Source organism: Erpetoichthys calabaricus, chromosome 1, assembly GCF_900747795.2.
Source record: "Erpetoichthys calabaricus chromosome 1, fErpCal1.3, whole genome shotgun sequence".
Classification (NCBI taxonomy): domain Eukaryota; kingdom Metazoa; phylum Chordata; class Cladistia; order Polypteriformes; family Polypteridae; genus Erpetoichthys; species Erpetoichthys calabaricus.
In genome coordinates this window covers 286,835,577-287,123,934 of record NC_041394.2, presented here as the reverse complement: position 1 = coordinate 287,123,934, position 288,358 = coordinate 286,835,577, and the positions used below count along the sequence as shown (strand labels likewise).

The 288,358-nt window shown below is 37.2% G+C and overlaps 1 protein-coding gene and 1 long non-coding RNA gene across 5 annotated transcripts; one reads left to right on the top strand and one right to left on the bottom strand.

The window, feature by feature from the left end:
* Positions 1 to 55,250: 55,250 nt before the first annotated feature.
* Positions 55,251 to 284,770, top strand: ppfibp1b (PPFIA binding protein 1b). Of its 3 annotated transcripts, XM_051934515.1 has the most exons (31): positions 55,251 to 55,455; positions 143,348 to 143,431; positions 144,457 to 144,662; positions 159,947 to 160,033; positions 162,889 to 163,002; positions 171,985 to 172,116; positions 178,358 to 178,459; positions 185,595 to 185,687; positions 186,469 to 186,561; positions 195,533 to 195,650; positions 195,922 to 195,954; positions 204,164 to 204,225; positions 219,102 to 219,186; positions 220,348 to 220,490; positions 222,218 to 222,336; positions 222,438 to 222,500; positions 240,360 to 240,420; positions 240,504 to 240,536; positions 249,197 to 249,368; positions 250,055 to 250,087; positions 254,122 to 254,263; positions 255,514 to 255,642; positions 269,290 to 269,440; positions 274,094 to 274,205; positions 274,323 to 274,411; positions 280,098 to 280,220; positions 281,061 to 281,186; positions 281,875 to 282,063; positions 282,754 to 282,930; positions 283,294 to 283,359; positions 284,378 to 284,770. In XM_051934515.1, the coding sequence occupies exons 2-31, from the start codon at positions 143,368 to 143,370 to the stop codon at positions 284,462 to 284,464; spliced, it is 3,204 nt and encodes a 1,067-aa protein (XP_051790475.1). In that variant the 5' UTR covers positions 55,251 to 55,455; positions 143,348 to 143,367; the 3' UTR covers positions 284,465 to 284,770. The 3 variants fall into 3 exon arrangements, with proteins under 3 accessions (XP_051790475.1, XP_051790479.1, XP_028672019.1); XM_051934519.1 differs by lacking the exons at positions 178,358 to 178,459; positions 186,469 to 186,561; positions 250,055 to 250,087 and having other exon boundaries at positions 55,255 to 55,455; XM_028816186.2 differs by lacking the exons at positions 178,358 to 178,459; positions 186,469 to 186,561; positions 195,922 to 195,954; positions 250,055 to 250,087 and having other exon boundaries at positions 55,255 to 55,455.
* On the bottom strand, positions 222,170 to 253,179 carry LOC127529785 (uncharacterized). Of its 2 annotated transcripts, XR_007936396.1 has the most exons (4): positions 253,108 to 253,179; positions 251,579 to 251,668; positions 250,541 to 250,628; positions 222,207 to 222,311 (listed from the first exon to the last, which is right to left on the bottom strand). It is a non-coding gene; the product is annotated as an uncharacterized LOC127529785 (long non-coding RNA). The 2 variants fall into 2 exon arrangements; XR_007936398.1 differs by lacking the exon at positions 250,541 to 250,628 and having other exon boundaries at positions 222,170 to 222,311.
* Positions 284,771 to 288,358: the final 3,588 nt, after the last annotated feature.

The window sequence follows — 288,358 nt, the reverse complement described above, 5'->3', positions numbered from 1 at the left end:
ACAAAGACGCAATGCAACTCCTTCTGGCCTTTTCTATACTTCGCCATCAATATCCTCAGAGCAAACATTGCACCTGTGGTGCTCTTTCTTGGCATGAAACCATACTGCTGCTCACTAATCATCATCTCCATTCTTAACCTAGCTTCTATTATTCTTTCCCATAACTTCATGCTGTGGCTCATCAATTTTATCCCCTGTAGTTACTAAAGTCCTGCACATCCCGCTTATTCTTAAATATCGGCACCAGTAATTCACCAGTATTATCACCAGTAACATGAATGCATGCTTGCAGTCGAAAATAATGTAACTTCCTTTTGAAAATGTTCAAAAATATACAGGAAATGCTAATGGCAAAACTTGATATTTTATAAATAGACATACAGTGTCTGTTCAACCTAGATAGAAAACTGTTCAGCTACTTTTCAAAAACAAATTTGATCCTAAAAAAATGTGCTTGTTAAATTCATGTGCATTAATAACGAAAAATAACTCCCTGTGCACTAGCTGTTGTTTTATAATTCCTTTGTTGTTATGGCAACTGGTTTCATCAAATTAAAAAAGTATTGAATCAATTTAAAGGCATTGTAACTCCAATTCTGGCTTTAGTTAACATTCAAATAAAAATAAATTCTTGACTGAAATTCAAACAACTAAACACTTTTTCCTACTTGTATAAATTGCATTCCCACCATTAGAATCTGACATTTACAAGGTGCAGTGCCTCATTAGCTTGCATTTACAAACTCATTGTACTATATGAACAACTTTATCTTGGGTTTTTATTTTCTTTTATTCAAATTTTTCATAAAATATTAAGAATATTAATAATTATTAGTATTTTAATTAAGAATGCTAATTATTTATTATTATATTAAAATGTTTTTTAAAAAAGAAATTATTAAAATAAACACCTTTTAAAATAAAATATCAAGTCAAATTAGAGTGGAGACAAACTTGTGACTAATTTCATTTATACTTTTTAGAAAAGAAAAAACAAAGCCCTAATAGGATCATGCCATGGACTACAAGCTACATAATCTCCCGTCTTCACACCAAAATCCCTTTCTTTATCATTCATCAGAAGTGTTGATAAGTGAAATTCATCAAAGCATTTTTCACAGTGAATATGCTGTGTTCTTCAGTGACCTTGTTAAGAAAATTTTTCTTGGAAATTCACCATGTGGCTGGCTTAGACTAACTTTTTTACAGCTCCCCATATTGCTTTGTGTGGACAGTGTGACATCACAGAGCTCTAGCAGCTATGTGCAGAATTTTCATGCAGTTACTATATACTATAAGATCATGGCACATGCATGATATCACCACCCACTCAAGCCAGATTTGCAACCCGCATGTACTTATAAAAAATAAAATGAAAAACTTGCAGTATATTCATTTGAGGTGTACATCAGTTAACCACACTGAGAATATTATGAGTGTTGCCACCAGATGTATAACACTGATCCCTGTGCATCTACTGAGTCTATCATGCATAATGAGGCATTTCTGTATTCTTGATAGAAGTAAACAGCATGATGTATCTGAAGAGATAGAACAGAAACAAAAAATAAACGTAGTTATTAACAGCTGGCTAATGTGTTTGCTTCAAGACTGGAACTCTATGAGTACAATAATATATACTTTTCTACTTATTGTTAGTTTGTGGCCATTTTGTATTTTGTTTATGGTTACCATTCCTCCAGCTACTTTGGTTGTTTGAGGCATTGTGGTTCGGTGGTTAACACTACAGCTCAGAACGCATTTTTGTTCATGATAATCAGTCTAACACAGCTAGCAGATGTTTTCTTAGCTATCAGGGACGTTTTAAAGACCATTGATCTATTATAATCCAGTCAAAATTAGTTTTGTTCCTCCTTCCCTCCTTAATTTCAATACATTTTGTAAAGTTTAGAAAAGTTTCACTGATTTCACTGAGTTCACTGTGCAGAAAACTCCATGGGTTTTGTTCTTTATTGTTCATCAGTATTGTCACTTTCCCCTTTGCTTATCCTGATGATGGTAGTACAAACATGTTGAGCTGGGATGACCAGGCCTCAGCAATATCTTCTAGCATCTCCTGTGAAATTCCAAGATTTCTCTCTAGCCAGCTAAGTAAAGATAATCCCTCCAGTATGTCCTAAGTCTGCCCCTGGGTCTCCTTCAGTGGGTCATGCCATGCACACCTCCTTTGGGTTTATAATTATACATCCAAACCACCTCAACTGGCTGTTCTCAATCTACAGAAGCAGCGGTTGGGAGTCTGGGACCCCTGATTTAACATCCCTCAAAGCCTCATAATCAACATTGTGGAACATCCCTGGCAATAAACATATCATAATGATAGAAATCCCACATTATTGGATTTGACAGTGTTGTAGCAGCCAGCAGACAGTTCTTTGCAGGCTTTGTTGTCTTCAAGCATTTCACTGGATGGGTGGAACTAGATATTTGAGTACCAGCTGAAATTGTCATAGAAAGTGAACAAATAAGAGAAGTTAGTGTTTGATTTGGTCAGAAGATACTGAAGAGTGTGACAATGGATCACAGGAAATGATGAAGATTGATGATGCCATGATCCTGTTGGCTAATTTATTGTACATTCCAGACCAAGATTGCAGTGTTAACTGGTAAATCAAAAGATTCTTCCAAAGATTTAACTCTCACTTGACCACCACGGTCTGGGTCAATGTCCTCAAAACTGCTACCTCTGTACCAATAGTATCTTTTCCTGCCTTCTTTTGCAGTTGCCCTACAGAAGTTCATTATGTTTTTATTTATTTACTTACTTACTTATATATTTATTTATTAATGTATTTATTTTTTGTTGTGTTTTTCTTTCATTTCACATATGAAATAACCAAGTACAAACATGCATTTTCATTCCAGCTTCTTCCAATGCCGGGGGACAGGGGTGGCTACAAAGCCTTAACTGGTAGCCCTGGACACAGAGCTGGTCATGCAGACACAAACACCAAACTCAGTGTTTCTCAGTCACTTTTATATTGCAGATCACAGTCTCAGGTTTGCAAGTGCGTGATTCTTGTTCACAGTGTAATCTGCCCCATCCCTACCACCACCACTGCTAACTGAAGGGATCAACAGAGAGCTGTGCAGGCTGTGCAGCAATTTTTATTCTGTTCATTCACCAAGTACTCACTTTATAATCCCACATGACTACCCCTAAGGCTGCAGTTCAATTTTGTTTCACGTTTGTAATCTCACTTGTTTCTAACTATTTGCAGGGGCAAGTGTGATTAAAAATGGGATAAAAAATATCACACAGCATGGTAGGTGGGGAGGGATTGCATGAGTATGGGGGATTATACCATGAATAAGCCACTAGCTGTGTTTATTTTTTTGCCTCTCATAAACGGCGCGATACAGTGACATTAATCAAAGAGGAGTCCTCATATAAAACTTTTAGAGGCACACGTACAAAGTACAGAGTCTTTCAAAGTTCTTCATGATGTGAGACATAAGTGCCACTGTCTGTAGTCATTAGGTGAATACTCTCAGTAGTAGTTTGTTTCATACATATAAATTGGTTAAGCTTTCTTCTCTGCATCTAAAGGTCACATTGAGGCAACTACTTCAGCACTTTTCCACTCAACAAATTTCAGCCGTACAGAGCCCAGTTGGTGGAGACTGTGAGTATCACCATACCCACCAGGAGCCTCACTCATGATATAACACCAGCGCAGGACAGACTACCCATGATTGAAAAGTCTGGATCCAGAGGTAATTTTGTGCTTCAGGATGAGCCCTGTTATATATAGTTGGTATTTTTTAAGTTCTGATTTCAGGAACTGACTCCTCAAGCCAGACCTGGGAGAAGAGTTCCAGCTCATCCCATTTGGACTTGGCTCAAAAACAACCATGTGGAACTGCCATATGAGCTCACCAGCTACAGGGTAAAAGATAAGGTCCATATACAGAACCAGCCAGATAGGAAGTAAGAGCTGAATGGATCTAGGCATACTAGGCAATGCAACATAAGAAATCTGATAAATGTGAGCGGAACATTCAGTTCATCAAGCCTGTTTCTTTAGGTACTAGCTTACCTGTCCCAATATCTCATCTAGATTTTTGTAAAGGTTCTGAAGGTTTCTGCTTCAACTACATGCCTCTGTAGTTTGTTCCAGACTCCCACAGTTCTTTGAGTAAAGAAGTGCTTCCTGACTTCAGTCCTAAATGCACTTTACCTTAATTTCCGCTGGTGTCTTCAAGTACATGATTCATTGTTTAGTTAAAAGAATTCTGCTGGGTCCGCTTTGTCAATATCTTTAAGAATTATTAAAGACCTGGATTTGGTCCCCATGCAGTCTCCTCTGCTCAAGTCTAAACAGGTTTAATTCTCTGAGTCTGTCAGAGTAGGACAAGTCCTCAACACATAAATTCAGTATTTTTCAATTCAATGTTATTTCTTCACAATCATGGTATATATTAATTTGCCACATAAAATTGTGCTCTAAAGTGAAGTGTTTATTTATAAATTTTAAAAATTCCATTATGTAAATGCATTGTTCTTGTTCTTGTTCCTGTAGCTTACAATGGGGATAATGGATATGTGGGTCCACAGGTGAATGAGAAAGATTTAGAAATACCAAACTCAACCTTTAATTCCAGGGATGCACTTGGTTCCTCTCCTTTGCGCAGCTTCAAGTGCTGCTATGTCTTTTTTGTACAGTGGAGACCAGAACTGCACACTATTTCAGATGCAGTTTCACTAGTACATTATAGTCCAAACCTAAACTAACTCCTAATCAGTGATTCTTATTTTTTTTCTAATTCACAGCAAATTACATCAAGTTTGTGAAATAGTAAAGCTCATATGGTTACAAAGTGCCAGGCAGAATCACAGACAAATGTGTAAAAACATACAGTGCAAACAATAGAAATAAGTAATCACTGAATGACTGATCGTTGCATGTTTGTGCTGATAAAAACAGCCTATAGTGTGTTCATACAAAGTTAAAAATTAAATTTATGTGCACCTAGATCATGGAGGGATAAAATAATTAAAAAGTCAAAATTAGAACAATAGAAGAAAATTCAATTTAGTTTCAGAACAGCACAGTTGAAGTTCAGACCTAAAACTGTTAAAACAAGTAAACATTTTTCACATCATTCCATGTCCTTAATACTGTCTTTCATTGGGTTGACGTTGTTCAAATCCTGACCAGTCTTTTATTAATCACTAAATTTAAATGCAACTGTTGTGCTTAAGGATACATGATTACTGTGAAAGCATCAAGTAGAAAGATAGACTTTATAGACAGAACCTTGCCCTACTGAAAAACAACATCCACTGTTGTAAAAAGGTACATAACTAAGAGCAGTAATATGTATTATGTATACTGTTCAAGTGATCTACTGGGAGGGTCTCCTGAGCACCCAGCCACTTAAGTAGCATTTGTGGGTGCAATGCTAGAAGGAGGCTGTACTGTTTGATTGTAATGAGCTTGGAGGGCAAATCTTGACACTTATGTAGTCAAACCTTCAGCGGATTTATACAAAAGTTAAATTCATTAGTTTTGTAAAGTCTGAAGTTTGTGTTGGGATAGCAAATCTGCTATTTGGGAAACATTACGTGAGCACTGAATACCCACAACAACACATTAATAAATAAATAAACAACATTATTAAACCATAGATTGCCTTTTAAATAGAACCAAGAGCTCTCGACAGAGAGTCAAATCTTTTTACAGAAGAATTTCTCGGAAGACCGGTGGCACTTGTTAAAGGTACCAATTAATACTATTTAGTCTAAGACAGTACAAGTGCAAAATGGCTGCCGTTGTATCATCCAGATGGGTGCTACACATTGGTGGTGGTTGAACCTGCTCACCACTCTAAATGTAAAGTGCTTTAAGTAGTGGGAAAAGAGCTATATATATATGCAATTTTATTTATTTATTTATTTATTTTTAGAGACATAACTTCTTTTACTTATATGGCTTAGGCCAAGCAACAGTAAACCTCTCTTAATGTTTTGAATTCTAGACGCTGACACTTCTTCTGGAAAAACAGAAATTACAGAATTAGCAAAGCACAACACCCAGAGGTATGGCCCTCTCCTAAAGGATCAAAGAGTTGTGACTGATGTACTAAGGGTGAAGAGATCCATGCTCACCAATCATTCAATGCAGCAACATTGGGGTCACACTCCAAACATCTCTTTCTATAAAACACAACAAACATATTTAAAGAAGGCAGCATTAGATACTCCAAGGATCTCTTGTTCAAGGGAAAAATGACAAGAACTGTATCTCAATACAAACATTAGAACTTTCAGGAACCATGAGCATGTAGTAAGAGAGATGTATTAAATTCTAGGCTTTCTACTTTGGACTCTCATATATGTTAATGTCTAGGTCATTCTTGTGGGCTCTAGGTAAAAACCTCTATACCTGTAAACTACAAAAAGGTATATGGGGTAATTATTAGGTTATAAACTATTGAAAGTTATAAATATCTGAGGACAATAATACACTCAAAATTGACTTTTGATGAAAATACAGAAGCCATTGCAAAAAGGGACAGCAGCGCCTCTTGTGTTTAAGGAAGTTGCGTCTTTTTAGTGGCTTTTACTATTATGTCAGTCTTTTACAAATCTTGTATTGAGTCTGTCTTTACTTATGTTCTGCAGGCCTGGTTTGGAAAAAAAAAGTCAGCAACTTAAACATAATAAATCAAATTGTAAAATGAAATAGTAAAATAACAAGGCCTGTGACAGAGCTGTTAAATAAGCAGGTATTACAGAAAGCAGAGTGCAATCTGTCAGACAGGGCTCTCCCACCACATTCTCAATTTCAGTTGTTGCTGTCAGGTCACAGGTTTAAGGTTGTATGGATAAAAAGTAACAGATTCAAATACTTCTTCATCGCAACATCTATTAACCTTCTAAATATGTCAGCTTTAATAAATATTTGCACCATTGAATCAGCTAAAATTTGTGTGAATTAAAATTATTAAAATTTAAATTATGTGAATTTCCACTTAGGATTAATAAAGTATCTATCTATCTATCTATCTATCTATCTATCTATCTATCTATCTATCTAAAAGTTTCATCGATCAATAGTCGTTTTATTTATTTTTTTTTATATGTAGTATGTATGTATCTAATGTAAAACCCTATTATGCTCATTGCTATATTTTATGTATTTGAGCTAAGTTTATCTTTGATTGCTTTGCTCTTCATAGTGTTTTCTTAATGTTGCACAGTGGTTTCTTTGTAAAACCTGTTGATAAACCAAGCATACTAGTTTATAAGGGACTAAAACTCAGTTGTGTTTTATTATACTTTCCACTAGATGGCAGTGGAGAATGTTATTTTTGAAAAGGCTGTGCAACAAATTCAGTGGAAGTGCATTTCTTTTGTTAATGCACCAAAATGTATGTTGCATCCACATAAATACAGTATACTGCAAAGAAGTGAAAATAGTTTGTAGATCTGAATAATATCCATACGCTTAAAATAAAGTGGTAACATTCTCTTTCATCTCTAATGATCCATTTTAGATTCTTAAGAGTATTCTTTGATCAGACTAATTACCAACCCTCTTACCAGGGAGAGAAGGTGGGAGCATGCACTGTTAACAGCCGCAGGATTTCAAATTTGGACCCAAGTGCAGCTGTCCAACATGGGGACACCTCAGCACCACATGAGTTCAAATGGAACAGACATCAGAAACAAATCAGACATGGTGCTTGTACCTTTGTGCTCTTTAATTTTGATAATTTCTTGAATTCTAATAAGTAAACACACTACACAGTCCAGTTAGCCTGACCAACCAGAGTTTCATCACAGATCCTGCAGCTGCAAAACCAACCACCCAAGTGAGGCCCAGGCATAACAAACCATTCCCGGATATCAGGCCACTGAAACTCCATTCACGTCACCTAATTTCTATGTTTAGATAACCCTTAAAAGAATTTCTGTAAAAGAAGCAGGCATGTGCAATATATCACAACCCCTTACCCATAACCAAAAACAATAAAAAGCAATGTTCAGTTAAAGTTAACATTAAGCATATTCTGAATAATGTTGAAGCAGTAGGCAGATCCTGGCCGATTTTCAGTTTTATAGAGGAAATACTTCAAGCATCACATTATTTATACTTGTTTAAAACACTACTTTCTTTACAATTAAGAATAAAACCAATGTTACTTTAGCAAATGGTCAGTAGTATTAATACAGAAACACAAGATGAGTTTGAAATTACTAGCCCACACATAAAAAGAAGAAATAAAGTGAGTGATACATTAATAATTGCTTGCCATAATGAACTATGAACTATGAAGAATAAAAAAGGTGATTTGGAGACATATGCAACTGTACATATATAGTTAGGATATTATAATATTATATCAATTACAGGAACCTGGCTGGTTGTGGTCATCCATGGGCTAAACGGCCAGTGACACAAGATATATGTTGGGATGCCAACCCGGTCGTCCTCATTTACTTCCATCGTCCAAACAAAAAATGACATGGAATGGCATAATAAACAATAAAAAAACTGCCTCTCAAGGGCTCTTTAGAATACGTGGGGTCAGGACACTAAGGAGCTCTGTCTTTTCGCTGTCCCAGTCAATGAGTCACGCCTCCTTCTGGGTTGCTGCATTTGTATGGTCCAGGGACCAGAAGGGGTGGAGCCCGATGCCCTCAGTGGGTAGTTTCTCGACACTGAGAAAGAAAAGGAAGACAATATAGTTAGAAACAGCGCCCCCTCTTGGCCCAAAGTGGAATTACAAACCTAGAAGGAAACTGGAGGGTTTTATCGTAGGAAAATGAATTATGTAAATATTAACTGAGCTAACCTTACAAATAGTGGAGGAAAAAACATTAGTTTTAAAACATAATTTATGACTGTTTTAACAAAGCATAAAGGAGAAGGAAGTCTTTCTAGATTTAGTATTTTTTAACAGAAATTCAAGAGATTAGAACCTTGTGACAGTATTATAGAGTAGTCCATTTGGTAGTGTTTTGAAAGAGTGAAAAAGCTAAATTTCTGAGTTTAGTTATTACAGGACAATCTTTCAGCAGATACAACAAAGCTCTAAAAAACTGTGATAAACGTTTAAATGTGAATGCAGTCAAGCAAAAGTGAGGTAGGTTTAAACATGTTTTACATAAAATGCAATGCAAATCATCCAGAAATTTAGGAGCAGCAAAAAAAAAGTAAAGTAAAAAAAGAAAGTTGCAAATGAAAAAATAACTTTATAAGAACATTCAAGACAAGTAGCTCCAGCACTATCTAATGTTATCCTATTATATGCAGTAAAAAGGGTGATCAGGCTGATCCGGCTAACTATAGGCCAGTGAGCTTCACGTGCATCATGTGTACATATTGTGAAAAAGAACAAGCATCATGTGTCAGAACAGCTGTATCAGTATATAGTCAGCATAGATGTATACAAGGGGTGATCGTGTTTTACTAGTATGCTAGATAATTTATGAGGAAGCAACAAAAGTATACAATCAGAGAGGTCCATTAATTTATCTTAATTTCTAGTGAACTTTTAGTATGGTCCCACATGAGAGGCTAAGCATCAAACTGAAAAAAGTGGGAACTCGGAGTTCTTTGTGTAGATGGTTGCAAAATTGGCTTAAACACCAGGAACAAAGGGTTATGGTGAAAGGAACTTTCTTGAAATTAGGTGATATTAAAAGTGGTAATATTCAGGAATCAGTGCTCAGGCCATTATAATTTTAATATACTGTATATATAAATGATCAGAATAAGAATATAAATAACAAGCTGGTAAAGTGTGCAGATGATACCAAACTAGGTGGAATGTCAGATAATCTAAAATCAGCTAAATTGTTACAGAGGGATCTGGACAAAATACACGAGTAAGCAGATTTGTGACAGATAAAATTTATTAAGTAAATTTAAAGTTTTACACATAGGATGTAAAAATGTTAGATCTGAATGCACAAAGGGAATTTTGATACTTGATAGTATACCCTATGAGAAAGACCTAGGAGTCACAGTGGGCTCGTTACTGTCAATATCCAGGTAGAAGAAAGAAGGCTAATAGGATGTTAAATACTAAAGGCTGATGTGTGGAGTACAAGTCATGGGCAGTTATGATTATATATGAAGCACTGGTGATACCTTGTCTGGAAAACTGTGCACAGTTTTGGTTTCCATTTTACAAAAAGACATAGGAGCACTAGAGAAAGTTCATAGGAGAGCAACTAGGCTGATTAGATAACAAAGAAGCATGAGCTATCGGGAGAGATTGAAGGAGCGGAACATTTTCAGTTTAATCAAATGAAGATTAAGAGATGAAATGGTCAAATTATTTTAAGTTATAAAGGGAAATAGTACAGTGGATCTCAAGTGTTACTTTAAAATAAGCTTTTCCACAAGAACATAGGGACACATATGAAAATGGAAAGGAAAATTTTGTGCAAATTTTAGAAAGTGTGTCTTCATACAAACAGCCATAGACATAATGAATAAATTATCAAGTTGCATGGTGGAATTTGGTACTTTAGGGACCTTCAGAACTCAACTTGATGTTATTTGGGACAAAGTAGGTGAATATAATTAGCATTCTGCCTGAGCTAATTGGCCTGGCCACATCAAAATTGCTCTAACATCCTACTTTAAAACATTAGGGATAAGTTCTTGTATTTTTGAAGTCAAAGTTAATCTTTTAATATTATAGCATACATTTAATTGTCATGGAAACTTGCATTGGTGAGTGAAGCCTTAGTGGTACAGTAAATCAAAAAAACATACATGTAACACCACAGCTTATAATTACGTCAGTGCAGCAAAAATATAAAACAAAAGGCAAAACACATAACATATATGTTTATTTCACAGAAGCAATGAGGACCATTTCAGACAAGATGCCTTCCACACTTCAGCTGTAAGTATGTTTATGACAACAAAATTAGTTAGAAGTAATACATTTTTTCTGAGGAAACAATGAATCCTCATGTTTCCTCAATGAATCTCTGTTAATAGCTCTGGAGTAGAATCCATCCATCCATTACCCAACCCGCTATATCCTAACTACAGGGTCATGGGGGTCTGCTGGAGCCAATCCCAGCCAACACAGGGCGCAAGGCAGGAAATAAACCCCGGGCAGGACGCCAGCCCACCGCAGGGCACACCCACACACAGCACACACCAAGCACACACTAGGAACAATTTAGAATCACCAATAACCTGCATGTCTTCGGACTGTGGGAGGAAACTGGAGTACCCGGAGGAAACCCACGCAGACACGGGGAAAACATGCAAATGGAGTAGAATATCACAAAATAAAATATCTGCTTTAGCTGTTTAGGAAAACGTTTTCTTTCAGGATAAATAGCTTAAAATGCTTGTATTTGATATGTGAAAACGAAATTCAAAATTGTGTATAATTTCCATCAATACCCTTACAGTAATCCCAATAATTCATATTTTTTAACTTTTAGGTTAGATGCAAATACCTTTTTTAAAGACCTTCAGAAGACGGATCTATGAGTATTTGTCACCCTCTATTCTAAAGATGACAACTTGGAACCAAAGAAGGAAATTATTCATGATGGCCTTTGTCTGAAGTCTACTGCATTTCCAAACATTGCCCAAGTTTGTAATTCCATTGCAGCTGAAAATGAGGTTACAGTAAAAAATAGAGTTGTATGGTTTTGGCAGTGCAATTTGCTAGCAAACTAAATATAGACAATTGGCTGGCATGTAACTGCTCTGACCATATATACAAATGATAGGAGCTGCTGTAGTAAGAAACAATAAAAAAATTACACTCACATTTGCTTAGCAGACAGTTTTCTCCAAAGCAACTTACAAAACACAACACAGGGCATCACAATCAAGTAAGGTCTCAGAGTCTGTTTGGGAACAAGTGTTACAGGACAAGGCTACAAAATTGATCATCCAAAGTGAAGAACTCAGAAGAAAATACAAGTGAGTTACACTTCCTAGGTTACAAAAACTTAGCAAAGTCAATATCGATTAGACAAGAGTCTTCAAATGCTTCTTAAACACATTGAGGGAGTCAGAATGTCAATTGGAGTTGGGTAGTTTTTTAACTACACATAAAAGGTGTTCACCCACAAGTCAGTGTATTGCTCGTTTTTATGCATGTGTGCCACCAATTGGAAGTTGTCCTGAGCCAATTTTCAAATGAAAAAAAACTACTCTGAGTGCAAAATATATGTGCCAATCAAAAATTGGGTTAATAGGGTCTAGGAGATTGAGTTATTGATGGATGTGTACAGAGACAAGAACCAGTTACAGTGTCCCTTTGTATTCTTATATTTTCAGGCAAGTTATTTTGAAGAACACCCCCAAGGTGAAATTTTAATAACCTTGCAGTACTGCTTTCAAAATATGTCTTATGATTTGTCTGAATAGATGTGCTTTATGACTTCATGCTCTAAACTTGTACACTAGCTGCAGCTGCAGTATCATGTGGCCCAAATGTTTATTACTTCTACGGTTATGAGCACTTGTAACTTACAGAATAGTAATAAACCTAACAGTTAGCACCATGTGTTCATTTGGCAGGCAAACTCAAATTTGCTCCAACAAATATTTGTAAAAAAAAAAAAAACTTTTAAAGCCCCAGCAATAAATGGAAAAGGACAGATCCTGTTAGTTCATTCACCTTTAAGTGGCTACGATACCGTAAATTCAGTCAAAACGATCCTTCATCTTTGCGTGCTATTAATCTGGTATCTTCCTTGAAGGCTACTGTCACTTTAAAAGTATTAAAATATTTTGGAAAAAAGTAACAGCTGCTGCTGCAAAGAGTGTAAGGAAAGCCACTGACCAGACTGAAGCAAAGACTTCAATTTGATATGATCATTTTGTCTGCCTGTTGAGGGCCTCCAGATTTGTTATTTGACAGCTAAGATGCAATTTCAAAGAAAACATGCTCCAGTTTTAACTTCTCTTGAATTTGCCCCTTGGCCTCTGAAGTCCAAACAGAAACAGGAGGAATGCGACGTGTGCCTGTATTTATAGCATCCCAGCCAGAGGTTATGACTCACATTTAAATACTGTTTGTGTTGGGTTACATCCTGTCCTTTATATCTAAAAGCTATATTTATTATCTTAAGAATAAACCTGACCTGGATGGCCACTCTTCAAAGATGTTTATTTCTAATGTGACTTATGCTAAAGTTTATTTATTGCTACCATTTCATGCAGTGTTGACTTCTAGTAAACACGTTCTACTATACAGCATAAAATGTCTACCTAGTGAGTATTATAAAGCAAAGAGAAGTACAATGTCCTTTATTTATGTCCATTCATTCATTTCCAGAGCTGGGTATTGTGGGTTTAAATCTATGCTTTTGACTGGTTCAAGGCAGCAGTCCAGTCCATCTCAGGCAGTAATCACTCTCACCAATAAGCACCTCTGCTGGCCAAGGTAGAATCATTAATTATTCTAACATGCACTTGTCACAATACACAAACAGACTTTAAGTTACCAAAACTTTTGCCAGTCACAAACAGATAAATAAAAAACACATAATTTTGTGTTAAAAAGCCTTCACATGACTCATCACTAACTTATAAAAAGGAGCTAACACAACAGTACTGTATTAATCGTTGGATAGTTTGCTTTGCCTTGTCAGTGCTGATCTAAAATGTATTGGATCTCTTTGTTTTTGGTATTGACCTTTATCCGACTTTAAATGACTAAACTATACATGGTGCTCAGAAGCCTCTGAAGAATTGGTTGCAGTCACCTAGACTTGACATGTTTATGGTTATGACAAAAAAAAAAGTCCATGGGGATTGATCTAACTTGGTTTCTCCATGCTCACTTATTTGGCCTACAAATGTCCATAAATAAATGAATTTTTATAGAAAGTTGAGGAAAGAGGGAAGCACTATGATATGAAATCAGGAAAGAGAGTTTTCTTTGGTTTCCCATGTATCATTGAAAATATCTGGCTGGTTCAAAGAAGGTTCACATAGCAAGCATGGTTGTTGTCATTGCCCACTGTTGTTAGCCAATGAGCAGGGCTCGCTCAGTATAGTGCAGTGCCTCTGGACATCCAGGAGTCCTCATGGTAATCACCCAGGCTGCAGTGCATGTCTGGCTCTTCCTGCCTCTGTTGCCCTACCAATCATGCTGCTTTGCTGGCAGAAGTAGTGCAAAGATAATCCCAGCCAAAAACAGCAGCCTGCTTTTAAGCTCCCTGATCAGATCAACTCCGATAACAGTGAGTCAATGGTCCACACCAGGAGCTTGCATTACAGTAAAAACTGATGTCAGGACTGAAGGACAGAAGACTAAAATACAATTTATTTAATACTGTAAATGTAACCATTATGGAAGAATATTTCTGAAAAAATAAAATAAATAAAAAAAGTTTAAAAAACACACGCATCTGAATCTGTTCCTCGGAGAGTTGCTTCCTTACAGATGGCACTGCAGATATTCAAAGCTGATCCTCCAGCTAGGACGTTAGATATCTCTGGGTTCACAGTTCTTGAGGCTGATCCTCCAATTAGCTGTGAACCACCCAGTCTCACTGAGATTGCACAGGTGGTGAACAAGTTGAGGGTAGGGAAGGCTGCAGGGATCTGTGGTATTTGGAGTGAACTTCTCCTTGCTGGTTGTAAGAAAGTCCTCCTGGCACTGCAAGCAATGTTTACTTCCATCTGGGAGACAGGCGTCATCTCAACTGACTGGAAAAAGGGACTTGTCCCTATCTGGAAAGGGAAGGGTGATCACCTGGATTATGGCAAGTATAGGGGGATAACACTGCTCTCAGTGCAAGGTAAGGTCCTTGCTAGGGTCATCCTCAATAGGATCCTTAATTACTTGCTCACCTACCAGTGACTGGAGCAGTCTGGTTTTAGGCCTAAGAAGTCTACCATCGACCGCATCCTGGCACAGGGTTCTCATGGTGTGCAAATATGAATATCAGCAGGGTTTCTTTGTAGCCTTTGTTGATTTTCGTAAAGTGTTCGACTCAGTTGATTGAGTTGCCTTGTGGGACATCCTGAAACTTCATGGGATCCGCTCAAGGTTGCTGGATATCATGGCCAGCCTGTACTCTGGTACTGTGAGTGCAGTGTAGAGTGGAGGCAGAACCTCTGCATTTTTCCCAGTAGATTCTGTTGATTCGTCAGGGGTGTTTTCTTGCTCCTACTCTGTTCAGTGCTTTCATGGACTGGGTGTTGGGCAGGGTCATTGGGTCCAGCGGATATGGGGCATCTGTTGGCAAAGAGAGATTCACTGATCTTGACTTTGCTGACCATGCTGTGATCTTCACAGAATAAATAGAGGCTCTGATCAGGGTTCTTGAGAGACTGAGCGAGGAGTCTTTGAGTGTCTGGGCTTGCGAATGTCCTGGATAAAAACCAAGATTCAGGCCTTTAATGATCTCTTAGGCACAGCCATCAGCAGTGTGTCTGTCTTCAGAGAGAGTGTTGACCTTGTTGAGAGGTTTACTTACCTTGGCAGTGACATTCATGTCTCTGGTGACTCTTCCTATGAAGTCAGTAGACGGATTAGGAAAGCATGGGGGGTCATGAGGTCACTGGAAAGGGGTGTGTGGCACACCCAATTGTGATAAGCTAAGTTCAGTGGCTGTTGAAATAAAGAAAATGTAGACACAGCTGCTTAGCTTATCACGGACATGGGAAAAAAATTGTTAGAAATAGTTTTTATTTACTTGTTTTAGCATCTCTTTACAGTTTAGGATGGCAGCGGCAAAAAATTTCACTGGCAGTTTGAACACCAGGATGCTCAAAGGGCTGCCTGGAGGCCTACTGGTGCTCCGAGAACAAGCCATGGGGCTCAAACTAGTCAATGCTGAGGCATCCATCTGGAGCCGTTTTTTTGAGCGCACTCATGGTTTCTGGTGGCTGAGTGCAGAGCCGTCCTTCCATAACCGCTGCAGAAGAGAGTGCAAAAGTGCTATATTTAAAATCAGAGGAACAGGTCAGAAGAAAAGAGAGCTCAATTTCAGAGTAGCCAGCAAAGGGAATTCACATGTGTGGCAAAGTATGGAAATGAAAGTGAGTGAAAGTACACAGCACTCACATACCAAAGGCTGAACGGGAAGCCATCACATTACCAAGACAGACGGGTATACATGCGCAAGTGCAAGAACGTTTAAATAGGGTGGACTGCACCTGAGGAGGTGTTGACGTATAGTACACATCCCGACGTGATGGTTTATTGGTAGTCTGTGGTTAACATAAATGAGGATTGGATGGAAAAAAAGGGCTGTCGTTATAAAACCATGGACTTTGTAAATATTTTTGAAAGACATTTATTTGTAAAATAGTGGAAATTGCTGGAATAAAACAGAATCCTTTTCTTGAATAGTCTTTTTTTCAGTCTGAGTCTCTCTTACTCCATCCCCTGGTTGCTCTGTCTCGTCTACTAACGCCCCAAGTAGGGAATTGTGCAACAGTGTCCTTACCTGGGGTGTCACACCGATACCTTTGCAAAAGGGCGAATGTCCAAGTTTTTGGAGTCCTGATGCTTCCTGTCTTGCTATATGGTAGTGAGACATGGATGCTATAAAGTGACCTGAGATGAAGACTGGACTCCTTCAGTACAGTGTTTCTTCAGAGAATCCTAGGGTACCACTGGTTTGACTTTGTGTCAAATGAGCAGGCTCATGGAATCCTGAATGAGGCACATTACCTGCATTGTGAGGGAGCATCAGTTACAACACTATCGCCATATGGCATGATTCCCTGAGGGAGATCCGGCTTGTAGGATCCTCAATGTTGAGAACACAGAGTGGCTGGAAGAGGCCAAGCAAACACCAATGTAACACTAAGGCTGCAGAAGATGAAGGGTCATTTTAAGAGGGTGGGGCTGGACCACATGTCTGCCTAGGGGGGTGCCAAACAGGACCCCAAACTGTTTCATCATGTGGTGGGTGGGGCAACGTGCTGTACCAGTGCATGCTCCCCACTCTGACCTGACTTGACTTAAAAAACACAAATAAAAGCCTGCACAGTTTCTGGGCAGTCTTATCACCAGCTCTGCCACAAACTGCTAACTTGTAGTTAATGGCAACTCAATCTGCTACATTTTTCCCTAGCTCCATGAGCCCAAAGATCCACCAGTGAGTTTGAATCCAGTGCAATGGATCTTAGCAGATGGAGAAGCATTTAAGAAATAATGGAGCTGCAGAGGTAGCAGTCTGTCAGTTGTCTTCCTTCTTGTACTGATGCTGCAACCAGCATTGCAGATCCCTGAAAGTCGGTCTCAGAACTTTCCAGCAACTCATCACAAGAACTCAGCAAGTCCATTGTGAGTCTCCATGGGACTCTGCACTTTGCTAAGTCAAATTATAAGTCTTTTACTTGTCCCGTTCCTTGCACTAATGTAGTTTAATGGACTCTAATTGTTTGCGAGGTGGCTTCATTCTTTCATTTTTCTTGCCATTATTAATAAACAATTTCCCTTTCTTGAAAGCATTTAAGAATTACTAGATTCTCAGGGGTATTTTTCAGTAGTTACTTCATTTTTTGAGCTTATGTTTAACATTTTGAAATTTGTTTTATAGTGTACATGCAATATTTACTGTGTATTTTTATGTCATTTTGTGACTTTGTTGCTATGATGCTTGTCGGTCATTGTGAGTGTGCGCATGTGAGATAAGAAAACCTCAATGGTGATTACAAAGCTGGGTTTAAAGGGTACATTATTCGGCTATTGTCTATCTGTGTTTCCCAATATATCCCCTAAGACTACTTAGCATTTACTAAATTTATTTGCCTGTGTTAATCAAAATCTCAGAATAGGAAAACTACCTCAATAATGTCAGAGTGATGAAAAATTAGCCCTACTCTTAGGAGTAGGCATAAAAGCATTTTATCAAGTTCACCAGAGCTTGTGTGCTGTCCTAACTCACTAGGAGCTGCCAGAACATGGCATTCAGCCAGAGATCACCACAAACATTCTGAGAAAAGATGAATGTTTTGGAAATGCTGGACAACAATGAACTTTCTCATTAAATTTTATAAACCTGGGAAGGTTCCAGAAGGCTTGTGGAGACTCCCAGGGCACTGGATAAATAGAGCATTGCAGAAGATGAGGGGGAATCCTGCAGAGAGTCATGGCACAGTACAGTGAAAGACGATTGGGACACTGAAAGAGTGAAAATGCCTTCGGAAACACCACCGTGGCTAGCTTTATTAGAATTATTATTTTAAAAGACATTTCTGGTTGCTATAATGGCAGGAAGATAATTCTTTAGAAAGAATGGCTGTGCATCAATCATCCATCCATCCATTTTCTAAACTTGCTTTATCTGGAACAGCATCATGGGGAAGCTGAAGCCTATCCCAGCAAACACAGAGTGCAAGACAGGAACAATCTCTCAATTATACATTGTTAAATGAATGTGCCCAATATCGGGCTTTACTCTTATTCAGCATGTGTGTCTTGGTCTTTACATCTTGGTGTTCAATTATCCAATAATTATGTGCATCTTGGCTCAATATATTATTTTTCCTTCTTCTTTTATTGTTATTATTAGTATCTATTTTCTTATGATTAACAAGGAATCTACAAAATGCCATCATGAGTACCAGTTTATGGCTTGGATTAAAATCATGACATCGTTCATTTTAAAACTCAAATTCTTACTCCTAGCTGGGATTAAAAGTAAGAAGCTTCACAAATACTTCTTATGTCCTACTCTAAGGTAGATTTCTTACCGTAGTCCAGCTTCTAATGCAATTCTGAGATGCTTGATAAATATGGGTCCGGATTTATTTTTTCTTAATGACTTCGGCTAGCATTTTTTGACTTTGAATTTTGCTTAGTTATTTTTGGTTCCTGAGAAAGTGCAGCTTTGTTTCCTGATTACAATTCTATTGTGTATTTTGGCTCAATCGTATTACCTAGTCCTCAGCTTAAATGATGTCTCTTTTTCTTCTGAGACAGTACACTTGTGGACGATAAGTTAGACTTCATATGTGGCTGTGGCAGGCTTGCCATTTTTTTAGCTGGCTCTAAAACTGCTCACATGCATAATTGAGTTCCAGTTCATACTGTATGTTTTTCCATCTTTTCTCACAGAATTTATGCAATTCAGTTACACAAAAGTCTAATGTGAGTTTATGGTTCATTCCTGGAGTTTGAATTATAGGAAAAGTGAAGTCAGGACCAAAAGGACTGGTGAATAACATGACTTCACCATGTGATATCACAATCCAACCCTGAAACCACACTATCCTGAATCCCTGGAACAAAACCAGATTTCCTGCCAAATAATACACCATAAATGCCTGAGAAAAAGCACAAATACCAGCAAGAAAAACACTCAATGAGGAAGACATGCAATTAAGAATTTAATTGTAATATGTGACAATAAACTTGAACTTCTGCTTGATTTTGTAAAGGAAAAATAAACTTTATAAAAAGAATGAATATATAAGCATATCATTATTTTAATCCAGAATAGCAGATTAGAGATAGGCTTTGAAGTTTCACTAAAATATTTTTATGAACAGAAGCCAACTACTTGAACAGACATAACAGGAAAATCACACAGAGTGAGTATTGCACAGTTGAATGTTTTTTTCTTCTAATAGCACTTTGAGGATTAGTACGAAAATTAGATTCAGATAATCAAACGTCACACATATGTACTGTAGATTAATAATGTGTATGAAAATGGAAATAACAAAAAGATAACATTCAAAACAATACAAATCTGCACCAATTAACTGACAAATAGCTGCACCTTATCTAGGTCTGTTAATCACTTCTTTTGGGAATCTTAGCTTTGCTGAGGTACTCTTAGATAACAAAGCTTGCAGGCCCCCTATACCTTCAGTACTGGAGCTTGACCCTCTGAGCCTCTATATACAGTAGTTATAGATTAAACACTTCCACAGCAACATTCAGGATGAGATTGTTGAGTCATTGCTTGGTGTACGCTCATATGGATTGTAGAGCAATCCTATAGATCCTCCAAGTCAAATTCTTTTACTCTGGGGAAACATCCTAAACAACAACTGTTGAGTTGAGCTTGGAAGGCTGCCACAGTGCTGAACAGTTCTTAAGGAAAATTCTGTCTCTGTCTGCAGCAGAGTCTCTCTGTCACGATGTCTGGAAATTAATAATTAGACAGCACTTTGTCCAAATTCCCTCACAGAGATACAGAAAACAAAGGGGGATGGAGATGGTAAGCCCTACATCATAGCTCTAAGTGCCAACTTGGTCAGTCTGCTGCCTGAATAAATTAGATTCAACAAGTAGAAGTCATGCAAAGCCCCTGAACAAGCACTGAACCCTAACAGACCACCTAACCTAGGTGGCAGACAATAAGCAGATGCAGAGTAAAGACACAGAATTACTTGGGAAATTTCCAAGTTCATTCAACTCAGCGCTGAGGTTCCGGTAGTGGGGAGGGAGAGCCATGACTCAGGGAACTAGTAACTCATGCTTTTGTTTTTTTTTTTTTTACTTTACTTTTTTAACAGTAAAATGACTATCTACTAGTTCTGCCAGTAAAAATCCCAAAATGATAAGAAAATATATTTTTATGCTTTGTCTTGACAAATGATATGACAGTATACAGTAAATAAAAATGTAAAATAGACAAAAGACAATGCCATTACTACTCTGGTCACTGCTTGTGACATTTTCCCCATATCACACCCTCCCAAAAGTATGTAGATCAGGTTAACCATTGAGTTCAGTTTGGCCTCAGTTTTCTGTGGTGGACTGGCACTTTGTCTTTTCTCTTGTGCATTGGGGAAGGTGTATAAAGTATCTGTAATAAGTTGTCTACTTGTAGCAGTGTGATCTCTAAGAACTTCCTGTGTCTGAAATGTGAAAAGTCTACAAATAGTCTGTGAGAGGCAAATATATTCTGGACTGCCGATTCACTAATCTGATTAATTAATTGATTAACTTAATATTGCTTCCACTTGAGAGACTTAGGGGCACCGTGGTTAACTAAGGTTCCCTACAACTCCAGAGACTTGGGTTTAAATCCTAGCCCACTGACTCTTTGTTTTCGGTTTACATGTCTTCCTGTGCCTGTGTGGGTTCTGTTTAGGGACCAACTTTTCCTTACCAATCTCAAAGACATGCATTTTTGGTTTGCTGCAGCTCACCATAATGCTGAATTTGGATACATGAAGTTGAAAAGAATAAATAAATTAAATAACCTTAGTGCTACTCAATACTAATCTTTGTGCTACTTAAATTGGGGAACTCCTGTACTCCTGGTGAAATACTACACATACGCCTTATTTCTTGGTATTTGAAGCAGGATATGAGGAAACCCTTTTCTTTTTCCACCTCTTCCTGCCCACATTGACCACACTGCTTCTAGTCCTGGTTTTCCAGCTGTCTGTGGCAGCCAGATCAGCTGGCCAGGCTGCACCCACTTAGACTGCATTTGGTCAGGCTATGTCTCCCTTTTTTCATTTTTAGTATGGTTGAGATACTGTCCTGATACATATAATTCTTTTTTTGTACAATCTAAATGCAGGCCATTTTTAAAACATTTTATATTGTTAACCTGGTAAGCTTTGTAGCATGTTACAATAAAGAATTTATTCTCTTTTAAGTTTGTTGCTGCTATTTTTGAGTTGAGGATATATAGAGTACTGGTATGCTGATTTGACTCTACTTCCTGAGTTTCAGAATCAGCTAAATATATTTTGTGTGAGGACAGTGTGGTCTTTGTAAAGATATGACTTGGGGTCAGTCATCTAAAGGGTAATGAGGAAAGCCCAATAAAAACTGTCTGATTTGGTTTGCCTGATGCAGAAAAAGCAAGAACTGTAGTACGCTGTGTTTTCAGTTTCAAGGCTTTTAAAATGAGAGGAAGGATTCTTTGAAGATGGCTCTGTGATTTATTATTCCAGCAAATGAGGTATGTGTTCATAAACTCTAAATGAAAAATATGAAGGCATATAAAAGAAAATCCTATTTGAAAGGAAAAGCATAGGCCCTGCACTTCACTATATCATCTATTAAAACATCACATAAATCTGATTTTTCTTTCTTGCATGCCTTAATGTTTTCTTTTTTGGATTACTGTATCGATCTTCCTTTAAAGACAACTTGAAGTTCCAAATGCTGCTGTTGTTCATCATATAGCTTTCAGTTAATTCAAAATGCTACTGTAAGAATTATTAAAAGAACAAGAAAATACAAACGCATGACTCCAGTTCTTAAATCCTTGCACTGGCATCCGGTTAAGTTTAGGGCAGATTATAAAATCCTCCATTTAACATATAAAGCCATAAATGGCCAAAATCCAGTTTACTTATTTGAGGTTATCATTACTTACAAAGCAGAGCGCACATTAATAACAGTGGGAGGTCGAGTTTTTAGTTACATGGCTCCAAAGCGGTGGAAAGGTCTGTTTGCTACTATAAGAGATGCCCCTTCTGTCACAGCTTTTAAACCCTAGCTGAAGACTTACTACTTCATTTTAGCATACCATGAGTAGAGCTGCTGATTAGCTGCGCATAATGCATGTCTGTTGTTTGTCATTAGCACTAAAACATATAATTTGCTACTAACCCTCACCTATTCTGTTTGTCTTCTCGGTACTCAAATAATTTGCTACTAACCCTCACTTATTCTGTTTGTCTTTTCGGTACTCAAATGTGGCACTTGGTGCCACTGTTCTACTGCCAAGTTGCTTTACTGCCTATGGAGAAGTTATCTCTGATGAAGGAGCACTGGAATCATGAGGTAGATGGGTCCTTCCATCAGACTGGCCAGCTCAGCCCTGACTTGGCTGTAAAATGGCCTGTAGTAGCTTGTTAGCCAGAGTCTCGAGGACAATGAATAAATCTGTACCCTGATATGTAATAGTTCTGTATTTGTTGAGTATTATAATCTATTCTTGCATTTTGCCTTGTAGTTTGTAGTTTTGTATTGTATTCCTGAGGAGGCAAAAACAGATTGGCCATCTAGTTCTGTGAAAAGGATTATTTGTGTTCTGTTTTGTGTGTTGCATTGAGCCCATTTTGTTGACCCCCATTGTATGCCCAACCCCCCTAGAAAGGGATCTCTCTATGAATTGCCTTTCCCAAGATTTTTTCCATTTTTTCTCTAGAAGGGTATTTTTAGGGAGTTTTTTCTTGTTTTCTTAGGGAGTCAAGGCTGGAGAGCTGTCAAAAAACAGGGCCGGTTAAAGCCCATTGTGGCACTCCTTGTATGATTTCCGGCAATACAAGAAATAAATTGTTGTTGTTGTTGCTGTGGTGCACATTAGCTGGCTACGTTGCATGCAGTGCCGTACTTTGTATGCAGAGGGGAGCAGAGGCCAGGGTAAAACTGGGGCGGAGTGGTGGCTCTGAGGCTAAGGATCTGCGCTGGTGTCCCGAAGGTTGACAGTTCAAATCCCTGTCACTGCCAAAAAAAAAGGCCACTGCTCTGCTGGGCTCTTGAGCAAGGCCCTTAACCTGTAATTGCTCCAGGGGCGCTGTACAATGGCTGACCCTGCACTCTGACCCCAAGGGGTATGCGAAAACTACCAAATTCCTAATACAAGAAATTGTATAAGGCAAAATAAAGAACAGAAAAAAAAAACTGATCTCATTTGGGTGGGAGAGGTGGTGTTTTCGCTGGACAAGTGTTACAGTATTCTTGTGTGTTTTGGCAGCAGCAGGGAATAATGGTGAGGTGATGATATATTAGTTTAGGTGCATTCAGAATAAATTTTAACTTGAAATTCTTGATGTAATTATAGCTTGGAACAAAATGCATCTGGATGTTCTCTCATTAATTTTAGATTTTATCATGATAAAAATTTTTGTCTGTCACTTTATTAAAATATTTAAATGTGTTCAAAAGTACTCAGAAATGATGCTTGAGTAAAGTCAAAGTACTTTGTCAAATTTTTACTTTGACTGAAATATTTTAGTTGAAAAGTATTGAACAAATGTAAAAAAGTATTTTGTGCTTTCAAAAGCAAAATGATATTTTATAATAATAAGAACACAGAACACAACAAATTTATTTAATTTTTAAACAACACTCACACAATATTTTTACTACAGAAATGCACTAAAGAATAATGAATCATGCAAATGCACTCCTGCCATTGACCAGTACATAACTACAGTCAGTGTCACAATGGTGAACTAAAGTGTGGTACTAGTAAATGTGGATATGACTTACGATGTGCCTCCCTTACTTGAATACCCAGAAAAATGCAATAAAATACAAAAATAAGAATAAAAAAATAAACTGAATGTTACAACTTTGCCACTCAAATAGATACATAATATAAAAGAACTCCGTGAAAATCAACACAGATTAGGTTTATTATATGTCAATGAAGTAAAGATGGATTTTAGAGGTGCAGTTATTACCTTAAATAGTAATACAACAATTTCAGAATTGTTGTTTGTCTTTAACAAGAATTTTCTGCTACGTTTGTTACCCAGTTTTATCTTTTTAATTACCTGCATGAGCATTCATGAATAGAATTAACCACAATTAAACTCAAAGCATGTTATGAATTTTCCAGAATAACCTCCAGTATACCATTTGGTTGTCTCATGATATTATTCATATTCTTATTGCAGTCCTATAGACAATTTAAATTGTACAGAATAACATTTTCCCTAGCATATCAGCATTAAAACAACTTGCATTAAAATTACACTGCAATAATTCAACTTTAGTACAACAAAAGAAAAAATCAATTACAAATTTGAAAGTCAATGTCCTACTGAAGAATGCTCTGGACATGGTTCAATTCTGTTAAATTTAAATGTTTTCTCTTGAATCGTGTACAGGTGTAATAAAAGGGACAGCTCAGAGAAAATAAATGTCACATACAACAATCCAGTGGAAGACAGAATAATTAGCAGAATAATATGCAGTAATTATCCAATAATCCATCAAGACAAAATGCATAGATATTTGAAGGTCATCCTTGCAGACAAAATAGAATATTCACTTATTGAGCTTTCTATATTCTTCTTAGTCATTGTGGTTCTAGCAGATTCTGAGCAGCAGAGCAGTATTTTGTTAGCTTTCCTTGAGCTTAGATTCCATAAGGTAAAAACAAAAATTCTTTTCTCTGCTGAAGAAAAGCTGTACCCCTTTTATTAGCTCTCAAATAACAAGGGACAGCAAAAAATTTGGTGTCACTCCCTTTACCCCTTAGTAGGTCATTAGATCCCACAAGAACCCAGAACTGTCTCTTCCAGTTAACTAATGACTTTTACAGCTGGGCAAACTCTAGCATTTCAGTAATTTGGCTTGTAAGAATCCATCACAATATGTTGGGCTTACAACATACAGATATTGTTTGCATACTACTGTATTTAACTAGTGGTCTCAAGATATTACTTGTGCTCATAAAAGCTTGTTTGTACAAATTAAAAAGACACAGCTTTTTCATACTTGAAGGGCTCCATATAAGATAGCTTACGAAGAGGAAAGAAATGCTTACTTCAACTTGCTTCTTTAAATTTGAAGTCAAATTCTTGAAAGCAGAGATTTCTCTAGGTGCTGTTTTCAAATATGACTGTATGGGGAAGTTCACACTCAGTTTCCATGTCTCAAAAGTGAGTGGGAATTACCTACCAAACGGGCAGTGGAAGGCGCACTATTGCACTTTTATCTTTAAACGATGCATGGAATTCTATTGGCTGTGTCTGATCAACACCGAACTATAACCTAAGTTGATAACACACCTGATTGGTCTCTTTTATGAATTTATAATAATTTGGTCTGTGCAACAAGTAACAAGGACTTGCTGGGAAACATTATGAGGTACAAATTATGCTATCTGATCTATAAAAGTAGAGGGGTAAAAGTAAATGTAGCCCTTTGTACTTAAGTAAAGTACAAATACCTGAAAATTGTACTTAAGTAACAAAGTATTTTTTCTTCATTATTTTACAGCTCTGCAGGAATCTATTTTATTTTAAAATGCTTGATGCAGAAGGTGACGTTTGGGGTGGCATTTGGCTCAGCATTCTATATATGACAGCATCTTTGTTTTATGCATCCAAATTTTTATTTACAATCAAAATATAAGTACAAAGTCTGAAATAAGGCAAAACCTTGTATTTTTTAAATTAAAACTAACATAAATATAAACACCCACCTATCAGAAACAAGCCTAATCCTCCCAAAACCACTTCAACCATTAAGTCTGAAACAGTATCACTTTTCATTTAGTTCTCACCTTTACCCAAAGTAACATGTAAACTCAGAATAAAGTACAAGGGGAAAGTTTACATATAAAGTTTTTTACAGTACAACCAAAGCACAGGCAGTTTAAGTGATTTGCTTAATGTCACAAACCTTAATGTTTTATAAAATAAAACATGTTTAAATTAACTTTCTTAATGTACTGTAATACATTAAGTCCCTCGGCATCTGTAGGACTCACTTCCGAACCCCACTCACATCTCCCTCAGCCAGTCCGTCGGCGTTCAAAGGAAGACACCATACAACGGGGCCACTCCAGCTCTCCAAGAGCATCCTTTCTCGAGCCCCACACTCAAGTGCTGGCCTGCTATTCACGTCCCTGGGGCATGCTACCAACCACCTGCTTCCATTCTTCCCAACATGGGTTATCTCAATCCTGCCTTTCTTCAGACAATTCCTTTTTCTTGCTTTCTTTTTTTGATCCTCCCCTCTTTGCAGTGCAAGCCACATTTAAACCCCTGATTGGGTGTAGATGCTGTCCTCCACCTGCTCCAAAGTGTAAATGAAGTAACCTGCTAACATTTGCATGTGAATACGCAATCAGCCAAGCACCCCAACTAACCTTAGAGTGGCACGTGTTATGTTCAGACGTTTACCTGCACCCGCTCTGAGTCTGAGTATTCTGGGACTCCTGATTATTTATTAAAATTGTGCTTGAAAGCTCTTCATTTGGGGGTGCTCTTTTCACAAACCCCCTCCCAGTGGAGTCAAAACGTGGTTCTTTTTTATATGCATTAGCATCATTTTGGTCAAATGTTTCTTCATTCAGGTGCCTACAAAAGTAATACAAATTCTTTACAAAAAAATATAAGGCCATGATTCATTTAAAATCAGCATATACCTGTCACAATCTTCTCTGAAAAATGCAGAAAGCTGAAAAACAACCCAACCTGTGTCTCTCTATCTCTTCCTCTAGATCTGGTGATTTAAACCACCTTGTAATCCAGTTACTTACTGTATGTGTCATGGAGAGAATGAATTAGTGTTGAAGAATTAGATATCCCAGAGTGACTACAGTGATACATATCTGGACCAGCATTTACAATCATTGGCAAAAAGACCCATCTGACTTACAAACCAGGACTACTGCTGTTGCACGCACATCTGGACATGGAGCCATACACAGGGTTTTAATCTATGATATTTAATTCTGAAATGTACATTGAGCAAGGAAGAGTGAAGAAATAACAGATATTGTACTTTCTTGCCAAAGATTTTAAAAATGTAACAGCTGCACAATGTCCCCCTGATTTTTCTGTTTCACTGAGTGCAGGTGTTACTTATGGGTTGTAGTCTGCAGCTGTTCCTTTTTAAATTCCTGGTTGCTAGGTGACAAGTAAGGGAAGGAGTGCACATGTGAGTGAGTGTGTTTGTGTGTGTGTGTGTGTGTGTGTGTAAATTTGCAATGTGAGCATGGAAATGGAAAAAAAAACATAAAAGCATTCCTGTGGTGGGATACTTAAGGAAATTCCTTGAATATACCAAATGGGTGTGAAAAATGTGTCTGCAATCATTTTACTTCCTTGGATTTTCTAAAAATTTTGTCTAATTCCATGACTACAGAGTGACTCCTGCTGCAGTGTGATATATAAAATGGTTCAATACTAGAATACGGAAAACAACAGCAAAGTACTCCTAAGCCATCTCCATGTGTCTTGATTTGCTGTGGTGGAATGTCAAATTTAAATTAATTACCAACAGTATTCCTAGAGCCACAGTTCACTCAGCCTACCACCACTGAGCAACAAGGAGGCTTCAGGTATGGAGAACTTCAAACACTTCAGAGCCTCTTCAAGAAAGAATTGAAAGTGCAAAGCCCAGTACACGTCCCTAAGAAATATCAGGAATCCAAGGATACTAATAGAGGACAACCCTTCCAGCCACAACCCCACAGATGACTACAAAAAGAAGCAAATCAGACCAAAGGGGAGTTCATCCTGCTCAGAGAAAGGGATTCAGGTGCCTGAAAGGTTACTCAAAATATTCCATAAGTAGAAAAAGACTTTAAACTTTTTTCTTAACTGATCGAGGACTCAGTATCTCAGTACTCTTTATACTGTAATAAAAAAAGAAGAAAAATACTATCCACATGACTATAACTTATGATTACTCATTGAACCTTGGAGTTTTGGTTTGTTGAGTGCCACCTAGCAGTTACAAACATCATAGTCATCTGGATGGAGGCATCCCCGTGATTAGCACCTTCTGGACGAGGAAGGCTTTAGAAAAGACATTTGTAAAGAGCTTAGGGAATTATAGTAGGAGAGTCAGCATGGTATGGGGCCAATGCTATAATTTCTGGAAGTCACACCAAAAGATGTGTGTAGGCAGCAGGCAGAAAGTTATTGCATAGACCCAAAATAAAGAATGCTGGGTCATATTATTTGGTGTGTGAAGTACAAATCAGGGATATGTGATTATAAACCAGAGCTCTATCGAAAATAATTCACCCCTTATTGGATTTTAAGAATGCTCCTTAAACGTTTTGAATTAAATTTTACTAAAATTTCCCATTCTCATACATTTTTTATTTTACCTAAATTACAAAATTTCTAATTTTCATGCAGTGCTCTGTGCTCATTAATATTTTTATTTTAGCTTTCCACCATGCACGATTCCTGTGTGTTAGGTTAACTGTCAGTGCTAAATTGGCCCTATATGAGTGTGTGCAAATGACCCCCACAGCAAATAGGCATACTGTCTGTGGATGGATAAGATGGGAACTCATGACATAAACTGAATAAACAGATTACAAGATGGATGACAGGATGGATAATACAATCATCTTTATTTTTGCCATTTAGAGTGAGTACTTAAACTTTACATGGAAGGCATCCCAGCTAGGATCAAACAGAGGTCTAATCATTGAAAGGTAGCAATGCTTATCAATTCTTACCACTGCCCAATTTTGCTGCCCTCCATATGATCATGATATAATTCTTAGTTGTCTTGATAAGATAAATTGGTTGTTGGGAAAAAACTGCTTATCTTTAAAAATGTGAGGAAAGTAAATTACTTTTAGTGGGTGGAAATTGTGTGTTTCTTCATTTGATTTGTAGAAAATATAATTTAATTTCCTTGTATACAGTGATCCCTCGCTATATCGCACTTCGCCTTTCGTGGCTTCACTCCATCGCGGATTTTATATGTAAGCATATTTAAATATATATCGCGGATTTTTTGCTGGTTCGCGGATTTCTGCGGACAATGGGTCTTTTAATTTCTGGTACATGCTTCCTCAGGTGGTTTGCCCAGTTGATTTCATACAAGGGACGCTATTGGCAGATGGCTGAGAAGCTAGATTGCTTACTTTTCTCTTTCTCTTGCGCTGACTTTCTCTGATCCTGACGTATGGGGATTGAGCAGGGGGGCTGTTTGCACACCTAGACGATACGGACGCTCGTCTAAAAATGCTGAAAGATTACCTTCACGTTGCTATCTTTTGTGCAGCTGCTTCCTGAAACGACATGCTGCACGGTGCTTCGCATACTTAAAAGCTCGAAGGGCACGTATTGATTTTTGACTGAAAAACAAACTCTGTCTCTCTCTCTCTCTCTCTCTCTCTCTCTCCCTTCTCCTGACGGAGGGGGTGTGAGCTGACGCCTTCAACAGCTTTGTGCTGCGGTGCTTCGCATACTTAAAAGCCAAACAGCCCTATTGATTTGTTTGCTAGAGATTGTTTTCTCTATCTATGTGACATTCTGTGCTCGTGACACACACACCTTTGAAGAGGAAGATATGTTTTCATTCTTTTAATTGTGAGACAGAACTGTCATCTCTGTCTTGTCATGGAGCACAGTTTAAACTTTTGAAAAAGAGACAAATGTTTGTTTGCAGTGTTTGAATAACGTTCCTGTCTCTCTACAACCTCCTGTGTTTCTGCGCAAATCTGTGACCCAAGCATGACAATATAAAAATAACCATATAAACATATGGTTTCTACTTCGCGGATTTTCTTATTTCGCGGGTGGCTCTGGAACGCAACCCCCGCAATGGAGGAGGGATTACTGTACATTTATCTTTTTCTTTGTAGATACTGTGGCCAGTAGGGGGCATAGTAGCACCCCAAACCCCAGACACAACTGCTGAACACCAAGTCCAATTAATAGTTTATTAATATGGAAATACCACTCAACAGGCTTTTCTTTGCAATGTACAACAGAACAGTCCAGTCTCTCTTCCCTATGTGTTTCCTTCATTCTTCCACCTTTCTCCACAAATCTTCTTCCTGACTCTAACTCCCAGGAGTACTTCCGATGCCGCCAAACTGCACCCAGCAAGCAATTCTGGGTCAAAAGGAACCTCCCTAAAATGGGGACAGTTTCTTCCACCCCCTCATAACCCAGCAGTGCTGCCAACTGGAACTACAACTCCCATGCCACCCTGCAGGTGTACACACAGAAGACCCTCCAGAGATTTTTTGCCACCTAGTCTGCTTGGGGAACACATGGCCCCAGGAGGCAATATCATTCCGCCCATCCATTATCGAGAGCACCCAGTTGGGTAAGGCACCATTCCACTTGGCCAAGATGCCAGCCAACCCATGTCTATGACAATACTTCTTCTAATACAGGTTCAAATAGCGATGGCACGTGTCCTAGCAGCATCAGATGCAAGGAAGGAACCAGAGCACAACAGGATATTAGCTGATCTCTCATACAAGGGCTCACTTACACTGGGCCTGTTTAGATATGCAAACCCATGTAACCTGCATGTCTTTGGGATATGAAAGAAAAACCCTTATGGAATATGGATGAATAAGAAAAATGGTTAAAGCTACATAGAAATGTCATTTTGAATTCCATAACTAAGGAGCCATGAGGTAGTAGTGCCACTGTGATATATCCTCTCTTGTAAATTGGTAGTCACATATTGTGACTGTAGTCACATATTGATCACAGTAATGTGTTATGGTCAGGCAGCTCATGCTAGCACTGTTGTCTCACAGCTCCAGGCTCCTGGATTTAAATTTTAGCGAGGTCACTGTCTGTGTGCAAATTCTTCCCATCTTTGCTTACTCTTTGTGTACACTGATTTTCCAGCCATCTCTCAAAAACATTCATAAGCAAAGTATAGACTCTAAAATGGCCTAGGATAAGTGTGCCTCAGTGTGCTCTGCAATAGGTAAACACCCAGTCCAGGTTTGGGTTTTGCTTTGTATGGTATTCTGCTGGGAATAGGCTTAGTCCCCAACTACTCTGAATTAAATTAAGTAGGTTTAGACAATGAAATATCATTTTTTACCACATTACAGTTAAAACAGTTAATGCAAAATGCAGTGCAAAGAACCATAAAGTATCTTTCTTTAACTCCAATCTTTAATTATCTTCATTAACTATACTTTATCATGCAAACAAACTATAAAAATGTTAAATTGAAGTTTACAAACAATTTCAAGACCCTTGCCCTCACCTGTAAAGCTGCAAATGGTGAAGTTTACATTTACATTTATTTGCTTAGTAGACAAGCAGCACAATGCCACAGTGGCACTGCTGACTCGTAGTAAGCAGACTAGGGTTCATGTCCCAGGTCCTTCCTGTATGGAGTTTCCATGTTCCCCCCGTGTCTGTTTCCATGAGTTTCCTCTGGGTGCTCCTGTTTCCTCCCACAGTCCAAAGACATGCAGATTAGGTGAATTGGCGATCCTAAATTGGCCCTAATGTGTGGTTAGGGTATGTGTATGTGTGTTCACCCTGTGATAGGCTGGCACCCTGTCCAGAATCTTTTCCTGCCTTGCACCCTATGATAGCTGGAATAGACTACCATGATCCTGTTCAGGATTTGTAAATGACTGACTTCTTTCAGATGCTTTTATCCAAAGTGACTTACAAAAGAGGTCAACATAAATGAGTAACATCGCTCTAGGGATTGTTTGTGAGCAAGTGTTAAAAGACAAGGCTACAAAGTCGATTTCCACAAGTGACAAGCTGAAAACAAAATATAAGATTGTTTCAAGTCCCAGATTTACAAAACTTAACAGCTATCATTTAAAAATTCGCCAATCAAGAGAGTCTTCAAACACTTCTTGAACACAATGAGGGAGTTTCAAATGAAAGTGGTCATGTTGTTTCTCTAGTCAGGAACCCCACATGAAAGAGTCTGTACTGAGATCTGATACCTCGCGGATCAGATCTGAGTGGTTAAAAAGAGTCATAGGACCTCACAAGTGCCTTCATATACTGTATATAGGTGCAGACCCACTGACTACTTTGTAGGTAAGCATCAAGGATTTCAACTTTTAAATAACTCTACAGTCATGTATTCATCGCAGTAACATGTCATGGTCAGGCAGATTCTTAAACACATTGAAGGAGTCAGAGTTTCAAATGGAGGTGGGCATATAATTCCACCAGCCAGGAACTACACATAAAAAGAGTCTTGACTGAGATTTGATACCAGTCAGAGATGGCATCACCAGACACATCACCCCTACTCGCTTCACTCGCCTACCCTCCAACTCACCCCCCTTCCGCGTCTGCTGCTTGCAATATGAAGGAGGTGGGGGCTGAACACACACTAAGGAGATGAGGACAGATCAGCTGCTGGCTTGCAGCTGCTGCTACCGAGCTGCCTGTTCTGCATGTCGCGCTGCGTGTCTCAGAGAAATTGTTTGTAAGTAGGGCACGTCACGTGCAAGTAGTCTTGCAGGACTTCAAAGATCACATTTCCACCCAAGATTTTTTTATATAATCTATCTATCTATCTATCTATCTATCTATCTATCTATCTATCTATCTATCTATCTATCTATCTATCTATCTATCTATCTATCTATCTAGCATAAAAAGTCTCGCGGGACTTCAAAGATCACATCTCGACCCAAGATTTTTTTATATAATACATCTATCTATCTATCTATCTATCTATCTATCTATCTATCTATCTATCTATCTATCTATCTATCTATCTATCTATCTATCTATCTATCTATCTATCTATCTCAATACAACCAATTACTATGGCACACTATAGACTAGGAATTTCTCTCTAACTTCAGTTGACGTGTGTGCTTGAAGGTTGAGTTATACTGAGCGTAGAATTCACAAACAAAAAAAGCAGAAAAGCAAGTTTCCTTAGCTGAAATAATTTGTTACTGTCTGCTGTTGTCTTTGCAACTGCCCTTACTGGCCAGAGTTCATCTCTTTGAGGAAATGGCTAGTTAATGACCTACATGTATCTCATTACAACATAGATTTATGTAGCCTTAAGAAGTTTAAATCCCAATGTGTATACATTCAAACACTGTTTTAAATATTTAAATTTCAAATTCAAATTATTTGTTTTCACAGAGTAATTAAATGTTGAATATTCCATTCTGGCCTGGTTGAGAGGTGACTGGATAGATGGATGAAAGTAGATTTTTTTTCTGTTTTCTGGTTGATAGAGGTCTTATTTGTGGTATTTCTTATGTGGATGGTTTAAATATTCCCAATTGATCTTCATAATGGCATTAACACTTTGAAAGAAGTAACTTAATAGTGCAGAATGAACATGTTTAGCAGGGGTTAAACAAGAAAGAAAAATAACTCTCAAGTGCTTGAAAAAGGAAGGAGAAGAGAAGAAAACAGAACAAAGAAGAGTCTTTGATTTTATGCAGACAGCTGTTTATAGATTAAGCATATGGTGTTTCACAAGAGTGGTAGCAGTAAGGAAAGTTGACTTTCTAATTGCTATGTTCCTTTTTAGTGCAGTCTTATTTTTCATTATGTTTAACATGATGGGAAACTCTAAAGAGTTTTTCATAGATAGGGAGACAGTGAATCAAGAATGTTCCCAAACCACATGCTGTACCAACAATGAGTGAGTAATAAATCTCTGCCAATTCCACTTTAAGATAAAGATGACATCTAATTGCTCAATGAAGAGCCATACATTTTCACATAGCTCTATTGAGTGAGAAATTCTATGAGTGACATTTTTTATGGATCTTCTAATTAGAGGACCTCTACAAACACACCCTCTGAGTGTAGCTCATACCTGCTGTAGGGTTTTCCAGGTACTCCAATTTTTTCCCACATCTTAAAGATATACTTACTAGGTTACTTGGCAGCTGGGTGGCAGCCTTGACAAAGAGCCACATTTGAGTGAGTTTGAAATTTCCTAATCTGGCAACTAAAGTATTGGAGCGGCCTTTAACGTACTAAGCAAGGAAGGGAGGTAGAGTAAGTGGTGTGAGACTGTCGATAAGCACTAAGCTCACTCTTGTTGGGGTGGAATGCCAGAAATATTGCTCTCTAAGGGCTTGACAGTGCTTTGCAACCTTTTTTGGACCTGTAGAATTTTCACAAAAAGTGCCCGGATGAATATAAATGGGGAAGAAGTGACTTTTGGAAATGCAACATGGCTAATAGGTTTTGGTGTCTCTAGTAGCCCATTTTACAATTTGGAAATGATTGTGGTGGGGGGGGGGGGTCAAGTGTGCAGGGAGGAGACAGGGAGAAAAATAGCATGTGGTAGCCCCACCCCTGCAGGAATGACTGAAGTAGGCATCATGTGATATCGCCCTAAAATAAACCCATCTCTGACTCTATCAATGGTATGAATTTTACTGGTCATGTAACTACTTAGTTTCTTGAAATTTATTGCAGCTTAGCTATAAATTCAATTTTGCACAAATCACTGGCTCATCACTAGATATCATACAACTCCTAAATGTTTTATAAATTGAGAAGTGGGACACTGGTACTCATTATTGAGGGATGGCTATCTAGAATCTGCTGTGACTATATGGACTACTACCTGAGACTGGTTAAATAAGAGTGCAGGAATATTTATAACTATTAAAAAATTAGGTGAAGATGGCCCTCAAATGTTTAATGGGATGGTAGGCTGCACCTGAAGAAAATTCTGTCAAATCATTCTAACAGTTAAGACAGTGAGGTGGACTGGAAACCCAGGACAGTGTCTCCAAGATGGTAGAGGACAACAGGTACATCTATGAAGGGACTTTGGCATCCTGCTATCAATAATAGAGCATTACATTGGGAGGGCAAAAATGGACACCTGCCCCTATGAGTGGTAAGGAGGACTGGATTGCATTTCCATTACAAGCCACTGTGGACTACCTGGTCTAGAGTTCTACTAGATACTTCTTACCTTGTCAGCAATTTAGGGGATGGCCCAAAAATGAGCTCTATGTACCACAGTACTCTGTGAAGTGATTTATTATTTATTACTTTTGTTTCACAGAGTGTCTGGGTAAGAGTAAATTTAAATAAAAAAGCAGCTGTGTGTCAGATAATCCTATCTGTTACAATGCATTTTATTATTTCATGAGATATGAAACATAAGTTACCGACTTTGCAGGCAGAGCTTGTGACAGCAGGATGTCGCTTTTGTGGTCTCTCTGAAGAATTGCTGAACCTGCATAAATCAATCATATTGCTATTGATTGTGTATAATTATCTAATTTTGTGTTCTCTTAATATTTGTTACAATTTACAGTAACATTTTATGGAAGCATTTTATAAATGCTATAATAATCCAGTTTAAATGCTGGGTTTGGTATGACAAATGTAAAAAAAAGTATTTTTCTCTTTGCTCTGGCATTCTTTGCTTGTTTCAGTATTCTGTGAGTGCAGTGATTTACATGTACTGTAAATGAATGTAAAAGCTGCAGGTTAAGTTTAAAATTATTTTTTTTCCATTTTAAACGTCAGCAGTGAAATTTCACACTTTAGTTTTGTTATATTACACTTAAAAAAACAACACTTAATTAACCTAAAAACATTTTAGTAATTCTCCCACCATTCTAGATTCTGTATATCAAGTGCGGCTGTTAATTTGGTTCTCTTGGCAGAATATCACAAAGCTTCAGCAGCTTCTTGTGTTCTGTCATAGCCTCATTTCACTTGGTGGCCTGCCAATTTATATTTCCCCATGAGGCATGCTGCAGCTTCTAAAAGCAATTTAGAGGGATGACATCTGGAACACCTTCACACCTGCCATGGACGTCAGAATTTATAAGAGGTGCTTCTAGTTTCACAGATGTGTAAATAAAGTGTCTCTTGTTTATTATGTATGACCAATAAAAATGAAGGTCATAGCTATCACTGTGGAAGAATAACAGAAAACGAAAATTAATTTCAGATTTGTTTCCTTGACAGTTGTACTCTTTTTGCACTCCAAGAAGTACTGAGTCATTAACTTGGCAGAAGCAGTGCTTGGTCTGTAGTGAGTGATTTTCTAGTTATATTTTTTAATGGCACATTGCCAGCTTCTGTATCTCACTAGTCTCTTGAGACCAGTCCAGCTCTCTTGGGTATTTATGGCTCTTTGGGTATTTACGGCACAAGGCAGTTACTGGTTTCTAACTATCAGTTAAATGCTCTTTTTCTTATGCAATCCATCCATCTACAATATTTATCTAACATGCTTAATCCAGTTTTACGGAAGAGAGGAGCTGGGGTCTTTCCGGATGGCACAGGGCACATGACAACAACAAAGCCTGGATAAGTCATCAAACCAACACATGCACCCATACCAGTCAGTATTCCGAGTCGCCAATCAATGTAACATGCAAGTATTTGGGACATCAGGAGGATGGACGGGAGTCCTTCATGCCAGTACTTAGTAGCAAGGAATACCTTCTGGGGAAATGTACAACTCAGGTGCTTATTTTGGAGGAAAAGTTAGCCCTTGGATGTTAAATTGGAGCTCAGGGGTGCAGGAAGCTCTGCAAAGATGGCCTCAGGTCTTTCAGAGAATTACCCTAGAAGAAAAGCTTGTATAGGGTTTAAAGTCATATCCTTGCCACTGACCCACTGAGATTGGAGTCAGGAAGTGAGATGATTTAAATGCTTATCTGATGAATCTGAGTAAGGGTAGGACTTAAACACACAAAAAAGAAAGATGGGGATTGAGGAATGTAAAGGGCGGATTGGGTGTGTTGAGCACAATACTTCATTGTAAGCAAGTGGACAGGTCATTAAACTGGGCAAATAGGAAAGGAAGGCCAATTTGTCTTAGTCTTAATTTTGAATATTGCATTTGTTTATTTCTTCTTGTGTTTATTTCTTAAAATAAAACCTTTCTTTTGATACCTTGGGCTCCAGACAATTAATGTCGTTCTTAGATAAGGAGATGACATGATAGTTGTCCTTATCTTTTATACTGGCTTCTCCATTTGTGAATTCACATGTGAATTTCCCCTTGGGATTAATAAAGTATCTATCTATCTATCTATCTATCTATCTATCTATCTATCTATCTATCTATCTATCTATCTATCTATCTATCTATCTATCTATCTATCTATCTATCTATCTATCTATCTATCTATCTATCTATCTATCTATGTCCTCATTTATATTACACTTTTCCAAAAATGTTTGTCATCCTGTAAGAACTGAAATGTGACGAGCCTTCTATTCACATCTGCTTTTTAAGCATTCAAGTGTTCAAATTATACTGAATTATACCTGTTTTTATTAAAGGAGCAGTCTCAAATGATCAGTGGTCTCAGGACTCTTGAATTCACTGTGGTATTTCATTCCAGACTGTAGCAAATCATTGTTGGCATACCTTCATACCCAAGATTCATCTGGAATATACACACCTTTATTATGACTACAGATTACATATTTAAAGAAAAAAATCATTTAAAAACAGTACCCCAAAAGATTAAAATAGGTTGTTCATTTCTATAATTTTGTGTAAACTGTTTCATTATTCATTACCTCTTCTTCACTACAAATCTTTGAAAAGGGTGAATATAAAATAATAAAACAGCCTCTGATGTGTCATCTCATTCTATCTGTGTATATTCATCCATCCATCCATCAATTATTGAACCAATTTTTTGCACAAGGGTGGAAAACAACTGTGGATGGTACATCACAACAGAGAACAATCCAAAACCCACACTAATATATATTTAATTTAGATCCACAAGTCAAGCTCACATATATGACTTTGCAAAATCAGAGAAAAAGCCTATGCAGGCATTGAGAGATGTTAACTGCATACAGATAATCACTAGAACAGAATTCAGTTCCAGTATGCCATACTATCACAAAGCACTGTGCTACTATGCCTTGTCTTTAACAAAAACAGTTGCTGAAATCTTTTAAATCAGAAAACGAACTAGTCTGTCTTGACAGAAATTGTGCACCAGACAAGAACCAACCCTAAACAGACCACGACACTTCTGTATACATATACACGCTCACACACACAAACATACACACATACCAATTGTGAGTTACCCTAAGTGGTAGTAAAACCATACTACCTGGAGGAAAAAAATATGTTATCACCTGAACATTTATGTTAGGTAGAATGCCCAAAGGGGACTGGGCGGTCTCGTGGCCTGGAACCCCTACAGATTTTATTTTTTTCTCCAGCCTTCTGGAGTTTTTTTTTGTTTTTTCTGTCCACCCTGGCCATCGGACCTTACTCCTTTTTATGTTAACTAAGGTTGTCTTATTTTAATTTCTTATTTGTCTTTTATTCTTCTTTTCTTCATTATGTAAAGCACTTTGAGCTACTTTTTGTATGAAAATGTGCTATATAAATAAATGTTGTTGTTGTTGTTGTTGTTGAATAAGATTTAATCTTTTGAAGCTGCACGGTGTGCTTCATTGACTTTAAAAATTTTGAATGGTGAAATAAAAGTCAACTGTGCTACTATCTAAAACACTTCATAATCAAGGAAGGAGAAATCACCCACTATCTGCCACTACAAGAAGATGCATGCAATATAGAACAACACTGACATGAAGCAAGTCTCTTGCAGTAATGAGTGATAGTGAAGATATTCCCCTCAGATGCTAACATAGGCTGGTGAAGAAGTTTTATCCTACTTACAGTCAACCTACAGTTCTTCTTGTAACTCTGTACCATACTCTGTCTCATCAAGGAAGTGTCAACATAGTAAGCATTTTGTTGTGTTGTGCATCTGTTGTGGATGGGGCTTAAGTTTTCAAAAAACCTCAGAAACTAACTGACTGCAGAACTTGACAGGCAAATCCAGCATTCCACCACGACTTGTGAGACCATTGTTAAAATAATTCTGCCACCCATACATTTTCTGAACCCACTTATTCCATTTAAGGACAGTGTGACGTCTGAGCTTCACCTGGCAGCACAGGTTTGAATCTGGCATATGGCATTAGCCCACCAGAGGGAACACCCATTTTGGCCTATTAAGACTGGCCAATATAAAAGAGATAAGAGCACAAGATAAAGGGTCTGGGGCACCCAGATGCAAACCCGTAAAATGAAAGTGAGTGTGAAAGTGCAAGGTTGAGACATATTTTGAAATCAAGCAGTCTGCCCAAGATGGCATTGTTTCCTCCTAGGATGGATTCTGGGAAGAAGAGGTGAATCCAGGTGGTCTGTTCATGGAAGTGATGTCACAATTAGAGGGGTGTCAATCTTCCTTTCTGTAGGAGGGGAAGAAGAGAGAACGTTATACAGTGCCCCCTCATGTCTCGGCAGGTAAATGACACTCACTCAAGCCTTTAGGTTGTTCCCCAAGCACACGGATGTGACACCAGTCAGTCTAACTTGCACATCCTTAAGTAGTGAAAGGAAATTAGAGTACTGACAGAAAACCAATGGTTGCATCTGAATATGAATGCAGGACTCCACAACTGTGATGCAGAAGCTATAACTCTGTGCCTCTTCCACTGGTAAATATTATTGTTTAGTTTTAAAGCTGAGTAATGCCTGCAAAATTTATTTTTCAGATATGCAGAACATACATTTTAGAATGGGAGTTCACAGTTATCACTAGTAATAGTGCAGTGGTAACTGTTTCTTCCTCTTGAATTCAGTACCCTGGATTTCAATCCTTTGTGCAGAATTTCTAGATTCTAACCATATATGTATGAGTTGTGCGCTGTGTTGGCTGGGATTGGCTCCAGCAGACCCCCGTGACCCTGTGTTCGGATTCAGCGGGTTGGAAAATGGATGGATGGATGGATATGTATGAGTTTCCCTCTTGGTATACTGGACCTGTAACAACTCTCACAGATGCACAATTTGACTTAATTGATAACTTTAGTTTGGCCACCTATGGCATAAAGTTAATGCCTGTCTTGCACCCAGTACTGCCATTCTAGCCCCCATGACCCTTAACTGGATTAGCCAAGTTGTGAAAGGTATGCCATGTTTTGTTACTATAATTAATGATGGCAAACTCAAGAAATGTAGCTTCATGGTGTTCGACAAGATCCCCTCTATGCTTCACATTCATGAAATTATTGATTATTTATATATGGTTCCTAACTAGTTAATTTCAATATGGTTTCCTTTAACTTTTGTCACATCCATTGAAAATATGGCATATCGACCATTAAAATCACAGATCCAATGACTAGGAGAAAAAAATATGCCATGTGTGTGTTCATGTATTTACATGAAGACATCAAGCAGGGGAGCAACACAAAATGCAAACTATCCATAGCTGCCATTCCTCAATAAGAGGGACTAATGGCCCATTAAGCCTCAAAAAACCAAAAATACTTCAAAAACTTTTATTTTCAATACAATACTTCTGCTGTTTCCAAGCAAAAGAGGCTCAGTCCAATATATCCTTTGGCTATCTTTCTATTTCACTCCTATGTTTTACTTAGTCATGTGGTCCTCATATGACTAAGATAAGAAGATCCTCCAAGGGCTTGAGGCCACTATGTGCTACTGCTTCTGACTACTCTTTAAACTTTCTTCACACTAGCATATCATAATATCAATTGGACCTCAAACAAAACCACTTTACTAATCCTGCATTTAATAAAGTTGGCCTGGACAGTAGTGGAGACTACTTCACCAATGTCCATACTGTATCTGCATTCTGAGAACTTCCCTGTTCTTCATACCGGTCACTGGTTAAGCCTATCTTCTTTTCAGTGTGTCCTCCTCAAAACTTTACCATGTCAATTGACTTTCAGAATGTCTTTTCTTGCTGACAAGTTTCCCCATCCCATTACTTCTTGTTTTTCTAAATTTGTTTTTTTTTGATGTCATTCCACCCCTTAATTACCTCCAGTTTGTCTGTCAGTGAATGATATTTAGCTACTTCAAAGGAAATATACTGTAGGAAGATAAACTGTTTGATTGAAATGACACCTTTTATTGGCTAACTAAAAAGATTACAATATGCAAGCTTTCAAGGCAACTCAGGCCCCTTCTTCAGGCAAGATGTAATTAATTAATTAATTGAAACTAGGGGGCTCCGCCCCCAGCTCGCTTCGCTTGGCCACCCCCGGGTTTGGTTTACCGGATATACAATTTAAAGAGATAGTTATTTTCATGGGAATTGTTACATATGCATTATTTTCACTTTTTCTTTAAAACTTTTGAAAAAACCATATTTGCCCTTTATTTCCAGCCCCGGGCGTAGTTAAATCTCTTTCTCACAGAACGTATAACAATGCTCGTGTTGTGAAGGGGGGCACTGAATGCACGCTAAGGAGATACGGTTGGATCAGCTGCTGTCTTGCTGCTGGCGTGCTGCGTGTTCTGCTTGTCGTGCTGCGCGTCAATCATTTAAAAGCCTGTAAAGCAGCTGTTCTTTTGCCACTTCACTTTTCTACTGCTCGCGTTGTGAAGGGCGGGGGGGGGGGGGAGCGAATGCACACTAAGGAGATGCAGTTGGATCATCTGCTGGCTTGCTGCTGGCAAGCTGCATATTCTACTTGTTGTTGTTTTAAGAGCTGGAAGCACATGAAGTGTGTCTGCCAAAAGCATTCCAACAACTGCTAGGTTAGATGTCCGTGAACTTGTTTTAAATTGTTTGTAAGTAGGGCGTAATGTGCAAAAGTCACCATCTCAAAAGTCTTGCTTCCTAAGGTTGTAATGTCTAGTCTCGCGTGACGTCAAAGTATCTCTCCAAGATGATCACGTCTCGTTCGCTTTGCTCAACCCCCCCGGAGGCGCGCTATGCTCCAGCCACTTCGCGTCTCTGCCGCTCACGTTGTGTAAGGGGGGGGAGCTGAACGTACGCTAAGGAGATGCAGACGGATCAGCTACTGCCTTTGTTCTCCTGCTGCCTTGGTACGTGTTCTCCTTGTCACGCTGTGCGTATATCATTTAAAAGCCTGTACAGCAGCTGTCCTTTTGTCTCACTGCCTTGTCTCGCATGACTTTAAAGTGTCTCTTACAGGAGGTCAAATTGTCCCTCATCTCCCTACCATGATTTGTTTTTTATAATAGAGAAACTATAGCTACAAAGCTGATTATTTAGCTAAAATGGGTTTATATCTAGAATAAATAATGGAATGCTAGGATTTAAAGCAGGATAACAGTGTACACCATGATATTGTCATTGTGTATATATGCTCAAAAGTTTCATCTTGAAAAACATTCTCTCCATTCCCTTTCATTCATTTCTTGCTTTTTCAATATACTCAGTATATGTCAGGGGTTTTGGCGTAATATAAAAAATAAACTGAATGGTACAGTAGAACTTGCAAATCCCCAGTAAAATTTCCATACCTTCCTTACCTAAAGAAGTTTATGGGTGTAAAGTTTAACTTTAAACTGCATTGTGTTTCAGATATGGCTTACACTTCTTGACCCATTTCTGCTGCCTTGAACCAGAGTTCAAGTTTCATGTATTATATGTTAGTGGACTGAGCCCTTGGTACTTGATCCCATTTCATTATTTTGTGCCAGAAATCCATCTCCCTCCCAATATTATTTTGTTTTGAGAAGTAACTTAACTGTTTCTAACAGGAACTAGCTCTTCTACCCATCTAAGAAGGGTTGAAATCTAAGTAATTGATGTAGACCTCAGCATTAACTTTGGCAGCACACCATGCAAAGCATGTGTCTCTATTATATGCCATTTGGTATGGGATTTGTAAAAATAATGTTAATATACAGTATGTGATGCATTTCATTACTAAAAATATTTCTGATGAGCCTTCTTTTGGAATAACAGACACATAGCAACTGGAAAGACAAACAGAGAGTCGTATCCTTTTATTAGGGTGAATTGGGTGTTAAATAAAAAAGTAGAAGCTTGGTAGAAAGCCGAAGGGGCCAATTTACTTTGACAGGTTGGGGGGCAAGACTTAAACATCTTGAATCAATACCAGAAGGAAAATAAAAAATTCAGAGTCTTTTTAGTGTGCAGTTCAAAAGCATGACTATTTTAACAATCATAGAAGTATTGTGGTGCCACATGCTAGTGGTGCTGGGGGGCAGCCTGTGGTGCGACTTATCCATTTCCTTTTTTTCAACATTTTTTCACCTATGGAGATTTGTTGTAGGTCAGACCAGATTCACATGTCATAGAGGCAAATGTTGGCCAATCAAGATGCATGTGAATACGGTGTCTGAAAATTATGTTATTTTCTGCAGCATCCATGGAAAATTAGAAAGCATTTTGCTCAGCAAGTACTAATAAAATGTATTGCTTCTACCTTCCCATTGACGGAGCAAAAAAAGAAAAAAAATCTGATAAATTTCTTTACTGTGTGGCTTCTAAATTCTTCATATACACTTTAAGAACCAGTTATAAGCAAAATAGTGTTTCATTGAGAAGAATATACAGCAGGTGCAGAGGTGTTTATTATTTGTTGCTACTGATGTTGTTAAACCATTCAGAGCTGTGCTTCATCTTGCATGACCAACTACTTTCCATTTATGTAGATAAATCATTCTTAGCTCTCACTGCCATATCAGTTTGTTTTGATCTTAGCTGCCCACCAATGCCCTCCTTTTCCTTGCCTTACTCAGGCATGCACATGCATTCCTTTAATAATGCAGATGAAATAGAGAGAAATATTTCTGGACAAGGGCAGAACGGTGGCGCAGTGGTAGCGCTGCTGCCTTGCAGTAAGGAGACCTGAGTTTGTATGTTCTCCCCGTGTCTGCATGGGTTTCCTCCGGGTGCTCCGGTTTCCTCCCACAGTCCAAAGAGATGCAGGTTAGGTGCATTGGTGATCCTAAATTGTCCCTGGTGTGTGGGTGTGTGTGTGTGTGTCCTGCGGTGGGCTGGCGCCTGCCCAGGATTTATTCCTGCCTTGCACCCTGTGCTGGCTGGGATTGGCTCCAGCAGACCCCCATGACCCTGTGTTAGGATATAGTGGGTTGGATACTGACTGACTGACTGATTTCTGGACAAAATGTCCAACTACAAGCACAAGGGAGAATTTGTAAACTTTCTGAGATGTTCCTGTCAACCCAGCCATTAAAAGTAACCTGAATATTGTGTTAAGAGATAGAGAATTATGACCCTAAAAAGTAATCTGATCATTTTATAGTAAGCTACCCATTGAACAGAAGGAAAATATGCATTCTCAATGGAGGCACCACCTGGAGAATATACCGACTTCTTAAAGAAAATGCCAGCGCTTTCACCTGGATAGAGAACATTCAGACCTGATACAGAAAATGACCATGCTTGGGTTTTGAACTCAGGAGACAATAGACAGGAATGCTAACCACTTTGCCACAGTCATCATTGCACTTTATTCTGTTGTTGTTTTTGTTAAGGTTAAGTGTCACTGAGTCCTAAGACTGTCTGGTTTTGGTGATTTTCTCTGGTTATTTTTGGGTTATACCCATCATTCCAAAGATGTGCATATCAGGTACAGTATATTGATTACTCTAAACTGGCCCAGCATAACTGCCTCTGAGTGGGTGGGTAGTGTATAGGTATGGGGGTATGTGTGCGTCTGTGTGTGTGTACGTGCATTAGTGTGTTCTTCTTAGTCTTAGTTCCTGCTTTGGACCCAGTGCTGCTAGGATGTGCTCTGAAAGAAAAATCTAATAGAATACCAAAATAAAACAAAAAACCGTGTTGATAGATTATGAGATTATGAATGATGTGAGAGCGCTAGACTACTATGATAAAAAAAAATAGAAGAGCATAAGCCTTGTGTTTACGTTTGCTTTTCTGCCATTGCATTTCCAGACACTTTTTAGGATTCCCAACAGAAAACACATGTTATTTGAGTGCATAACATTTTCTTTTGTTTAGTATAGGAAATTAATAGAAATTAGTTTTGAAAATTAAAACCAGAAAATTAATTTATCAACTATTGACATTCATGTGGAATCGATATAAAAGTAAAATATTTGTCTAAATCCTCAGTGGAGGCAGACAGATGTTTATTTGCAGAATTCTTAACAATATGCCATATGCTGCATGGAGAACTCCTGGTGAATAAAATGTTCAGACGTGACATCACCCTCACATGCTGCTGCCATTTTCCACTATTTAAAACACTCTGGACTCTTTTGAAAGTGTATTTTGCTTTATTTTACTTTATTCTTCTCATAGGAAGAGCAAAGAATAAACATGGTTGACTGCTCTGTCTGGAGGTAGTGTTTGAATCATATCAAACATTTTTTCCAGTAAGGATATTTGCAAAGATTATGTTTATGTTTAACAGAAAATATTTTACACTAGGACACTAGGATCCAGAATTTGATTGGGAGGTTTTGAGAATGTTATGCTATTTATGTTACTATATTTAATTTATGAGATTGCTAGATTTGCTTTTTTTAATAATGATAATAATATGACTGGTCTGACAGAAGGGTTTATGCTAGTCATACAAGATACAAAGTTTAAACTCAAGAAACTATAGAAAATATATGAACACTAACACTACAAACAGCACATGTAGATACTGCCACAAGGAACAAAAAACAATCCAATACATCACATCAGGTTGTTAAGTGCTGACACAGACAGGCTACATGCACAGACACAATCAGATGGCAAACATTATACACCAAGAACTGGCACTACAACACAAAGTAGCAGACAGATAACAAACCATATTATAAGTACTGTACACCCTCACCACGGTACTAGAAAATAACACACATAAACTGTACTGGAACAGAAGTGTACACAAAGTTAATTAAACAACACTTACTATTGACATTACCAGACACAAACTTGCAAAATACACAAACAAAATGCAGAAAAACGCTTGTTGAAAACAGACAAGGTGATCATTGTTGTATCCCCCACTGGAGTCACCCCATATTCATGACACAAAAGCCTACAGACATTACATATAAACCAATACACATTTATAAAATTACAGAAAGCACCCATTTTAAATACCTGTCTTATAGCAAGGAAATTGCTTAGCACAAACACAACCCCATAAAACATAAACATATACATATATACACACCAAATAAAAGTGCCCTATGGCCTTGGTCTAGGCCCAATATAGGTAGTAGCAACAGGACTATCCCAGAAAATACTTTGAATAATAATAATAGGCTTAGAAAAAGTAGTTTAATACTCTTCCAGGATCATTTTTTTCTTGTTGTTTTAATTAATCCAAGGCCTGGATTCAGTTATTTACCTATAATTAGGAACCAAAGTAATTGAACATATCACTATGAATCATTATGCATTGTATATATTTTATAAGCTAATCCTATTTTTCATTATTCATTAATACACAAATCATCATCATCTAGTTTGCAGATGCATGAAAACATGATTTATTTCAACCCATTTTGTCAAATTCTAGCCCATTTAAACCTTAAGTCTATTTAGTGTTGACATGTGTGAAAGCTTCTTTAAAAAACTGGACAGAGATACACCTATGAAAATGCATCTTACAATTATTGTTCCAGACCCTGCTGCAATTTCTTCTCAGTCCAAGAAATTTAACAACATGAATGTATTGTGCTGCACAACATGTTGTGGCTCTTGGCCAGAGTAAGGGTTGTAGGGTTTCAGCAATGACAAAACATTATATAAATTCAAAGTCACTAATAAAAGTGAAGTTAACTATGAACAGTTACCTTCAAGGGTGTCACAGCGGTAGCGCTGCTGCCTAATAGTAAGGAACCCAGCATTCGCATCCTGGATCCTCCCTGCGTGGAGTTTGCATGTTCTATCCCATGTCTGCATGAGTTTCCTCTCATTATACTTTGACATGCTGGTTAGGTGGACTGGTGATACTAACACTCTGCTAGCTGGGAAAGGATCTGGCACTCTCCACAACCCTCTTCCGGACTAAGCAGGTCAGAAAAGGACTGATAGTTTCATTCATAATTTTATATAATACATATTGTACTTATGCTTCAGTATTATTACTCTACCTGCTTTCAGAATAAGAGTCATAAAGTACTGCAATGTGTATTCATCTGTGCTTACAATGTAAAGCTATCTATCTATCTATCTATCTATCTATCTATCTATCTATCTATCTATCTATCTATCTATCTATCTATCTATCTATCTATCTATCTATCTATCTATCTATCTATCTATCTACCATTGTGGCCTTGATGTAGAGGGTGTCTTTTGGGTTTGTGTAGCTTACTGAATGTTACAGCTATTGTATATTTGCTTGACATACAGTATGTGCTCCTGATATCATTCAAGGGGAGGGGTCAGACATAGAACAATCCTATAATATGACTTTCATGATGGTTCTTGATAACTCTAATTAATGAACCTTGTCCAGAACAGGACCTTCACCTGGAGCCATTTATGGAGAAGGGTATGTCAGCATGCACCTACAGCAGGGTGACCAATGTAGCTGTTTACTGATGGACTCGCCACCTAAGAGAAGGTCAGGAGTGCTCTTGCAACAGCTTCACTTAAGATATACATATCTGAAATCTTAATTGAAAAATGACAGATGCTCTTTGTTAACCACTAGCTCAAACACCAATAATAAATCAGAACATTAAGATACAATAACATGACCAGTCATGTATGAGGACTTCTTAAGGTTACTTTCATGACTCTTAAGTCTCTGTAAAAGGAAATACTGGCTAGTGCACATACAAAGAGCTTGCATATTCTTTTCTTTAATTACAATTTGCATAAAAACTAATAGTATGAAAGGAAAACCAATCAATAAAGAAAAAAGTCTGAATTACACTAATATTTCGACCAATACCACTTGGCTAAATGACTTCACTGTCATTATGGAAAGTTAGTTCCTAAAACAGTAGACATAACAATAAATGCCTAAGGAAAACCCCTATACTCCAAACTTTTTGTTTATTTTCAACATGAAAAAAACACACACTCAAAACTAAAAAATGCAGAAGACTCAAAGCTTTTGAAGGTCCCTTCTGCAGGACTAAGATTATGATGTTTTACCAATAAGACACAAAATAGGAGATAAGAGATTTAAAAAGTTTGCTAGCATACCACTTCTGGAATGTTAAAAATGTAACAATAAAACCTGAAGGCAATTATCCAGCATTTATTTACTTGCAGATCTGAGTAACATTTGTTGCAATAACCATTGTAATGTTGCATTATTTTGTGGGAAAACAAATACAATTTACACTCTATACTACATCATTAAAAATAAACACTCAAAATATTCTAATGTGAAATTCATTCATCTATTCTTAATAAACCCTTTTTCCTCGTTGGTACTGCAAAATGGCAAAGTTCTTGAAACTACATCAAACTTGTAATCCCTGGATAATCATTTACCTTCAAACAATCACTTTTAATGCTATCATCCAACATAATAAAACAAGTTCCACATAAAAGGGCACAAAAAACCCTCTTGGAAAAAAATTACTAAGCCTTCATTATTCACAAAAATGTGTGCAAAATCCTAAGAGATTTTTTGGCGGTCTGGAACACATTAATCCTATTTACATTATTTCTTATGGGAAAATTCAAATTAAAACTCAATAAAATCGAAACTCGACCAGCCTTCTGGAACAGATCAGGTTTGTGTTCCGAGGTACCACTGTACTTTTTTCTGAATTAAAATATTTTGAAAATGTTATGATCAATGTTATAATCACTGATGCCCATATTCAGAAAGGTATGTGGATCTGCTATGCCACCCTCAGCCACTGGTCTTTGTAAATCAATGTTTTCTTCTCATTCAGGTTTCTAAACTACATAATTGACTGTCTCTAACTAAGGTTTCACAGGAACTGTAATTTGGAACAAGAAACTCCTCAGCACCTTTTAGCATGCAGGAAGGAAGCAAATACAGTTACACAATGGTTGGGTGAAACAATAACATGTTATAGTACGGAAACACTGCATGTCAGTCATACCAGTACTCCAACACATGTTCTTACTGATGTCCAGCCAACAATTTAATTAAATTGGTGTCAAAAAGGCAGAGTGTGCAGTGACTGACTAAAGATTAAAAACACAGGTTGTGTATATTGCTATTGTTCCAAGAACACTGATTACTACTCAGAATGGGCTGTCTTTACAATACATGTACAATGACTGTTATCCCACTATAGTAACATCGAGACCACCAAACACTATTGAGTTCTCTTTACTACTATATGATATTTTATATGGTGACATTGTTTCAGTTAGACTTGTTATTAATAATACAGAAATCTCTCATGACTTATATTGAAATTAAGCCAGTAGGCACTGTAGTGCCTCCTGCTGGTGCTATGGCTGATCCTTAATAAATTAGCTATAAATAGATCATGTTAGCACAATACCATTCACAACTCTTTCTTTTGCAATAAAAACTAAATTACCTTTTCTGTAAATGTGATGAAACACAAACATACCTATAGCTACCCACTGCACTCTTCAAATATAAATAAACACACTTCCTCTCCTTCACTACATCCCAAACCAGTGTACACCACACTCTATACACTATCCCACATTAAAATTAAGAAGCTCCATATATTCCTTGTAAATGTTCTCTACATTCATTCCAGGAAAACATACTTTATTATTTTCTGATACTCACTGATAGGGACAAAATGATATCTGGTACTCTTCTTCTAGATATCATCATAATTGCCCTGGTGTTATCTATCTGGGCTCCCTAGCTTGTTTAAATGTGAAAAAAAGAAAAAGCATTGCAAAGATTTCCTGAAAAGTGCAAGGAACTGTCATTGCACCAGCAGTCCGTGTTTATATCCCTGCACAAGTGCCACATGGGAGATATCAAGGCAGAGACTTCCTTACACTGACACAAGGAGGACCTGATAGACCCTGAGCATCAATATCTGTTCTCTACATCAAATGCTCCTATTACTCACTAATGAATCCTTTCTTACATCCAAGCAAGACCCAAATATGATGAAGATGGACATGTTCATGTTTATTCATGAGCAATCTGGCTGAGATCACCTGAGTGCTGGGATCCAAGAATGATATCATGGATATCATTCATGGGGTCAGCAATGTCCCACACCAGATGCTACTCAATTTCATGGAGGCTGTAGTCATTCTGCTACAGTGTACCCTTCTTTGTGGTGGCAGTAACAACGTGTATGATGGAATAAGTTAGTGGTCATGTACCTTTGCTTCCTGTAACAAATAAATACATCCATTGCCCAAAAAATACCAAAAAAAGGCTTGAAGGTTTCTTGAAAAGTGTCCATTAAATTATTAGCTTTTGGAAAAATGAGCTTAGCTTTGGAAAAATTACCCATGGTAATCCATTAAAGTTACTTTAAACTAGAACACACTTGTTAGCCAGGTAAAGGGTGGTTATCCTTACAACCTTTGATAAAACAATCATGTACCACTAAACCCTTTTGAGTTGGATGATTTTCCAGTGCTTGTAGGAAATGGTTTCATGTCAAGTTAAAACTTCTTTCTTCCCTTAGAGTCCTACACATGTCCAGGCAGGCTCTCTGCCTTTTCTTTTCTGACACTAGACTCTTGTCCATGTGATGCTAGCCTGAACTTCAAAAAGAGACTATATAGCACTTCACTTAGCCACATGGTCTTTATGTGCTGAAAGTATCTGATGTACAAAAAGAAAACAGAGCAAACCTTAAATGCCTTACTAAGTCGTATAAAGATTGTCAGATAACTAACTTACAGTAAAGGATGAGAGCAACAAGGGAGACACTGGTTTAGAAACTGTACATGATTTGCAAATTTAGTACAATAAAAAGTTAAAGAGGGCACTATACACTGTACTTAAAAGAATTTGCTGCCTTTGATACTTATCTATCTACTAAGTAAAACAGAGAAAAAAGCAGCACTGTACTTGAGACAACTTGCTCTTTCTGATATTTACATAATCAGCTAAGTGAGGCTGGGGCTGATTTCATGATCTGTGTTTGAATTCTACTGTCTCGTAATAGTCTGTTTAGTGTGATATGCGAGTTTCCTTATTGATAAAGATCATGTATTCCGAGTAAAGTGTCCAGTAGTTACATTTTTATATATATTCCCTTTTTAGGGGTGTAACATATACCACAGCAGAAACAGCTTTCAAAACAAAAAGAAGACAAAAAGTGCATTGCAACCTACTGCTGTTCACCATTTCACTTATCCCTTGAAGCTACTGACTGATATGAGGTTTATCCTTTGAGCAAGGCAAAAAGAAAAAAAAATGAAAAAAATTGCACTCTTTGATTCTGTGTCATGTAAATAAGTGCTTATAAGTTTGATGGCTTGTTTATGTTCATTTGAATTTCAGATTTCTACTATATACTGTATATACTTTTAAGTAAGTTGCATTGGCTTCTTTCTTGAAGGAAGTATAAGATTCAGATTCTTTAACAGGAATGGTCAGAAATAAATATGCCAAAGAAAAAAAATCAAAAGCCTTTGAAAAGATGAAAACATTTTTCTCAGTGTTCAGTGGCATTTTATAGCCTAAGACAGTACAAAATAAATCTGTGTTTATAAATACTGTAGAAAACATATGGAGTTAATTAGATTTCAAACTTGTAACTTAGCAAAAACAAACAAGATCTGTTCTAAGAAAATTGTAATTCCAGCACATCCACGTGTTAGTAGCTGAAATATTTAAAATTTTCTTGAGATTAAGTTCAACTTAACACGACTTTTCACTTTTGCTGTAATTGATTTCACTTTCACTCTTTCCACTTACCTCATAATAGCATCAAGAATCTTGTGTAAAAGCATGATATGTACCTCACCTTTTTCTTCCCTTAAATCTAATAAATTCTGGGCAGTGTCATTTAATTGGAGGGACAGCTATTAAAATATGACCTCTTTATTTGTCCAATTCTTCAACACATGCACTTCAACTCACTCAACTTCCACTGATCTTATTAACATGAGACCATCAATTGACTCATTGTAAGTACATTTTAGCATAACTTATGCTCTGTGTTAAAGTTTAAGGCACAAATAAGGGAGACTAGTAGTAGGATCTGAAAAGACAGCAGATAGCACTTTCCTCCAGATGTGAGTCTGCAGGACTGTCACATTATCCATGATTGTCTTTTCTCACTACAATAAGGGGTTTAAAAATAATGAGAAAATTAGGTGCTCAGTTAGAGCAGTAGCGTGAAACATGGTTCAGTGCATACATTACTATCTCCTTTTACTTTGTAATAACTACCAGTGTTAATTTAACTAGTAAATGTAAAGAGTCTAACAGCTGGATAAACTGACATTTATTTAACCATGTGGTGCATGTGTTTAACAGACAAGGTCTGCATCAGTATACATCTGCAAAAGGAAAGAAATAAGTGAAAGTTACTTTTGTGCTTAAAAATAAAATAAAAAGTTAAGACTACAACATTTCAGTTGTTGAGCCTTTATTGTAGTTCATGTTTAACATTCTGGTTGAACTTTAAATAACTCCTAATAAATTAAATAACTTAAATATTAATTGAACATGTATTCTTTTACTTGCAATTTGCACAACAATTTAATGCAGAATTTTTTTATCTGTCCGATAAATATATTTTCCGTAAACGATTAGAAAGATTGCACTGATACTATTTTCTAATCTTATTAAGTCTGTTACAGTTTTATAATCTTTATAATCTGATTAATTAAGTTACAGCTTTTGAATTTAGTCTTCCTGACCATGATTCAATATCTTAAACTAATTTAGTGCCTGCAGTTGGTTGAACAAAGCATATGTGCTTTAGTTTCTATTGTAATTCTTCAGTTTAGAACTAGTTGGTTTTTACAATAAATGGACTTCTGCTGAAGTGAAACCCAGACCTAAATTCAATTTTTTTCATTGAACTAGTAATTACTAAGTAATGATCACTACTGAATAAAATTTCATGGCTCATTTTACTGTTTTACTAATTATTATAGAACTTGATGCACTTTTGTGCACCACCTTACATTCTAGATACTGTGCATTTAATCCTTCCTGAGGCAGTAATAATAATAACAAAAATAATATACTGTATATTCTCTCCATTAAAGTAAGCTATAATATTTCATGCTCTTGTCCACGTCCTTAGTTTGGGGTCTTTTTGTTTAGATCATTTATACTATGTCTTTAACAAATTCTTGGCACTCCATAACAGGCCAAAAGTGGTAGTTTCCCGTTTACATTTTTCTAATTATAAGCTGACTGCTCCCTTTCTTAGTTTTTGTAAAAAGTACCTTTATATTTAGAATTACAGATATCATTGTTTCTCTGTCTATATATGTATATATTTTTTCATTAAGTGTGTATGAGGTATTAATAGAAAAAGCAAATGAGAGCTAACAAAAATTACATTTTTTAAAAAGATTGCCCTCAGAAATTATTTTATCTTGACATTTATAATTGTACTAGTAACTTTAATCCCAAAAAACAAGCTGAAAAATTAAAAAACGTTCCTTCAAGACAGTAACAATTGAAATTCTTCTTAACATAGAGTGCAAAGAGTATTTGAAATCTTCAATCCATCATATCACCTTCGTTTAATATAGCACCTGCCATTGCCTATCTTCCTTGTTATATTGTTCAGGCAGATTCACTCTTATCTGATACTGCAATCAAAAAAAAAAGAAAAAAAAACGGTAATCGGGTATTTAAAGACTGATTGATCATGTCCTCTTGTAAACCTCTGTCAAACTTACACATTACATAGTATATTCAGACTGTCATGAATGTGTGCAATGTCTGCGGTGACAGTGGTACTTGTCTCTAAATAGTTTAGTAGTTCGTTGTCATACATTGTCAGCTACAGAACTCTCAAGAACCCTCCTTCATTTATCTTTAGGGTTTATAAATCCTCTACTCCATTGGAATTAAATAAACACTGTGTGAGAACTTTGGTACCAAACTGATGACTGATTTAACAGTTAAATGGTACTGTATGTCCCTAAATCCTCTACTCCATTGGAATTAAATAAACACTGTGTGAGAACTTTGGTACCAAACTGATGACTGATTTAACAGTTAAATGGTACTGTGTGACATAGGGTAATTGACTTAAATCATCTGCGGTGGGTTGGCACCCTGCCCAGGATTGGTTCCCTGCCTTGTGCCCTGTGTTGGCTGGGATTGGCTCCAGCAGACCCCCGTGACCCTGTGTTCGGATTCAGCGGGTTGGAAAATGGATGGATGGACTTAAATCATTTCAGTCTATAAAAATGAAATCTTCAAATATACATCTTTCAGTTTCCTGAACCTGGTTAAGCCAAACAGGATAAAAGGAAGCAAAATAAATATTTAAAAATAAATAATAATAATAATCAATTATTGAATCCATGCACAATTTTAATCAGAACCATTGACGGAGTATTTACAAACATTTAAAATATTCTTTATTTATTAGCATGTACGTAGGCAAGAGTACATCTTACACAGTATATGAATATTTAAATGTGAGATTTAAAGTGAATAACCGCGCCATTCCCTTACAGATGTGATGGGGGGAGCCTTGTATTCTTTTGACAGTAGTCCCATCTGGATACTTCCAGGAATTAACTGGAAACGTGATTTCTAACAGAAGAAGAAGAATGTCAAACTGGACGTATGTGGATGGTAGATTTTCTAAGTCTTCCAATGGTTGAGTAATTTGTGTATGCACTTGTTTTTAAATGAGTACAAATCAATTAATAACAACCCTTGAAAACAACTTTCAAAGCTTTGAAACAATAAAAGTACAGGCTTGTTAAGTGCCTCCATCAAGCTCACTGAGTGAGTCACCTGTGACTATTATTCGTATCTTCCAGGCTTACAAATGAGCACAAGAATCAGTCCCACATTGCTTAAAACTATTTCTATGACTGGAGACAGAGATGCCAGGAGAACCTCATCGGTTGGCCCATCAACAGTTTCCGGTTGCTCGGTAAAACGCTATCTTCTCCTGCCGGACTCTCCCAAAGTTTGGAATGTTCACGGCCACGTGACAGACTTTTTTCACTATCGCTTGATTCAATCCATGCATCCAATAAGCGAACACTCTGGAAGGCATTTAGGAAATTTCCGACCAATCGAATCACAAGGGGGCGGGACACTCCCCTCCGCGACGTCCGCTCCCCGTTAGATCCCTGGATTCTTGACATGGCGTAAGAGAGGAAGGATCTAGTTTGGTGACGGCGTAAGCAATAGCGGCAGACTTATTGGTGTTGGCAGGAAAGTTTGAGTCGTGGTTTGTGGAGCAACAATTCCAGCTTGGTTTCTCTCGAATCGTGTTTGGGTAAGTAGTGTGCTAAAACGCGTGATATGTGAATGCGTATTTTTTCAGATTCCGCGACTTCTCTGAACTATGGCTCAAGTTAATACTTGTGAGGAGGCTGGGTTACGCGCAAAAGTAGACGAACGCCCTCTTTCCGCTCAAGGAGCTGCGCTCACGTTTAGCCGCGAGCAGCTGTGTAAATAGACGCGTTGCTTTGTGCGTAAAATGTATCTAGTGACTTGTGTATTGTTTTATTGAAACAAATTGACAGATGTTATTTGCCACAGAACAAGCCGGCACATGGCAATGCTAAAATAATGGTGTTAATTCTATGGATGGCGAGTTATACATGACAGGGTAAATATATAAATCTGTATAGATGATATGTAGGTGACTGTAGAGTTTTGGGTCATATACATGACTGCAAACGCTTTTATACTACATGCGTTGGGGGTGTTTTTGCTCTAGTCATACGTCCAGTAACGGCTTGCATGTGCCTGAAATTTACAGACCGATGTGATATGTTTTATGAGCCGAAGGAAGCACTGCAGCATTGTACCCAAATCACGGCGGGGATACCTGTGCAAAGTTGTGTTGCTCATTAATGATGTTAAATCGAAGTAGTGATCCGGTCCTTAGCATTTAAAAGACACTCCGGTTACTTATTCTAACTGTTCAGTACAGTATTTCAATAAGGGGCAGACGGCCCAAATATCGATAACAGTGGTAACAGTGTATGTGAATTCAGTAAGTTCTTCGCATGCTTCTGTGCTCTTTTCTTTCGTTACCACCTACCCCCAAACCCGAACCCCCCGGGGATTTCCATAACTTGGATGTTAGGTGGTGTGGCCTGTTAACCCTGATAGTGCCTAACTTTGGACTGGCGTCCCGTCCAGGTTTGCTTACTGACTTGTTCCCCATATTCCAGGTTTAGTGTCCAGTGACCCTGAATTGGAGTGATTGGATTTAATAAAGGGTGATTTTTTTTGTAGGTTATTGCGAAGCACAAGACTACAAATAGATTACCTGATGCATTGACACAAAACAAGGGGGTATAGCAGTCAGGTAAAAGTTTATATTTGAGAATAAAATACAGCATTAAAAATACCAAAACAGGTTTTATTTGAGCTCCTGTGACACAGGATAAAGTGGGTTTGGGATTGGCATGCTATGGAAAAACAATTTAATATTCAGTCATTATCAATGTGAAAGTACAAAATTTAGCAGGGTCAGTTGTGGATTTGTATATTGTGATTTTTAGTTCTTAATTTCAGAGTGTTGGTACAGCTTTTAAAAGAAAGGTCTCAATCTATTATCTTAGTTATTATCCATGGTGTTTATTGCCTGATACTACTTGATAGAGGGAAGTTGTGCAGAAAGGTTCTCAAGGCATTTTCTCAAACACTTGTATATATCCATTAACCTCATACAACTATAATCAGTTTTAAAGTGTACAACTAGAAGTAACAACACCAAGTACAGTCATTTGGCAGGCAAATGTGTTGTAGCTAAAGCATGAAATCTTTAAAATAAGTTTGCTGTTTCAGTCCCTGCCTTTGCCTCAGTATGTTAACCTGAGCAAATTCCTTACCATGACTGTGCTCCAAATGTTGAAAAAAATCTGTAATCAGATATTATATATCCTCTTCGTCTAATTGCCTTGGATAAATAGAACAGTTAAAGGCATGAAAATCCCAGGAATACTTTTAAGACACACAAATTTTGAACCCATATTCTCCCTATTTTAAAAAAAAAATACCACAGCTGTTGTTTCTTAGTATGGTAATCAGTAGGAGATTCCATTGCAAGTGCGATTACTTAAAACATCACATCATAGTGAGGACAGTGTCCCTGAGTATCCAAGTGTGTGTTCAAATGGCTAGACAGTGTTGTCTAGTGGTTTCAGAAGTGTACTTGAAACCACAAGGATACATATTCAGAACCCTCCCTGTCTCACTCTTTGACCCTCATCCAGCCTAAACAGCCCAATGTCTTACTGTAATAGTATTCTGTAGGTTTTAATATATTTTACCTGCTAGAGTGTATTTTGTTAAGCATCCTGTAGGTTTTAATATATTTTACCTGCTAGAGTGTATTTTGTTAAGTTGTTTACTTTGGTACTGTATACGTTTTTCTGATAATGTTAATATTTTGTAAGTTCTTGTCTTTTGAGTAGAAGTGCATAGCATCACAAAATATCTTTGAAGTTAATTTAATTTTTTTTACCTAGTCATTTTTTTAAGTGCATTATAATTATATCAAACATTTCTAACATTTTTCTTGTCATATACCTTAAGTGAATTAGTTTAGCTGTCAACACAATATTTAAATTAATGGAAAATATCTATCAATTTTATATATATTTTATATACAGTAGATCCCAGCGAAGTCACGGTTCAGAGTTCGCAGCCTCAGTCATTCGCGGATTTTTCCTTAGAACCTATCTAATAATTATTAGCGGAAACTGCAAATATCCTCTGCAATTTTTATGGCTTTTTTCGTGGCAATACTGTACTGTAGAGAGAACAGGAAGCAACTGTAGAGGAAATGTGGCTTGGGATGGTGAAAGTAGCCAATAGAATTTGAAACTGTGACTCCTAGCAGTCCCTGCAGTGGCTCTGATTGGTCTTCTGCTGAGGGTGCTGGGGCTATTGGGGTCAAAGGATGTCAGCACGGCTTTTAAAAAGGGGGCCGGAGACCAAAAGCAAAAAAAAAAAAAGTTTTTGTAATTTGTGTTTCAAGTTCCTGTCTCTCTGCCTGCCTTCTGTTGGGTTACCTGTACTTATTAGTTTTGTCCTGGATCGTTTCATGTTTGGTGTCTGCATTGTCTGCCGTCTGCCTGTGTACATGAGGACTGTAAGTGGATTAATGGCCATCCTGCAAAGAAAGAAGCACTCCCGAACCCGTCTTCACCATTTCAGGAACTAGCGGTAGGACTATCTTTACATTCCCATTCAACATGCAGATCTCTGGACTATCTATTTTCATCATTACATTTCATCCGTTGCCGTTTTTCATGATTTACTGTGTGTGTTTTGTTGGTGCTTTGTTGTATTTAATATGTAATCATTGTAAGGGGAACAAGGGTGGTATTGTTGTTTTCATTTATTTAATTTATTTTAATTACAGTCTTTATTTGCTGTTTCTGGATTGCTTTGTTTTTGTCTCTGTTTGTAAGTGCGTGCGGGTCGGGTCAAGGCTGGGTGCATCCCTGCAATCTCCACCATAAAAATAAATAAATCGCCGTCTTCTCAACGGTGTGAAATTTAGCGGCACCAGACCGCTACAGCATTATTCATTTCTCCTTGCTGCTGATTGACTGTGATGCATCTCCAGCTGAGTGTTCTTGTGTTTTCTGTTTTGTTCCTCTTAACCCTTAAACCACCACAACCAGCTATAGTTGTTTCCCAGTGCCATTTGTGAGCACGCAGGAGCTGATCAGTCAGTGCCGTACATTCGTTGAGCAGCCAGCTCATGACCACTGCCAGCCCCTTGTGAGCAGGGGGGGCTGAACGCACCCCTAGAAGACACGGGCACTCCTCAATAAAACCCTCTTAGACTACTTTCACATTGCTTACTTACTTGCGGCTATTCTGTTGCGTGATATGCTTCTCGCGCGACGCTGCGCATACTTAAAAGCCTGAACAGCACCTGTCCTTTTTGGCTGATTGCTTTGTTTCTCTCTCCTCTCCTAGACATCCTGTGCTCTTGTTGGGGGTCCAGCTCCCATTGTGCTCCCCTATGATGTTTGTCTATTCTTTAATCAAGAACTAACTGCATACTGAGCTCGTTTTACTTCTGAAAGAGACATGTTTGTTTGAATTGTTTGAATAAAGTTCCTGTCTCTACTATCTCCCGTGTTTCTGTGCAATTCTGTGACCCAAGTGTGACATACTGCAGCCTCACTGTCTCTGGGATTGAGACAGTGTCAGCGTTTACCTCTGTGTGCTTGCATGCTGCCAGTTCAAGCGCAGCTGGCTCGGTGATTTACTTAATTTCATCCATGGCGTCAGTTGCTTCTTGTACATATTGTTCCAGTAGTTTTTTAAATAATTTTTACAGTTCATTAGCAGTGTGTAAAATGATCAGTGTTGCAGTAATTGTGATGCTCTTTGCATGAAAAAAAAATGTGTTCTATTAATATTTAACTTTTTCTTTGTGAATTGTGACGTTTACTTAAAGTGCAGCAAAAAAGCATTTAGCATCCAGGGGTGCATTAACCCACCAAGAGTATGTGGCAGTTTAAGGGTTAAAGCCCCAAGATGCCGCTGAAACGCCCTGCATGAATTACAGTACATACTGTATAGCGGTAACATCGGTATTTTACATTTTAGCACTGCGGGAGTCATAGCAGTACAGTATGCAGGTTTACCTTTATATTCTTTTTTTTAGGTAATGTATTAAGCTGAGTTTGAGATTGAGTTAAAGTGTTTTGGGGGCATATTTAGAGTTAAAACTATAAAAATAGGCATTTTTTAACCACATCCAAAATTTGCTGTTTTTCACAATTCGTGGGTGCTCTAGGAACGTAACCCCTGCGAATTTTGGGGGTGTACTGTATATATAAAATCTCTCATTTGAATATGGAACCACATGCTTATATTTGCTGTACTCATCAGGGCAGTTCTTCATATTACAGTAATCCCTCGCTATATCGCGCTTCGCCTTTCGCGGCTTCACTCCATCGCGGATTTTATATGTAAGCATATTTAAATATATATCGCGGATTTTTTGCTGGTTCACAGATTTCTGCGGACAATGGATCTTTTAATTTCTTGTACATGCTTCCTCAGTTGGTTTGCCCAGTTGATTTCATACAAGGGATGCTATTGGCAGATGGCTGAGAAGCTACCCAACTTACTTTTCTCCCTCTCTTGCGCTGAGTTTCTCTGATCCTGACGTAGGGGGATTGAGCAGGGGGGCTGTTCGCAAACCTAGACGATAGGGACGCTCGTCTAAAAATGCTGAAAGATTATCTTCACGTTGCTACCTTCTGTGCAAGCTGCTTCCTGAAGCGACATGCTGCACGGTGCTTCACATACTCAAAAGCTCAAAGGGCACGTATTAATTTTTCACTGTTTGTTTTTATCTGTGTCTCTCTCTCTCTCTCTCTCTCTCTCTCTCTCTCTGCACCTGACAGAGGGGGTGTGAGCTGACGCCTTCAACAGCTTTGTGCCGCGGTGCTTCGCATACTTAAAAGCCAAACAGCCCTATTGATTTGTTTGCTTTTGTCTCTCTCTCTCTCTGACATGCTCTGCTCCTGACTCGCACTCCTTTGAAGAGGAAGATATGTTTGCATTCTTTTAATTGTGAGACTGAACTGTCATCTCTGTCTTGTCATGGAGCACAGTTTAAACTTTTGAAAAAGAGACAAATGTTTGTTTGCAGTGTTTGAATAACGTTCCTGTCTCTCTACAACCTCCTGTGTTTCTGCGCAAATCTGTGACCCAAGCATGACAATATAAAAATAACCATATAAACATATGGTTTCTACTTTGCGGATTTTCTTATTTCGCGGGTGGCTCTGGAACGCAACCCCCGCGATGGAGGAGGGATTACTGTATACACTGGCCTTCCAGGCAAGCTAGATCACCTGGCAACTCTTAACAGCAATCGCAGCTGTTGCACTGGATTTGATAATGGTGAAGATTAAAAACATTCCAGATGATAAATTTTAATATGGACATTTATTACTTTTGTATTCATTACTGAAATGTTGAATGTATTTATAGTGGTCTGTTCTGTTTATAAAGCAAAACTAAGTTCTTACCTGTATGATTAATGAGCAGTTTCCTGTCCTGCTAATAGTTAAACCTTTTTCCAAATAGCTTTCTCGGTCTATATTCATACCAGCAAACCCGCGATTCTCGAAAGAATCGCAAATCCAAGAATGGCAATCACCTCATGGAGGGTGGGTACGTCCTGGGAAATGTCATTTAATGAAATAAACATATTTGTACTAAAGCGGTTTCTTTTTGGAGCTGTGACTCATGTGGTTGTGGTGTTTCAGAAGCGCATTGTAGGCGCCTTGTTTCCATCAGGACGTAAATGCATTACAATATCGCGGTGAAACGGAGGCTCACCGTCATCACTTCGAAACACAATTGCCACTTCATCAACGATGGGAACATTGTATCGTTTTGGATCCTGTTCTTTGTCCTTTATTAGCACTAAGGCAATTGTAGTTGGTGCCACACCGTCCGCCTCTGCTTTTGTATTGGCTTCTCTTTCAACCTCATGTAGCATTTTCATAGAGTTTGCTAATGGGTGATTGTTTATGACGTCAGCTACATTTCTCATTATTAGCTCTGTGGTTGGCACACTGCGTCCTCCAGATGTAACACGTACATTTGGGCACATTTGCGGTGGTGATTTGGCTCAGGGTGCACTGTTCCAATCCGATGCAATATTTGTCAACACATGCGAAAGCAGTATGGGCCATTCCCAGGGGGGATGCCGGTGCATGATGAAATATCATGGAGGGTGGGTGTGTCTTGGGACAGTTCATTTCAATGCGCTTCTGTTATTGTTTTTCTTCATGCAGTCTCGTTTTTGTTAGTGTATGGCTGTGTCGTCGTATATGCGGTGGTGTGGCCGGTTGCGTCCGGGCGGCTGTACAACCTGGCGTGCACACATTACCTCAGGTATAGTTCACAGGTCGTAGGCATGGTAAAGTTTCCATTTAATTCAATAATCCCATTTGAACTAAAGTGGTTTCTTTGTGTGGGCGCCTTCGGTCATTGTTTTTATCCATGTTGTTTGGGCGCCACCTACTGACTCTGGTTTGAACTAACGCGGTTTGTTTGTGATACGGAGCATTCGTTTATTGTTTTTTTTCCATCTGGTGTTGTATCTGTGTTTTCTGTGGCTGGACTGTTAATAATGTATTACTGTAATACTGTAATGTGATTCAAATATGCTGTGTAGTCTGGACCTTTGTGGATTCCGTACTGTAATACTGTAATGTGATTCACATATGCGCTGAATTGTTTCGTTGTTGTTTTCTCCGTGGCTGTGTTGTTAGCTATGGGCTCGGATTTGTATTTCCGTTAGTTGAGCTGTTTCATTTTTGAGCCGTGACTCCTTTGCCTGGGAGCTGTTTCGTGCGCTTCATTTGTCTAGCGGGTGTGTTTTCTGTGGCTGTGTTGTTAGCTATGGTCGGGCTCGTTGCAGTGGCGATCACACTGGTAGGCGTGTTTTCTGTGGCTGTGTCGGTAGCTATGGGCGGGCTCGTTGCAGTGCGCGTGCGCTTCGATGCGACCTGCGCCATGCGTCCATAACCTTCGGTTAGTAATATGGATATAATGTCTGCCAAATTCAGACTTCCCTGCTTATTTTAAACTCCACCTGATTTCATTACGTGGATTTCACAAGCTCCGTGCAGAGTAAAACTGGTGCCTTATTAGAAAACCAAATTTTTCTAAATCTGTCGTGTAATTGTTTTTACTACTAGATGCATCATTTCTTGTATTGGATAAATTTCCTGAGTCTCCTTGTCTGATTCAATATTTTTATCATCACTAAGGCTTAAATTTTAGCATGAAATTGCAGGAACTTCACAAATTTTGCATTTTTTAACTTATTAAATTGGGAAAAATCCCAGTGGTCTTTTAAGGCAAAATAGTCTTTTATTATTGCCTCATTTATCTCAATATGGAATTTCTCTTTTCTGAAATAAACATACAAAATGTGTACTTTCTTTGAGAGCACAATGATGTGACCAGAATTAGCTGTAATTTGTAAATGTTTTAACTTTTAACATAATGCATTTGAATGAGGGAGATGGAAATGATAGTGAGATTAATTGATTTTTCAATATAACTTCATGAATATCCCTTTCCTCTTCAGGTTTTTTTTAGGGCCAATGCTACTATCATGTTACTGGATTGGCTGATACTGAATCAGATTGTTCTTTCTTTATCTCGTTAAGAAAACTTTACCCTAAGCTCTTATATAACCAGATACTGAGAAACCTTATGTTCTGTATTAAATTTTTAACTGTGGTATTTTTTATATTGAAACTAAAGACCACAGGTGTTACTTACTCATTTTTTTTATTAACAAAATGAAATTCTGTAGACTTATTTTTAAGTGAACATAACATTATTGCAATAAATAAGATTCCCTTAAAATACATATTTTTTTAACTAATGAAATATGTAGGTAAAATATTTATCCATAATACATGTGGCATCAAAGAAAATAAAATGGTTCTCATAAGTACAAAGTGTCATATTGTTTAATTTATTAATTAATGTACTTATCTGAAACAATGCTTAATTTAAAAAAGTAGTTTTCACCACTTATAAAGTATATGAATTCTCACACATTGAGTCATTTAACTTATGTTGTCAGTTAAACACTTGTTAAATGAAGATATACATGCAATTAGAAGTTTTAATCATTATTTGCAGTGCAACTTTTTTGCTGTTAAAAATTACATCTATTATATAATATATATATATATATATATATATATATAAGAGATATATACAGGGTAGGATTCAAAAGTAATGAGCCTCATTTTATTCTGACGCGAACGTACCTCGCCGCACGCCCCACTTGCCAGCCATGGCGACGGTGGGTGTTGGCTTCACAACGCAACGGAGATCCTACTCGGAGCGGTAGGATCAGCCTTGACAGGAACCCCTGTGCGGTAGTGCGTTACACGGCGGAATGGAAAGTTCGTTAGAGCAACGGTACGCGTTGAAGACGAACACCATGCTCATTGCCTTCTTCGGAGTGAAGGGGATCATACATTACGAGTTTGTCCCGCAAGGACAGACCGTGAATGCTGCTTACTACTTGGAAGTCCTGAAAAGGCTGAAAAGAAGCATCGCGCGCAAGCGAAGGGACATCAAGGACAGCTGGAAGCTTCACCACGATAACGCGCCCAGCCACACCGCCTTCATCGTGAGCACCTACCTGGCCCGGGTGAACGTTCCGGTGGTCCCCCAGCCTCCCTGCAGTCCGGACGTGTCGTCTTCTGACTTCTTGTTTCCGCGCTTAAAATCAGCGCTGAAAGGAAAACGCTTCGACTCGATCGAGGACATCCAAGCAAATGTCAAGGCAGCCCTTGCAGCCATCCCGGAACAGGCCTACGTGGACGCCTTCGAGTCATGGACAAGCTGCCTACAAAAGTGTATTGATGCAGGAGGTGCCTATTTTGAAGACTATTAATTAGTTGTACCAATTTGCTCAATAAATTTGTCTTTTTGAACAAAGGCTCATTACTTTTGAATCCTACCCTGTATATGAGATATATATATATATTAGATATATACTTTTTTTTTTTCCTGTGTTCCATCTCTACCTCCCTAATTCTTGAATTATACTTGATTCTTATCAAGACCTATACTGTATGACGCACACAAATAAACACAGTAAAAACCTTTAAAAAAGTTGCACATCTAGCAAATGTTCCTAAGATGTTTGTCAAAAAATGTTGCTATTAACCTAACAAGCAGCAAATTAAAATTCTTGTTTATCTCTTCTTTTCTAATTTAAAATATGAGCTGCTGTATTTAACACAAGTTTGCTTACTGTCCAATCTCCAAGAAGTAGTGCTATTTAAAATAAAGGACAAAGTAAAAAGGTCTGACATCCTCAAATTCCTTTTTTCTTAGTTTATTATTCCACTTTCTTTAATGTAAAGGCTAATTTTCCAATCTTCTGTCTCACTGGTAAAGTCTGCCTTACTACTGTATTTACTGGAATTCTGTAGTACAAAATGCCATGAGCTAGCTCAGCTGCCGTAATACCTTGCATAAAGGGGCATTACAACTAAATTACCTTAAAGCATAGAAGAGCAGTTGCTAAAAAAATCCTTTTTTGTGATCGACCAATTTACTGATGACTGATGTAGTGAAAACTGGACAAGTTAGATCAAAGGACAATTGGATGAAAGCATCACTAGAAGGGAGGCTGTCATTCATCTTTTGAAAGTAATAAATATAGCTTCATTTGAGCAAGGCCCTTAACCTGCAATTGCTCCATCCTGCGTATGACGTTAATCTGCATTGAGCCCAGCATGTAGGCCCTCCAACCTGCAGGGAAAAACCTGAGGGTTGGTGGCAGAATTGACACTCCGGCCACCTTTATATATATATATATATATACAGTGGTGTGAAAAACTATTTGCCCCCTTCCTGATTTCTTATTCTTTTGCATGTTTGTCACACAAAATGTTTCTGATCATCAAACACATTTAACCATTAGTCAAATATAACACAAGTAAACACAAAATGCAGTTTGTAAATGGTGGTTTTTATTATTTAGGGAGAAAAAAAAATCCAAACCTACATGGCCCTGTGTGAAAAAGTAATTGCCCCCTGAACCTAATAACTGGTTGGGCCACCCTTAGCAGCAATAACTGCAATCAAGCGTTTGCGATAACTTGCAATGAGTCTATTACAGCGCTCTGGAGGAATTTTGGCCCACTCATCTTTGCAAAATTGTTGTAATTCAGCTTTATTTGAGGGTTTTCTAGCATGAACCGCCTTTTTAAGGTCATGCCATAGCATCTCAATTGGATTCAGGTCAGGACTTTGACTAGGCCACTCCAAAGTCTTCATTTTGTTTTTCTTCAGCCATTCAGAGGTGGATTTGCTGGTGTGTTTTGGGTCATTGTCCTGTTGCAGCACCCAAGATCGCTTCAGCTTGAGTTGACGAACAGATGGCCGGACATTCTCCTTCAGGATTTTTTGGTAGACAGTAGAATTCATGGTTCCATCTATCACAGCAAGCCTTCCAGGTCCTGAAGCAGCAAAACAACCCCAGACCATCACACTACCACCACCATATTTTACTGTTGGTATGATGTTCTTTTTCTGAAATGCTGTGTTCCTTTTACGCCAGATGTAACGGGACATTTGCCTTCCAAAAAGTTCAACTTTTGTCTCATCAGTCCACAAGGTATTTTCCCAAAAGTCTTGGCAATCATTGAGATGTTTCTTAGCAAAATTGAGACGAGCCCTAATGTTCTTTTTGCTTAACAGTGGTTTACGTCTTGGAAATCTGCCATGCAGGCCGTTTTTGCCCAGTCTCTTTCTTATGGTGGAGTCGTGAACACTGACCTTAATTGAGGCAAGTGAGGCCTGCAGTTCTTTAGACGTTGTCCTGGGGTCTTTTGTGACCTCTCGGATGAGTCGTCTCTGCGCTCTTGGGGTAATTTTGGTCGGCCGGCCACTCCTGGGAAGGTTCACCACTGTTCCATGTTTTTGCCATTTGTGGATAATGGCTCTCACTGTGGTTCGCTGGAGTCCCAAAGCTTTAGAAATGGCTTTATAACCTTTACCAGACTGATAGATCTCAATTACTTCTGTTCTCATTTGTTCCTGAATTTCTTTGGATCTTGTCATGATGTCTAGCTTTTGAGGTGCTTTTGGTCTACTTCTCTGTGTCAGGCAGCTCCTATTTAAGTGATTTCTTGATTGAAACAGGTGTGGCAGTAATCAGGCCTGGGGGTGGCTACGGAAATTGAACTCAGGTGTGATACACCACAGTTAGGTTATTTTTTAACAAGGGGGCAATTACTTTTTCACACAGGGCCATGTAGGTTTGGATTTTTTTTCTCCCTAAATAATAAAAACCATCATTTAAAAACTGCATTTTGTGTTTACTTGTGTTATATTTGACTAATGGTTAAATGTGTTTGATGATCAGAAACATTTTGTGTGACAAACATGCAAAAGAATAAGAAATCAGGAAGGGGGCAAATAGTTTTTCACACCACTGTATATATATATATAAAAAAAAAAAAAAAAACCTCACACTGGTTATCTGTACTAGTATGTTGCTGAGGTGTCACCCATTTCATGGCTGCACTTGGGTCCTAATCTGGGAACCTGAGTTGGTTTGTCATGTGGTGGGTGTGGCAATTCGCTGTATCAGGGTGTGCTCCTTACCCCCCTCTCTCTCTCTCTCTCTCTCTCTCTCTCTCTCTCACCATCCACAAAGGGCTTATCCAGTTTAGGATGGCAGAGATCAGGTGCCTATCTCGGCTTCACTGACCACAAAACAGAAGCCAGCCTTGGACAGATTGCCTCACTTCTACCATTTGATATATATATATATAGTGCTAATTTTCAGTTAACCAGTAATCTAACCTGTATGTCTTTGGGATATGGGAAGAAAACTGGAGCATCGGCCAGTCCCAGGTCCAATTGTCACAAGTAAAAATTGAGACAGTTTAAAATGTGGCAATATTTGTACTGTACATGTGCTAGTCTGTATTGATGATGAAATGACCTGATACATACTGTATGTTTGTTCCAAATCAGTGTGTTTAAATACTGTTTGGGAAGGTTTTGAAGCTAAAGTAATGGTCATTAGTATAACAGCCAAACTTACTAACAGTGGCAGCGTGTTGATTCTCCATGTAGTTGGATTGATAACATGATGTACTAGATTTTTTTAAATATTTTCTATCTCTGACTGATTGGTATCTTTTTACAAGTTTGTTGTTGAGCTTTTGAATGCTGATATTGTGAATTGGTCATCAGACATTGTGGCAGATAGTGAAACTGAATCATACGGCATTGTATGACTGAACTGTTGCAATATGCCTGGAGAATTTGGTCACTTGAAGCTTCATCATGTCAAAAAGATTGTGATCAAGTGGATGGACAAAAAAGATGAGAGAATCTTAATCAGTGTTCACAATGCAACAACTGTCAGTGTTTGTGTTAAGTGAAATGTGGAAGTTACTAAGCTTATGCACTGTGTTATCCTTCAATAACCCAGTGGGTACCTTCGATCATGTTGACCAGGCCCCAAGATTCTTTCTTGTCATGCACAAACAACAGGAAAAGTGCACAAAGAAACTCGCTTCTTCTGTCCCAGTAGTTACATCGGTCTGTGCATTGGAGACTGTTTTAAAATGTATCGTACAAAAGATGTGTACTAAATCTGCATCAGTACAACAGTGGATACAAGAAATTCCTTTCTTACTGTATTTATGTTACATGTTTCTGTTACACATAATAACACTTTTTGTTGAAAAAAAAATTAAATGTTTTCAGCTTGTTTTTCTGGTGGTAAACAACGCTAAGGGGGCTTCCAAGCAAGTCTACTAAAGTAAAACTTGAGCAATAAGTGCTTCAACAGCAATTAGGTTGGAGCATAAACCTGCTGTCTCTATGGCCCTCCAGGACCAGCTTTACACACCCTTGTATTAGGGTTAGTTACTAAATAAATTTTACTGTATGAAGATTTGACGGAACACTGAGGTTTTCAGAAAAAATCAGTTTCCTGTAGTTTCACCTAATTTCTTAATTTATATTAAACACTGATTTAATGTTAATTCTTTCACTAATGCTTGAGTGATTGGGGGGAGTAATTTTAAGTTTAAAGTAAAAGACTATCTAAATCATAAGACACTAATGATTCAAGCATTACAGTGACATGATCTCCTTTTATTTAAAATAGAAATATTTCCCAGTACAGCAGTGGTATACTGCATGTTGTTGTTTAACAATGTCATGGTGTCCTATACCTCATAATTCATTCACTCTGAACTTGCATTACTATAATAGGAGTTGTGCATTACTTCATTCTGTAACCAGTTTGGAGTATTTATAAGTAGAACTATTTTTGGTTCGAGAACCTTCTATAAATGTTTGTTTGTTAAATCCAAAGAGAAAAGACATACCAACCTGCTCAGATAAAAGTAATGCATCAGTTAGTTATGTATTGCTGTTTAAAATTGAATTTGCAATTTTATGTATCGTTAGTTATGTAGTGCTGTTTAAAATTGAATTTGCAATTTTATGTATCGTTAGTTATGTAGTGCTGTTTAAAATTGAATTTGCAATTTTATGTATTGTTAGTTATGTAGTGCTGTTTAAAATTGAATTTGCAATTTTATGTATCGGGTTTGTTATGGTTGGTATTTCTTCCCATTTGTGCCTCTGGATCCATAAAAATCCAACAGGCATCTTTTGTGGAACATGACCATTCTGTCTTTGTTTAAACTGCCATTTGTGTGTTGTTTGCTACACACTATTGTTATTGTAGAAATTAGTTGGATTGGAGTTTATTGGACATAAATTAGGTCTTTTTTTATTAAAGGGTGCCTTGCTTACTTTCTGTCCACTTTTATACTTTTCACCTATGAAGGCGGTGCTCAGTGGTCGTGTTATGCCATTACTCCATCTCATGTGTTTCTCACACTCGAACTTCCTCTTTCTATTTACAAAAGTCAAACTGAATAATCACACTATAGCCAAACTGACCAATCAGATTTGTCTGAAGGACCGGAAACACACACAGACCTTAATGTCTGTATTTATACTAGTTCTAGATTCTGCCATGGCTGGCTCTGGCTTCCCTCTATTGTGAAGTGGATTAAGCAAGTTTAAGGTATGGATGAATTATTAATTTCCAAATACATTTTGTTGTTGGTCTTTACTGATTTTGTTTGTATCTGATTTCATACAAGTCCATGTGTCAGATATTTAGAGGAATGTGCAAATTGTATCAAATTTACATTTGAAGAAGTTCAGCAGCATAGTAATAACTACATTTTATTGAAAATGAGCTAAAAGTATTTCAAATAACTTTAATTTGTTAATTTCATATAGAAGTGTACGTTCTTGTAAAAATTCCAGGGTACCTGCAGAACCCGACTCAAGGTTATGACTGAGTTTAAGAGTTTATTCATGTGATTGAGAGCAGGTGATGAAAGCATAAATGAACCCCTGAGAAAAGTGCTTCTTGAAAAGTAAATAAATAACATATCGTCTCACTGTAAAAGTGCATGCTGTTCAGGGATGTAAGTGTGCATATGTTTGTAACTCTGTTTTTTTTTTTTGTTTTTTTTTTGACACAGTTTTCTCTGTGTTATGTTTCAAGTTAATAGTTTTCAAGTTAATAACTGCATATGTTGTGATGCATGTGCATATAATGGCTTTTAAATGCAGATGCACATTAGTGTTTACTGGATGGAGTATTTATTTATTTTTGTAGGTTTTAAAAATCCACTTAGACCACTTGCCTAATTCATGTGCATTTCAGTGGAATTATCAAGAATGCATTTATGAGTGATGTGGAAGCCACCTGGAAAGGGATGGAACTTTTTAGGAGCACCCAAAATCAAGATTGAAAAATAACGCCATGCAAACCTCCTTTACTATTGCCTTACAGTTTGTATTATTACAGTTACATTCAGTGCACACTGGTTTTTCAGCCCTGGTTCTCGAGTACTTCTGTGGCTTCTTTGTTTATAGATATTTAGCCTGTAGTGAGAAGCTTTTCATTAAAATTTTGTTTTGTTTTTTAATTTGTATGTGAACTTTATTGGTAAATGAACATACAAGAGGTTCAGAACTTGTATCTCCTCAGTATAGGTGTGTATTCAGTTCCAAATCAAAGAAAATGTATCAGTTTCTTTTTCTTAATTGCCTTAATATACTTTTGTCTAAATCTGCCTGTTTTAAAGAACTGAATTGAGATGTATGACTAACAGAGAATACAACTAATCCATCTAATTAACGATACAGATCTTAATGAATTCAGTAGAGGCCTGCTTCTCTTCTAGATTGGGTTAAATAAAAGTGGCATTTGAGGGTCATGTTTGAAAAGCAGCAACTCAAATTTTAATGAGCAATTTGTTTAGAATCAGTTAGTTCAGTTTTGTTTCACCTGTAAATGTCATGTGGGCAATTTGGTCTGAGTCTTGGATATTTAGGGATGGCAACAGTTCATTATTTTAAGCAATAACACAGATTTGTGCCTTTGCAGACAGGACCTCATTTGCAAAAAAAAAAAAAAATTGTTAGTAGAGTACATGTTGCATCCTTGCCATCCATTTGGTTAAGGAGTGGCACTGTAATTCTCAAGGCTGATGGTTCAGTCAGCAGCACTAACTCACTGCATAATTCTGAGCAAGTTACTCTGCTTGTGCCTTAATTTAATCACAACCTGAAAATCAATAGCAAGAACTTGGCATTCATTCAGAGTGGAGGGGACAATACCTTTTATATCACAGGATATATCCAGCCTCTCTTTGTTTGGTCTTACTGACCTACCCAAACCTTAACGTCAATCCATATTACAGATTAAAGTGTTATACCTTTTTATTTACCTTTTTCTTTTTGTAGGTAGAGTAGTGATTTGTGCTTTTGCCTTTGTGATGGCCTGATCCTGAGCACGGTCTGTACGGTTTTTTTCTGATTCAGCATATTTTCTTTAAATACAGCATTCTGTTATCCTCCATTTCCCTGAATGCACACACATTAGTTGGAGTGATGCTTCTCTTGTAGTAACGCTCTGGTAGTATAAATGGTTGTGAGAGTGAATTTGTGCTCTGTATACAGTGGAACCTCGGTTCACGACCATAATTTGTTCCAAAACTCTGGTTGTAACCCGATTTGGTTGTGAACCGGAGTAATTTCCCCCATAGGATTGTATGTAAATACAATTAATCCATTCCAGACCATACGAACTGTATGTAAATATATATTTTAAGGTTTTTAAGCACAAATATAGTTAATTAAACCATAGAATGCACAGCGTAATAGTAAACTAAATGTAAAAACATTGAATAACACTGAGAAAACCTTGAACAACAGAGAAAACTAACACTGCAATAGTTCGCACTATAGCGCTACCAACCGTTGGCTAAAAACACTTTTTTTTTTTTTTTTTTTTTAAATGAGTTTTAAGCACAGGGAAAAAAATGAACATTTGAAAAAATCCGTAATTTAATAAACCACCAAGAAAAGTAACATTGCAACAATGCACACTACAAACTGATCGCTGTAAACAGAAGTGAAATCAAAATCAAGCCCAGTGTATTCTTTAACCCCTTAACCGCCCTCTGCCGGATATATCCGGCATCGTAGCTTTATTGCTGACGCCTTACTGCCGGAATTATCCGGCACATTTGCCTGTGGTTATGTGAATGCCTGGCACGTAGTATAACTGACAGTTTGGCGTGGGTATTATTACTACGTTGTATTTCGACAACTCTGCGGTTGTATTGGCCGCTCACGTGATGTGATTCGAAAGTGAAAGCCGTGAATATGGCGAAACGTAAACTGACTTCAAGTGAGGTTTTGCAGGCGATTTTGGACAATAATTCTGATCATGATTGTAGCAGTTCTGAAGAAGATTTTAGCGACAATGATGATCAGCAACGTGCGCTGCATGATACTGTGAATGACGACGCATCGGATGATGGCAATGAGTGAGTGTATCCCCAGCATCTCAACTGGACTGCTGCCCGTTATCTGAGCCAGATATGAAAGATCCAAACCGTGACCGCTTGTTCAAGCTACGTCCTTTGATTGACCATTTATTTGAAACATTTCAGCAGCTATTTCAGCAGGTAAATACTGCTTGAATAAATGTAAAGTAAAAAAACGAAAATTGTTCAGATTTCTCCTGGCATGGGGAATATTTAGGGAGTTGGCGGTTAAAGGGTTAACTGCCTTCTCTACCTTATGCGTCCAGCTCTCTCTCTCGGGCTGCCTGCGTGTGTGTGTGTCTCTCTCTCGCACTGCCTGTGTGTGTGCATCTCTCTCTCTCGGGCTGCCTGTGTTTATGTGTGTCTCTCTCTCTCTCTCTCTCCCTCTCTCTCGCACTGCCTGTGTGTGTGTGTCTCTCTCTCTCTCTCTCGCACTGCCTGTGTGTGTGTGTGTCTCTCTCTCTCTCTCTCTCGCACTGCCTGTGTGTGTGCGTCTCTCTCTCTCTCTCGCACTGCCTGTGTGTGTGTGTCTCTCTCTCTCTCTCTCTTGCGCTGCCTGTGTGTGTCTCTCTCTCTCTCTCTCTCGCTGCCTCTGTGTGTGTGTGTGTGTGTGTGTGTGTGTGTGTGTGTCTCTCTCTCTCTCTCGCGCTGCCTGTGTGTGTGTGTCTCTCTCTCTCTCTCTCTCTCTCTCTTGCGCTGCCTGTGTGTGTGTGTGTCTCTCTCTCTCTCGCACTGCCTGTGTGTGTGTGTGTCTCTCTCTCTCTCTCTCTCTCTCTCGCTGCCTGTGTGTGTGTGTCTCTCTCTCTCTCTTGTGTGTGTGTGTGTGTGTCGCGCTCTCTCGCTCTGTCTTTCTTGCTCGCTGCACAGGAAATGCACAGGGAGAGAGTGTGTGGTCGTGAACAGATGCAAAAGTTTGGCGAACTTTTTGGTCGTAAACCGATTTGTACGTGTTCCAAGATGTTCGTGAACCGAGGTTCCACTTTACTGAACTGTGGATCTGTATATGGATGGTCTCTCCTTGTTCCAAAGATGCTAGGATAAGTTTCCCACACACCAGAACAGTGTAAGGAAATGTTTTTTTTTTTGTGTGGTGTATTAGTAAAAATGAATCAAGTGTTTCACCCCAGATGACTTTCTTTGCTTTTCAAATGTATCATATTAAGCATATTCCTGCATAGCATGCAACATATTATTTTGATAATTATAAAAATATTTTGCTTAAAAGCTATTTTGCACATAACGTAATTGTTTCTGGGTTTTGTAAATTTAAAAGATAACATGAATTAATGCAATGAAAAGAAGCCATGCTTGTGTGCCTGAAGCATAGTGTTTTAATAGTGTATAGAATAATAATGGTTAAAGACAGTGATGTTCTTATAATTTGAAAGAGAACTTATGTTTTTGCATACAGTAGTTATGAAAACTTTTTCCCCATCATATTCACAAAAGGGTTTCCTTGCTGTTGTATTATGCATTCAGCAAGCACATGCTCCGTATTTGTATTTGACATTTTAGTTAAAACTTTACAGCCTTGATTCAGAACAGTGTACATAGTTGTATGCTGGTTTAATTGAGTTTGCTCATGCAGCAATGATTACACTTGCACAAGCAAGCAAGGAAGGAAATGCCCACCCTGTCTGATTTCCAGGGTTATTGATTTAAAAGTTAAATTTAGGATTAAGGTTTATAGTGGCCATAATGATTGGGATTGAGCAGCATAGCCCAATTGATACAGGAAGTTCATATTAAGTAAAGTTCTCTGATCGGTCAGATTTGAATTTTTGCACAAGCAGAAATGGTAAGGATCTTTCATGTGAAAGAAGTTAAATAAATCTTTATTCAATTGAGTATAGTTTATTTTTACTGTAGAAGTTTAAAAGCATAATTGCAAAGTCCTTAAGGGTTTTTGCATGGTTTGTTGGTGTCCCCTTAAACATAATGGGTAATACCAGTCATTTTGATTACTGATTTAAGAAAAAAAAAAAAAAAAAAGTGCTGGATTTTGCGAGATTAGTTTGGAAAATCCATTAAAACTACTTCACTGTTATAGGCTGGACTCACACTAGTACATTCGTTGCATTTACTTTATACATTTCTTTTCAGATTTCAGTCTAGATTGTATAGAATGTAATAATTGGTGACTATTGGAAGGAAAAGAAACTTGAGCTGTGTGGTAAATTATTCATAGTTTTTTGTGAATCCAACCCAGCAGAAAATCTCATTCAAACAAATAGAAAGCATTTTTTTTAACTAACAACATGCTATTTTCAAATTATACATAATTTAAACCAGTACTTGTCAAGTTAAAAGTTTGAAGTGTACCTTAGTTAGTTTATAACAAGATGGAATGTTTTCTGTAATTGGCTGTTGATCATTTGTCATGTAGTCTGCTTAGTTTGTTGTCTTCTTCATTTTAGTACATACAAAATATGTTAACTCCTCATATGATGGATCATTTGTATATTTCAGCATGATATAAAGCTTTGTTAACTGACAAGAAGGAAAGGAAGCAATTGTCATAGAATAGCAATAGCATGAATACTATGCCCCTGTGCATAAGCAATGTTTAATTTTTGACAAAAGCCAAGTACAGTTTTAGTTTAAAAGGGTATAACTATTATACCTCCATTGTGCTTTCAAAAATAATCCTTTACATTGAGTCATCTTAAATTTGATTTTTTTTTTTTGGCCAGGTATTACATTTGAATGATTTTGATAGTTACTTGCATGTTTTTATCTTAATGACTGATTATCTTCAAATGTACTGTACCCCCAGATATGCTTTTCCCCATGAGAAATAATTTGGCTCTTTCAATATACAGACTATAATTACCAGCTAAACTGCAGCACTAGAGATCGGAAATACTTGGGCTTGTCTACGTTTATGCCTTTTTAGTACTGTGATGTGGCAAAATTAAAAGGGCTGTACCAGTATTTTCTGTAAATGTAAATAAACACTTGCTGTATGTGTATGGCTTGCTTTCATGTGTCCCTGAGATGTATGAACAGATGTATATGACAGAAATATGCTTTTCTGTTAGTTTGTTTTCAAAAGCAAATCTCTTTTTTTCTGTCTCATACTTCAGCTTAATGTTTTTACAGCTGTGTCTTTGGTACGTTTTTCCTTATTTTGGAGGATTTTTGGAGGGAATGCAACTGTCCCTAAAGATTAAAGTTAAAATCAAATCTCTTTCTGTGCTCCTTAAATGGATGCTATTAAAAAATACAGCAAAGAAATCGTAGCTTTGGATACCTTTCACAATTACAGAATGATTAGGTTTCTGATTGAAGACAGACAATATTTTTGCTGTAATACATTTATAAGTATATTAACAACTGTTATTTATCATTAGGTTGACTTTTAGACTGGATCAGTTTTCCTTCTTTAAAAAAAAACTTTGTTCTTCCACCACACCTATTTAAACAAAGCAGCATTTATTACATATTATTCTTGTACTTCAGTGGGCATTCCATAATTTGTTTTAAGTTTATTACCTTTCTGTGGCTGTTCTTAACTTTTATTTTGCTTTAAGTTATTTATTTCCTTGACACACTTTTCTCTTTCATAAAGGAATCGATCACAAACGTTATTATACTGCTTTAAATAGCTCTGTTTTTTTAATGGGAGACTTTTGCTTGTAATAATAATAATAATTCATTACATTTATATAGTGCTTTTCTCAGTACTCAAAGTGCTATCCACACAGGGAGAAACCGGGAAGCGAATCCACAATCTTCCAGAGTCTCATTACTGTGTTGGTTTTACCTGAGCATAATCATTGGGAAACAGTTAACGCAGACTAATTTAAAAAAAAAAAAAGCAGTTCACTGCAGTCATCAGAATCTTTTTTTTTTTTTTCCAATTCTGCACATTGTTGGTTTTAGCTGTTGTTGAGTTTGTGTTGAGCTCCAAATTTATGACACGCTTCAGATAAATTTAATGTGGATACAGCTCTTAATGTTTTTTTTTTCCCCAAGGATGGTATTTTATACACATTTGTCTAGCAGCAAAGGTGTGTAGTAAGAAGAAAGTAAAACTGTAACCATGAACATTTGGAAAGACACATGCTACACACCTGGTAAAGAAATTTGTTGATACCGTCTTTATTGTCACATATTTATAAGCTGGTTAAGATCCTGTATATGGTTTTGGCCTTTATTTACCAGGTAATTCTTGATTCAAGATGACACAACTGCTGTGTTACAGTTCCTCAAAAAGGCTTAAAGTGTGTGTTGATACCACTTTTAAATGTTTATAGCTTGTAAGTTCCAGTTACTAAAATTCCAGAGTTAAAGCCCACAATTATGGTACTGCATTGAAAATAATTGAGAATTTTGTACAATAAATTAAACTATCAGTATTTTAGAGAATGTTTATCCTCGTACTACAGTGTTAGACTTGATCATTTAATTAAAAATGCAGGTAACTTGTTAATCACAATCTCTCGGCTTTTGTTTATGTCAACAGTATATAACTATTTTTAAAACACAGTGCAATTACCATGTTTAGCTAAGTAAAATATGTAATTAGCCTCTATAGCTGCGATTATGTGTTATGACCAGCATAGGAAGCAAAACAGTTTCCTCCTTGTAAAAAGAATTTTCATTTAGCCATTAGTGTAGTAATTCTGTTTTCATATTGATTAAAATTTGTAATTGCTTCCTGCTTCTTCAGAATTTAGTTTTAGTAAAAATATTATTACAGCTCATTTTAAAATGACTTGCACATTATCTACTTTAAATCATTACAGCATCTGATATTATAAGCCTGAAGATTATATTTAGAAGTATAATTTTAGTTGGGTGACATTCATTATTGAAATAACAAAACATTTTAAAACCTGCTTAATTTGTTCCTGGGACAGCGTCTCACGTTCAGTGCTTATCCTGGCCTACTGTGTTTTTGTAAAATACTGATAAGAGGTAATAAATAATGTACTTTGTCCTACAAATGCTTCAGTTTTAAAGACATATAAGGAATAACTTAATGGATGAATGGACTGTATTGTTAATATTTTAATAGTGTAGTAATATGTTAAATTTTAAAATATATAAGGCCCTATAATGAGCATTGCTGTTCACAAGCCTGTTAGTCGCTGTGTGAAGTTTACACATTCTGTCTGTGTCTGCATTGGCTTTTCTTCAGCTGTACCTGGTTTCTTATATTCCAAAAACAGACACTTTGTGATTATAAATTGGCACTTTGTAAATGTGATTATGGCTGTGTGCACTAGTGGACATGAAGATAGACTAATGCTTTGTTCAGAGCTGGTTCTTGCCTTATATCCAAACCTACTAGCAGAGTCCCAGTGATCCTGAGTTGTGTTAGGTGGTTTTAAAATATTATTTCGCAATACTGTACTTCTGTTTTCTTTCTTCAGTATTCCTGGTCTTCTCCATAACTTCCCTTCCCTATAAGTTATTTAATGGGAAGCATACCGCAGAAGATCTTTTTCCCTGTAATTTCAGGTAGTAGGTCACTTAGCTCGAGCCATTTTTAAAAAGAAAGTGGTACGTGGTTCTTTAAACTGGGGAAATTGCAGGCTGGCCTAGCAATATTTTAAAGGCAACTTCATTTGATTGATCACTGAGTTAGGATGTACCATCAAATATAGTGCTAAAGAGGAAAATGAGAGGATGAGGATCTATCAAAATTCCTCAAATAACATTAAGAATAGGTATTTAATAGACTCTGAGCATATGCCATTGAAGTCTGGAGCCTAGTACTTTCAGATCAAGGCCATCCTGGATAGATTTTAAGAGGCATGTACAATGTAAAGTTTTAGATTTTGTTAGTGTCTGCGTGGGTTTCCTCCGGGCGCTCCGGTTTCCTCCCACAGTCCAAAGACATGCAGGTTAGGTGGATTGGCGATTCTAAATTGGCCCTAGTGTGTGCTTGGTGTGTGGGTGTGTTTGTGTGTGTGTCCTGCGGTGGGTTGGCACCCTGCCCAGGATTGGTTCCTGCCTTGTGCCCTGTGTTGGCTGGGATTGGCTCCAGCAGACCCCTGTGACCCTGTGTTTGGATTCAGCGGGTTGGATAATGGATGGATGGATGGATGGATAGTTCAAGTGTAGCACAATTTTAAGGGCTGGGGGTGTAGTCTGTTTATGTGTAACTGCAGAAATCTATTTCTTCCAACATTGTTGGGTTCTAAGGGTTATCTGTTTCATACATTTGTTTTCCTTTTATTGCACCTCATTTAATCATCTTGTATATACAGTATATTAGATAAAATTTTACTGTTGTTAGGGATGTGAGTAAAAGCCATTTAAATGTTTAGCCAATTTAAGGTTGAACACCATTTATAAAGTTACAAAAATGGTTAGCACAAACGACATCCCCATCTACTCTACACCACCTATCCCCAAGCACAACGTAATTTACAAAGAAAGCAGTATTTCAGATTAGCCTTTTTAAAATTTTGCAAGCCAGTTCCTTTACTGATAGGAGGTTCAGGACCTGGTAACATGGTGTGCTAAAACACCCTCACCCCCAACACCAAGAAGACCAAAGAGTTCATTGTGGATTACCAGAAAACCAAAGGCAGCAAACATGCTACCATTCATTTAAATGGGGCTAAGGTGGATTGTGTTTCCAGCTTCAAATTCCTGGGCATCCACATCTCTGAGAACCTTTCTTGGATGATAAACACTTCCAGTCCGGTTAAAAAGGTGCAGCAGCAACTTTACTTTCTGCAGAGGCTAATGAAAGCCTGCCTGTCTCCTCAGATTCTTTTGAAATTTTACAGCTCCACTGTCAGGAGCATATTGACTAACTGCATTACATTGTGGTATCACAGCTGCTTCATAGCTGAGGTGAAGGCCTTGCGATGGCTGGTGAAAATTAGCCCAAATATCATTGGCATCCCGCTGCTGACCATCACAGCCCTACAGCATGCATGGTGTCTGCGATGGGCTTGCAGCATCAACAAGGATGCCTCACACCCCAAACATGGACTGTTTACCCTCCTTCCATCAGGGAGGTGCTATAGGAGGCTCAAGAACAATTTCTTTCATGATAACATCACTATTCTGAATTCTCAACTGTTACTACTCAATAGCAGTCCTTTCTAAATATCAATACCTTCTGACTGTACTTTTTCTCCTGTTTACATATATCTATTCTGTACATAAAATATTTCATATGTTTATATTCATATATCATGTATTTATACAAAGTGACCAGTGTTCATATCTATATAACCTCTCTTGTATATACCACTACCTGTAAATTCAAATGTCATATGTATATATATATAGACAGATATGTATGTTCTTATTTACATGTTGTGTTACTGCACCTTACTGTCTATCAAATGTTAATGTACTGTTTGCACCCACTGTCTATTGCACCTTACTCTACTATTTGCATTTTCTGGTTAGATGCTAAACTGCACGTCGTTGTACCTCTAATCCAAATCAGATTTCCACAACTGAATTAAATCAAGTGTTATAAAAAGGTACTGACTGTACCAGGTAAAACGAGGTTTAGGAACCCGTTCTTACAGGGCCTCCTATTTTAATGTTTTTTCTCCACTATGTGCTCTTCTCATCTTTTGCATGAGATGAAGTTTCCAGTCACTTACTGATTTACATCCGGCCTCTTTATAGCTTTGCATTTATTTATTTATTTACCCCCAGCCCCTGTTTAAATTTTCTGTTTCCTGACCTTCGAGTCTAGTACTTGTTTACTTGTAGCTTTTTGAGAACCAAAGAAGACTGAGCAGATACTTTCCCAAAGGCACTTCTAATCAGTATCAGATTGATATGTTGTAGTAATTTTGATATGAACAGACCATTCGTTAGATACAGTGAAGTATTGCAATATTTTTCTTAATATTTTACCGCAATTCACCAAAGACAACTACTCGGATGTGCATTGTACATTTGTTCTGTGCCATGTATAGGAAAGTCTGCAGTGCACCATCTTTTAGAATGTAAAAGAAATAGTTTTATGAGTATTTATGTAACTAAATTGTGTTCAAAAAGAAGGCATCTGTCAAAATAATTTCTGCTGTAGAGATTCCTATACGGAATGCTCTGTGTGAGTTTATATTTAATATTTGAGTTAAGTGTTTGGTTTCATTTTTGTTTTCATAATATTATAGAAAAACAAACACTATATATGAACTGTGTAGCCTGCAAGCATTGTCGATAAAGTTATCTGTATATATCTATCTATCTCAACACAACCAGTTACTATGGCACACTATAGACTAGGAGTTTCTCTCTAACTTCAGTTGACATGTGTGCTTGAAGGTTGATTTATACTGAGCGTAGAATTCACAAACAGATGTGATCAAAGAAAAAGCAGAGAAGCAAGTTTCCTTAGCTAAAATAATTTGTTACTGTCTGCTGTTGTCTTTGCAACTGCCCTTACTGGCCAGAGTTCATCTCTTTGAGGAAATGGCTAGTTAATGACCTACATGTATCTCATTACAACATAGATTTATGTAGCCTTAAGAAGTTTAAATCCCAATGTGTATACATTCAAACAATGTTTTAAATATTTAATTTTCAAATTCAAATTATTTGTTTTCACAGAGAAATTAAATGTTGAGTATTCCATTTTAGCCTGGTTGAGAGGTGACCAAACACTTCACAGTGCCAAATGATGCAAAAAAAGTCCATGAAAAACAGAGAAAAATAAAAAACAAACTCCTGTGTAACTCTTTGTACATAATCCACATGTTCGATATCCATTTGTATATTCTAAACATGCAAAATGTGTGTATTTTTGCTCAAATACTAACAATTCCTGAAAATTCTGCATTAAATGTAAACAAGAAAGATGTAATTCCCACAGTGTGTGTATGGATTTAAAGATCTGCCTCCCCCCATCATTCACTAGTGAAAAACCTGTCTTTAATTCAGACATATTCCTTTGAGTATGGTGTGCATGGGCAGCAAACAAACCCTGATCAGAAGACCTCTGAGACCTGCATATGATATAAAGCTGCAGTAGTTAGGAGTTTGACCAAGTATAGGGCCCTGTGAAATCCTTTTTATTTTTTCACAAATTCCATATTTTAACTATAGGAAAGTAGCAACAGCTACAATAAAACAAACAGTAGTGAAATGGCACTTTACATTCCTTTTAATGAAACGGCACACTAGCACCACTGTACCTTATTGTACGTAAACATAACGACTAGAAGTTCTGGGCATGAACTAATGAATAAATAAAAGTTCAAGGCATGCTTGAAAAAAATACACGTATATATGTATCTCTCTATTATATATAAAAAAAAAACTTGGGACGAGATGAGACGTGACCTTCTCAGAAGGACACTTTTTCACGTCCCGCGAGACTAGATTTTGCGCCAAGAGATTTAACCACGCCTGGGGCTGGAAAAAAACAGAGTAGATGACAAAGTAGAACGTTGTAAAGAATTCAAAAACATTGGCGCAATACATATGCAGAACAGTTTAGAGATAATGAAAGTAGGAAAATTTGAAAGTCTCAGAAAAATGATAGTAAAGATCACATTAGCGCAAACAAACGGAAAATATTACTCTGTGAAATAACGGAACAGCAAAAAGAGATCGCATAGTGTTTGAGGATGTCTGGGGGAGAAGAGAGACAAGGCAGTGAGACAAAAGGACAGCTGCTGTACAGGCTTTTAAACGTTTGAAGTGGTGCATGAGATACAAATCATGCAGCATGGCAGCAGCAGCAAGCCAGCAGCTGATCAAGCAAAGACTTTTTAAAACTTTAAAACTTTGTTTCCCATTGTATCACCGTTTCAGAGGGTTTTCGTAGGTGTGACCGTGTCTCCTTGGGGTGCGTTCAGCCCCCCTCTTCACAACGGCGCGAAGCACAGGCGGGGGGATTTGGTGAGTGAAGCGAGCAGGGGGCGAAGCCCCCTAATTTTAACTAAAAATAAAAATGTAATTTGTACGTTTTAAACATCTGAATTCAGCAAACTAATAGTCATTATATTCTAATGCCCTTACAATTTCCCAGACCCACATCCCCATTGAAGTACATAATTGTGAGGTGCTTGATGTTTAGCTCACTGAATGACTCTCTTGTCTGTGAGGAGAGTCTTATATTTACTAAAAATCCTCTCACAGTCAACTAAGCTGACTGGGCAGTATATGTAGGGCAATGCTATCTCTTTCACCCTTGGGGGAAAAAAACTGTTTTGCACTCTTCCAGTAATCTCAGCCAGCTCCACAGAAGAGGAGAGACCCCCCACCCCTGTTTGAAGCACAGTGTAAATACACTATCCACTCTTCACTTAGCTCTGCTGATGGGTTTCAGTTTTGTGTATCCTTCAATGTGTTTTTTCCATAGTAAGGGCCTGCCTGGGATCAAACACTCTGACCAGCTTGTATATCTCTTTTACAGGATGGACATTCCATTGTTTTGAAAACTTAGTAAAGGCCAGGTGGAATGCATCATGCAGGTGGTCAAGCACTTCTCTCCTCTGTTGCACGGCCATTCGATTAAACAGCTCATCAGTTTTGGCACCAAAGCCATAGGTTTTTGCAGTTCCTTTCATTAGGCAGGAGCCCGGATCCTCCATGATATTGTATGCTGAGACAGCAGTAGGATAGTGAGTGCCCTCCAGAATTGCAAGAGCTGTGACTAGTTTGATGTATATCTCGGAGAAGAAGGTTAACTTCACTTTTAGGGTCTCTAGTTTTCTAGTCTCTATCAAGTCTCCATCTTGAAGAAGGCAGATTTTACCGACATCACTAGTGATGCAGCCTAACTGAAGTATTTATAGTGCTTCCAGGTCTCTTTCACCAATCTGACATGACACAAGCAGGTTGAATGTACACTGCTAGGCAAAACCCCTTTTAAAACTTCCTGGTATGCTTTCAGACAATATGATGCATTGTCTGTAACCATTGTTAAAATGTCTTTAAGATTCAGCTGATTGTTGTGAAGGGACTGAAGTACTGCCTATGAAAAGGTGGACAAGTTTCAGCTCTGTGTAAAGATAACATTTGCCAGAAAGTACTGGTCTTCAGTACCTGTAATTGTCATTATGTCAGTTATTTCTAATGATTCTTAAACTTTAAATGTTTACAGATTGAAAATGTATATCATTACATAAATAGCTTAAAAAGCCATACATCTGTAGCTTCATCTACTGCATATATTAAAATTATTAATTGCAAAGCAAAAGCTAACTAACCTGGAGACACTAAATCTTAGAATTAGACAGAAACAAAGAAAAAGAACCACTTCTAAGGGCTCACTGTGTCTGAGGAGAAACCTGCTTTTCTGCCCAGGTTTGTAGGTGCTGAGTTTAGGAAGAGTTGCAGTGAGGCAAAACGTTTACTAAATCCAGAAATATTGTTAATTTTCAAAAGGGAACCCCTTAACACCCAATGCCATTTACTAATAACATTTTTCTGTGGTTCAGTAACTTACAGTAAACACATCCTGTACAACTGATTACATAAAAGAATTGCCATACAGCCAAATATTTACTCACCTATATTGAGTTGCTGTGGTTTCGGCTATCAGTGGTTTCATCAACTACAGCATAAATTTGAATGATGTCCATATGTTGTTCCTAGACATGGGGTAAATGAGTTTGACAAAGACTGCTTTCATTTTCTGGCAGTGTGCCTCCCTGTTTACAATGCTTAATAAAGAAAGGCTGCATCTTCCTCATTTTTTTTGAGCGTTATGTCTGACTCCGCACACATGGCTACAAAGACCTTCACAAACTGGCATCTTGCTTCTGACGATTTTGTTGTTTCCTCTATTGTAACCTGAAGGGGAACGCTCGTTGATTTAAATTTTTTCTTGTTCTTGAGATGAATTTTAGATATGATGTGGTCATTGCAAGTATTTCATGTCCAGTCTATGGTATGCTGGCAAAGCTGGCAGAAAAGTTGTTGTCCAGATTTGTAAAAGTCACCAAGATATTGTTGTGCCCTCAATTTTGCAGTTAAGCTAGTTTTTCTTAGTTTTTTTTTTGGACGTAGCTGAGGTACAGTATCTGATACTGCTTGCTTCGATATTTCCGCCTGTCTTATGCAGCTAGTTAACTCACTTGCCTTTAATGAGAAAACATGCACAAATATGCGCACAAACAGATAGCAGCATGACGGGATATCTACGAATAATTGCTTTCTTTTGAAAAACAGACTAGAAAATAGTATCTGGGAAGTTTTGTAGTAGTCACCCCTTCAGTCTGTAAATTCTGCACATTTCCTTTTTTAAATCTAAAATCTGTTTTTATGTGTTAATTCTATGATTCTGTCTGTGTTCTTCGATTAGCGGAAATCATAGGGCCCTACATAGAGCTCTAAAAGTAAGAAACAGTATTTTAAAATGAACTCTGAATTTCATGTGAAGCCATCCATCCATCCATCCATTTTCCAACCCGCTGAATCCGAACACAGGGTCACGGGGGTCTGCTGGAGCCAATCCCAGCCAACACAGGGCACAAGGCAGGAACCAATCCTGGGCAGGGTGCCAATCCACCGCAGGACACACACAAACACACCCACACACCAAACACACACTAGGGCCAATTTAGAATCACCAATCCACCTAACCTGCATGTCTTTGGACAGTGGGAGGAAACCGGAGCGCCCGGAGGAAACCCACACAGACACGGGGAGAACATGCAAACTCCACGCAGGGTGGACCCGGGAAGCGAACCCGGGTCTCCTAACTGCGAGGCAGCAGCACTACCACTGCGCCACCGTGCCGCCACTGCAAAGAAATCAGGGTGGGTAAGATGGGAGATCTGACAGATGATCTATTTGGGAGCCTTCTGTACCAGCTGTTTGTCTTGTTGCTGACTCATATTCATCCAGTGAGGATGAATTTAACATTTTAAATTAGAGCTACAGTAATTGAGATGACACAAATGCATGCAGTATCATCTTCAACTCTGTTTGGGAAACAATTTACTAGATTTTGGCAGTGTTCCTGAGGTGGGAAAAAGCAAAATCCTGTTAAACATTTGACATAACTGTTAGAGGTCAAAGTCTGGCCTTAAGAAATTCCTAAGTTACTGCCAGTGGCTTTCACAAAACAGGAAAGAGAAGCCCTGGGTTATCTAAACCTTTGGGATAAAACTGGATGAAAGTGTGGAAAAATAGGTTCAAGAAATGAACCAGACTTGCACCGGTGTGACTTCCTTTTCAATTTAGTATTGATTTGAGTGTCATTGGACTGTGTAACTTAATCACTGTACCGATAAACAGATCTAATAAATATTGAGAGAACTTTGAATCAAATAGATGTTGTGAAGCTAATTTCATGAACACTGATCAATCTTTGGACATAAACATACACACAGTAAAGTAATTCAGAGTTACTAATTATCATTCATGTCCTGTGTGAGCACTGAAAGATTGTACAAGCTTCACTTGAACAGTGACTGTGCCAAGAGTTCAAATCTAGGTCCGGTGCATTAGTTAAGTAGTTGAGTTAAATCTTTATATATTATAAATCTTGCATAATAAATAGTATGCTGTTGTTCTTTAGAAAGTAAATGTTTGTTTATGGGTAGTAGAGGCTTATCACAGTTTTAAACAGTTTTCAGGTTTGACTTAATGTTTTTATTGACTAAATTCAGATGTGATTCAGGTTTTATTTCAATAAAAGAATATACTGTTTTCTCCCAAAATGACCCTTGCTATCTCTGTTGCTGACTGATTCTGTGTCTTCTGCTGAAAACTCATAACATGTGTTAACATATGTTGTATGTTTTACAATTTTATTTTCTGTTTAAAGCACTAAATAGGGACATAGGGTATCTTCGGTGTCCTGCCCTGGATTGGTGCTTCATACCTTTTTGGTTCTCTGTGACCTCTGATTAATTGAACTAGATTTAGTTAATGAGAATGTGGATGGAAGGATGGATGTAAATTTCTTCTGAAATGAACAGATGGCAGACCATCAATTTTAAAAAGTAGTAATTGAGATGATTAATCAAATGATGTATTTTTTTGTAGTGATTCATGGCTATTTTAAGCCAGTTATTTCTCTCTCTATCTCCCCCCCCCCCCCTCTCTCTCTCTCTCTCTCTCTCTCTCTCTCTCTCTCATATATATATATATATATATATATATATATATATATATATATATATATATATATATATAATATATATATATATATATAATATATATAATATTACACACACACACTGTATATACATATATGTATATATACACACACACACCGTATATACATATATGTATATATGTATGTATGTGTGTGTGTGTGTATATATATAATATATATATATATATATATATATAAAAAATATAATTTGTGTACAGTATATATGTGTATATCTATTGAAAAAGATACATTTTTATCTTACAATGCAAAAATAACTTAAAACTGAATTTATCATAATGAAAATTGTAGGTTGACATTAGAGAGTACTGATCCTTTAATGTAGTGGTTAACTATAGTATGTGGTTTGTTTTGCAGTTAGGTTTGCTGTATTCTAGTCATGGCTAATAGGTACTAGTTGTTTTTAAGCAAAATGGCATTTGTCTTGTTGACTCACAATGTGGCATTTCTGAAAATTGTCATCTTTTCTCTTGCATATGTGGGAGAACTATTTCCGTTCATTCTGTGACAATGGAATCTGTATCTATGAGTCAGGTTGCTGCTGTTGGTGCTAATTTACTATAATTACAGCAGTTGTGCTTTTCAGAGAAAATGACAGATATAGCTCCCAATGTAATATGACCCTTCTAATTCTAAATGGTCATAAAGGGTGTGGCCCTTTGAATTTGGCATTTTGCAGGCTAAATGTCAACAGGATCAACAGAAGACTTCTTTTTCTATAGCTTGTGTTCTTTTGTGTTGCTTATGGATTTTATTTTTGTGTAATTTTCTAAACCTATGAGTTTTGTAACACCTAGGAATGTCTCATATCTTCTTCTTCCTAATAATATTGTTAAGTCAACTTGTACTGTGACTTCTCTAGGATCATTTGGAGTTGTTTACATGTAACATGGCTATAGCAGTGTGCTTGTGCTGCTGAAGTATTGTACAGAGACGAAAGTGGGCAATGGGTTTCCTTTGCTAGTTTAAGATTAAGATAATACTGTTAAACATACATTCAGAAATACTGTATCCCTGATTACATTTTTTATGGTGATGAACATTATAGATAAAAATGCACCAATTAAAACATTTGTGACCATACTAATACCCATTATTTCTTGTTTTGTATCTTTCCTTCTACATTATTTTTACTCCTTTTGTTTTCTTCCAAACTGCAACATTAACTCAAAAACTTCAAATATTAGGTTGAACATCTGACTGATTAGTTAATGTTTTCCTACTTTTACATGAGATGGATAAATCAAAGGAAAGCAATATACAAATTATCTTCACTTAAAATTAGCTACCACCTATTTTGTCTATCAACCATAAAACAAGCTGGTCAAGCAGTGGATCCATAATCATTCAATCATAAAAGTAATTGATCCAATAATAAAGATTTACAAGATCTGCCTTAATCATCAAAACATGAGGGGTACATGTTTTTTGCAAATGATTCAATTTCTTACTTTGCTTTGGCCCAAGCCTCTCCTCCTACAGTAAGGCAAATGCTACTTTTACACTGTCTGCCTGGAAAGATACAGAGCTACCATTATATCAGTACATTTACACACATTGCACAGTTTAGCAATTGTGACGGTGTAAGAAATTATACTGTTAAATAATGTGCAAACCTACTGGTCAAGCATTAGGATATGATCTTTAGCATGCGTACTTAGATTGCTTGTTTGGTCAGGACTGGAACAATTTGGGCTCGGTTTTGATTTGTGGATGGGTGCTGTAGATGGGCAATCAAAGGTTCTAACGATGGTGTTTATTATTTACATCGTATTTTATAAATGTATTTATATAGCCAAGAGATTTCTTTCAGAAGGCGCTTTCACACTAGTGCTTCAATTGGGAATGTGGACTGCAGCTCTGAGAACACACTTTCAAAAGCACAGCCTGCCATAAAAGCTTAAATTCCTTTCAGAACCATAATGAAAAAGAGTTAAATTTTCCCTGACTGTGCCAGTTTCATTGCTCCTTGTGTTGCAACTTGCTGTTTTTTTTTTAGTTGTTATAAACTTCCTGAGAGTTTATTTTTATTCCTTTTCACCTATCTTGAAACTCTGAAACCAGTAAAGAAAGTATGACATTTTGCCTTTCCCATGTACAAATTGTGAATTTTGAGGTATTCTGTGGAGTAAACCATAGGTAAGTTAATTACTTTTGTGAAATTTATCAGCATTGGAAAATACTTTCAAGTTTCAGTAGTTTTTGTTTTCAAAATGCTCTTAAGGCATGGGCTTGCTTTTTTTTTTTTTTTTTTTGCGTTTCCTCTAACCTAATACCCCAAAGGTGCAATATTGCCATGTATATTATCATTAGTGCATTTGCATCATATTTCCAGGGATCTGGATTTGATTTGTGGCAGTCTCGCAGAGCTTGTAAGGTCTTTCTGTGGGCTCAGGTTTCCTCTACCTTTCAAAGACGTACAGTATTTAAAATTGAACAATGAGCCTACAAGTTGACAAAGTCTGCATGTGTGCATGAATATCCCATTTGATGGATTAATATTTCATCCAGAGTTGATTCTTAACCTGTGCCAGGTGTTTCTCTTGTAATATATTGCTTACTGTTTTAGATGGAAAATGCAGGTTAAGAAAAACTAAGAAACATAACATTTTTTAACTCCTTTAAATTAATTCCAAGGGCATGTGGGGCCTTATATTACTGGCAGCACAGGACAGAATGTCACTGTATCACAGGACCCACTCACATGCACCCACAATAAGACTGCTAGTTTTTTTTTTTTTTTTTTGTTTTTGTTTTTTTTAATGGATGTTGTTAGTTTTGCATGACAAGGTTGCTGAAAGGACTGTTATCCTTTGATTAATTATAGAATAAAAGTTGCATTCTGTTGTACATTGTATGCTTGAATAATTGCCAAGCCTGATGACTAGGTAGTAAAAGAGTTTACCCTGCAAACTCACAGTGCAGGAATACTTCATTCTTATTGTTTCCCATAGGCCTGGTCCATGTGTGTGTTGAGTTTGCATGTGCCCTCAGTCTCTAATATATATATATATTTTTTAAAGCTTTTCTCCCACATACTAAAGACGCCACTAAATGTGGATGTGTGTGTGTGAATGTGCTTTGTGCTGGACTGGTGCCCCTTACAGGGCTATGAATTATGCTTGATGATGATTATAACCTCTCAGGAATTCTGAATCTAAAAGCAGGAGGTAGATAAATATATTTGTAAGCTGGTTTGTGTTTTTTTTCCTTTTCTCTTAGCCAATTTGGAGTTCCAAAAAGAGACTAACACAGTTTTATTTTTGAGTGTAAAGGTAATATTTTGACAGTTTTTCGTCAGAAGTCTCTTTTACAATCTTTGTTTTTTTTTTTCAATGTTTCAAAAAAAATAATTAAAGACTTGTTATAGTATAATACTATTTATTAACGGTGCTGAATGCTTAAATATCTCATTCAGTATATCTCTTTACTGTGGAACCTGCTCTAGCAATTCATTAATCTTTTACTATATTGGTAATTTTACCATTCCCAAAAATAACTACTGCATAGCCTGATGGGTACAATCTAGAAACCAAACTTAGATAGGGCACCGTTCCATTGTAGGGCATGCTTATCCACACATCCCCATTTATACAGACCCAATTTAGATTTCCCAACTGACCCAACAAACACATCTTTTTTGTATGATGATAATACATTTTAATGCATTTATTACAGTGCAGAATCATTGACAAGTGCAGTTTTGGACAGCCAAAGTAACCTATTTTGTTGCCAAAATGAATTAATACTGTGATTCTGGCACTTCTTGGGTTTTTGAGGGTGTTAAGGATCTTTTGCATTGTATTGAATCCCAATATTACATATCATGTTGAAAAACCTTAACTGCAAGAATAAATGAGCTTTATGAAAAGAATGCATCTTCTCTTAAGCTAAACAGAAAGTGTTGCTATCACCACTGATGTGAACCTTTCCTATTCACCGATTCTCATTTAACAATAGCATTGCACTTTATTGATGACGAATGAGCTATTCAGAATGCAGTACTAGAAACTTACAGCTTTGATGAAAGACGCACATCACAGAACATTGCCAATTACCTGACGAAGGCAACAGAAAAATGATTGTAGACATCTAAAAACATGGTAACTAATGTTCATGATAATGTGAGTAATCTGAGCAGACCAAGATCTGTGAAAGTCAGTACCATGCTTCATCTACACACTCTAATTTGTCATTAATGACATCTTCAGACTTGCCAGTGTAAAAACCATGTCACAACAAAATTTACCCAGACACAAACTTATTCAGAATTTTTGAAATATTAATCAGATGAGCGCTGGCAAACTGTTGAAGATTCAGTCCTCCTCCTTTAGTCTCTTAAGTGTGCCACAGTAGCACTGTGCAATGAGACCCATAGTGTATCCCTTCACAAACAGCCTCCTTACTAGACATGTAGGGCCCTATGGAATTTATTTTATTTTTTCACAAATTCAGATTTTTTTTTTTTTGATTTTTCGGTTTTGACCGTTTTATTTTTCAATCTACCAGTCTGGCTTTAGGCGTTTTCATGGTGTTGAAACGGCCCTCCTGAAAGTATTCAATGACATCTCTATTATTACGGACTCGGGTGACGCAGCAGTCCTTCTCCTCCTTGACCTGTCTGCTGCCTTTGACACTATTGACCATGAGATATTGCTGATGCAGCTTGAACATCTTGTGGGGCTTAAAGGGGCTGCTGTTAACTGGTTCAGGTCATATTTAACTGGTAGACACTTTTCAGTGACTCCAAGTTCCTCTTTTTCGTCTACTGTTCCTATTAAATATGGTGTTCCTCAGGGATCCATTTTGGGTCCTATTTTATTCTCTATATACCTTCATCCTATTGGAGCTATTTTAAGGAAATTTAACATTGCTTTTCACTGCTATGCTGATGACACACAGGTTTATTTTCCTGTCTGCAACTGTGCAATAAATCAACTACACAACTGTCTTTCTGAACTAAGATCCTGGATGGCTAATAATTTTCTTGATCTGAATCAAAATAAAACGGAGGTGCTTATAGAGGGTCCATCAGCTAAAGCCGAAATTGGTCTTGGACTTCTCAGCTCTTTTTCTGTCTTTTGAAAACCTCAAGTCCGCAATCTTGGTGTAATCTTTGACAGTAACCTCTCTTTTCAGAAACAAGTAAATTCCGTAGTCAAGAGTTGCTTTTTCCAGCTTCGTCTGCCTTTTTTATCTTCTAGGGATCTTGAGAAAGCTACTCATGCTTTTATTTTTTCTCACCTTGATTACTGCAACTCGCTGTATTCTGAGATTAGCAAATCCCTGATAAACAGGTTACAGTTGGTCCAAAATGTTGCCGCTTGCTTTCTGGTTGGGGCAAGAAAGTATGATTCTGTTTCTCCTATTTTAGCTTCTTTACGCTGGCTACCTGTCAGTTTTTGAATTGATTTTAAAATCTTGCTGCTAGTTTTTAAATCTTTACATGGGCTTGCTCCTGCCTATTTATCTGAATTGTGTGTTTTACACCAGCCATCCAGAGTGCTTAGATCTTCTGGTCAGTTGTCTCTTGTTGTCCCTCGTACCAAGTGTAAAACCAAGGGAAACAGGGCTTTTGCAGCTGCTGCTCCTCGCCTGTGGAACTCTTTACCTCATCACATAAAGGAGTTGTCTACAATTGAACTGTTTAAAACAAGATTAAACACTCATTTCTATTCACTTGCATTCTGTGACCTTCAGTAATACTGATGGTTTCCTCATTGTGATTATATAACATCACTTCTGTTTATTATTTTATTTTTATTTATGTTCATATATTTTTATTTATATGTGTTACTTCTATTATTGTAAAGCACTTTGGCCACAGCATTCCTATGTTGTATTAAATGTGCTATAGAAATAAATTGACATTGACATTTTCCTTAATTCAGATTTTTGGGTTTTTGTTTTTTTTTTTGTTTTTTTGGTTTTTTTTTTTAATACTGTAAGTAGCAACAGCTACAACAAAACAATAATGAAATGGCACTTTACATTCCTTTTAATGAAACAGCACACGTTTGAACCTTATTTTGCAGTTTCATTCATCAGGTAGGAGCCCAAATCCTCCATGATGCTGTATGCTGAGATTGCAGTAGGATAGTGCGTGCCCTCCAGAATTATAAGAGCTGTGACTAGTTTCATGCATCCTTCTGAGATAAAGCTTAAGTTTACTTTTAGGGTCTAGGATATTTGTTACAGCCTGAGCTGATGTGTTCTTGGCCAGAAAAAAACTTTCTGTAGAGGTGAATATGTTCAGCGAGGTACCCTACTGATTTGAACCAGCTATTCTACCTGGTGGGTCCTACCTCGGGGGTTCCTGGCAGGCTTCTTGAAGAAGGCAGACTTTACCCACATCACTTTACGCGCATACGTCGTGAAGTTTTCAAAGCAAAGATGCTTTACTTTCACATATTGCTGTAATGCAAAAATATATATTTTTCAAGTAAATAAAAATATAGTTTTCAAGTAAACTTTCTCATCTAAGCTGTTTCAAGCCTTTAGAAAAGTTGCCAATCCAGTTATGTGAGTCACCTGCTTGCACATCTTGATGTTGCTGATGGTCTCAAAAACAGGTAGCTATAAAACTGAAAAAGAAAGTTTAGGTCATTTTTTTAGTAACAAAACCTAGTAAATAATCATGTTCTTTTTCTTTCTTGGTGAGGAGACAAATACATTTTGTCTTTTGTTAGTTTGTTTTTACTAGCAGCAAGGTAGTCTGGCAGTGCTGCTTAATGGAAGCAGCACCTGGGGGGTGACTCCAGGTTAATTTTTAAGCTGTGCCTTTTATGTAGGGTTTCCATGTTCTCACCAATTTGATTATGTTTGAAGAGTGGTGTATTTTGATGTATGTATAGTACACCAACTTTCTGCTGGTGGCCAGTATCTAATTAATAGTTATATATTTATCTAAGGACCAGCTATCACTAAAAATCTCATAATTAGATAAAAGAGTATGTTTTATGATACTGGATATATATATCCAGGTTGCTTAGCTTGTAAAATGAAGAAAACCTGGTTTGACATGGTTAATGATTCAGAGTAAAGGTCTGAATCATGTTGCATTTTCATAGGCATGTTAATCCACCATTCTTGATTAGAACTAAATTTGGCAGTGGTATTTTTGTAAGCAAAAAAAAGACTACATTTTTGAGACGGGCTTACCCCATAACCAATGTCAATAATGATCTCAGGCTTCAAAAGATCAGTCATGGAAAGAACCAAATAAACCCATGCTGTAGTCTGAATTTTGCAATCATGACTATTCCTGTGATTTGTTTCTGTATTTGAAAGTGCGGTTTAATTACCAACTGTAGACTTTTTAGTTTTTTTTTTGAAATCCTTCATGTTTAAAATCCAAAGATTTTTTTTTTGTTTGTTTTGTTAAATGTGAGAAAATGTGAGCTTTGATATCCATTTTCCTATTGGTCACAAGAACTGAGATAGCCATTGTGAAATTTGACTCTAGTACCGAGTTGTCAAAGCTGAATTGGTTTGTTATAAGACCTGATATAGAGGATTTGTTTTCCTTCTTCATTATGGTACTACTGTCTGAATCATTTTGTTTTTATTGAATTAATCTGTTGTTTTTTCCATTTGTCACCCAAAAGTAGATTGAATACTGGTGGTATAGTATAAACATGTTTTGGAGCTTCTCTGAGGTCATGTATTTTTGCTTCTGTAATACATTTTGTCATTTCAAAGTATTTAGCTGCAAAGAGGTTGTTTTCATAAATTGTATTTTGTTTTTAATTTACACATTTTAAAGTAATTTGAAAAACCATAAAATGAACCAAATATTGCTGAATCATCCCTATATAACAGAAAAAATATGCACTTTTTCTCCTAGGACATATTTTTCATGTATTTAATTACGTGTTCTGCTAAATATAAACATTTCTCCTTTGTTGTTGGCAGTGCATTTTTTTATACTTCTGCTATAGTGATGCCAGCAATGGCTTTTACTGTGAGGTATGATCATTTAATTGAATTTCATTTAATTTATGGGGATTTAGAAGTTATATTTTTTGCAACATAAAGTGCCATATCCTGCTAAATGCTACTGTACCTTTCAGGAAAAGTTTTGCTTAAAATCTGATAGGGAGCTGTCCCGAACAAGACCAATGGCTTTGTCTTTTCATTTGTTTTGACAAACTGTGGTATAGGCTTTAGCCAACATCTGTGCTGATGAAGAATTCTACACTTCTTTTTGTATACTTTAAATACTGTAGGGTCATTTCATGTCAAATCATCACACTTTTGGACCTCATAGTCACAGATTGTAACTAACCTTGGCAGGCTGATTTGGTCGTTTGAGTAACCCATGGAACTGAAATTGTACATGTCTTGGATCAATATTAATGGAGATTTAAGCTAACAAAGTTTTGAACTTACTTTTGGGGTGCTAATTATGACTTTGACTGGCTATATCTCCCTAAATATAAGTTGAACAGAAATGGTTCCCATATTGTTTTAAAAGCTGTTTTTCCAACTCTATATTTTGTGTATATACTATGCTATTCCTAAAATCAAAAACTACCTTGTTATGAGTGATTATAATATTAAAAAATGAATAGCGAAAAACCTGTATTTAAAAATTGGTCAATTTTTTTGCTAAAGCTAGCTTATAATGTCATGAACAACTCCAGAAAATTTGGTCTTTGGTTTTTGAGTCATTGCTGCAATGCAGTATTATTACTTATCTGAAGTGTGCATCAAAACCACAATTCCTTACAATGCTGTCTAATAGCAGGTAGTGACCAGTGAATGGTACAGGGTTATTAGGGTTTATGAAAACTAAGATTAAATTCAGAACTAGCTGTGAAAATATAATTTTAATTGAAATAAAAATAAAAACTACAGTTAAAATGAGTTTAAAAAAAAAAAAAAAAGACAATGATACCAACATAACTAAAACAAAATAGAATTAATGGTAAAATCAGAATAGTTTTAGTTTTACTCTTCATTTCACACTTTTGACATCTTGAGAGACACTAGCCTACAAAAGGGCCTGGAATTTAGTAAATCATATTTGAAATCATGCACTCTTTCATTGTATGTTTTCAGAAAAAGATCAATCTTTTCCCCATAACCTAAAAAACACTGAAACTAGATGGGGTCTTAGACCACTATCAAAAAATCAACTTTGGTGGAATTATGAATAAGTTACGTACAAGCTGTACCATTTGAAGGGTAAGGTGGGAATGCAAGGACATAAACAATGGCTACACATCATTCCTGCAGGCATCTCCTCATCCTTATTGCTTTCTCCTTTTTAAAAGTGTAAGCAGGTTTGAGTTCCCATGAGTGCCATGAGTAATAATTCAGAATGAACAACAGGGTAATTAATATACAACATTGAAAATAAAATAATATCTGCATAAGACACTAAATTAATATAAATGCAGGAAACACATAACTTTAAAAAATAGAATAAGAGACAAACCAGAATACAAATACAAAAAAACACAAAATACAAGAAAACCATGATTTGTAGAATGACAGTCTGAAATCCAATTTGCAGTTTATATATTGCATCACATATATACAAGTAGCTTTTTAGATTTACCCAGTTTTTGCATCTGATTGTTCTTTTTATCTGTTTAGGTGGTGCAGTGGTAGTGCTGCTGCTTTGCAGTAAGGAGACTGTGGAAGATTGTGGGTTCGCTTCCCAGTTCCTCCCTGTGTGGATAGCGCTTTGAGTACTGAGAAAAGCGCTATATAAATGTAATGAATTATTATTATTAATTGATTATTATAATTAATTAATCTGCTTAGTTTTATCCGTGGTGTAGGAGGATAGTTGAGAAATTTGATGTTTTTTGCCAACTAACACACTTATGTTTATTTTTACTGTTCTTCTAGTGCAGTTTTGCTTTAAAGTAAGTCAGTTGCTAAAAGCCAATGTCACATTAAATGATGCCTATTTGTGGGTTATGCCAGATTTACCAACTGCATTTGCTGATCTTGTCATAGGACCATAGGTCAATTTAAATAACAGAAAATTGTTGCCGTATCACATTTAATGACTGAATGCACACTGTACCGCACAGTTGAGCTCACCCTTTTCTCTGATAGCCAATAACATGCTGCCTAATGGAGCCAGCTCTGTATGAATGTTTAACATCTACAGTGAGTTCAGCTGCATTCTCAGCTCTTCCATCCATCCCTCCATTTTCCAACCCACTGAATCTGAACACAGGGTCACGGGGGTCTGCTGGAGCCAATCCCAGCCAACACAGGGCACAAGGCAGGAACCAATCCAGGGCAGGGTGCCAAGCCACCGCAGGACACACACAAACACACCCACACACCAAGCATACAATTTAGAATTGCCAATTCACCTAACCTGCATGTCTTTGGACTGTGGGAGGAAACCGGAGCGCCCGGTGGAATCCCACGCAGACACGGGGAGAACATGCAAACTCCACACAGGGAGGACCCGGGAAGCGAACCCAGGTCCCCAGATCTCCCAACTGCGAGGCAGCAGCGCTACCCACTGCGCCACCGTGCCGCCATTCTCAGCTTTTATTTTCTTTTAATCGATTCTGTTTTGATACATAATGCATTCAACATCAGACAGATGATCATTTCTTCTGTTAGTGAGGTCTAAAACACCTGCATTCCTTATTATTCTTTGCTGCATTCTGTGCATTGTGAGAATCAATTGGCTGTTAACTATCATGAACACGGAGCATGCCCCTTTGATTAAAGACAAAATCAAAAGATTTTATTAGGGTGAGTCGCAGCTATTTGGAATAGGTTGCTGGATATGTCACATCAGTTGACAGTCTTCATGGGAGCATATTATCGAATGCCTCCAACTGGCCAAGATTATATAAATGCAGGCTTCTATTGAAAATTGCAAGAAATGTTGCATAATGTGGCATAATCTTTAGATAACAAAGTTTCAGGAATCGGTCAATGGGTTTCTTGCATTTAGACAACTAACTTTCCTAAAAAGACCACTGTCATTGCTGCCTGAATCAGTAATGTTAATTGGGTCAAGAATTAGATTTAACACTTTTTTTAACTGCTGTTCTGAAACTCATCACTAGCTCACTGTTATGATCTTTAGAAAGTCATATAAATAAAGTTATGTATCTGCCACCATTTCTCTTCACATTTGCATTCATTGTATCATCACAGCTGCCATTTTTTTAATGTGAGCATCCTAAAATCTTACCATGATAACAGAGGCAGAATTTAAAAAAAAAAAAAAAAAAAAGGACCAGCTGAGGACAGGGTAAAGAAAGACAAAAGGCAATGACTTGGTGGTGTAATAAAGTCATCCATCCATCCATCCATTTTCCAACCCGCTGAATCCGAACACAGGGTCACGGGGGTCTGCTAGAGCCAATCCCAGCCAACACAGGGCACAAGGCAGGAACCAATCCCGGGCAGGGTGCCAACCCACCGCAGGACACACACAAACACACCCACACACCAAGTACACACTAGGGTCAATTTAGAATCGCCAATCCACCTAACCTGCATGTCTTTGGACTGTGGGAGGAAACCGGAGCGCCCGGAGGAAACCCACGCAGACACGGGGAGAACATGCAAACTCCACGCAGGGAGGACCCGGGAATCGAACCCAGGTCCCCAGATCTCCCAACTGCGAGGCAGCAGCGCTACCCACTGCGCCACCGTAATAAAGTCATGTATCTCTGTATTAATGCAAAAATCATTTGGTTTACTTTTTTGTCCACACTCTTCCAATGAAAACTGCATCTGTACTGGTGTCTGTTCTGTACTGGAATAATGGACTGTTCACTTTAAACTGGATTGTAAATTGTACTTAACTCTCCTAATTAAAGGGCAGGTTGGATAGTGGGTAGTCCCAGGTTGTTGGTAAATTAACTTGCAGTATGGATAAACCTGTCTAGGTGATTTTTAATATTTAATATTTTTGGCAGTGTATTTTGAGCACTATGTTTTTTAATCATATTGTTGTTTTTTATAATCATTTCCACTACTCGGTAAGTATGCTGTGCAAAGGTAGCATGCTGCTCATTCAGAATGAAAGTGTACATCTCTACCATCTTGCTTTTAATAAATTTAAATTGAATAATAATATAGTTACAGTAAGATATAACTATGCAAGCCAAAGTCTGGTATTCACAGTGTCAGCTAGAGGCAAAAACAAAGCAGAAATGAAAGAGTAATTCTAAATGGATGATCTGAAGTTAAAACGTGGATAGTAAATGTCATTACCTTTACGTTTTTGCTTTTTTTATGTCTCAAAAGTATTTATGCTCGTAATTAAGTAATGGCCGCAAAATTATCACTGGGATGAAGTCCATGTCTGATTTCAACAGATATACTACATATACTATATTCATACATGTAAAATCCTCTGAGATGCTTGAAAAAATATTGAGTGGTATACACCATTTTTATTTTAAAAATAAAGCACATGTTGTAAATTTACCACAGTCAATAGAATCCTGACACAAAATACAATATGTAACATTTTGTGCTTGGAGATATCAGCAGTGTCACATTTCTTCTATTGACTTGAAAATGTAATGTGAGATAACTAGCACATTAAGAGTCAAAATATCTTTGGCACACCTCAACCCAAAGAAAATGATTACCACTCTGAAGATTAAATACTTGCATGAAAACAATAAGTCTCCTTAGCTTGATGACTCTTGGGAATCTAATCGTCATCAGCATAGATTATAAGCTGAAATTCACACTGGTTTTAAATAGACCAAGAACTGCTTTGTGCATTTTGAGAATCAGAACCAGGTATCAACTTTCTGTTCACCACCAACCATATCACTTACGCAACAGCTTTTTTGTGTACTTTCTTTGAGTTTAAAAGGTCATGTTGAAAGTCAGTCAAGCCCCTGTCCCTCTCTTTTTATAAGTAAATTATAGCAATAATAGTTGTCACCCATTTTAATGAACCCAGGATTGACGGATTAAAAGGATATTCATGCAAAGAAAATGGTATGTTGCTGTAATAAATGAAATGTAAAAATGAGCAGTAGGAATTAGATACAGTATTCATTCATCCATCCATTTTCCAACCCGCTGAATCCGAACACAGGGTCACGGGGGTCTGCTGGAGCCAATCCCAGCCAACACAGGGCACAAGGCAGGAACCAGTATTCAAATTTTTAAATCCTTCTGAACAGCAGAATGATTATAATCACTTAGAGGGACAGACTTTACTGCTTGCAGAGTAGCAAGGAAAGCTTACTGTCAGACATACAGTAAGTGGAGACGAGTGAACTTTCTCATGTGTTGTTCAGATATTCATGTGTTGTGACAGATATTCAGAAATAAGACTTGCTTTACTAATTTAAACTCATAATTATTTGTTAATTCTGTGTACATCACGGGATAATCAAGCTGTGCACTGTTTCTAGCATTCTTCCTATTATCTAATTCTTTCCCATGAGTTTTTCATGAATGTGTGAGCTTTAAGTGTGGAAAGTCTTTTACTTCTAATGTACAATTTCATGAGACAATGCAATGAACTGTCTATTTCTGTGAATGGCTACAAGTACCTATGTCTCTTGAACATGTAGTGAAACATGTTCAAGCTTACCCTCTGTGTATATTTACTACTAGCAAAATACCCACGCTTCGCAGCGGAGAAGTAGTGTGTTAAAGAGGTTATGTAAACATATATACATATATATACATATCTACATATACACATATCTACATATACATATATATATATATATACATATACACATCCACACACACATATATATATACATACATACACACACATATCAACATATATATACACATACATATACACACACACACATCAACATATATATACATATACACATACATACATAGTGCGTTGTAACACGGGCTGTGATTGTTACATGGGAGGGAGACGACAAATCACAGCTTCCCACTTTCTAATCGGGCCTGTGATTGGTGCTTTGACGGATGCCCAGATCCCACAGTATCTCCCCTTAGGAGAGGCGTTAGGCAAGTGTAATTGAATAGCGGTGCTGCAAGTTTAGCTTTACACCTGTTTTTAAGGCTTATTGACTGAAAGGGGCTTTCATGAAAAAAGTTAGGGCTTTGCTACAGCATACACCCTCCACAAGTTAAGGAAGTAAAAATAAAGGTATATATTTCTGTTTTATTTAAACCTTTTAAGTTTGTATGCGGGCGGTATGGTGGCGCAGTGAAAGGTGCCAGTTAGGAGACCCGGGTTCGCTTCCCTGCGTGGAGTTTGAATGTTCTTCCCGTGTCTGTCTGGGTTTCCTCCGGGTATTCCGGTTTCCTCCCACAGTCCAAAGACATGCAGGTTAGGTGCATTGGCGATTCTAAATTGTCCGTGGTGTATGGGTGTGTGCGCCCTGCGGTGGGCTGGCACCTTGCCCGGGGTTTGTTTCCTGCCTTGTGCCCTGTGTTGGCAGGGATTGGCTCCTGTATTTAGGATATAGCGGGTTGGATAATGGATGGATGGACATTTGTATGCATAGCCCCATTTGCCCGTTTTCGTTTTTTTTTCTTTCTTCAGTAATATTTCAGGAAACCCGGAGCTTGTCAGTTCAAATCCTGGTACTGACACCACTGTGTGACCCTGAGGAAGTCATTTCACCTGCCTGTGCTGCAAAAAACAAAAGTAATGTAACAAATTGTACCTCAGATGTTGCAAGTTGCTGGAATAAAGGCATAAGTCAAATAGATAAATATGTATTATACACATAGGAACTATTCATTTATTTTCAGTTAAGTCATCTGCAGCAAACCTTTATAAATGAGGGTTTCTCCTTTTTAGATAGTGCAAACTGTTTCTTCTTAATTGAGGTTTTCTCTTGGAGAGCTTTTTTCATTTCATTGAAAATTAAAGCAGCAGATGCCAAAATATGTAGCTTTCTTATTAATTTTTCAACATTGTGTAAAATAACTTTATAAAGTAACATAAAAGGTTTAAATACTGGTTATCCTTTTACACTAAAATATTACTAAAGAGATACAAAAAAAGTAAAATGCATATGTTCTTTTTCTTTAAGGAGATTAAATATTACTGAAGAAAGAAAAAAAAAAAACTCAAACAGCCAAATGGGGCTATGCATACGAACTTAAAAGGTTTAAATAAAACAGAAATATATACCTTTATTTTTACTTCCTTAACTTGTGGAGGGTGTATCCTGTAGCAAAGCCCTAAGTTTTTTCGTGAAAGCCCGTTTCAGTCAATAAGTCTTAAAAAAAGGTGTAAAGATATTGACAATAAGCTAAGCAAACCCAGGAAGACATGGAATCGTTTAAATCAAGTATCATTACATCTTCCTTTCTTAAAGAGAAGTAAGGCAGTACTTATAAGCTTACATATTTATATACTGTATAGACATACATACATATATATATATATATATATATATATATATATATATATATATATATATATATATATATATATATCTACAGTGGTGTGAAAAACTATTTGCCCCCTTCCTGATTTCTTATTCTTTTGCATGTTTGTCACACAAAATGTTTCTGATCATCAAACACATTTAACCATTAGTCAAATATAACACAAGTAAACACAAAATGCAGTTTGTAAATGGTGGTTTTTATTATTTAGGGAGAAAAAAAAATCCAAACCTACATGGCCCTGTGTGAAAAAGTAATTGCCCCCTGACCCTAATAACTGGTTGGGCTACCCTTAGCAGCAATAACTGCAATCAAGCGTTTGCGATAACTTGCAATGAGTCTTTTACAGCGCTCTGGAGGAATTTTGGCCCACTCATCTTTGCAAAATTGTTGTAATTCAGCTTTATTTGAGGGTTTTCTAGCATGAACCGCCTTTTTAAGGTCATGCCATAGCATCTCAATTGGATTCAGGTCAGGACTTTGACTAGGCCACTCCAAAGTCTTCATTTTGTTTTTCTTCAGCCATTCAGAGGTGGATTTGCTGGTGTGTTTTGGGTCATTGTCCTGTTGCAGCACCCAAGATCGCTTCAGCTTGAGTTGACGAACAGATGGCCGGACATTCTCCTTCAGGATTTTTTGGTAGACAGTAGAATTCATGGTTCCATCTATCACAGCAAGCCTTCCAGGTCCTGAAGCAGCAAAACAACCCCAGACCATCACACTACCACCACCATATTTTACTGTTGGTATGATGTTCTTTTTCTGAAATGCTGTGTTCCTTTTACGCCAGATGTAACGGGACATTTGCCTTCCAAAAAGTTCAACTTTTGTCTCATCAGTCCACAAGGTATTTTCCCAAAAGTCTTGGCAATCATTGAGATGTTTCTTAGCAAAATTGAGACGAGCCCTAATGTTCTTTTTGCTTAACAGTGGTTTGCGTCTTAGAAATCTGCCATGCAGGCCGTTTTTGCCCAGTCTCTTTCTTATGGTGGAGTCGTGAACACTGACCTTAATTGAGGCAAGTGAGGCCTGCAGTTCTTTAGACGTTGTCCTGGGGTCTTTTGTGACCTCTCGGATGAGTCGTCTCTGCGCTCTTGGGGTAATTTTGGTCGGCCGGCCACTCCTGGGAAGGTTCACCACTGTTCCATGTTTTTGCCATTTGTGGATAATGGCTCTCACTGTGGTTCGCTGGAGTCCCAAAGCTTTAGAAATGGCTTTATAACCTTTACCAGACTGATAGATCTCAATTACTTCTGTTCTCATTTGTTCCTGAATTTCTTTGGATCTTGGCATGATGTCTAGCTTTTGAGGTGCTTTTGGTCTACTTCTCTGTGTCAGGCAGCTCCTATTTAAGTGATTTCTTGATTGAAACAGGTGTGGCAGTAATCAGGCCTGGGGATGGCTACGGAAATTGAACTCAGGTGTGATACACCACAGTTAGGTTATTTTTTAACAAGGGGGCAATTACTTTTTCACACAGGGCCATGTAGGTTTGGATTTTTTTTCTCCCTAAATAATAAAAACCATCATTTAAAAACTGCATTTTGTGTTTACTTGTGTTATATTTGACTAATGGTTAAATGTGTTTGATGATCAGAAACATTTTGTGTGACGAACATGCAAAAGAATAAGAAATCAGGAAGGGGGCAAATAGTTTTTCACACCACTGTATATCCGAAGCCGTGCAAGCACACTCTTGAGAATGCAACGTATAGTTGTACAGAAGAAAAGCAATCTTGCCTCAAATGAATGGCAACCTTTTGTAGGTCTATGAACTTAATTTAAACTTTAGGTTTACACGGTGCTTTCTTTCCGAAGTACCTGCACTCATGAATATTTCTGTATGTGTCAGTCGGTCAAATCCACGCGCTTCGCACCGGCGAAGTACCGCTTTTAAATTTTTATTAAGAAGAAAAGAAAGCCTTTTTAAATTGAGGGAAAATATACTAATAACAGTTTGTTAAGGATCTGTTTTTTTGTGAAGCTGCCTTCACTCGAGTGATCACTTCGACCTGACTTGGTGGCCAACTATAAGCGTTACCTGGTAGGTAACTACCCATACAATCAGATTGTGAATCAGACTACGAATGCTGTGAATGTAATTACCTCGATCTACATGTTGTCAAATAAACGAAGCACACGCCGTGGCGCAATTTTAGGGGCTTTGCCTGTAGCACTGACGTCCGAGGTTCGATTCCTGTAAGGGAGTGAAGTGAGTGGCTGGTTACCTACCAGGTAACGCTTATGGTTGGCCAGCAAGTGAGGTAACATCAGCCACGGTGCCTTCAGTTGTGAGAAGCAGATCATAGAATGGTTGAAAATAGTTTACTGTCAAATAATGCAAAGAGTACACGACACGTCTTTCCCCCTTATTCTTGGCTCATCAGGCGTACACACTCACTGCACTTGCTTACGGTAATCGAACCTCGGACGTCAGCGCTAGAGGGGCTTAGCAGCGGTGAAGTATTGCTTTTAAATTTTAATTAAGAACAAAAGAAAACCTCAGAGGTTCGATTCCCGTAAGGGAGTGAAGTGAGTGGCTGGTTACCTACCAGGTAACGCTTATGGTTGGCCATCAAGTGACGTAACATCAGCCACGGTGCCTTCAGTTGTGAGAAGCAGATCATAGAATGATTGAAAATAGTTTTGCATTTACCTTTTTAGTAAAAGGCGAGCTTTTAAGCCTGAGAAATCACCCCGTAAATGCACACGTTTAATTGCACATGTGCTAATATGTATGCTTACACAGTATTAAAAGACAGTGAACAACGTCATTTACCTTTGTTCCCGCGTTTGATAAAAGGCGAGCTTTTAAGCCTGAGAAATCACCCCGTAAATGCACACGTTTAATTGCACATGTGTTAATATGTATGCTTACACAGTATTAAAAGACACTCAAAAATTAATGTCATTTACCTTCGTTCCCGCGTTTGACTCGTGCTGTAAATGTCTTCCTTGTTTTTAGTTCACGTGATTACGTAGGAGGCGTGATGACGTGATACGTGACTCCGCCTCCTCCATTAGAGTATATGGACAAAAAACATGTTCCAGTTATGACCATTACGCGTAGAATTTCGAAATGAAACCTGCCTAACTTTTGTAAGTAAGCTGTAAGGAATGAGCCTGCCAAATTTCAGCCTTCCACCTACACGGGAAGTTCGAGAATTAGTGATCAGTCAGTGAGTCAGTGAGGGCTTTGCCTTTTATTAATATGTATAGATTTATCTCTTTTACCAAATACAAAGAAGTATAATTACATTTTCAGTTAAATGGATCTTTTAGAGCTCTGTTGCCTCGCAGTTAGGAGACCTGGGTTCACTTCTCGGGTCCTCCCTGCGTAGAGTTTGCATGTTCTCTCCATGTCTGCGTTGGTTTCCTCCAGGTGCTCCGTTTTCCTCCCACTTGCATTGGTGATTCTAAATTGGCCCTAGTGTGTGCATGGGGTGTGGGTGTGTGTGTGCGCATGTGCCCTGCGGTGGGCTGGCGCCCTGCCCGGGGATTTGTTCCTCCCTTGCGCCCTGTGTTGGCTGGGATTGGCTCCAGTGGACCCATGTGACCCTGTAGTTAGCATATAGCGGGTTGTATAATGGATGGATGGATGGATCTTTTAGCCGTTTTTATCCAAGATTGTCCAATTCAAAAAACGTGAAATTATAACTTCTTGTTCCCTCTTGTACGAGTTATTTCATTTGCCTGAATTATTTTAAAAGAAAATGTAATAATACATTTGGCAAACATCTTCATGGATATGTCTTAGAAAAAGAAAAAAAAATACTAAAAGATCAAAAAGTTGTTCTAACTACTTTGTTGCAGGTATACTACCAGTCAAAAGTTTTAGAACACCTCAGTTTTTCCTTCAAATTTAATCTGTTCAAATGCATTGAATGACCTAAAATGGTGAAAAGGTAAGTAGTAAGCTGCTAGAGGTTTAAATGTAAAGTATAGGTTAGCAAAAACAGAAAAAAGGAAATTTCAAAATATTATTAATGGGCCTTCTTATGGGAACAACTAATAGGTTATAACCTACAGATGATCTGCAGCAATTAAAGTTAATTAAGCCTTGCAAATTGAAGTAAACAATTTACACAGGTGTCCCAGTTTCTGTTGATTACTTAAAATCAGTCTGTTTTATTTTTTATTATTTATTAATTGTATTGTAATCATTCCATACATATAGATTAATTCATAACAAGAAAGAATTAAAGACAAATCAAACCCCACCCTTGAGAAGGAGAGCTTAGCCAAAGGAGAATTACTTAGGCCTTTTTAACAGGGCAAAAATAAACAAAAGAAAGGAAGAAATATATATAGGTAAATTTAAAAAAAAATGGAGAAGGGAAATAAAACGGTAATAATTATTTCTCTTATTCTAAAATATTATTGATTAGACAAATCAGTGTGTTTTAAAGCAGAGTTGGAACAGCCTGTGTTACTACAGCCTCTGAAGTACTGCTTGAACAATATTCCAGTGACAATGGCAAGAAAATGGCATTTACATTAAATGAGACAGGCCTTTCATTTAGAGAAATTACAAAAAAATCAAAATGTTGTTGAGTGTGGTGTCCTATACAATCCAAAGGCAATTGGAAACTGTAAAAAAACACTGATAGGAAGAGATCTTAGCAGACATAAAGTTTCAACCCAATTAGAAAGCAAGTTTCTGAGGGTCACAAGCTTGCGTGATAGGTGCCTCATGGCACAACAGCTTCAAGCACAGCTCAACAGTAATTGAAAGAAGCAAGTTTCAGTTTTTGTTGTGAATGATAGACTTTGTGCTGCTGGATTGACAGGGCCAGTGGCAGTAAGAAAGCCATTTCTTAAAGGACAAAATAGGGCATTGAAATACTGACTTTGGACTACTGCAGACTGGAAGGAAGTCTTATGGACCAATGAGTTGGTGAGAGGATGAGGAGTGAGGAAGAAGTGTGATGGTCTGGGGTTTCTTTTGCTGGAGGCAAAGTTGGTGACTTGTACAGAGTGACTGGCATTCTGAATCAAAAGGGTTACCACAGTTTGGCTCTTATTTCTGCAAAAGGTGGCTACTTTGATGAATAAAAAATTAGAATAAAATTTTGTACACTTAATGAATCCTTGACTTTCAAAAAACGTGCTATAAGTGACCTTCGAATGTATAAAAGGGATGAAAAATGTACCATTTTTTAACATAGTACACATCATGTGTAATAGCTTTAAACATGTTAGGTACATGTGAGTGCCTTGCTGTATGAAAGAAATATGCAGTACATTCATGAAAAAGTATCCTTTGAGCTGAAAAGGGTGTGTACAGAAGTGTTGGCCTTAAACATCACAACACATCCATTTCATACATATCGGAATTGAGATCACAAAATATGCAGGTAGCATTGTTTCACTTTTGTTTATTTCTGTTTCATGTGTAAGATTATTTTTGTTTTTCAACACACAAGTGTACAAAGATATTTGTTTAGGAGCCCACATATAAAAATACATATTACTTTGAATGTCAAGAGTACATACAAGCTACATATTTACTGTTCTGACCTGTCCCCACCACTTGCCTTTAAGCTATAGAACATAGTCATTAAACTTAAAAAGCTGGTAGAATGGTATTGTATTTGTAGGCCACCTTGAATTATGTCAATGCTGTTGCTTCTCAGATTGAATGCTTGTAATTTTTCTGTATGACTTTGATCCTTGCAAAACAGAAAAAAAGCTTTGAATTTCTGAACTTGAATATTCAGCTAGGGTTTCTAATGTGCTTCTTTGAATGCCATTAGGCAGTTCTTGCCTTCTTCCTGTCATGCCTTTGTTGGCAGTGTTTTGGAAGGGTTCCCCTTCTTTTGTGTGCTTCTCTCATTCTCTAAATTGTTTTAAACAAGATTCTGGATACTGTTAACTTAATCAATGTGAGAAAATGTGAGAAATTGCAGAGCTGCAGGAGCTTCAGTTGTTGGGTCAGATAGAACTTGTAGAAAATGTAGAATTCTGACTGAAAACAAATTAAATTTACATGATGCTGATTATGTGATTGTATACTGTACATGATTAATTCCTCTGTACTATTTAGTACCTTTTTAAAGGTGCTTTTTATAGCTTTGCAAGACATTTTACACAGAATAAGCAGGTCCAGTCAATAGGCTACAACGTTTAGGTTCAAAGGAGAGGTTACTTATCATTGGCATTTTACCGTCATAGGTAGCATAATTTAACTTGCTTAAGCTTAATGTATTGCATTGTGTCAAGCAGCTTCTATGAGGAACAGAGCAAAACTAAAATGCAGATTTTGCACTAATTATATCATTCTTATTGCAACTTAAAAGGAATGTCTGATTATTTTTACATGACCTAAAATACAGGTCACTAAAATGTTTTTTGATTGTAGCATACTAGACTATAAGACAAATAATAGCAGAAGAAAATTATTTTTTTATCTACTACAATTTTGTTTTTTAAAATGTAACTGTATTAGTTACCAGGCATGCAGTATAATGGGAAAATAAGAATGTACACATCAGCACCTTACCAAACATTTTCTCTCTGGAAAAAGTTCAAAACATGGAAAACTTTAGCAGTGCTTTCCACTGTGAAAACTTGAACTTGGCAAAAATACAAATCAAAAAGTTATCTGTGATGTTCAGCAGTGCATGTAACCAGGCAAATAGGCACTCATTCATAATAATTCATTAATAATAATTCATAATAATGCCATAAGTATGTTGAAGAAAATAGGATTTGAAAACATTCAGTTGTTCACACCTCCAAGCTAGATATTTTAGCTAGATATAACTTGTCACAAGAATGAGTCGGAGACATCATAAAGGGTTTGGGCAGCCACCCGTATAATATGCTCAGCTGCAAAATTGCTTTTTTTTTGTACACGATGTGTAGAGTTCAGAGTCCAGAACAGAACTGCCTGTACTGAGGCAAGATGGCAGTTTTAAAGGCCTGGAAAGGAAATTACGTCACCGTTGCAGGAACTGGGAGTGGTGTCCTCGTGTCTGGAAGTGACATGATCCTTGGGGCCGGCAAGAGGCGGGATTTCCCGGGAAAGTACTGCAAGGGACTGAGAGAGATAGTCAGTACACTCCGCCGCTCCCTGGCCTGGCGTAGAATTACTAGTGTTTAGGCCCTTCAGCTGTTTCCCATGCGCACGTGTGTGACAAACTATAATCATTATTACCTTTTTGCCTAGTCTTGTCAGGGTTTCTTTTTATAACAAGAAGATATTTGGCTTTGATTATTGCAATGAGAGATTTAAATGTAATGTAAAATGTGACCTTCTCTGAGCAAAGTTTTAATATTAAATTTAATAAGGCATTCAACATCAGAAATTAAATGAAAGCATTACCTGGAGAATTATTTTGATTATCTAATGCACATAACACTATGAAAGGTTTGATTGAATCTCTCATATACAGTGAGGTATACACAATTTTGACACAGTTTTCATAATTTTGGCTCTGTAAACCACCACAATGGATTTGAATCATTATGTGATTGAAATGTAGACTTTCAGCTGTAATTTAGCGGGTTTACCAAAAAAAATTATATGAGTCCTTTAGGAATGACTGACATTTCTCTGAATAGTACATGGACATTTGACTGACAAGCTTTTCCATAGCTAGGTGGAAGCAGTTCTGTCAGTATTTCGTTTACTAGTAAGCATGTAAAGGGTCTGGAAGAACCCCTTCACAACATTTGGCCAAACCAAGAACGCTCTCCGGGAGGCAAGGTTAATATAGTTTTGTCTTTTTATACTAGTTTTTATTTCTATATTATTTCTGATCTTACTTGGAAATTCATTTTTGTTTTAGTTTTCCTTCATCATGTATTTTTAGTTTTAATTTAGTTTTTATTTCACAAAGACATTTCTTATTTTATTTTTATATCTTTTAGTTTGTTTTAGTAATTATGATATGGTTAAAGAGTTACTATGAAGTTTAGTTTTTTTGTACAATTAACGGGTTTGTGTATGAGTTTAATGTTAGTAAACTAGATGTGTAGTAAGCTTCCACTATCTGGTTTTGTTCGTGTCTCTTAAAATCAAACATAATTAAACATAATTAAAACCAGATGCTGAATATGAACAATTGTATACAATTTTGTCATTTTTAAAAATATTTTCTATGTACTTTGCGCTGAACAAATGTGCACTGAGTGCTGGAATGTTTAATCTTTTCCTTTTCCTTGCCCAGAATGGGCCAATTTGTGATGAAATTTAGATGAATGTCAAGGTTTCAGGGTTTTTTACTCTTAATGTCTACAGCACACAACATATCCTACTCCAAGACAATGTGCTTACAATTATTGCTTTCAATATTGTAGTCAAAAATCTCCCATGATGGGCTTTATTTTCTACCTGACATATTGGTTTCTGGTTCTATCTCAGGCACGTACAATTTATAGACAAAATTTCACCATCTCCAAGCCTGAAAAGATATCAAAATATCAGAACATAGATTCTACTGTGTTCTGACAGGTGTGACCATGAAAATAATGGGGGATTAGGAAGAACAAGGGTCTTAGACTTGAATTAGTGTGCAGACCCCACATAGCTGTATTGAGGGAAACAAAGAAAAATAAGCATGTAGTGTTAAGGTTAGGGAAAGTGAGACTTGAATGGACCATGCACAATAACAGTAAACCCTTAATGAGCAGAGTAAGAGCAGGTAATAGGAGTATGGACAGCCACAAAGTGACAGAAACAGAATCTGAAATGTATGCATTTTCTAAACTCGCTTATCCGGAGCAGGATCGCAGGAAACCTGGAGCCTGTCCCAGCAGCTTTGGATGCAAGGCAAGAATATGTATGACATGGATGATGTTAAGAACAAAAAGAGTATGCTATTTCAACTCTATTTTGAGAGCGAGAGAGAGAGGAAGATTGAAAATAGGGAGACAAATATTTTAAAAACTAATTCTGCCGCCCAATGATCCTAGGAGCTCTGTTGTCCGGGGCTTTACGCCCCTGGTAGGGCCACCCAAGACAAACTGGTCCTAGGTGAGGGATGAGACAAAGTGCGGTTCAACACAACCTCCTATGATGAACAAAATATTTGGATGGCATTCTCCCTTGCCCGGACGCGGGTCACCGGGGCCCCCCTCTGGAGCCAGGCCTGGAGGTGGGGCTCGATGGCGAGTGCCTGGTGGCTGGACCTGCACCCATGGGGCTCGGCCGGGCACCTATGGGAGGGGCCAAGGAGGTCAGGTGCAGTGCGAGTTGGGTGGTGGCCGAAGGCGGGGACCTTGGCGGTCCGATCCTCGGCTACAGAAGCTGGCTCTTGGGACGTGGAATATCACCTCTCTTAAGGGGAAGGAGCCTGAGCTAGTGCGTGAGATTGAGAGGTTCCGGCTAGATATAGTCGGGCTCACCTCAACGCACAGCTTGGACTCTGGAACCAATCTCCTTGAGAGGGGCTGGACTCTGTACCACTCTGGAGTTGCCCCCGGTGAGAGGCGCCGAGCGGGTGTGGGCATACTTATTGCCCCCCGACTTGAAGCCTGCACATTAGGGTTAACCCAGGTGGACGAGAGGGTAGCCTCCCTCCGCCTTCAGGTGGGGGGACGGGTCCTAACAGTTGTTTGTGCGTATGCGCCAAACAGCAGTTTGGAGTACCCACCCTTTTTGGAGTTCCTGGAGGGGGTGCTAGAGGGCATACCTTCTGGGGACTCCCTCGTACTGCTGGGAGACTTCAATGCTCACGTGGGCAATGACAGTGAGACCTGGAAGGGCGTGATAGGGAGGAATGGCCCCCCCGATCTGAACCTGAGCGGTGTTTTGTTATTGGACTTCTGTGCTCGTCACGGAATGTCCATAACAAACACCATGTTCAAGCATAGGGGTGTTCATATGTGCACTTGGCACCAGGACACCCTAGGCCTCAGTTCGATGATCGACTTTGTGGTCGTGTCGTCAGACTTGCGGCCACATGTCTTGGACATTTGGATGAACAGAGGGGCAGAGCTGTCAACTGATCACCACCTGGTGGTGAGTTGGCTTCGATGGTGGGGGAGGATGCCGGTCAGACATGGTAGGCCCAAACGTGTTGTGAGGGTCTGCTGGGAACGTCTGGCAGAGCCCCCTGTCAGAAGTAGCTTCAACTCCCACCTCCGGCAGAACTTCGACCACATCCCGAGGGAGGTGGGGGACATTGAGTCCGAATGGGCCATGTTCCGTGCCTCTATTGTTGAGGTGGCTGACCGGAGCTGTGGCCGTAAGGTGGTCGGTGCCTGTCGTGGCGGCAATCCTCGAACCCGTTGGTGGACACCGGCGGTGAGGGATGCTGTCAAGCTGAAGGAGTCCTACCGGTCCCTTTTGTCCTGTGGGACTCTGTAGGCAGCTAATAGGTACCGGCAGGCCAAGCGGATTGCGGCTTCGGTGGATGCTGAGGCAAAAACTCGGGCATGGGAGGAGTTTGGGGAGGCCATGGAGAACGACTTTTGGACGGCTTCGAGGAGATTCTGGTCCACCGTCCGGCGTCTCAGTAGGGGGAAGCAGTACAGTGTCAACACTGTATATGGTGGGGATGGTGCGCTGTTGACCTCGACTCGGGACGTTGTGGGTCGGTGGGGGGAGTACTTCGAAGACCTCCTCAATCCCACTAACATGCCTTCCAATGAGGAAGCAGAGCCTGGGGACTCAGAGGTGGGCTCCCCCATCTTTGGGACTGAGGTCACCAAAGTGGTCAGAAAACTCCTCGGTGGCAGAGCCCCGGGGGTGGATGAGATACGCCCGGAGATCCTCAAGGCTCTGGATGTTGTAGGACTGTCTTGGCTGACACGTCTCTGCAACATCGCATGGACATCAGGGACAGTACCTCTGGATTGGCAGACTGGGGTGGTGGTCCCCCTCTTTAAGAAGGGGGACAGGAGGGTGTGTTCCAAATACAGAGGGATCACACTCCTCCGCCTGCCTGGAAAAGTCTATTCGGGGGTCCTGGAGAGGAGGGTCCATCAGATAGTCGAACCTCGGATTCAGGAGGAACAGTGTGGTTTTCGTCCTGGTCGCGGAACAGTGGACCATGTCTACACCCGTAGCAGAGTCCTGGAGGGTGCATGGGAGTTCGCCCAACCAGTCTACATGTGTTTTGTGTACTTGGAAAAGGCATTCGACCGTGTCCCTCGGGGAATCCTGTGGGGAGTGCTCCGGGAGTATGGGGTACTGGACCCCCTGATAAGGGCTGTTCGGTCCCTGTACAACCGGTGTCAGAGCTTGGTCCGCATTGCTGGCAGTAAGTCGAACCCGTTTCCAGTGAGAGTTGGACTCCGCCAGGGCTGCCCTTTGTCACCGATTCTGTTCATAACATTTATGGACAGAATTTCTAGGCGCAGTCAGGGTGTTGAGGGGGTCCAGTTTGGTGGACTCAGGATTGGGTCACTGCTTTTTGCAGATGATGTTGTCTTGTTTGCTTCATCAGGCCGTGATCTTCAGCTCTCTCTGGATCGGTTCGCAGCGGAGTGTGAAGCGGCTGGGATGAGAATCAGCACCTCCAAATCCGAGACCATGGTTCTCAGCCGGAAAAGGGTGGAGTGCCCTTTCAGGGTTGGTAGCGAGATCCTGCCCCAAGTGGAGGAGTTCAAGTATCTCGGGGTCTTGTTCACGAGTGAGGGAAGAATGGAGCGCGAGATCGACAGGCGGATCGCTGCGGCGTCCGCAGTGATGCGGGCTCTGCATCGGTCTGTCGTGGTGAAAAAGGAGCTGAGCCGTAAGGCAAAGCTCTCAATTTACCAGTCGATCTATGTTCCTACCCTCACCTATGGTCATGAGCTATGGGTAGTGACCGAAAGAACGAGATCGCGAATACAAGCGGCTGAAATGAGTTTCCTCTGCAGGGTGTCTGGGCTCTCCCTTAAAGATAGGGTGAGAAGCTCAGTCATCCAGGAGGGGCTCAGAGTAGAGCCACTGCTTCTCCGCATCGAGAGGAGTCAGAAGTGGCTCGGGCATCTGATCAGGATGCCTCCTGGACGCCTCCCTGGTGAGGTATTCCAGGCACGTCCAACCGGGAGGAGGCCCCGGGGAAGACCCAGGACACGCTGGAGGGACTATGTCTCCCTGCTGGCCTGGGAACGCCTCGGGATTCTCCCGGAAGAGCTAGAAGAAGTGGCCGGGGAGAGGGAAGTCTGGGCATCTCTGCTCAAGCTGCTGCCCCCGCGACCCGACCTCGGATAAGCGGAAGAGAATGGATGGATGGATGGATGGATGGATGGGTATTTTGAGCTGTGAATGTAAAACTAAAAGAAGGTAAATTAATAAATGCAGAATAAATAGAAAAGCACATTAGTAGGTTTAGTTTTTCACCAGTTGGCAGACTGTCTTCACCCACGTAACTGTAGTTCAGTAGAGACATCGCCAACTCAGGAATTTCACAAGGTTTGTACCAGTTCATTGTTAAACAACTTTTTTAAAGCAAAAGTGATTGGTCAGCAATAGGGCAGGGCAATATGGCCAAAAATATTTATCACAATATATATTTGAACATTTGCGATAACGATATAACTGACGATATGATTGACGCGAGACAAAATACTTTACAACTCCACAACTTTATTAATGCAAAAAAAACCTTCAATTTATTTTCACTTAAACAAGCAGCTGTTTTTATGTGCATTAAAGCTATATAAAAATTTAACAGTACAAATGCAAATTCCTTGCTGACAGTTTAACCAAAAGGCATTTCCAGTGGAAATGGGCTGACATATCCTGAGCATAACAATGTATAATATCCACAAAACTTAAAAAGAATTGCTTTGCAACATAAAACTGCAGTGTGCCAAATTAAATAAGTCAAATAATAAAATTGCACAAACTCTTGAGTAAAAACAAAACAAACAAACAAACAAACATGGATAAATTATTGCTACTGCTCATGGAAGTTTTCTACTGTACATTTCAAGTTTTAAGATTCTTTGTCAGAAACACTAACATGTTCACAGATGTGGGCTTAAGGGAGGACCTTTGACAAGTTACAACGTTTCCACCTGTGCTGAACAACCTTTCAGATGCAGAGCTAGTTGCTGGAATGCAGAGGTATTTCCTAGCTAATCTGCTGATGTGGTGAAAGTTTACTGTGTGAACGTTCCACCACAAAAGAGGATCACACTCACTGTCTGCTGGTGGACTATTCATATAACTGCTCAGTTCAGATAATAACCTTTCTGCAGTTACATCTGTCTTGCCACTAACTGTTCCCTTCAAAAAGCTCCTGAGACTCTTCTTTGGCTTTTTAACAGCTCCCTAACTTGTTTGGTCTCCACAAGATGTAGGAAGTGTTTCTGAAAAACCTGTGGCTGCGCTACCCTGGTGTGACACAAGATGCTCTAGTTCACTCATGACTTGAACTTTGATGGCTTCACTCTCACTGAAATATTCTGTATGAAAACGTGGATCAAGGAGAGAAGCCATGTTAACAAGCCTCTCTGTGACACTGTCTTTGTAGCTTTTGTTCATGTAGTCAAGTATTGCTGTTTTGATGCCTTTGGTCAGCGGAGTGTCACTCTCTTTTACTTTTAACATGTCATTGTTAAACATCTGAAGAACAGGCTTAACACATGAAATGGTCACATACTCTTCAGCAGAAAAAGCATCTGTAAACTCTAGAAGTGGACTCAATGCAGTGCTGACCGAGTCAAGCACCTCAATGTCTTGCCATGTCAACATGAGGTGCCTTGTGGTTTTATTAGCAGCTAAAACCTGTGTTATAGCCTTTTCTTGTTCCAGCAGCCGCTGGATCATTCTCTGCTTTGAACCCCAACGAGTGCAACATTCAGTTATGAGTTTGTGTTCTGGTAGGACCAGTTCTTTTTGGGCAGCCTGCAGAGCTCGCTGGCGCTTCCAGCTGTGGCCAAAAGCAGCAACAATCTTCTTTCCCACTCCAACTGCTCGTTTGATCCTTGAGTCCTTCACACTTCTTTCTAAAAGACATACATTTAAAAGGAAACACAGTTCATTACTTGACGCCAATATTAATGCGGTGTGGAATGTGTGACATTTAAGTTTTATGTATAACACATACACGCACACACATTATATATATATATATATATATATATATATATATATATAATATATATATATATATATCTTGCAGCACAACTGCCCACATCCAGCCTGCCTGTTCATTTTTAAAGACAACTAAAGATTAATTAAAACAGTATTATTGCCATCATATAAACTAATGCAAGAAATGCTTAATCTGACGTTATAATTAACTTACCTATTGCAATGTGCAGGCAATGTCCGAAGCATGAAAGTCTGGTCCAGTTGTTGAGTGCGACGGCTTTCACAATGTTGGCCCCATTGTCAGTCGTCACACACACTTGTTTTTCCTCCTGAAGATTCCACAAGCTGAGGAACTCTTTTAAGCCTTTGGCTATATTTTCCCCTGTATGGTCCTCGGGGGGGGGGGGGGGGAAACTTGTTTCAAGGCACTTGTTTTGTAGCTTCCAGTCTTTGTCCACGTAGTGTATTGTGAAGCTCATGTAGGGGTCTGATGTTCGGCTTTACCACATGTCCGTGGTGGACGCAAAAAACTCCACCGAAGATAATGCATTTGACACCTCAGTACGGACCTCTTCATATAAAGCAGGCAAGGCGACTTTAGAGAAGTATTTCTTGGTGGGCAGCTTGTAGCGTGGATCGAACCTTTTAAGCATCTTTGTGAAACCTTCTCTTTCCACACTCTGAATGGGCATCATATCCCTGGCTAAACAATGCGTCACTGCATTAGTTAGTTTCCCCCAGCGTTTGCTACTTTTGTCATAAGGGGTGCAGCTATTTAAAGCTACGCCGATTGTTTGTTGAGTCAGCTTCTTTGGTCTCACTACCACGCTAGTTGAAGCGGACTCCTCTTCACGTGCTTTAACAGCTTTGTTGTACTCCAACAAGTGCTTCTGCTTCAAATGATGAAATAGGTTTGTGGTGTTTCCTCCCTTCGCCACGACGGCCCGCTTGCATGTTCTACAAAAAATTGTGCTTTGTTGGGTATCTGACGGGCGAAAACCAAACCAGTTCCACACCACTGAAGTTGCACCATTTTTACAAACCAATTCTGGTTCATCTGTTTCATTCAACGATCCGCTTTCGCCCTTCTCATTCTCCGTTGCCGCCATGCTTTTTCCGCCATGTGCGTATGAAAACAAAGGCACTGCGCATGCGCGTTTTACCCATATTCTATCGAGATATTTCATTTTCTTATCATTGCCTAACATTGTACCGGTATTACCGTGAAAGGTATAATATGGTCCTAGTCAGCAACAATATGCTGATCTTGAATGTTGTCCTAGTCAGTCTCTCGATCAGTGCTGTTTTATTTACAAAAAGGATTTCTCTTTTGTGAAGTGGCAGGTGAATATTTGCCAACAAAATGCAGACACCTGAGAAATAAACTGAAATGTTACTCATTTGTGATTTTTCTGTCCACACTGTAAAGGTTGTCTCTGACCTCATGTGTTTCAATTACATCTTGAAATACAAAAAGCACAAAGAAATGCGGCAGCTCATCATAACAGACACCAGACTCATATGCAGCCTGGAATTTGGCTTATTTTGTGCTGTTGTATTAATTGCTGTGTACATCCTGTATCTTGGGCTCAAATACTTCTCTCTTGAGCCCTGGAGATCCAGCAAACGTCAACTTTGAAATCTACTGAGCCCATTCAAACCAAAACCATCACCTTGATATGTTTCACTAACACTTGAATCAGTATCAGTGGCGGTAGTTTTATGGCATGATCATGTATGGCTGCAAATGGAAGTCAGTCACTATTGTTTATTGATGATATGACTTCTGGCAGAAATACAGATAAAGTTAGAAGTTTACATAAAATTAAGATGAATTCTTTAAAACTCGCTTTATAACCCCTCAACAGATTTTATATTAGAAAGTATAAATTTGGCACATTGTTTAAGACGTCTACTTTGTGCAGGGCAAAAGTAATTTTTTCCAACAAAGTTCACAGATAGATTACTTCACTTTTTATTGAGTACTAGGGGGCTTTGCCCCCTTCTCGCTTCGCTCGCCAACCCCCGTGTTTGGTTTTCCGGATACACACTTTTAAAATTTTTTTTCTTTGAATTGTTGCTATTTCATTAGTTTCACTTTTATTTCCGAACTTATGTAAAAACAATATTTGTAATCTTGTGAGTCCCAATATGCTGAATCTTTTTAATGAGGTAACCAATAAATGCATGTGTGGTAAACTCAGTTTTTGAAATTCTCAAGATTCTTTATTTGTCACATGCATAGTTATACAGGACAACACGCAGTGAAATGCATCCTGATCTGCTTATCAAAAACTATGCAAAGTTAGAAGAATATCAGTTAGATTAAGTCATAAATTGAAACATAACAGTATAGTAGAACATAATAAATAAGTAAAATTATGTGAATAAAGTAGAATTAAGGTGTGTTAAGTGTTAAGGTGCAATAGTGTAATAATTATTGTGCACAACCAAAAGTTAGACTGGTGCATAGTTAAATGAGGCAGTTTGTTTGTTTGTGCTACTGCGATCTTCCATCCATCCATCCATCCATTTTCCAACCCGCTATATCCGAACACAGGGTCACGGGGGTCTGCTGGAGCCAATCCCAGCCAACACAGGGCACAAGGCAGGAACCAATCCCAGGCAGGGTGCCAACCCACCGCAGTACTGCGATCTTTACTTTTTTTATATTTTCTAATTTTCCTACTTTCATATCCTTTAACTTTCTGCACATGTGTATAGCGCTGTTTTTTTTTTTTTTTTTTAAACCTTTCTAATTTCACTGGTTTCATAGTCTCTAACCTGCTCTGCATGTGTTTAGCGCCAACGTTTGTAAACGTCTTTATGAGGTTCTACTTTGTCATTTTACTCATTGTCTTTTAATTCTGAGCCATACAGTACAATACATAGAACAGAATAAATCCTCAATACAGTATAAAAATAAAAATTCTAGAAGTGTATGGAGTAGAATTTCACGTTAGATGATATCACATAATATGATTTGGATTTGTTTTAAGTCCTGGAGACCTCATTCATCAAGCTGCCTCCCCCATTTTGCCATTCCACATCTGAAATAGCTCTAATCCAATGAAAGGACCCCTCATTTCCACGTCCCCATACATCAGGGATGACTTTACCTTAGGCAGGCAATCTACAATTTAAAGAGATTATTTTCTTGTGAATTGTTACATATGCATTATTTTCACTATTACTTTAAAAACTTTTGTAAAAACAATACTTGTCCTTCTTAAAACTTCTTAAATTTTAATGAAAATAAGACAGAGGTTATAGTTTTTGGTCCTGGGGGCACCAGTGGGTCTATTTCTACTTCTGCTCCTGTGGATTTGGGTCCCCTTGCACAATATGGTACACCTGTCATTACAAATCTGGGTTTTAGGATAGATGAGGATTTTAGACTGGACGGTCAGATCAGCGCGGTGGTGAAATCTTGTTTTTTTCAGCTGAGACGTTTGGCGAAGATAAAAAACTTTCTTTCCAAAGATCAATTTACAACAGTAATCCACGCTTTCATTACAACCCGGTTGGACTATTGTAATTCGTTGTATGTTGGTGTTAGCCAGTCCACCCTGTCTCGGCTCCAGCTGGTGCAAAATGCTGCTGCACGCCTTTTAACTGGCACGCGAAAAAATGAGCACATTACACCTGTGTTATCCTCACTGCACTGGCTGCCTGTTCAGTTTAGAGTTCATTTTAAGATTCTTTTATTTGTTTTTAAGTCCTTAAATGGGCTTGCTCCGCCCTACCTCGCTGAGCTGCTGCATATGCACTCTCCTTCCCGCTCACTCAGATCAGCTGGTCAGCTGCTTCTGGATGTGCCTAGGACTCAGCGAAAGCTCAGGGGGGATAGGGCTTTTTCCGTTGTGGCTCCAAGGCTCTGGAATTCACTGCCGATCCACATTAGACAGGCCTCCTCACTGCCCATTTTTAAGTCTGCTCTTAAGACTTACCTCTTTGGTTTGGCGTTTGATCCTGTGTGAGCAGTTGATTTTACTCTGTATTAACTCTGTTTAGTTGTGTTTACTATGTTTTAATTAATTTCATTTATTGTATTTTATTTTACTTATTTATTATTTTGTTTTTGTTTAAAATTTATTTTAGCCTATGTTCAGCACTTTGGTCAGCGGCTGTTGTATGTAAAGTGCTTTATAAATAAAGTTGACTTGACTTGACTTTATTTTCGGCCAAGTGCGTGGTTACATCTCTTTCTTCCCAGACATATAATACTGCTCGTGTTGTGACGGGTGTTGCGGCTGAACGTACGCTAAGGATATGCCTTTGGATCATTTGCTGTCTTTTTGCTGCTTGCTAGCTGCCTCTTCTGCCTGTCGCATGTCGTTGTTTTAAGAGCTGGGAACACATGATGCTTGCCTGCCAAAAGCAATCCAACAACTGCTAACGTATAGGTGTGTTGACTTGTTTTAAATGATGGCTCACTGCCTTATCTCGTGTGACGTTATAAAAGCAATACTTGTCTTTTATTACTGGCCCCGGGCGTGGTTGAATTCTTTCTTGCAGGATGTATAACACTGCTCGAGTTCGGTTGGGGTAGCTGCTGTCGCGCTGCCCTTCGATCTTTTTAAAGCCTGTACAGCCCCTGTCCTTTTTGCTATGGCCCTGGGACAATCTCTTGGCACCAAGTCTCATGTTTACGGTCCCCGCAAGACACACAGTGGCAAGTCTCCTTGGTGTCGCAGGTCTTTAAAATGTCTTTCGAGATTATCACGTATCGTAGTCTTGCATTTGCTTTCCATTCCAGGATTTTCATTTATATATAGAGAGATATCACAGTTCTAGTATTACACAAGTTAACATATGTTTTGTTAACCGTGCCTTTAAACAGGTTAGAAAATTCCAGAAAATATCAAGCCTTTATGCAATTGGACAATTAGCTTCTGATGGCCAATTAACGTAACTGGAGTCAACATATGGATGTATGTTAAGGACCACCACCAAATTCACTGCCATTTTATTTTTGTATAGCCCAAAATCACACAAGGAGTGTTGCAATGGGCTTTAACATGCCCTGTCTTTTGACAGTCCTCCAGCCTTGAATCTCTAAGCAGACAAGAAAAAACACCCAAAAATACCCTTGTAGGAGAAAAAAATGGAAGAAACCTCGGGAAAGGCAATTCAAAGAGAGATCCCTTTCCAGGTAGGTTGGGTGTGCAGTGGGTGTCAAAAAAAAAAAAAAAAAAGGGTCAATACAATACACAGAACAGAACACAAGTAATCCTCAATACAATACGATAGTACAATAGTAATATTACAAGTACAAGTGCAAGAGTAGATGATATCACATATGATTCAGATTTTTTCAGTCATGGAGACTGCGGCCATCAAGCTGCCTCCCCCCTACTGGCCATTCCATAGCTGAGTCGGTGGTGGGCCGGCCAATATGATGAAAGGACCCTTCTACTTGACGATTCCGGTGCTCCTCCGTCAGAGATGACTTTTCCTTTAGGCAGGCAGACAACCTGGCAGTAGGACAGTCACATGAAGTACCACATTTGAGTACTGAGAAGAGAAACAGAATAGGTGTGGGTTAGTAACAAATTATAACTGTCATAATTGCTTATGTTTTAGTGCTAATGGCTAACAACAGAGATGCAGTATGCACAGTTAATCAGCAGATTTAGTCTGGGTATGCTAAACTGAAAAAGTGAGTCTTCAGCTGGGATTTGAAAGATGACACTGAAGGGGCATCTCTTAGAGTAGCAGGCAGACCATTCCACAGTTTAGGGGCCCTGTAACTAAAAGCTCGACCTCCCACTGTTATTTTATTAATCCTTGGAATCATTAGCAGACTGGTATCTTGAGATCTTAATGTGCGCTCTAGTTTGTAAGCGATGATAATTTTCATATAAGTAAGCCAGACCTTGGCCATTTAAGGCTTTATACGTTAAAAGTAGAATTTTGAAATCTGCCCTAAACTTTTCCGTGAGTCAGTTCAAGGATTTGAAGAACTGGAATGGTGTTTGTATTTTCTTGTTGTAATAATCCTTGCAGCAGCATTTTGGATTAACTGGAAGCTTATAAAGAACAATTTGAACCACCAGTGAACACCACAATGCAGTAGTCAAGCCTGCTTGAAATCAATGCATGAATTAATTTCTCTGTATCCCGCATATTTAGAAAACTCCTTAATTTCCCAACATGTTTAAGGTGGAAGTAACCTGTTTTAGACAATTTTGTAATGTGCACTCTAAACGACATGCTAGAGTCATAGATAACACCTAGATTGCGGGCTGATTCAGTAAAATGAATGGTGATTCCAGTTAAATAGTAACAATATATTGTTGCGATCAGCATCATTCCCTCCAATAGCATCTCTGTTTTGTCTGTGTTTAAAGACAGGTAGTTCTAATTAATTCACTATTTTAATTCACTAACACAACTAATTACAAGACAACATCGGAGAAGCTTCATTTGGTCTAAAAGAAAGTTATCACTGGCTGTCATCTGTGTACGAGTGAAAATGAACATTGTTTTCTAATGATAGATCCCACTGGAAGCATGTGAAATGAAAGCAGTAAAGGTCCGAGTACTGAGTCGTGCGGGGCACCATATCTCTCTCTTTTTTTTTTTTTGTAAAATGATGGAGTTCTGTCAGTACATTTCTGTAAATATTGGAATTAATATTTTTTATTATTTGATAAATAAGAACTAAACCAGGCAAGTACATTGCCTATGAGCCCAATGTCATTTTCCAGCCTGTGTAGTAAAGTTAAATGGTCTGTGTGGCGTCGAATGCTGCTCTTAAGTCTAATAGCATAATTACGGTGCAGTTTCCTTCATTAGAGGATATCAGAGTGTCATTCGTTGGTGCTGTTTCTGTATTATGTCCAATACGGAAGCCAGACTGGAATTTCTCTAATTTGTGACGTGTAAGGTGTGACTGAAGCTGATAAACTACTTTTTCAAGTATTTTAGAGTGAGAGAGAGAGAGGGCAAATTTTATTATGGGTCTATAATTATTAAAAATGTGTGCCTCTAGGTCTTACTTTTTAAGCAATGGTTTGATGACTGACACTTTTAGTGCATCAGGTACTGTGCAATGCAATAACTGTTGATGATGCTAAGAATAGGTGCTGCAAGAACATCCGTTGTACTTTTTACTAGTTTTGTTGGCACAGGATCTAAGGAACAGGTAGTAGGTTTCATTTTAGAAATTAAAGTTAAGACTTCCTGTTTTATTACAGGATTAAAATTTCTACAGTATAGATTGCAACAGGGTCTGCCAAGCTAGTATGCGGTTTGCACTGGAATGCTGAGATGTGGGATCTTTATATTTTTAATTTTTTCATCAGTTCATAAAGTCTGTAGTGCTAATATCTGTTGGTAATTTGCGCTGTACATCTGACTCCCCATTTGTTAATTTAGACACTGTTCTAAACAGTACACAAGGATTATTATTTATTATTTTATAATAGTAGTCTGAGTGAGTTTTAAAGAGAGCTTTTTTATATTTTTAACACTTTCTGTCCATGCAATTTTAAAGACCTGCAGCTTTGTTGTACTCCATCTGCACTCCAGTTTTCAACACTCTAATTTAACAGCTTGAGTGCTCTCATTTAACCAGGGTGAGTTTCTGTGTGCTTTGATCATTTTTGTTTTAAGGGGAGCCACTGTGTCCAAAGCCTCTCTCAAGGACATATTATAACAGATCGAATGTTTAATAAGCAGCATTTAAAAATGCAGTTTTTTTTATTTTATTTTAAATATACTGTATAAAGATCACACAACTGCGGCCTGGATGATGCTCTAATCAGTCAGCCAGGAAGTTTTGGTGCCATATTTTGGACTAATACAAAATATCCCCTCCATTTAGGATGAAGACCATCTCTTTTGAAAAATCTAGGCCTTTCCCAAATATTATCCCAATTGTTGACAAAGGCTATGCTTTTATTTGCATACCAGGTTGATAGCCAGCAGTGAAGGGAGCGCAATCTACTATAAATCACATCCCCTCTATATAATCTTGGTAAAATCAAAAGAATCCACTAAGACCACAAAAAAACAAATTGTGGACCTCCATAAATTTAGTTTATCCTTGTGAACAATTTCCAGATGCCTGAAGGTTCCACATTCATCTGTACAAACAATAATATCCAAATACAAACACCATGAAATCATACAGCCGTCATACTCTGGAAGGAGGTGCATTCTATCTCCTAGAGAAGAACGTTCTTTGGCATGAAAAGTGCAAATCAACCTTGTGAAGATGCTGGAGGAAACAGTTAGAAAAGTATCTATATCCACAGTAAAATGAGTCCTATATTGACATAACGTGAAAGGCTGCTCAGAAATGAAGAAGCCACTGCTCCATTAAAAAAAAAAAAAAAAAACTAGACTGCAGTTTGCAATGGCACATGGTGATAGGAATCTTACATTCTGGAGAAATGATGTCTGGTCTGATGGATCAAAGATTGAACTGTGTGGCCATAATGACCACCGACTATGTTTGGAGGAAGAAGAGTGAAAGAAAGAACACCATCCCAACTGTCAAGCATGTGGGTGGGAGCATCATGTTGTGGGGGTGCTTTGGTGCAGGAGGGACTTGTGCAGTTCACAAAATAGATGGCATCATGAGGAAAGAAAGTTATGTAGATATGCTGCAGCAACATGTGAAGAGCTCAGCAAGGAAGTTGAAGCTTAAATGCAAATGGGTCTTCCAAATGAACAATGATCCCAAGCATACCTCAAGTTGTGGCAAAATGGCTTTAGGATAACAAGGTCCAGATACTGGAGTGGCCATCACAAAGCTGTGTCCTTGGTCCAATTAAAAATTTGTGGGAAGAATTGCTAAAGCGTGTCTGAGCACGGGGACCTTACAAACCTGTCCCAATTACACCAGTGCTGTCTGGAGTAATGGGACAGAAGTCCAGCAGCCTATTGTAAGAAACGTGTGTAAGGCTACCCAAAATGGTTAGCTCAAGTTAAACAATTTAAAGGCAATGCTACCAAATATTTCCAAAGTGTATGTAAACTTGTGACCCACTGGAATTGTGATATAGTCAATAAAAGTGAAATACTCTTTTATCTGGGAACATTGCTGGAAAAATTACTTTTGCTCTGCACAAAGTAGATGTCGTAAACAATATGCCAAATGCATAGTTTGTTAGTATACAAATCTGTGGAGGGGTTATAAAGTGAGTTTTAAGTATATATGACTTCATCTCTAGCAGAATGAATACTGAAGTGTATAGGGCAGGGGTGGGCAAAGTCATTCCTGGAGGGCCGCAGTGGCCGCGGGTTTTGGTTCCAACCCAGTTGCTTAATTAGAAAACAATCCTTGCCAATAATTACATTTCATGGCTGTACCTTAGTGCTTTACCTCTGCTATGTCAAGTCATTCTCATATCCTAGATTTTTTTGTCCATTCTAAGGATATCATCCAAATACTTTGAAGTGTAAAACGGATGGGTAATTCTCAATCCTTCACTTTTTTCTCTTCTCTTTCCTTCCAAGTATTTAATTAAACCAAATAGTGCACAATAAATACACACAGGCGTAAAGGGTAACAAGCAAAATGGATAACTGCTGGTTTCTTTTGTCATTTGCATCTTATTGTTAATAAGGAGCAATTAAAAACCGAGAATGCAGCTGTTTAAGACTTAAATAAGCAATAAGGGTTCAAAATCTTAATGAGGGAGATAACTAAAATGAAGCTGAAGTATTTCTACAGCAATAAGTGCTTCTCATTGAACAATTGGGTTAGAACAAAAACCTGCAGCCACTGCGGCCCTCCAGGAATGACTTTGCCCACTCCTGGTATAGGGTATACTATCTGATCAGATTCAGCCAAATGCTGCAGAACTGATAGGATGGTGCTTCACAGTATAGATGGACAATGAGCCAAAACATACTACAAAAGCAAACCAAGTGCTTTTCAAGGCAAAGAAGTGGTATACTGAATGGTCAATTCAGTCAGTTGACCTCAACCTAGTTGGACATGCATTTCACTTGCTGAAGACTAAACCAATGGCAGAAAGTCCAACATACTATGAAGAATATAAGTTAACTGTTACTTGGCTGAAGTATGCTTTACAATTTCTATATGTGCAGTTACATAGGTCTAATTTTAGAGGTTGAAATTTGGCACAATCTTATTTTTAATGTCTGACTTTCACCCACATATGTATTTGGTAAGCATTGTGTCTTGCTTGTAATAAGAATATTCAACATATTTTCTGCACACTCATTTTATAATTGCACCAAATTTGTGATTTAGGATTTCAGCTGTGACATTCAACAACCTGATTGGCTGTTCATTGGAACCGAGCAGCAGAAGTAGAAGACATGGCCTGTGTGTAATATCCTGTTTTGAAGATGTGACTTAGAAGAAACTTCACTAAACTTTATTAAAGTGTAGGGTAAACTATACTTTAGCCCACAAAAAATTATAAAAATTCGGGAAATGGACTTGAATAGTTTAGCAAATTTTTATTCAGTTTCGCTTCTTTTCATTTGACAGACTAACTGCTATCAATTTGTAGCTGCATTGGGACGCTTAAATAGGGTGACCGGATGTTCTCTTTTTCGTGGATGTATCCTCTTTAAGATGCCTAAAATATCAGTTTGGCTGTCAAACAAACTTTGTTTCATGTCCACTCATCAACACATAAGTGTTTTGTTTTTTTTTTTGTTCAGTTTAAGCCAATCAGCAGGCTGTCTTGTGAGACACAGTAAAATGAAGAAAGCTATAACTACAGCTAAATGTAATAGCTACAGGTCAATGGAATATACAGCTGTTAGTCTGACTGTATGGCTGGCTCTTTTCTTGGCCATTAGAAATAATTATTTTCCACTATGTCTCAACATGTTTCATTTTTACAATTAGTTATAATTTCTGTTATTACGATGCATATAACTGTCATTTTTCAGATGGTAAAACTTTTGTTGTATTAAAAGGGGAAAACAAAACTCTTTGTTTGCCATTAAGGAAATGAATTGGTAATCTTGAAACTATTTAAAAGGTTTACAAAGATGTTTTATCAATTTTGTTTAGTTTTTCTAACAAAAAAAAGATTAATTACATGTGTTGAGTGTTAGTTACCATCCTTACCACCCCCTCTCTCCCTCACCCCCCACCTAAAACCTGGTCCACTTTTTGAAAACTAAAATATAGTCACCATATTGTAGACACTCATAATCATCATTTCTTTAAAGTGTTTCAAATGGTGTGAGTGCCTTTAGACCCTAATCTGAAAAGTAAAATCAGAGACACTCGCACAAAGATAAAAAAAAAAACATGTCCATACCCAAGACTGCTACCTCTTCAACTCTGAAAAGAATATTTCAGCAGGAAAATTGGGTCTTGTAGAAATATCCTGTGGTTTTTGACAAGTTCAGTATAATCTCAATATGTTGTGGTAACTGGCAAAGTAACAGTAATAGACATTCTCAAATCAACTCATTCTGATTCAGAGGAGCAGTGGGCAGCAGCCTGTCCAGGCAGCACTGGGTACAATGGAGGAAAAGGGCCTCGACAGGGTAACATTCCATCACAGGGTCTACTTGGGCACTCCCCTCCCCACTAACTCTCACACTGGGATAATTTAAACAAAACTTACAAGGCTTTGTGAATGTGTGAGGGAAACTGGAGCACTAAGCAGAAAACCACAGAGACACAGGAAGAACATCAAACTCCATAAAGGCAATCAGGTTCTGGATTTGAACCTAGTACACTGGATCTGTAAACTGGTAGTGCTAATCAGTGTGTCCTACTGTGCCACCTACACTAAGAACAGGTTAACTACATTTTAAGTAAATATTCTAAATTTCTTAAATTACTAGCATTTACACTTGCATTCTTGTCTTGACTGCTCAGCTCTCTTAAAGCTGCAGAAAAGTATGCTATATTCTGATAAACAATATATTATGGATAAAAAAGTAAAATATGCTGAAAAAAAATGAGGATTTTTTATTTTATATTGTCTTTACTTTTTGTATGACAATGCTAATAAAATTTTTCTAGCTTTTTGGTTAAATATGAGTGGAAATATCTACATGCAAAATTAAAGAATTCTTTATTTAAAGTTAAAGCACCAGAAATAATAGATAATGTGAGACTGGCTGATTATCATTATATTCTTAATATTTTATACACTACTGCAAACATCAGACAGAATAAGTTATAATAATAATAGTACATTTTATTTATATAGCACCTTTCTCATTCAAACATCAGACAGAAAAAGTTACAATAATAATAGTACATTTTATTTATATAGCACCTTTCTCATTATCAAAGCACATGTGACATTTGGTTGTTTTGACACCGCCACACAAAGCGTTTCTTCCACAATGTCCGTAATCCATCCTTGTGTTTAAATTTAGAGGATTTTCTCTAAATTTCAAAAACAAATTTCATGCCTGATAACATGTTTTGCCATAACTTTTGCTCAGAATAAATATGAAGATGTTTAAGTGAAATCCATTATCTAAACTGGTTGGTTAATAAACATAATAAATTAATGGAATTAGTAAACTTTGCCTTCATGAAGCTGTGGCTATTCCCATAAATATAAACTTTTTTTTTTTCTTTCTCTCTAGCTGTGGAGGCATTCTCAATAAGTATCACTTGTAATGAAACAGTGAAATAATTTCTGCTCCTGAGTGATTGCTCGACAGGGTTTTTAATGAAGGGGACAAAGATGTCTACTGTGTACAATTACATAAATCTGTGCGCGTTCCAAATGCAGACACTTTAATGTCTGTGCCCCATTTTCATTGCAGTGAGTTGGTGTAAGCAGAGGAGAAAATCACTTTTTCCATTGAGACTCTGCTTTTCTTTTGCCAAAATAAACCCCTACTTAGTTTTGAGAGAAACACCTTGCAGACTGTTTGGAATAAGAGATGGTATAGTAAAAGAAAGATGCTTTGTGTATAAGACCTAATACCATTTGATTAAGTTATCTAGAATTTATTTATACAAAAGCTTGCAGACAAAAGCCTCAGGGCAAAGGGTGAACACTACTACAGTATTTCCAGCTCTGTATTTCTTAATTTCTTATTTTAGCAGGATTACAGCTTAGAAAAATTATAATCCAAATTCATTATAAAATGCTGCAGTACTGAAAACTCTCACCATCCTCTCTGAAATTTAAGTTTTTATTTTATTGGTCTGTATATACTTTGCTATATTTCCCTTCTAATCTTTGCTTTTAGCTTAGATTACTGCAACATCTAGGAGATGCATAAAATATTAACACTTGTTCATTTTCTGAATACATTAATTCCAGTGAAAGGCTGCAAATGAATGGAACCTTTTCTGAGGGAAGAACCAACCCATATTCATACACATGCACATTCAGTAATTCTGGACAAGTTTAGTTTTGCCTATCAGCCTAACCAGCATGTTTTAGAGTGAAAGTTACTCTCCTGAAATTCTAGCATGCAGGACACTCAATGCACTGTATATTTTTTTTTAATATATAAAGATCCTTAAGTTAACTTGATGACACTATCTGAAATTTCATTTTTTCCGTGGTATTGTCTGTTTGTCTGGTATGAAGGCATGGGGCACCCTCTATTGTTAGTACTTTAGTTCATTCTCCTCCAAATGTTCAAGATAACCAGCATTTAAACTGTCTTGCTAAGTTCTCTTATAGCAAAGAAACCTTGATAGGATAAACTTGCTTACAGAATATGCCAATAAAACAACAATCTTTAAAAGAACTACAGGTGATGTTGAAAATGACAGAAATTTAATATAACTTAATTTGAGTTTTTGGAAATTTTTTCTTAGTGTGTTTTTGACTGCACTATGATGGTCATCATCATACATTTTATATCCATTCTTCAGATTTACTGAGGCAAGTAGTTTGTTTATTTCACTATGTGGTCCTGGGCATACTTTGGAATGATACCTATACTTTTTAATGTCATTCGACACCACCTTCAGCCCATATCTAATTCAGCCACCTTCTGGACCTCATTTCCTCCACCTTCATTTTGGTGCATGTCTTCACTCGGGTATCCTTCGCCTTTTACTGCACATAATCAAACTACATTTGTCTGAGTTCTTCTCAGTCCCATGTGTTCCTTCCACACCAAGTTCTCAAAACTCTGCATTGATCTGCCTTTTACTGCATGGCTCTCCACACATTCACATAATCATTCTTAACTTCATTCAACACCTCTCACTACCATATAGCTTGCTTCTTCTCGCACAAATTATGTCCTCCAGTAGATCACAGTTTTCTTTGTATACTGGAATGAGAATACATGCAAACACGTTTGCTTGACTGTCAGCCACTCAACTCTGGGGAATTAAACTGTTGTAAACATTTGTGGCAGCACTACAGATGGGTCCACTACTTTGCCTCTTTTTCACGATGTCCCTTTCAGTATTTTCAGGCAATTCACATGTAGCATATGCATATCCTGTCTTTTTTTTTGTCATTTTCTTCATGATCTTGAAAGCATTCTTCATTCTTTCCTTAATAATAATAATAATAATTCTTTACATTTATATAGCGCTTTTCTCACTAATCAAAGCGCTCTCCACACAGGGAGGACCCGGGAAGCGAACCCACAATCTCCCACAATCTCCTTGCTGCAAAGCAGTAGCACTACCACTGTGCCACCTGTGAGGGTTATTATTATAATTATTCTTTCCTTATTCATTGCTAACTTGAAAAGCTTGACTGTTTGTTTCTAGCACTATTATATATGCATTTATAGTTTATTTTGCTTTGCTTTCATATAGATCACCTTGTAACGTGTCTAACACTCCTTTATAGCATCATCTCTTTTTCCTAAGTTGCAGTCTCTACATCAACTTTCCACCAAAATGTGACGGTGGTGATACTTGGTTACAGTATGTTACTTGATATCTGATGTTCATTTATTTTGTTTTTGGAACAAATTTTACTACCATTATCAACTCCATTTTCTGTGTTTTAACGTTTTCTGTGGTAATGTGTTTCGATTTGAGAAAAGATATACAGTATACACCATTGTAATGGCCATGTTCTGGATTTACCTGTAATTAGCCAGATGTTCTCTGTGCTCCCTTTTTCTCCTGAAAATGTTCTCTGGCATTTTAATGAGTGAGAATGATGTGCAAGGAAGTGCTGATGTGTGATAACATCTATATCTTATTTTTTTGGCAACTATCACTTCCATCAAAATGATTTGCTTCACATAGTCATTCTTCATCTCTTCTTCTACATGTTTAAACTACATCAGTCAGTTTCTTCAAAATATAAGATTTAGAATCTCAACACTAGTCCTTTCATTCACCTGTAAATGAATCTTTCTCTTTCAGCAGTGGTGCCTTGCATGTCAGCCAGATCAAATCACTCTCTCTCAAATCGAACTAGTAATATCTGAAATCTAAATTCACGCTTACATACTACTTGCATGCCAGAAATGGCAACCTGTAGTCCTAAGGTGGCTGAGACACGTTGGTTTGGATGGTATGTGTCGTGTGTGTGACTTGGCTCTGGGGCATTTCTATCCTGTGCCCATGGTTGCTAGGAAAGGCATTGCCCCAGCACTGGAAGAAACTGGTATGAAAATGTATATATGTTTACTTCAGTTGTGAAATGTAACACAAAAACAGGAGCAAAATTAAAAAAACAAAACACAATAAGCCTTTGCAACAGAAGGCAGTAGAAGATGTGTGAATTGCACCACAGAAACCCTAATCTGTTTTACAGAATGTAGCGTTTATCTGTGTCTAGTGGTAAACAGTAATGGTTTAAAGGACTGGCATGAAAAAGCATGAAAAATAATTTGGAAAGTAAAGATTTGGATGACTATGTAATTTTATGAATATAGTTAAAAATTGTTTACATTTTGCTTCAGAGTGATATAATGTGTTTGTATGGGTATATGTATTTGTGTATACTTACTGTGTATATATAAGCTAAGGTCTGTGATATGATTTGCATATTTATAGCTAGAAATCCGCAAAAAAAAAAACTTATATAAGTTAAAGTGTCTGCATTTGGAACATACACAGATTTATGAAATTGTACACAATAGACATCTTTGTCCCCTTCATTAAAAACCCTGTCGAGCAATCACTCAGGAGCAGAAATTATTTCACTGTTTCATTACAAGTGATACTTATTGAGAATGCCTCCACAGCTGGAGAGAAAGAAAAAAGTTTATATTTATGGGAATAGCCACAGTTTCATGAAGGCAAAGTTTACTAATTCCATTCATTTATTATGTTTAAATAATCTGCAATACTTGTTTTACGAGATAGTTTAGGTGCAAGGGACTGTTTTCATTTGCAGCTCCTTAATTACATAAGCAATATAAGGGTATTTAATTTAGGTGCAACAATGCTAAGAACACCTTGGAGTGTAAGGGGTTAAAAGTATCCAGCTACTGGACTTGTTGTGAAAACTATAGTGCAGCAGTTAGAACAATGACATGAATTTCAGATAAAATATCAGCCCATCAAAGTGCAAACCGATATTGACACAAATGCAAACTTGTGTCAGTGTATTTAAGATACTGCTGTTAACCTAATAGCATGTTTTGAACTAGGCTAGATACCACACTATAACTATTACTTGCCCAGTATTTTCGAGCATTTTGTGAATATGGTAGTACATAACATCTTTGTTATTTGTAATATTAATATGTAAAATATGAATATTAGGATCAAAAAGTTGTATTGAAAGGATGTGTAAAATGTTTTTTGCAAAAAAAAAAAAAAAAAAAAAAAGTGTATCATGGCAGTAGTATTCCAAAGTTTGGAATAACCAGATTTTATATTTTATTATTTGTGTTCCCTTAAAGTGTTGCATCACATTGTGTTAAAATTGATTGTCCGTTGAAATAAGTTTCGCCATTCTGGCTCCTTTTTTTAAAATTGAAAGTTAAATATATTAAGTGTTCTTGTCCATATTTTAAAACATTTTGTTTACTTTGCAGTTAATGTACAGGCAGTCATAGTTTTGCATGAAACCAAAATTAGATTGTAAGGTATAATTACAATATGAGCCAGCCAATAACTATTTTTGTATTTGAAGTCAATTCAGAGAAGAAAAAGCAAATTAAATATTTGTTGCACAGTTGTTAATATATATTAATTGGTTTACTCAGCGGTTAGGTTTTTTTTTTTTCTCAAATAGAATCCTGTACGTATCACATTGAACAACCGTTTGATTAATAATGCTTTTATCCATCCATCCATTATCTGCTGTTTTTCCAAGTATGGGTGGCAGGGGTAGAAGTCTAAGCAAAGATGCCCAGACATCCCTTTACTAGTAAAGAAATTGTTCCCAAGCCAGCCTAGAGATCATTCCTTCCTCGCAGTTATGTATTTAGATAATGGCTATTTTTGCAATTTGTTCTCCTCTTTCATATTTTAAAAGTTGTTGAGAATTCCACTTCAATTTCCAAATTACCATCACTTCCTTACTTCTCGAACTAGTTGATTACCTAGTGGCTTCGCTCACTGAGTGCAAGGGAAAAAATAAAATGTAGTGTATAAGTTATTAAACAGTCAAACATTAACGTTTTAAGAAGTAAAGATACATTGAACACTACTGAGTGGTTTCGGGTAAACTACATTTTAAAGGCGGTATAACACAACAGGTAAGTAGTACTAACAGCAGCTAAAATGTATTTGGATCATCTGTCGGTAGTAGATCCCTTTTGAAAGATGCTACTCGACCGCTGTGGTATAAAAATTACATTTTCTATGTGATTGTCTAAATTTCTGCCTGACAACCTTGCACTATGTTCCTGTGAATTAAGAGAAAAATAATTCTGTAAATGTGGACGCTGCCCTTCCGTGCTTAACAGGCAGAAGGTCGAAACAATTCCCAAGTCCAACACTTTACATGAAGAGGTCTGTACATCTTATTAGATGTAAACTCTCCATATTCTTAAAATAATTGATCACAAAAGCAACCTTGAATGTTGCGGGGTTTTAGTGACCCGAACTCACCTTAAGGGACAGTAAGTAGTCATGCAGGGCAATTTACAAACAGAGTCCTGCTTCGATGGCTCCGATTACACTCATTTGCAAAGATTTCCACTCTCCCAGGAGCCTACGGAGCACTGGAAGTGTCACAAACAGTGCGAGAAGAGAGGACGCTGCCCGTCCCTTGTTTACAGCTCGGTGCAGTTAAAAAGTAGAAAGACGCAAAGCTGTTTTCCTCATCTCTTCTATTATTAAGTACTGCCAACTAAAAAAAAAGTTACAATGTGGCAGTTTCCGTGACAGTCACTTGGACGAATAAATAAACTTCTTAGCGTGTTTGTGTTTACTTCTTTTTAATATCAGTAAAATAACTGTCACACAAATAATATTTCGTAAAGATGATATAAAAATGGTGTCCACAAATGAAGTGATTAGTTCCTGTATTATAATATGTTCTGTGGTCATGCGTAATTTCCATATCGCATGGTCATACGTAATTTCCGTTTCGTACGTAATTTCCATATCGTGTGGTCATACGTAATTTCTGTTTCAAACGCGAAAAGAATTGTATATATATAGATTGGAGCACTTTCAAGTTAAGTTAATTATTTGAGTCATGTTCAAACCACATTCAGTAGATTATACAACCAATCATATGTATTTATGCTTTGATTTTCCTTAGAAATTCGCAATGCTCAAATGAAACAGTCAATATAGTCTATACCCATTTTTATACAGCACTGTAAAAGTATTTTCTTAAAAGTTCTTCAACAAAAAGGTGAGCAAATTCAGATGTCTAACTGAAATAAACATAGCAGGTCAAAACGTTATATGTGATTTGAATTTGGGGCCTAAGTGCTTTAAAGCAGTGTTTCTCAGCCTTTATGCCCTTGGGACCTAGTTTCACCTTTTTATGTTAACTGATCACAATTACAATTAAATAGCGGTGGGTGAAATGAGCACAATTAAAAGAATCGGGAAACTTCACCTTATTAAAACAAGAGTGATTATGAAAAGGGAAAATCATATTGGCAGACTTGCGGAGTGGATGTCACAGAAACTCAGTAGCTGAAATGGCTTTTTCACAACCCAGCGATGGAAACCGGCAGCCCAGTAGTTGGGGAAACACTGCTTTAAAGATTGTTTGTTTTTCTTTGCCAATTTCAATAATTTAATATTTGTCTGTGTTTTTTGTAAATATAGTAAACCTAATTCTAATTGTGAGATACTATATTAGCTCTTGTAGTTTAATATTGTTACCTGACTTAATAACATCCACTAAGCTTCTATTTTTTTATGACTTTGTGTCTTTATGTAAAATTATTTCTGCTTAACAGAGTGTTCTTCAGAGCCAATCTGCCTTCCTTGAAATTTAAATCTAGATAACTGCTGATTTTTCACAGTTGAAGTATCTTACGCATTACTATGTATGGAATGCAGTGCAGAACATGATCATTAGGTCATGGATTCCTGAACAGTTTTATAAAATGGGAACAAGGGGAATAAGCTTTTAAAATTTCAAGCTAGTTAAGAAGGAATATTTTAGAAAACTGCTCTGCAAGTCTGGGATTTCTGTTATGTTTTCAGATATTTATTTTAATAAATACTTGTGTGTATGTGTGTGTGTGTTGTTAACATATTAATCAGGCAATTTGCTGTCCTGTTGAAGTTAAAATATTATAGGTACAATTTGTGCTGCTAATGTTCTAAGCTAGTTTTTACGGTGCTTTGTGAAGGACTGTTAAATTGCTAGGAGGCTCTAAGTACATATTTCATTTTTTGCTAGGGAAATTTTATAAAATGCCCTTGGCGTAGTTTTCAGAAACGACAACTACAATGCATTGCAGTGGGAATGTTCCTTTTTGTAATAACTGCTTAAATACATTCCTTTTCTTACTTACATGAAAATGCTGAGGGAAAAATTCTAAAAGCATGAATGTAGCATCTGTTGATATGCATTCATTTTCCTTGCAAAATATGAAGGGGGTATTTTGCAATATTGAAGAACAGTGTACCTTTATCATAACAATTTCAGTTCCTCTAGAATGTTGTAAAAGTGGTGCTGTAAAAACTACTGTTTTTACTTCAGATACTGCCCAGTGCTTCCCGCCTCTTGAAAAGGGCAATTGGAAAATCATTCTTTTGGCTTTTAATTTTACTATACTGGTATTTCATCTGTTGTGAAATAATGTACAAAAAATATTTATGTATTAAAAATGCTTTGAAACATATACAGCAATGTAATAATGATCAGTTTTATGAGTGAAATCCCTATTGGATATTTGGATGGATTTAGAACCTAATTTGCTGAAATGGTCAAAGTCAGTCTTTCTGTTCTTTATACATTTCACTCTTAAAAACTCTTTTTTACTTTTTCATTTCAGTCCTCTAGCACTAAATTAATTGAGGCAATGTTAGTTCCATGTTCAGTTTATCTGCAAATCTAGGGGCTGGGTGGTCTCATGGCCATGGAATCCCTGCAGATTTTTTTTTTTTTTTTTTTTTTTCTCCAGCCCTCTGGAGTTTTTGTTTTTCCTGTCCTCCTGGCCATCAGACCTAAATTTATTCTTTGTTACTTAATATTGCCTAATCTTATTTTTACATTTTTCTTTCTTCATCTTGTAAAGCACTTTGAGCTACTTCATTTTTTTGAAAACGTGCTATATACATAAATGCTGTTGTTATTATTACACTTATTACGGTGGACCTACTTTTTTTTTTTTTTTTTTTAATCAATGGTATGCATATATATTGCTTATATTTTCATAGTATGAAACTGCAACATTTTATTTTTCTTAATTTTTTCATGAGGTTAATGAGACATATGAAATGTAATTCTATAGTAAAAAAAGTATTAAAAACTGGTCCGTTCACCCCTGGAGGAATTCTTAAGCATTTTCCTCTACAAAGGTTATCTGTACATCAGTTGTGGCCTATTTTATCTGTTTTATTTACTTCCATTAATTTCATAACAGATCTCAAATATGTTAAACTATTTACAGATATATATACTCAATTTTTGTTGCTGTGCAAGCAGCAGCATTTTTAAAGATTCTCCATGTTCTCACTGTTTTTCTTTTTGCTTCTGAACTTGTTTTACTAGATTAGGTTTGATCTTGCTTGTCAGTGATTTTAAAATTACCAATGATCTGCACTCAACGCAAACCCAGGCACCAGCTTATCTTGACTGCATTTCAAATGAGTTGTGAACTTGGAGCCGCGAAGGAAACCTGAAGGCTGCCTTATGTCTGTGACAATAGGAAATGTAAGAGACACTGAGAGAAAAATAATATATATAAATACTTTTTAAAAACCATGCTTATATTAAGTTAAAAAGTGTATTAAAAAGTAAAAAATAGTCTATCATACATCACTCGTAAAATAATTTCCTGGCAGCGGATGGGTCAGCACTGTAGTCCAGAGAGAAAAGCTGGGAGAGGACGACGCGGGGTGTACTTCTATGGGATAGATCGGCGTGTTTGGGTTTACTTCTTTTCAATATCAGTAAAATAACTCTCACACAAATAATAATAATTCGTAAAGATGATATAAAAATGGCGTCCACAAACGAAGTGATTAGTTCCTGTATTATAATATGTTCGGTGATTATACGTAATTTCCATATCGTGTGGTCATACGTAATTTCCGTTTCATACGTAATTTCCATATCGCGTGGTCATACGTAATTTCCGTTTCAAACGCAAAAAGAATTTTATATATATATATATATATATATATATATATATATATATATTTTTTTTTTTTCAACTTTTTAGTCTTGGGTTTGTTTTAGTATAATTTTGTAATCAATATTTCAACACTTTAATATTTCTATCTGTTACTAGCGCCATCTATTGGTGAAATCTTTAACTATTCTTCATTTGAAAATTTCATTTCTTAATTCACATGGATTAATTGATCAATTAGTGAAACTGATTATTGATTTTGTGTATTGTCATTGGAAGTAAGTGTGCAAAGTCATTTGGACAATAGGAAGTGCATTAAATATCGATTACAAGATTTGTACCGAACAACAAACAGGTGAAGTTAAAAGACGTGTGGTAAAAAAGCAGGGTATATTAAAAATATTCCTGTAATCAGCCATTTGCCCTGTGATCGCTAGTGCCTAAGCAGCTCAGTTTGACTGTACCACAAAAGCTGTCTGTGTGAAGATGAAGAGGGTGACAAAGGGTCTGTCTTCCATTGTAACGGACTATGTTCAATCACTCTCAAGTGACTGCACATGCTCCCAATCTCTCCTCCTCTCCTTAGTTATGGCAGCCATGCTGGACCCCATGGAGGTAGTAGCAAAGGAGAGAATTCAGATAAAAATGAGCACCATTGTGAATGCCGCATATCCTCTGAAACATGAACACTGAGGACTTTCAGCCAAAACATTATTCAGCAGAAGTTTGCCAAAAAATGCTTCTGGTGCTCCTTTATATCAACAGCAATACAACTTCATAATTTCTCACTGTGACTGTCATTGAAGAATCTTGTAAAAGGGAGCCTATTACAGTTAAAATTACAGTTTGTAATTCAAACATTAAGTTTCTTGCTTTTGGAATTTGTGCACATTATGTTCTCAGTGTGATAAGTTACACTATCCTTATTAAAATATATATTCCTCAAAATGGGGCCTCTGCAATGAAAAAGATTCACTCTGTCACAAACTCTTTAATGATAATTATAATATATGGTGACTTCAGCCATGTGACTTTGGAAAGAATGATGACAAACTTCCATCCATTTGTGTCATGTTCCACTTGAGGAAATAACAAACTGGACCAGCTGTATTCAGGTGTTAAGGATGCCTTTAAGTGTTAACATCTGGCACCTTTGGTAAGATCTGTCCAGAACCTGATTCATTTTATTCAAAGGTACAAGCCTATTAGACAGCAACCTATTACCATCAGGATAGTGAGAACATGGAGCCTGGTGGCTGAATTATTATTATTATTATTATTGAATGTGCATATCACCTGGAGATGATATTGAGGGAATTGGTCTCTGCATCACTTTCTATATAAACTTTTGTGTTGACACTATGGTACTCTCAAAGTGCATTGCTTTCTAAAGAACAAGCCCTGGATTACTAAAAAGCAAAAGAATTTCCAGCATGAGTAAAAGAGAACAATCAATACAGTAACAAAGAGGGCTGAAGTAAAAGCTGAGTGAAGCAAAGAGAGCTTTCAAAACTAAATTAGAAAACATACTTGCTGAGAATAACATGAACAATATCTGGAATGGACTGTGCCTAATTACTTGATGCCAGTGATCCATGTGCTATAAAAGGATGTAGACAAAGCTAATGACTTGAACCAATTTTTTAATAAATGTTTCCCTGCCACTTTCTTCCAATCATCAGCCCCTCTACTCCAGCCCTAATACATCACCAACTTGTATCGCTCAATATGGAATGGCTAGTAATGAGGCCACCTCTGTCCACAATTAAAGACCATCCGCAGGACCAGATGGAGTCAATCCTTGAGTTCTTAAGGTGTGTGCTGACCAACTTTGTGGTATCCTCTGTCATCTATTCAGTTTATCCATAAGGCTTCAGAAAGTGCAGCTACTGGTGAAGACACTCCACATTGTTCCAAAGAAGGCAGACTCCTCTTCATCTGATGACTATAGACCATATTATGTCACACATAATGAAGACCTATGAGAGGCTAATCCTGGACCCAGTTATTCTTCTTGTAGTACATCACCTGGACACACTGCAGTTTGCTTACCAGACAAGGATGCATTAACTTTCTGCTCCGCAAAGCTTATTCTCACCTGGGCAAAGCTGACAGAAAGGATTATGTTTTTTGATTTCTCCAGTGACTTCAGTACTATCAAGCCATACATGTTAAGCGGTAAGCTGAATGATATGCAGGTGGATGAAACTGTGGTATCCTGGACAAAGGACTATCTGTCTGACAGACCGCCAATTATGAGGCTTAAGGACTTTGTCTCTGATATGGATATGAGCAACTGTGTAGAACCACAAGGAACAGTCCTGTTTTTTTCTGTTTATTCAGTATAAAGTGATGACTTAAATAAGCATCGGATAGTTTAATAAAGTTAAAAAAAAAAAAATGATGTCAGTTAGATCAGAGATCAAATTAAAGTAATATACAATCCAGCACTTTGCTATTTGGAAAGTGCTTTACATCTACACAATTCACCTTTGATCTGATATACCAAGTGGCGCTCAGACTTGGTTCTGTGGCCATATTAATATTTTATAATAGAAATAGACTTGACAGTGGACCGGATACCAATTTTTTTTGTATCTATATATAAAACTTCATTATCGACCCACATGAGCTCTTATTTTTTTTTGTGCACTTTTGAAATGAAGCTGTATAAATTGGTATATTCAGATGTTACGAATACATACAAGAACATTTTTACACATTGTTTTTCTTCTGAAATGTGCAGAATCCAAAAAGATTCTTGTAATTCAGCTGTAGGAGTTCTCCTTTATTGGGAAAAAAAAATCAAAAGTATTAATAATTACTAAAAAAAACAAAACAATTTTTTAGCTGTTATTTTCCATTACCTTTTTGCAGAGCAATATAATCTAGTACATTATAATATCAGTAATACAGAATAATTAAATATTTAAAGTGTTGTACCTTATTTTAGATGCATTCACATAAAATGTAAAAACTAACCTCTTTTCATCATGTCTCCCTGTCTGTCTGTCTACAAAGAAATCTGAAGCAAAGCAGTTCAGAGAGAAATTATTTTGTCCAAATTTAGTATGGTTATTCTCATCCTTAAAGGAATATATTTGGGAAAGTTAACTTTTTGAATGATTTCAAGAAGTGCATTGTATATAATTTTTAAAATTTAAAAAGATTGTTGATTTTTTTCAGAACCTTTCATCTTAAAACATTAAAATTCTGTGCAACTTTTACTACTGATAAATTAATTGTATGTTTACAATTTACATTGACAGAGGGTTATTTCAACATTTAAATTTTATATTTTGTATATTTACCCCTCTTGTTCATCTATTAATGGGCTCAGATGGCAAAACAGAGCACAATACAACTACAGCAGAATTACATGTACAGGTGGGAAACCTGCTGTTGCATCAGTGGCTTGCATGAACCTTTGATACACAAACTCAATTTTTCTCTTGAAGTATTATCAGGTATCTTTGTAACTGTAAAAAAATAAAATGAAAGCAAGGAAAAAAACAAATCACATATGTTAGCTAGAAATGAATGGGAGAGTAATTGAACTCTCTGTGGCTCTGTGAAGCTGTTATGCATACAATTTAATAAATATGTTCTTATTCTTTGTTACACTAAAGCATACCTCACAGTTACATAATTAACAGATTGTAATTATTCAGTATTTTACTGACATTATTTTACTGTCAAAATGCTACAGCATCCATCGTGATCAGTACAATTGCAGCCAACAGTTTTAGCTTAAGAATTCAATGTGGATTTTGAAAATTGTGCTTTCAAAAATTTTAGAGTTTAGAAATATCAGCCTGATGTTGACCCTCTACAACCAACAACAAACAATACTGTTATGGTTATTTTTGAATATTCTCACTTTGATGAAATGAACAAACAAGAATAAAAAATGCCATGACTTGTAAAACAGTTAACAAAGTCCCTGAATACACCATCATTTTACATTACTTGTACATTTTCTAACTTGTAAGTAGCAGTGCTCTTTACAGCCTTTTAATGTAGCATGTCCTCATGCAAAACAAAAGGCCATACAGATTTGTCCACTTACCAGTCAATAGCATTATATCACCAACTAAGTGTTTGAATAAACTTTGAGAAGACATGTCCAGTTATGCGTAACTAAAATGTTCAGACTACTCATCAAGTATTGAAGCATCAAAAACATCATTTAGAGGTTTCAGCAGTCCGCAAGTGAGTGCAGTAGAGGACACTCTTTTGTGCATGTCAATTTCTTGCTCTATCCCACTCATGGGCAGTGCCACTAATTCAGTGGAGTAATCTCCAAGTAGATCATCCAGAGATGACTTTTTGGGAGGTGGTTTTTCCAGCTCAGCACCATGTTGTTCTGCTCCCCTATCTCCTGTTCCCTCTGTTTTCTGGATCTACAAATAGCAGAGGTTACAAGTGTTTTTTTTTTAATTTAAAAATGACTAGTTGCAATTCAAATTTTAATATCTATAAGTAAACTCTGACTAGTCAACCACACAGAGTAAATAAATATCTGGCTACGATGTAACTGCTTTGCTTTGTGTTGACATTGTACATATTTCAGCATTTTTGTAGTGTTTGCTGTAATGTATGTCAAAAATCACTTGCAGTGCTTGCAAATGGTCTTCATCTTATCAACTATTTTCTTGCTGTTTTCTCTAATGGGAAATCCAAAATGCTACCAGACAGCAGACTAAAAAGACGACGGGACATCCTTAATTTCTTCTTCATCTAACTATTATTATTTTTAGGTTACTCTGTGCTACACACACTCAGACTTGTTAATGGATGTATGATGCTGACTGCATTCTCTGTTGTTAAGAGCGTTTAGGAACAAGAGAGCATACATAACTTTTTGTGAGTGCTTAGAGAAATAGATTCCAGGTCATTGCGATCAATATCTACCTATGTATCTATCTATGAAAAATATATATATTTTTTTATTTTGTCATATTTCTGAATCGAAAAATTTTGTGGCACGAAATATCGTTACAATCCTACCTAGTATATTTTACAATTAGTGAATTCCTGCAAGTTTCACTATTGATTTGGTGGTGTCCATGATAAAATAGAAACAGGGATTCTGTTTTAATAAAGTATGTATTCACTTTGGAGTAAAAAAGAAATACAAGTGGGATTTTTATTTTTTTAATAGATTTCTGCATATTTTTTGTAATTTGTTCTTTTTTTAAACTGTTTTCTCTATTCCTTATGCTTTCAAACTATTATGCAAAGATTGTTACATAATCCTAAATAAATGTGCATGGCATGATATCAGTTTAAATTAATTTTTTGAATTACTTTTACTGGAGTGATCCTAATAAAATGTTTGTTCATTGAATTTAATGTTTGCAGTTACCAAATATTAATATAACTTTGAGCTTTGATGGTAAAAAGGAATTTTTATTTACTTTCAAATACATCATTAAGTTGTCACCATTAACTGCTTTCTTTATAGTTGTTATGTAACAGGGTTGTTATAAGCATGTTACACAAAAATATGGAATACTCATTCTGGTTATTGAGTATTTGTCTTAAGCATAGTTTCCATAAGACAGACACCCTTTGTCAGAGATGTTTTTCTTTATAAACTTTTAGTTCTGTCTGAATCAGCAGCACTTGCAACTTGATTCCCTTTATTTAATGGAAATAAAATTGTAACAGGGGTTTAACTAGGTTAAAAAACCATTTTGTTTACACTTGTTTTGTTTTACATTTTTAGAAAAAATTGTTAAATTCAAGATGATGTCTGATGCAAGTGATATGTTGGCAGCTGCTTTGGAGCAGATGGACGGCATAATTGCAGGTAAGTTTGTCACAGTATTTTTTTTTATTTCTAATGTTAAAGGCTATATTTGTTTATTAGACTTGTCAAGAACAAACACTTTTTTTTTTCTTGTCCAGTGTCCCTTCTGCTAGAAATGAATTTCATCTCAACCTTTAGCCTCCCTTTATATTTCTCTCTGCTGCTAGGCAGTGGTAATTAGACTGCAGTTATGTGATGTAAAGGGAGGGACATTGGATATAAAAGTGCCAGTCTTGTGTTTCTTTGATCAAGCATTGTGGTTCCTTTCCAAATGCAAAATCTTTTAGTCAGCATTTTCCCTTCTTTTTGCACTTCAGTTTAATGTGTTTTCATACTTTTTGCCTGCCTATTGTTTTTTGACCTTGCATCTGTCGTTGACTTTGTTTTTAATTGCTTAGTTAAATACAATTTTAATTAATGAAATACATATTATTTTTGCCAGCGTGTCATGATTCCTGGTACAAGTTGGCTTGTTTGTGACAGAACCTCAACCTGCCTGGTACAATGCTTTACTTTGCTATCTGTCTCAAAGGTCAACTTTTCTGGAAAGCCATGAAATAAGTGTGGTACTGATTTGGGGGGGGGGTTGTGGTATCTGCCTCTAATGGCATACTTAAGATGTGATACCATTTAAGTTAAAACGACAACAGCATTTAATATTAAACAGGGATTTAAGTTGTAATGGGAAAGGACATTAAAGGGATATGTCATTATTCTTGCATCACTACAGTGAAAGAAAAAAAAACAACATAAAAGACTATACTATACTTTTTCAAATACTTGCAATCCCTCTAAGCCAAAAAATCCACTTCATTTTTTGTTGCATTCAGTTGAAAGCCCACCAAAAATGCAATTCAGGACCAGAATATTTTATCTTGTATTTGTATTTAAAAAAGCAAGTCAGAAAAAAATTAAAAATACTATATTATTTTCTTTTGATAAAAAAATTAGATTTGCATGTTTTTATTTTTTTGTTTTGATGTTTTCATTTGTGTGGGGTTTTTTTTGTTTGTTTTATCTTCTAGGCTCCAAGGCACTAGAATACTCCAATGGTATCTTTGATTGTCAGTCACCTACCTCTCCCTTCATGGGCAGTCTACGAGTACTTCACCTTGTAGAAGATCTGCGTGGCTTGCTGGAGCTGATGGACAATGAAGAAAAAGAAAGCCTGCGCTGTCAGATCCCTGATTCCACTTCTGAAAGTTTGGTTGAATGGCTGCAAGGACACATGGTATTTATATGCCTGCTGCTGCATATTACTTTAATCTTTAGTAGTCTTTTGTTCAAAAGTGTTTTTAAAAATAAAAATTGAATACAAATTATTTACTATAATTTAAAAAATATTTTATATATAAAATGCTTATACTTTTAAAATGAAGTTTACCTTTTTGGTTAAAAAAATAATTTGTGTTTTTTATGTAAATAACAAAGCAGTCTAACTTATAAAGTATACAGTATGCCTCTTTGGGACTTGTGTATGTAAAACAAGGCATGTAATGTTCATCATTGTATTTTTTCACTTAGTTAACCTTTTGGTTTACCGTTCAACAGCCTAATTGGTTAGCTATAAATGATCTGCAGTATTGCATTTAAGATACTAAAACTATATATACAAAATAATACAATGGCAATGAGGTGAAGCTTTGTCTCTGTTTATTAGTGCAAGTGTGTGTATCATGTGTGCATTGTATAGCTGCAGATGGTCTTGTGACACAGCCAGGGTGGTTGGTGGTAGAGATGTCATTATACCAGAATTTTTATAGTTGATACCAATACAAGTTAAATTTTACGATACATAATACCTATTTGATACAACAGCAAAAACAGAAATCTAATTCAAAAACTTTTAAGTACCTCCATCATTCAAGTAAACAATATTGTGCCTTTTTTGTCAAAGAACATCAAATACATTAATATTAACAGTAACTGCAGCTTTATAATCTATACATGTAATTCAGAGTTGTCTGACTGACTGACTCACTCACTCACTCATCAACAAAACCACTTTTTCCTATTTAGCTAAAAAGCTATGATTTAGCAGGGTGTATATCTAGCGCATATGGCAACTACTAAGAAAACACATTTCACATGCATATGAACACCACAACCAGAAGTGCGCCACTGACAAAAATACAACTTTAATCACACAGAGAAATGGGGCAAATAAAGTGATGTAGACGAAGGAAACTTATGCAAAGCTCAATGACGGTGTGGTTAGCAAGTGGCCTCTTTGGGTACACATGGTACTTACTACCTGTACTGTCGGCTTCTTCTTACTCCTCATGATGTGGTATTAAATGAAATTCTTATTCAAGCTGAATTAGAGTGTCAGGTGTGCTTATTTTCATATACTTCAAAGAATGGAGAGGGTGGGGGACCCTCGCTGGTAAAGTATATAATAGTGGAGAGAACTGGGTGTCCCCTTTTAGGTCAAGCTGTGATGTGCCGCTATTCTCCAGTTCACAAAGTTTTGGTACATTGTACCAGCCCACTTCGAGCCCTAAGTATAACACATCCCAGAAACATGTGGGATGCCATGGTCAATTTAAACGCTTACACAGCTTAGTAAAGGGATCTCCCATGAACAGGTTGGCATTGTATGTAGTTCACAATATTTCTTTTCACCTGTTCTTTTCTGTACTGTACCTAAAACATTGATCTCAGTCCATGGGACACATAAATTTGCAGCCTGTAAATGTCAATGTCGTATGTAATAAGTCAAAGTAAACCACGATTCAGTGTATATTGCTTTGGATTGAAACTCTCCAAAACTTTGTAACGGTACAAGATTACAGACCAAAGCATTACATTCAATTGTGATTGAAGCTACCATTTTTACAGGGTGTGCTAGAGGGTGAGGCTATATTAGTACTTGGGGAATTTGTTCAGTGTAACACTAAATTGGGGGAGAATTTTGTCTTCTTATTTCAGTATATAGTTTATAAAGGATGATATCATCATTGACTATCTGAGTTTTCTTATGTTGGACTATCTGATTCTTCTTACCATGTGCACATTCCAAATTTATTATTTAACATTTCTTCCCAGTGCTGCTTAAAATAAATGCTAAAAAAATGCAAACATTATTATATCTATACTGCGAAATGAATCTATTCCAAGATAATTCAGGATACAGTAGAACCATGTTTTTGTGCTGCCTGATTTACCAAGGTTTCACATTATCTGAGGTGATTCTGTAAGTGCAATACATTACTTTTATTGTAATTTATAAAAGCTTTACCATGAATACTGTACTGAACACTTAAATACTACAGTTTTAACCTTGACTATACCAAGTGAGCAGTTGAGCAGCTGTTGACTGTGAGAATGTGGGTAATGTCATTACTGTTTGAAATAAGTTAAAGTAAAACACAGTTCATTGTTAGTACTTTGTCTACCTTTGACTATGGCAAAAGAATACAAGTTTGAACATACAACTGATGAAAAACACAAAAAGATACTTGAGTGAACAATGTAAAGAAGTAAAAATCGTATAACATTTAATAATGATATATACACTGATTTCACACTGTTTCTACAAATTATCCATTTCAGTTGAAAAGAATACACTTTACTATAAAATTGTGTTTGAAATTACCATCAACAAAAGCTAAATCTCATAGAAGTGGAAATTGATCCAATGCAGAATGTTTTACTTGTGTATTTGTATATTATGTTCAAGAGTAAGCAGTTCCAGTGACCTAATAATATTTATTTGGCAGGTGTGTTTATCAAAGGAATCTTACAATATTTGAGATACAGTTGGTTACAGTTGTACAGGCAGGTGAAGTGACATGCTCATGGTCACACCATGTTAATAACAGAATTTGAACCCATATCCTCAGAGTTTGAAGTCCTATGCCCAAAGCCCTAAGTGTTACACCACAATGCCTACAAATAATTTTACTCTTTGGTTTAAAAAAATACAAATATATATAAAAACACTTAGTACTTCTGATTTATCTGATTAACTGATTGTACTATAACTTGTATGCATTGTCTAATGAAACTTCCTGGGTGAAGCTGGGTAGTGCTTATATAAATGAAAGATTTCAGTTTTTGATTTGTAATAAATTTGCAAGCCTTTCTGAAATCATGTTTTCCCTTTGTCATTATGGGTTATTGAGTGTGGATTTATGGGCAAGGATGGCAAATTAATCCATTTAAAATTAAATCTACAACACACAGTCTGCACAAAGGGGACTGAATACTTTCTGAATCCACTGTATGTGCAAATGTCTAATATTAACAATGTCAATTTCTGATGTTCTGCTGATGGTGCATTGTATGTGAAATATTGTGCTAAGTAATTTTATGTTTATATTGGGTTTTCCTATGTTTTCTTAAGCAAATGTCACTGAACCTATTCAGAGTCATTGCAGGCCATCTGAAACCTCCCTGTACTAAGAAGGTTGCCAAGGGAGATGGAACACAGCATTGTAAATGGTTCTGCTACCAAGGAGATTGAGTGATTAGCACAGTGACAGCATATATAACAAAGTAGATGGCCTTTACATAATTATTAGCGCTGCATCGAAAAACGTATTTATACCTTATCTGCAACAAAGTCATGAAGAAGATTTAAAAGATAATATTTGTATAAAAATTAGAATACTTTAAAAAGTCAAGGTAGATATATACAAATTTCTCGGTAAATTTTTCACTTTGTTTAAAAATATTCCATCATAAATCATCATTTTAAACTTTAATAAAGAAAATGTTTCATATTTAATATACATATCTAAGCAAATTTACATTTCGTTAATGAAGCTAAAAGCTTTATTTGTTATGGTTGTCCTTTCCCATCATAATTTTTAGCATAAAACATATTGGGACCACCAACCATTACCTGTGTGTTTACATAGCCACACACACAGTTTTCTTTTCTCAGTCAGTTTCGTGATGGCAGTTGATCTGACCATGCATGTTTGAAGTGAACATTGTTTGGGGAGCTAACGTCCGTCTTGTCGTTCTGCTTCATTGCAATCATTTAGTCTTTTTGCCACAAACCTGCTTGCACTATAGTGAACCTTCAAGTGACTGAATTCACCAGGCATATCACAGTGGTTCACTATAGTGCAATATGCATAGGTTTTTCTATTTATATCAACATCTGATGACCAATTCACATTTTCATCACTATCACTTGATTCAGTTCGTTCTAAAAATGATTTTACAACTTTTTATTTATACCCCATTGTTTGTTTTTTTTTTTATGAAGGCTCCACCCCACTAATGAGTACTGATGAGTTACCACAGTGAGGTAAAACATATAGAAAAAGATTATTTCATCCACAAGATAGAACCAGAATACTCTCCCCAAGAGTTATCCAGTCCCAACACTTCATATCTCGTCAAACATCATGGTGTGAGGACAACAACCTCACCCTCAACACAGACAAGACAAAGGAGATGATAGTGGACATGAGGAAGGAGAGGAGACCTCACCGGCCACTATTCATCCATGGGCTTGAAGTGGAGAGGGTTAGCAGCATTAAATACCTGGGCGTCTACATCAGTGAGGACCTCACTTGGACACTTAACACTACACAGCTGGTCAAGAGGGCTCAACAGTGGCTTTACTTTCTGAGGAGGCTGAGGAAGTTTGGTATGTCATCTAAGATCCTCTGCAACTTTTACAGCTGCATTATTGAGAGCATCTTGACTAGCTGCATCACCGTGTGCACTACTGCTTTGGACCGCAAACACCTGCAGAGAGTGGTGAAGACTGCTGAGAAGATCACCAGGACCCCACTGCCCTCTCTGCAGAGCATCTACAACTGCAGAGTACGCAGGAGAACTGCCTCGATCCTCAGGGACCCCACCCACCCCCAACACAAACTGTTCACGCTTCTACCCTCAGGCAGGAGGTATAGAAGTATGAAATGCAGGACTTCCAGGCTAAAGAACTCTTTCTTTCCCAAGGCCATTAGACTCCTAAGTAACTGCCTGGAGTTTAAAACCATGGTTCATCTCCTTCTATCTACCTTACACAACTGTGTTTGACTTGTCCATCACACACCTACCTGCACATTACACTTTATATTTCTATTCTGTTTTTATACTTTATGCTGCCTCTGTTACTTATTATCTGTCTGCTACTTATTATTTATGTTTATCTTTATACGTTGGTTTTGTCATTTGGTGTGGACAGCAAAGAAAGAATTTCATTGTACAAGGAAACGTGTTTCCTTACTGTGCATATGACAATAAACTTTGTACTTGAACTATCCTGAGTAGGACTTAGGAATAATCGTATTTACTTAGAATTCCTAGCCTGAGAATCATTTTCAGGCGGTTTATGCCAAGGTGGGTAACTTATTAAAAAAAATGTAATTTTAGAGGAAAATTTTCATGTGGCTAATTATATAGCTTGATTGTGTAGAAATAATGTTGGCTTAAAAAATGCATAGTTTATCTGTCAGTTTACCTAAATTGGGTAAACAGCACAGAACATAATTCCTAACTAGCAAACGGCTAATGCATACTCTGTATCATGACAGAAATTAATTATTTTTTTGTGTTGCTTTGTTACTGAGACAAGTTGCATCTATAGGCGATACTGGAAAGTTGTTTGTTTTTCATGGATTTGTTTAAAAAAGAAGCATTGTCTCAACCCCCCACAAAATACTTCTTTTACATATTAAGTAGGTGTTTATATTAGCCGTAATATGATCAGTTAAAATGATATATTAATTTTGCATAAATCATAAAGTAAAAAAGGACAATGCTATTAATGGATATTGTATGTCTAGCCAAATGCGTATTTTCTGTGGATCATGCTAAATTTTAGTGTGACTGGCTAATCATCCCTTAAGTATTTACCTTGTATTCAGACTGCATTTCCTGACAACAGGCGCATTGTACATAAGACAATTTAAGGTTAGAAGTGGTTTTCGGTTTACTCCTTTTAGCACAGAGTTGAAGGTAAACAGGGCTTCTGTGCCATTTTTTCCCCCTTAATAAACTTCAGCAACATCAGCTAGTGAGAGTTTCAGTAGATATGAATAAGAACTCCTCAGTCAAACTCTAGTTGCTATTTATACTTGTCCCAAATATAACCTAACTGAAAGTTTGACTTTTCTTCTGGCAGGATTAAGTAATGTTTGGGCTTTTGTAGTTAATCAGGTGCTGGCACAGTTCTACCTTAATTTATAACCACTACATTTCAAAGCAGATGTGCGAATTCAACATTCAAATATATAAGGAGATACAATATGATAGTGTAACCAATGTCCACTTTTGCTTGAGCTCATTTAATAGAGACATAGAACCTTGCTGTGGGAAAAATACACAATGGCCAATGTTTTGGAAAGACCATTTTAAAATGAAGAATACATCAGAAGCAGGCAGAGGTAGGCATGGTAGAACATCATTTCATGTAAATGAAATGAATGTTAGTTCACAGAAAGACTGTTTATATAGGAAGGTGTGAGCGAGAGAGGGAAAGAGAGCTGCACTACGGTAAAGGGTCTTAGTGGTTCTTGGAAAGACTGTTGAAATAGAAGAAATTTAGTGCGAGTGTGTCACAGACTAAGTGGGCCCCTTCTGCACCTATGAAGGTCACTTCTTTTTTGGAAGAGACAAAATAAAACCAGTAGGCAGGAAATGGAAGTCAATAGACAGAATGAACTGCAGTTTGTACCATTCTCGGCTCTGTACTTCATAGTATATGAAATAAAAAAAAATCTGATAACAAAGGTGTAAATGAGAGTTGAGCTGTTATCTTTGCTTAGGCTTCATCAGACCAGATGATGCCAAATAGTTATTCAAGTCCAGAACAAAAAGCTATATCTTAACATCAACAAAACCTAGGAACTGGTTATTAACTTTCACTGCATCAAAGGGCCTCTATAGCCAGTCACTATACAAGGAGTGGATGTAGAGGTGATACATTCCTACAATTGGGGGTTGGACTGATCTAGGAACACAGAGGAACTATATCAGTATCCTTAGGAAACTGTGTTCCTTTAATGTGAAAAGTGACATCCTTCACATCTTCTATAACTCTGCGATGGCCAGTATGATTTACTACACTGTGGTGTGTTGGCTGGTAACATTACTTCTAGAGAGGCCCACCGAATCAACAAGCTAATTAAAAGGGTCAGCTCAGTCATAGGACACACTCTAGATGCCCCAAAGGTAGTAGCAAAGGAGAGAATTAAAACAAAACTGCACATCCTCTCTCTGATTCACTAACACTGATAACTTTTAGCCAACGAATTATTCAGCAGAAGTGTGTCAGACGCTACTGGGGCTCCTTTATACCGACAGTTGTACATATACATAATACCTTACTGTGACAGCCAAGTAAGAACTTTTCTTCCTTTAATTTTCTTGCTTTATATTCATCCAGTGTGTGTTAAGACCAAGGTATCTGTGTTTATTTATTTGTTTGCTTGCTTGTTTGTTTTTGTTACTCACTTACCTATCTGTCTATTGATCGATCTATCAATCTGTCGTAAAAAAAAAACAAAACAAAAAAACCCTGGGAACAAATAGAGTTCTATCTGTAATTCATGAGCGACAACTGTGATGGACAAAATAAAAGTCCTGTAAGCAGGCACTGATTCTGTAACTGGAATTGACTTTAATCCAATCGTGGGAGATTATACCTTCATTCATAAATTAACTTCACTCAACTCTCATGGGTACATGTGCTCTCAGTCTCCAAAATGATCTCTTACACTCTCTGAAATTACATCATGACATCTCTCTGTGCAGCTATATAGCTGAAGAGTTGCTTCATTTTTGGGGAGCTGAAAACTGACAATCTGTTCTCTTAGTCAACCTGAAAGCCTAGCCCTGTGGCAGTGGGCTAAGAAGCAGCTATTACTTCAAGGAGGGAACTTCAGCATCTACATTCTTGTGCCAGAAACAGTAATGCTGTTCCCTATGAAGCTGCAGATGACACTACATATAGCAGACTGAGAAAGGCACAGCACACCACATCACAAAGAGAAAGAGTATACTCAAATGCAAGAAGAATCCTCCACTTGACTCCAGAGCAGCAACACAACAACGAATGTGACACTTAAAGACTTAGTTTAATAAAACTATTCATCTGTGCCAAGATAGATTAGCACTCTAAATAACCAGTAAACAGCTAGCCTGTTCATTTTATATTTTTCTGTCTTGTCTATGTGTATCTGGTCATCTCTCTGTCGGTCTGTCTGTCTATCATGTGCAGTTGTCATATTTATTTAATTCTTGTGTTTATCAATAAATAGTATTAATCTGTTTCTTAAAACCAGTGTACTTCAGTTATCTATTATTATACAGTAAGTCTAATGGCCAGATATTGCCTCCAATGAAAGAAAGAGTTAAGGTAGTAAAGTTGAAGCCTTACCAAATTATTTGATTAATTACTGGCATTGCTGAAGGAAAAACAGATAAATAACCAATTAAAATCTTTCCATAGTCCTATATTGCTTATTGTCCAGAATGAAACAGTCCACTATGATGTGTTTTGAAGAACATTTTGTGTTTCAAAATTTACTATGTTTAACATTTCTGCAGTACTTTAGGATGTTGTTCATTGTTAGTACTTTTATATGGCACCCACTCGTAACCCTGGGGCAAATACCAATATTTTCCACAATACTTCACTGTCAACTTTTGATTCTCATTTGTCCTGTACCAGACTTCCAGCCTTATACTGAGGTCGACACTTCTATATGGTCAAAATCAATTAACTTAAGTCAGACAATGCATTAACCTGAATTAAAGTACTTTAAAGTGACTATAAGTAGATGTTACAAGCTCAGAATCCACCATGTTCTGCTCTTTCTCTGTCATTTCTCTGATAGCTTTCCTCATACCTCATTCCAGGGCTACTGGTGATGATTTATGAGGAAAGATTAAAAGAGCTGAGCCTTTTTGGTCAAAGCAAAAGGAGTTCTAACTGGAGTCAGGATTGAAATGATTAAAATTTTGAAGAGAGTTGATGCAGTGAAACAAGGCTGTACTTTAAAATGAGTTCATTGAGAAGGGGACACAGTTGGAAACTTGTTAAGGGTGAGTTTCGCACAAATGTTAGGACGTTTTCTTCAAACAGAGAACAAAAGACACGTAATAATCTACCAAGTAGTATGCTATATGGTAAAAATTTAGAGACCTTCACAACTAGATTTGATTTTATTTTGGGAGAATTAAGTGGATTGAACTGTTAAGCTTTGTTGAGCTGAATAGTCTACTCTCATGTAGATTGTTGTAATGTTATAGTTAGTACTGTATATCTCCCTTTTAATTGGCATTTGCATTTTATCATCATTTAAAATAGGATTTGGGTGCCATAGCCTTTTCAAATATAACTTTACATGGCCTGTTTGTAAATTGCAGTCATGCACATGGAGATTTTTGTGATTTTAAAATTTAGTACAGAAAACCCAAATATCCGTATATGAATATTGCAATTCCAAAGAATACTGTGTTTCCTTTGCCAAATACTTTCACAATTTTGCCCAGGAAACCCTATGCAATCGGTTCATTCATGTTTATTGAGATTTTTTTGATCTTGGGAATTAAGCTGCTGTATGTATAAATATATCATATTGGTCAGCAGTGTGAATAAAGATGATCCAGTTAAGGGAAAGTGGTTTGTTGTGAACCCTAATGTTCAGTTTAATTGTAATTTGTTGAAGAATTTTAAGCAATTATTTTTATTTCATAATTCATGACTGCTGGGTATTGCTGTTAACATTTTTGTATGCTTCAAGTTATTTGAATTTTATTTTAACCTTAAATATTTTGCATTGTAAGGTGTAACACTGGAAACAAGTTAAATGTCCACACTCTGTGTTTTATACTGAATGTATAGTCAGAAGCATCTGTAAATTTTTTACAGTTTTGAACAGTTTCTCATGGGAGAGCAGTTGGTGAATTATGATTTTTGCCAAAAACTGGAAGCAGTGTTTTTTTTTCTTGATTGTTAAATAAAACCCACTTTATACAGTAGACCCCCGCGAAGTTGCGGTTCAGGTTTCGCGGACTCAGTCGTTCGCGGATTTTTCCTTAGAACCTAACTTTTAATTGTTAGCGGAAAGCGCAAATATCCTCCGCAACTTTTTATGGCTTTTTTCGTGGCAATACTGTGCTGTAGAGAGAACAGGAAGCAACTGCTGAGGGAAACGCGGGTTGGGATAGTGAAAGTACCCAATCCGAGAGCGTTATTAATTTCTCCTTGCTTCTGATTGACTGTTGCCCTGTGACGTGTCTCTAGCTGAGTGGGTTTACCACCGCTGAGGGAAACGCAGTTTGGGATGGTGAAAATACCCAATCCGAGAGCGCTGATTGACTGCTGCTCTGTGATGCGTCTCCAGGTGAATGGGTTTACCACAACTGAGGGAAACGCGGTTTGGGATGGTGAAAGTAGCCAATCTGAGTGCGTTATTCATTTCTCTTTGATAATAATAATAATATATTTTATTTATATAGCGCCTTTCCCATGCTCAAGGCACTTACAGAATATAGTAAAGAACGGCAGCGTATACAGTATATAGCATTGTACAAACCAGATACATAAATAAAGAAGATTAAGACAGTGACTTCTGAAAAAAAAAAAAAACAGACAACATAATTGGTGGTCTAGCACACACACACACACAGGTTACATGAGCATCTTGACAGAGAAATAAACTGAGAGAAGGGTAATAAAGTCAAGTAGAGCTAAAAGCCTTCCTGAACAGATGAGTTTTGAGTTGTTTTTTAAAAGAATTCATGGAGTCAGCTGACCTGATTAATTTCGGTAGGTCATTCCAGAGTCTGGGCGCGATACAGCTGAAGGCCCTGTCACCCATGGAGTGTAGATTAGTGTGGGGTACAACAAGATTGCCAGAATCAGAGGACCTTAGTGGGTGGGCAGGCACATAGTGATGGAGAAGGTCACTGATGTAGTTTGGCGCGAGGTTATTTAAGGCTTTGTAGGTTATTAGTAGGATTTTATATTCGATTCTGTAAGACACAAGGAGCCAGTGAAGACGGAGCAGGATGGGTGTGATGTGCTCGCTGCTGCTGGTTCGAGTAAGGACTCTTGCAGCTGAGTTTTGAATAAGCTGGAGCTATGATATAAGATTAGAAGGGGCATCTGCCAGTAGGGAATTACAATAATCGATGCGGGATGTGATAAAAGCATGGACAAATTTCTCAGCATTAGAGAAGGAGAGGAAGGAGCGAACACGTGATATGTTACGGAGGTGAAAGTAAGAAAGTTTCTTAATGTGATTTATGTGGGCGGAATAAGAGAGGGAGGAATCAAAAATGACACCAAGATTTTTTACAGTAGAGGCAGGTCTGATGCGATCACCGCCAAGACAGACTGGGAAGGAGCTCATTTTATTAAGTTGCATTTTAGTCCCAACTTGCAGGATTTCAGTTTTATTGCAATTTAATTTTAAAGCGTTCTGCTCCATCCAGGTTTTAATTTCAATAAGGCAGGTTGTGAGCTGAGAAAGCCCTGATGAAGTTCCACTTTTAACATTGAAGTAGAGTTGAGTATCATCTGCATAAAAATGATAACCCAGTCCATAGCTATGGATAATATGGCCAAGGGGAAGCATGAAAATACAGAAAAGCAGAGGACCAAGGACAGAGCCTTGAGGGACTCCTTGTGTGACCGGCGCTGAGCTGGATCTGCTGTTGCCAAGACTAACAAACTCTTGCCTATCAGTCAGATAGGACTTGAACCACTGGAGGACAGTGCCAGAGATACCCAGCAAGTTCTCCATTCTGGACAGTAGGATGTCATGTCTGACAGTGTCAAATGCTGCACTGAGGTCTAACAGAATTAATATGCTGGTTTGTCCAGAGTCTGCTGCCATAAGCAAATCATTGGTTACCCGTAGCAGACCAGTTTCACAGCTGTGCCGCGCCCTGAAACCAGACTGAAAGGGTTCCATCAAATTATTAGAGGTTAGGTCATTGGTGAGTTGGGAAGCTACAACACGCTCAAGAACTTTTGACAGGAAAGGTAAGTGGGAAATAGGCCGGAAATTGTTAAGATTGTCAGCATCAAGACCAGACTTTTTTAACATTGGGGTTACAGAAGCAATTTTAAAAGTGAGCGGCACAGAGCCAGTGTCACGGGATGAGTTTATTATTGTTGTAATAGTCGGGATTATGGCATGAAGGCAGGATTTAAGTAGTGTGGTGGGATGGGGTCCAGTACACAAGTAGTCGGCCTCATCTTACAAAGCAGGTTATTAACAAATGCAGATGTGACTGGTGAGAACTTAGAGAAGGAGCAGGATGGAGTGGGAAAACAGGGAGAGATATAAACAGTGATGTATTTACAGTATGTCAGTTGAATTATTTAGATCGTTAATTTTGTTATGGAAAAAGTGGAGGAATTCCTCACAGACTTCAGTAGAAGAGGTAGTTGGGCCAGTTGTGGGTTCGAGTAGTTTATTAACTACAGAGAACAAAACCCTTGGGTTATAATGGCCACTTTCTATTATTCTGCCGTAATAGGTGTTCTTGGCAGAAGTTAGTGCTTCTCTGTAAGCTCTTTGGTGGTCAGAGAAAGCCTGGATGTGCACGGTGAGGCCAGTCTTACATGACATTCTCTCTGATGCTGATTGACTGCTGCCCTGTGACGTGTCTCCAGCTGAATGTCCTCATGTTTTCCACTTTGTTATTGTATTCATTTTGTTATTCTTAAATGAACAAGATGACGCAGAAACGCCGTGCACCTTCTAAGGCTTCTGGCACTGAGCCTAAGCGCCAGAAAAAGTTTAAAACACTCCAGGAGAAGGTTGAACTACTGGATTTGCTCAGGGAACTAAAAAGTTATGCTGCAGTAGCATGCCACTATGGCATTAATGAAAGCATCGCACACTACATAAAGAAGAATGAAGTAGCGATCTGGAGTACCATATCTGTAAGTTTCTGTGATAGTGCCAAAAAGGTAACGACCGTAAGGAATAAAAATATCATCCGGATGGAATCTGCCTTGGCACCGACTGCAGGAAGAAGAACATCCCCTTGGATGGTAACATAATCCGTGAGAAAGCATGGAAATTGTACCAGCAGTTCGCTACAGGAGACAATGTAGCAACTTCCCATCACAATGTTCCTGAAACCTATAAAGAAAAGCCAGCACGAAACCCCACCAGAAGAAGACCTGTCCAAAGACAACTCCTCCTGAAGCACCTGAAGAAGAGGCGCCACCTGAGGAGTTTTAAATCCTCTGCATTGTACTGCACAGCTACTTCACCATCATCATCAATATCATTCATCATTGATGAGTACCCGTACATTTGACTGTATTTTAATTAAATGAAATTATTATGCATTTACTCTACTTTTACCAAAGAAAACGCACTTGCATGAATTACAGTATGTATAACGGTAACATGGGTATTTTACATTCTAGCACCGCGGAAGACATAGCAGTACAGTACAGTACTGTACAGTATACGGGTTTAACTTTACATTCTGTTTTTAGGTAATGTATTAAGGTAATTTTTTAGGTAATGTATTAATGTATTAAGCTGAGTTTGCAATGAAATTAAAGTGCTTTGGGGGCATACTGTATTTAGGTTTAAACTATAAAAACAGGAATTTAAAAGGCATTTTTTAACCACATCCAAAAGTCGCGGTTTTTCACAATTCACGGGTGCTCTAGGAACGTAACCCCCACGAATTTTGGGGGTGTACTGTATACCATGCATTTTGCAAGTTGGCTTTGGTAGAGTTGTATGATAAGGGGAAAAATCATCTTGTAACAATGCCATATTTCTTTTGTGTTTTTATTTAATTAATTAAAAACATTTGAATAGAAATTAAATAAATACTTCCTTTTGTTGTAGTAAAACACTGAGAATTTGTGACTATCCATGCTCATCCTATTGTAAACTCATTCACTTTGAATTACAGAATTCAAAAGATTAATAAGGATGCCCACACATACGTTGAAGAAGAGTAAGAAATGATGACCCCACATTACTACATTTTTATTCTTTTGCATGGTTACACAAATGTACATTTGATTGTATGAGCACTAAATTATAGTTTATACAATTTGTTCACCTACATTAACAATTCATCAAAGGAGGGTATTGACCTTGGGATACAAACATAGACTGTGCTGATATGATTGTGTAGATGATTTTTACATTACAAGCTTAACTGTCTCACAGCGCATACCACCAGAGGTGAGTTGCAGCTTACTGAAACTAGGAATGGAAGCAATGACATAGCAAAGTGGAGTGCAAAATGATTCACATGCATGAATAATCATCAGGGAATAAAGAACTCTGAAGACCCCCATAAAAATTAACAAAGCAGTTCTTTATCTAGGAGTAGATTATTAAGTAGTGGTAAATTGCACAACAGAGAGGCCAATAACTGTTACTTAAGTGAATTACTACACTATTTAAAAATCCTTAACACCTCTTTAGGATATAACTGATGTTTTGTAATGTTACTAGCTGACTTTTTCTTTCCCTCTCACACTCTTTTACATCCTTTGCTATAATGAAATTTGATTTATTGTAGTAACTGTAATACCCTTCAGCAATCTCTTAAACTCTATTTTATTAATCTCAGTAAAATGGATTACAATATTTGTTGCCTGAACTGTGCTTGCTTGTTACTTTTCATTTAAAGCAACACTCGGCCACATCGACATATACATATAGAAAAGTCATGTAATTCACTTTGAATGCTGCTCCACTTAAATTTTGCATAGGATAGCACTAATTTAATAGCCATGTGATAGAGGTTCAAGTGATATGCAGCTAATTTAAGACATTTACCTTCTACCTTTGTTCTTCCAGCTCCTTGAACCATTTTGTAATTAACATATGTAAATATGCTTAACACATCCATCATCACCCATCAATTTTAAATTTAGGTTACTTTCATAGGTGTAAAGATAGAGCTACCAGCATTTATACAAATAATGAGGTCTAATAATCAGAAACCCTTCATTTCTAGTAATGTTTTATTGCTTCTAATTTACTAACTGAAACATTCAGATTATAAACAATCCAAGACCATTTAAAGCATTTTATGTGTAAAAGACTTGAATGATTTTATATTAAAGTCCTGACCCCTTTGAGATGTACTATTAACCCTTTAAATGTAGTGTTGAATGAATCACTGTCTTGTTCTTCCATTGGTATGTACTGAATTATTATTCCAAGTTAGTCTCACACTTAACATATTTATACAAAATAAATCTGATGGATTAAGTAGACTCACTGCACATGACTAATATTGGTAACATAATATGTAAATAGTGATTTTTTTTTTTTTTTAGTTTAGAATAATTGTCTGAAATTTTTCTTTGTCTTGTAGGTGCAACATATCGTATTATTTTAAAAGTTGCTTTATTGTATAATTTCTGTAGCCCACTGGTTTTAAATCATGTTAGTACCTAAAATATTTACTGTCTTTGAAATTGATGAAACTGTTTTTCATTGACAGAAAATGTCTATCAGTGAGAATGTGCCTGAATTAATTCCCTATTGTTTATTAGTTTTACTTTAACTGTTTTTTTTTTATCCATTCTAGACTAATGGACACATTTCTCTTGGCAATGATGTGTATCAAGAAAGGTTAAATCGGCTGGAGAGTGATAAAGAGTCACTTGTTTTACAAGTAGGAGACAATTTTTTGCTTAGAAATATTTTTAGTACAATAAGGCCTGATGGCAGGATCTCTTATTTTCTAGAATAATGTGGCATTTGTTTATTTAATTATTTATTTTTTTAAGATTTGGGACTTCATGAAAAGTTCTTTGTTTTTCTTTTTAATTGGTCGATTTTTCTGCAGAATAGGGTATGTGCATATGACAAGGAAAGAGGTCAGAAGTGTTTCACTGTGTTTAAACTGCAGGGTCTATATTGCACCATTTACTGTGTGCCATGGAAATTAATCAGTCAAAATTGGATAACAGAAAAAGTAGTACATATAGATAGATAGATAGATAGATACTTTATTAATCCCAATGGGAAATTCACATTCTCCAGCAGCAGCATACTGATACAATAAACAATATTAAATTAAAGATTGAAAAAACAGACAATAACTTTGTATAATGTTAAATGTTAACGTTTACCCTCCCCGGGTGGAATTGAACAGTCGCATAGTTTATAGTTATAAGTGCATATATGTACAGTCTTGTACAATTTCTTGAATTCTGCTATTGAAATAACGTAGCAACCTATATACCAACCTTTATTGGTTTGTGTACAATTATGTAAATCATATTGCTTATTTCTGATTTTATAAAACAGCAGAGTAAAAAAAGGAAAAAAGCACCTAGGTGGTACATATGTTATATTCACATGGTAATATTGCAGTTTCTGTGTTTTCAATCTGTCTGACTATCAATTTGCCTATCTCTGTCTTCCTGAACTATCCTATCTCATCTGTTTACCTGTCTTGCCCCACTGTTGCCTTAAGCATATCTGGAGTTCTGGGAGGCATGGAGTCATCAATATGTTGAAAATTAACACGTCAGTGATAGAGCACGTGTGCACATTGGCACCTGATATAAATCTTTGTTAGAGGGAATGATACATAGGATCAGTATGAAATAAATGTTATTTATTTAGCTATTTTAAAAGACAAAAACATGTAACTGGCATCAATATAATGATAAAAGAAGTATGCTGAGGAAGTAATGCCCCACAGTTTCTTTAGAAAATGGTACAAGATAACTGTCTCGCAGTGCCATACCACCCATTGGTTGGGTGTGTCGAATAAATCATACAGTGTTATACAATCTACTTTTTCCATCTTGTTTTATATCTATCAATTCATCACTCATCAGATAATAAGAGGTAACTTTCACTTAGTGAACTTCCTGCACCAGGGTTTTGTTGTATGCTGTAAATATCATGAGAATCTGTTTTGATATTATTTAGGCTTCAAGCGTTAATTTTTTTTTTTTCTTGCTTTTGTTATTTTTCTTGGGGTGGGAGTTGGGGGAAATTGCAATATATTTTTATCTATTTAATGGGATGGCACTATTTTTTTATTTTTTATTTTTTTAAAGTTTGAAAAATACTACTTTAGACTTTAATAAATGCTAATTCGATAGCATCATGCAGTTCCTACAGAATTTCAGCCTCATAAAGTCAGTCAATTTACAGATATTCATGCTTTTTGACATTCCATGGTATCTGCCAGAAACATAACAAAAATAAGAATGTACTCCCTTTTATATTATTATATAATTATTTATACATGTTTTCCAGTATATATTTATATTTCCCTTTTCCACATTTAATTGTTTTTTTTTTTTTTTGTGCCATAGTATGTTTGTTTTTTATGGCTTTTTCTTGGCTCTCTTTTTGACTCTTTATATGACTAACGTTGATTTTAATTCATTTTTGTATATGATTATTCTTTATATAATTGGTTTGAGAATTTTTTTCCCCATCTTTTTTAAGTATAATTTTCTCGATTATTTCTTAATTATAGTCTTGATTAATTGAATAATTAGTGAGTTATTGGCCTATTATTACATGCTGGCAGCATCCATTTGGGGTGAATCATAAATGGATGCACATGGTCCACAAAATGCTTAGCTATGCTGTGGCATTCAAATTATGCTTTGTTGTTAATAAAGTGAAATATTATATGTCATTACCTAAGCGTTACACAGCAACCAGCAGCATATACCGTTAACATGGATTCATGCTGTTTATGCCTAATTTGGACCCTGTCTCTGAATGTCACAGCAGAAGTAGTGATGTAGTAATTAGTCAGACCAGGTTACTTTTTTTCCACTTTTTAGTTGTCCAGTTTTGGTGCTAATTTTCCACCTGCTTAACTCACTGGAGTCGAACCTAGGTAAGATATCTTTTGTTGTAGCTCATTTGCTTCAGGGTATGACATTTTTCCGGGAGGGGCTCAGAGTAGAGCCGCTGCTCCTCCGCATCGAGAGGAGTCAGATGAGGTGGCTCGGGCATCTGATCAGGATGCCTCCTGGACGCCTCCCTGGTGAGGTGTTCCGGGCACGTCCAACCGGGAGGAGGCCCCGGGGAAGACCCAGGACACGCTGGAGGGACTATGTCTCTCGACTGGCCTGGGAACGCCTTGGGATTCTCCCGGAAGAGCTAGAAGAAGTGGCCGGGGAGAGGGAAGTCTGGGCATCTCTGCTCAAGCTGCTGCCTCCGCGACCCGACCTCGGATAAGCGGGAGACAATGGATGGATGGATGGATGGATATGACATTTTGTGATGGTTTTTGCATACCACTATAGTAAAGATCTGTTATTTGAGTATATGTGGCAATATTTTGACCTTAAAAACACTTGTCCATTCACTTCTGACCTCAGTCATTGACAGGTTATTTTTGACTTCTGAATTACCACTCACTGATTATTTTGTTTATCATACCATTCTCTGTAAACTCTAGAGACTGTCATGCGCAGACAGGATAGCTGTTTGTGAAAGCATCATGTCCAGCACCAGCAATCATACCATTTTTTTTTATATATAAAGGTTAGTGTTTTAACTGATCAAGTGGAAGCACAAGGAGAGAAGATTAGGGATCTGGATTTTTGCCTGGAGGAACATAAGGAGAAGCTGAATGCAACAGAAGAAATGTTACAAGAGGTAATTGTCAGTAGTCTGTAATTAATATCTGCATTTCATACAGACACTATATAAACTTTGCGAATTGCAATGAGTGTCCTTTGTGCAATAAATCAAAATCATAAATACATACTACTTTTGTTTTGTGTATAATTACATATGAATTAAACTGCAGTAAAAATAGTACTGATTGAAACTGAAATAAGGTCTGCAGAGGTGTATTTTAATATTTCGATATAGATAGACAAATAGAACTTTATTTGTCCACAAGGGAAATTTGGCTTTTTACAGAAGCTGTTCAAATAAATAACATTTCAGAAAAAAAAAGTGAGAAATACATAGCTTCAGTAAAAAGGCTGCTGCTTTCACAAAGCCCTTAAGTATATAGTGATCATCTACAAAGAATATACTCAAGTTGAAAAATGAAAGAAAATTTATTGTCGGATGTATTCAAGCTGGGGGAAAGAGACAAATTTTGTACTATTGAATTAAAGGTGCTTTAGTTGTACATCTTTGGACTACCAAAGAAAAATGTTCTGGTTATAAGCTTCATTTGAGGTTGATAAAGCAAAATTTTGCACAAGTTTTTAATATAACAAAGCTTGTTTTTATTTTGACTCACAGTGGTAAAGTACTGCAATTTGTTATGCTAATATAATATACTTAAATCTAAAATTTGATTTTCAAAATTGAAATCTATTATTTATAATTTAGTTAATCTTTTTGCCTGTTTTTGATTAAATCTAAAATTTGATTTTCAAAATTGAAATCTATTATTTATAATTTAGTTAGTTTTATCTTTTTGCCTGTTTTTGAGTGATGTTGAATGTTTTGCATTTGCATGACCATTTATAAATTAAAGCATATTGTAGCAGGGCTTAGAATAGCTTTTGGCAATAATACTTCAAGCACCAAATTTTGGTATCATTGATAACAGTATTGGAATTGAGTTCCTTTTTAAATAGTTGAGCACTATTATGAAAATATTTGAGAACATTTATATTTTAAAACAGAGGCATACAAATGTATGCAAAATTACAGCCTCATAAGGATCGTTTAAACACAATGTGGTTTTATTTCATTATGCTGCCTTTTCGAAAGTGTTTAAAGTTAGGTCTATAAGAGAGTAAATTGACAAAGTTACACCCTATCATTTGTAGCATACAGGCTTCATCTACAGTAGAAAGGTATTAATGCGTTACAAAAGACTAAAATGAAATGTTTCACAGGTGTCTATTCTGCCTGTGCTTGTTCAGCTGATATTAACTGTTACATGCCAACTAAACACACAGATTTATTTTGTTATGAATAAAAATAGCTAAACTCTTGAAGTCATTAATTGTTTAATGTGATGACAGCAGGCAGGTTGTCACCATTGCAGAATTGTCTGAGAGTTTATTTCCTCAAATATGACAAACCTTTTATTTTCTTAAATAGTAACTTTTAACACATGCCTGCTCTCCACTTATTCAAATCAACTGCATGTTTAGTTGGATCTGTTAGGTTCTGGAGCATTCTGTATTATATTTCATTTGGCTGTGAAGAAGAAAGTTCCTAAATTTTGCTCATTACAACTGCTTTCAGTAGTTGCTGCTTTATGTAATACGACACTAGCTTCATGTTCAGCAGTTTTCCCTGGAGGACAATTGTCAATTGCTGTATTGGGCACTTAAGAAGTTAGCTAAGACTAGTTCTGCAGCAATTTGGAGTATATTTTCCATCCACAAGATAAAGTAGAAAGCCATAAGAAAAATCTTATACAAATTTTAGATAATTCACTGTCGTTATACTGGCCGACTTTCTATTACTACTACTGCTGCTAGAAGAAACTGTAGAGTATGTCAGTTCCTGTATACAGAGCATAGAATATTTTTCTTCCAAATTACTGGCACAAGGTAGGTGCAGACACTGGACAGGACATCACCACATCTGAGGATATGCCCTAAATAATGTAAAATGCTGAAAAGACATTAAATATGGAAATAGATCTTTGGTTTCCAATTTCAGTGCCATTTTTGAACCATTATACAGCTAGTAAAAGGATTAAGATTTGTCTGAGTAGTGTCATGATCCTTTGTGCCTTGTGAAGGCCCCCTTCGTTCTGTTCATATTTAAGTGTGTGGATATTTTAATTCATTATGTATGTACAGTATACTAGATATACAGTGTTGCACAGTCTGCCCCACTAATAGTGGGATTATTTGTTTTGCTTTTTTTCATTGTGACAATTGTTAGACAAAATAATTGACTGATGAATAAAAACTTTTATTAAATAAATTTTTTGGTGTAACTTACGGAAGTGAGGGTGTAAATTAAGCAAAAGACATCTTAGTTTACTTTGCTACACAGCACTTGTGTAAAATATTTCTGTGGGAGAGATATTTATTTAACAGTATTTGAACAGTAAGTGTGACTGTACTACATGATTTTTCCTGTGTAGCAGCATACCAGATACTGTGTACTTCATTCCAGGGGGTGGATTAGAACAAAAGAGTACATCAAAGCAAATAATAAATATACTTGAGGACAGCTATAGATCTTCTCTTGCTGTTTCTTTAAGGACACACCTATTTATGAAAATTATAGACTATGAGCTGATTTCCATATACATTACTTGGCAAAGATGAAACACTCTTTTTCTTGACGTAAACCAGTCTGTTTACCACTTGGGTTCCTGAGTTTTCCAATTGAAGGTCAATGAAGAAGGGACTTTTGCGAGATTAGTTGATTGGCTATTTAGATATGTCCTTGTGTAAGTTAATTGCATTAGACTGGTTCCCTGTTGTAGACTGATAATGATAATGGTTGTTTTTTTATAATTTTCTGATAGGCTGAACCAACCTGTATGTAATTCTAAATTTGATTAAATAAGTTTAATAATGGGTGAATCATTTTCTGTACTCCAGTTTCTCCAGCACCCCACTGTTTAGAAGTAAAGAGAGGAAATGATGACAGGTTGTTTATGATACTATAGCTGCACAATAGATACTTTTATAAAGAAATGGCTAATAGAGATCTGAATAAGTTATTAAACTGCACAGACAACTGAATTATGAAACTAAGCCTTGAAATATAGGTAAATTCTAGCATTAACAGTAATATAGTGGTGAATTTGTCACATTGATAAAAGTATTAATGTATAATCATATTCAGTTCCTTCCATTAGTAATATTTTGACGACTAGCCAAAAATAATAGTCCCACGGTTGATAATGGATATCAAAGCTAAAACTAACCCATGAATTTGAAGAAATTTCCTGCAGAGCTTAGAGGCATTACTATACTAAGGGACAGTTTTAGGGATGGCTACAAAATATTCCTGCAGCATTGAAGGTTCCCAAGAGCACACCTGCCTTTATAATCAAATAATCATGATTCTTCCTAGAGAGAGACACTCAGCCAAACTGAGCTATCGTGAGAGAAGGGCCAAGGTTAGAGAGGTGACCAAGAACCCTCAATGGTCACTCTGGCTAAGCTCCAGAGAACCTTTGTGATGATGGGAGAAAGTTCCAAAGGGACAGCCATCACTCCAACAATCCACCAATCTGGGTTATGTGACAGAGTGGCCAGATAAAAGCCTCTTCTCAGTAAAAGACATATTGAGCCTGATTGGAGTATGCAAAAGTCATCCAAGGAACTCAAGAAAGTCTCAGAAACGAGATTCTTTGGTCTACAGAAAACAAGGTTAGAGTTCTGTCTGGAGGAAACAAGGCATTGTTCATCATAGTGCTGGGTGGTATGACCAAAATTCTATATCACGGTATTTTTCAAAATTATACCAGTTTCATGGTATTGGATGGTATTTTTTTTCCGTGCATGAGTGGATGTTAACCAGATTTTCCAGTGCAATTACTGGCGAACAATAACCTATTCCACTGTCATGAGAATTGTACATTGTACAAAAAAACATTTTAATGTGCACACAAGTATTAATACAGGTTTGCATTGCCCCATAAAGTGATAGTTTTCAAGGGGGTGGCACTAATGAAGAGAAGGAATCACATTGCATGACAGATGCAGTCAAAATATAGAACCTTTTTATTGAACAAAGTTTGCAAACGACTTAAACTAAATTTTGACAACATATTTTTAACCACCCAAAGAGGCATTTAGACTTAGTAAAATATCCAGAGGTGCTTGTCAAAAGTTGTATTGCACTGAACATGTCTTAGAAAAGGAATAAATAGTAAGTATTTTTTGTAAACCAACTACACTTCGTTAATGTTAACAATCTCTGTCCGCTGACACGTTAGTGACTTTTTAAACAACTTTACCATCATTAAACTACATAATATTTAAACTAATAAATAATAACAATACTGCGGTGGGTTGGCACCCTGCCCGGGATTGGTTCCTGCCTTGTGCCCTGTGTTGGCTGGGATTGGCTCCAGCAGACCCCCATGACCCTGTCTTTGGATTCAGCGGGTTGGAAAATGGATGGATGGATAATAACAATACAAAAAATAATAGTGCAACTTCCAGTAATAATACTATTACTTCCAAGACTTCAAAGCCCAGGTGCATTACACAGTATTCACCAAATTAAAATAAAATAAAACAAGTGCAGCTTGGTGATGACATCTTTACCAACTGAACCATCATTAAGGCAAACTGCATTAATATGGTCCTTGCTTCCAGCTAAGCTATATACATAAATAATAAAACTGCAACTTGCATTTTCAATGCTATTTGTGGTATAGCCCTACGGAAGCGTATTAGGGCCACAGTGAAGAAAAAAAAAAAAAACTATATGTCGAGATTAAAGTCAACGTTTCCATTTTATTCTAATAGTTTATTTTGTCATTAAAGTAGAATGCCGTAAACTAAACTTAATCCTAAAATCAATGTTTAATTCACTAGATTTTCTCAAATCCCGTCATAAGTTAATGTAGCACATTAAATGCTTTGTGTTGTGTTCCCCGACCCAGCTGTTAATCGCTAGCGCTTCTTAAACTGACTTTCTCTGCACTAAGAGGAGGCGCCGGCAGCGATCACCGCACAGAATACATTCACTTCATCATATTCCTGCTCTCTGAAAATGTAGAATGCTAAGATAAATTTTCATGATGAAATGCATTAAAGCAGGTATTAAACATGCATGGTAGTGCTGCTCCCTCACAGTAAGGGGTCCCCAGGTGTACGTTCAGTGTAGAGAACTTTATGGCAGGTGTGACGAGGCTCCAAAAATCTGGATGTATGAATGGGTATCGCACAGGTTTAACTTAAATATTGTGTAAATATTGGTTTTGTGATCTGGTGGTCGGAGACACAAACACAGAATTCAATGCATGTTCTTCTGAACGGACTTTCTTTATTTCATGTGTGCTGTCTGTCTGATGTACCAAACCTGCAGTTCCTATCTTTCCTTTTTCTTTCTCCACATAACCAATCACCACACGATAAATGTCTTTATGAAATTAAACATAGTTTAATATATTATAAACTTAGACCACGGAGTGTTCAGAACTTAAAAAAAAAAAAAATTGTAATACATGTTTAATTATGCCCTCCATTCAGGGTTGCGCCCATCCCAGTAAGCATTGTGTGCGAGGCAGGAGCAAATCCTGAACATGGCGCCAGCACATCGCAGGGTGAATACAAGCAATACATACACTAGCAGGGTTAATCTAGCATAACAAAACCCCACATCCTACATGACTTTGAAAGGAAACTAAAGCACGCCAAGTAAACCCACCAGAAAAACATGCAAATTCAAAGCGGGAAACAACCAGGACCGCAATCTCCACGCCACCGTGCCCCCACATAATTAATACCTACTTGAATGCATTTCATCATGAAAATTATATCAAGTATTTATCTTAGCATTCTAAATGATCAGGGAGCAGGAATATCATGAAATTAATGTATTCTGTGTGCTACCTGCTCCTCCTCTTAGAGCAAGAGGAAGTCAGTTTAAGAAGCACGTAGCGATTAATAAGGCTCCGGGAACACTTAACACAAAGCATTTAATGTGCTACTTTATTTTAAGATGTTTAGTTTAAGATGTTATTTTAAGAAGTTTAGTTTACGATGCTCTACTTTAATAACAAATTACGAGAATAAAGTCAACATGTCGACTTTAATCTCGACAAACAGTGAGAATAAAGTCAACATGTCGACTTTATTCTCATCATAAGCGTCAAGATTAAAGTGGAAATATCGAGAATAGAGTCAAGACGTCGTCACACTATTACACAGTACCCGGGTACATTACACAGTATTGAAAAAAATAAAACAAGTACAACTTGGCTTGCAGTATTATCCAGTAGTATAGAAACCGTATTCGCACATTTTAACATAATGGTCCACATCCGACCTTTTAAATCCAAAGTATCTCCAGACAACAGACATGACTCCTTTTTCCAGCAAAAGTTCTTCTGTGTCATCATTTTCAACTTTATCGTCTGCTATAGCTTCAGTTTTGGAATGTTCCCTGTCCGTTTTGTGGCTATGGTACAACTCTGGCTGGGCAGCTCAAGGACATTTCCATGACCTGGAATTAAACTCAACAGTGCATCTCTTTAGAGTCCTGAAAATAGCTGCCCACCAACATTCTCCATCCAACCTAACATTAGAACATTAGAATACTGTAGACGAGAACAGGCCATTCAGCCCAACAAAGCTCGCCAGTCCTCTCCACTTATTTCTTCCAAAAAACATCAAGTCGAGTTTTGAATGTCCCCAACGTCTTACTGTCCACCACACTACTTGGTAGCTTATTCCAAGTGTCTATCGTTCTTTGCGTAAAGAAAAACTTCCTAATGTTTGTGCGAAATTTATCCTTACCATGTTTCCAACTGTGTCCCCATGTTCTTGCTGAACTCATTTTAAAACAAGTCTCAATCCACTGTACTAATTCCCTTCATAATTTTAAACACTTCAATCATGTCACCTCTTAATCTTCTTTTGCTTAAACTGTATAGGCTCAGCTCTTTTAAGCTTTCCTCATAATTCAATCCCTGTAGCCCTGGAATCAGTCTAGTCGCGCTTCTCTGGACCTTTTGTAGTGCTGCTATGTCATTTTTGTAGCCTGGAGACCAAAACTGCACGCAGTACTCAAGATGAGGCCTCACTAGTGCATTACAAAGGTTGAGCATAACCTACTTGGACTTGTACTCCACACATCGTGCTATATAACCTAACATTCCGTTAGCCTTCTTAATGGCTTCTGAACACTGTCGGGAAGTCGATAGTCCACTATCACTCCTAAATCCTTCTCATAAGGTGTACTCTCGATTTTCCAACCGCCCATTGTGTATTCAAACCTAACATTTTTACTTCCTATGTGTAATACTTTATACGTTTACTGACATTAAATTTCATCTGCCACAAATCTGCCCAAGCCTGTATGCTATCCAAGTCCTTCTGTAATGATGTAACGGATTCCAAATTATCTGCTAATCCACCTATCTTGGTATCATCTGCAAACTTAACCAGCCTGTTACTTATATTCCTATCTAAATCATATATATATATATATATATATATATATATATATATATATATATACAGTGTATATTAAAAACAGCAGCGGCCCTAGCACTGACCCCTGTGGAACACCACTCTTAACATCGGCCAGTTCTGATGAGGTCCCTCGCACCATCACCCTCTGCTTCCTGTGTCTGAGCCAATCCTGCACCCATCTAAAAACATCACCCTGAACTCCTACTTCTTTTAATTTGATGCCCAACCTCTCATGTGGCACCTTATCAAATGCTTTCTGACAGAGCCTTACAGGATGTGCAGAGAATAATAGCAGAAAATCCACTAAATCCAGCTTTATGTCTCATCATACCTAAGAAGAAGTAAAGGGCTGGAATTGTTGTGTCAGTGTGATGTTTCAGGTTTTTTTTTTGTTTGTTTTTTGGTGTGGTTCTGTGGTAAGTGATTTTGTCTAAACAGTAACAGAGAACAAACAGATTGATTCTTGTGGAATTGTCCTGACAACTTTCACTCATTAGTCTTAAGCACCAATTGGGGTTTGGGTGAATTCCAACTATTCAGCTTCTAGCTTTTAAAGTTTAAACTTGTTAAGGCCAATATCAGCAACTAAGTCACTGCACAGAAGTTCACAAAATTTGGAATATGCCATTAGGACTTTAAAAGAAGACCTTTTATGATGTAATTAATTTATGTATATTTATTAATTTATTCTGTATGTAATTAAAAATACACCAAATAGACTTTGCAGATACTTTTGCATTAGACATATAGATTACTTACATTTTTATAGTGGCAAAAGCAACAAAAAAGTGAGTACAGTGCTATCTGTGTGCTTTATTTAAATATAGTGTGTTCTCATTATAATACTAAACCTTGCTTCTACAAAGCCACAAAAATAACGTATGTGCTTCATTGCTTGATCAAATCAAAATATTACTATGAATGAAACAAATGAAACCAATCTTAACAGAAGATCAGAATATGCAGAGTTCAGTACTGATTTCTTCTGCTTGTTCCCAGTTACCTTATGTTCTGTGGTCTTACTGTGAATTGATATTGTCTGTGTCACTCTGAACTTTTCATCAGATTAATATATTTGTTTATGGGAATGTGTTAAAATAAAGTTGAAAAAATATTTCTTCAGTTTAGCAAATACTAAATTTTCACTTTGAGTTTATTGTTAGTTATCCTTAGAGTGTTACAACACAATATTTGAACACAGATTGCTGTGAAGGAATTATACTGTATCTGTGCAAATTGAGGATGTTTTTCTATGGAAAAATGGAGAGAGCCATGGTTACCTTTTGAATAAAAATGTATTAAATCTGTTTAATTTCATACCTTAAAACATTTGTGAGCACCATCTCTTGCATTGGTTTTCATATATGATGACATATGTTTAGTAATGGAAAATGAGGACTTTTTAAAAAGGAAGGTGAAAAAAAAACAACTTGATCATTTTCATGTTTCATTTACATAGGTTTCTTCAAAGAAAGTTGCGTTCAGTTATTTTAATCAAGCGTGTATTAATTTATCCATCTTCTAACTTTTTTTTTTATAGGAGCTTTTGAGCAGAACTGCCTTGGAGACCCAAAAGTTGGATCTTATGGCTGAAGTTTCCAATTTAAAACTAAAACTAACTGCTATGGAGAAAGACCGACTAGACCTGGATGAGAGGTTCAAAGACAATGAGGTGTGATTCTAAAAAAATTTTTTTTACTTATTTGTTTTAATAGAATTTTTTTGCGTAATATATTGGAATTCACTGTTCGTTTTTTTTAAACTTATGAAAATCGGCTGATTTTTACGATGATCGATTTAATATTAACAATTATTAAAAATGTGTTTAAACAACTTTCAAGATGGTAAGTGATTTTTGTATATAATTAGACATTTGTTCTAATTAATTTCTATGTCCTGTCTGATTCAAAGTATTCATTTGCAGAGAAAATATGATACCGTACTGATTTATTTTGGCTTTCATATATCATAGTTAGTTTATCAAAAAACAACATAAGTATTTATGGTAGACAGCTTGATTGTAGTGAAAAACAGAGTATTTCATATATATAAGAAGTAATCAGCAAGTTTAAGAAAAAAGAAAAAGACCCATGTACTTGAATGTTGCCAGTGACTTTGATTAGAGCTCTTGCAGTTAAGAGTTTCTGAATACTTTGATGGCATAAAAATGCATTATATACTGTATACAATAATACTGTTTTTGTAAATTTTTTTTCAAATTTATTTGACATGCACATCATTTTGGAAACTATCAATAAAGCTAACAAAATGCTAGATTATATAGCACAATGTGTGTAGAGTACAAGTCAAGAGACTTTATGTGTAAACATTATAAAACATGCCTGGAGTATTGGAGTCCTGGTCTCCAGGCTACAAAAAAAGACATAGCAGCATTAGAAAAAGTGCAGAGGAGAGCAATTACGTTTATTGCAGAGCTACAGAGAATGAGATATGAGGAAAGCTTAAAACAGCTGAGCCTTTTCAGTTTAAGCAAAAGGAGATTAAGAGGAGACATGATTGAAGTGTTTAAAATTATAAAAGGAATTAGTAGATTAGATTTTTTTTTTATAAAAGCACATATAAAACAACAGAGGTTGCGCCAAAGTGCTGTACAAAATAGCATTAAAATAAACACAATACAAACAATTGCATGCAAAAGCAGATTAATAAAACAACCAATTGTAACATCCACCACAATCCCATCATACACAATGAAAGACAGAAGAAAACAAATACCGTAGATACTCGCGTATAAGTCAAAAAATGTATGCCTTAAAATTCATTCAAAAAGCAGAATCGACTTATCTGCGGGGCAGCACAATTGTCCATAGAATTTGGGTAATGACATTGTACACTCAACGCTTCACGGTGTTAAGTCACCGGTCATCTGCCGTTTCCCATGGTCTTTGAAATAATTATAAGACAGCAATACTATTGCTAATTAGCTAGTTTTTTTCTAATTTCATTAAATAATTCTTTAAACTGTGAAATACTTGAATTTGAGCATTAGCTTTTCCAGGTTTTGGATAACAAACATACCATTAGCTGCCACATGCAACCAGATTTGGAATCAAAAGAACCAAGGCAACGCACGCTATCAATGCGATGCAAGCGCAGCCCGCGATTCAAAAAATTTCTCTGCCTACCTGTTTTTCTCGTCTGACAGTAGCTGAAAAGCAGCATCAGGAGAGAGCAGCCTGAAGTAGTCCAGCAGCGGGTGATCTGGTGTGTCCAACAGCAAGCCATGCTGTCTTGTGAAGTCCGGTAGCCAGTTCGGCTCCCACGGATCAATGTCTGGGTATTCCTCCCACGCAAACCTTGCCATAGCTGCATCGGCTACGCGAATGCGTTCAGCTGGCACGGCATCGGCTGGTGTCCGATCAGCTGATGCTGGCTTCTCACTCTCTTGCTCGATTCCTGATCACTGTCAATAAAATCCGATTCTGAAAAATCAGAGTCCGACTCAGCGATAATGTGCAAAACATCGTCTGCCGAGTGTTTTCTTTTCTGCACTCGCTTCGCTCCCTTGTGACATATCGACGCCATCTTGCCTTTTCCTCTGAATTTAATGACAAGGGTATTTCACATATCTGTGGATATTGTCTTATTTACAATTTTTCCACATGAGCAAAATTCAAAGAATAAAAGGTCAACAAGAGTATGTAAAACTTTTGTTTTTGACTCCCAAAGTCTACCAAGTTCACTAATTAGAAATCTGTCTGTAGTACAGTGGATCGAGACTGTTACTTTAAAATGAGTTTAACAGGCACACAGGGACCCGGTTGGAAACATGTTAAAGGTAAATTTCGCTCTAATATTATGAAGTTTTTCTTCACACAGAGAACCATAGAGACATGGAATAATAAGTTATTAAATAGTGTGGGTGGCAATAGTACTTTAGGGGCCTTCACAGCTAGTCTTGATATTATTTTGGAGATTGGCAAGGTATGTTGGGCTGAATGGCTTGTCCTTATGAAAAGTTTTGATGGTAGACCTTAACTTTAAAAATAGCTGTTCTAAGAAATGGTTTAATTATAAACATTTTATTAAAAACTCTCTAATTTGTGCTAATAGAAACTTTGTGCTATTGTTTTGGCCATGGCCAATGAAATGATTATGATGAAAAGAGATGCTGGACCTCACAACAACTTATTGTGAAAATGAGTATCTTAGCACACTTCTGTACTTGGCGTTTAGTAGCATTAATATATACAGACTCTGGAATGACCTACCGAAATTAATCAGGTCAGCTGACTCCACGAATTCTTTTAAAAAACAACTCAAAACTCATCTGTTCAGGAAGGTTTTTAGCTCTACTTGACTTTACTACCCTTCTCTCAGTTTACCTCTCTGTCAAGATGCTAATGTAACCTGTGTGTGTGCTAGACCATCAATTATGTTGTCTTTTTTTTTTCCAGAATTCACTGTCTTAATCTTCTTTATTTATTTATCTGGTTTCTACAATGCTATATACTGTATACACTGCCGTTCTTTATTATATTCTGTAAGTGCCTTGAGCATGGGAAAGGCGTTATATAAATAAAATGTATTATTATTAATTTGTTAAAAGGCCTGCTCAAAAATGAAATTGATGCCTCATAATGATGTCATGTGCACATAAGATTTGCAAAGCCTTGGAAACGAATCATGAGCAATGTGCATCAACCTGACCTGCATATGGTACACAAATAATTATAGTTTTTATCAATCTATTTTTAACCTCCTTACTTCACATGTGTAAATGGCGCTGTTTATACTGATATATGCAGTCTGATTGCTGCTGCCAATGAAATCCATTTGCTGATTAAATCGCCACACATAATCTCATAGTCTTTAAAAAGTAAATGAACAAAACAAAGGCAAGCAAACCACTAAAAACATACACATTTCCCCTCTGCAGACAGTACCTGTTTTTTCTTTCTTTAATTACCTTTTAGAAGATACTGCATGACAACTTAATATGCTTACAACCAGCCAACTACAGCATCATCTTGTTAAGAGCACTTCACAAGGCCCAGAAAATTGGCACCTGTGCTACAGGCTGTAGTTTGCCCATCTCTGATTGTAATAGATGATGCTATCATCATTAGCATGAATAGTGTTGGATACTCTGACTGAACATTATCAGATCGTTTTTTAATCTCCTTGGCTGTTTTCATTTTGTTTTCTATTCATTAACTTGTATATTGTAGTATTTACTAGTCTGAAATTTGATGCTCCAACACTGCAATCTTCTTTTCTTCGCTGTATTGTAAGTTTATTCTTCAGGCTTCGATTCCAGTTTCACGGTAATGTGGCAGTAACATGGAATAGTTCATTATAGTCTGAATTGAAGGGGCTGTCCTGCATTGACGGAATGCCACAGAAAATAGCAGCAATAAACAGCTATGTCAGCAAGTTTGGTATGTGTTTTGTCTTGGTAGAGTAATATATTGCTCTACTTTCCCCTATTGTATTATTAATATGTAGCCTTTGTCAGAATGCCTAATCTCACAGACTTGCCACTGTTTATAAGGTATTATACAGTAGTATATAACTTATCCCCACCTTCCCTTCTATATCTATAGGCAATTAGGTATAGTAAAAAGACAAACAGGAGTTAAGTTACACATAAAACAATGTACTATTGATAATATTCATAAATAATAACAATATGCAACGTACATTTGAATATTGCAAACCATACAACCTGATTAAATGGTGATGTGTAGTTTCAGGCGGCACACAGACTTGTAGTTATTTAAAATGTCTCTAGTTAAAGCATCATTCAGCTTTCTTCAGAACAGGCCGTATGCCTGTTCCAGTATGGCTGCTAAACTGTGGTTTCCATTCTGTTGTCCTTTCAGGTCATGGTGTGATAGTCTTCATCAGTTGTTGGTTAGTAAGAGAGAGAGAGAATGTGGTTGAGCAAGCAGATTTATAGATTCTCTGTCCAAACCCTAGAGCCAATAGGACATCATGGTACTTAAAAGCTTCTGATCCAAGCCAATTCCAAACAGCCATACTTCAAACCAATGGGGGAATACAACATCTTAAAACCTGCCACCCCCCAAGACCATATGTTAAAGTAACCTGGCTTCCTTACGGGGGTTGAAAGACTTTAGCAGAGAAACACTCGCCAAACTGGTTTAAAGCACACCCCCCAACTCTGTCGTAAAATTCAAAGAAACTCAGTCGTGAAAGGGGGGACAAACACGAATGCCTTTCACCAAAGTAACACTAAATTACATTGCTTTGCCTAAATTATGAATAAAGACATACAAAATATTTATCAAGTTATATGCAAAATCTCACATCACAACAGTATGTTTGAAATTTTGGTGTAAGCCCTGCTTTAAAAAGACACCCCTACTGTAGCTTGATTTTTTCGTGATTTGAATGCATTATTTTGCTGCTATTATTATTTTCAGTCATCTTGAGGCTCCCTAGTTGAGAACTGCTGATGTAGAGTAGCACTGAAAGAATTGGAACTTTCAGGTCAGTTTTGTATATTCAGACTGAAATATACATTTGAATATATTGAAAGTTCAGGTATGAATTAACATGTTTTAGATTTAACATGGCAAACGTGGGAATTTTCACTGTTGTGTCCACACATGTTTATAAATGCAAGAGGAGAGGAAAACTAACACTTCAAAATTGTTTAAGGATATAGAGTATGGTTAGCCACTGAAACAAATTTAATACAACTCGGTTAGCCCTTTTTGTTCTATTTTTTTTGGATAGTGCTTTCATTTAATCTAAACCTGTTACTGTCTACATTCCAATTCCCATACAACAAACAATATTCTCTATGACATGAAACTTATTACCAAGGATGTGCACAAAGAATTCAGACATTCATGTCACATTTTTATTCTTGTTCTAGTCCCTTGTCAGTCATTGTCTGTGTTGGATTTGATTGTTTTTCTCATGTTTGAGTGGGATGTCCTATGGTAGTTCATTTGCTTTCACTATTCTAAAGGTGTAGATTGGCCTTATGTTAATAAAAGCGAGTTTACCTGGGTGGTGCCTATGGTGACTCATTTATAAACAGCTGATAAAAAAATGAGCGGGATTATGTTCAGTTAATTGGAATATTAGCAGCAAGATAATTGTTTGGCATAGAAGAAAATAAAGCAACTTCTAATGACATACAGCAGGACTGCCAACTGCCTGTGGTGAAATTACATTGTCCTTCAACTAGCAATTATAGACAAATGCTCTGTGATATAAAGAATTTGAACTACAATATGTAACCTAAGGCACATTTTATTTTCTGCCAAATTGTAGACTTTAATGTTATACTTTTAAGGTGTTGTGGTTTAAAGATAGCAACAGAATAAGAAGCAGCAAAGGCCATTATACCAGCAGTAGAACAGTTAGTATATGTTAGTATATCAGTCATTTGTAACTTTACAAAAACATTAAGCAATGTAAAACACATTTTATATTTAACTGATATTTTTATCTTATTTCCTCTGAGTTTATACTTCCATACCATAATCAAAATTGTGCTTTATGAAATTTGACAAACTCTGTTTATGCTGTGCTATATTAGCATTTACCCCATTAGTGTCTTTTTCTGTTAACCATTTTTATTAACTTGCTATAGTGCAGTGTCATTAATGTCTTCAGTATTTTATTGAATTTAAGCATTGATTGCATTTTATAGCAATCACATTAACTGCTCATTGCTTCCATCATATTCTGTTTGCTGCAGTCTAGATTAACACATTGGTAGACTTAGTATTTTTGCAGTTAAGTGTATTTGCTAAATGTCTTACATAAAAAACACAAATATTTTTCTGCTTGTGACCGTGTATATGCTGCATCTGTTTATATACATAAACATTTCCTTTATTCTATTCATCTGTTTTGTTTCTGCATTTTAAACATTTTTTTTTTGTTTTTCACTTACTTAACCCATTTAGTCACTGCATAACTTAATTTCTGACCTCCGAGACCAGATGGAGACCTTGGAGGTGGAACTAGCCCTTTTCCAAGAAAAGAGGTTACATTATGGTGATCAAGAGGTGACTTTAACCAAAACGTTTTTCCAGTTTTTAACTTAGTGAATCAATATTGCTTTGCATGGCCATACTGTATGTATTCAGCAAAGTAAAGTTAATCGTCGTCTTTCCTGGATGTTTCATTCTGAAGCATGACATGTTGTATTATTTTATTTTAACATTTACTCAAAGTCTAATTGAAGCACACTCGATTTTGAACTTGGATATAAATTTCATATTCTTTGTGGCTTTAGTCTGGTTTTGATCTGTGTAACTGTTTAATTTTTTAATTAGTTAAAATTTAATTGGGTAGTGTAGATCAGTACAATCCTTACACCGATTTTTTGAAAACATTGTAAATGGTTACAGCAAAAAAAGGATATTCAAGATAAAACTGATTTAACAAACATTTCAAATTCAGAGTTATCAGAAAAGTGTACAGTTCTATCAAAATGGGCCTATCTTCAGGGGCAAAGTGTATTATACTTGGCAGTACTGGAATGAGATTCAAAATTATGAAAAACAACCACATATTTTATTGCTAGAAATACACAGTAATAATTAAAATATACATTCACAAAGGCTGCTATGTTGTTTATTTAGATTTTGTTTTCAAAAATTGTTTTCATCTGCATAAACTCTGTATAAAATTTTTAATAGAAAAAATGAGTGTTGCAGTTTTGCATTTAATGTTAAAACTGATTGGTTAAATGCCAAAACCTCACCTGACCGAAAGATCCAGTGTCTTTTCTTTATCTGTGGCTTTTTACTAGATTTCACATGTTAAAACATTTTTATTTATAAACCAAATTCTAAGTAACCAGCACTGAAGTCAAGCGTAGTGGTGGTTGGGAGCATGCACTGATAGTGTAGTGTAGCCATGCAGCAGGTGACACATTAGCGCCACACTAGTTGTTTCAAACTAATTATTTTATACTTGTAGCAGAGTCCTTCATCAACTGCAAAGTGCCTCATAAATGTATGGAAGCACATCAACATTTTTATTACTGTAGATTCCGGAATATAAGCCGAAAATTTCGTCCTAGATTTTTGGCTTGGAGTTTGGGGGTCGGCTTATGCAACGAGTATCGTTTCAGATTCAAGATTTCCAGCGCAATGCCGGTTTTGCCGATGAATACGGAAGTAATTAATGATGAAACCACAGCACCATCTTTCAGATGAAGATGTAACTTTGCATGCTGGTACTTTAAATTAAATAAAGAATTTATTCAAAAAAGTGTTTTAGTTGTTGATTTTATTAATAAAATTTATAGTAAATTATCGGGAAGTTTAAAATAAAATACCGACTGTAAATGTCATTATAAAAAATCCTTGAATGAAAAAATCGCCAATCCTCTTAACCGCTGCCATACAGTAATTAAAATGAATGAGTATCGTAATTGAATTTAAAGATTAGGATTAGTAAGATTTGATGAATAATTAGTTACTGTTCGGCATAGTAAGGTTCGATCCATTATGAAACAAAAAAAAAATGAGATTTTATATTTAATATATAATTATAATTTTATTTACAATGATCCCGGGTAAATTATTATACAATAGCACAGAGCAATTTAATACTGTTCACAAATAACTTCATAACAATACATAATTAGTAAACTAATTGATATGAATTATTAGTCATCAGTTGAATAACAATTATATTGTCTTTGAGACACAATTACCGCGGGTATATACACAATCGCTGACTAATTGTCATGGTTTAATCACTATTTAAACACTGAAACACTCGTATACACTAATATATATGAATTTAATACTTACTACACACTAAAATCCATTGAATTCCTCATCATCGCTATCCTCCCCATCGAATAACACATTCCAGTCCTCTGGACAAATAATATCATCATACATGTTGTACTCCTCGGTATCGTCGATAAGTTGGGTGAGAGGCACATCATCATCATCCTCCCATAACATATCATCTTCCGTACCGTCCATGGCATTACTGATGGAACACTTTTTGAATGATTTTATCACAATCTCCGGTTTGATCTCAGCCCACGCCTCGACAATCCACTCACACACAGTTGCCAAAGGTGCAGCACGCATGTTACCAGCAGCGGTAAATGTCTGCAACCCAGACAGCATCCAAGTGTTCCACTTTTTGCGCAATAAGTCCTTGAACGGTTTGTTCAGGCACACATCCAAAGGCTGAAGTACGGAAGTTAATCCACCAGGAATAACTGCTATGTCTGTGTTAACTTTATTTAACTCGGACTTAACATCGTCAGCTAAATGTGACTTAAACATATCCCACACAAGAAAAGCACGTTCACGTAACATCCCACCAGGACGACGACTCCACACCTCTTTAATCCACTTTTTACAGCCATCCTCATCCATCTACCCTTTCTCTTGAACATGAACAACCACTCGGAGAAAGAGTATGAAACTGAATGCTCAAGTCAAATGTATCTGTGCAGTGCACCATTACTGTTAAGTATAATTTGAGGCTGCAAAGACTTTAGTGAAGAGAAAGAAAAAGTGTAGTTTTTTTTTTTTTTTTTTTTTTTTATGCCATAGTAGACATAAATAGAAATGGTAATGACATCTACATGACAAAGGCTTCTGAATCATGTTTAGGTTAGGCAAGTACAGTCTGCATAGCTCCAGTGTATAGAAGCAAATTTAAAAAACTCAAAACTACATTTAAAAGTAGAAGACTGATGAACAAGCTGCAGTAAAATTCTGTAATTGCACAGCATTCCTTCAAATAAATGAGCATCTCCAGTTGTATGGAGATAAGTGGTAGTGCTTACTATTTTCTGGCAATTATTGATTAGTTGAAATATGTGTTTAGAGGAATACAGCACTGTGTCAATTGCTGGTTGTGTGTCTCATCACTATAATGTCACAGGATGTTTTATTTTTTCTAAGAGGACACAGCTGTTGCTGGTAACCCTTTATATGACCAGTTCTTTAGCATCACACAAATTTGTAAAGTGGGTGCCATGCATATACCATAGAAATTCTCACTTTTGTGCATTTTGCTGTAGCCTTACTCAATCTGTGAAGCCAAAAACCTCTTTTTTAAAAGTAATGCTACATTATTCTTACTTACAATTTTGTATAAATGAGCACTTGTTCAATTTGCAATAATAAGTAGTTAGCAAAATATTACAGTAGTATTTTTCAATATACTCAGCTGCACCACTTTATTTTTAGAAGTTTAAGGAAGAGTTTTTGTATGCAGGTAACTTTACAGCCTTTGTGATAAAGTTTTTAATGAAGCTACTTTGTCTTGTGTCCTTGAGACTGAACAGCGCTTCCAAATGTGGCCAGGAATACATAGTACTGTTTCTTTTTTTAAAGAGTGTTGTTGCTACCACTACATCCAGAACTTTCTGCTGCTTCTTTCATTACATATGCAGTAGAAACAAATTCACTTCAGAGTAGATTTAAGGTGGGAACTTCTACAATGCATACAATACATTCTACAATGGCCAATACATTGAAACACTACACTATGACATACTGAGATGCACCCCCTTACTGAGCCACAGAAATAACTGCACGGTCATTGTGTCATTTACTAAAATACTTTGCACTCCAAGATCATGATCTATGACCCCAAAAACTTTCGCATTCATGTTTATTTTAAATTGCTACTGTAAACTCTTAATTATATACTAACAAAAAAAATTAAATAGCTAAACTTTGAGTTAAAACAATTTCAGGTTAAATTGTGATAGTTTGTAGATTTGTACACAAAAGGTAATGACAAATATTCTCGGCGCATGGGTGCTCAGAAGTATACCCTTTTAATTTTATATGTGTGCATGCTCTAACCCAACTAAGCTATTTTAAGTGTTGTTCCCTCATAATGCATTTCTTTTAATATATGGCTTGAAAGAAATTGTGTAAATGTATAGACTCATGTACTTAGCTGTAACTAATCCAGAAAAGGCAGACTGCTCAAAGAAGTCTGTAAAACATTCAAAATTGACTCTTTAAATGATAATATTTAAAAGTAGAAATGACTTTTTGTGACACATTTTCATCACAGGCTATATTTCCATTTCTGATAGACTATCTATATGTCAAAGCAATGGCATTTGGGGATCTGTTAAAATAGGAACCATCACCCACATAGGATCCCATAGGATCACAGAAAGTGACAAGTAAATCCTGGTCAATGTTTGATTGCACTGTTAGTATTTCTTGTGTGTTAATTTGAAGAATCAGTTGTCTAAAAGTACATATATTTTATGTTACATATAGTTTTTTTAATACACCTATTGGTCACAGCATTAAAAACACCTGCCTAATATTGTGTAGGTCCGGCTTGTGCCACCAAAATATCTCTGAAGGTGTCCTGTGGTATCTGGAAGAAATACGTTAGCAGCAGATCTTTTAAGTCCTGTAAGTTGTGAGGTGTGGTCTTTTTTGATCGGACATGTTTATCCAGCACATCACACAGATGCTTGATTGGATTAAGATCCAGGTAATTTGGAAGCCAACTCAACACCTTGATTTCCTTGTCATGTTCCACAATCCATTCCCGAGCAATTTTTGCAGTGTGTCCAGGGCACATTATCCTCCTGAAAGAGGCCACTGTCATCGTTGAATACCAATTGCTGTACATGGTCTGCAACAATCTTTAGGTAGGTGGTACATATCAAAATAACATTCACATAAATACCAGGACTTAAGTTTTTGCAACAGGACAATCCCCAGAGTATCACACTGCCTCTGCTGGCTTGCCTTCTTCCCATAGTGCATTCTTCTGCCATCTCTTCCCCAGGTAAACAACGCACATACACCTGATCATCCACGTAATCTTAAAGAAAACATAACTCCTCAGTGAGCCGTGGGTGCCCATGACCCTGTTAAGCTCCCTGGTTGTCCTTCCTTGGGCTAATTTTGGTATGAACTAATCACTATATACCGGGAACCGGAGACAATGACCTGCCATTTTAGAGACGCTCTGACCCAGTCATCTAGCCATCATAATTTGGCCCTTGTCAAAGTCTCTCAGATCCTTATGCTTGCCCATTTTTCCTGCTCCCAGCACATCACTTTTAAAAATTGACAGTTCACTTGCTGCCTAATATATCCCAAACATGGGCAGATGCCAATGTAGCAAGATAAACTGTTATTCACGTCACCTGTCAGTTGTTTTAATGTTGTGACTGACCAGTGCATATTGATAATTAACACCTGTATGTGTTAATAACTGAATCAATACTTGACAGTTACTATTAAATGTAACTATCTAATATGCAAAACATGGTCGTTTCTTTTTATTCATTTTTAAAACTTTCAATAAACCTTTTTTTTAACCAGCTAAAGAGTAGTCATCCAATTGTTTTATACATATTTAGAAATTACTGACACATTAATGTTATATTTTTCAAGAAAACCTTTCACTATACAGTATTATTGACTTTATTTATGCCTTCCTGTCATAATAACTGCATTTTCCCTGAAGAGTTACCATGTATTTTTGTGTTTTTGTTGACTTGTGCTTTAAATCAGATGTCAGTTCTACTTTATAATTGAAATGTTTTGTATCGTTGGATTCTTTCACGCATTTAACTGAAACTTGCTGCATTTTTTCTGTAGTAAAAAGGAGTAAAAGAATAACTATTGCAAGTAAATTTAAAAAAAAAACTTATTTGCTTATGCAAAGATTAATAGAGCAAAGCACCAGTAAGTTGGTCATTCCCACAAAATCAAATGATAATTACTTGATGAAAATAGTAAAGCACACTAAATGTAAAGTTCTAATGTGTTAATCTTTCTAGCCCACTGCAGATGTTGGTACAACAAGTGCTTGATAACCATAAACATATTTAAGGTCTTGAATTGCTTGGGAATGTGAAGGTTTCCTGGAGCTGACCTGGGCATTGTGGAATTGTTAAATGTCTGAGTTGGTCTGTAAATTGCACAAGAGGAGTATAAGTCTTATACAGGAGATGGTGAACATGTTGCAACTTTGACCAAAGAAACTGGCATTGAAACAATTGGGGGTAGTAATTAATGCAGAGATAAAATTAAAGTATTTATATTTAATGTAAGATGAGACTTCTTCAGTTTACAAAATGGAAGTAATACTGTACATTATATATGTGTGTGTGTATATATACATACTGTATATTAGATATAGTGTGTCTGTGCGTTATCTGTATTATTTATATCTATATCATCCCTTTATTGGACAATTTTGCCTTAAAATTAGACATTGTGAAAAGAGGACACCAATTGGAATATAATATAGTAGATGTGACTGTGGATTATTTAAAATGACGCCAAAATCGATGACTTAATTTAATTCATTAGTCATTCTGAGTCTGAAGTTCAAATGCAGCATAGCAGAAAATATACATTGTTAAAGCTTCCCAGTAATTTTTGCTAATGAAATCCTCAAGCTAGAAGCTAACCGATAGACAATGTTTAAAATCCATTACAGTATAAATTTATCTTGCAGTCTTTATTTATGTTTTAAGGCATTAATAAATTCATCTCTGAGTAGTCTAATGCTTTGCTTTGCGATTGATAGATAATGATTTCTAGTCTTTCAGGTATTAAAAGTAATTTAAACATCAGCCTCCTTTGACTTTTGATGTCACTTTGGATTTTAGTGTTATAGAATCATACTGTTATTCCTTCTAAGCAATTACCTTGAAGGCAGTTTCAGTGTTTCTAGGTCGAATCCATATTTATCTTTAAACAGTTCGTTACATTGAAGCAGAGTATGCTCTATATAAGGTTGAAAACGTAATGACAATTATTTGTCAAAGGCATGGTTTTGTGTTTTATGTTACTGGCATGATGCATGGATAAAATGCAACTAATGACCATGTCCCGTAAGTTGTTAATCCATGTTGGAATTGTTACATTTATTAAGTATGTTTAGATTCCATATGGATATTAGTGCCAAACTGAGTTTTGTTTGAGATGAGATAGTTAAAATGTCTTTTGTTGAAGTCCGCAGTGTTGGAGATTAAGTTTTGAAAGTAGATATTGCTGTGCATGGCTTAGGTTTAATAGTGTGGCATCATTGAAATCCATGAAAAAATTATTTTAAAACTCTTTTGGACTTCCACTTTCAAATCTGACCAGTTATATACAATATTTTCTAATTTAATTTTTATTAGTTGAATATAATAATATTGTCTTCTACTGATAGTGCCTGATCCAGGAGATAAATGAGCTGACTTACAGAATAACAGAAATGGAAAATGAAAGACTCCAATATGAAAAGAAATTAAAGTCAACAAAGGTGAGTTGAACAGCAAGGTTTTTAAACCAACTTTCTGTTTTGTTTTATTGCCTTGAGATGCTAATTTAATTTACGAAAGTATCACACAGTAATTTTTGTGTAACAAATTTTGTTTTTAGGGCTTATACATAAAACTATGCCTACCAGAATATTATGTCTTAACAGATCACAACAGAGGTTGATGTTTTAGCATCTCACAAACTTCTTATCTGCCAAACCAAAATATTTGTTTTGTATTGTACAGCTTAATAAAAGTCTTGATTACAGGATGATCCTAAATTATGTTTTTTTAAATAAAATAATTCTGCTTTTCTAATGCCCTGCATACTATATTTCATATAAAAGCATCAAAGAATGTAATGCCAGCCTGCACTGCTGTAGAAGTAAATTATCAGTCATCATAATAATAATACTGCTGGTTTTCTTTTGATGTGTAGTTAAGACAAGTGACTTGCAGTAATGCACTAAACTACACTGAACCATATTAATACTGTACTTTTTCACCTTTAATTTACTGAGTTTTACTTTTTTTAGGTACTTTTTAGGTACATATTTATCCTTTTGTGTTTAGTATTTACTACAAAATGTTGCTTTAAGAATGCAATTTTACCTGAAAATGAAAACCACTTTGCCAAGATAACATTAATGATGCCTGCTTTATTCTTATACAGAGTAATAGTTTTAGTACTTTGACAAATTATACTAAGAGCTTAATGTTATGGCTCACTTTTTATTCCCTCCTTCTGTCAATTACTTTCTTTTCCACTGTTTCTGTCACTAGTCACTTATGGCCAAAGTCTCTAGTCTGAAAATCAAGGTGGGTCAGATGCAGTACGAAAAGCAGAGGATGGAACACAAAAACCAAGCATTGAAGGTTTGGTGTTCTCTGGGTATTTTCTGCATCGTGTTGTATTGTCAGTTATGTGTCAGTCACTTTTTCTGTTTCCACAATTTGTTTGTAGACTGTAATCCTGTAAGAGGAAATTACTAACGTTTTCTCAAAGCCTTTGACTTGGCTGTTCTATAATAATGGATGTCAATATAAAATCTTTCTTTCCAGAGGTAACTGGCTTTCTGATATTTATACTGTTACCTTACTTATGCACAGATCTCCATTTTTTGATTAGATATACCACAGCAGCATAGATATTTAGCTTATAATTATGAGTGCCTTTCTTACCAGAGATACATTGGAATGTCTCTGTTAGATGAGAAATTACTGTTCAGTCAGAACCCACCATCTTTCAGTAATTTTTCCTTAGCAAGTTTCACTCCAGTTTTGCTTACCTCCATTTTTCTGTTGAAAGAATAGTCGGATTCAATATAATCTTGAGAGACTTAATGATACAGCACCAGAGAATGAACTGTTCATGAAGCAAGAAATTTAGTGATAGGATGCACTGTGCTACATAATATGTACTTTGACATGAATGCTTTGCTTTAGAGCTCTTGCAGATTAAATTCACAAAACCATCATCATGTGGAATCATTACACATTTTACATAAGCATTTAACCTGTTTATTTACAGCTATTAAATAGCTAAGCCTTTTGGTTTATTAAAAGCTATTGAAAATTTAGTGAAACTTTGAAACTTTGGTCATATATGTATCATTATAATCTTTAGAAACCATTTATGTTAAGTTCAACTTGGACAACCTACTGAGTGTTTTTTTTTTTAAATCATGTTTTCCTATTATTTACCATATTCCCTGAGGTGCTTAAACCATTTTTGCCTATTGCATGTCTTTACAATCCTTAATCTCTGCAGTAGAGCAGAATATCATTGTCCCTTCCCCATGAACAATGACCTGGATGTGAAGGGACTGTCCTCCTTGGAGAATCACCACCAACTGTCATCCAGGGGTTTCCCCCTTGGAGATTTGCATACATTGTCCAGGGGATTTGTTTCAGCCATTTAAGTAGCAACCTTTCTCAAAGGCTTCTGCAAACCGCCCGTGGCCCTTCTTATTCAGTTCAATTGTAATTCATTACTCCACTCAACTCAATTAGATATACAGTATCTTGCAACCCAATGCACTAAGGCCATTCTGTTCAAACACACCCTGATAGCTGTGCAATTTAGATTATTTGGTTGTTTGAATATTCTCAACTGCACTCAGAATATGTATTTGCTCTTATGACCAATAGTTTGCTTCTGGTAATGCAATGCCAAGTATGACAGAATTAAAGGAGCTTGATAGACGGTGTACAGTATTCTGGTCATGTGTTAAAGTAACATTTGTGCTAATAACCATATATAGTGTAATGTATGATATACAGTACCAAATTATATCTACATTAGTGCTTAAAGACAGAAAATTAATTTTAATTCAAGGCAGGTAATTGTTACTTAGCAGCTCAAAAGAAACTATCCAGAATGTGAATATAGTTAATGCTATAAAAATTTACACATTACTGTCTGGCTTGTGCATTTTGAAAAGGATGGGAAATCTGACTTGCTTTAAATATACAGTAAATACAACTGTTACTTTAGGCTTCAGCTATTAAGATCGTAAAGATCTGAGGCTAAGTCATTTTAGCCCATCATAACTTTATCAGTTCATATACACCTAATATTTCAGTAGTAAAGCTGAGTAATGCTTTCAAGGTCAAGGTGTTTCTTTGAACATCATTGCCAGTTATATAGCATTATGTATCTGTAGTACTAGGCATAAACTGCTGTTTTCTAGTGTTGGTATTATATGCAGTTCTCTCCATCTACCATTGATATACAGTAGACCCCCGCGAAGTTGCGGTTCAGATTTCACGGCCTCAGTCTTTCGCGGATTTTTCCTTAGAACCTATCTAATAATTGTTAGCGGAAACCGCAAATATCCTCTGCAATTTTTATGGCTTTTTTCATGGCAATACTGTACTGTAGAGAGAACAGGAAGCAACTGTAGAGGAAACGCGGCTTGGGATGGTGAAAGTAGCCAATAGAATTTGAAATTGCAACTCCCAGCAGTCCCTGCAGTGGCTCTGATTGGTTTTCTGCTGAGGGTGCTGGGGCTGTTGGGGTCAAAGGATGTTAGCACAGCTTTTAAAAAGGGGGCCAGTGACCAAAAGCAAAAAAAAAAGTTTTTATAATTTGTTTCAAGTTCCTGTCTGTCTGCCTTCTATTGGGTTACCTGTACTTATTCGTTTTGTCCTGGATCGTTTCGTGTTTGGCGTCTGCATTGTCTGCCGTTTGCCTGTGTACATGCGTACATGCCTCTTTCAGTGGATTCATGGCCATTCTGCAAAGAAAAAAGCACTCCTGAACCCGTCTTCACCATTTCAAGAACTAGCAGTAGGACTATCTTTACATTCCCATTCAACATGCAGATCTCTGGACTATCTATTTTCTTCATTACACTTCATCCGTTGCCATTTTTCATGAACATTTTTCATGATTTACTGTTTGTGTTTTGTTTGTGCTTTGTTGTATTTAATGTGTAATCACTGTAAGGGGAACAGGGGTGGTATCATTGTTTTCATTTGTTTTCATTACATTCTTTATTTGCTGTTTGATTACCGGTTTGCTTTTTTTGTCTCTGTTTGTGAGTGCGTGCGGGTCGGGCCAAGGCTGGGTGTGTCCCTGGAATCTTCCCCCATAAAAATAAATAAATCACCGTCTTCTCGACAGTGTGAATCTTAGCGGAACTGGGCCGCTACAGCGTTATTCATTTCTCCTTGCTGCTGATTAGCTGTGATGGATCTCCCGCTGGGTGTTCTTGTGTTTTCCATTTTGTTCCTCGTAACCCTTAAACCGCCACAACCAGCTATAGTCGTTTCCCAGTGCCATTTGTGAGCACATAGGAGCGGATCAGTCAATGCCTTACATTCGTTGAGCAGCCAGCTCATGACCACTGCCAGGCCCTTGTGAGCAGGGGGGCTGAACGCACCCCTAGAAGACATGGACGCTCTGCAAAATAAAACCCACTTAAAAATGCTGATAGACTACCTTCACATTGCTCCCTTTTTGCTGGGCTTACTTGCGGCTACTCTGTCGTGTGATATGCTTCTCGTGTGACACTACGCATACTTAAAAGCCTGAACAGCACCTGTCCTTTTTGGCTGATTGCTTTGTTTCTCTCCTCTCCCCCAGACATCCTCTGCTGTTGTTGGGGGTCCCGCTCCCGTTGTGCTCCCCTATGATGTTTGTCTATTCTTTAATTGAGAACTAACTGCATACTGAGCTCGTTTTACTTCTGAAAGAGACATGTTTGTTTGAAGTGTTTGAATAAAGTTCCTGTCTCTACAATCTCCTGTGTTTCTGTGCAATTCTGTGACCCAAGCGAGACACCGTGCAGCACTGCAGCCTCACTGTCTCTGGGATTGAGACAGCGTCAGCATTTACCTCTGTGTGCTTGCGTGCTGCCAGTTCAAGCGCAGTTGGCTCGGTGATTTACTTAATTTCATCCGTGGTGTCAGTTGCATCTTGTACATATTGTTCCAGTAGTTTTTTAAATAGTTTTTACAGTTCATTAGCAGTTTGTAAAATGATCAGTGTTGCAGTAATTGTGATGCTCTTTGCATGGAAAAAAGTGTTCTATTAAAATTTAATTTTTGCTTTGTGAATTGTGACGTTTACTTAAAGTGCAGCAAAAAAGCATTTAGCGTCCAGGGATGCATTAACCCACCAAGAGTATGTGGCAGTTTAAGGGTTAAAGCCCCAAGATGCCGCCGAAACGCCCTGCACCTTCTAAGGCTTCTGGCAATGGAAACGCGCTTGCATGAACTACAGTACATATAGCGGTAACATCAGTATTTTACATTCTAGCACTGCAGGAGACATATGAGTACAGTACTGTGCAGATTACGGGTTTACCTTTATATTATTTTTTTAGGTAATGTATTAAGCTGAATTTGAGATTAAATTAAAGTGTTTTGGGGGCATATTTTGGGTTTAAACTATAAAAATAGGCTTTTTTTAACCACATCCAAAATTTGCGGTTTTTCACAATTCGCGGGTGCTCTAGGAACATAACCCCTGCAAATTTTGGGGGTGTACTGTACCTATATCTTCAGTAAAAAAATTGTGGTTATCACCCATATATGTTCCTGTTGTTTATCTTAGTCCTTTTGCATAGGACAGTAGGCTTTTTGTACCTTGTACCCCATAGTAATAAGTAAACTATTGTTGAAAGGAAATGAGTTATTTTTACTCCTTAGTTATTTATCTCTAAAAAACGTTGTGTTTGTTTTTTGTCAGTGTGTGACAATCAAGGGGTCTTTATTAGTACTCCACCATTGGCTGAACACTGAAATCTTACTCTTGTACCGTGAAGTGTACAATTAACAGTGTGGAATGTTGTCACTTATGACTTTCATTTTGTAAATAGATTAATTATATGGTAATCTACCAAAAAAATAGGCCATGTTGCTTTTGACCAGTGTCTCGCTGAACTGCTAAATTTCATGAGACATATGCACTTGTGTGTAGGAAAGCCAAGTCACTTGCCATAGCTGATTCCAGCTTCAACAACAGAGAATCTTTTAACTTGAGATTTTGTTGGTTGGGACATTTCTCTTGTTCTGGTTGTTCATAAATTTTGGAATTTATTGCTGGAAAAAAAAATCAAAGAACTTGCTTTACCTTTTTTTAAGGTATTAAACGTCAGTAGATAAAATGCCTATATTATTATGCACATTAAGGTAATTGCATGCTGTGAACCAGTTTGCTACAGTACTCTGCCACAGAGTATCACTACAGCTCTAATTACTTAGTAACTCTGAAAGCAGAAGCCTTCCATTTCAAGGGTTAAACAGACCAAACTAAAGGAAACACCCTAACGATGGCCTCCTGAATTTGCATTTGAGAATATCACAAACCCAGTAATGGTCACTGAGTGATTTATAAACCCTCTCGTAATTTTTTGGGTCCACATGGTTAATTAGGAGCTCCTGGATCTCTTGGGACTCCCAGTATTTTCTACCATGGTTTATTGTAAATTTAATACAAAGACTGTTTCTTTGCAGTATATAGAACCTTTGCTGACTGTGAATGCCAGCCTTTTTCATCATTCAGCCACTTCTAATGTAGTCTGATCCAAAAGATTTTAGGCTGGAGCCTGCAATTTTCATGTTGTTCTGTCTGCACGTCTGTGTTTGTGATTGGTTTGCCAGTGGCTTTCAATTTCTCATTTGTACAATATGTGGAAAGTGACTGCCAAGTTGCTTTTTTGAGTTTTAAAAAAAAGAAACATAACCATCTGACCTTTTAGGCTGACTCTTTTTAAGAAATCTGGTCTGATTGCTTCTATCCTGCTCTCGTGCATTGAATGGGGCAGGGGAGGGTTTTTCCTTTCCCCAGGAGAGTCTACAGCATGTCGGAGAGTGTAAAAATGAAGAGCTGAGCACAAAGTCTGTCAAAAGTACTGTTTACTTCCAGTTTCTGAAATGCTGGTACTTTGTATCATTTGAAAAATAGTTTTTTTAGTACCATTATCCCACTTAACCCAATACATAGCTCAGAAACTGGAGCATCAAAATTCAAAATAATTGTGTCCAGTAGTACAAGTCTGACATTCTGTCTAGCACTAGTTCCACTGAAATAGGCAAAGAATTTAGTACTTGAAGAAACATTTTGACAACTAATAACTTCTTGATATGAAACACTTGCCTTGTGGCTCTGCTCCGTCTCTCAACAGCCGTTTGCCAGAGGATGCAGGTTAAATAAAACAAAAAAAAGTTGATGTAGAATAAGGAACATTTTTGGAATGGTTCATGGTTATGCAGTAGTTACTGTTGCTGTCTGGCGGAGTCTGCATATTCTCTTTCTGTCTACTTAGGTTTTTCTCAATGAAGTCTGATTTTCCTTCAGTATTTCAAAGATGACCATGTTAAGTTAATTGATAGCTTCAAATTGGTCTTGTATTTTTGAGTATGGGTGTGGCGCCCCAGCTGCACTTCGTTCCTACCTTGCACCTGATGCTGCTGGAATATGCTTGATTTCTATGGACTGTGCATAGTATTACTGTGAAGCATTACAGCGTGCAGGTTTACAGTTCTACCGTCATGGGTTCATTACCATACTCATAGACTGTTTGCTGCACGTTCTTCCTGCTACTTTTCTGAGCAGATTTCTTTTAATTTCAAATACTCTTTAGCCATTTGCAGCTCCTTTACTACAAAAATAGGCATTTATTTTTGGTATGTAATTTAGGTCTAATATTGACAAAACCCCTTGGTGCATAAGCAGTTAATAAAGGCTGTTTTTTTTTTTTGGTTTTTTTTTTTGGACACTGTAGTAACCTGTTTTCTTGTGAAGGAAGAAATCATAGCTGATGTTCACATGCAGTTTTAACTTTCATATGGGGACTCCTGCCAGGGTGCTTTCAATGTTGGGCATTATAGTATGTTGAATTCTGTAAAGACAGTAGCATAGTCCTTGTTAATCACCCTTGTTATTCTCACTGTGAGTTACCCCTGCAGAGAGAAAGAAACCAGAGAACCCTTCAGAATGGATCAACATGAGACAGTCAGAAATAGTAGGCTCTCTAAGCAGCAATGAGTTACATGTCATGAACAGAGTTTTACCACAGAGGTTTCTTCAAGCTTCTAGAATTGATTAAGCAGGTTTGAGAATGGTCTATTATGTTATAAACTAAAGTATGTAAATGTGGTTTCTTTGTACAGGAGTGGAGAAATTGTAAATGCATATGATAGTCTGTTGGGCCTACCAACTTTGCAAACCTGGTAGTCCAGGTACACTTTCTGATAGTCCAGCTTTATCTACAGGGCAGTGGATTACTTGCAACTTATTACATCAATGTCTGTTTATAATATTTTGCCATACACAAGTGCATAGCCATTTTTTCCACAATATAAACACAATCTTCATTTTGAAAGAGGCTATTTTAGTAAATGGATGGTTTTTAAAGTATTATGTCATGTTGATAGATAGATAGATAGATAGATAGATAGATACTTTATTAATCCCAAGGGGTAATTCACATACTCCCGCAGCAGCATACTGATAAAGAACAATAAAAAGTGTCCAGGGAACTAGTCCACATAAAAGAAAGTGGTAGGAGTTGACAGTGAAATAGAGAAAAATACAGAAAAAAGGTAAAAAGATAAAGTCATACATGGAGCTGCTGGAAAGGCTGCCACTCGCGGTGGCACGATGCATGGTCTTTTTCAAATGTATCCAAAACTATTTATCAAAAATGAACTGAAATATTGCATTAATATTGTATTCTCAAATTTTGCTCTTGGAACTAATTTAGACTCCACCAGTTAGTTTCTCTATCAATATCATCATCAGTTTGGCTTTCAAGGTTATTCTGAGGTCCTTGTAAAGAGCTGCATAAAAGTTGGTCATTCTTGGACTGTTAAGTAGGACCTCTTGTTAGTAAATTTGAAGTTTAGGCCTGAAAATGTATTTTCACACTCTGCAGTGCTTGTTTTGTAGAATTCCTATACAATTTTGCAATATTCCTCACTAAAGGGTGTGTGCATGTTAGACGGTGGTTACGGTAGTCTGGCAAGCTATAAGCAGCACTTTAAAAGTGACACCCAAATTAAGAACATACTTGAAAAAGTGTGTCTTTTGGCTTTATTAAGTTGTTTTTTATTATTAGGAAAGTATTGCATGGAATAAAAATCTGAAACATCTAGTTGTCTCCTGGGCCTTTTCAGTCTCTAGTTTGTCTGGAATTAAAAACTGGTAGTCCTGGGTGTCTGAGCTACCAATTTCTCTGCCCCCGTGTGCAGTACTTTCCTATTCTTCTCTTTAGTGAATTGTAAAATTAAAATGCTTTTTAATTTTTCCTGTGACCCGTATAGATATTAAAGATTGTTTTTTAAGGATGTTTTTAATTTGCCTTCACTTCTCAAATTAGACAAATTAGACAGGAATTGGAGAGTTTTAGATAGGAATAGATATATGGCAGCTGATGCCCTGTAAGAGGAGCATCTTTATTATGTGTGTCTGTCAAACTGTATACATACTGAATAAAGGACAACAGGCATGGCTGACTTTTTGTAAGCAACAGAATAGGTATTATGGTTCTTAAACACTGTTTTAATTGAATAACCAGCAATTGCATAATATAGTATTTTGTTATTAATTCTTCTTTTCCTACAGTATCTTTTAAAGAATGTTTGAAAGTAGAACCTTAAAGGTTTCTCAAGGTGAAAACAGCATTAGTTTACATTTATTTTTGGTTATATGAAAAAGTAAATGTTGTTTGTTGAAATTTTGTTATCCTGAGCTGTGTGTGTAGAGAGATTTAAAAATATTTCTTTTGCAGACACATGGACTTGCTGCCTTCTGATTTTCTTGTATGATTTTTGTGATTATACTTTTCTGCTCCAGTTTCTTTTTCATTAATTCTTACATTTTTGAGTAGTCTTTTTAGTTACATTATTGTGTGGTATTTTGTTGTGGAGCTGCTTGTTGAAATAAAGTGAGTTTCAAAACTAATATTGACTTTTATGTTCAGTGTGAATGCCTTGTAAGTTTGTGTATCAGTATTGCCTTCTGATTAAAAACTAGTGAAATAGCTCCTTACTTTAAAAGTGACATTAGCTGTGTTGTCTTTTTGTACTGTGATGCTTCAGTCTACTCTGTGTACATTAAATGTAATTTTAATTGACATATGTGTTGCAACCTTAGTGTGCATGTGCTACACTGTATCTATAAAAACACAAACCTGCAAGTAAAGACACTATTATTATTATTATTTTTTATAAGCAGCTGGCATCCTCAGTTTGCAGAATCTATGTCTGAAAAGCTGCATTACTAAAATAATTGCTTTGGCTTTTCTGTGCTCTCTAACGCATGTCAGTGGAAAGCCAGTGCTTTGCAGTGTTCTATGTTAGTGACTACAAGCTTCTGATCTTTTTTTGGCACCAGGCTGAGTTGGAAATGTTGAAGGAGCAACTGGAACAGAAAGAAGTGGAAGTGAAAAGATTGCAAGAGGACTCTGGCTTAAAGAACAACGGATCTGATGGTGGAGAAAAAAATGAAAAGGGTAATGTGCACTCTATTCATCCCAGCCACATTTAATTGTCCTTCTGTAGTACTGATTTCAAGCAAACAATGGAAAGCAATGTTTCATAATGGCTACCACAGGTATGTTGCACCTGTGTGTAGTATGAAAAAATATTTTAATTACTACACCACAAAGATTATAATGAATGAAACATTTTACATCAGTTATACATATTATGTCTAATATAGCTATTAAAGATACCTGCTTTTAAAGTATTTTTATTAACTCATCAACTCATTATTTTACACAGATGAAAATGTAAAAAAGAAGCTGAAAGAGAAATGTAAGGTTTTTCTATTATGTGCACTAGTTTTAGTAGTTCCAGTTTGCTGCTTTTTCACCTTGCATGCAGTTTTACAGTGTATTAAAATACTGCTTTGTTTCCTTTTATTCCAAATTAAAGAATTTAGATTAAAATATATGTAGGATGTTAATGTTCAAAATAATAGAAGTAAAATTAGTCCTGGCGATTTCCATTTTAGTACAGCAAATGTTTACAATTCTGGCAGACAGTTAATATTTGGATTAAAGGTGCTTTTACTTAATGTAAGTTGTGTTTTTCATTTGTAGGGTTTATTTTCATATAAAAGCAAGTTTATTTAATCATTGAAATATTTCTTCTACTCTGCCTTTCCTATGAGGTACAATTTGAGCAAAAGAATTCAGTTCTAGAAACATTTTGCACAGATAAAGAAGACTTACATGATAAGTCACTACATGCAGACATAACTTCATTCAGTAGCCAAGTGTTGGTGTAAAATGCAACAAAATATACTTCCCAAAATCAAAATATCAGAAAATAGTACGTGGCTTCTACCTATCACTTGTGGAATATTAAATATATGAAATCCCTTGACAGTGCAGAACTGCATATTCTTTTGATTCAAAATGACCCCATCTTTTATGCTGAGTTTATACTGTGGCGAGGCAGAGCAAACCTCAATTCCAATTCCAAAAACCTTTTTCTTCTCTATACCTGACTGTTCAAGTGACTAAAATATGAGAAGTACAGTTTATGGACATAAAAGTGAATGTAACCCATATGCACAAAATTAATACATCATTAGACAGATGTGAACTAGTAGACCTCATGAGCCCCAACAACCTGATTGTTGGTGCTGAATAGTAAAATTATTTATAGTGGTGACCATCTCTGAGCAATCTCTGAATTACTTAACTCATGAGGGAAAGGGAGAGAAAAGATTGTACATTTTCTTTGATAGTAGTCGTAACTTCCACCTGTTAGTAGAAGCATGTTGGCATGAAAGAGAAATTGGTACTAATGGGAGTAAGATGTGTAGGGTTTATTGAAAATTTTTTATAGTTTCAGAATGTTAAGGGAACTTGTAAGTACTTGTCTGTCTGGAAGAATTTATCTGAAAAATATGTGCTTGAGATGCACCATTTCTATTAAAAGGAAATAGATATTGAGCAGTTTTGGCTAGCAACAGGCACAAAGTACCACACATTTTCCAACCTTTTTGGCATTGGCAAGTCCAATCACAGTGGAAAGCCTTATACATTATTGTAACGCTGATCTACGTCAGACTTTTTTTTTGATTACAAGAAGATAGTCATATTCCCATATTTATTGCACCAAACCCAGATCCTTCTAGTACTCATGTCAATTATTTTAATTGGAAGGGGTGGAGTTTGGTACATGTGTACTTTTTCAAGATATATGTGTGATTCTGCTAAGAATATATGCATAATACAATTCCAATTTAAGTATTTGGACATGGGTCACCAAGGGTTAAATTCAAGTCGCATAACTGTATTGGATTGTATTGGACCACACACAATGGTGATCTGAATCTGTTCTCTAAAGTTCGAGGTAGATTTTTTTTTGCCTTACATTTTTTCTAAAAAAATACACATATGAGTGAAAATGCAGAATTGAGTACCTTTTAGGTCTTGTGTGAATTCAGCCATAGATCCTGTATAATGTTTTCGCCATTTTTCCCAAACCTGGAAAAATCTAGGAGTTCAGTTCTACAGTAAGAATCATAAAATGGGGTTTTAGAAGTTATTTATTTGTGATTTATTGTTTAGTAAACAGAAATCATCATGTCTTTTTTTTTTTTTTTTAAAATCACTTGCTTCAGAGTTCTAAAGCCAAAGATGACCCTTAAGGGTTCCAGGCCTTAGGACCTAGCACCCTTTTTTAACATTTTATTGAATTTATTAAAATCAAACAACATTCCATATAAGCAAGTCAAATTTTACAAAATTAGGTTCAAATGAAGTCAACCCCCGCCCATGAGAAAAAGAGCTAGGCCAACATAGTGAAACTTCAATAGTAGAAAAGATAAGTAAGTAAATAAATAGAATAAAAAGGGGAAGAGAATCTGCTTCCTCAATTTAAATGCTTATTCTAAAATGTTAATTAAATCCTGCCAGGTTTTAAAAAAGTTTTTCACAGATACTCTTAAGTGAATATTACATTTTATCCAATTTCAAGTAGTATATACAGTAACATCGGTCAACCAATAACTGAAAAGAGGTGAGTTAGGATTCTTCCAGTTGAGCAAGATAACTCTACATGCCAGTAGTATAGTAAAGCCAATTACAGTTTGTCTGTCCTTCTCCACTTTAAGTCCATCTGGAAGTACACCACACATAGCTCTAGATTAGGAGGGATTTAAAGATTTTGGTCCAGAATGATTTTAATTTGGTGCACGCCCAAAACGTATGGCCCAATGAGGATGGAACTTGATTACAATGTTCGCAGGTTGGATCTTGCCCTGGAAACATTTTGGACAATTTTAAATGAGACAGATGTGCTCGATAGATGATTTTAAGTTGAATAATTGTATGCTTGGGCGGCACGGTGGCGCAGTGGGTAGCGCTGCTGCCTCGCAGTTGGGAGACCTGGGGACCTGGGTTCGCTTCCCGGGTCCTCCCTGCGTGGAGTTTGCATGTTCTCCCCGTGTCTGCGTGGGTTTCCTCCGGGCGCGTGGGTTTCCTCCGGGCGCTCCGGTTTCCTCCCACAGTCCAAAGACATGCTGGTTAGGTGGATTGGCGATTCCAAATTGGCCCTATGGTGTGCTTGGTGTGTGGGTGTGTTTGTGTGTGTCCTGCGGTGGGTTGGCACCCTGCCCAGGATTTTTTCCTGCCTTGTGCCCTGTGTTGGCTGGGATTGGCTCCAGCAGACCCCCGTGACCCTGTGTTCGGATTCAGCGGGTTGGAAAATGGATGGATGGATGGATAATTGTATGCTTTGCACATATGGAGGTAGAGTGAATTCTGTGCACCGTTTAATGGTGTGTCTTAACAGGTTTGCGGTGCCTGTTGTATGCGTGTAACCTCTGTACTTTTTGCACCCTCGGTGAAACCACTAGACTGACGCAACTCGGGTCAACCTCTTGAGACCAGAGGAGAAAATAAAAAAGCAAAATTTTTATTATTTAAATACGCTTCTAAATGAGAAGGGCCTGAGCTGCCTAGAAAGCTTGCTTATTGTAATTTTTTTAATTAGCTAATAAAAGGTGTTATTTTGCTTGACTTCTCATTGCATCCATAATGGCTAACACGGTACAACACCCCATATAATATATATCTCTAAATAAAATACAAAACTTTAGATTATATGAAAGTGCTGAACCAAACCAGACAAGAAATGAAAATATGATCACACTTTGAGTTATGGCTTTGTAGAATTGTAATAAGATTGGCTGGGAAATATTTAATTTCTATAGTTGGAGTAAAAAGTACATCTGCTGCTCAGCTTTCTTTGTAGTAGAGTGTTTATGGTAGTTATGCCTAAAATTTGAAGGATTCCACCATCTTAACTATAAAATCCTTCATTTCTAAAGGAAGGGGTTGTAATGCTGCTGTTTGCAAAAGTCATTCACCATTGTGGTATTGAGTACCAAGTTATTTGTAGTGCACCAAGATGCAAGATGAGTCCTCTCCTTCCTATATGCAGCTTTGTTGCCATTAGTAATTAGTACAAGGATGGTGGTGTCTTCGACAAAGTTAATGATACTTTACTGGGGCATCAGTAGACTTACAGTTATTGGTGTACAAAGAATGCAGTAGGGGAGAAAGTGTAACAAAAATATTTGGACAGAGACAACTTTTTTCTAATTTTGGTTCTGTACATTACCACAATGAATTTTAAATGAAACAACTCAGATGCAGTTGAAGTGCAGACTTTCAGCTTTAATTCAGTGGGGTGAACAAAACGATTGCATAAAAATGTGAGGCAACTAAATCATTTTTTAACACAATCCCTTCATTTCAGGGGCTCAAAAGTATTTGGACAATGGGCAGGTGTGGGCAAGTGCATCGTTTTGTCATTATCAATTAAGCAGATAAAAGGCCTGGAGTTGATTTGAGGTGTGGTGGTTGCATGTGGAAGATTTTGCTGTGAACAGACAACATGTGGTCAAAGGAGCTCTCCATGCAGGTGAAAGAAGCCATCCTTAAGCTGCGAAAACAAAAAAAACCCATCTGAGAAATTGCTACAATATTACGAGTGGCAAAATCTACAGTTTGGTACATCCTGAGAAAGAAAGCAAGCACTGATGAACTCAGCAATGCAAAAAGACTTGGACATCCATGGAAGACAACAGTGGTGGATGATCGCAGAATCATTTCCATGGTGAAGAGAAACCCCTTCACAACAGCCAACCAAGTGTAACAACACTGTCCAGGGGGTAGGTGTATTGATATCCAAGTCTACCATAAAGTGAAGACTGCATGAAAGTAAATACAGAGGGTGCACTGCAAGGTGCAAGCCACTCATAAGCCTCAAGAATAGAAAGCTTAGATTGGACTTTGTTAAAGAACATCTAAAAAAGCCAGCACAGTTCTGGAAAAACATTCTTTGGACAGATGAAACCAAGATGAACCTCTACCAGAATGATGGCAAGAAAACAGTATGGAGAAGGTGTGGAACAGCTCATTATCCAAAGCATACCACATCATCTGTAAAACACGGTGGAGGCAGTGTGATGGCTTGAGCGTGCATGGCTGCCAGTGGCACTGGGACACTAGTGTTTATTGATGATGTGACACAGGACAGCAGCAGCTGAATGAATTCTGAGGTGTTCAGAGACATACTGTCTGCTCAAATCCAGCTAAATGCAGTCAAATTGATTGGGCGGCGTTTCATGATACAGATGGACAATGACCCAAAACATACAGCCAAAGCAACCCAGGAGTTTAATAAAGCAAAGAAGTGGAAAATTCTTGAATGGCCAAGTCAGTCACTTGATCTTAACCCAATTGAGCATGCATTTCACTTGTTGAAGACTAAACTTCGGACAGAAAGGCCCACAAACAAACAGCAACTGCAAGCCGCTGCAGTAAAGGCCTGGCAGAGCAATAAAAAGGAGGAAACTCAGCATCTGGTGATGTCCATGAGATCAAGACTTCAGGCTGTCATTGCCAGCAAAGGGTTTTCAACCAAGTATTAGAAATGAACATTTTATTTCCAGTTATTTAATTTGTCCAATTACTTTTGAGCCCCTGAAATGAAGGGATTGTGTTAAAAAAAATGCTTTAGTTGCCTCACATTTTTATGCAATCGTTTTGTTCACCCCACTGAATTAAAGCTGAAAGTCTGCACTTCAACTGCATCTGAGTTGTTTCATTTAAAATTCATTGTGGTAATGTACAGAACCAAAATTAGAAAAAAGTTGTGTCTGTCCAAATATTTATGGACCTAACTGTATAGCCTTAAGGGGCACCTGTTACGATACAGAGTCGGTCTAAGAGGAGGGAGTCCACCTGAACATACTGCTTCCTGTTTCTCAAACAAAGTCCATTTATAAGTGGAAGCATTCAGTTTGGTTGTAGAGGTTTAGTTAAAGTTGAACCGAAGTCTAAAAACAGAATCTGAATCATTAAGTGCAAACAAATCTTGTTCGTTCATGCTTCATGATCCAAAAGTGATACTTTCTACATCCCACCAATTTTGCTTGTCCTTTGATATCTGCCTTGGGAAATGTAGGTACCAAATGTTCCACATTGACATGAATGCATACAGGTTTTTAGGTTCCACTGCGGTGTTTAATTTATACTCATTAAAATGAAACTTTGCTTTATAGACATGTTAAATCTACAGTATATGCTGACTTTCATGCTTGAAAGAATGCAGGTTTTAACTAAAAACTCCTCCCTACTAACCTACAACTCCCAATAAGTGCAATAGGCCATATGCAATGAGTGCTCCATTCAGTTCTGGCTTCTGCCTTATGCCCAGTGCTGCCAGGATAGGCCTTAGTTCCTGGACCCCTGATTTGGTAATGGATGGATGGAGACTATAGACACTAATTTTGCATGCTGTATTCTGAGAAGATTAAAATGTAACATTTTTATTAGAATAAACTTAAACAAAAAAAAAAAAAACTGAATTGGAGCTTAGCTGCTAATGCAAGGAAACTCAAGTATATATCCTACAACCTATTGGTCCATCAGTCATACAAGGCTACTTTAGCATCACTAGTTGACACATGTCCATGGATCTGGTAGGTAAAATGGAGTATCTTGTAGAAAAACAAAACATGAGCATACAAATTCTACACAGACCATGACTAGATACAGAGCTACTGTGCTATGAAGTGGTTAGTGATAGATAGATTTTTTTTTTTTTTTTTGGTCGTAATAATAATAAATGTTGGTTCATCCTTCGTCTATATAAAGTTTGCTTATGCTCCCTGTGTTTGCATGAACTCCCTGGTTTCCCTAGGATCCCACATGCCAAACCAGTCTATAAGATTATTTGGATGACTTAGGAGTGAGTGTCCGTATTTGTGTGATGAACTGTTATCATATCCAAGGTTGGTTCCTACCAGTAATGTAGCCAGGAAAGGCTCTGGCTCCTGAGAGCCTGAACTGGATCAGCTTTATTCGAGGATGCATGGATGGATTTTATATTTAATAAAGCCTTTCTGGACTTGCACATCAGTTTTTTTTGTTTTTTATTGAACCATGACCACAAGTCTCTGCCAAATTTTACACACAGAGTATCTTTACAGAGATGAGATTTACTGATAAAGTTGACCCTTCAAAGTTTTTATCATACTGTATCTGGGATAAAAAAATAAAAATAAAGAGAGGTCATAAAACAGGTAAGCATGTTTTATGAAGTTACCACAAATGGTTTATCACATTGGCTCAGTAGTAATCGGCAGCATATACTGGTGCTGTATATGTGATGCATGTATTGTGTGCTAGTAACTAATAGCGCCATGGTAAATCATCCATTGACTCTCTTCAAAATGTACCAAGTATTAATAGCATAGCCTGATAAAAATCGTATCCTAACAGATGCTGGACAAATTTAAACATCTGTAAATTAAAATAGCAAACGCCAGTGCTTGTAGCATGCGTATTGTTTTGCTGATCTACACTCCTTTCATAATTTTAATAGTCTGCTGTCAGTGGCTCAAATTGACTGATATGTTTGAAGGGTACATCTGAAAAAAGCCTGGATGAAGTTAACCTGTTGTGTCTCATGTCAATCCCAGTTCTTTTGTGTGCCTCTTGGTAGCCTTTTCCTGGCCACCTCGGTTATTTTGCTGTCATCTGAGGCTCCTGTTCTCTTGTATTTTTGCACTGCCCAAACAGACTCCTTTACAAGTGTCTTTTTCTAAAGAATTGCTGTTTTCTTTTTATTGTTAAACCATAGACTGTGATTTTTTTCCATATGTTTAGTGTTGCAGTTTGTTAGTTTATGCCCAATTGTTTTTCCTTATGCACTTTATGAAAAATACCATGTCTTCACCAGTCTCTGGCTTTTTGTTAATTGCTTGATAAACATGTTTACCTTTATTTATGTGGCCTTTTATCTACATCCACCAGTGTACTATTTTTATATGTCGGCCTTCTCATTTCTGTTGTGTTAGCTTCACTGGGATGTTAAAACCTCTTAATAGGAGGTGGATCGCAAAAATAAAAGTAACCCGTGATTTCCTATCTCTCAGTGTCTCTAGTACAGTTAGTGAGGTAGTAGGTGTTTGGGAATGTAGAGGAAAGAAACAGCAGTACAATAATAGAGGAGTGTCATGCACCACATGCATAAGCCCCACAATGAAGAAATTTCTGTCTAATAAAACTTAATACCATAACAAACGTCTGATTCTGGAGTTGTTGTTATTGTGCAGTACACTTTTTTTTTAAACTAAAACATTTTTTTAATTTATAATTGTCTTCATTGCTCTGTACGTAAGATGAACTTCTTGTTTATGTTTCCATGTTGTAGCACTCACGCACACTTGCTGTGCTTTCTGTAACTCTCACTCTTTTATGTCTTTGTGCTCTGCTATTGCACCGTGTATATGGAGCTTTGGCCAAATGCGGCTTTGCTGATATCAGAGTGCTGTATTTTTATTGCTTAATGCGTAGACAGCCAGGCTTTCAGCTTTAATATATAGAATTACTAGCAATAACAAAGATCCAGCAGAAAATCTCTATCATGGTACAATTTAAAAGACTAATGCAGCAATTGTAAAAGCTAATAATCTCTTTGATTTATTTTGCAGACTTTGAGGTACAGAAGATGAAAAGGGCAGTTGAGTCATTAATGGCAGCAAATGAAGAAAAGGTGTGTGTTGGTATTATTTCCCTCTCTTTCTCTGTCTCTCTTTTAAACTTTTATGAGATATGCAATCTTGGCATATTACAAAATATTTTAATATTCAGTTAAAGTAAATCTTGTTTTTTTGCATTTACCAAGTTTCTAATGGTAATTTAATATGAAGAAGTCCATTTTAACTGGCATCTCAACATTGTTCCTGTGTTAATAAATCTGACCTGAAATAGACTTGTGCCATGTTAATGGCTGATTCCTGCTCTTGATCCAGATCCTTGCAACCCTGAACTGGTTATTAAATATAAATAAATATCAAAGCATTAATAGAATTGGTTCAGCCATTCAGTTGTCTATTATCCAAACCCAGATAATTTAGATTGGTAGATTGGGGGGGGGTTTGGGGGTTGGGGGGGATGGGGATGGAGACGGGGGTCAGGCCTGTCATGGAAGCAGTGGGTACAAGGCAGGGACCAACTCTAAGGGTATGTATTTGAATTTGTTTGTAATTAAATTATCATTGAAGAAGCCAGTGATTTTTAAACTATATGCTGTACACTCTTGAAACTTCTTACAGCACTAATGTCTTCTTCAAGCACCCTTATGTCTTACACTTAATGCACTATGGGACGTAATGCTAATGAACCTCTTCACTGCCAACCGGCCCTGTAGCTGCAGCTTTTGCAGAACCCTGCAAAATTGTGCACTTTTGTACTTAGATTACTTTAAAGATCTAAGAAACATGCAGTAGGGAACTTGCTTCCCTGTATTTCAGATTAGCAATAATGGTTAGATGCACCCGTTCATTTTTGTCTTGTGTTTATCATAGGTGCATAGATGAATATTTATGTGACTTGTTTAATTTAATTGTAACACTTCACTGAGTACGGGGTCTCTAAGCACTTGCACAATATTCCAGCTGTAATGAAGGCAGTAACAGAAATAACTAAACCATCCACCATTTATGACAATGAAGAGAAAAGTAAGGTTAAGCATGCTGTACAGCTTAGCCATTTCAATTTGAGAAGCATAAACAAATCATGACAATATAAGTTCATTAATGTTGTAATTGAGATATGTTGACAACAGAGGAAAGGAAAACAGAAACTCTAGTTAATAGTATTCTTGGAGGAAATAAACCCCTGTGGGGGTCCACAGTTGGTTTTGAACAGAAAAGTTGCAGTTCTGGTGACCAACGCTAATATTCCACCTACCCTCTTCTGGATGTTGTCCAATAATATAAGCACGTGCTAGACAGATCCTTTCATCCTTGGATTCCAAGGCTCCCTCTAGCTCTAGTGATCCTTCTCATGGGCAGGAGTAGCAATTTGGCACTTTGACAGTGGCACACAGTATTTATCTGCTATATTTTTATTGCAGCAGTGTGTGATGTTATCTGCTGATATTAATTGCACATATAATTTGCTTCTACGCCCAAGCACTTTTAAGTGTGAATTTCCTCCCAGCTTCAAGGTTGCCTTTATAAAAGTCATATATTAAAGCTTAAGGAGGTGAATGTTTATCTCTATAGACCTGAAGGACACATTTTCTCATATTTTAGTTTACTCTGACCACCACTGTTTCCTTTTGTTAAGGATGTAAAACAGGATCTGCAGTACGCTTGTGTGTACTTCCTTTTGTTCCACATATATCTCCTTTTTGTAAATGTAAATATTAAGAATGACTTTATCTACAAGTGTTTCTGCAACAGGTTTGTGCTTTTCCTTAAATTAATTGTTGAACTTGTAGCCCATTTCCCAAAAACAGATATAAGTGAAATTGTCCATACAGTAATCTTCAACTCTTAACATCTGAATTAATGATTTTTTTGTGTTCTAAGATTTTCTACAGTGTAAATGTTTCCAATATCATGAGCTGATTACTGCAAAATTCATCTTTTGCAAAGGGTGTTTTGTCCTCAGGCCTCTTGGTCTTTGCTGGTTCTGGAACACATTACATTAACAGCTTTATCATTTTAGAATTTTCACCTTATCATAAATTTCATCCAAAATATCTTTCAGAGACACCTCTAAAACTTAAAATATCAATGCACTCAGCATTGATGCCTAAAATGTATTTTAGTAATGCCTTTCGTTGAACGTAAAAAAAAAAATGTGTAATGCTTAGCACACCTAAAGGGCTTGAGAAAGTTTCAAGTTGAGATCTGAAGGTGCATCATTGGTTAATTATGAGAAGAATTGTTTTGTAAAATTGTAAATTTACCTTTCATCATCTTCCTACTTTACCCCATCTCCTCACTAAAGAATGCATTTTAAAATTGTATCTAGCATTTTTCTTCACCACTAATGACATCTTTGTTCGTTGCTAAAGATTCTCATTTCTTCTTAAAATAATTATTACTTCTCCTTCCCTATAGGACTTTAACCAACATTTTTTTGTTTATTGCATTCTCTTAAAATATATAATTGATAACTTGATACAAAATATTTCTACTGTTTCATCTCTGCTTTGTTCTACATTTCATACTTGTTTCTTTTGGAACCCTTTCAAAATAATATCAGAAAAAATTCACATACAAAAGAGTATTTTGGATGCACTCAACATCAGAAAAAGTAGATCTGTATGAAACCCACGTTGCATTTTTTTTAAGAAAGCATTTCTTCATGTTGCATTCCCTACAGACTTCTTGGTTCCTTCTGTTATAATAATATTAATTTCCTATAGTCTCTCCATAATCAGGCCCTTCATAGGACAAAGGTCAAACTCTTACTGTAAAAAAAAGACAATTGTATTTTGCAAAGGGCACATTATCCCTAAAAATTCTTTTGCCTCATGGTCTGATGCCAGCTAAAAATGAACCACCACACATCTGCAGACAGGGAGCAGAGATCGACACTTTTCTTGACTTTTAGTTTGGATTTAACTTTTTTAAACAGCTGTGTAGGCAGCATATTAAAGGATAAGTTTGGTATTCTTCAAGATTTTTCTTCACAATCTATATATTATTTTGCCAAGATGTGTTATAAAGTAAATCATTTTTGATTAATTTAAAAACGTATATGTAGCTTGTTCTCGCATTTTTTTAATGGAAGTGAAGGATACCAGAGTTCCCAATTTGAAAGCAAAAGCATTACAATTTACTAAAAGGTCCTGTGTTCAAGCCAAATGTATTAGAGCATTGCTTCACATCTTGACATTGCACAATTGCAAAACAGCATATCCATATCATTTTATAAATGTTAAAAAGCAAAAAGAAACCCTTTGTTATGAGACATTTTAAAAGGAAACTTGCTCTCTTTTAGTCATCCTCTGTAGCGTCTTTACAGCCTCAGGGGCCAGGTTTCCTCCAGTGTATACTTTTAACTTGAAACCTCCTCTCCAAACTCCATTACTGACTTTATTCAATACCCAGATTTGAATAGCTGCCTCTGTTCTGTAGACCAGTGGTCCCCAACCTTTTTGACAGCAAGGACCACTTTATTAGATGCAAATTTTTCCACGGACCGGTTGGGGGGGCGGGGGCAGTTTTATACACAATTTACATAACATTTCTATTATTATTAAAGTTATTAAGTAGTTCGCATACGTTTGCAATCTGAGATTTTTGTTCTTTTTTTGCATATAACAAAGACATATGCTTTACATTTGCCAATCCAACAGATTGCACATCACAAACATTAACACTGCAATCTTTTTTTCGTGTCTGCTGTTTCTATAGGAGGGTGACAATGAGTTAAATTCCAATGGATGTTTTTCAAATGTTGACAAGCAATAAGCAAAAGGAATCAATGAAAACCACAGACAACAAAAACAGCAAAAAAAAAAAACAGTACGAGGAAAGTTCGAAGAAAGAGATTTTTTTACAATGTTTCTGTTTGGGGATCGTTGTGCAAACGTGCACAACTGAGCTGTGACTACAGATCTAACTGCTATGTGGATGATTCGTTCAAGCATTTCAAGGTCACTTCGTTGTAATGAAAGCATCTGTTGAATGTACTTCGTAGTAACGTGATTTCTATAGACTCAAGTCATATGGGGAAACTGTCGGGACCATAAAAATACTTTGTTGTAATAGTCTCTCACCTCGGTCTCTCACCTCTCTCTGCACCGCTGCAAAGCCCCGCCCGCCAAGCAATCTGAAAAGTCTGAGTGAGTTGCCGTTGCCGGCTGTCAGACGGCTGCGGACTGGTAGTGGGCCGCGGACCGGGGGTTGGGGACCCCTGCTGTAGACAAGTGGATAATAGTCATTGAAAAAGTCACACAATTATTAGCATTTCACTATATGGAATCTTATTTTGTTATTTCACAAAGATATAGCCTGCTGCCACTTAGTCTCATCATACATTGTGGGGAACAGCCCGGACACAGACAGTTAGACTTCGTTAAATGCACCACAACACGTTTATTCACAGGACTATTTACAAATATGACGCACACAACCCAGTGCCGCAGCACCAATCACCCCAAAGTCCAGGCCTCTTTCCTCAATGCTTTTCTTCACCGCCTCCACTCCTCTGAGCTCCGTCCTCCTTCCACCCGACTCCAGCCATTGAATGGAGGGATGCGGCCCCTTTTAAGCTCACCCGGACGTGCTCCAGGTGCCTCCCGATAAGCTTCTGCTGGCCCTTTCTGGTGTGGCAGAAGTACCGGCTATACACCCGGAAGCACTCCAGGTGTCCCTGGTAGTCTCCCAAAGCACTTGCAGGTGTGGCCATAGGCATCAGGGCCCCTATAGGGTTGAGCTTCTAAGCTCTGTTATCGTGGTCCCCAAAGCCACCAGGGCGGTTGCTCCCTCGTGGTCTGGAGGAGGCGTAAGACCTCCTCAGGTCCTTTTAGGTGTCCCGGCTGGGTACCACTCCCAGCTGCTTGCCACAACATGCTTTTGCTTCATTGAACAAACTTGTAAAATTTCAATCCTGTAGCAGGAACTGAAAAGACATTATAGGCATACATTGCATAGCAGTAGCACAGAGATGTCATTCCTGCCTCTCAGTGCACAATTTCACATGGAATTTGTAGATTTTTCCCATGTATTTTTGGGTTAATTGGTATCTGTGTGTGTCAGTGGGTTCACTCACTCATAAACATTGTCCTTAGTTATTACTGTATCTCAGCAGGAGTGACTCAGGATACCCTATAAAATTCAATAATTGGTTTGTGGAGCTTCTATCCATTTCATTGTGGTTCTCTCACACTCTCTGCTTTTTTCACTTTCTCAGTTGTTTTTTTTCTTGTCATTCATGCACACAACACACCACGGAAAGTGTTGATCAGCTCTGTAAACTTAATATTGATGTGCCGGTGGCCTGGCTCTTTCAAAAATCTAAGCATCACATACTTGACTTTGAATTGAGTGCCATCTTTAAAACAGCACCTTCTGAATTTCTTGACGTGTCACATTGTTCTTACATTTAGACGGAAGAAAAATGGCCTACTTGTTCTATCAGAACTATTTGCATTGCCATGACATTTTAAATTGCACAAAACAGAAAAGATTACTTACTTCAAATGTCAGTAATTTAAAATTATTTTTGTAAAGTAAGATTGCTTTTGATGATGTGGGTTTCAGGAGAAAAGCAAATTTTTTGATCTTATTAAGGTAGGTAATGGGGAGTGTTGATGTAATGAAAGGCATCCAGCCATAAGAATTACTCCAAAATCTATAAAAGATCAACCCCACATAGAAATGGAAAAAGATGAAGAGGAGAAAGAACACCCGTTTCTGTAAGCATTAAAAGATTGTACATATCCAGACCAACCCTAATAAGAACTATAATGATCCCAAATATAGAATTGTGGATTTATTCCTTGGATTATGATTGCGTATAACATTGATTTTTCTGTGGTGATCTCCTTCAAGAGCTGCTGGCCCGCTTGCTGGGCTTAAAATCTTCTCTGAAATGTTTACCTAACACCAAAGCACCTCTACTCCTCTGTAAGCCCTCATATAGGAAAATCTCTCCAACTTCTAGACCTCAAGTACTGGCACACACATTTTTGTGTAAACTGTTAGCAACACTCGTCATTGCATACATGCCAAAAGAAATCAAGATGGTATAATGGCAATCAAGAGCCCATGTACAGTATTTGTTTAACACTTAAATACTATATTATGATTTTTGCAAACTTCTGCTGATCTAAAAAATTAACTAACTCTGCTAATATATTTGAAAATATTAGAAATTGTTCAATTAGATCAACAGCATATTTTGCACATCATTTAGTGTTTAAGAATACAACGACAACAACATCATTTATTTATATAGCACATTTTCATACAAATAATGCAGCTCAAAGTGCTTTACATGATGAAGAAAGAGAAAAAAGACAAAATAAATAAAAATTAGAATAAGGGAACACTAATTAACATAGAAAAAAAAAGTAAGGTCCGATGGCCAGGGAGGACAGAAGAAACAAAAAAAAAAAAAAAAAAACAAACTCCAGACGGCTGCAGAAAAAAATAAAATCTGCAGGGCTTCCAGGCCACGAGACCACCCAGCCCCCTCTAGGCATTCTACCTAACATAAATGACCTCAATCAGTCCTCATTGTATTCAGGGTTCTCATTACTCCATCAATGTAGGGACATCACGGTGCTTTGATCAGGTGGTAGTGGCACAGGTTGCCACCCCAGAAACCCGGAAAAAGAACAGAAGAGAAAGTAGGGGTTAGAACGGATTTTGAAGCTACCATGAATAATCATAATTAATTGAATATACAGAGCATGAAGCTATGAGAATGCCATGTTAAAGTAATGTGTTTTCAGCAGTTTTTTAAAGTGCTCTACCGTATTAGCCTGGCGAATTCCTATTGGCAAGCAGTTCCAGATTTTAGGTGCATAACAGCAGAAGGCTGCCTCACCGCTTCTTTTAAGTTTAGCTCTTGGAATTCTAAGCAGACACTCATTTGAAGAACTAAGGTTACGATTTGGAATGTTAGGTGTAAGACATTCCGAAATATAAGATGGAGTGAGATTATTTATAGCTTTGTAAACTATAAGCAGGATTTTAAAGTCAATTCTAAATGACACAGGTAACCAATGAAGTGACATCAAAACTGGAGAGGTGTTCTCGGATTTTCTTTTCCTAGTTAAGATTCTAGCAGCTGCATTCTGCAATAGTTGCAATCGATTTATGTCTTTTTTGGGTAGTCCTGAGAGGAGAGCATTGCAGTAATCTAGTCGACTGAAAACAAAAGCGTAGATTAATTTCTCAACATCTTGCAATGTTATAAGGGGTCTAACTTTTGCTATATTTCTTAAGTGGAAAAATGCTGTCCTAGTAATCTGATTAATATGTGATTTAAAATTCAGGTCAGAGTCAATAGTTACTCCTAAACTCCTTACCTCCGTTTGACTTTTAATCCTAATGCATCAAGTTTATTTCTAATAACCTCATTATATCCATTATTGCCAATCACTAAAATTTCAGTTTTCTCTTTATTTAGTTTGAGCAAAGTACTACTCATCCATTCAGAAACACAAGTAAGACAATGTGTCAGTGAATCAAGTGAGTTGGGGTCGTCGGGCGCTATTGATCAATACAGTTGTGTGTCATCAGCATAGCTGTGGTAGCTCACGTTATGCCCCAAGATAATCTGACCTAATGGAAGCATATAAATCGAAAAGAGCAGTGGACCCAGGATAGAGCCTTGTGGAACACCATATAGAATATCATGTGTCTTTGAAGTATAATTACCACAACTTACAAAGAATTTTCTACCTGCCAGGTAGGATTCAAACCAATTTAAGACCCTGCCAGAGAGGCCCACCCATTGACTAAGGCGATTTCTAAGAATATTGTGATCAATGGTATTGAATGCAGCACTCAGATCTAAGAGGATGAGAACAGATAAACGGCCTCTGTCTGCATTTACCCACAAGTCATTTACTACTTTGAGTGCAGTTTCTGTACTGTGATTTGTTCTGGAACCCGACTGAAACTTATCAAGAATAGCATGTTTATTGAGGTGATCATTAAGCTGCATAATGACTGCCTTCTCTAGAATTTTACTTAAGAAAGGCAGGTTAGAAATAGGTCTAAAATTTTCAAAAGCAGAGGAGTCAAGATTATTTTTCTTGAGCAGGGGTTTAACTACAGCAGTCTTAAGACAGTCTGGGAAGACCCCCGTATCTAATGATGAGTTTACTATGTCAAGAATACTATCAATTAGCACGCCGGATACTTCTTTGAAAAAACTTGTTGGCATTGGGTCGAGGATGCAGGTGGAGGGTCTCAGTTGAGAAATTATTTTATATAAATCAGGTAAATCTATCCTGGTGAAAGAATTTAATTTGTTTAAAATGGAGTACCAGGGTGTTTTGTCTTGGTAGAGTAATATGTTGCTCTACTTTCCCCTATTGTATTATAAATAAGTAGCCTTTGTCAAAATGCCTAATCTCACAGACTTACCACTGTTTATAAGGTATTATAGTATATAACTTATCCCCACCTTCCCTTCTATATCTATAACCTCAGGTAATTAGGTGTAGTTAAAAGACAAGCAGGAGTTAAGTTACGCATAAAATAATGTATTATTGATAATAATCATAAATAATAACAATATGCAAAGTACATTTGAATATTGGCAACCATACAACCTGATTAAATGGTGCTGTGTAGTTTCAGGCGGCACACAGACTTGTTAGTTACTTAATAATGTGTCTAATTAAAGCATCATTCAGCTTTCTTCAGAACAGGCTGCATTGCCTGCCTCAATATGGCTGCCAAGTTGTGCTCACCATTGTGTTGTCGTCTTCAGTTTATGGTGTGATGATCTTCATCAGTTTGGTAGGAGAGATGCTTCTTCATCATATGTTGGTTAGTAAGAGAGAGAGAATGTGGTTGAACAAGCAGATTTATAGATTCTCTGTCCAACCCCTACAGCCAATAGGACATCATGGTACTTAAAAGCTTCTGATAGAAGCCAATTCCAAACAGCCATGCTTCAGACCAATGGGGCAAAGAAAATCTTAACACCTGCCATCCCCCAAAACCACATGTTAAAGTACAGCTTAGCTTCCTTGCGGGGGTTGAAAGACTTTAGCAGAGAAACACTCGTCAAACTGGTTTAAGGCACATTCCCCCCCCATCCCCATCTCTGTCTTAAATTTCAAAAAGACCCATTCCTAAAGGGGGGGGGAGGTAAACACTCACTAATGTAACACTAAATTACATTGCTTTTCCTAAATTACAAATAAAGACATACAAAATATTTATCAAGTTATATGCAAAATCTCACAACACTCCACCCGGATAAATGTTTTGTACAATGTCTTTATAAACAGTCTTAATTGTTTAAAGAGTCTGTTGCATAACTTGTGGTTTGGTTTGCAGTATTTGCTCTCCCAGTTTTAAAAGTTGTGCGTGACCATTTGTCCATTACATATCTTCTTTATTTCAAAGACAATCTGTAGAACGTGGATCTGCTCCTGATGACTTGTATTTGCTCCAGCTTGCTTCAGCTGTTTGTTTAGCTTTCTGCAGTCTTCAAATGTCATCAGATCTGGTGGTTCAAAATGAGACAAATCCACACCTTCCACTAAGCTAACCGTACTATAATTTAAGTCTATTGTGTGAATTCCTAAAACTGATCTTTGTTCTTTTCTGGTTTTTATGTCTAACTGCTAATTAGACCCTTGTCCCAAACTATCTGCTTAAGCATATGCAGCTGTACAATAAACATCAAAATTTGAAAGATAATATACCACAGGTGCCAGTACAACCACTTCTGCCCAAGTGAGAGCACATGTGCCACTGCATAAACTGTTCACAAACCAACATCTGTGGCCCCTCTTCACACATTTGTGGTTGAATTAGTTGCCTCTTCCCATCAGCCTTTACCAGTATAGGCTGGCATCACCACCATGAGACATCACAGCTATGCAACTCATCATTCCCGCTGTAGGCCACCCCTAGAGTTGTTTGCTCACCATGTGCATACTCGTTGTGCTAAACACCTCGGTTCAGAATTGGCCCACTGGTCCTCTGCTTGTATCACAGCTGACAACCTCAGCAGGGCTTCCGTATTTTCCCAATTAGACTATTCCCAATTAGACTATACCTAAATATGGAGCCCATATGACTTGCAAATGTACCAGCTGCACCTACTTTCCTGAAAAGTTCACCAATTTGCTCAGTATACCACTCATTAATAATAGTATTAATTATATTAATTATCCCACTTAATTAATACCCAGAATGTATACTTTATGATTCCAAAATGAATCCCCTTATTTTGGCATTCCTAACTGGTTTGTTCAGTTTCCACCCCTTAGAATATAAATTTGCTGCAGTAATGAACAAACCTTACCTTTTAAACTATAGCTGTTCTGACTAGCCTTATTATTGCATGGCTTGTGGACTTGTTACTCACTTAAACCCCAGAAAGTGTCTTTTTCTTGCTGTCTCTTCAGTTCTTCTCCATGTCTTTGTCTTTAGTCTTTGCTTGTTGTCTTTTCCTCTTTCTTTTTTTCATTCCACTATGTAGGCAGGTCTGCAAAATGGAAGGTGACAAAGCAATTTCTGTCCATCTCATCTTCTTGGTTGTTAACCTGGTGCCAACACTCAAACTTTGCTTCCAGGCGTTCATTGGAACAGCTTGGCCACACTGCCACTCTGCTCCAATGTGTTAATGATAACCTGATCTCCTGCATGGATTTTACTCTGCTAATTGCCTTCACTATTAATTACCTGCACCAACCCAAAGTCCATAAAACCTTACAATAGAAGTAGCACTATTGCAAAAGGCCAGAAAATTGAAACAGAAATAACTGTTTTCCCTTTCCTGTTTTTCTGCACTACCCTTCTATTTTTTTTTCATTGCCTGTGTGTCCTTTTTTATTTTATGGTAACTGCTACCTGAAAGTGTGGGCTAAAACCTCTCCAAAATCCTAGTGCTAGATCCAGCATCTCTCCTAAAACTGACCTCTGTTCTTTACCCAAGACCAGCTCACTTTTCTCCATTTTATTGCCTGGAGATTCATAGGCGGTCTTTTTAAACAACTGGTCATTCAGGTTTCGAATTACTGAACCTAAGTGTGTGTGCTTTTTAATTGCTGACTGGCCTAGCAGAGCTGTTAGGACTTTCACCACACCCCTGTGCATTCAAGACTTGCTGCCCGAGTTTTCAAACCTTCCTGCTGCACCATCCCCCATCCTTTGTCCTTTGGCTTGTCCTGATCCATTCAAACCAAATCCTAAACTGGTGCACTTTCTTTCCAACTCAACCATTCTTGCACTAGCACATTCAGACCTTTCACACACAAGCACTCGAATTTCTTTTATTTCCACTGTTGCTTGTTTAAATTCCACACTTTCTTCACTCAATATGCCATTATCCATTTCATGCCCTCTAGTCAACAATTGCCATTCACACTCACCAGCTTCTCTACCTTCTATCTGATTTCTTTGTCCTAAATCAAATTTCAATGCAGCACTGGTTACCTTTCCTAACAGTGGTGAAATATCTATCAGTGTAGCATGTTCTTTAAATAATAGACAGACCTCAGAATCACATGGAGATTGTGGTGCAGTGGAGAATAATGGAAGGTAACACCCTTTCTGTTTTCCCTTCCTTTCATGCCTCTACTTTTCTTCACACTCACATTCCCACTCTTTTTCAGAGCACTCATCTATCTCATGTAAGTCACCTACCCATGTTTTAGGGTTCCAGTCAGATCCGGTTACTACTACCCTAACTTTCACGATGGGTGGTTTTCTCTCCTTGTTTCCCCTGCTTTCTGTGCTTTCCACTTCAGCAGTGGGTGTTCTACATGCTAACACTTCACAATTTTCACACCAACTGTTATGTCTTTCAAAACTTTCACACAACATTCCATTTTCACTTTCATTCACTTTGCTATTTTCTTTCTTATATCGATCTTCCTTATTACCAATAATACAAGCTAGTAAACCTCTTATAATAGCAGCTGTCTTCTTTAAACCAGATTTCTGTTTTACTAATTTTAATCCTTCCAGCCCCCTTCCATTTTGTGGAATGCTCAGCTCAGCTTCTGCTTTCTTTCCTGCACTACAGGTTTCCATTTCCTAGCTTTGGCATGCTTGCTTCTGCCACTCCACTGCAAAATGGCTGACTTTAATATAAATTTAGGCATTTCTGAGTCTACAATTTTACTCTAATACAATTTGTCAACTTCGTTATGGGTTGGCCTACTTTTGCCCCTGTAAGCAAACATACACGTACATACACACAGATCCTAAACGAATAAGTGCCGTATGAATGACACACGCATGTCCCATCACTCCCTAGCACTTTAATTAGAGACTCACTACTACCAGCTCTAACAAACATGCGGGTGTCCTCGTGACACACATAAAGTCTCTACACTTTGTTGGTTATATTCCATTCAGCAACCAAACAATGTTTACTTCCACCGCATTTGTACACTGGATGCCCTAAAATTCACATACATACACACACATATACTGTACATCAACAGTATTTGCAAACAGGGTGCAAAACATGGTTACTCCCAAAATCCTGCCGGACTACGCCAATTGTTTTGTCTTGGTAGAGTAATATATATTGCTCTACTTTTCCATATTGTATTATTAATGAGTAGCCTTTGTCAGAATGCCTAATCTCACAGACTTACCACTGTTTATAAGTTATATACTATAATACCTTATAAACAGTGGTAAGTCTGTGAGAGTAGGCATTCTGACAAAAGCTACTTATTAATAATACAATAGGGGAAAGTAGAGCAATATATATTACTCTACCGAGACAAAACACGGGGTTGAAGTGGTTCAGTATTGGGGAGATGTACTACATTATTTCTAATATCATTAATTTTTTTGATTAAAAAATAAAGCAAAAGCCTCACAAGTTTCACTGGAAGTATTTTGGAGGCACTCCATTGAGTAACCTGGATTTAGCAGACGATCAGTCAATAGAGAATAAGACTCTGGGATTACTAGCATTGTTATTTATAATTGTAGAGAACAAGACGGACTATGTTGTTGTATTCTGTTATAATGAACCTTCAATATTTCATAGTGGATAGTTAGTTTAGTTTTCCTCCATTTACGCTCAGCTCTCCGGCATGTTCTCTTAAGATCAGGCACTCTTTGGGTCTTCCACGGTATAACAGTACTAGAAGATTTTTTTAACTATCTTTTCAGGTGCAACTATGTCAGCAGCAGCTCTCACCTTAATATTAAAATTTTCCACCTTACTATTTACATTATTCTCACAATTGTAGTAAGCACTACAAATAGACTGGTTGCTTAAATTGTTTGTAAATTTTGAAGCTGCTGATGAGTTAAAGAAGCGTTTTTTAACAATATGCTTCTCGTGAATATTTTCTATCATTATTTCTATGTTAAATAGTAACAGAAAATGATCTGATAGACCAATATCAATGATCTGCTTCACATCAACTTTTAGTCCTTTGGTAATTACTAAGTCTAATGTATGACCTGCTTTATGTGTAGGCTGACTAATGTACTGGCTCAAATCAAAGGAGTCCAGGAGGTTCATGAATTCTTTTACTTTCGGGTCACACTGATTATCAATATGAAAGTTAAAGTCACCGACTATTAGGAGTGTGTCATAGTTCGTAATTACAATTGACCCCAAGTCTGAGAATTCCTCAAAGACGCATTGTATTTAGGAGGCCTATACACGGATAATACTAGAAACTGAGAAACTCCATGAATAACAACGGCAAGATACTCAAAGAACTTGAATTTGCCAAAGCCGACATCTTTACACTTTAACCGGCTCGAGTAAGTGTTTGGTAAGCCGCCACCTTTCTTTCCTTGGCGATCCGCATGAGCAAAGCTGCAATTTGGAGGCGCTCATTCGATTAAAACAGCCACACCATCTGAGCTAAACCACGTTTCACTTAGTGCAATAAAATCAATTTTCCTGTCACTAATAAGATCGTTGATGGAAAACGTCTTGTTGGTTAATGCTCTAAAATTTTATAGAGCCATATTTAATGTTTCGGAAGAGCAGAACTGAATTGTATGTGCGTTATGGGTATTTGAGATAGAAATTAAGTTATTTTTATTAGCGCCGCTCTGTGCGTATTTTTTATTTAATCCTATAATCATTTTTAATGCATTGTTCATCTAGAGGTGTAATTATAATTTAATTATTTGTATTTATGCCGCACTGCCTAGATTTTTTATGTGCACTAAAGTTAGTTATTAGAGTGTTAATGTAGTGCACTTTTGAGGAAGATTTTCTTACCGAAATATCACAAGCATAACGGAAGGGGTTAGAAGTAAAAATAGAGAGTCAAGTGAGACGAATTACCTTCGCGATGTTTTTGGAGCGGACCCGGGCACCGAATCTATTTGGATGCAGACCATCCCGCTTAAAGAAACGTGGCCTCTCCCAGAAGAGGTCCCAGTTGTCTGTGAACCCGATGTTTTGACTCTTGCAGAAGACTTCCAAAGAATACTTCCAAAATATAGCAACCAGCGGAGGCAAAGGCACCCAGGATGGCTCAGCAGCATAACCCTTTTTAGTGTCTCTGTGTACTGGATCTTGACATCTCACAGACTTGACACTATAGGCAAGTCCTAGTGATGCTCTCAGAATCTCACTGGCAGCGAGTGTCTTTGCATTGGATGCTGCTAGCTACCCCTACTAAATAAACGCAAAATAGCTCATTATATTTGGTTATATGAATTAAGTCACTTCAAGATTTATGCAAAACAAAAAGACCAGTACTGCTTTCCACTGCACACTACACTGTTGGTCCAAATGATTAATTTTCTCTTGAAAATACTGTATACATATATATCATCATATAATCAATCTGTTTCTTTGTAAATTTACTAGACTTTCTGGCTGTCAGCATCTGCATTGAAAATATTTTGATATTCTGTATATGTGTGTATGTATATCAATCAGAATTTTACAGTTGTATTCAGATTTGTATTCTGCTTGTTTCAGGACCGAAAAATTGAAGATCTTAGGCAATCACTGAACAGGTATAAGAAGGTGCAAGATATGGTAATATCTGCTCAAGTAAAAAAAGGTAAAGTGTTTAGTATAGTTAGCACTTCAATTTATTTTACAACATTTCCAGCATTTGTTTTACAAAATATACTGTCCATATTAGTGCTGCTGACTTACAGCTACACTAAATGGGGATTGAATGCGAATTTGTTCCACGCAGGTGTGTACAGGTCACACATTCACTCTCATTCTCTTTATGCTTGGATTTTCTTCACTTCTCAAAGGTGCACATGTTAGGTTAGCTGGCAACTGTAAATTAGTGCTTCGTGAGCAAGGGAATTTCATGGCCTTTGTTTGGTAAGTGTGCCCTGTGATGGACTTGTGCCCCAACTAGCATTGGTCGTTACCTCAATCCTAATGCTGTTGGCTCTGCCTCATTTTGACTAAAGTTGAATTAAGTGGCTGGAGAATTGGATGGAAGGATAGATGTTATTTAAGTAAGGGAGTAGAACAGCTAACAGTTGGTTAGCTAACCTGGCTGCTCTGCAGCTCTGGGAGACTGGATTCAAATCCTTGCCTTCTCCCAGTCTTTGTAGATTTGCATGATTTGTTAATTGTCATTGTTGAACTGGTTCCAGGCTCCTAATGCAGCGTGCAGCTTCACCCTGATCTTAAAATTTGATTAATCAGTGTCACAAAATTAAATGTAATAATTTTTTATTGAACATATTGTGAGTCATAGACAAAAAAAAAAGTGTGATTCGGGATAAGGACTTATTTTTTAGTCTTTGTTTTCATCTGCCTGTAGACTAGAAAACTTCACACTTTGACTGAAACAGTGTAAGATAGACAGATGTTGTGAAATTAAAATAATGCTAAAGAGTAATATGTAAGAAACAGCCTCGTGTTCTTGAGCCTGATAGGTTTGCCACTGCTCAGAGAAACTTACTTTTAAAGATTACAAATAAACACCAAGCTGGATATAGAACCAGTGATAATGATAATTATTCTGGTAACACAGGCTTCTTAAATATTTGCATTAGTTTTGGTGCACTACAGTTAAAAACCATCAAACACTGTCCTTTAGCATGTATCTTAGCCCAAAAACATCAAGTCTGTTAGTATCCTAATTATTTCTATAGACTAAAAGCTCTCTATTGGTTGAATTGACTACCTACAAGTAAACTGATCATAGGATTAATGACTATTGTCAAAGTGTTTGTGTGTTAATCTCTTACAGAGAAACTTAAAAGTGATAGTGAAGAAAGTCAAAGTGATAGTTCTGCATCAGTTTCTACAGCCATTTCAGTTGCTGTAGAGTCAGAGAAATCTCCCTCACCAGCAAGAACAAATGAAGAAATTTACTTAAAAACAGCTGAAGAGGTATACTGATTTCTCTTTTTCAAGCATTTTTTTTTCAGTTTTACTTTTAATGTTTAGTATCATCTTCGTCAAGTGTAGGTTAATTGCAGCAGTTCAGGGATGTCTGTCCAAACTGTGTGTTTTTTGTTGCACATTTTCAGAATACTAAAGTTCAGTCCCATCATACTTCAGCATTCTAAGACATCACCAGCCTAGTGGTAAAAGTGAACAGTGCACTGCAGCTGGCGGTGTGTGTTTTTCACAATTAAAACATTATAGTTGGGTTAAATTAAGCAACTGGCAGCTACATTTGAAATGGTGAATTCTAAGTAAACAACATGCTATCTTACCTAGTTAAAAAAGGGTGCAAAAGAATTCCTCTTAAGCAAGGTCTTTTTGGTGTTGATAACAAGGAAATGCAAGAGATCCCTGTTTCTGTAGGTACGTAAATGTGACTAACTACACTGACACCATTCCAGCAGACCCACATACATAGTACAGTAGATAAGTAGAACTTTATTTGTCCCTGGGGGAAATTTGGCATAGGCAACAATACTTCTCTAAGTACAACTTGCTGTTGCTATGACATGTAGTGATGGCAATTGTCAAAACGATGACAAGATACAGCAGCTATTTTAGCTTTTTACTTTATCTCACTGTCACATCTTGTATTAAGTTTCTCTCTCTTTCTTCTTGTCATTCCATACCTGAACATATTTATTTTACCTATTTGACTAATACATGAGGAGAAGAAAGACACTGTAACCCGAATATTTAAAGTTCATGTAGTGGAGCAACTAAGGGGGCCAAACTTTAAGGGAGGGGAGACCCTGTTGGTGTAGCCTTCTCAGCGGTAGACTGGAGTGGTAGGTCTAATGCTAAGGATCTCTGGTGTCTGGAAGGTTGCCGGTTTGAATCCTGTTATTGCCAGAAGGGATCCTACACTGTTGGGCCCTTGAGCCAAGGCCCTTAACCTGAAAATTGCTCCAGGGGTGCTGTACAATGGCTGACCCTGCAGTTTGACCCTCCCAAAGGTTATGTGACAAGACAGTTTCCCATCAGGGATTAACAAAGTATATCAAAGTATATCTTTAGGTCTCTTAAATACACAAGCAGCTTTTGTGTCAAACTTTTAGCATTGATTCATTGTCAATATTTCTGGGTATCAGATTTTTTGTTAGTGGTTATTACGTGAAGTATCCAGCAAACCTGTTCTCAGTGAATTTCAGTACGATTTACTGAGAATCATCATGGGAGTTAAAATTTAGATCATTATTTTTCTGGAACTTTTTGGGTTTAGTATTAAAGAATACACAATCATGTTAGTAGCCAAGACAAACCAGGCCAAACATGGAAAATTAGTTGTATTTCTTTACTTTCTGTATCTGGTTCATGTACTCATTAAATGTATTCATTAATAAATTTAGTCTGTTTTTGACATCTGTTTTTATTTTGGGTTTGTCTGTTCACTTTGTCATAAAGGTTGTAAAATTAATTTAGACACTCACCAGTAAAATGGGAAAACAGCCTGTTCACTGACAGAAACAAATATTGAATATATGTGATGTGTACTAATTTATTTTTGACCATCCAGGAAGGGTACCCTAAAATGATATACTACCTTTTGCAGGGTAATATCTAGATTTACACATCTAGCATTTTTTAATTTGTTCTTCCTTCATGTTGCAGTTGGCTAGTTACACAGCTTGACTGGGTTGACATCATTTTTTTTTTGTGCTTGTCATAAGGTTCCTCTTCAGATTCACAGAAGTGTCCTGCAGGTTTCAATACCAGTTTTATCATCCACACCCAAGGCTTCCAGTGAAGATGAATTGAATCAGTCTACAAATAAAGAGCAGGAGTTTAGGTATCATCATTAGCTAACTTTTAAGGTCCTCCTATTATTCAAATGTTATAGCCATCACATTGCACTATTGTGCACTAATTTTTACATTCTTTTGTATGCAGTGAAATAACATCCCCAGATATCATTTCCATAATTCAAGAAACTCGTTTGTGTGATAGTCCTGTGTGAGTATTAAACAGTAATGTTCCTTATTGTTTCCTGTACTTAATATCAGCTTGCAGCAAGCTCTGTGTAATTGTGTATTTTTTGTTTTTGAACTTGGGAAGCCTTGTATTTAGAGTCAGGTGCTGCATGTAATGGAGCTAAACATTGCATTGCATTTATACCTCTAGCTTTTGATGGCAACAATAAAGTAGATGTAAAAATGTGTAGGTATATATATATACAGTAATCCCTCCTCTATCGCAGGGGTTGCGTTCCAGACTCCCCCGCGAAAGGTGAAAATCCGCGAAGTAGAATCCATATGTTTATATGGTTATTTTTATATTCTCATGCTTGGGTCACAGATTTGCACAGAAACACAGGAGGTTGTAGAGAGACAGGAACTTTATTCAAACACTGCAAACAAACATTTGTCTCTTTTTCAAAAGTTTAAACTGTGCTCCATGACAAGACGGAGATGACAGTTCCGTCTCACAATTAAAAGAATGCAAACATATCTTCCTCTTCAAAGGAGTGCGCGTCAGGAGCAGAGAATGTCAGAGAGAGAGAGAAAAAAAGCAAACAAAACTCAATAGGGCTGTTTGGCTTTTAAGTATGCGAAGCACCGCCGGACAAAGCAGCTGCAAGGATGTACAATGTAAAGGTAGTCTTTCAGCATTTTTTAGAGGAGCGTCCGTATCCTCTAGGCCAGTGTGCGAACAGCCCCTCTGCTCACACCCCCTCCATCAGGAGCAGAGAATGTCAGAGAGAGAGAGGGGGAGAGAGAGACAGAGAAAAACCAACAATCAAAAATCAATAAGTGCTGTTTGATCTTTTAAGTATGCGAAGCACCGTGCGGGAAGCATATCGCTTGACAAAGCAGCCATATGTAAGCCCAGCAAGGAAGAGAGCAATGTGAAGATAATCTTTCAGCGTTTTTTGAGGAGCGGCCGTATCCTCTAGGGGTGCGAACAGCCCCCGTGCTCACAATATATTTGAGGAGTTTTATTTAATACGTAATACGCGCTCTGGTTGGGTAGCTTCTCAGCCATCTGCCAATAGCGTCCCTTGTATGAAATCAACTGTGCAAACCAACTGAGGAAGCATGTACGAGAAATTAAAAGACCCATTGTCCGCAGAAATCCGCGAACCAGCAAAAAATCCGCGATATATATTTAAATATGCTTACATATAAAATCCACGATAGAGTGAAGCCACAAAAGTCGAAGCGCGATATAGCGAGGGATTACTGTATATGTATGTGAGTGAGAATTTTTGTGCATGTGACAATACAGCAATACCTCAGTTGATGTACACTACAGCTATTATTAAAAGAAACTTCGTTATTGGAGATAGATGTATCAGTCATAATACAGATGCATATTGTAGCAACCTTGAGTGTGGGGTTTGGGTGTGAAAATTGGGTATTATTTGTTCTACTGCTGAAACTGTCATATTCTTGCTACTCTCAAATGCCGCTGCTCTGATACTTCATTGCTCCTTCTGTGTGGCTTCATGCACTTTCATCTGCCCTGCATATTCACGCTGTCGGCTCCACCTCACTTGGGGTCAGAGGCAACATCATCTGCCTTGTTTTTCTCAACTCTGTGAGCAGAACTAAACCAGGATCCTTAAGTAGAATCGCCAGTGGCTACAAACCAAGGCCAATAAATTTTAACAGAGGAGGAGCTGCTCCAAAATGGTTGCATGTAAGTGCTGTCTATCCACGCAACCTCTTCCATGCTTTGCACCAGCTACTTTAATGGCCAGCTGCTAACCCCGATAATTCATCTGCATGGCATTTCTTTTATCCACAACTATCCCGCTTAGGGAGGTTACTAAATGACTTCCACAGCACTCTGCATTTTTTTTTTTTTTTTTTTTTTTTTTTTTTTTTTTTTTTTTGCAAATTGGGCTCACTTTTCTATTACTTTTCTTGTTCATTTTTATCTTTTCATACTTTTTATGAACTGCTTTCAGTAATGGCATTCTATTTCAGTGTACTAGTTCTTGTTTAGGTTACTTGCACTTGGATTTGGTTTGGTCCGTTTATAGGAGATGGACGTCTGAAGCAGAGCTCCGCTAGCAGCGGCTTTATTTTCCCACGTATTTCATATTATTTAGAGGTATCCTGTATTTAACCCGACCAAGGAACATCCACTACAATATACAAGCATGAGTAACAAGAAGAAAAGTCAGAAAGAACCGGAAAAGAAACTTAAAGCTGCATCGAAGTCCGGACAGACTTCCGGCCTGAGTGCAGGTGTAAGGTATGGCATCACGGAGACTGACCTGGAACAGGCAGAAGAGTGCGCAGAATTCCTGGGGCCCCGCTCCATTGTATCGTCTCCAGTCGAGAGTGAAAATGGGAGCGAAGGCGCAAGTGATACAGGTCGCGAGGGATCGCCGATTACTGAGGATCATTCGAGACTAGAAAGGGCTCTGCAGGACGTGCTCTCATCTACTCATCGCGAGCCTGTAACAGGAGCTGCATTTTCACTTGCGGAGCACGAAAGCAGAAGCGAACTGTCCGAACTGAAAGAGATGATCGCTACACAGATAGCTACACAGAAAGAGATGAACACTACACTGGCCACTGCCATGGTTACGGCCATGAAGGAGCTTAAGAAAGATAACACAAATGATCTTAAGAAGGTGGCCACTGAGCTCAAGAAGGATAACAAAGATAAGGAAACGCGTCTATTTGAACGTTTCGACGTGAACTTTAAAGGCATGTTGGAGAAATTAGTGGAACACATTGAAGAAACTAACTCCAAACTGAAAAGGCTTGATGATCATATTAATGACGTTTCAGACCAGCTGGAAGACGTTAAGCAGGGACTCACGGCTCGAGTGGAAACAGCGGAACAAATGGCATCTAACGCCGATGAAAAAGCCACAGTTGCGAACTCGGAATACAAAAAACTTGGAGACAGACTTGCAGCCCTGGAGGATGGGTGCAGAAGAAATAATATAAGAATTGAGGGTATACCTGAGAAACGAGAAAGCTCAAGCCCAGTGAAATTTGCAGTAGAATTACTGTCTAAAATAATTGGAGATGACTTTAAACTCGACAATGAGATAGCCACGGCTTATCGCACAAAGATACCAAGCGCCTTTAAATCTAGGTCTTTTATTGTCCGCTTCGAACGACTAAGATGTAAGCTTGATGTGATGGCACTTCTCAGACACAAGCAAGAGATTATATTCGAAAATAATCTTATTCGTATTTTTCCCGACTTCTCACCATCAACAGCTGCAAAACGCAGATCCTACAACGACATTAAAAGGATGCTACGGGAAGCCGATATCAAATACAGCCTCTTGTATCCTGCCAAACTGAAAGTGGAAGTTCAAGACGGACATTATATTTTCTTCAGCAAAGAAGAAGCTGAAAAAGAATTAAAGAAGCTGTTTCCGACACTTTTTTTGAAAGTTAATTAAAATTAAAGAGCCGTATTCTATCAAGGCACGGGAAAGACCCATGATCTGATCGCTGGATCCATGTTTAAAGAGACTGGTATTATAATTATACATCTCTAATTCTCTTTTTTTTAATTTTTTTTTTTATCTGGACTTTATATGTTATATGTTTATGTTTTAATCAGAGTTATAGAGTTATAGACGTGAGTGTGAAAATGTGGAAGTGATTAAAGTAGGATTCGTTTTATTTATTTATTTTTTTATTTCTTTTCTTTTTTTTTTATTTTTCTTTTTTTTTTTTTTTAATTTATTTATTTATTTTTTTTATTTTACTATACCTTAAAGTAGACCGTTTAACTTCATACCCTTGGTTTATTGCTTGTTCTACTATTTATATAATTACCATTATACTATTACAGTATGAATTACCAGGTTTATCCTGGACTAGTTTTTAAAATCACTCCCAGGGTTGTTTTTTTTTTTTTTTTTTAACCTTAATATCTTAACTTAAAAGCGCTGAAGATTATTTCAAGATTAAATATTGTTAATGAGAACATTTTCGGCAGATAGTATTAAGGATTTAACTGTAAAAGATATCTCTGTTTTAATTCTGTAACGCCGCTGCAGGGTGGGGTTTGTTTTGTTTTGGACGTGCTCTGTCTCTTCGTATGTCAGAGGACTGGAACATCGCGAAGTGGGGTCTAGCCTCATGTGGGGAGGCAAAATGGGGGGGTGGGGGGATAAAGGGGGGAGAGAAGGAGAGCAGGTTATATCTAATCTATTCTTATAATCCTTATAATTATAAATATCAATGCAGCAACAGGCTAACATGCAACAACTCCTGGGGAATCTTGAAACTAAGATTAAAACTGCCATATTACCAATTAAAACTATAAAATGACATTAAAAACTCAGAATCAATGTCTCCATGATGGGACAGTTAACTTTGTGAGCTGGAATGTTAAAGGCCTGAATCACGAATTAAAGAGAAAGAAAGTATGCTCTCACCTAACAGGCTTAAACGCTAAAATAGTATTTTTACAGGAGACCCACTTACTAACCAAGGATCAGTTCAGATTACAAAAAGTCTGGACTGGCCAAATGTTCCATTCTAGCTTTATAAAGAAAACTAGAGGGGTGGGAATTCTCATACATAGAACAGTTCCATTTGTAGCATCAGAGGTAGTGTCGGACCCTGAAGGGAGATATGTGATGGTCATGGGCAACTTATATAACAGTAAAATGATTTTGATAAATGTTTATGCACCCAATGTTGATGATAAGGAATTCATGCAAAATCTATTTGCATCCATTCCCAGTGTGAACACTCATAAAATTATAATGGCTGGGGACTTTAATTGTGTTTTAAATCCACTCTTAGATAGGACTCCTGTGACAGGGGGGACGACATCTAATACTGCAAAGATAATTACACAGTTTTTAAATGATCACAACTTATCAGACCCCTGGAGGTTTCTTAACCCAAACTCAAGAACATACTCGTTCTACTCACCAGTGCATTATAGCTACTCAAGAATTGATTATTTTTTTATAGATAATAATTTCCTGCCTACAATTAAATCATGCAAATATGACACAATTGTTATCTCTGACCATGCCCCTCTAGTCTTGGAGCTAAAATCAATAAGCCCCTCGTACTCACCTCGCAGATGGCGTCTTAACCCTCTTTTATTGGCAGACGAGAACTGCACAGAATTTATATCCAAACAAATCAGCTTCTTCCTAGAGACAAACACGTCTACAGAGGTTTCTGCAGGAACACTCTGGGAAACTCTAAAGGCCTTCCTAAGAGGCCAGATTATTTCATATCTTTCCCATAGAAATAAATTAGAAACCAAGAAAGTGTCAGAGCTAAGAAATGAAATTACTAGAATAGATGAAGAACAAGCCAGGCGTCCAAGTGAAGCTCTTCACAGGAAAAGGCAGGCCTTGCATACAGAACTTAACATCTTAACAACTAAAGAAACTGAACAACTTATTTATAAGTCTAGACAGCATTACTATGAACACGGAGAAAAAGCTAATAAGCTTTTAGCTCAACAAATTCATAAACAAGAAGTTCACAATGCAATACCAGTAATCACCAACAAGAATGGAGAAGAAATCATCGACCATAATAAAATAATGCACACATTTAGAGATTACTATAAGTCTTTATATTCCACTGAGCCCAAAGAAGACAACACGCAATCTAATGCATTTCTGGATAATTCACAAATACCACAAATAGATGCTTTAAGTGCTGAGGAACTAGATAAACCTCTAACGCTAACAGAATTACTAGACGCTATAAAGTCACTACAAAGCGGGAAATCATCAGGCCCTGATGGTTACCCCGTAGAGTTTTATAAGAAATTCTCCACTCAGCTAGCTCCACTCTTATTGGCAACATTTACAGAAGCTAAAGACCACCAAATACTACCCCAAACATTTCGACAAGCATTAATCACCGTCTTTCCTAAACAAAATAAGGACTTGTTACAATGTGCATCATATAGACCAATTTCACTCCTGAATAATGATGTTAAGATACTCTCAAAAATCCTAGCTAGAAGGATGGAGAAAGTGCTGCCCTCGGTAATATCACAAGATCAAACTGGATTTATTAAAGGCCGACATCTATCTTCAAATCTCCGACGCTTGTTTAATGTTATATATTCACCAGCAAAATCAAACACCCCAGAGATATTACTATCATTAGACGCAGAAAAGGCATTTGACATGATCGAATGGAATTACCTTTTCACTGCATTGGAGAAATTTGGGTTTGGCCCGAATATTTGTGCTTGGATTAAACTACTGTATACCAGTCCAGAAGCTTCAGTTTGTATTAATAAAATTTGCTCAGACTACTTTAAACTAGAACGTGGTACCAGACAAGGATGTCCCTTGTCGCCACTGTTGTTTGCAATCGCTATTGAACCACTGGCGGTTCACTGCCGAAATTCTTATCAGATAAAGGGGATTGTCAGAGAAGGACTGGAACAGAAAATTTCTCTATATGCAGATGATATGGTCTTATATATATCGGACCCAGAAAACACTGTCCCTGCTGTTTTAACAGCACTAACAGAATTTCAAAAGATATCTGGTCTTAGAATTAATCTGAATAAAAGTATACTCTTTCCAGTGAACTCACAAGCATATAATATTAAATTAGACACCCTACCTTTTACCATAGCAGATCAGTTTAAATACCTAGGGGTAAATATCACAAGTAAACATAAAGCTCTTTATCAACAAAATTTTGGCGTCTGTATGGAAAAAATTAAGCAAGACTTGCATAGATGGTCAACCCTTCATCTCACTCTAGCCGGAAGAATTAACAGTGTTAAGATGAATATCCTTCCTAAACTTCTCTTTTTATTTCAAAACATTTCAATATATATCAATAAATCGTTTTTTAAACAGTTAGATTCAATAATAACCTCATTCATTTGGAACTCAAAACACCCACGTATCCGAAGAGCGACCCTACAAAGACCTCAGGCAGAAGGTGGCATGGCTTTACCTAATTTTCAGTTTTATTACTGGGCAGCAAACATACAAGCCATAAAAACCTGGACACAAATAAATGCACATACACAGGCTTGGTCTGCAATAGAAGTAAAATCCTGTAGTACTTCTTTATATTCCCTGCTTTGCTCTCCAATAAATGAAAGTTATCGCAAATATACTAATAACCCAATTGTGCTTTACTCACTCAGAATATGGAACCAAATTAGGAAGCATTTTAAGATGGAAAATCTTTTATCAGTGGCACCTTTGCAAGGGAACCACCTCTTTCAACCTTCGCAAGTATATCCAGTTTTTAATACCTGGAAAAGTTTTGGGATTAAAATGCTCAGAGATCTTTATATAGACAACATATTTACATCTTTTGAACAATTACGTTCAAAATTTAACCTCCCAGCTACACATTTCTTTTACTATCTTCAAATTAGAAATTTTGTTAAACAGAAATTGCCCGATTTCCCCCACCTTGCACCCTCCACAATGCTGGAAAAAATACTGCTCAATTCCGAGGAAACAAACACTATTTCCGCAATATATAAAATCTTATTAGAGTCCCTACCTTTCAAAGATCCAAGAGGACATTGGGAAGAAGATCTCTTAATCAATATATCAGAAAAGGAGTGGAAGGTAGCAAAGCAGAGAATTCACTCGAGTTCTATATGCGCAAAGCATAGAATTATTCAACTAAAAATTATATATCGAGCTCATCTGTCTCGCTTAAAACTGTCCAAAATGTTTCCAGGCCAGGATCCAACCTGCGAGCGCTGCAACCAAGCTCCTGCCTCACTGGGTCACATGTTCTGGGCCTGCACCAAACTAACATCATTTTGGACAAAAATTTTTAAGTGCCTCTCAGACAGCCTTAGTATCACAATCCCTCCTAACCCACTAACAGCTGTGTTTGGTGTCCTTCCAGATGGACTTGAATTGGAGAAGGACAAACAAACGGTGATTGCATTCACTACACTCTTGGCACGCAGACTTATTTTGTTAAATTGGAAGAATCCTAATTCTCCTCTTATAAGTCAGTGGGAAACTGATGTTTTATATTATTTGAAATTGGAAAAAATCAAATTTTCAGTTAGAGGATCTGTACAAAATTTTTTCAAAACTTGGCAGGATTTAATCAATATTATTTTAGAATAAGAGAATTAACTATTATTGTATTTAACTCCCTTCTCCATCTCTTATTTATATAGATATTTACTTCTCCCCTTCTTTTGTCTAATGTTGCCTTATTAAAAAGCTTAAAGAAATTTTCCTTTAGCTAAGCTCTCCTTCTCAGGGATGGGGTTTGATTTGTTTTCAAATTTGTTGGGTTATAAATGGATCTGTTTGTATGGAATGATTACAATGAAAATTAATAAAATAAAAATATATAAGGTTACTTGCATGCACAATTTATAAAAATGTTCAGATCATCAGCGTCAGTTAAGTGTGGTAGCTCCTTCTAAACACTCAGCCCTCAACACTAAGAATCTAAGATAAGAATCGTTCAGGTTAATGGAACAGAAAATACAGTGTCCTTTTTCCTAAAGTTAGCTTATTTTTTAACAGTGAAATGTCTAGCTAAAATGGTCACTGTTTATTTTGATCGGTAAGTGTTTTAAAGAAATATTTAATATTTTTGAACATGGAGTAACCACATTTTAAATTGTTAAGGCTTTCATGATTATTATAGGGGACACAGACCAATGCATAATATACAGCTTCATAAGCAGCTGCTCATGAAGCGTAGTCATTGTAACCAGTAGCCAAAGATAAGGTGCCATTTTAAAATTCGTTAGACACTGAAAAAAATAAAACCAAAATTAGAAGCAGGTCAAATTGTGTTTTGCAGTTTAGATGAAACTAAACTTGCAGCTTTATCTTTAGTCATCAGTTTTACTGTTAACAAAAAGTGAGCTAAACATTTTTACATTCTCCATTGAATCGCTGCAATACAGTGCATCCGGAAAGTATTCACAGCGTATCACTTTTTCCACATTTTGTTATGTTACAGCCTTATTCCAAAATGGATTAAATTAATTTTTTTCCTCAGAATTCTACACACAACACCCCATAATGACAACATGAAAAAAAGTTTACTTGAGGTTTTTGCAAATTTATTAAAAATAAAAAAATTGAGAAAGCACATGTACATAAGTATTCACAGCCTTTGCTGCAAAGCTCGAAATTGAGCTCAGGTGCATCCTGTTTCCCCTGATCATCCTTGAGATGTTTTTGCAGCTTAATTGGAGTCCACCTGTGGTAAATTCAGTTGACTGGACATGATTTGGAAAGGCACACACCTGTCTATATAAGGTCCCACAGTTGACAGTTCATGTCAGAGCACAAACTAAGCATGAAGTCAAAGGAATTGTCTGTAGACCTCCGAGACAGGATTGTTTCGAGGCACATATCTGGGGAAGGTTACAGAAAAATTTCTGCTGCTTTGAAGGTCCCAGTGAGCACAGTGGCCTCCATCATCCTTAAGTGGAAGAAGTTTGAAACCACCAGAGGCCTCATGTATAAATGGTGCGTACGCACAGAAATGTTGCGTGCGAACGTTTCCACGCTCAAATCACGATGTATAAAAACCTAAACTTGGTGTAAAGCCACGCACTTTTCCACTGTAACTCATGCCCTGGCGTACGCAATTTCTCCGCTCGGTTTTGCAGACTGGCAGCACCCAGCGTCAAAGCAGTGCTACTGTTCCTGTGTGGTCACCTTTTCCTTCTTAGACCCACATTCCCGACGCGGCTTTATAAATACACTGAAACTAACTGCATATTGTTTATTAGTGTAATGCATCTGTTTGTAATTAACCTGCAGCAATATAATGGTCCAGGGAATAGCCATAGTATTCCAAATACCATAACTGCTTTAGCATTGTTACTCTCAATGCATCTTCTTCTTCTTTTAGATGCTCCCGTTAGGTGTTGCCACAGCAGATCATCTTTTTCCATATTACTGTCATTGCACCACTCGGAGTATTTATATCACTGTATCTGAGTGGGGAATCACAGCAGCAGCTGATCGGAAAAAGAATTATCGGTATACAGCATGAAGCAGACGCTGACTCAGCCACGGCAAAACGTTTCCGAGACTTCCCTGTACGGACTTCGCGGTTTAGAAAAAGTTTCATCCCAAGAACTATAAACGCACTCAATCAGTCCATCAAGTGCTCCTTGTAGAACTGTTTGGACTTAAGTACAATCACCTCACTGTAAACTTGGGATACAGTTATAATATTGCACAACCTGCGCCACTTTATAAAGCGCGTATTTACATATGATGACGATATAATTTTTAAGATGAAATGCAGTAAAATATGTTGATTATATTATACAGATAAACTTTAACTTCATTTAAATAATCTGTATTGTTGATAATTAAACATGTGAGGACATGGTTCCGCTGCGCTAGCTAGTTCATGGATTGTTCCTGCATTGCGTTGTATTCTTGCTCGTGCTGACGCGACACTGGAAGGATAGACGGATAGAATAATTAAACATGTACTACAATGATATTTCAGTGTTCCTTAAAAGTTTTGAAGAATCGGCGTTCTAAGCTACAAATGGCTTCACGTCTATTACAGAGCTGATTGTGTGGTGATTGGGTATTTGGAGAAAGAAAAGTAAGGACAGGAATTGGAGGTTAGTACGTTTGAAAGAGACAGTACTGCTGCAATAAATTATTTCATCGAAGGTCGCGCATGGCGCAGCAAGCCTCTTGCGTGAGACATGAACAAGCACTGCACCACCATGTTCCCATGTTTAATAACATGCTTTAACTCCTATCATCATGAAAAAGATATCACGTATACATCTCAGTATTTTAATTATTCAGAGAGCTGTAATATCACAAATGTAATGGATTCTGTGTCCTGTCGGAGAAAAAGAAAGCCCGTTTAAGAAGCAGGTAGTGATTCACACACAGAGCACATAGAAGATCAAATACAGAACAAAGCATTTAATGTGCCACTTTAGTTACAATGGGATTTGAGAAACTAGTAAATTAAACGATTTTAAGATGAAGTTTATAATGTTCTACTTTAATGGCAAAATAAACTATGTGATTAAAGTGGAAATTTCGAGATTAAAGTTGACATTTCGTGCTTTTTTCCCCCACTGTGTGCCTTTTTTTTTTTTTTTTTTTGTCTGTACCCTAATAAGCTTTCATATGACACTCAGACGGTGGGCTACGACTTGCCTTTCCGCGGCGACTTTGATATGTGATTTCTTTTTTATTTCGGGTACTGTGCGACTTTGTGAACTTGAGCTTTCGAGTTTCTCCAACACTCTGTCACTTGATCAACTTCATTTTGTTGATTATACCACTGTTTAAACAAACAAATAGTACGTTTTTCCTTTGCTTCCATTCGGTATTCTCTAAAATTCTTATATTTTCCCCTGTGCTTTTCCCATTGTCTTTTCACAGAAGGCTGAGCTTAAGGGCTATTTATATTGATTTGCATATTCAAAGAGGCGTAATTCTGGGAGGAGTTGGGGCGGGACAGAAGGTGCGTGCACGTGCGTTACTTTTCACGCTGATCGAAATTTATGTAGCGGAAGAACGTGGAAGTTTGCGTACATACAGATTCCTGCATCTGGATTTTTCTGTGCGTACGCACATTCCTGCTTTTGTGCTTACGTCATGTTATAGTGTAAGTACTACGCACGGCATTATGCATGAGGCCCCAGGACTCTTCCTAGAGCTGGCCGGCCATCTAAACTGAGCGATCGGGGGAGAAGGGCCTTAGTCAGGGAGGTGACCAAGAACCCGATGGTCACTCTGTCAGAGCTCCAGAGGTCCTCTGTGGATAGAGGAGAACCTTCCAGAAGGACAAACATCTCTGCAGCAATCCACCAATCAGGCCTGTATGGTAGAGTGGCCAGATGGAAGCCACTCCTTAGTAAAAGGCACATGGCAGCCCGCCTGCAGTTTGCCAAAAGGCACCTGAAGGACTCTCAGACCATGAGAAAGAAAATTCTCTGGTCTGATGAGACATAGATTGAACTCTTTGGTGTGAATTCCAGGCGTCACATTTGGAGGAAACCTGGCACCATCCCTACAGTGAAGCATGGTGGTGGCAGCATCATGCTCTGGGGATGTTTTTCAGCGGCAGGGACTGGGAGACTAGTCAGGATAAAGGGAAAGATGACTGCAGCAATGTACAGAGACATCCTGGATGAAAACCTGCTCCAGAGCGCTCTTGACCTCAGACTGGGGCGACGGTTCATCTTTCAGCAGGACAACGACCCTAAGTACACAGCCAAGATATCAAAAGAGTGGCTTCGGGACAACTCTGTGAATGTCCTTGAGTGGCCCAGCCAGAGCCCCAGACTTGAATCCGATTGAACATCTCTGGAGAGATCTTAACATGGCTGTGCACAGACGCTTCCCATCCAACCTGATGGAGCTTGAAAGGTGCTGCAAAGAGGAATGGGCGAAACTGGCCAAGGATAGGTGTGCCAAGCTTTGTGGCATCATATTCAAACAAGACTTGAGGCTGTAATTGCTGCCAAAGGTGCATCGACAAAGTATTGAGCAAAGGCTGTGAATACTTATGTACATGTGATTTCTCAGTTTTTTTATTTGTAATAAATTTGCAAAAACCTCAAGTAAACTTTTTTTCACGTTGTCATTATGGGGTGTTGTGTGCAGAATTCTGAGGAAAAAATGAATTTAATCCATTTTGGAATAAGGCTGTAACATAATAAAAGGTGGAAAAAAGTGATGCGCTGTGAATACTTTCTGGATGCACTGTATATAACTGTTGCATTCCATTACAAAAGGAAAAAGTGCAAGATGTTTTCAGACTGTTCACTTTGGTAATACTACTTGAATATAGTATAGGACATTTTTAATCACAACCAAAAAAATGTACTGTAAACTGGCAGATGAGCAAGCATATCAGGCCTTCTACATCTAATTGGAATCATGAGCATTGAAAAATTCATTACTCATGCCTCCATAGCTTTTACCATAGTTGGCAGTACATCCAAATGACTGCAAAACAAAAAGGTTTCATTCCTGCGCTTGCTCCAGTGTGTGATTCTGAGCTTACAATGAAATAGCCATCATAAAACTTCCATGTCAAAAATGTAGAGATTATGCAACTATAAGTCAGGATTGTCACAAGACATTGCAATTAACATTAAACCTAAGGCAAGAAATACAGCTTTGAATTATATTCATTCTAAGCTGTTTATTCCTAAAGATTTTGACCATATTAGCCATGTTTAATAGTGGGCTTTCTTATGAATTGTAGCAAGAGCCTGCACTTTAGCAATTAAAAAAATTTCATAGTGCATTCATGTCATGTCTAGTTAATTGAGCAGAAGCTCAAATATGAAACAAACGCACGTTTACTGTATTTTTAGGCAACAAGCAGCCCAATCAGAGTCCTTCTGTAAGGATGACCAAAGATGAGAATTCCATAAACCCGCATTCACACTTCCCAGTACAGACCAACAGAAGTCTGTGCTCAGTCTTCAAACCAAAGGCAGAGAATCCCTTGGAGAGTTACATGTGTTTTTCTGCAATCAGAGAGTCTTTTACAACTAAAAGTGAAAGTTGACAAGCTATTTACTTATGTATTGTGCCAAACTTAAGCCTGGTTAACCCACATTTTTATTTTATGCATATTTAATACCAGTTCTCAAGGAGTTCCATATCAGGACAAATTACAAAGTCGATAATAGTACAAATAAATGATAAAAACTGAATGAAGGATAAATCAGTAAGGCCGGAGTTATACTTCACGCGACGCATGCTGCAGCGGATGCTCCTGCTACGCAAGTGTTGAAGTGTTTATACTTGCGTGCGTACTTTACGTAAATCTGGAGGAATCCGCCAGGTGGTAATGCGAGATATTATCATGGTGAGAACATGTTCGGCTTCTCTGTGTTGTGAATTGCCTAGAACACCCATTAAATTCCGATGACACCTCACCGCAATATCTCTGAAAAGGATGTTTATTGATTAAATCCAGGGATGTGTCCATTCCAGCAAGCATTGGGCACGAGTGAGAAACAATCCCTGGATGAGGCCTCGGCTCATCGCAAGGTGAATACAAGCACACACATACACTAGCGTCATTTTAGCGGCACCAAATCCCCAAATCTACATATGTTTAGAAGGAAACTGAAGCACACTGAGGACCCCTAGCAGGAAAACGTGTAAACTCCAGGCAGGGAATATCAGCGACGTGACTCCCTGCAAGACAGCAGTACTAACGCTCCGCCACTGTGTCACCCCATGTGTGTAATTATTAACAGTATTCATTATTTAAACAAAATTACCGATTTATGTGTAAAATGTAATATACATTAATGCTTTTCATCATGAAAGTGATATCAACTATAAATCTAAGGATTCTAAATGTGCAGAGAGTTGGAATATCATACATTTAATGTGCTCAGTGTGGCGATCTATTGCTGGCGATTCGCTGCTGTCAGGAGCAGAGGAAGCCCTAGAAAAAAAGATAGCACAGAAGACGGTATGTGAGAATTTTAAAACGTATCGTGTCATTACAATCGGGAATATGTGACGCTTGAATATAAAAGCACCACGAATGCATCTGTATGTCGGCATTTTGCTTCACCACATAGAACCATTTATCAAATATCGAAGCGAGCACACCGATCTCGTAGGATCCGCAAAGCGGCTTTCTGTCACATGTAGATAGTAAACAGAGACTCTGACGTCACATTCCAACTTTTAGCACACTGCGCCCCCCTGACTTTTTGCTGGTACTGCAACTCGCGCACGCATCGCATTAATTTCTGAGGACCTGCTCAGAGGACGCATCAAATGAACGCTCAGAACGCGTGGTGGCCATGATGCGGGCGCATACGCGTTCTGAGCGTGAAGTATAAATGAGCCCTAAGGGTGGAGTTAATTAAAACTGTAAACAAAATCTTCAGTATGTCTTCACTCCAAATTCCAAAAAAAAAAGTGTATCCTTGGGAGTCTGTGTGATAGCTATAACAGTCAGATAATGACGAGAGCAAGCAAGCATTGCCACCTTCCAGTTGTCCACTAGCACTCTCAAGAATGTAATATATTTCAGTTCATAAAAAAGCACAGCTAGAATTACATGTTGTTACTTATAATGTACCGTCCTTAAGTAAGAGGTAAGATCTATGTTGATTATTATTAATTTTACTTTCATAATGGCAATTGTACTGGACCAGATTTTAAAAGCACCTCTTTACGCTAATTTACAAAACTTTAAACTATTTTAAATATAAAAACACTTGTTTGCCTTAAAGAGCGACTTCTCTCTTATACTGGTTGCTACTGGGATAGGCTTAGGCTCTGCATGACTTTGAACAGCTAATTATTTCATTGTATTATTTGTACACAATGAGTGAGTATATCTGTGGGCTTTGGCGTGTCCTGGTAGGATTGGTTCCTGCCATGCACCTCATGTGCCCAGAGAGGCCCTGGCACTTACATTTACATTTATCCAAGGCACCTTACATCATTTAAGATGCAATTGGTTACATTTCTTGTTTTTTTTTCCTATTGGAGCAGGCAGAGTGACTTGCTTGTGATCGCACACCGTCAGTAGCGAGATTTGAACCCACAATCTCCAGGCCTGAAGTCCAAAGACTTAACCATTAAAGCACACTGCCTTTCTACTCCAGGCTACTACTATAGCCCCCCCATTGCCTGGATTATACAGTATTGTTTGCTGTTTGGGGTTGCCAGTTTCTCTTTCCATACTTTTATCTCACTAGTTTTCCCATTTGAGTCATAATTTGACCCCCAAATGTTATGCAAAAAGACAGTTTCCCCTCGGGGATTAACAAAGTATATCAAAATTATTGTGCAGTGCAACCATATCATAACATGGGTCAGCTGAAGTTATTATGCCAGTATTATTGTACGTACACATGGAGATTGTGACTCTCTGACATGTAACTTGTTTCAGTTAGAATGTTCAGCTTTTGCTTTACAATACAGCACAGTTTTAAATTATAATTGCAATTGTACAAGGGGGGACCCAAAAATAACTGGAAATATTTTTAAAACGTGTTTAATTTAATTTTCTGTACAAACTACAATTAGTCTCCTTCAAAGTGCTCTCCATTGGCTGAAATACACTTATCTAACCGTTTGTTCCATTGTTCGAAACATTTTTTAAATTCGTCTGAAGTAATGCCCATTAATGCTCTGGTCGTTTCTTGTTTTACCTCTTCGACGTCAGCAAAAACGCCTTCCTTTCAAGTCTTTTTTCATCCGAGGAACAAAAAGAAATCACACGGAGCTAAATCCGGTGAGTAGGGTGGGTGTTTCAGGGTTGTCATACAGTTTCTTGCCAAAAATTGGCGAATGCTGAGAGCAGTGTGAGATGGAGCGTTGTCATGATGAAAGAACCAATCGCCCGACTCCCACAAATCAGGGCGTTTCCTTCTCACACTGTTGCGCAACCTACTTTTACAAAAAAAATTCACTGAACACAAGCACAACCTTCCAGACTGATGGCACTTGGCAGACTGACTTGTGAGGAGTATAACTAGATCGCCCTAGTGGCCCAACCACGTACTACAAGTACCAACCTAACAACAACAAAATTCCAGTTATTTTTGGGTCCCCCCTCGTATTCTCTTTTGTTAAGTTGTGTTAAATAATCTGACTGCAGTCACACATTGAGCAAAAATCTAAAGGGAAAAAGCAGTGCCAGCCATATACTGGCATTCATTTTAGGCTTGTGTCACACCACATTTTTTAGCAATGTTTCTTTCAGCTGTAGCTTTCATTTAAAAAATCATACCAAGTGGTGGAAAGTTGCAGTGCATGCCCATGACCATCAGTCATGCACTATTACATTTTAGGGTCTCAGTTACAGTGGTAAGTGATAAGTCGCATCAAAAATCAAACAGGTTTGATTTTACTTTGTAGGAATGGGCTGTTGTGTGTGTAGGAGCTGATAACTCATGAAAGGTCTGCTGGAAGTACAGTGCAGCCACAAAAAAGAAAGAAAGCAGGCATTTTGAACCACACAAACAGAAGAGAAACCTTCTCTCGCATTTATGTTTGTCATACCATGTCAGGATGGAAAAGGAAAAGAACAGGCTGAGACTGTACTGACTGAAATCGACATACCTGTAAAACATTTGTCAGTTACCAGCGAACTCAGGCAGTATGGTAATTGGCTGTCAAAATGGGGCAAGCTCACAATGCTTTCAAAATCTGAAACTCTACTAAAACTTTTGAGATGGAGTTACATAATCTGTCATCCCCTGTAAACTCTAATTAAGTAATCTAAAGTCGGCAGCAAGCCCAGCAAATGTAATCATTAATTGTAACACATACTGCAGCTCAAAGTCTTGTAGTGTGACACCAGCCTTCTCCTACATTGTATTTTTAAACATCCATTGTAATTTTTACTGTTGAGTCTTGGTTTGAACACGGCACAATTTCAACACTTTCATGAAGCAAGTAAACCTGCTTTCATAAAGTACATGGTGAAAAACAACCTGCTTAGCTTGTACTCCGAAAAAAGGCAAATTATACTAGTCCATGCTATGGTGTAAGTAGGGGCTTTAAGACTTCTGTGTCATTTAATTAACTATTGCAGTTTGTTTTCGCATTGTAAAGATAATTTGCTAGGATCCCATGTCATTGTTGAATGTATACAGGCCTTTCAGTCCTGAGCTGGGAATAGATAGATAGATACTTTATTAATCCCGATGGGAAATTCACATTCTTCAGCAGCAGCATCTGCCAGTCATGCTCAAGTTGAACCATGATAGACTGCTTCTCAGTAGTTTGAAGACTTGATAGCAGGAATAACTATTTCTGCACCTTGATTTAATTTTTTCTGTAAATGTGATTGTTGTAAAACATTCTTTCTGTAAATGCATTAGATAATTTTTATTAAGAAATTTCATTATAAAGTTATAACATTTTCTTTACTTTAACAGCTCTCAAAATATCCTGAAATCAAGCAGTCTGGATAATCTGAAGAGCAATGATAATGAAAAGGTACCATTTTTAAATTAAAATTTAAAAAAAATCAGGGCTTAGAAATATAATTTAGTTAATTATAATGTCCCATGTTTATTCAGACATCTACACAAGGCCGTCAGAAGCCGATGGAGGTAATTATTCATGTTTTTCATGAATTTCGGGGAATGGAGTTAAATTAACTTACTGTGTAGGTTCACTTAATGCTTTTGAGGTTTTATTTTAAATTTCTTTTTGGTCTCTCCTTTTATGTTTCTTTTTATTCATGTCATGTATTGTTAGATGGCTGAAAACTTACTCGTCTTCATTAAGGTCAGCTTAGATCTGCATTATGCACAGCCACCTTTGCATGGAACAAAGGCAAAAGCATGTGTTTGTATTTGTTTTTGTTTGTTTCCTTTTCAATTTACTAATCATTTGGATAAGGTCTGCAGTAAAAGTGGAAGCGGTACATTGTCATACCACGAGGATATCTAATTTTCAAAGCTATGTATTACACTCAAACTCTTTGCCACCTTTAACACAAGTGAATATTGTAGATCTGTTATTATTTAGCTGGCAGCCCATCCACTTCAGATCTCATTTAAAAAATAAAATAAATAAATAAACATGTTCGCCTGTTGATATGCTTATTTGAGCAATGGCAGGACATCTGTTTGAACTTGCAAATAATATGCAGCACAGAAAAGAAGTTTACACTAGAATTAGATTTGTGGCCCATGTGATCTAAAATGGAAAAAGTAAATGCAGACAAATTCTACAAGGAGTGTAAACTAATCAGAATGCATAAAAATACATATACAGATACAAACAGATGTATGAATGGCAGTTAGATTAGACTCGAAATCCACAGTGACATGTTGATTTTTAATTAATAATTCACAATATGTCTGTGTGTGCATGTTTGCATATACGTGTGTGTGTGTGTGTGTGTGTATTTATTATAATACAACATTAAATCACAGTGGATTTAATTTTGATTTTTTGACATTTATCAACAGAAAAAGACCCTTTAATGTCAAACTGATAACAGAACTATGAAAAGTGATCTAAATTAAACACAAATATAAAACACTAAATTGTTCTCATAAGTATTAACACACTTTCAGGAGTCTTTTTTTTCTGTTAATTGGTGTCAAAAAAAGACAAATCCACTCTGAACCAATTTAGTATAATAATAAAATATGAAAACTTAAAAGCGTAAATACACCGATCAGCCACAACATTAAAAGCACTGACAAGTGAAGTGACTAACATTTATTATCTCATTACAATGGCACTTGTCAAGGGGTGGGGTATATTAGACGGCAAGAGAAAAGTCATTTCTTGAAGGTGATTTGTTGCAAGAAGGAAAAATGGGCAAGCTTAAGAATCTGAGCAACATTGACAAGGGCCTAATTGTGATGGCTAGACGACTGGGTGACAGCATCTCCAGTATGGCACATTTTGTGAGGTGTTGCCAGTATGCAGTGAGTGGTTAGCACTTATCAATAATGGTCCAAGGAAGGACAACTGGTGAACCAGTGACGGGGTCATGGGAGCTCAAGGCACATTGATGTGTGTGGGGAGTGAAGGCTAGCCTGCCTGCTCTTATCCCAAAGAAGAGTCAATATAGCACAAATCCTTTAAAAATGTAATGCTAGCCATGAGAGAGAGGTATCTGAACACACAGTTCATCACTGCTTACTGTCTGTGAGGCCTGCTTTGGGGAGGGTGGGCATAGCTGCAGACTGGTCAGAGTGCCCACGCTGACCTCTGTCCACTGTAGAAAGTGCCTGCAATGGGTAAGCGAACTTCAGAACTGCACCATGAAGCAATGGAAGAAGATGGCCTGGTCAGAGGAATCATGTTTTCTTTTACATCATTTGGACAACTGAGTGCGTGGGCACCATTTACCTGGGAAAGAGATGGCAGCAGGATGCAATATGGGAAGATTACAAGCCAACACAGGCCATATGATGCTCTGCTGGGAAGCCTTGGGTTCTAGCATACATGTGGATGTTACTTTTAAGCATACCACCTACCTAAAGATTGTTGGAGACCACATACACCCCTTCATGGCAATGGTATTCCCTGGCAACAATTACCCCAGTACAGGTCAATACTACAGGGTATGTTCATAGGTCTTGTGGAGTCCATACCTTAATGGGTCAGAACTATTTTAATGGTATAAAGAGGACCTACAGAATATTAGGCAGGTGGTTTTAATGTTGTGGCTTAATGATGTTATCTGCAGTAGTTACTGTGTAAGTGGAACTGCCAAAAAAAATGAAATACAAAAAAGTGTGAATGTGTAGTATATGCTGTATTTTTCTGAGTGGCCACTTTGATGGACAGGGACAGTTTAATGTCGGATGCTTCCTGTTGGCTGTACTGAACGAATACACTTGCAGATCAGATAAGAGTACAGTAAACTTTTATTTGTATGCAGAAATATTGGACTAGTATTTGTGAAGCCAGTTGGTGTATTGTTTGATTTAATATAGTCATTAAAAAAGTCACTTGCCAAGACCAGTTTCTTGAAGCCGACTATTAAAAATTGTAGTGGTGCAATAGCTGGTGGTGCCGTTTCAGAGCTGTAGTTTCACATGGGGCTGCTACAATGTGCTGTTGGCATCTCTTGTGTTCTAGTGTGCGTCCTCTGACTACTGTGGTTACCCAAAACCAACCCACATAACAGTATAAAGGATTTTAAGTTAAATGGCAATTTATAACCAGCCTGTTGTATGCAAGTAGGAGGGTGTGTATGAGTGTGCATTGCAATGGACTTGCATATTAAGGTTGTTTCCTGCCTTGTGCCCAATGTTGTGAAAATGTGTACTATTTTCCCTTGACCCAACATCTGGGATATGTGTGCGTTTTGTGGATGCATTTATTAAGTTGCAGAGAGCTTTGCAAGGTTATAAGCCTGTTTAATTGTTATTCAAGCTTATTCTGTTTGACTTGCAAAGCAGGGATGCCATTTCTGAATAGTTGCCAGGATTGCTGCTGAAAATTTCAAATTCATTTCAAACACATCACTCATTTAGTCTGATTAGGAAAATGACCTACCTGCACACAAAACAAATGAACACACTGTTCATGATGACAATTCATTCCTTTAAAATATGCTCATGTTCCATGGTTGAACTTGTGGCAGATAACTGGATGTGCTGCAGAATTGCCAATGATCGGTCAAAAGAATTAATGCACAGAACTGTGTGCTAAGGTAGAGAAGTCTCTTATAGGTGGAAATAATTTCTGTTCTGCTTGGAAAATGAATGGCTGTCTGTGCTTTCATGATTCTACCATTGCTGGGTATATGGATACAATCCGTAAGACCTTAAAAGTAAGATATTTATAGTAACTATTTCCAGACCCAAACCCCACAAAGTCACTTTAACAGAGCAAAAGGCTGGTTGTTACTAAGGAGTAATTTGAACAATGACTGATAATTACCTTGATAAACTAGTTTTTCTTGTGTAGTTAAACAGGATTAAAATGAGACATTATTTATTTTAAAAGCACACACTTGACTCTTTATTGTGGCAGTAAAGAAAGGCATTTGTAATCTATGTTTATATTATTTTTCATTAAAACCTCCACCTCGGACCGCTCCAGTGTAAACAAGGACATTTATCCTTTACAGCTGTTTTCAAAAATTGCTTGTGTAAAAGCTAGCTGCTCTAATCATGCCATGTACCGTGCTGTCCATTAGACTCAGAGCCATTAGATTTCATGGTTTGGTCTTTAAATAATGACAAAGTAATACAGTGACTGAGGAAAAATTTAACAAATTTTTACTGGCAGAGGCGGAGACACATAATACAAAGTAACTTAACATTGTTTCACCCAAAACAGAAGTCCCTGAACACATCAACATACCAAATAGAATAAAATATTTACACAATGATACAATAGTTCTCAAGTTCTGTTCTGGAGTCTCACTGTGACTGCAGATTTTAGTTTTAACTAGTTTCCCAATCAGCCATTAACTGATCTTGGATGCATTTCCCAAATGTTTTGTACCACCAGGTACTACTTTTTCTCGTCCTTAAGTACATTTGGTTATTGGTGAGCATTTCTCAAAACCTTTCATAACTAAAGTAGTACTTAATCTTGTATATTAACAAGGGAATCAACTCGCTCGTTATTTTTAACAACTTTCTTTATTTGAACCTTTGCTTATGATTCTGTCACGGAGGCACAGAGGTCGCCCTAAGTAGATCACAAAAAACACACACACACTCTTAACTTGGACAACATTATAACAACAGCAACAGTAATAAAAATAACAACGATAAGAATATTTTGATGTTGCAATATAATTATAAAGTCACAATGTAGGCTATAAGTTAACACAAGCAGCTCTTTGTAAGTTTTCACACCTGTAGATAATTTGAGTAAATAATGAGTTAACTAAATCAAACTCACTATCAGTCACATCCTTTAAAGTCAGAAGGTGAATCGCCCCTTATTGCCAGCAATGACAAAGGCATCTGTCCAGAGAATTGTGCAACTCAATTGGAGATACCATTTGAGACAGCGCTGTCCAGAAAGCCAACTTGCCCATCTAAATGCTCTTTTGTAAGTGGACATGAACCCCTTTGGACCATCTCAGTAATCAACAATTAATAGAGAAATATAAGCTGCCCTGGGGTGAAATAATAATCCTCTTTTTTCCGGTGCAGTATGAATTGGAAAGAGGAACACACTGGAATTTTGCCCTGAGATAAACTGTGCCACTTTTGACAGCTCCCTCTTTCTCGGCCTCCTGTGGATTTATGCAGACCAACAGTAATGCACATGGCCTCAGCAAGACTGCTGTGTGCAAATCTGTGTGTGAAGTGAGCAGATTACTGTTGAGCGATGCACACAACAACCCTCTGTGTGACCATGAACAAGTCAACTTCACCTGCACATGCTTCAATTGTGAAAACAAAAGAAATGTAACCAATTGTATCTCAGATGTAGCCATGAATAAAGATGTCAGCCAAATAAGTAAATAACAATAGTAATAGTACAATGCTTTGCATTACCCTACATTGGTATTCATGCCGTTGCAGGTATACATGGCATGCAGTGGATGGAAAGATTATCCCTGTTCAAACTCCAGGGCTCTTGAATCCCATCCACACCTCCAAAAAAAGGTTTTTCGGCTCTAAATGTCCAGGTGATATGCAATAGGTCATCATGACAGCATCTTACAGACCAAGCGGCTTGGGAATACACATGATGATTATAGCTTGTCCAACTCTGAAGTGTGTTGGATGGCAAGGGATGCTGTGTTTGCTAGTGGCTAGATGCTGGGAGACAGTGGGCATCCTCTTCACGAATACTTGCTTACTCCATTTTTGAATCCACAAATTGTGTCTGATAAGAGGTAGTGCAATGCACACCAAAGCAGACCCACTGTTGTCTTGATTTGGGCATGAGGAAAATGTGATTCAAGAGTCTGCAAAATTCCATCGGGGGCTTTCACAAGCCCAAGAAAAGAACACTTCTTAATTTTTTGCTACTACCTGTGTAAGATGTTTTTAATTCCTTTTTTTTTTTTTTTGGTAACAATTTGAGCCGAAATATAGGATTTTTGACAAACAGGTTAAATTAATTTTACCTTTTAGTTAAAATTTGAATTTCTTTATTCTGTGCTTTTTTACTTTCTCATATATGAAATATAGGGAAAGTATTGGAATCGTCTAAAGATTCCATTTCGAGATTTTGATGAATCTCTATGTTGTAGACCTCCCTGAGTCCGAAAATACCATTTTTGGAATTATGTCTGTGTGTGTGTATGTAAACACAATAACTTGAGTACGCTTTCACTTAGGTGAACCAAATTTTCCATACAAGTATTAGGTACAAAACATAGATTTCTATCAACTTTTGGGATATTTCCGTTAACCGGAAGTGGTACTTTACCTTTTATTCATGCAGTTCCAGAGTCTGATTTATTCAACTTTACTTTTATAATAATTGTTCAATATATTATTAATTTTTTGATTTGTTGTTGATGGTTCTTTAATGTGCATAATATAAAAATATAATCATTGTCTTGCAGCTTACTCCTCAAATATCCATCCTCGTATCTGAGTATACGAGAAAGTCTAGGGGAGACCAAGCCAGATTTTTTCTTTGTGTCAGTTGACTTTTTTTTGTCATTTATTTTTCTTTCATTTGTACATAAGTGTCTGCTTTTCTGATGTGGATGCTGGGGAAGAGCCCAACAAAGAAGTACTTTAATCTAATGAAAGGCTTCAGAAAACACTTGTTCTTTATCCACATCATTTGTTATGTTGTTCATTTTTAATTTTTTTCAAGAAGCACACCTCTCATTTTTTTCCTTTTTTTTCCCTTTCTCTGCATTGAGAAAATGTCTGTAGCTTGAGATTTACATTTATAAGTACCCTAAGTTCTTGTCAATAAGCCGCGGCTTATCTAAGGAAAAAAGTTGTGAAAATGAAAAAATAGAATATCGGCTTATACATAAGTCCGGCTTATACATCCATCGCGGGGGTTGCGTTCCAGAGCCACCCGCGAAATAAGAATATCCGCGAAGTAGAAACCATATGTTTATATGGTTATTTTTATATTGTCATGCTTGGGTCACAGATTTGCGCAGAAACACAGGAGGTTGTAGAGAGACAGGAACGTTATTCAAACACTGCAAACAAACATTTGTCTCTTTTTCAAAGTTTAAACTGTGCTCCATGACAAGACAGAGATGACAGTTCAGTCTCACAATTAAAAGAATGCAAACATATCTTCCTCTTCAAAGCAGTGAAGCAAACAAATCAATATGTCTGTTTGGCTTTTAAGTATGCGAAGCACCGCGGCACAAAGCTGTTGAAGGCGGCAGCTCACACCCCCTCCGTCAGGAGCAGACAAAGAGAGAGAGGGACAGAGTTTGTTTTTCAGTCAAAAATCAATACGTGCCCTTCGAGCTTTTAAGTATGCGAAGCACTGTGCAGCATGTCTTTTCAGGAATCAGCTTTACAAAAGATAGCAACGTGAAGATAATCTTTCAGCATTTTTAGACGAGCGTCCGTATCGTCTAGGTGTGCAAACAGCCCCCCTGCTCAATCCCCATACGTCAGGATCACAGATAGTCAGCGCAAGAGAGAGAGAACAGTAAGCCGGGTAGCTTCTCAGCCATCTGCCAATAGCGTCCCTTGTATGAAATCAACTGGGCAAACCAACTGAGGAAGCATGTACCAGAAATTAAAAGACCCATTGTCCGCAGAAATCCGCGATATATATTTAAATATGCTTACATATAAAATCACAATTTAAATGCCCGCTACGCGCTCGTGTTGACTCGGCGACGCCCAGAGCAGAAAGAACGCGCTCCGGCCGCTCCAACCGCGCATGCGGGGAGTGAGAGAGACGGCAGTATCTCACACTCTCTCCCCCCTTAAAGAAATTAAATGGGCGCGAGTGAGACCACTGACCTCCCTCCCTTCTATTAGTTATAGGTTATAGTACGTTCGGCTTATCCATGAGTCCGGCTTATCTATGATACGATTTTATTTTAAAAATTCGTATGATTTTTGGTCTCCGGCTAATACATGAGTCCGGCTTATAGACAAGAACTTAGGGTAATTTAGAAATTATTGGTTTTGCTGTGTTTGTATATAATCTGTGTGTGTATACGGTTACAGGAAAACGTCTGTGAACCCTTTGAAATTACCTGGATTTCAGCATTACTCACTCATAAAAATGTGGTCTCATCTTAAGTCACAATAAAAGTACCAGTACAATCTGTTTTAACTAATAACATAAAGAATTGTTTTACTACTGTACTTGTCATTACTGAACACATTGCTTTAACAATCCCAGTCCAGGCTGAAGTTGTATGCGAAAGCATGTGAAGCTGTTTTAGTTTATTGCTGTTTCTGGGATTCCTTACATGAACAGCTCTCTTCAGGTAATACCACAGCATTAGAATTAGCTTGAGGTCAGGACTTGGAGCTGCCTATTCCTGAACACAAAATTTTTTTTTTTTCTGTATTTGGTCAATCTTTTCACAGTTTATTCCAGTAGTTTGGGTCAATTTGTTGCTGCATCACCCATTACGCTGACATTCACCTATGAAATTCTTAATACACTTTTAAATATCTTCTTCCCTGTATGGTTGAAGTGTGTCCAGGCCTTGAAGCTGCAAAATATCCCCAAACTATGGTGTTCCCTTTGCCATATTTCATGGTTGGGATTGGGATGAGGTCTTAGCAATGTTTTCAGTTGCGTTTTTTCCCCTCCAAGTGTAGTGTTTTGCATTGTAGAGTTTAGCATTTTGCCATACAACATTGTTCCTAAGCATTGTGGACACGTTCAGGTGGTATTTGCAAACTTTAGATGTACAGAGGTGTTTTGTTTTGGGGAATAGATATTTCCTCCATGGTATCCTTCCATGAACACCATTTTTGTTCAGTGTATTTCTAAGGCTACATTTTCACTTCTTTGGCTCTCTGTTATTTCAGCATCTGTATACAAGTTATATTCTTCATTTCCTATTCATATCGTTGTAGAGTAGTGTAGTGACATGATATATATTATCTGTGCATCTGCACGATGAAAAGGCCCATTGAAATTAATGTAGATGTATGTAAACTACATGATTGAGAGAACTAGCCCAATATTTTGGAATTAATTATGGCAGAATGTGAGGTTCAGATTTAAAAAAAAAAATTTCCCATTTTTGGACAAAATGGTTGGTACAGCCTTAAACAACTAGTTATTCATTCTACTCTCCTGCACATTTACACAGTGTTTAAAATATATATTTCATTTCTCTTGATTGTTGATAACACTTCAGAATAAAGCTTATGAAGAAATCACAAAACTGGGTGGACTTCCTCCAAAGTCTCCAAATCAGACTGGATCTGTAGAAGACGACAGCTTTGGGAGCCGAAAAGCCCGGGCTTCTTTTGGGCGTGGATTCTTCAAGATCAAAGGGAACAAGCGGACAGCAAGTGCCCCTAATCTAGGTAAGCTCCTTAAAGTGGTTAGTCTGCAGTGGTAACGGGGGGGCCTTGTTTCTAAATAAGAGACTGCTTTGCAAAGGTGCATTTTGTCCAGCTATATTTGGAAGTAAATTGTAACTAAGTAAAAACTTTTTGATGAAGGAAATATTCTTGTATTGCCTAAAGTAAAGTTTAATTGTATATCTTATTATCATTATTATGGGTAGCATATTTTCAACAGAAAATACAAATACAATGTGTTGTTCCTGAGTATAAAATCTTTTAAAACTACCAGATATCAAGGTGTTAATTTATTTTAGTAAGCTAGGTTGTTCATATCATTTCACATTAATTATACCAGAGAAATTGTAAAGGTATGTTTGTGTTATCAGATTGAAAGGATTTTAGCTGTTAATGTTTCATACCTTGTTCAAGTTAGCAAGAAATAACTGCACACATAGTGAATGGTGATAAAGCCTTTTTTTTCCCTCTCTGCAAAGGCGTCTCTGTCATCTTCCACCTGTGCTGTCTGGTAACACTTCTAAAACACCTTTGTTTAGCTGTGCTCCTTACAATATCAGCCTTTGTGCCTCCCCTATACTTCTAAAGTTATCCTTCTTTTGTGTAACTTCTGTGCTTTACCTTGTCATCCTGCATATTCTCATCTGTGGTTCTACGTGTGATCATATACATTTTGTGGATTTGTGAAGATCGCAGTCGAAGTGCCAGTGCACCTACATTAGGTACAGTATGTAATTTCATGAGAGGCAAGCAAAGATGCATTATGTCATGTCATGGTTAACATAAATACCAAGCATCACATCATGTCGTGGATAAAAAAGACAACTGGATGTCCTGAATTTAGATGTAAAAGAGAATAGAATTTTCAAATGGAATTTAGTATTCACTATCTTCCTGAAATATCTTTTAATATTTGTAACTTCGGCAGTTTGCATGCATAATTCAAACATCTACGTACAGGTTGAATTGTTTACTAACAGATGCAAATAATAAAGCTAATTTAGGTAACATTCAACAGTGCTAGAATATTCTTAGATGTGAAAAAAATCTAGAATGAATGTTAAGTAAAGGGATGTTGTAACCAGACAATTGGGAAAGAAAGTCACTTTCAAGGATTTTCAAAGTGTGATGGTTTAATTTCTTGTAAAACAGGAACCACCAATCCCCTAGCTTACATTTATACGCATGACTTCAGAGCACACAAATAGTAAAAAGCTTCATACAAAGATCAGTGTCATAGTGTGTTCTCCCAAACTGCCTGTACTGAGAGAGCAAAAAGAGAATGTACATTGCTGTTAATACACAAGAGTTGTACTGCAAGGTGTTCCTAAAACTTGTAGAATGGATGCAAAAATGAATCCATAGCGATATAAATTTGAAGAGAAATATACAAAGGCTTTTAGATTGCTGCTTTGGAGTAATTTAAGTATGCCTTTGAGTTTTAAAATCAATGCGCTCATTACATTTTGTAAACCCTTGTAAATTAGTCTCTTTCATGAGTCATCTTCTTCCACGGCCATTCCTATTTTTACATGGGGTGGCTATTTTTTTGCCTAGATTTCTCCAATAGAGGTTGCACTATGATTTTTTCGGACAGATGTTTTTTTCTTTGTTGCCAACACTCCCCATATATCCGGGCTTGGGACCAGTTCCAAAATAGAGGCTTGGGTAGAGACTCGGAGGTATGATGTTGCTCTATAAGCAGCATGCAACTCATTATCTATAATTAATACATTCTGTGAAATACAGGGACTGAGTGAAGCAAATTTACTGCTTTCTGTTTCGACAGAAGCTTGCCCTCTTCGGTGTATCATACCATTTTTACATCAGTTGCTTGTATGAAAAGATACACTTTTAAAAGTTTTAAGCTAATGCTCTCCTACAGACGCTAGGGTGAGAATGAATTTTCTTCCAAATTATTTTAGTAGTTTAACATTAAATAATTGTGAATGGAATGTTTGTAAAGTGACAAACCTGCTAGTTTATACTGTAGTAGTCATCTTTTTATTTCAAGTCTCAAAGGCCAACAGTACAAAATACTGTATCATATAGTCTCATGCAAGTTTAAAATTAAATTTATAAAGTAGTTACAGTTTACTAGTGCTTCCAAGTATTTTTTGATTACGCCATTGGCATTTAAGAAATACTTTTTTGGAAATCCATCCCTTCATATTTCTGTTTACTGAATCAGCATTTTAGGAGGTAAAGCTTACCCAAGGAACATGTGGCACAGGGCACTCTTCAGCCTGGGCTGCACATCTTTAGGGCAGGAGGTGCAAAACATCAGTAGTGGGATTAACACACTAAAAAAACATGAGAAGAAACATAAGCATTTTAGAAAGAAAGAAAGTCAAATGACAGATATAAACATACAGTTTTGGGTTATCCACTCAGGATTTTTTAGTTAAAATAACATTACTAGTGCCTTCACAGAAAAACACCCTCATTTCCTCATATATTGCTGTAAATTGTACCTTTCAATTAGATTCTCAAAATCCAAAGAAAATCAGGCCTTGATAAAATGTATTCTTTTTTGGGGCTGTGCCAGAAATGGGTAATTTAATTCTAAATTGTACACTGTGTACATCTCTATCCACCTTGTGCACCCACAACATGCTGTGGCTGTGTCCTCAGTTTTTACTGTACCTTCCCGGACCACTGTTTTTGCCTCTTTATCAAGTGCCATTTGAGTTATCCCTTTCAGAGTAATGAATGCCACACCCATCAGACAAAGTGAGGAATTATGAAGGAGAATTCTGATGAAGGTAGCCTAGGTTTCAAAGAGGGCAGTGCCTTCTATGTGTAACTGATGCGTATTCTACAATGCGTATGGCTGGTACTGGTGACACACAATGATTGCAGTTACTTGTTAAGTTTAGGAATGGTAATAATGCAAGGGACCAAGCATCAGCACCTACATGGCATAAAGACATTTAAAAGTATCACTCTTAACGAAAATAATAACCTAAGACTTAAAGCCTAGTCCATGTTTAGATATGATTTCAGTAAAGTGTGTCTATGCACGCTCACCTTCCATGCCTTATTCTAGAAACTGACAGAAATCCAGTTGTTGTTGGTTATCCATTGTAAACAGTGACATTTACTATTATATTGCGTCCATTTAACTGCATTATCCCTAACTAACATTCTGCTTTTTCTGTATGAACAGTAACTATCATTTTCACATGTTGTTGGGTATTTATGTATTCCTTGTTACTTGTGTTCATTCTCTTAACCATAAAAATCTAACAGAATATATATTTAGTATTTAATCATTACAGTAATTGTGCCATGAACAGCATTCAGTGTCTGGAGTAATAGTAATCAAGAATATAATTTACTTCTAATGCTAGAATGCCATAGATATTCACATATGGGTTTGCTTCACACATATGGTAGGTTGCACCCTATAGTGTATAATGAAAATTTGTATTCAAATTTCCAATTGATTTGAAATTATTGTACACACCCCAAAAAAAAACTAAGGTAGAAAATCCTAAAATGTGCTTACTGTTTTTTGATAACATTTTAGACAGTTTTTCCTTGTTACTGCTTAAACATTTTAGACAGTTTTTCCTTGTTACTGCTTAAATTCTGTGTTCTACGTCAGTCTAATAATATGTTCCAATATCGATACTTTTTCTCTGTAATGAAATGTTAATATTTTCATAATATAAACTGATAAGTGGTATCATCAGAATATTAATGACGAGGAAGTATTTTTGCAATGGAACTTTCTTACCTTACAACAGGGCCCACCATTAGTGCATCTTGCATCAATAAACATCTGTTTTGTTGCAGGCCATCTTTTATAATTGTACTGACTTCTTTGTGCAGTAATCTCAGGCCTAATGGTGGTTAGTCTTAGTTGAAAGTAACCTGTTTTCTCTCATTGTGATGTGCAGATCCCTTTAGAATCCACAAAGCTAAAAGCGTCATGAATTCTGCTTATACATAGTCTTGTCGTACTAAAACTTGCAAGATGGAGTTTGGCTGGTGGTGCACACACAGACATTATCTTTGCAGGGACATGAATTATTGGTAACTGCACATCTATGGGTGGAAGCATGACAAATTTTAAAAGATGCTACACAAAATTTTATGCATAGCATCTTTTAAAATGTGTCATGCTTCCACCCATAGATGAGCAGTTAGCCAATAAAAGGTGTCATTTTGCTTGGCTTTTCTCTACATTCACAATGGCTAACATGGTACAGCACCCTAGTACTACAGTTTAGTATTTAAAATTCAAAATGAACAGAGTGATTTGGATTTCATAAGCACCCTCAGTAGCTTCTTGAAGCAAAATAAACTTTAGCATGTCTGAGTGGTATCCAAATAAGTATCCTCATGTGTCTAAATCTTTAAAGTTCTTTAAAGTTTTTTGAGTTCATCACCGTTTCTCAGGAAGGAGTCAAAACTAAGAAGGCAGTTCAGGTTAAGCAGGCTGTTTTATTCTGTTGTCCTGTTTCATGCAATGTAAAATGAAAACTATTCATTTCAAACAGCATACATGAAGCACACTTTAAATTCAGTCAATTATCAGCCATATAACACTGTGTAGCGGCATCAATGGGCTGCTTGCAGCTTCACATTCTTTAACTTGTGCTTTTTACCACATGATTGTGATTATCTATGGTAATTCTCTAGCTTAGAAGTTGAATGACACCATGACAAAAATACCTGTTATTGAGTTACACACAATTAAAACTCCTAAATATTTGTAATAATTCTTTAATCTGACAATTTCCTGCAGCAGAGACAGAGAAAGATGTGAGTGATCGTCTTGATCTGGCAGGACTTCCTCAAAGATCTGCAGAGTCTGATAACTCAAACTTTTCACCTTCATCTCCGGAGTCAAAGAAGAAAACCAGTGGATTCAAGAGGTTTTTTGGAAAGTAAGTTTAATTTATGGCAAGATCTTTGGTGTTTTCCATTTGAGGATTATTTATGCACTTTCCTGGCAGCTGTAAACAAGTTTTCCAAAATGGCTATAAAAAAATGATATTTTACAAAAAAAAAAAAACACAAATGCACAAAGGATTAAAAATGTTTGTATTATGTTTGCATCACATTTTTGTTTATAATAAAGCCATTTCTGAAGCTTATTTTAATTTTTGTGGTCTCAGGTTTGGCCATGTTTCATTAAAGGAGTCGAATGAGGAAGCTTCTGAACAAAGTTTATTATTTACCACTGGCTCTAGTAATAAATCGCACATTTGGAGCATTGACAAAGATGTTCATGTTTTGCGATGCCTGTCCATCAGATTTGGATTATAAAGCATTGTGACTACAAAATGTATGTCTACATAAATGCAAAAAGTAGCTATATAGTAAGTGTTACTTGTATTAAAATGCAGATGTAAGATATAATACTCGATTCATTGTTTTGCAAGAGATGACTACAGAAGAGAGTTATCTTCATTTTCTGCAGATATAGCAATGACAAACTTCTCAAAGCACATTGAATATATAATAAATACATTCTTTAATAAAACAAAGTAATTTATAGGACTAAAGAATGATGCTTCCATTTATCAGACCTAAATATGCATGGCAAGTAAAATGGCCTGGTCATTAATACAGCAGCCTTTCCAAAGTCTGTTGTAGGGTTTGCTCCATCTCCTTGTGTCTCTATGGATCTTTTGGTAGATGACCTGTTTACCTTCCACATCCCACAGATGTGTGTTAGGTTAACTGGCATCCCAACCAATGATAGGAACCACATTCAGGCTTAATTCTTACTTGTGCCTCAAGCCACCAACATGGGCTCCAGATACCAGTGACCATGTAATTTGGACAGTGTGAACAATAAACCAGATCTTAGTAAAGTCTGTTGTTGAATTCTAATCCTCATTGCTATCTATGTTAGTCCAGCTTCAGTTGTGTGTTATTATTTTGTTTGCTACTGCCCAAAATTTATAAGACTGACTTTCATCACATTATGTCTACATATAAGCATTTTCCACCTTTGCAACTACATGGACATACATAACAAAAAATGTATTACATTGTTGTTTTAATATCACCTTTCTTGTGCTAAATTAGTAGCACAATTAAATTTTTCTAAATAGTGCTCTCATCTGGTTCCTTAAATTTATCTGCATCTAAATAACAGCATCAATGCATTTTCTGTAATTGCTTTTAGACTTAAAAGGAGTCAGTCTACTACATTTAACCCTGACGAGATGTCTGAAACTGAGTTTAAAAGAGGAGGTGTTAGAGCAACTGCTGGACCAAGATTGGGCTGGTCTCGTGATCTACAGAATGCTAACAAGTAAGTCATTCAGCATTTGTTTTGCCCATTATCAGTCACTACAGATCTGTTAATAGTAAAATTGTAATATTAGGCAGGCATTTTACTGTTGTTACTAGGGCTGCAAGGTCAGTTCCTGCTCTGTTTTGTCTATGTGATCCTGAAAAAGGCAGCTAACTTGTGCCCTAATGGGAAAAAGAAATCTGCAAATATACAAAATGTATTTGTGTATGAGAGAACATGACAATAAATATGAACTTGAGCTTGACTGCTGTACTATGCAACATTTCATGCACACAGACAAAATAACCTATGAAACACAGCTCCTCTTCTTCTTCTTTCAGCTGCTCCCATTAGGGGTTGCCACAGTGGATCATCAGTCTCCATAGCTTTCTGTCCACTGCATCTTGCTCTGTTACACCCATCACCTGCATGTCCTCTCTCACCACATCCATAAACCTTCTCTTAGGCCTTCCTCTTTTCTTCTTCCCTGGCAGCTCTATCCTTAGCATCCTTCTCCCAATATACTCAGCATCTCTCTGCACATGTCCAAATCAACACAATCTCACCTCTCTGACTTTGTCTCCCAACTGTCCAACTTGAGCTGATCCTCTAATGTATTCATTTCTAATCCTATCCATCCTCGTCACACCCAGTGCAAATCTTAACTTCTTTAACTATGCTACCTCCAGCTGTCTCCTGCTTTCTGGTCAGTGCCACCGTCTCCAACCCATATAACATAGCTGGTCTCACTACTGTTATGTAGACCTTCCCTTTCACTCTTGCTGATACCCATCTGTCACAAATTACTCCTGATACTCTTCTCCACCCATTCCACCCTGCCTACACTCTCTTTTTCACCTCTCATCCACAGTCCCCATTACTCTGTACTGTTGATCCCAAGTATTTAAACTCATCCACCTTCACCAACTCTACCCCTTACATCCTCACCATTCCACTGACCTCCCTCTTATTTACACACATTTATTATGTCTTGTTCCTACTGACCTTCGTTCCTCTCCTCTCTAGAGTATATCTCCACCTCTCCAGGGTCTCCTTAACCTGCTCCCTACTATCGCAACAGATCACAATGTCATCAGCAAACATCATAGTCCACGGGGACTCCTGTCTAATCTTGTCTGTCATCCTGTGATCACCACTGCAAATAAGAAAGGGCTCAGTGCCGATCCTTGATGTAATCCCACCTCCACCTTGAATGCATTTGTCACTCATACCGCAGACCTCACCACAGTCACACTTCCCTCGTACATATCCTGTACAACTCTTACATACTTCTCTGTCACTCCCAACTTCCTCATACAATACCACAACTCCTCTCAAGGCACCCTGTCATATGCTTTCTCCAGGTCCACAACTCCTTGTGGCCTACTCTATACTTCTCCATCAATATCCTCAGAGCAAACATCACATCTGTGGTGCTCTTTCTTGGCATGAAACCATACTGCTGCTCACTAATCATCACCTCACTTCTTAATCTCGCTTCCACTACTCTTTCCCATAACTTCATGCTGTGGCTCATCAGTTTTTTCCCCCATTAGTTAATACAGCTCTGCACATCCCCCTTATTCTTAAATATTGGCACCAATACACTTCTTCTCCATTCATCAGGCATCCTCTCATTTTCCAAGATTCCATTAAACAATCTGGTTAAAAATTCCACTGTCATCTCTCCTAAACATCTCCATGCTTCCACAGGTATGTCATCTGGACCAACGGCCTTTCCATTTTTCATCCTCTTCGTAGCTGTCCTTACATCCTCCTTGCTAATCCGTTGCACTTCCTGATTCACTATCTCCACATCATCCAACCTCTTCTCTCTCTCTCGTTCTCTTCATTCATCAACCTCTCAAAGTACTCTTTCCATCTGCTCAACACACTCTCCTTGCTTATGAGTACGTTCATCACCCTAACCTGCCGCACATCTTTTCCAGCTCAGTCCCTCTGTCTAGCCAATCGGTACAGGTCCTTTTCTCCCTCCTTAGTGTCCAACCTTTCTTACAACTAATCATACGCCTTTTCTTTAGCCTTCGCCACCTCTCTCTCCACCTTACGCCTTATCTCTTTGTACTCTTGTCTACTTTCTGCATCTCTCTGACTATCCCACTTCTTCTTTGCCATCCTCTTCCTCTGTACACTCTCCTGTATTTCCCCACCAGGTTTTCGTTTCCTCCTCGTGGTGTAGCGGGTCCACAGCTCAAGTCAATAGGGCCACTTTTTAAATAAATAATCGCTGCACTCGCGGCTCAGAGAGGGGGCGTGGTAGTGTGGCCAGAAGCGGTTCCCGGGGGAATTTGTGATGCAGGAGGTCCTCGCTTAAGTGCACAGGTGAGGAGTCGTCCGCATTCGTAATTGGTGACGGGAGCTGCTAATTGCCACACCTGATCCACATCCCCGTGATAAATAGAAGTGCAAGGTGGCTAGCAGGAGAGGAGAGAAAAGGTAGAAAGCGGACGGAGGTTAAAGAAGGAGAGAAGGCAGGGAGCTGGTCCAAGAGATGAGAACAAGCGAGCACAGGCTCGCGGGCAGCTGAGCAGTGAGCCTGGGTGTTTGGCCGGCACCCTGGGAGCAGTCGATTGTGGTCGCTCCCACTGAGCATTTTGTGAGGAGCAGGAGTGACCGGAAGGAGGATGGCTTGCCGCATAAGGCCGAGAAGGCAGCAGGAGTCGGGACTTGGGCTCCCCAGCAACCAGGGCGCTCACACTGGGGCTTTCACGTCCCAAGTCACGGTCTGGTTAAGCCTACCGGAACTAGGGATCGGCAAGGCAAACAGACCAGCAGAAGAAGGTAGAATGAAGGTCAGCTGTAGGTAGGGTGGCTCCCTTGGTGCATAGCCTGGACGGGAGAAGCAGGGGAGTCACAAGTAGAAATGCATCGGGTTGTGTTTTAAAAGACTGCTTCCAGCCATTGTTTTAAACTCGTTTTTTTAAGGATTTTTTCTATTGGATTTTAACCTCCACCCTTTCACTTGTCTTTATGGATTATTTATTTGAAGATTTCTAAAGCACACTGCACTATTTATTTGGGCACTGTTTTGTTTGTTGATTTTAAATATAAGCACTTTGCACTTTTTGCACCATCCCCTTGCATTGTTGTGCCTAGCTGCCTAGCTCATCAGTGACATTACTGATGATGTCGGATTCAAGAGCTCCCAAAAGGCAGATGGGAGTAAAGGAGCGGAACTTGCATTGTCACACTCCTTCCTCTTTTCAGATGTCACGCCAAGTACCCTTCTTGCTGTCACCCTTACTACTTCTGCTGTCGTTGCCCAGCTGTCTGGTAATTATTCACTGCCACCCAGTGCCTGTCTCACCTCCTCACTAAACTCAACCTTGCAGTCTTCCTTTTTCAACTTCCACCATTTGATCCTTGGGTCTGCCCTCACTCTCTTCCTCTTCTTGATCTCCAGCGTAATCCTACAGACCACCATCCTATGCTGCTTAACTACACTTTCCCCTGCCACCATTTTGCAGTCTTCAATCTCCTTCAGATCAACTCTTCTGCATAGGATGTAATCTACCTGTGTGCATCTTCCTCCACTCTTGTACGTCACCCTATGTTCCTCCCTCTTCTTAAAATACGTATTCACCACAGCCATGTCCGTCTTTTTGGCAAAATCCACTATCATCTGACCCTCTTCATTCCTGTCCTTGACAACATACCTACCCATCACCTCCTCGTCTCCTCTGTTCCCTTCACCAACATGTCCATTGAAATCCGCTCCAATCACCACTTTCTGTCCCTTGGGTACACTGTTCATCACTTCATCTAACTCACTCCAAAAACTTCTTTCTCATCCATCGCACACCCACCTTGTGGGGCATATGCACTAACAACATTCATCATCACACCTCCAATTTCCAGCTTCATAATCATTACTCTGTCTGGCACTCTTTTCACCTCCAAAACACTCTTGACATACTGTTCCTTCAGAATAACTTCTACCCCATTTCTCATGCCATCCACACTATGATAAAATAATTTGAATCCACCTCTGATCTACCTGGCCTTACTCCCCTTCCATTTATTCTCTTGCACGCACAATATATCAACCTTCCTTCTCTCCATCATATCTGCTAACTCCCTCCCCTTACTAGTCATACTGCCAACATTCAAAGTTCCTTCCCTCAGTTCCACTCTCTTTACCTTCTTCCTCTCCTCCTGCCTCTGGACACATCTCCCCCCTCTTCTTCTTCTTCTTCTTCTTCAGCTAACAGTAGCCCAATTTCCGCCAGCACCCTGTTGGCTAACAGTACTGGTGGCGGTTGTTGTTAACCCAGGGCTCGACCGATCCGGTATGGAAATTTGTATTGTTGTCAGCATATTGATTTGGCAAAAGTTTACACCGGATGCCCTTCCTTACGTAACCCTCCCCATTTTTCTGAGCTTGGGACTGGCACGAAGAAACACACTGGTTTGTGCATTCCCTGTGGCTGGGTTGAAACACAGCTGTTCTTAAGTGATATAAATAGTGACAATATACCTCAACTGTGTCATTCATTCAACTTTGTGTACACATTCTTAAACATAGATTCTGAAAAATTACTACAGATACCTGTGTTATATGTTAATGTAGAATTATTTGAATTGTATTGATCTAATTTGAGAGTGTTTTCTGGGATTTTGAACATCCTGAATTAGGTCTAGAGGGTCTGTTTATTGTGTTTCTTAAAGCAAAAAAAAATTATGTAATTCTGTCATCATCAGATGACGTGAGTTCAGACAAAAGACTTTTAGTTGTGCAACCTGTGCTTACAGCTCCATTCTAAACTCCTAAAATCTGTTATCCTATCTGTTGTCCTATATCTAAAATATTATGTTAATTAGACTTCACAGTGGCATGTTTTTTTTTGGTTTAATCAAGGAGATTAATTTGTTTTACTGCATGTGAAACACCACGTGAAAAAGAATGTGTTAGTACTTTAATAATATTAAAAAAGTTAAAATCAAATGCAGCACATCTAATTTAGTAGATTATTTAGCCACTGCTAATGGCTGCAATATTAACATTTCCATTAGCCTATAATTTTAAAGGAAACATTCAAATATAATCCTTTTTTTCCTTTTGTATTTTATAATAAGCTGCATACATGGCATTATTTACAGAACATGTCCAATACTATTTAAACAAGATTACAAATACAGCATAATTCCAACTCTATAATTTGAAGAGTTTAATCATTAAAAGGCAGGAAGTTTCTAAAACAATGGGACCACTTGAAAGGATTATTAGCACTGTAAATGCTGAAGAAATAAACCTCATTAAAAGACTTGTCTAAAGGGAAAAAAAAAAGGCAATGAGATCCATCTACTTTACAAATCCTTCACTGCTGTAGATTTTCCTGGTATGATGGACAGGATGCAAGATGAAAGAAAGCAATACTACTGTGTGTATGTGTGTGTGTGTGTGTGTGTGTGTGTGTGTGTATATATATATATATATATATATATATATATATATATATATATATATATATATATATATATACATAAACTGATCAGTGTCACATTTATTGCAGCTGGGACGGACAGGCTGGCCTTGTCTGGTCTCATAGTAGATTGTTGATATACTATGATCATTTCCCAGGAGAGAAAAAAAGTGTTCACTTCAAACGGTACACAGTGTTTTGTGAAATTTAGACCACAAAACAAATTTATTAAAAAAAAAAAAGTCATGCAAGAAAGATGCTAATGCTGGGAAAGTTTTCCAGCATAAGAAACATGTATCTACAAGAGCTGATTATACTCTCACAGAACATCCTATTATTTTGAATTTATTTATTTGCTATTCTGCCAAATATAGAAGTAGGAGATTTGGGCTTTCTCTCTCTCTACCTCCTCACAGTTTGTATGCGTTTTATTTTCCATTGCATTCTCAAGTTTTCCTACCAGTTATTATTTTAATGTAGTTTTTCTATTCCTTTTAAACATGTATCATCTTAGACACTTCTAGGGCTACTCATCCATTTTTCCCATCTGGAAAAATGTTTCCACATCGTCAATCATTTGTCCTTTGTGTAAGTAATCTGCATTAACTATGGGTCAAAGATGAAAAAAATGCATTTTTATAATGTAGTCATTTCTACTCAGATTTGTGCAATATTTGTTTTTCCTAAAATAATCCATTCCTAAAGTGTTCTTTTCTTTTCATTATTCACGTTCAAAAGAGGGCTCTCCAAAAGTCCAAGCATTTTAATCCTGACCACATGGCTGTTGCCTCTCCAAATTGCTTATGACTTCTATTTAGTTTTTTGCTGTTCTCTACTCATATGGTTGTAAAGTTGAAACTTTATCCACTAACATTAACAGCCCTGTGTGTACATCTTCAGATTACCAATGAATCTATAAATGACAACTGCTTTGAATTCCAAATACTAAACTAAACTGAAGATTTGGCTGCACATTGTGGTCTTTGACTTCGAACTCGCTGTCTACCTTTTGCTGTAAATTTTGGAGGGTACACAGCCCCAACATCGGTGCCTTTGCCTTTTCTCCTTGTGAAAAGCACATGATATCATATACCTGCAAAATGTTGTAACAGAATACATAAGGCAGCCATCAGTTTTACAGTAAGAGCTGAAGTTCAGTTTCTTGATTTTATTGCCTTTGGACTGTGCCAGAAAATGAGTTCTAAAAATGATAGTTGAAATCATTAGTAGGGATTTACAGTTACCTGTTAATTTTAGCTTTTAGGTGTTCAGGAATCAGAATTGTTAATAATTTGTCTTATTTGGTGTGCGACCCCCCCAAACCCTTGAAACCTAGGATGTTGTAGACATTCAAATAACAAATTATTTTGGAGGATTTAAGTGGACAGGATTGACAAACTTTATTTGGCTGAATGGCTCGTTCTTGTCAAAGCTGTTCTGATGTTCTAAAGTCAATTTAGCATGACTGTTTTTGTGCAGTCCTGAATAAAGTATAAACCAAGCTTTTTAAATGTATAAAGTATGCTATCAGAATTAATAGGGAAGAAAAAAGTTTTAATTATTTTAAATATTTCATTGTGTTCGTAATTTGCTAACAATGTTTTTTTCCTTAGAAGTGTGACAACTTCTGGAAAATGAAAAGAAATAAGACTTTGGGTATGCATTAACTTTATACAGTATGGGTTTTCTGTGAAATCTTTGCAATTCTATTTTACATGTCTGACTACAGACAATTGAGTTTCATCATAAAATCACTGAGGTTCAAAGTAACTTAAAAATAAAAATCACTGAACAGAAAAGTGCAGATTCCTTTTTCAGGAAAAAATTATTTGGAAACTGTGAGGATAAAGTAAGTGTACAATGTAATAAATGCCTCTGAAAATCTGAGACACAAATTATGTAAAGAACAAGATATTTACTTTTTGTCATATGTTCTTTCATTTAATGTAAACCAGTTTGTATTATTTTATGAATTCTTCATATGATCATTTTTATATTCTCTCCTTTGTACTAGCTACCTGTATCCTGTATAAACTCATGCCATTATGTGAGTTATTTTACATGAATTTAATCTTTAATAATTTACACATGATGTATTGGTAAAACTAAAAGACTGAAATTAGATATTACAATATATTTCCAGAAATTCACAAGGATTTTTTTGGGACTCCTCAATTGTGACATGATGCGAGGTTCATTGGTTTGTAAAAGTGCTGTGAGACTGGACCGACAGTGTTCCATTTGTAATTAGACTCATTATGAAATACAACAAAATTCTTTACTTTTTTATGGTTACATACAAAGCTTTTTCCAGAGTAAAAGCCTATAATTATGTGATGTGTATATGTAGGAAATTGCAGCAAGTTAATTTCATTGCTGTTTTACATGGTGACAACCTTGAGTAAATTTTGCATAAAACTGGGTTGGGTCAGTTAGACAACTTTATATAAACTTTATAAAGGGGTTGTCCACAGACATGAACACTCATTTGAGAATCATGTCTGGCCCCGTGAGACTACTTGCTTCACAAATATTTTGAGAATTTTTTACAATGGCTACCTCTTATGGCCACTTTCATATGGGAGCAGTTGCTCATTTCTGCCACCAGAGACCAGTGCAGCAGTATGACAAGATTACTGATTAACTTCTTTTGCCCTCCAACGTGCATTTGCTGGCTTTAACTTGGTAGTGTTCAGTTCTTCAGTTACTCAGTTTCAAGGCACTAGAGCTTGCTTACTTAGACTTAGATCCTGCCATGCTAATTGGCATATCGGGCAGCAGGGGTTCTCTAGTAGTTTCGAACTTGGGCGAGTGCTTTGGTGTCATCCCATGTTGTGTTCAGTGCCTTCAGGTCTTGCTTGAAAATTCTTCTCCAAGTAATTCAGAGGGTCCTCATGGTCATTTGGCACCAGAAGATGTCCATCTCATTGCCACCCTAGGGATCAGATTGTTCTCCATGTGAAGGATGTGGCCAGGCAGTCAGAGTCTTTGGTGTGTGACGATGTTATTGAACTTGCATGAACCACTCCTTCGAAGCACCTCTTTGTTGGTGATGTGGCCAAAATATTGGAGCCTAGTTAAGCAACTATAAAAGCCTAATACAGTCATATGAAAAATTTTGGGAACCCCTCTTAATTCTTTGGGTTTTTGTTTATCATTGGCTGAACTTTCAAAGTAGCAACTTCCTTTTAATATATGACATGCCTTTTGGAAACAGTAGTATTTCAGCAGTGACATTCAGTTTATTGGATTAACAGAAAATATGCAATATGCATCATAACAAAATTAGACAGGTGCATAAATTTGGGCACCCCAACAGAGATATTACGTCAGTACTTAGTTGAGCCTCCTTTTGCAAATATAACAGCCTCTAGACGCCTCCTATAGCCTTTGATGAGTGTCTGGATTCTGGATGGAGGTATTTTTGACCATTCTGCCATACAAAATGTCTCCAGTTCAGTTAAATTTGATGGCAGCCTAGCATGGACAGCCTGCTTCAAATCATCCCATAGATTTTTGATGATATTCAAGTCAGGGGACTGTGATGGCCATTCCAGAACATTGTACTTCTCCTTCTGCATGAATGCCTTTGTAGATTTCGAACTGTGTTTTGGGTCATTGTCTTGTTGGAATATCCAACCCCTGCGTAACTTCAACTTTGTGACTGATGCTTGAACATTATCCTGAAGAATTTGTTGATACTGGGTTGAATTCATCCGACCCTCAACTTTAACAAGGGCCTCAGTCCCTGAACTAGCCACACAGCACCACAGCATGATGGAACCTCCACCAAATTTGACAGTAGGTAGCAGGTGTTTTTCTTGGAATGCGGTGTTGTTCTTCTGGCATGCAAAGCGCTTTTTGTTAGACCAAATAACTCAATTTTTGTCTCATCAGTCCAAAGTACTTTGTTCCAAAATGAATCTGGCTTGTCTTAATGAGTATTTGCATACAAGAAGCGACTCTGTTTGTGGCATGAGTGTAGAAAGAGCTACTTTCTCATCATCCTGCCATACAGATGTTCTTTGTGCAAATTGTGCTGAATTGTAGAACGATGTACAGATACACCATCTGCAGCAAGATGTTCTTGCAGGTCTTTAGAGGTGATCTATGTGCTGTCTGTAACCATTCTCACAATCGGGCGCATATGCCGCTCCTGTGTTTTTCTTGGCCTGCCAGACCTGGGTTTAACAGCAACTGTGGCCTTCCATTTCCTGATTACATTCCTTACAGTTGAAACTGACAGTTTACACCTCTGAGATAGCTTTTTGTAAACTATGATACTAAACAATCTTTGTTTTCAGATCTTTTAAGAGTTGCTTTGAGGATCCCATGCTGTCACAATTCAGAGGAGAGTCAAAGGGAAGCACAACTTGCAGTTGACCACCTTAAATACCTTTTCTCATGATTGGACACACCTGTCTATGAAGTTCAAGGCTTAACAAGCTAATCCAACCAATTTGGTGTTGCAAGTAATCAGTATTGAGCAGTTACATGCAATCAAATCAGCAAAATTACAAGGGGACCCAAATTTTTGCACAGCCAGTTTTTCACATTTTATTTAATTCCATACAACTAAATACAGCTTCACTAAAAATCTTTGTTTGGAAAACACCCCAGTACTCAGATGTTCCTAGGAAATGAAAGACGTACCACTGTTATCTTTTTTGTTGAAAGTAAATTATTATGCAGGCTGAGAGGGGTTCCCAAACTTTTTCATATGATTGTATATGTTTTAGCACTTTTTTGAATTCCTATTATGTTTGGCAGCCTGGTGGGTGTACATTGCAGTTACTGGCATCTTTCACCATGTTTGATGGACATGTAGTCATCTGGTTAAGTGGCTTGTTTAATCACATTTGTGGATTATGCCTTATGCAACAGACATCAGCGTCAGTCTGAACCAGTACTAATATTTAAATTTATTTATATTCTTCTATTCTGAAGTGTGCTGCATCTCTGAGTTCTTTTGCAAGATATTAGGCTGCATTAAATGTCTGGTTTATTGTAAAAGTATTAACTCTGTCACTCCTTTGTGCATTCTGTTTTAACAGACAGCCTGTAAACCTGTCTAAAGTTGCAGGACAGAAGGTGCTGTATTGCTGATGTGGAATGAACTTGGCACCTCCAGTCCTCTTGTATACCCAAAGAGAACCAACTTAGTTCTTTTCCATGCCTGATGTAATTTTGGAGCTTTGGACAGGATTTGTCAGACATTGCTTAAAGCAGCTTCCACTAATATTGCAGATGAGTGAGATTAGTACAAACCTGTGTGTTGGAGGAAGCAGATAAGAGTGTAGCTTGACATAACTACAATATGTTGGGTTTTCCTTTAATTTCCCATTACTGAGGAAGAGAAAGGAAAGCACCTGTTGAAATTAGGTGTTTAAGGGTTTTACCTAATGTCAAATTTACACTTTGATAATGGTATTCTAGATGACAGCTAAAGTGACCTAAATAATAGAATTTTCTTTTTTATTTGTACTGCATAATATTGTGCATGATAGTTTAAAATTACAAACACAGAATTTCTGAAATCGAAGAATATTAACCTCAGGTTAATAATGAGTTCTACATTCTACAAAAAAGCTGTTAATGTAGTCCTGCAAAGCAATCAGTACTTAATTTAATTGAGTTTTAAGAAAAATTTAAAACTTTTTGCATGTTTTTATCCAATGCAGTCTTTCTAATTCGTTCTTTGCTTTGAGTGTCAATGGCTGATCGTCATCCTTGTAATAACCTTGAATACGTCAGGAGGATTGAAGAGAAATGTGGCGACTTTGTTTGTCAGTAACGAGGCTCTCATTGGAGTAATAATTAGATTCATTTTTGAAAACCCAGGTTTGAACTTACTTGATAAAATGAGAATACAATTAAGAATACTGCACACAATTGATTAGAGAATTATTTAATACTAGACAAAGAGCCCGTTTCGACAACGTAAGATGAAACGTGCACGAGTTTGTGTCAGCAGTGTATGAAGAACAAATTATAAGTAACGAAGAAGTTGTTTTGTAATGATTGTAGTCAGCTTTACTCATTACTGTACAGGCTTGTACTGTTAGTTGATGAATTTTCCAGGCCTATAGTATAATATTGAATGATGACTGTTCCAGTACAATATGGAATAGTAATAAGTATAAGCACCACAAACCTGATATAGGTGTATTGAATGAATGCGTAATTGAATCAGAATGCGTAATTAGGCCTCGTGCTGTAGTCGAAATCACCTTTCAGGCCTCTAGAGCTTTAATCGAAGTCGTCTTTCTCTTTGAATTTTTGCGGGCGTAAATCCGCCGCCTGCCACGATGTTGGGGTTGGATGTCGGTCTCGTAAGGTTTTTCGGGCAGCTGCGCAGAAGGCGACTGTGCATTCGGCTTCAGACAGATGTGAGTGAGTGAGTGAGGAGGCAGGCGAATTATGTATTAAGATGTAGACGATGCAACAACTAGCTGTCGTGGCCAAGTTGCCATTGTAACATACTGGTGCTTACCCTCAAAAAAAAAAAAAATCACTATATCACAGACTACTACCACCACTTCAAGACACACAATGCGCTGCATTGTGCGCTGAATGTTGCTAGGCTTCGCAGAGTATTGCAATCACGTTCTGTACTACTCTAGGAGTTTATGTAGGAATTTCTGAGGTTTTCTCAGTTTTTGTTATGTTCCAGCAGGACCACAGGCTGGGCTGCTCAGAGGTTGCTTCTGGGCTACATGTGGCCTATGGGTCGCCATTTGAATAGACCGGTATTGAGTACTTAACATCTGTTATAGCAACATGTCAGATCATTCACTTAATAAACAACATGCAAAACCTGGGGAGGTCCCTGTGAGCCTAAACTAGGAGGATGTCATTTAGCAAAACATGTAGGAATAAACAGATTCTGCCAATTGAGGGTGCCTAATGCCACACTTCTAATATCCAACTATAAAACAATACAAGGGTGTATCCAAAAATAACCAGAATTGGAAAAAAAATTGTTTTAATAATTTTTATTTACTTAAACTACATGCACATAGGGAGAACAACTAAAACTCCATACATTCACAGATCATGCTAGCAATCAAACCTGAATGCCTGGCAATGTGCAATAATAATACATTTTATTTATGTAGCACTTTCTGAGTACTCAAATTGCTTAATAAATAACAAAAAGGATACAATAAAAATAAAGGTAAAGATGGCATTAATAAATATGTGAAAGTCAAAGGTCTGAATTAGTTTAAGAAACAAGCAAAAAAAAAAAAAAAATGAAGAAAGCCACAAAAAAAATGCCAAGTTTTGTGCATTTACATCTAGGGCTATAAATGTACTGTAGATATTACAATCGCCCAAAGTGATAAGGAGCACTTAAAAGGATAAGAGCAGATTTAATCAGTTTTACAGCCTAGCACTGGACAACATTGACAATTTAATGGCTAATCATTTGTGATTTATTTCAGATCTAACAACCTCACCCAGAGCTCTGCGGTGCTGCAGAGTAAACTGACCAGTTGGAGTCACATCAGTTGCAGATGCAAAATCCTGAAGTTTTTTTCATTTTTTGCAGGACTAATGAATCATTTACAATATATAAAGGTTACTGCAGTCTGTCCATCTGCTGCTGATGAAGCTCTCCAACACCGCACACCCACAATGAAACATCAGTATTAATAACCTGAATAAAGCTAAAAGTATGTGTGTAATGCTGACTTGGTTGATAACGTTGACTGCTTGCTACACATTTGTTTAATCTGTAACTGCAAAGGTACCACCAATACACAAGCAGTATTTGTGGGAAGAAAGGTTACATTTACTTCCTCATTTTTTTGTCTTTAGAAGTCTAAATCAATATTCGTCTAGGCATACTATAGGCAACATGTACCAGATAATGCGGGAATGACATGGTGGTAGAGAGGTTAGTGCTGCTGGCCAATACCTATAGGGATAACATATATAATATAAAGTTCTGCCTTGGACTCTTATCTATGCAGTGTTTGCATACTCACCTCCTGTCTATACACACTACCTTGGGTACTCTGGTTTCTTCCCAAAGCCCGGAAGTATGTGCACTGTGGTGGATAGGCATCCTGCCTTGCACCTGATGTAGCAAGGAAAGGCTCCTGGACCCATTTAGTCCTGTAATGGAATTTGAAGATATGACAAAATAACAATTTTCAATATTCAAAAGTTTCAGTTTAAACATAATGGATTTTGTTTTTGTTTTTTTTTCCTTCAGTGAACTGGATATGCCTTTTGCAAGATGGTCTAAAGATCAAGTGTGTAACTGGCTGCAGGAGCAGGGCTTGGGAATGCATGTAAATTTTTCCAAACAGTGGATTGTTTCAGGACAGACTCTTCTACAGGCTTCACAACCAGATCTTGAACGGGTAAGTGACAGAATGCTAGCTTTCTTTATGTGATTGAGTAGTTGGAACTTCCTCCAATGGGCTCTCAAAGATGTTGTTAGACTTGTTTTACTAGAGTCCTAAATAATTCCCTTTGATTTACCTTCAAGACCTAAAGCAGGCAAGTCTTGTACAGGTGGTTGATATGAAAACAGTAGGCTGCTGGGACTCATTTCTGCTGCTACACTAGATTAAGAAATTACTTGATAATCTGCATAAATATGTGAATAACTATACAAGTAAAGACTAATTTAAAAGCTAAGCCCAAGGGGAATGCTTTACTTAAAGCACTCTTCACTAAAAATGTTAAATGGGTTTCTTTTTTTGTTGTTGTGAAAAAGTGAGATTTTATCTGTATATTTTGGCTTTGTTACAACTGATGTGACAGTCTAATTGTAATTAGCAGACTAAATGGTTATGTATTCTGAAGCTCTTCTGAGGATCATAAAGCAAATTAAGTTAAGTGATAAGGGCTCAAATTAGCAACATAAAAGTAATCTTGCTTTTGAAGAGTGACTCTGTCCTTTTCCAATAAGTATTCCTCTTACACACTTTGTACACATTGGCTGTCACACTGATGAAGATTAAGATTGTAAAATGCAGCTTTTCTGTGAGTATATTTCTCTAGCATAGACACTAGGAAAAGCAGATGGAAAGTGACATGGTAATTTTTCATGATTTGAAACGTCATTTAAAAATAGCTGATAGACTATTAAAACTTGGGGAGATTGTATATTGAAGGCAAGAAGCTGTTCTATGATGCTGCACTTAGTGGGAGATATGGCTTTAGTAATCATAAGAATATACGTCAGTCATTTAAAAAAGATAAGAAATTACTGGCATGTGTTTGATTAGGATTGAAAATAGTTTGGGATTCCTTGTGACTAGAATGAACCCCTAATGCCTGGACCCTGATAACTTACAGTCTGTAGCTGTAGCTCCCTTAGTTAGCCATGTATTGTATTACACAGTGAGCTCTACTGTGGCATTGTAACCACAACGTAACATTACATCGCACATCTTGCTTCCCCGTATTATGTGGCAGGTTATTATTATTTGTTTTTTTTAATACATGGGGTTATCTATACCAGCTAATACCGTTGAATCAGAAACATTCCTTTAACACACAACAAATACAGTTTTCAAGTTAATTATAAAAACATAAAGACACCTCATAAGGAAGACCTTCTGTCTTTATTTGTACAGTTCCACACCATGTCACTAAAAAGAATGATCAAAATGAGCTTTTCAACCAGTCTGTTTTCTCCCTGCAGTTTTAGGGGCTTATTTCCAATTTCCAAAATGCATTAAACGTTAGATTTGATTGTGCTTTACATAAAAGGATTTTTTTTTTATTATTTTCACTGTGATTGTTTGTGACAACCTCTGCGTGTTGTAGGGCGTTTCAATAATCACTGAGACACTAAAATTAGTGGGAAAGTTGGAAGATGAGGGTTTAATAATTTATTTGTAATTTAACACAGTTTACTATGTCAGATATGGCCGGCCATTCATCCCGGCCAATACCCCCAGGCTGCCAGATGGAGCCCTCCTTGCAGCATGGAGATGCCCCGAATGCCAGCAGGGAATCATGGACAGTGGAGTTATAATGCACAGCCCTGCTGGATACCATGGGGGCCGCCAGGAGTCGCTGCAGGGAGGCCCAGAGATTTATATTTTCCTCATAGCCCGGAAGTATTTCCAAGTCATGGGAACGGAAGAAATTATATACTTCCAGGCTGAAGAAAAAAGTTTTTACCTGACCCGGAAGTGCTGGATAATCACATGGACTGAGGGCTCAGAAGCACTTCCGGGTCAAGGACTATAAAAGGACTGTGGGAAGTCCCAGACGTCAAGCTGAGGTGGGTGGAAGGGTGGCAACGCGTCTGGGAGAGTGGAGGATTGATTCTTGTTTATTGTGATTGTTTAGGAGTATAGTGGAGTGGAGGGTGCTTTGTGCACTGTATTGTCTGAATAAAATAAGTATTTGGACTTTTATCTGGTGTCTGGCGTCTGATCTGAGGGTTCAAGGGAGTGAGAGCACCCATATCTGTCACAACTATTATGTGTCAATTTTGTCAATATTTTAAGCACTACTTTTATGACCCTTTATTAATCTGTATGTATACAAGGTCATTAGGAGTTGTACTGTGATTTTATGGTCTCATTTAGTTATTACTATTATGTGTAACAGTTTTGGGACTTATTTTTTTACCACACATAAGTGGACAGTAGTTGTAAGGTGATTAGCTTTTTATGTGTTAACCCATTTGTGTTCACAGTGGCCTCACAGCTACATAATCACAGAGTTGTGCACACACACATTTGCTGTCGAGCATTGTGCCAGTCACATTTTAATACCATACCAGTCCTTTTTAAATGAAATTGTCAGCAAACCATATATCTTCGGCTATACTACCTCAGACCACTGAGGGCATGCAGTCACTGTACATTCATGTTGAAAGCAGTTTCTTAAGCCAATGTCACATGATGTGACTTTTTGTCATTGAGTCTGTCAGATTTACCAGACGCAGTCACTGACCTCCTTGCTGCACCATGTCAAATTACACAACTGAAAATCATAGTCCATGTCACATTTACCGGCTGAGCACCAATCTTCACTACAGTCGTGCTTGCCCCTTTTTTCTGACAGCCAATACGGCACTATCTTCTGTTTGCAAGGTCCACAGTCCCTATGCTGCCTAACAGAGCTATGAGAAATGTCAATAGCTTTCATGCATTCAGCTGCAGTCTCTGCCCTTTTTTCATTTTTTCCATTCTTTCCATTAAACACAAGACATCAAACAGACGTGCTTCTCTTCTATTTTAAAACACACATGTTCCTTATTCCTCATCACTATATTCTATACATTGTATTGCCCAGTGAACACTCATTGGTTCTGAACTCTCACACTCGAAGAGCCCTGCTTGATTTTATTACAGCCAGTCACAGACTAGTTGGTCTCAGTCATTCGGTATGTCAAATTAGACAATCCGCTTCACATGAGAGTGCCACCAACTGCCTAAGATTTTGGAAATGAAGGCTATGACTGGAAATTGCTGACAGATCAGATTACTCTCTCCCAGGATCTTTAACAATTTCCCATTTTTCTAAATAAGAAGGCATTTTTCATGTCATTAAAACAAATGTGCTCCCCTTTTTGTTAAATGCTTCTATATCAGATCATGGGAGATGATCTTATTCTGTAGCTATAGTCATAAATGAGTAAGTTCAATACATTAAAGAAGTAGAGGAAAGTAAAATTCTCAAGTAATGTTCTAATATTGTAAAGGTCAAAGCAAAGCCCAGAATGAGTATACCTGAGAATTGCCACTATGATCTCAAATTGGCAAAACAAGAAGTTGAACTAAACACTGAATTCAAGAAGACACATTTTGCAAGCATAATTCTGTAGCCCACCACTAACTGAATATTTAGCAAAGCTCACTGTACTTCACATTTCTACAGTATTAGGCATTTTACTATCTTGGAGACCAATCGTTTGAAATGCAAATGATTTTTATTTCATCTGTTGAACTGAAATTCATGAATAGCCAACTTTGTGTTCTTTTGCTCTGAAGCACCTCGTTCATAGTTTGTTCCTGCCTTGCATTTGATGCAGTCATGTAGACTCTCTTTTAGCCTATATGATGACATAAGTTGGTTTGGAAAGTGAATGGAAGGAGGCGTCACTCCCACAAAGAGAACCTGTTAGAAATTACCACTAAAATCCCATAAGCAATCGGTGTATATCAACATTTGCCATTTTATATGGATGTTCATTAATACAGAGTCTACATAGAGATTGTTCATTAAATGCTGGTCAACATGGGCTTGAAATATAATGCACTAACCTGTAGACCACAGAAAGTTCTGTCCTGTCAGAACAATAAATCAGCACCAAAGTTGAAAGAGCAGGGCACCTCAGCTGGGTAAGGGTAGCTGTGCCCTCCATCCATTGCTGACAAAAAACATGTTAGATAAATGACAGCAGTTAAAAATCATGTGTTTTTTATTTATATAAGTATTTAATTTTTGAATGTTTATTTTTTAACCTGATTGTACAGTGACCTTGAGTTTTTTGAAAGGCGCTTCAAATAAAATGTATTATTATTATTAATTTTGTCTGCCTGATTATTTGACAAAGATGGGTGGCTTACAGTATCTAGGTTTTTGGAGGAAGAAGATTCTAATTTTTAGATTATACCTGTCTAGGTGAGAAGAGATGGGCTGGCAAATGATTGTCGGTGCTTGACTACTACTTGTTTTTGGTTTGATGTTTCTGTTCACCTTTCAAGCCAGCAGTACATTACTTGTTCATACTATGAGGTCAAATAATGTAGAGATGCAAATGCAATTTTCAGAAATGACTTAATATTGCACTGTCATGCTTATATTGTTTAAACATTTAGATAACCTCTGGTGTTGAAAGTTTTTGAAGTATGTGGTTATTGCTTTGTAATTCTGTACATTGTGTAGTGGTTGCTATTGTGTACTGAGACTATAGTTTTATCCCAGTTGAGCTGTTTGAATTTGGTTTGGAACATGCACAATTAAGGAAGATTATCAATTTGTTCATCAGTTATGTCCTTGAATCCAGTGTACTAAATTCCACGGCATCCCTTTTTCTACAGGAGCTTGGAATTAAACATCCTTTACATCGGAAAAAATTACAGCTGGCTTTACAAGCACTTGGCTCAGAGGAGGACGACGACAAAGGAAAGCTCGATTACCACTGGGTGACTCGTAAGTGTGTACAGTTCTAGAGATTCAAAATCATAAAGTGAACAGGAAAATCAAGTAACTAGAAGTCGTGAAAAAGGAGGTACTTGGTGATCAGATGTGCTCTGTGCTCATTTTTAGGATGGCTTGATGACATTGGACTTTCCCAGTACAAAACTCAGTTTGATGAAGCAAGGATAGATGGGAGAATGCTCCATTATATGACTGTTGTAAGTGTCTCTTCAAAATAACTGCTCATTTCACTGTTGAACAGTAAAATTCTCGTAGACATGGCCTGTTCTGTAAACTTTTTAAAGTCTTTTTCACGTCACAAACAACACTATATATTCCATACAATACTTTCTTTTTTTCCTTTCCTGAAACAACTGCACTACACAAAATTATTTGGAACATTTCAGTGTTAGTTTTTTTGGGATTTTTTTTTGGAGAGTCATGAATATGTGGGGTTGACCAAATTTTGATTTTCAAAAATCAAGAGTGGGAGTGAAAAGGGGTAATTCACATGCCTCCAAAATGCTGATTTTTATTACTTTTTCGAATATATATAACAAATTTATCAATGTAAAGTTCTTGGTGTATATGTTTTAAGTGTTGTTTTAACACTGGTAGTTTTTGCTTAGAAGATGAAAAGCAAACATAGCCTGATTTTAAATTTAAAGGGTCAATATTTTGACAGCCCCAAAGTTGCAATCAGTGGCAGTGTCACCATATTTTATATCTCAAGTGCTCACAGAGCAGTTTCACCAGAAATTGGTGCAATCACAGCATTAATTATTGCAAGCAAAGGTACAAGTGAGCATCAGCTTCTAAATGGCGAATGCTTTTATTTACTACTAACACATACAGATAATACAGTAGGATTTACAGTTGTTATGTCCAGCTCAGAATCACAGGTATTTCTAATTCTTCATTTTCATTTGGCCATATTTTGTAATTACACTCTAGTGTTCAATTGTTAAACAGCTATGCCAGGTCCACATGTCTGTTAATGGAATCAAACTGCCACACGTTCTTTTCTTTAAACAACCCACATCACATTTGATACCAACATCTGGTATACTGTATGCACAGCACAAAGTTATACTGTGTGCAGATTCAAAACATTGCAACAAACAAGAATATTGGCCTATGTTTTTATTCACACCCAAAGTAACAAGAAAAATGAAATCCCAGACAAGTTTAGGAATCTTGTAAATTTAGGCATCAAAATGGTGGATGTGTCAAGGAAAAAACAGGATCTCCCTGGTCGCCCTATGGATGGGTTTTGGCCAAGATCTTTTTATATTTTTGAAAAATGTTCTTCAGAGCTAGTAGAATTAAAGACATTTTACGTAGCTCTTTTAACATCTGGCACTGTTCCAAAGTAAAGTGACAACACGGAGTGGTTGGCTGAATTTCACTTCATTTCCACAGGTGTGTTATTTCTTACTCAACAGAAAAGTACAAAATATATTTATTCTGGATTTTTCCATCAAGGAAAAGAAGTGCATTTCTCTAGTGCTGGACAATAACACTGTTAGTTTAATCTAATGTATGCTGTAGCTTGTTCTGAATGTTTGGCCTTGAATCTAATTGTAATGTTCTGCATGTGGCAGCTCTTCTTAATTTACTGGCCTGCTGTCCAGTCCACTCATAACTGGAGCACACGCCTGCTTATGCTGGGGTGTTTGGCATTCTGTAAAAAAAGGACCTTGTTCAGGGGTTGAGGTAGAGGAAAAGTGGTTTTGAACGGGGCAAGATATGAAGAGATACAATATTGTGTAAAAGCCATTTTATCTTTAGGTTGTAATCAAGACATAGTAATAGCCATACGTTGCCTTTCAAGAGTGCTTAAAATGTTATTAAAACACTAGATTAGATGTGTGTGCTTAAATGTGCCTTTATGTTTGGTCACTCGGTTTATTTAGAGGAGTTGGTGCACGGAAGACTTTGGAGCTACTGCTTCCTCCTACCTTCTGTTTGGGAGCTTTTTTGGTAAATGGTTAATTGCACTTAAAAGAATACATCTATGTGATCCCATCTATAGCATGTAACAATTACATTGTTTATATGTATATGGACTTTCTGTCCTGAAATACAGCTGTATGCATAAGAGGAACTCCTTATATCCTATTCTGTTAAGTGATGATAAAGTATTTTGACAGCTAATTCACTCCATCAAGAGAAGATGAACTTGTACAGTGATTGGCAGTTTAGTTTATATCCATCCATCCATTATCCAACCCGCTATATCCTAACTACAGGGTCACGGGGGTCTGCTGGAGCCAATCCCAGCCAACACAGGGCACAAGGCAGGAAACAAACCCCGGGCAGGGCGTCAGCCCACTGCAGGGCACACACACACACACACCAAGCACACACTAGGAACAATTTAGAATCGCCAGTGCACCTAACCTGCATGTCTTTGGGCTGTGGGAGGAAACCGGAGCGCCCGGAGGTAACCCACACAGACACGGGGAGAACATGCAAACTCCACGCAGGGAGGACCCGGGAATCAAACCCAGGTCTCCTAACTGTGAGGCAGCAGTGCTACCTCTGCGACACCGTGCCTCCCGTTTAGTTTATATTAATACAAAATTTGAAATAACTTCTTTTGCACAATTGTTTCATTGAAAAATCTATGTATCCCAATTTTGTTAGAACATACATAATCTGTATTCTGTCGGTTTGCCGTACACCTATTTAAACAGTATTATGAAAAGTGCATCTTTTTCACCTTGTTGGCCTTTTCGGGTTGAGTTGAAGAAATTTAAAAATCAGCATTTTCGTTGTCCCGTTATTTTTTCTACAAATCTCCCAGAAGAATGTTCAGTTGTCATAGACATTATTGTCTGTTGTAAAGCCTAGTTGACAAAAGATTAATTGACCGTGGCTGCAGATTGAGATTGTGGGTTGGCTATTGAAGCAGAGTAGTCTTTAGAAGAGCACACCCAATGTAAAGCTTGGTTTTCCCTGCAGTGGGTTTGTGGGCGGTGTGTTTATCATTACTGACACACCCTTGAGGCATATGGTTGTCCAAGTCAGAAAATAATTACAGCAGCACACCTAGCTAGAAAAACAGGTACTTATCAATAAAATGGAGCATTTCCTTAATCTTCTATGTGACGATATTCAAACAGTTGATAAGCATGACAAGCTGTACACCACATTGTGCCACCATTACAGCAGTGCTTTTTAAGACCTGTGCATTAAAGAAATGTGATTAGGTGAAGGAGAATTTGTATACTAAATACACAGTTCTCATAGGAATATGTGCATGTTTTACTAAGGACACTATCTGAGGTGTTAACATACAGTAAGTAGGGTTAGCGAGAATAGGTTAAGAGGAACCTTAAAGTCTGTTTGGAAAATATATTTCAAGTAAACAGGTAAAAGAATTACTGCAAGATGCAAGTATTTGTCCATTCTTTTATGCAAGTAGAAACTTGTAAATACAAACAGTACATAGTAGGAGTATATTTTAATGTGCCACGTGAACTTTATATTAGAAATACTAGCTTGTAACCTAGTTTCTAAAGCATTGTTTTTTAAACCATGAGCTGCTTCTCCTTCTGTTTCTCTTCTCATTTTTATATGGACTAAAAATTCACGTCATTTAAACTACCTGTGCTGTATATCAGAAAATGTACATGTGTAAAAGCTGTTCTATACAACTAATTCATTTATTACTATTATTAGTTTGTACATGCAAAATATCTTCTGTTCATCCTAGGGCAACACTTGGATCTTCTTCATGTTTCTACCGTTTTGACACAAGTTTTGAAATGACATACTTAAGCACTGAGAAACTCTTTTTAAAAAGCTTGCTGGCACATCACTTCGTAGGTGTGTACTTAGACAGATCATGAAACAGGCACGAATCTTAATGTCTTCATCCACTGAAAAATAGGCAGTTCCTACTGGTATTTTGAGTTACTGTACAGCCATGTGAAAAGAATGTCTGACAAGGCAGCTTTCAATTCTATAGAGCTGGAGTCATCATTTTTTTTTGGTATAAATAACCATTTAAAGTCTCCACCTTACAGTACAGCACATTTGATGTGCAGAACCTGGTAACTTGCTTAATATGTTACATGAAGTAGAAGCAAAAATGTATTTCTTGCAGATTTCTGATTTTCCTCGGGACATCTTTTATAAGTCTTTTCATAGACAAGTAACCATCCTGTCAATTTGCCATGGCATATTTGATTCAGCCATCATCCACATAACTGAGAAGGCTGCTTTAGGACAAATCATAGTCGTCACACAAAATTATGGTAACAAAACTTTAAGAATATAGATATCTTACTACAGTTTTTGTTATTGTTGATTAAATGCTTCATAAAGAAGACTTTGTATGAATTTGATTTGAGATTTGTTCCATTATTTGGCTGAAATTTTCTGTTATGAAACTTTTTTGCTATGAACCAATTTAATACATTATGGATTCTCGGGAAAACAAAATATTTTTTTGCCCACAACATTCACCTTAGATACAATATTTGAAAAAAATGCTTTATTTTATTAATTCTTGGAAAATTTCTGATCCTTACTATGTTGCTTGAGCAAAAACTCCGCTCTCGGCACACCCCATTATAATGTATCTCAGAAGAGAAGAGGACAGACCAGTGCCCCTTCTGGCTAAACCAGAGTAATGCAGTGAGATGTAAAGGTTTAAGAGTTGGTCGTCACCCACTAAGATGAACTTGTCTGGTCAGCCTTAGGAATAACAAATGCAGAATGAAGGCAGATGCATTGATGACATTGTTTTATGTGGGATCTTCATGTTATGAAAATAAATATTCAAGTCATGTACAGTACATTAATCATTATTTATTTGTTTACATTTGTTTATCCTTCTGAACAGAGTTTATGTACAGTTGGGTTTCTTTCTGCTTCCTAATACACATTCACAGAATGTTGAGTGACTTAATGTTTCATCAGAATCTGTGTGAGAGTGTACCCCCGTTAGACTTGTACTTCATCCAGTGTTGATATCCACCTTGCACACAGTACTGCCAGGATGGACACTAGCTTTCTGTGACCATGAACTTGATAAATGGGTGAGAAAACAGATCGGTAGAGCAAGTGTGGGTCTGCAGCTGAATGGGAACTCAAGTTTTCCTGCTTTTTGCTGCTGGGATAATTTTTAGGTCACCTAGACTTTGAGCATCAGAAAGGATGGTTGGATGTCCAACATTGGTCACAATGCACAACATTATAGTCTACTTTTAGTATTGATAATTATAATACACAATGTGCATCATATACCATAAATAAAATTCACTGTCCTCCGGTGTCTTCAACTTGCAAACTTGCAAAGCTTTTTCTGACCTTGCACCAGAAGAGCTCAGTAACATTCTGTATCATCACACTCCTGTGTGCCAGATTTGATGCACTGACACTGGAGCCTTGGCAGTACTCTTAATTAATCTTTATGTTCCATGAATGTTTGTATCCCCCTTAGACTTTAGAAAGGACACCTAAAGGTATTGAATCTGAGGACTGTGCAGCTTAGAAGCCATCTGCACTTCAGGTCATTTAACTTACGATTGACTCCTTGGCCTCACTTTCATTATTACTATGACTGTGTTGTTGTTACCACAGTTCTCCTCATACAATTGCATAATGTATTTTTTCTGTTTGTTTTGTTTTCTCTTTCTTATTTTTGCTTTGACTTTACCCGTGTTATTATTTAATTTAGTTTGTAATACTTCTGATATAAGCACTATGTAAGCAATAATTTTTAGACTTCTGTTTCCATTATTCATGTCTGAAAATGTTTGTTCTTTGCATATGGGAAAGGCATTCTAAAAAGGCTTTCTAAAAACAGGCATTATAGAAAGAAGGATAAATCCAATTTGTGTAGTTTGTGTGTGTGTATATGGCTTTTGTAAAGCTTACATCTCATTTCAGGATGATTTGCTGTCCTTAAAAGTTGGAAGTGTGCTTCATCACTTGAGCATTAAGAGAGCGATTCAAGTTCTACGCCTTAATAACTACGAGCCCAACTGCTTGCGAAGGCGTCCTTCAGATGAGGTAAAAGGAACATCTGGCTTTTGAAGTAACTTTGGGGGAAGGTGTATTTATATTGATATTTTAGTGTGCTATTAGGCAAGCATAAAAAGACTATGGTTGAAATCCAGATGTGCTTCTTAGAGACCATAAATTGGCTTCCTCCCTGCTTATTGTTTAACAAAAACAAATTTGTTTGAATTGGTATTTACAACTTGTTGGCATGTTGTAGCAAATGTCAAATTTATAGTTTGTTGCTTAACCCGAGTGTTTTCCTCTTTAATTGCATAGCCCGGCTTTTAAAATTTTATCAGGACCATTTAATTGTAGTGTGTGTCTGTTCTTTCATACATTTTTTAATGATTTTTACAGAATTGTAAGGTCTAGTAGTTCTAGTCACGACTTCACTCTTAGCAGGACTGTATAGTGCCGTTTTAGTATATGAAGACACAAGAAGTAAGCAGCCCATGAGTAAGCAGTTTCCATTACTTCAGCACTGAGTTATTTGGATGTCTTCATTTGTACATTTATTGTATCAGCGTTACAATATACTATATATTATTTATTGTTGGGCTTACACAATTTCTACATTTTAAAATAAATCAGAGATGGTATATTAACATCTTCCACATGCTTGGCAAGGCTGCTATCTGCAAACGCAGATGCAGAATGCGATCACAAGCAGGTAACGCTATCATAAACTGCAAAGCAAAACACACCAGGAAGGTGACCACCACAGTCACTTTACACTGCTTACATGCCATGAGCCATTAAATTACCCTTGTGATGCATTTCTAATATTCATATTGTGATTTGGAGAACCACACTAGACTTTAATATTTCTTCTCTTTGTGAATTCTTTAGAACAATATCACTCCAGCAGAAATCTCACAGTGGACAAATCACCGTGTAATGGAGTGGTTGCGGTCAGTGGATTTGGCTGAATATGCCCCAAATTTAAGAGGAAGTGGAGTACATGGAGGATTAATGGTAAGACCTGGTAGTGTATCATCTGTAGGCAAAGCTGGGAGAAAACTGACAATTATAACATTTATACATCATTCATTTATTTATTTTTTTTAAGGGTATTACCTCATAAAGATTTACATTTCACCTGTTCTTTAGTGACAAATCAAGTAAAATGACACTTTTTTTATTGGTTAACTAAAAAAGATTACAATATGCAAGCTTTCGAGACAACTCAGGCCCCTTCTTCAGGCAAGATATTGTAATCTTTTTAGTTTAGCCAATAAAAAAAGGTGTCATTTTACTTGACTTGTCACTACATTCATAATGGCTGACATGGTACAACACCCTAGTACTACATCTGTTCTTTGTAATGGATCATTCATACATGTCTTAATTTCTAAATGTAAATTACATGAATTCTCATAGTTATTAGTGACTGTTATAATAATGAATTGCTTTACCCTTTTTATCTTGTGGTACCACCCACAAGGTAAACTTTTTATTACATTAAAACTTTGCAAATACAAAACATCAATGGTATTGAATGTGTTGTGTAATCAGCATTTGTAATATGTTCTTTGCTTAAGGAAGGAGTGGTAAAATAAAAAATCTTTTAAAGCAGTTTGCTTTTGAATTTGAAAATGTGTCAGAGTTGAAGAGTTTTTTTTTGTACAAACAATTCAATAAGTTGTGCTTTTATCCCCTTTAGGTGCTGGAGCCTCGATTCAATGTTGAAACTTTGGCTCTGCTCTTAAACATTCCACCTACCAAAACTCTGCTTAGACGTCACCTGGCCACTCATTTCAATTTGCTTATTGGCACTGAAGCCCAAAAACAGAAACAGGAGTGCATGGAGTCTCCTGATTACACTCTGCTCACAGCTACTGCAAAGGTTAAGGTAAGAACTACAGTCTTAGAAGTGGAACATTTCACAAACCTTCAGTACTACACAGTATGGCTTGTCATTTAAATTCCATGCATTTATTCCATACTTTTTTGGGCATAGAATATTGCCATAATTAATGTGAATCTGAGCGCCTATTTGTTGTTCCCTTTGCTCTTGTCTGAAATCTAAATATGACTTATTTGATACAGCAAATGTTTATAATGTTGTCAGTAGCACTGGCTTTCCTGCCTCTATGCAGTTGTGCCCTAGAAGGTGTATGGTAGGTCTTTTATGCGCCCCCCACCCCAGTTTTCTCTCTATCCTTTTCTTAAATGGCTAAGGACTCCCTAAGAACAGGATTGCCAGACTTCATAACAGCTGTCACCGCCAAATTGTAATATATCTGAACTTGACATCTTGACCTTAGTGTTTTTTGCAGTGATTTAATAAATATGTTAGCGTTTTTCCCATATGTTTTATATATGAATTGTTTTTTCATTTTTTTTATGGGCTTCATCAAATGCACCTGGTGTCATTACAACTAAAGTAAAACTAGTTTAAAGACTTGACTATGCTTGCTGGAGGGCAAAGATAATAGTGTGCAGCAGGTGAAAATGTAGAAATGAGTCAAAAATATGTGGCATCATTCAAAGCAACCGGTTCCTAAACTTGTGTGAAAATCCTTTGTTTTCCTTCTTTTAGCCCAGAAAGCTTGCATTTGGAACATTTGGGAGTCTCCGGAAAAAGAAGCAAGATGATGGTGAAGAGTATGTTTGCCCAATGGATTTGGCCTCACCTGTACAAAGTAGTTTTCATAAAGGATATAAGCGTGGCATGGAGGTTCGTTTATATGATGACGACCTAGACCGTCTGGAACAGGTAACAAAAAGAAAAAGGTTTTCCATCCCATTTCAAATGTAGAAAATGAAAAAAGAAAAATTTAAAGTGTTGATTTGGACTTACTACAAGTCAGGTCAGTGGAACGAACCCAAGCAAGGAGTGATTTAAAGAAAACCCCAGTGGTAGAGTGATCATGGTCTTGTATGGCTATATCAAAACAGCTGAATGGGTGGGACCAATAAGAGACCCAGGCATCTTAGGACTCCTTGCGGCAAACAACTACAATTTTCTTTGTCATAGTCGTCATTGCTGAAAGTATGTAAAGTTCAGTTTACTTTTGATTCTTTTGTAACAGCAATAACACATTAACAGTTTGGTTAAAATTCACATTTTCTCATTTAGATGGAAGACTCGGAAGGTACAGTCAGACAAATTGGAGCATTTTCTGAAGGCATTAATAACTTGACAGTAAGTTTTTTTTTTTTTTTTTTTTTTTTTAATTTGCTTTTGCTGCCAAATAAATCCAAACTGTATGACAAGCTGCAAGTACCTGTACATATCTGGTGAACATGGTTACGTTTCATTGCTATATGCTATATATTTGTATTTCTGCTGGCAGTGGTTATATGTCTGTTGATTAGTAGATCATACACATGCACATTTTTGACTCCTTCCTACTCATGTACTTCTTAAAAGGACTCTTCCTTTTACAAATATGCAGCTTATTCAGTAGGGCCTGTCTAGTAACAGGTTTTACTTTTTATAGTACTAGCAATGGTTCCATCTTACCTGCCAAGCAGAATTTATAATGATTTTTGTCTTAGTCAGAAAATGAAATACTTATTTAGGAGTATCTTTCAGCATTAGAGTTGGTTTTTTTTTTTGGTTTTTTTTTAAATAAATAAAAATCAAGGTAGAGGTTAAGTGGAGAAGTAAAATATGTTGAAATGGAAATAGCAGATTCTCTCAGTTTATATTTTCTGTCATTTTTAACCATAAAGAAGACAAGTACTTACCCATGTAAACAAGGAATTCAGATACTAAAGAAAGAAGTTAAATTAATTAAATCACTTGAATCACTGGGCCAGGATAACTTTTATCCAACTTTTATTAGAAGTAGATGGAAATAGAAAGTGCTTGGAGAAACAAATGTCTTAACTCCACATAAACCATGACCAAGTCCAAGATTCAAACCTAGAAATCTGGATCTATAAAGCTGTTGTATGCCACCTTTTAACCTATAAGATGAAAGCCTCTTAAATCCCCCTTACTGATCTGGAACGTTCCTTTGTTATTCTTGATTCCTATTTCTTTAATGTTCTCTCTTCTTGATTTTCCTACACTACATTTGTTATCTAGGTGCTGTATATTGTTAATTGGACATGTCCCTGTGATAATTTTTATTATTAACGTATAATTTACAGTAAAAAATTGATGTTTATTTGAGCACAGAAAGTTTTACACCATGGATTTATTCTTATTTTAGAGTATGCTGAAAGAAGATGAGTTTTTCAAAGAGCTTTCTACGTGTTCTCCAAGTTCCAGTGTAATGGATGAAGACTCAAATGTGTGACAAAGAAATTCAGTGAATTGCAATTACTAATAAAAAAACAAAAATGGCTGTGAATGAAAATTATTTAAATGTAATTAGTCCTCATTATTATAGTGCCCCCTGTACAGACTGTAAAAAAACAGGCATTGCACGTTACAAATACTGGTTTGTATTTAAAAGTCGAGCATCTAATGTCTTTATTCTCATTTGTAATATGGTTAAGATGTTTTTCCTGGTGGGGAAATATATATGCAAGAAGGAATTTTGACCTGCTTAAATACTTATTTGCTGTATTGACTTGCTACAAGGATAAAATGGGATATTATTTTTTAATAACAACACCATAAACCAACAAGTAAAATGGATGAATGCTTGGTAAACAACAAAACCAAGATTTTAATACAGCAAGATCTGTTTATGTGCCAGCTGGTTTCTGGATATACAACTTTTTATACTTTTTTTTATATATATATATATATATATATATATATATATTATATATACTGTATGTATATATATATATATATATATATATACTGTATATATAAGACTATGAAGAAAACTACTTACTTAACCAGCTAGTGTCAGCCAATGCACCTGCACTTAAGTGTAACCGGAGCAACAACGGAATCATTTTGAACAAAAAAGTACATTTTAGATGCTGTGTATATCGTAATTGAGGCTGTCATCTTTTTTTTTTTTTTCCTTCTGTTGTCATAATAAAGTATTCAACTACAAGATGTCTGTTTAGTTTGCAAAATGATCATTTCGGGGGTCAAATGTGCAGAATGGAAGTTGTGTGCCAAATTTCAAGTATGACTATTCTTGATGAATATTTGGACTAATAAACATTGACATATAGACTTAAAGGAAAAGTGATCCTTGGAATTTACTACAGAATGCAGTCTTTCAAAGTAAATCACCGCATTATATGTGAGGATAGAATTGTCAATAAGCCACATTCTCTATAATGGTCTGCTTTGCATATTACAGATTTTTATAAGTATTTTGTTGTATTGAAGTAAAATTTGTTTTTTGTTAACAAAAGGCCCTTTCACCCGCAGAGCTTTAAACTTTCTGCTGTATCTGTGCATGTATTTATTACTAAAAACATCAACACTTTTTTTTCAAGTGCACCACCATGCAGATGTAATGTCTGAGCAGACATATTTGTATTTTATTTTTGCATGTTATTTATACTTTCTTATTACAGTGCCTGACTGTAGCTGTTCTGTAAAAACCTTAAGAAACAGAACTCCTGTTGTATTTTCACTGTGATGTCTTAATAAAGCAAAATATTTACAAATTCTTATTTATAAAACTACAGACAGATTTGTATTTATTGCTTTCTTAACTACCTTAACAAAGAAATTATTGTTTATATTAAACTTTAAGAAATGAATACTTCTGTTTAATAATGTTAGGTAAATTTCAAGTTTAAAAGTAAAGTAGCCTATGTACTAAAATATTAAAACTTTTTTTATGTGAGGCTTTTTATGTACTACATTGTTACATTTTATTTATTTTTAAGTTTTTTTTATTTATGTTTAATCACGCTTGCCTTTTCTACCTCAAGCTGCATTATGAATGAATAGATTATGGACTTTCAACTATGGTTGACACATCTGAGTTAACAATCAGTGTTTGAAGACTTGTAATGTGGTACCATTGTGCAAATATCAATAATCACTTGTGCAGTTCATATAATTTTTAAAGTAGGATAGAGCAGTCATTCTCAAACTGTAGCTACATGTTTTTGTACAAACTGGTTTCATGATAAGTCAAGCATTTTACCTTTGTTTAATCTAATTTAATTAGCATGTCTTTTTTCTCTTATTCTGCATTCATAAAAACACAGCAGTGTGATATTTATATTTACAGAACATTTTCTTTTTTTTGGCATAGTTTGCTCCCTTAATTGTATCCTAATAGTTGAAATTGAGCAGACATCAGAGCAAATCACACTGAACACAGAAAGGCTACATCAAGATCAGGCCCACTAATGTAATAATAATTAATAATAATAATGCTTTGCATTTATATAGCGCTTTTCTCACTACTCTTTAGATTTTTCTCCCCCTTATGGCAAAGACAGGTCATTAGTAATTAATGGATTAAATAACCACAACACATGGAAAACAGAATAAACATCTTAAGAACTAAAGTTAAAGAAACCATTCAATAACCCACATGTAAAATACATAAATGTTTGGCACATCTGGATAATTTAGCAAACTCAGTTTTGAAATTTTACATCAACCCCAAGTCACAGAAACGGGGCTCCAACTAGAAACAGAAGCTGGCTGGAACAGAACCTGCAGCCACATCCCATGGCAGAGTTTGAGAAACACTGGTGTAGTCAATGTAGTAGATCTTCATTTTCCAACAATCTACCATTTCACAGCCTGATTAAATATGTTGCATATTAGAGGGTTCTTCTATGACATTTTGTCTTGCTGTTATTTATATTACTTGCCTTTTTTCTGTGTGTTCATTATGTATTTGCTTCTACCGTGCAGTTAAGTGATACGTTTCAAGTAATACAGTGGAGGAACAAAACTAGCACGTGGAATTCATGGTTGGGTGCTGCAGCCACTAAGCTACACTGCCTAATGCACATAAAAAATAGTCCAAGCTTTATGTTGACTAAATACAGACACTTCATAAAAATTAGTCTGAACAAATATAAGCACCCAAGCTGTTATCCACCATTTTTTAGTATGCTAGAGTACAGGACTTTAAATTCATTTTATTTATTTATTTTTTTAACTATATGACTAATGAAAAGCTTGGAGCACTTCACATTTTACAATCTTCTAATAGTAACAATAAATAGTATAGACTAAGTAAACAAGGAATACAAATTTTGTTAAGTGTGTGATTCTGCATAGTCATTAATGCCCCATTGTGCTTGGGTCATTAAAAAAATAATGAGGAGACCTATTGTAGCTGCTAATTATTTTGGATGGCATGACTCAGAGAGGACTGAGTGTTGGATACGCTTCACCAAGAGCTTCAGGGGAAGGACTGACGCACTTACTGATGTTTTGAATGGAACAGTAAGTATTCTGAACGTTTAAGGGAAAGGCAGCATCATCTAGGGGTAACTGCTGTAAAAATAAAAAATACCAACCCCTTGAGCATGATGTACAGTACTTCAAGAAGCTCTGGATCACCTGATCACAACTGTGAATATAAAGTGCAAACAGGAATTTTCAGAGCCCCTACTGCCTCCAGCTTAACAGAGCTGAATTGTGCAACCAGGAATTCTACACATGACCACCACTAACGTTAGTTTTAGAGAAAAAGTCCCCTGTATATCCGTTAATCTTCCCATAAGATGTGAGTACTGCATATGCACATGCAGGGCTTGTAATGGTGCAGTGGAGTGTGAAAAAATTGAGTAATATCTAGCATATTGAATGAAAAACATTTTGTGTATTTTAACTTTTAAAATTAGTGTTATACTTGTAACATGTTTAATGGGAAGGAAGCTGTGTAGCCAGTTATAGCTTAAGCACATTTATGACCCTACTAGATTAGATAACATTTTTGTTGAGCCATCTGCAGTGCGGATGGATGTGTTAACCAAAGTGAACACTTTAATTTTTTATTTATTTGTATGACCTTACAAGTCTATATTCCCAGGAAGAAAGTCGAAACTGGAGGGCAAGTTTGTACCATGGCAATCGCCTTGTACCCATTGTTTCAAGTCATGGTAAAAAGATGAACCAAGGGAGCTACCTTGAACTCATTATTTTTGGGCATATCATATAATACAAAAAATGTGTAAATAACATAACTCCTGCCTGTTGTCCAACTCTATCTAGTTACCTGATGTTACAGATAGGGAGGAGTACCTGACAGTACGGTAAGAGTGTGGGATTTAAGACAGTCTGGTAAAGTCTACATATT

Excerpts from the sequence above, each read along its gene's own strand:
- ppfibp1b (XM_051934515.1), top strand. The coding sequence starts at position 143,368 with ATGATGTCTGATGCAAGTGATATGTTGGCAGCTGCTTTGGAGCAGATG. Across the intron at positions 160,034-162,888 it reads AAGAGTCACTTGTTTTACAA|GTTAGTGTTTTAACTGATCA; the intron begins GTAGGAGACAAT and ends TTATATATAAAG. Across the intron at positions 269,441-274,093 it reads CACAACCAGATCTTGAACGG|GAGCTTGGAATTAAACATCC; the intron begins GTAAGTGACAGA and ends CTTTTTCTACAG.